This window comes from Sturnira hondurensis, unplaced genomic scaffold, assembly GCF_014824575.4.
Source record: "Sturnira hondurensis isolate 20B ecotype Veracruz unplaced genomic scaffold, ASM1482457v3 Scaffold0013515, whole genome shotgun sequence".
In the NCBI taxonomy this organism is placed as follows: Eukaryota; Metazoa; Chordata; class Mammalia; order Chiroptera; family Phyllostomidae; genus Sturnira; species Sturnira hondurensis.
This window is the reverse complement of record NW_028086146.1, coordinates 2,538,061-2,781,853: the sequence shown is the minus strand read 5'-3', so window position 1 is coordinate 2,781,853 and position 243,793 is coordinate 2,538,061. Positions and strand designations below refer to the sequence as shown.

Below are 243,793 nucleotides of genomic sequence, written 5' to 3'. Positions count from 1 at the left end.
CGTGGAAATTAACAGCATGGTCTAACACCATCTCTAGGACTCCTCCTCAGGATAGTAGAGTATAACAAAGATTTGGGGTGAAATAAAGCCATCTGCATCCTCGGAGGTCCACTGCATAGCACCTGGGAAAGTCAGATTTATAGGTTTGAAGGGCGGCCGCTGGAAGAAAAAGTAAAATTTTGATTTCAAATATTTGCCAGTGTTAAAATCCAGGCCAAACGAAGTTTGTTAAGAAATAAATTCACTGGAAAAAATGTGAAGTTATCAACATTGATGAAGGAAATGTATTAACTCTTCGATCTTTTTGTCCTCTTAGATGAAACTATCCAATGTGTTGGCAAATTCAATATTTAGAAATGTTAAAAACATTCTAATCAAATTTCCAAATTGAAATACATGTTTATAGTCCTGATTTTGTAAGATTTTAAGGTTTTAAAAAATATCTTAAACTTCTCTAATGGGTTTCCAAGTTTTCCACATTCTACACATAAGATGCAACATTTTCCAATATTTATGCGAATTATATAATATGGATAGTGTGATGAAATATTGATGAAAAAAGCAGGATCCAACATTTTGTTTTTATTCTCATTTTTACATACAAAATGTACACTAACAATTGATTTTAGTATTGTGGCAATTCTAGTATTTTCTGCTTTTCAAACTTTTGAATGTTACGTTACTTCTATAATTAAATATATTTGACATTTACATATTTTACTATTGATTTAATTGAAAAGCCAGCATTCCAGATAAATAATATCATCATAATCTTCCACTGTACTGTATGTTCCACATAGTTTAAATTAAGGCAACAAGATTGAATAAACAGAGCAAGAAGCTACATTAAAATACTTTTGGTTTTATTAATATTGTAGTATTGCCAATTATAACTTGTTCTGTTCAGCAAAGATAAGCTCTTAAATTTAACCCGATGTAACAATTTCAGTTTACTACATAGTCACACCCATACCTGCCAAATGTTCATTAAAATAATAAGCCAAATTATGTTGCCTCTATTTTTATCCTTTGGAGGGTCTGCTCCCCAGTGAAGACACCACACTCGTGAACGGGGGGTTCAAATAGGCAGGTGTAGGCTGTGACAGTGAAACTACGGAGACTGTTGATTGTTTCATAATTTGTCCACAGCGTTTTAAAAGACAATGTGATGAAGTAAAAATATGAGGAGCTCAGCGAGTGCTTTATACATTTACTTTAACTGTATGCTTTTGTAGTTATTTGACAGTATGACATTGCTCAAGGTTAGGTCAATGCACAAGCCAGAAATGTGGTTTCAGGTTTTTAATTTTTTATCCTCATCCAACATCATTTTTTTTTCTCATAGATTTTTAGAGAAAATGGAAGAAAGAGAAACATCGATGTTAGAGAGAAACATCAAGTGGTTGCCTTGTTTTGCTCCAACCAGGGATCAAAGCTGCAGCCTGGGTATGTGCCGTGACTGGGAATCAAACCTGCAACCTTTTGGTCTGTGAGATGACATTCTAACCAAGTGAGCCACACCAGCCAGAGCTGGTTTCAGTATCTTCATATTTTTTCCTTTTTGGTCCTTTATTTCAGCTTTGATATATATATTTATTTATACTCAAAAGGGATAAGCAACTCCACAAATCCCAAAGCATATTTATTCCTATTTAGTTGTGTTTTCAATTTGGAATATTTCCCAGGCCTAGCCATCATTCTCCCTGACGCCTAATTTGGATTCACGATGACTATTCAAATATCTTATTTAAAGAAATAACTCTACGTGCTTTTTCAGGTGGCACACCATATTGACTTTTAATTGGCTAGCAGTAATAATCTGCTGGACTGTGAGTCTTTCCTCTTACCCAACCACAAAAACAGGAGTATTTAAAAAATTATTTAAGTACATATTCATCTAAAAACATAGCTTCCTAGGGAAGTTAAAAGTTTAACATCTCTTGGAATTCCCTTTTTTTTATTATAGGCATCCATGAAAATATGAAGTTGTATCTCAGTGTGGCTTTGATTTGCATTTTCTAATGAGGCTTTGATTTACAATTTCTAATGAATAATCAAGTTAAACATCCTTCATTGTGCTTGTTGAACATTTGTATTCTTCCATGAAGAAATGTTTAAACCTTTGCCCATTAACTTAATTGGGTCATTTGCTTTTTACTATTTAGTTGTAAGGGCTTTTTGAAAATATATTCTGGAGAGTAATCTCTTATCAGATCCAGTACTTTCAAATGTACCAGATCAAATACTCTTTTCTGTTTTGTGACTTTTCTTTCCACTCTCTTGATAGTGTTCTCTGAAGCACAAAAGTTTTCAATTTAGGAGTCCAATTTATTTTTCTTGTGTTACTTGTGCTTATGATGTTACAACTGAAAAATGCCTAATGAAAGGCCACTAAGATTTACACCTGTTCTTTTTTTTTGAGCATTTATAGTTTTAGCTCTTACGTTTAGGTCTTTAATTGTTTTTGAGTTAATATTTGCGTATGGTGTGAGGTACGGATCCAAATCAACTCTTTCACATGCATGTTGGTGTTCAGTTACCGAAAAATTACGTTTTGGAAAAACTGTTTTCCCCCTACTGAATGGTCACAGCACCCTTGTCAAAAAACAGTCGACCATCCGTGTACTATTTTTTCTCTTGACTTGCAATTCTATTCCATTGAACTCTGTTATCCTTGTCAGTACCAGTCTTGATTACTGTAGCTTTGGAGTCTTTTTTGAAATTGGAAACAGTCCTCTTACTTTGAAAGGGTTGTATTAGCTATTTTTGGTCCATTGCAATTCCACATAAATTTTACAACCGGCTCATCAATTTCTAAAGAGTCCGGTGGGATTCTATTAGGGATTATGTAGAACGTGTAGGTCAGCTTGGAGAGGGCTGCCATCTTAATGTCGTGTTCTGACCCATCAACATAGGATAGTTTTTCGCTAATTTAAATTTTATTTCGACACTTTTATAATTTTCAGAACATTTTACACTTGTTAAATTTATTCCTATGAATTTTATTTTTGATGCCATTGTTAAATGTAATAATTTCCCTAATTTTATTTTATACTTTTTATTGCAACTATAAAAGAATTGATTTGTATCCTGCAACCTCGCTAAATTCTTTTAAGTTTTTTTTTTTTAGTAGGTCCTTAGGATTTTCTATACACAAAATCTTGTCATCTGTGAAGAGTGACAGTTCTAATTCTTCCTTTACAATTTGGATCCCTTTTCCTTTCTGAATTGTTGAAATTCTAATACAGTGTTGCCTGTAAGTGGCAAGGGCAACGCCACATCTTGCTCCTGCTCTGAGGGAGAAGGACTGCAGTCTTTCATTATGATGTCAACTGTGTATTTTTCACAGACATCCTTCATCAGCTGAAGAAAGTTTCTTTCTAGTTTTAGTTTGCGCATTTTTTTAATTAAAAAAAAAAAGGATTTGGGGTTTTGTTAAATGATTTTTCTGCATTTATTAATTGTGTACCTTCCCATCGGTTCTTCACCTTAAAAAGAACAGAGCATCAAAAGCCACACCTTGAGCTTCCAACGTGAGGAAAGTGTTACTGCCAACTGTAGACAAATAATAAAAGGTTTATCACATTTAAAAAATATAATTGGCCGGTGTATCGTCTTGCCTCTGTTATTACTGTTAATCTCTCATTTCAGGATGTATGCTACTAAGGAAAGCAATTTTCCAGAGAAGCTTTGGCTAGCATTAATTGTTGTCAAACTTCTTATAATCTGATTACTATCGAAACTGTCTTTAGTAAACTAGTTCCCTTTACCAGCATAGAAAGGCAAAATACAGTAGTTCTAAACATTGTTTGGGGTACTTGGACAAAATGCAAAATAAATTCAATACCCTGTTTCCTACCAGAAATAGATGTAGGTAATGGTAGTGCATTATCTGCAACATAACCGTAAACAGTCACAGCGCGACAAAGTAACAAAAGGCCTTTCCCACAAAATATCCTTTTAAAATATTTAAAATCTGAGTACAAAATGTATCCACTTCATCCAATATTTTTCAGAGTCCACTTATGTATTATACCACTTAAGTGGCTCTGAATGCTGTACATCTACCTGGCTCATCTCATACAGAAACGAGACTCAAAATTTAAAATACATGGGGTATAACACTGAAATAAATGACTCATTCCCAGCGAGGTAACTCCATTTGAAATGTGGAGAAAGCAACTGTACTCATGATGACTTTTCTAAGTCAATTAGTCATTGCTAATGTACTCTAGAAACAATTGTGACAATGCCTCTAATTTGCTTTTGACATTTCTTTTATCTCCTAGACACGTGGCAATTTTATTCTTTCTATAAATATAGGTAATCAAATCATTGGTCACTTAGAAACAACTCAGGCCTCTACCCTACTACCACCATCAGAATGGTTAAACAGGATAATTTGGCAGACTGGAGTTATGTTTAAAACATCATTGGAAACATAAAATAAAATCACACCGAACACTCATTTCAGGAGATGAGAAGTTTACTTAGAAATTGCAAACATTTAGCAAAGATAAGACATGAACACTATTTTCCATATTCTACAGAAATACAATTACTTATAGCTGGCTTGGTACGTGGTCACATAATAAAAACAAATCTAATGGAAAAAAGAACGGTTCATTCTATTTTTCCGCCACTCAGCACAACTTGATAAGCACACCAGTCAGTACCGGAAGACAGCCGCGTGGGAAGATAGACTCCTAGGGCTGTTTGTTAATACACACGATTGTATTGTAAGAACAATATAAAAACAAAATTGGTACAGATATACAATTAACATGCAATTTAAGCTATTATTCTGAAGAAACAGGACAGTTTAGCAAACAAAAAATGTTGTGCTGTTGATAATGTATTGTTCTAATTAGCATATAATGGTATTTTACATGGCATGGAATTTCTTCCTCCTTATATAATGCTTGGCAATTTGAAACGGGTTAAACCTACTTCTAGACAAATTTAAAATGAAGATGAAGGGAAACGAGTGGATAGTTCTATCAGATACTTTTCCGAGTACACTAATTTTGTAAGTACCATAATTTCATGCTTATCTCATCCACCATCTCCCACTTTAAAATAAAGTCATACTTTGTACCCTATGAGTCTGTACTGTCCAGTATAGTAGCTCTTAGCCACACAGGGCCCTCTGAGCCTTGAGGTGTGGCGAGTCAGAATTGAGATGCACTGTGACTGTAAAATACACACTGGATTTTGAAGGGAAAGAAGGTAAGATATGTCAATAATTTTGTATATTGATCACATACTGAAATGATAATATTTAATACACTGGATTAAACAAAATATATTATTATTATTAAAGTTAGTTTCACCTTTTTTAAAAATGTGGCTACCAGACAGTTAAAAATTACATATGGGGATCACAGTTATTCCTATTGGACTGAACTGATACAGGTAATCTTTAATCTTCCTGTTAGTCTTAGAATCTAGCACCATGCTTCAAGCACTGTGCAGTACTAACTCCCAGGACACCATAGCACCCTCCACACACACCTTACTGCAGAATCTGTTTTTATTCTTCTGTAAGGCATACACTCCCTGCAGGGTGTCCAACCTGCAGCTGTGGGCTGCACGCGGCCCAGGATGGCTATGAATGGAGCCCAACACAAAATCATAAATTTACTTAAAACCTTTTTTGTTTTGCTCATCAGTTTTCATTAGTGTTTGTGTGTTTAATGTGTGGCCCAAGATAACTCTTCTTCCAGTGTGTCCCAGAGATGCCAAAAGGTTGGACACCCCTGATACAGTTTAAGTGTAAAAAGAATTAGTAAAATATTGAACCCTTAAAAAATGTCAGTTAGTTTATGATAAGAGCTAAAGGAATTTCAAGGCGGACTGCTTTAAGTGGGAAAACAGTTTTTTCTTAAAGAGCAGTGAATCAGAGTGAATACAATTAGTATCTTCAGTAAAACAAATTAGCCAAATGTATCTTCAATGCACAGGATCTGACCTTGTGTCGCAGATCTTATATATAACTTGTCCATTTAACCGTGGCCTGCAATAGAATCTTAAAGCAATACTGAGTGCAACTTACTTAAATATGTCATTTAAGAAAATCTCCAAGCAATGTCAAATTAACGTGTATGGTGAATTCTAACTAACAGCAGAATATCGCATCTGAGAATTTCCTTTCAAGTTTCTCAGCGTTAAAGTGACCAACTGCCTAGTGTTCAAGAGACTTGTATTTTGAAACATTTAGAAGCTACTGAAAAGAAAAATCATTTGACCTTTTACCATTTTATTCCCCTTTCTTTTTTTAAAATTAGTTTTTACAAGAGTGTATAAACATCTGGCTTACTGATAATACCTCAACTTGTATTTCGTCCAACTCAAAACCAAGCTGATCTAGTGCACATTGCATTATTCTAGGAACACACACCAAAATACAATACTGTCAAGGTCACCTCAGTTAGAAGCCAGCATCAAAGTCACACATCAGAAGCCTCTTTAGGAGCCAACACTCTATTACAATTGCCCTCCACACTCTTCCCCTCACAGCTCAGGTGGAATGTTTCCCTATTTAAATCTGTTTAAAATTTCCACTGGAATTTCAGAACATTCTAAAAATGCTCTGAAAACCACAAATTAATAGATTCTGAATCTACTATATCATTCATAAAAACTTTTTCTTTATTTTAAAGATGTTCTTTAAAGACATTTAAGACATTGGAAAGCAACCAAGATTCAGGGAGAAATAAATAGAACCTAAACCGGGTAACAGTGGATACCCCGACATAAAAACTGATTGCAAAAGACTACGGGAGTTCTCGCTCAAGTCCAGCAGCCTACTGAGACACTTAATTGCATTGACTAATGTGCCTTGCACAAAAAGACACTAAACTTTTCACATTTCCTATCTTCAGACCATGTTCTACATGAATAATATTTTTATTACACGTTACTAACTCCCACCTAAATAAGCCTGAAAACTCATGTCAAGTGATATAATTTTTCAACCTGTATTACCCTAAAAATAAACTCAGCCAAGGATAACAGTCTCCCTTCTGAAGGCTCACTGTTACTTTGATGGTAGGTTAATAAATGACTATTATTGAGCACCTACTATGATTGCAGTCAGTCTACTCTCATTCTGTGTTCAATATGAAAAAAATACCTGCTCCAAAGGCAAGATGATGTCTGCGAGGGAGGGGAACACATGAGCACTTTTGATACAATGCGGTATGAGTCAACATCTGGACATGTAATACTGCTCATCCCTGTGACATTAAAAATGACATTAAAAACCTCAGGTTTATTATTGATAACTGTATAAAGATAAATAAACATCTGAAGTATGCTGCATAGTAGTCTGAGGACAGTGACTGCCATACATAAACTTAGGGCTGACTCCCTGACGACGTGGAAGAAAAGCCACTGGTTTGTGTACAAAGACTCACTATGGTTCACACAGATATCTGATCAATTCTGGCGTATGGGCACTTGTGTTAGGTTTCCAACTTTGCTTGAGGGGGTTGGTCTATTTAAAAGTCCTCTAAAATAGGAGCACTTTAAGCAAACATGAAAATAAAATTCCTCAGATAAAATTCTTTGTAAAACCATGATATAAATTCAAGTGCCAAATCTCATTTAAGGTAAAAACAGATGGATGCACACACACACATACAGTTTAAAAGTGTCTGAATTTCACGTACAATCTTTGCCTTTTACGTTTGAACCTGATTATGTACTTTTGCAGTTTATTTCTCCTAAAACTAAGAATAAGGGCCATGGTAAGAAGAAAGAGACCATCTAGCTTGAATTTTCTAACCTGGAACAATTCTGACCTGTTGAATTCCTACGAGGTACAAAGCATCATGCAATATACTGGACACATACAGGGTCTGGGCACACAACACCCTCTCAGGGAGACTGACGTTTTAAGAAGCAAAATCATTGTCAGTTTGAAAACAACATTCATTTCCTCAAGATTTCCAAAGACTGAGAATGTCAACTGGAACACCCCCACCTCTGCCAAGCATGAAAAACGAGACAATACAGAAACTGTTTCCATGGAAGACACGTGGAAGAGAACATTCGTAACAGAGCCACAGGGACTGAAGCAGCAGGGTGAGCGGTGAGGCAGTCACAAAGCATCTACATGCTACTGTGCTGGGAGTGGTTTATAAAAAATACTATCTACACTAAAATTTTAAGAACTAGTAATATATTTAGTATATTTTTGCCTTTTCTTTTTTTGCCACTGAATATAAAATGTTGTCCTAAATTTACTAAGTCTTCTACACCCTGAGGAATAATAATGAGACTAATTAAAGTAATGCCAGGGTTAGCTTTGTAGACCATATTATTGCCCCAAAGCACGAACTATTTATATACACATAAATAAATATTATATACATATACATATATATATATAATATTTATTCTTGGAAGCACAAGGTTTCTTGAGCAGACTAAGCTACTGCTCTCCTCCTCCTTCCCTCTCTTTTTGTTTTTAAAGCACGGAGTTTGGTTCTGCAGTGCTAACAGGACCTGCTGAGAACGCCGAAGTCAATGCGGGAGCCTAAGGCCCCCCCCACCGTGGATCCACAGGTGACACAGCGGTTTGCTGTCTCAACTATGAACATGACACTTAGCGGAATATATTATGCAACAGTCATCTGAAAAGCACTTTGGAATCCTTAGCTATTTTTATTAAATTACAATAAAAATTACTTGCTATGTTGAAATAGGGAACTCCCATCCCTCCCCTTTCCATACCCCAGTACATGAAATGCCAGATTTAAAATTTCATCTCAGTATTTACTCCTTTCCCTCCAATGTCTGAAAGGATAAAGGTCCCATTTATTTTCCTTTTCAATTATCTTACGTAGCCTGGCCTCAGGAGGGAATTCTTGAAAGTCCTTAAAGCGAGGCAAAGGATTCATTCAGGACAACTGTATGGCATTTCTTTTAGGGCAGAGAGCCACTGTTTCCCTTTGAACACAGGCTGATGTTTTAACTGTTCACATGCCATCCTTGAAATGTGATGCCTCGGATCCCGCAAAAGAACCAATTCTTCTAGGCAGGGTGCTTAAACATAACTAATGAAATGCAAACCAAAACATCCCACCTGCTCATATCAGCATCTCATTAAAAGATAAAATACCCCAATGGGAACCATGCCTAGCAACTGGAATAAATAAGTCACAATCAACTGTTTGATAACACTTCTGTCCTCTGTTTTCTACCTAAATAGTAGACTTACATATAATTTTGCTCCCCCCAAGTAAATAAGAAAGGCACTCAAATTAACACAGTATGTATAGTTATTATTATTTTTTTTAAAGACACTGTGTGACATTAAGTAGAATCCTCAGGGCTGGTTTTTCTGGATTACTGCCTTCATCACACCGAACTTGCCTAAGCTTCCCTGTGCCTCCACACACTTCATCAGACAGGAGCACGTTACAGAGCACACCCAAGCACAAGAAGGCGGCAGCACGCGAAGTGCTGGCATTTGCAACAGTTCTATTTGAGAAATGTATTCAGAAGAACAAAAGGTTCAGTTGTTACAATGCTGTTCAAATTTTCTAGCATACTTTAAATGTTTAAGTTTTAAAACACAATTTTCTAATAACAAAGAAACTGTAAGCTTGCAAAAGCTCTATGCAAAAAAGATCCTATGTTACTTCCTTTGATAACTGAATCTTTAGCATCTTCTGTAACTCAAGGGAACTAGAGCTGAGATTATTGCACAAATGGGAGTTGCACTCCCAAATTGTATTCAGTCCTTGTGTCAAATACCACCTTGTGCTGTAAGTACTGGACTGGTAATTTGTTCTCAACAATATTAAAAGTTCTTTTTACACACACGTGTGTCTCAACAAGCATGAGTTGATATGACCTGAATAAATCTAAATGATACAAGAGTTGCCGCCATATATGCTTTCCTACAAAATGCCACATAAAAATCCAAGAACTTTTGTTTCTATGTCTTGTTACATAAGCCCTTATCTGAAGATTTAAGTGGCTTTTAGTGATAATGTGTATATATTTAGTCTTGTTAATAATGAAGCCTTTGATTTAAACTAGAACCGCACAACAGGAATAAAAAATACGACTGAAAGTCTGCCCAAAGTTTCCAAAAAGGTAGTAAAATGCTAAAACCTAGAAAAGAAAAAGGGGACACTAAAAAGTATCAAATCCTTAAGTTCAAAACAAAGGACTAACACAGGTTTAAGAAATATCTACAAGGTCCACAGTTCAAGTTTGGGAGGGGAAAAGGAGAAGTGCAAAATAACTATCCATCCACAGGTACAGATCAACTCTTTAAAACCAAAGTCCTTCAGATGCCTCTGAGTGGCTCTGGCTATGCTGGTAAGATCTGTTCTCCAACATCAGAACAGAAAGTAGTGTTCTTAATGTCAGTGGGCTTCCTCAGTTCTATGAATTTTTTGTATATATTACAGTTAATTGATAATGACAGAGGTGTACTTGTTAGGTGGAATTTACCAAGCTTAAACAAGGCAGCTACATACGTATAACAATTAGCTGACTGTATATGCAGTAGGTGCACTGAAGTATCATGACGCTAGAACACATCATTCATTCACAACCCACTGCTCTAATCCATCAATTTCTCCATCTTCCACCACTCGATTCTCGATCCACCACTCATGATCGATCTTTCCCCTCTCCAGCCAATCATTTGTTAACTTAATAAATATTTAACAAATCTTCACAAATGTGCAAGTAGAATCTGGGAATACCATATTACCAAAATAGTCATACTAAAAAAAAAGGCGGTGGGGAAGATACTGACAGTCTTACTGCTTTTCTGCATGTCAGTGGTATTCACGATCCACAAGATGGTACTGAGGCCTACCATCTTCCAGTGGAAGTTTGATGAAATGTGTGCAACCTGAAGCATCTTTTCTTTCAACAACAACATATCTACACAAAGCAACAAGACTAACAAGTCCCTGAATGTAGACACATCCTTTCCACTCCATGAGCTCATTCAGTCAGAATTACCATGCTTTAGCTAGTGAGTTTAGGTGTAAAACATTTAGGAAAAAAGTACAACCACATAGAGCAATACTAGGTTTTCTGTGAATGAACACTTGAAAAATAAAAATTTTAGAAATCAAGTATTACAGAAAAGTCACACCCAAACAGTACCCTTTGGATGTTTATCATCCTCTCCCTACTTAGAACTTCATTAGGAAGACGAGAGACCAAGATATTAAAGGACCGAATGGCTTCTAAAAGGGACGGGTTAGGAGCCTTAAAACAGACAAGACAGTTCACAAGACGAGTAAGACACTCTGTGGAAGGCATAAAAAGACGGGAAGCACTATAAAGTTTAGCCGATGATCCACAGGGTGTTGTCTATACTCGTGTCCTGAACACTCTAACATCAAAAGCACAGGAAGCCCTAATACTTGGGATACTTAAAATGATGCTTGGAAAAGAGGTTAATACTGAGTGAGGCCAGAATTTGGCAACGTGTGTTAGTGGGAGGGGAAGAACCCCCCGTGCCTTCTCTGCATAACTGCCCCCAACCCAGCAGGTGCTGAAGATCACAAACTAATGGTTACACCCACAGAGGTCTAGGTGGACCTTGAGGTATTTATCTGATTCAAAATATGCCTTGTACACAAAGGGCCGTGGAATTCTATTCATAATGGCAATTATTTTCTCGCTAAAATACTGTAAAAGCTACAAAAGGGTAATTTTGCCCTTAAGAGAGAACAGCTTCTGTCTACAGAGGCCAAGCGGGACAATTTTTCTGGTGCTCTTCAGTCTCAACATTTTGCCACTCCACAAAATCATGACGCAGAAGGAAAGGACCTGCTCTTTTCCCTGATGGCAACGGGCCTCATTCAAGTGCAGGGTTTCCACAATGTAAGGCAGGAGAGGTTTGCCCGTCTCCACCTCTGTCTCTTCCACTCGTTAGTGATCTAGCAAGTAAAAAGGGGAACAGGCAAAGCATGGTGGTCGCACTGTTTCTGCCACTGTCACTCACTTTGTAGACACAGGGCAAAAGAGTTTCCATCACAAGGGGAACTTTTAGAGGAGTTCACATTCACATCGTGTGTGCGTGTATGTATAATGAAGTATGGAATTCATTAGAAATAGGGAGGAGAATGTCTTCAGAATATGTCCCTGAAATAAGACGGATATGAAAAAACAAAAGCGAAAATGACAAAAAATATGGAACATACTGGAAAATTAAAAAGATGCAGAAATAAGAAATGCAGACCAATTATGACGGGGGAAATATACTAGAAAATAGACATTACCTGGCCCTTTCCCCACCCCTGCCGCACCAACCTGAAAAAAAAACAGCCCTTTTGATTGAAAAGATACAGCTATAGGTGGATACTTTGGTATCTCATCCCTGATAAGTTTAGTAGCAAAGTTTTTTAATTGTTTTATTTTTTAAATAAAGATTGAAGAACTAACCTTCAAAACTATTCTGTCTCCCTGGCTTTTGCCAGTAAACTCTTAATAATCACTTCATAAAAATTTTGTAGTTTATCCAGTGTATCCTCAATAACTTAAATTTTTTAAAAAGGAAGATTTTTATGGATACATTTCTATGCATATTTCTCCCATTTTTCATGGTGAAATGGAAGGAACATAAGTAGTAATAACTAAAAATGGCATTCCAGGTTTCTTTAAAAATTGATTTTTGTAAGCGCTGACTTGAATGTTTTTGGCATATACCAAATTTGAGGTAAAAACAATCTATCAAAACTAGTAATAAAAATAATTTTCCAGTACTGCAATTACATAAACTCTTAAAATCATTATTATTATTTTAAAATAACCATTTTAAAAATGGGTTACATTGGAAGCATTATTTTCATATAAATTTCAATACTTCTGACTTTGGTTATCTTGGTCTGTAGCTTGAACAGAATACGAAGAGAAAGAAATGGTTTATATTTTCACATACCCATCCATCTGGCCATTTGATTCTCAAAACAATCAGACTGAGTAATTTTGCATTTGTATTGTTTTTAAGCTTAACTACAACATAAACTTCTAATTTAAAAATTAATCTATCCAGCAATTGCACTGAGGTGGGTGGGGTGTGTGTGAACCAACTAGGAGAGCCTCATGAGAGGAAGCCTAGAAACAGGCTTCCTCTGAAAAGACCAAAGTGGAGAAGTATAAAGGATGAGAAGTTACAAAAAAAAACTAAGACTCCCTGTTTAGCAGGAAGGAACTACACAATTATTTTATCCCCAAAGGAATGCCAGTTCTTAACAAAATAAATACAATGAAAGATTTTTTTTTAGGACTTTTAACCTAAAGATGAAGACTCTATGGTTAGCTAATAATAGCAAACAATTCATGCAGCTATGTAAATAGTAAAGGAAAACAATATTGCACTAAAAGGGGAGCAGGAATAGTCCGCCTCTTTCACTGACTCAACGTATCCAGCCATTTCCTGTACGCATTGGCAAACCTGGCCTGCTCTACGTTTCGGCAGGTGGACAACACTTGATCGATGAACCTATGTTCCATTTCCAGGCCTAGGGAATCTGGAGCTGGGGTCCGCTTCAGGCGCTTTGTTTCCTGGGAATAGCCTTGCTTGCTAGAGTCACTCAATCCATCCACTTCCATTGCCTGAGCTGTGTGAGGGCCTGCTGGGATGTGGTGCAAGTCACTGGAAGTGCCCCCAGGGCTGTCTGCAGGTGACGACTGGGTCACATTGTGAGGAAACCTACCACTTAAGTGATGCTGAAGGTAGAAAACATGCCGCCTGTGAAATAGGAGGAACAGTATTGAGAAAAGAAAGATCACATCACAAAGTCAGGCTTTTCAAGCAAAACGAATAAAAAGTTGGTTATTTTAAAACATGCAGTACTCATTCACCACTCCATTTGTAACCCACAGTCATCTGGGAGAAGGAGAAAGAGCAGTTACGATAAAGTCTCTGGGTATTTTGACAGCCTTACAAGCCCAGATTACTGGTTTATTTGTGAGAAAGGTTTTTAAACAGCATTGCCTGAGATGATGACAGTCATCTGAAGTTCTTATTCTTAGTAAACTATAATATGAAACCAAAAACAGGTCTTAGCCACTCACTGCTATAAATTAAAATACAAAACCAAAAATCAACCTTGTTGATAATTCAAAAGACAAGTGAGTCTGGAAAAAAAGGGGGGGGGGATTAACTAGTTTCTCTAGAAACTTAGTCCAGGGTCTCTATCCAATACTTTCTTGGCATTGGGAATGTCCGGGCTCTGGGTGAAGTAGGAAATACAGGATGCAGCTCCTATTCTTCCTCTACTGCCCTGAGGATCATGTGGAGTTATTCATTAAAAATGAAAATCTATGTGCCTAATCTACAAGAATTTGACTCAGTGGGGTGCACCATCTACTGTACACAATAAACTACACAGGTCCTAGGTTGTTATATCTCTTCATAGTAGTACCTCTAATCCCTTAAAAGTGTAGTATTATCCATTTTCCCAGCATCTCCTGCAGTAGACAGGTAGGTACACCCAGGGGTACCCGACCCGCAGCCCTATGGATGTCGCCCCACACAAAATCGTAAATTTACTTAAAACCTTTTTTGGGTTCATCAGTTTTCATTAGTGTTTGTGCATTTAAAGTGTGACCCAAGACAACCCTTTCAGTGTGGCCCAGAGACACCAAAAGGTTGGACAGCCCTGAATAGAGAACATAACTTAAAGGACAGATAAGCTCCTTAAGAGCAATGAATCTGTAGCAGAAACTGGCATGTATAATAAATACATAGGCCACTCCAACTATTTCTTCCCCAGTCTCCCCCTAACGCCAATTAATTTTTAACATTTCTGCTCCACTAATTTAGCTCTCTCTCAAACTCAAAAATATTCTTAATTCTCTGAGCCTATTAATGGGCTTAAATATAAAACAGCAACAAAAGGACATATAAGTCAAGATATATCTTCTCTCTTGAAAATGGGAGTGTCTTATTTTTAAGAGAAAAAAAATTCTGTATTTATGAAGGTGCCAAAGAGGGGAGATTGTCTTCCATCTTCTAACTATGTGCAGACTGGAAAATGGGGGCAAATCTCAATTAATTTTAAAAATAATACAAATATTTTAAAAACCTACCTTCTACCTAGCATAGGCAAGTCTCTTATCTACAAATAGAATCCCATGACCTGAATTAGAAAATGCATTTATAAAAATGAAGATGCTTCAAACTAGAATATGATCCAAAATTAACCAGAGGTTCCCACACCTGGACTTCATTTCAACATGAAAGTTACTTTATTGTCAAATGTGCTCAGAACTCAAGTTATGCGGTTGTTTGTTAACCCTCTCTCAGAACTTCTTCCTAAAACCCCATTACACTCCCAAAGTACACTTTACTTTAAAAAAATGTGTCAAGAGACTATACTTAATAAGTACCTGAAGAACAATAAAGCTCAACTATTCTCAGGTTCTAATGGTTGGACTGTGCATCCAACATACCTGGTAGGATTTTTTTCTTTGTTTTTAAAAAAGCAGATGGCAGTGCTCCATTCTGCATATGCTACACATCAGTATCTCCAAGGAAGGAGTCCAGAAACTTTTTTTTTAGTTTGGAAGTAACATAGCATTCTGTTGTGCAGTCAAGGTTGAACATCACCACCCTAAGCCATAAGCAAACATCTACGTGAGAAACCTCCTACTGACAATGGCCATGAGAAGGATATGGGAATACAGTCACTGCCAAGTCACTCGGGCAAAGCCCCACAAGCAGACTACCGCGTCTACCCAAGCAGACAGGAGTCAGGTGCAAGCACTTCTGTAGCGCTCACAAAGGCATGCACAGTTTCGTGCAGGAAGTGAATTTTCCTTTCTCTTACCTATGACACCAAAGGGTTTCATGTCCTGGGTAGGAATCAATAAGATCAGTGCTGAATTCAACTTCTTCTTCAAGAAGATGGGGAATATTTATCCTCGGTTCCTCTGCTGAAGCTGCTGCTTCTTCATCTTTTGGAAGGAGGGCTGGCTCGCTTTTCAAAGGGTTTTGTTCCAATACAGAACTGTCTTTCACAGTTTGGTTAATCAAAGACTTTAGCAAAAACTGTCGGTAGTGAAATCCACTGTGGTCTGAAACATGCATGGATGCCCAGTGTTTAGTAGAAGACAGTTCATCGAGAAGAACCTTGTAGGAAGAAAAAACAGAGGTGAAAAGAAATTGTCAAAGGTTTTTCTTTCCCTATTAATGCCTTGAATTTTCCCTTCATTTCCTTTTTTTTCATTCCTACCATATTTTGTATACAGTGTCTAACACAGTGGTGTTGCTTAGTAGAAGCTTAGTAAATGCTGGTTTCCCCCATTCCTTTATAAAGTAATAGATTTTTAAATACACACACACATGCATGCCACAGAATTTAAGTACTTGTCATTTTTTCCCTGGACCTTGAAAAACACATTCTGATGGGCATGTACCAGTAAAAAAGCCAATTTTTAAAAATAATAATGAACATTAAAGTGTTCATTTAAAGCAATGCTGATAGTGAAAGAAAAATATAAATTCAGAGGTTGCTTTGATGTACTTTCTTTTACATTTAATGAACCTGTACTATACCTAACTTAATTATAACAATAGACTCAATGTAATGATTTGTTCTACACCAGGAGGGCAGAGACCACGTCTGTTCTGTTTAATACTTAATTCTAAGAGCTTAGTACAGAAACATGACAGCTGAGTAATGGGAATTTTCAAAAGCACGTGACTGTTACTATTCATTTCAACTCATTCAACATCAATGACAAATAGTTTTTTTGAAGGTAGATGAGACAAAGTTCAGTAGTGAATTGTTTAAGTCTTTGTATTATCAATTCTGCAAACTAAACAATTTCAAATGGAATGATAAAAAGAAAAGCAGCATTTATGAAAAATGAAACTATTTGGTAGTGTCTGGGACAGGTAGCAAACGCAAACTGTCATGCTGGTGAAAGGTGTACTGGAGGCCTACCACTTCCATCAGAGGATTTTTAGATCAGCTGAGGAAAAAAGGCATACTTTTCAACAGTGAATACAGACCACACAATGCCAGAAGGTTCCTTTACCTGTTTTTAAAGGCCCCAGAAAAATGACTTCTCCTGACCAAGATCCCCTCTCCACTTCCCCTTTCCTCCCTAGAATAAATCTTTCCCTCTTCCGAACCTCCATACTTCTTGTGTGTTTTGCCATACATGTATATTTTAGAATCTTCTGTGCACCTTTTCATCCCACTGTATAAGTTCTTTAATATATTTATTTGTTTCTAATCATGTGTCCACTACCCTGTACCCACTGACATCAGAGTGGACGTGTAAGTGCTCTATGACTGACTGAACGAATGAAAGACTGAATGAATAAAGTAACTATACAGAAGGATAAGCGTACTCCCTGCTAGGGAGTAAGTTAAGTTATATCGGTGAAATGTTTTAAACATCTCCTTTAAATTCTTTATAAAGAGTTTATTCACAGCCACATAAATTTATTCTGGAGGCAACCTCTGGTGAGTCACAGAAAAATGAAAAACAGGACTGTTTATTTGATTTAAAAGGTGAGCAAACAGCACCAGATAAACTTCTAGTTTAAAACAACCCTAAAACTAATTAAGGTTTTCTACATTTATGAAGAATTCAGTTGCATGATATGTAGGCTATAATACAACAGATTTTAAATTTTGGTACAGTGTCTTTGAAAATACACTTGTTTAAAAAGGAATTTGTGTAACATAAAAAACATTTAAATCATTTCTTATTGCATATTTCTACATATAAAAATTATAATTTTGAAGCATAAAAAGAGCAGATATATAAGAGGTTTCCAACAAAGTCAAAGTCTAAGTCAAAGTTAAAATCAGCTTTCCTTAGCTGATTTTAATTCCTTTAATAAACTTCTCTGACTTTTACAGGGCATTTTCCAGAATAAAAAGGTATATAAATAGGGAATGACTAAAAAAAGACAAATCCTTTTAAGTGATCTTAAAGGCATGATATAAAGGTAAGCTTACATGTAAGGCACTGACACAATGAATGACATCTGTATGATATACCTTAAACATCATTATTCTTTTCCAATGTTCCAGATTAAAAAAAAACAGTGAATAAATAAATGACAAGAAAACTATAGAAGCATGGCTCCAAAACAGAAGGATAACAGGTTTAAAATGAAAGACTAATGAAAATGCTTGCTCTTATACACATATTACATCAGTCTTATAAACTTTTAAAAATGTTTGGTTTTTAGAAAAATGAGATACCACTTCACACTGGTCAGAATGGCCATCATAAACAAATCAACGAACAACAAGTGCTGGCGAGGATGTGGAGAAAAGGGAACCCTGGTGCACTGTCGGTGAGAATGCAGACTGGTGCAGCCACTGTGGAAAACAGTATGGAATTTCCCAAAAAAACCTAAAAAATGGAACTGCCTTTTGACCCAGCAATTCCACTCCTGGGATTTTACCCTAAGAATTCTGAAACACCAATCCAAAAGAAGCTTTGCACCCCAATGTTGATAGCAGTGTTATTTATAACAGACAAATGCTCCAACCTAAGTGCCCATTAGTTAGTGAGTGGATCAAAAACTATGGTATATATACACAATGGAATACTATACAGCAGAAAGAAGGAAGGAGCTCCTACCCTTTGTGACAGCATGTATGAAACTGGAGAGGTATTATGATAAGTGAAGTAAGCCAGATGGTAAAAGACAAATAAATACTATATGATCTTGCCTATAAGTGGAACCTAATCAACAAAACAAACAAGCGACGGGCCTGCAAACCACACAATTGCGGTTTGATTCCCAGTCAGGGCAAATGCTTGGGTTGCAGGCCAGTTCCCAGCAGGGGACTCACGAGAGGCAACCATACATTGATATTTCTCTCCTTCTCTCCTTCCCTTCCTCTCTAAAGATAAATAAAATCTTTTTAAAAAATTAAAAAAAATTGGTTTCAAGTGAAATACCCTAATAAAAGGCAGAAAATAAACTAAAATAAATATTAAAAAAAACAAAAACAAAAACAAACAAGCGAGCAAAATATAACCAGAGACATGGATATAAAGAACAAACAGACAGTGACCAGAGGAGAGGGGCAAGGGGAATAATCAGGGAAAGAAGAGGAACAGTCAGGCAAGGAACAAGTATAAAGGACCCATGGACAAGGGCAATGGGGGAGGGGAAAGAAGACCGAAAGTGGGAGGAGGTGTGTGCAGGGCAAGGGAGAGTAACAGAGGAAAAATGAAGATAGTTGAGGTCAAACAATAATTAATAAAACAAAATTTGTTTTTTTGAAAAAATACAATAAAAATGAACTATTAACAAATGACAAAAATAAATAAAATACAGTTTTTAACAGTCAAAAAACTGTTTTTTTCTGACTATAAAAGTAATACAAAATCATCATTACAGAACAATTAAAAATATATATATATAGAACTCCAGGCCCAGCCTCGGGTGGGGGGTGCAGGGAGGGCAGACAGGATGCAGCCTCCTCATCTGGACCCTCACTCTCTCCTACACTTTCTCCCAAGAGACTATGTGAAGGACTTCTGGCCAAGATGGAGGCACAGGTAGACACCCTGTGCCTCCTCACACAACCAAAAGAAGGACAACAACAAATTTAAAAACAAAAAACAACCAGAACTGACAGAAAATCAAACTGTATGGAGTTAAAGGAGTTAAAAGAAGGATTCAACAACTAAGGAGTTAAAGAAGATTCATCCAGACTGGTAGGAGGGCTGGAGACTGGCAGCCACCAGCTGGAGGACCAGGGTAGGCAAGGTGGCAGCTGGTGGAGTGGGCAGTCCCACGTTAGGGTTCAGATAAACCAGGAGAAACAACTGGGAAGTGAAACAGACCCACAACCCAGGACTCCAGCGCGGGGAAATAAAGCTTCAAACCTCTGATTAAAAACACCTCTGAGGGCTGAGGCAGCAGCAGGGCAAACTCCCAGCTTCACAGGAGAGTTCGTTGGGAGACCCACAGGGTCCTAGAATGTACACAAGTCCACCCACCCGGGAATCAGCACCAGAAGGGCCAATCTGCTTGTGGGTAGCAGAGGAAGTGACTAAAATTCCGCAGACAGCAGAGCAAGCACCATTGTTCTCTTTTGGACCCTGCCCCCACATACAGTGTCACAACGCAGCGACATGGTTGCCCCACCCTGGTGAACACCTAAGGCTCTGCCCTTTGCTACATAACAGGTGTGACAAAGCAAAACAAAACAAAAAATGGCCCCTACAAAAGAACAGATCAAAGCTCCAGAAAAAAATACAACTAAGAGATGAAGAAGTAGCCAACCTATCAGATGCATAGTTCAAAACACTGGTGATCAGGATGCTCATAGAATTGGTTGACTTTGGTTGCAAATTAGATGAAAAAAAGAAGTCTATGCTAAGTGAAATAAAGGAAAATCTACAGGGAACCAATAGTGATGGGAAGGAAACTGGGAGTCAAATCAACAGGGTGGATCAGAAGGAAGAAAGAAACATCCAACCAGAAAAGAATGAAGAAACAAGAATTCAAAAAAGTGAACAGAGGCTTAGGAACATCCAGGACATATTTAAACATTCCAACATCAGAATTATAGGGATATCAGAGGAAGAGCAATAAGTGGAAAAGTTATTTGAACAAATAATAAAGGAGAACTTCCCCAATCTGGCAAAGGAAATAGACTTCCAGGAAATCCAGGAAGCTCAGAGAGTCCTGAAGAAGTTGGACCAAAGGAGGATCACACCAAGGCACATCATCATTACATTAGCCAAGATTAAAGATAAGCAGAGAATCTTAAAAGCAACAAGAGAAAAGGAGACAGTTACCTACATAGGAGTGCCCATAAGACTATCAGCTGATTTCTCAAAAGAAACCTTGCAGGCAAGAAGGGACTGGAAAAAAGTATTCCAAGTCATGAAAGGCAAGGACCTACATTCAAGACTACTCTATACAGCAAAGCTATCATTTAGAATGGAAGGGCAGATAAAATGCTTCCCAGATAAGGTCAAGTTAAAGGAGTGCATAATCACCAAGCCCTTATTATATGAAATGTTAAACGGACCCATCTAAGAAAAAGAAGATCAAAAGTATGAACAGTAAAATGACAACAAACTCACAGTTATTAACAACCAAACCTAAAACAAAACAAAAACAAACTAAGCAAACAACTAGAACAGAAACAGAATCATAGAAATGGAGATCACATGGATGGTTATCAGTGGGCAAGTGGGTAGGGAGAGAGGGGGAAAAGGTACAGAAAATAAGTAGCATAAATAGTAGGTAGAGGATGGACAGGGGGAGGTTAAGAATAGTATAGGAAATGTAGAAGCCAAAGAACTTATATATATGATCCATGGTCATGAACTAAAGGGGAGGAATGGGGTGGGAGGGGGTACACCAGGAGGAAGGGAATAAAGGGGGGAAAATAGGACAACTGTAACAGCATAGTCAATAAAATATATTTGAAAAATATACAGATATAAACAAGTAAAAAATATCGCCAATGAATATATTCTTGTGTTAATATTATTCTAGAACATATTTTTCACTTTTGCATTAATATTTCATTCTAACAATTATCACAATTTAACCATTTTCTGATTTTGTTTCCACTCTTGTATAAGTAAAAATCTTGTGAATGTATACATGTATATAAATCTATGTGCATATCTTGCTTATTTAGAAAAAATTCTATAAGTTTACTAAATGGAATAGTGGAAAAAAATTGTAAAGTTCTCAATATATATTGCCAAAATCATTCCCAGAAAGGACTGGAAGTTCATTTTAACATCTACTTTCTAAATTCTTAACCAATACTTTAATCTTCACAAATTTAGTAAGTGGAAAACCATTCATTTTAATTTGTATTTTCCCAATTATTAGTAAGCTGAATATTTCCTCTTCACTTATTTCCCCTTATTTTTTTTAGGAATTGCCTGTTAGGCCTAATTTACTATTTGTGATAGTGATTATTTTTCCTATGGGTTTTAAAGACATCTTTATATATTAAGGGCATTGTCTACCTTAAAAATACTTTTCTTACTGTATTACTACAATTTTTTTAAATTCCTTTTTTCTTCAGATGTTTTTATTTCATTTGGAGTTCATCTGGGTATATTAGATTAAAATCTAATAATTATTTTCTAAAGAGTCAATCAATCTTATCAGCATTACAAATTGAACAAAGAATCCTTTCTTCAATTATGTGAAATGTAGTATTCATCTTTGATGAAATTTCTATACATTACATATTAGGATTTGTTTCTGGGCTTTATATTTTCTTCCATTACTGTGTCTATTTTTTGAGCCAGTATTACAGCTTTAGTTAACTCTATAAACATTTAAATATATAATGGTATTCAGATTTCCTTTTCTTCAACAATTTCTTAGCTACTTGAATCTTTATTTAAAAAAATTTTTTTTATCCTCTCCAAAAAATATGTCCCATTGATTTTAGAGAAAGAGGAAGTGGGGGTGGGGGTTGGAGGGAAGAGAGACAAACATCAATCAGTTGCCTCCTGTACGCACCCCCACTGGGGACTCAAACTTACAAACCCTTTTGTGTACAGACAACATTCCAACCAACTGAGCCACCCAACCAGGGCTGTTCTTTCTAATGAACCTTAAAATCAAGTTTTGAAGTTGCAAAACAAATTGGTTGTTTTTAGTATATTTACGGAGTTGTCAGCCATCACTACTATCTAATTCCAGAACATGTTCACCACCTCTATTCCTATTAGGAGTGCCCTAATTTCCCTTCCCCTGCCCCTTCCCCAGTAGTCTGTTTTGCCTATTCTGAATATATCATGTAAATGGAATTGTACGATATGTGGTCTTTTAAAAGTTTCATCCATGTTACAACACGTATCAGGACTCCATCCCTTTTTGATGGCTAAATAATATTCCATTTATGGCTACATCATACTTTGTTTATCCATTTCTCAGAGATTGGACATCTGGGTTGTTACTTTTGGCTACTCTAAATAACAAATGCTATGAATATTTCCTGTACATGCTTTGGTTATGAAAATGTTTTCAATTCTTCTGGGTATATACCTAGGAGTAGAACTGCAGGGCCATATATCATAATTCTATGTTTAATTTTTTAATTCTTTTTTAAAAAGACTTTATTTATTTACTTTACTTACATTTTTTTTGATGATGTACTTTTTAAAAATATATTTTATTGATTATGCCATTACAGCTGTCCTATTCTCCTCCTCTTTTTTAGGAAACTCCAAATTGTTTTCCACATTGGCTGCACCATTTCACATCCCTACCAGCAGAGTATAAGGGTTTCAGTTTCTCTATATCCTTGCTAAGACTTGTTACTGTCTTTTTTTTTCTGTCTTTCAAATTTTATCCACCCCAGTTGTTTGTGAAGTAGTGTCAGAGTGTGGTTTTGTTTTGCATTTCTTTAATGGCCAATGATGTTGAACATCTTGTCATGTCTTTACATTTATATATCAACTTTTAATTGGCTAGCAATAATCTCTGCTTATCTGTGAGTCTTCCCAGTCAACCCACCCTAAAAAACGAGACTATTTTAGAATTTACTTAATTATATGTTCACTTAAACACACAAACATCACAGGGAATAGACAACAGAAAATTAAAACCTCGCATAATTCCACTTTGCAGGCTGACAAGCACTCTTCAGTCTCCAACCATTTTTTTGAACAGAAAACTAACACATGCCTATTATAGAAAACAGAAGAAAATATATCCACAACGGCATTGTGTGTATATACAGTGTCTGTTGTACACTTACAATATGCCAGGTACTGTTCTAAACATTTTAAAGCCACATTGAATGCTAATAATATACGTATTAAGAGAATATATATTGTTTATATCCTTATCCTAAAACAAACATTTTTCTTTAAATAATCTTCCGAAGTATAGTTTATGTTATAAAACAAATATTCCCATATACGTCTGTGTATGTATGTGTGTGCATCTATGTATTTTGTTGCTATTATTGTTTTTGAGCTGCTCTAGGCTACTGGTACCTTTGTGATTACTTTCTCTAATGGGCACAGCACAGCAGGACACGATCTCCTCGCCTGGTCAATGGTGTACAAAAGTAGAAAGGTGATTCTGCAAGTCCAGTACTCTTCACTGGGACTGAGACACTACTGTGGCAGTGAGGACAGGAAAAGCATGGAGGCTCCGTAAAGGCGGGACAAGCTGACAGCATGTAAGCCTAGGACTGGCAGCCGAGCAGGGGACCTGAGCAGCTGAGTCAACACACCACTAATGAATTCTCATCTTCAATATCAGATGGTTTCAAGTAACCAAGAATTTCACCTTGGCCCCAAGTTCCTGATTTTGTGGGAATGCCACTTGAAAAGGTTCATATCAACACAGGAAAGCTTCCAAAAACTACTCAGCTCACCTGGACTTGGCCTTCCCTCTTTATCCTCAACTCTCCTCAACCCCCACATACTACAAGCCATGAAGCTGAGATGACTGGCTCTAAGCACTCAATAGCCCCCTTCCACCCACCGGGTAACTTGCATTCATTCCTCCAGACTCCCAACAGTGGAGCGTTCCTCCTCGTGGCAGCTGCTCCAACAAGCCCACCCTAGACGAGGAGCGATTTCTGTGCTCCCACCTGTACCTTGGGTTTCCCTGGGTGTCTGTAAATGTCTCAGTGCTTTGTAACTGTTTGGGTATCTGCTTCCTCCACCAGATTTTCAATTTGTTTAGAGCAAACTCTTTCTTTATGTCACACTCAACGTAACCAGGACAGTGTCTGGAAATCACAGGGTTTCATGCATTTTCACGAGCAAACTGCAGTAAGTGGACCTAGCAAACTGGTAGCCAGTTTCACCTAAATTTCTATGGGGAACAGAAAAAGAAACTAAAATTTAGTGAGCCTCTGCTATTAGGTACCCAGTACTTAATACACATTAATTTCCGTAATTCTCATAATAATCTACTGCGGCAGAAAGTAGAGCCCCCATTTTATGGATGAAAACATTAAAGTTTATTTCCACATATAGCTAGGAGGGTCAAAATCTGAACCCAGGTCAATGTACGGTACATAATTCTGTCTTAGCAGTTCATAGGTCACTGGGAGTCCTCCCCTCCTGAAACACAAAGCTGTGTACACTGGAGGGGAAGCACTACTCTCCTAGAACTGCTGGCTTAAAATCTTCTTTAAGGGAAAACTTTCCTATTTCTCTTGGAGGAAAACAGAGAGAGGAGAGGGAACCTATGAAAGGAGATGCATAAAAAAGGGGATAGTGAGCAAAAATTAGAGAGTAGTTTCTCCATTAATCTGAAAGAATTTTGACCCCTTTGAAGAGTTTCAAGTCTAGGAAACTTTTAGAAAAGCAGCCTAGATTCTGATGGCACTGATACTATAAAAAGGGAAGAAAAAAACAGAAAAGTTGTAGTATGTAAGAAGGAGCATGAGGACTCCTGGTTCTCATTCTATGAATAAGTGATGCCAACTGTGGCCAAGTCTAAGCCACTAAAATTCTCTGGTAACTTCCATCTCTTCATTTCTAATTTGAAAGGATTAGATTGTGACAGTTTCCAGCCTGGCTTTGCATCCAAATAACACCCTCAGCTTATGAAAATTACTGATCTCTAAATCCTACCCTAATTCCAATTTAGTAAGCCTAGGTGGATCTTAGGAATCCTCAGGATTTTTATAGACTCAGCCAAGTTTGGGAATACCTGGGTGAAATCGTATTCCCTATCCAAGAGAGACTGTGAAAAGGCAGCCAGCTGATTTAGTACAGTTAAGTCACATAACCAAAGACTACCAAGAAAAAACAGTTTCAGCCCTGAACGCTGGCCAGCAAACCAAAGGGTTGCCAGTTTGATTCCCAGTCAAGGCACATGCCTGGGTTGCAGGCCAGGTCCCTAGAAGGGGGCACACTACAGACAACCACACATTGATGTTTCTCTCCTTCCCTTCCCCCTCTCCAAAAATAAATGAACAGAATCTTTTTTTTTTAAGAAAAAAGTTTCAATTCTGTAATGCTTCATAATCCTTCCTGTTTCAGGGCAAAATGAGTTACACTCAGTCTTCCTTATTACTTACACCTTCCTTTGTTCTACCAATGCACTAGTCTAAAGAGCGACAAAATATGCTGGTGAGGAACACACTTTTTTTAATTGCCAGGCATTCTCAGGAGGTATCAGCTGTCAGGGGCCTCTCTAGGATGCTGGGCTGCCGTTAGTTCCTCTAGTTTACTCCTTTAAAGCTCCTCTACTATCACTGGATTTAAAGGGCAGACACGGAGTGTGCTAGGGAGACGGGAGTAACAGCCCCACCTTGACATCCAGCTTGGCCAGCTGTTGTAAAACCCAGATGCGGTGAGACCAGGCATTATAGTTGCTTGGGTATCTCCCTGCTGCTTCCCCACAGACCTCCATCTCTTCTCGTATTAGTCGCTGCGTCCTTTCGGTAGGAACTGATCCCAAGTTTCCTTTGGTCACAAAGGAAGGCAAGCAGGTTTCCTGAATTAGCTGCTGTAGCACCCATCGTCTGTTACGGTAGCGTGTGGGAATGAGAATGAGGAAAGAACATAAACCAGAGAGAAAAAGCAAGGTGTTTTTTGTTCTTGATTTAACTTCCATTCACCAATAGAGCAAAATAATACCTGTCATAAGCCCATTTTGGGGGGAGGGGTGGGGGAATCGTTGATTTTGTTTTTAAAGATATACAACTTTAGTAGCATGCATTGGGGCAGGGGGAAAAAACAAAAAGAAACCCTAAAAATGTTACAATTTGTCAAAAAAAGAAAAGAATGTCATCAGTTCTAAAGTGGCAACTCCAAAACTCCACTGGGCCAAGAAATGTGAAGGCAACTGGCATGTGTGTGCATGCACGCGTGCAGGCGCACTTTAGTGCTGGTGATCGGTCGGGCTGAGGATACAGTTAATGGTAAATATTAGCAGAGGGATCATGGGTCACATCTTTAATTCTATTCTAATGCCTCACCCTATGTGTATTTGTTTGTTTGCAAACAAGAAGCTGCATTATGACAGCTTTCATTAAGCAAAATTTCCATATTATTGTATAGTATCTGGAAGGAAACAAATACAATATAATTAGTGAGACCATCATGATTTAAAAATGTCTTTATCCATACATTTTCCTCTTGTCTAATTTTCATTAGCATACATTTAAAGGGAATTCAATAAAGTGTCTCTAATCATTTAATGTCTTTAGTTTTAAACATTTTCTCATAAGAAAGTATTCTTTTTGATTAAAAATTTCCAACCTGAAAGTACAAGAAATTTAGTAGGAAAACCCACTTTGTCATTTGCAGATAATAGAAGTTTTTTACTCAACAAAAGCTTGCACTATAAAATATTAGATAAGACAATAGACTGAGAGATGCATATTTTAAAATTCCCTTTCCCCCCCCTCCACCTATTTCCAGACCTCTCCACACAGAATTATAAACCTCTCTCAAGTCGAGTATCACAATTTCTACCAAGAAAGAAAATACTACTGATTAGACTGTTTGGAAGTAGCTGATTTGTAATGCTAGCCTAAGGCAAGATTACAGCTCAGATACCTTGACACTTTAAGATCCTAAAAGTGCTCAGGATTTAAGTAAAGTTTTAAATGGCTTAACAATTGAGAACAGACTTCTTCAGAGGATTCCCCACTGACCCCACCCACGAGCTCTCACCATATCATTTCAGTCAATACAGTGGTTACTCCGAAGTCTAAGAGAAAGACTTAGCCAGCCAGCAAGTTGAGAAGAGTTCTTATGTGCACTTTGGCTATCTGCCTCAGGTTTTTAACCTAAAAATATTCTTTGTGTTTATGGTCTTAGCAATGTTATTTCACTCTATACACCATTAATTTCAGTGGCACTTATTTTTCTTATTTGGTTATTTTTCCTTATAACCACAATCACCACCATCATTTTTACCAAGAGCACAATTGAATGAATTATAAAACTGAAGTTGCTCATTATATCTGAATATCTAAATGCAATCTCCATGACTCCATCAGATAGTTAATAACAATGGCTAAAATTTATTCAGTATTCAGTATGTGCCAGGCACCATGGTCGTGTTTACATGTATCATCTCATATAAACTCAGGTATTAACTCCAAGACAGGTGTAATTACTATTTCCATTTCACAAATAAGAAACCTGAGGCTTGAAGAGATTAAATAATTTCCAAAGATCACACAGGTAGCAAGTGATGTTATCGAGATTTAAATGTAACCTGGCATTAAAATTCATACTCTGACGCAATCTGTGACCTGGCTTCAAGTGGATTCTGTGTTTTCTGCAGCCATTGTAAGTCCTAAGAACCCTGCGGTGTAAATTAACCACACCTGTGAATCCATGTTTCTGGACTCTTTGGAAACTTAGTTAAGGCCAGTTTTCCCAGATGTAAATCCTTAATTGGATTTAAAGTGCCAGAAAGGATCAGCTCTTTTCTGTAAAATAAAAATAAAAAGAACCATTACTTTATCTTTCCATCAAAACGTATTGCATGGGTATTAATATAACCTCACTGAGAAGTAAATTTACAAGAATTAAAAAAAACAAAAAACCAACCTATCATAAATTTTACACATTGTATAATTAAGAATGAGTTCTCATAATCTAAAAATAACAAATAAATGCTTTAGCATTTATTAATGCTTTAAATCAATGGTGGAACTTAAGTTACCTGTTTGGCAAAGGGGTTTTCAAAAACTTACAAAGTCTGATTATCAAAATGAGGCAAGAATTGCTCTAGCTTCTTAAGTAGGGCTTTATGGTCTAGTTTATTACTCAAAATGTACACATACAACACATACAGTATGATTGAAATATAAGGAAAAAAATAATTCACTCAACCATTACCCTAACAAAATTACTATATTTATTTTTGAATTTTCCCTTTTCTCTTTCCTCATATGCACCTACCTTTCAACATAATTTTATATTCTGTTCCTATATCTTTGCTCCTATATGAGCATCTTAAGCGTTCAAACAGTTCTCATTTAGCAGCTCTGCTGTTAATTAATGATACTCTTTCCTATAGTTACACATTCAGGTCGCTTCCAAGTTTCTGCTACTGTAAAACGATTCTGAAACGGAGCTTTGTGCTCATGACTTCTTTCATTTGTACCACCAGGCAGGGGGAGTGTTCGCAAGGTGCACTGCCAGGTGAAATGCCTACATGGCTCTTTATATACTAGACCACTTTTGAAATATAAAGAAAAATAAGAGCTATGGGAAATTTCTGTCATTTTAAAACTGTTCAAAGCTTTAATGCAGTTATAAAGAATGTCATGCAAAAGCACTCCAACTATTTCTCAGGTAACTTTTTGATTAAGTTCTGCTATTAATTTTCGATGTATTATTATTTTATAATGTAACTAGATCACTTGCTAGTATTAATTAACCCTGTGGTAGGCCCGATTATTCATTTACTTCAGAGAACTATAATCCCAACAAACCAGAGCCCAGCTTGTATACCTCACCTACTTAGGTGGATTAGTTTCTAAATTCTTTTCCAATAGCAATGTACTATTTCTAAATTTTTAGAAAATATTTTTCCAACAGCAATGTACTATTTCTAAATTTTTACTTGGTAAGAAAAATAACTTCTTTTCTAATGAAAACACTAAGTGATAATAAATACTTGCATTTTATCATTTTTAGGTCAGTAATTTCACTATAAAATAATTTGAAGGGATACCGAGGTTTATGGCTGTTAGCAGAGAGATTTATTGACTATTTTTCTTTCAATGTACGGAAATGTATGTGTCATTAAAAGAATATTTAATACAACAGCCAGTTATGCAATCCTAGATCCTTTTTGCCTTATTAGGGTTAGGGTTAGGCTTAGGGTACTCATGATGTTTTGTTCATAGAGTAAATCAGAATATATAATAAAAGGAGGCAAAATATTGCCCTGGGTAATTTTTTTTTTTTAAGAAAGAGAGGGATAGAAACATCAATGTGTGGTTGCCTCTCATGTGCCCCCTACTGTGGACCTGGCCTGCAACCCAGGCATGTGCCCTAGACTGGGAATTGAACCAGTGACCCTCTGATTCGCAGGCCTGTGCTGAATTCACTGAGCTATGCCAGCCAGGGCTTGCCCTGTGTAATTTTAAGTATGTTGTAGAGCATTGTTTCTTTAACTATTATCCTTAACAACATCATCACTTGGCACTGGTGAGAAATAGTCTCAGGCCTCATCCCAGACCCACTGAGTCAAAAACTCCAGTGGGGCAAAGCAATGTGTTTTAGTGAGCCCTGTGGGTGATGCACTCTGAAGTTCAAGAACCACTGCTGCAGCCCTGGCTGGGTAGCTCATTTGGTTAGAGCATCGCTACCACACACCAGTGTTGCTGGTTTGAACCCTGGTCTCAGGGCACACAACAAGAATCACCTAACGAATGCACAAGTAAGTGAGCAACAAACCCTTCTGTTTCTGTCTCTCTCTCTCACTCTCTCAAAACCAATTAAAAACCACTGCTGTAGATAACTTATTGTATTAAGTGTAATCTCCATTTACTAAATTCGAAACCTCTCATATTTACAGCTAACTATCTTCTCACGTATGTCTATACACAAAGGGAAATACAATTTTCTTCAGAAAAGAGGAAGTCACCTTATAACTAAATCTTAACAAAGTTTCTTAAATTAGGGGTATTCTCTTAACTTCTTTATTTTGAACAACAAAGTAGCATTTGGAAAGACACCTTAGCCTAAAACCACGTCAATCCGTAACAGTATATATGGATGCTTAAATAGATAGCCTAATAGCATCATAAAAAAGGATGCAAACTTTCATTTCAATTTAATAAACATTCCTTGGGGACAAGATTTAACATGTTAGGTGACAGATTTTGTCATAGATAGGTTTAAGTTTGTAAACAAAATATGTAAGTGGTTAAGCCATGGCTATCACGTAACCTAGAGATGCAATAAAAAAAAATCAACTGCTCTACTGTATTCAAGTAGGAATCTAGCTTGATATAAAATTTCTAGTCACATGTGGATTCAGAAAGTGCTGTATCTCAAATAACTTAGATAAAAGTAAATATGACGTGCTCTGGAAAACTGGAATAACTCAGAAAATTATCTCTTGTGATGACAAAGTCACTGATGTCAGTAGCCACGTGAGGAGTTTGAATAAAACTGTTTAATGAAATGTGAGTAGAAAGTGAAAAATTTACAAGTTAAAATATTTCACATCTTATTTTATAAAATTTAAATATCAATATACAGGATCTGGCACAAATAATGCCCCTTTTTTATTAAAAAATCCTAAGCATGTAATTCTATCACATAACAGTATCATTCTCAAGCACACCATATGACATTTTAGGTGAAATGTTCATATTAAAACTATACATGATTACACTCATATTACTACCCTACCAACCACCCTCAAGCAGGCGTTACTTCTGCTGGACCCTGTAATTTGCTTATTATTTCACATACAGATTGGTAATAACCTAAACTCATTTTTTTGGACTTTTTAATTGAGGAAATGCAGTGCTGCCTTAAGGAAGCCCTACTATTAGGGTGCTGAATGAGCTGTGCTTCTATATTCATCCTACAAGATTTACAGGGCAAACTGCTAAAAGGGGAAGAAGGAGTGAAGTGAGGGTCATAAATAAATGTTGAGGAAAGTAAGTCCGAAAGAAAAAGCATCTGTATTGTTCTGGGAGAAGCGAGGACCAGTGGTAGGAAATAGTGCCTTTTTAACAAGGTGGGAAAAGGGAGTAGAGTAAGGAATTTTAAGAAACAATTACAAGTAGAATTACAAAAGAAAAGAGGTTTTTCACACAGATTTTTCAAGCAATAAAAGTTACTTCTTTAAAATTTTTTGCTATGAAAAAAAATTTTTTGCTATGTATTTTACTCACTGATTAAATAGTACGTGGAAAGTCTCATCATTTTCCCTTGAAACCTCCAGTTCATTTCTATGAAAACCAGCTAGTGCTAAAGCTAAAAAACAAAAACAAAAAAAAACAAACAAAAAACTCCCACATCCACAGGAGCTTCCAGGGGCTACTAAAGTGAATTAGTGTGTTTTATTTCTCTATCTAAGTTATTGCATTTTTATATTCCTAATTTTTTTTATATTTTTCTCTCCATCTCAAACTACTAGCTATTGCTTCTGTCTGCTGTCATTCTACCCCAGATCTGTAGGAGACCAGGGCCCATGCATATGTCGTCTATGACTAAATCTCCACCGGTAACTCAGTATTTGGCACATCGCAAACACTGCATGAACACATGCTACCTTCTCCCTCAATCTTCAGTTCAGTCTGAAATAACAGTAATGATAATAAGAAAAATCACTGCCATAAAAACTATCATTTACTGCACATTTCTCCTGAGTCAGCTATTGTGTTGTGATTTGCATATATTATCTCATTTAATTTTCACAACAGTCCTGTATTATGTTGAATCACATGAAATTGCCAACATTCAAGTGTTTTTTAAAATAAACTTTTTATTTTAGAATTGTTGTAAACTGACCAAAAAGTTATCGGATAGCACAGAGAATTCCTGTATGCCACGTCCCCAGTTCCCTTTGTTACTAACATTATGGTACATTTACCATGATTGATGAACCAACTGGAAGTCTGTAGCTTTTTCAGAATTCCTTAGCTTTTATCAAATGTCCTTTTTCTATTCTATTCTATTTTATCAAATGTCCTGTTTCTATTCTACGGTCCCATCCAGGACACATTACATTTGGCTATCATGTCTCCTAAGGCTCCTCTTGGCCCTCAGGTATACCTGATTTTTGACAGCCTTGACACAGTACTGACCAGGTCTTCTGTATGATGTTTTTCTCAAGGTTAGAAAGACCAGGGCTACGAGTTTTGGACAGGAAGAGACCACAGAGGTAAAGTACCATTTTGATCACATCCTACCAGGGGCACACATCAGCTTGACTTGTTGTTGACGTGGACCTTGATTACTTGGCTGACCTGGTGTATGTCAGGTTTCCCCCCTGCGCTTTTTGGAGGGAAGTCACACTTAAGGAGTAGGGAGTTATTATGCTCCATTCCTTGAGGGGGTTATCTAGATAAATTATTTGGAATTCTTCTACATGACAGATTTGTCTATTGTATCCTATTTGTTTTTGTTTATTTAGTCAATCATTCATTGATGTCAATATGAACTTGTGGATATCCATTTTATACTCTGGGGTATATAATACAACACTATTTTATTATCTGAGTGGTTCTAGCCTTGGCCGCTGAGAGCCCTTTTACATAACCCCATCATAGTGTTTTTGAGCACCCCCTTACTTTTGGCCAAGATATTCCAGGCTCATCTTGTATGTTCCCTGCTTTGGTCTTAGAACCAGGCATTTCCACAAAAAGTCCACTACCGTTTATTAGAGAATGGTGTGAGAAACCAGGGTACAGATGCTTGGATTTTCATTATCTTTGATCTACAAAGACAATTTCACATGGTGCAATACAACACTAACTCAATTTTACAGATGAGGAAACTAAATCTGGTAGTGATTTAGTAACATGCTCAAGGTCTTCAAGCTCAAAGTGTCAGAACCAAAAGTAAGAGCCACATAAAGTTACCAGTTTAAAACAGGCCACGAGTAAAGGACATGAATCACTGTAACTTGTCAGCTACTCTAGTTGCTCAAAGATGTTCTGTTTATGTTCATAGACTGTTGGAAAAATAGAACATTATTATGAAATCGACCTCTTCACCAAGTAATTCACCAATTTTCAAAGCAAATTTAAAAAGTACCTATTTTTTCTATAGCCAGCTGAATTTTTTAACTATATGCATCTCTCTCTCTAACCTAAACAGATGGGCTCAAGCTTATTCTTGCTTGTATTTTTTTCCTAAGATGGCAACACCTATAAATTGAACTACTAATGTATTATTCTACCTTTCAGCAGTTTATAAGATGCTATCAAAATCACTCTATGTGGCCCTGGCTGGTGTAGCTCAGTGGATTCAGCGCGGGCCTGCAAACCACACAACCGCAGTTCGATTCCCAGTCAGGGCACTTGCCTGGGTTGCAGGCCAGTTCCCAGCAGGGGACGTACGAGAGGCAACCATACATTGATATTTCTCTCCCTCTCTCCTTCCCTTCCCCTCTAAAGATAAATAAATAAAATCTTTAAAAAATCACTCAATGCTTGCCAGAGTTACTACAGAAGAAATACACCAACAATTAAACATAAAATGTTGAGTTTTGCAAAAGACGTGGCAGGGTTACATCAGTGAACTTATGATGCTGGTTGTTTTTTCCTTGCTATGTATCCAGGATTCTACGTCTTCATATGTCAATCTTCTCACTACAAACTAAAATTTACTAGAACACATATCCACAATGCTTTTTTTTAAATCAAGATTTCCTTTACTCATCTAACAAAATACTTTCCCAATCTTTCTAGAATAAGTTCAAGATTAACTGCTATTATCATTGAGATTATAGAGCAGTTTCCCTTCTTAAGACCAAACCACACATAATAAAAAAAGTCTGTTTCAAAAGACTCATAAAAATTGTCACCTATTCAAATCTTTTATTTACAGACATGGAAACTAAAACTCTTGAGAAGTTAACAGTTTTGTCCAAAGTCAGCTACTAGTTAATTGATGAAATACGACTAAGATCCACATATCTTAAGATTAGGTTCTTTCTTCTTCACTGAACTGCCTGATAGAATACACAATGAATTATATCTATATCTATATCTATATCTATATCTATATCTATATCTCCAATAAGAATTTTTCTTTGTTTAATGATTTTCAATTGCTTTCTAATGATGAGGAATATGAGAACATGAATAAAATGGCACTCCTACTTCTCTGTCATCCTCACTTCTTTTTCATCGCATTTCATGATTTTCAGTGTCATATCTACAAACTGAGTACCTATTTTGTTCCAGGCACTAGAGTATTAGATGCTGGGGAAAAAGACAAGATATGGTCCCTACTCTTATGAAAGTGCTCAGTTGTAAGTTTATGGTACCTTCCTAAAAATCTCCTTTGCTGGTTCGTCCTCATCTTGGAAAACTCTAGAACAGCGCTGTCCAATTGAAATATAATGTGAATCACAAATGTGATTTCAAATCACATATGTAATTTCAAATTTTCTAATAGCTACACTAAGAACAAGTATAAAGTAACATATTTTATTTAACTCAATACATCCAAAATATTATAATTTCAACATGAGATTGATGTACAATTAGCAATAAGATATTTTACTTTGGGGGGTTCTTAGTCTTCAAAATCCGCTCTAGTTTCCACTCCCAGCACATCTCAACTGAGGACCTGCCACATTCCAAGGACTCAGTAGCCACATGTGCCTAGTGGCTATGCAGTGTCCTAGTGCTCAGTCTTTGGACTAGTTTTCTAACTATACTCACTTGTTGGGTATCTCAAACTATCTCATGGCTTTAAATGCCACCTATTTTCTAGTGGTTCCCAAATTTATCATCTGGTCTAGAATTCTCACCTGAACTTTAGATTCACACACAGCTAACTAGACGCAAATCTAACGTCCCAAAATGAACTCTCGACTTCCAACCAGCAACCCCCACTTAAATCTGCTCCTCTTCTAGATGTCACCATTTCAGTAAATGGCAACCCTGTCCCTTGAGTTGCTCAGGTCAAAAGCGAGGGACAAGCTTCCACCTCTTGGTTCTTTCACATCCAAATTATCATCTGTGTCTTTAAAACCAAATTATTAAATACAGTCAAAGCTTATACAGTTTATAAAATACGTTGAGAATCTTATGACTTCTCACCTCTTCTACTGCCAAGCTGTGCTTCAAGTCCCCAGTATCTCTCACCTAAATTACTGCAACCACTTCCTAACTCCCTAATCACTCCTTGCACCTTTACAGTCTACTTTCCACACGGGAGCCATTGTTTCAAAACCTAAGTTCAGATATGGTCCCTCTTCAGCTTGAAAACCTTCGATGAATCTCTCTCATCCCAGAGTAAGAGTCAATGTTCCCGAAGATCTACAAAATTCTATCACATCTGGCCCACTACTCTCTAGCCTCACTCCCTCCGACTCTTTCCCTTATTCATGCCACCCCAGCTACAATGGCCTCCTTGCTAACATAACACCCAGGGGCACTTCAGGCATGACTGGGGGCTTTTCCACTTGCGGGTCAGTCCACACCGAATGCTTTTGTCTCAATATCCACAGAGATTGATCCCTGATTTCATGTCAGTCTTTGCTCAAATGTCCCATATTTAAAATTGCAAAAACCCTTGCCATCCTTTGGCCTTTCCTACCCTCTTTTCCTACCTTTTCCCCATAGGATTTGCCAACATTTTTATATATTCTACTTGTGAATGTCCTTATTGCCTTTCTTTCTCTATTAGAATAAAAATTCCACAAGGACAGGGATTTTTGTTTGTTTTATTCTTGGCTCTATTCCCAATGGCTAGAATTTAGCACACACTAGTTAATAAGTATTTGAAAATGAACATATGTTGTCAAGAATTGTGTGGATTAAATAAGATAACATACAAAGTTGTAGTATGGTTCCTAGAATATAGTAGCTACTCATAGACGTTAGTTTGTCCCTGCTACTGTGGTGCTTTCCATAAAAGAAAAAAGAATTCTGAAATTATGTGAATTTTTAAAACCGTATAACTCACTCTTTATATATGCAATCATTAATTATTCAAAAGACAATTTAAAAAAGACAGAGAGGTTACCTAAATTTTTAAAAATCAGTTAAACACAAATATTAAAAAATACTAACTCTGAATGTAACATTGCTTAAAATTCACAGAATATTCAATAAAGTATTGTTTAAGTCACCTTTAAAGATAAAGAGCTATAATCTATGACTCTTCCTTATAGGAAAATTTGAAATGTATTCACAATGTTCAAAGGGACTTCACTTTTATTTATCTGTAATTTGTATCCTGCCTTCCTCTAAGAGAATTTGTGTTAGTCTCAGGAATCACCAGATTTTAAAAACCATACATATACTTTAACTGAAACAATGAAAAAAATGAACCCAGTATGAATTTGACTAGTTCTATAAAGTATTTTGGTTTAAAGCTATAACAACCAGAAATAAAGACATCAATAAAATGTGATGTCTCTCCAAAATACTCAGTGCTGGGAGACTTCAAGTGATCTGCCTGCAGAGGTCACCATGTCAGTCACTGAACTGAATGGAAAGTCCGTGGCCTTGAACGCTTACCCTACACACCGCAGTTTCTCAAATGTACTAACCAGGGCCTATGAGCCAACCCATTATGATAACTGCTCCTACCTCTCTTTTAAAAGAAGAGAAACAAAAGCATGTATCAAATGGTATACTATAATTCATGACAATTTATATTTCAGGAAAGAAGTTTACAGAGAACAGACATAAACATGCAAAAAGTGGCAAAGTATGTATTAGAATTGTCATAGAGATATTATAAAGATTGTGTAGAAGAAGTAAGTGTAAGATGCCTTGAATATATGGTTCATATTTCATTTCTCAAAAAGCTAACAACTCCTGGGGCTTGTATGTCTTCAGAAATTTGGACAATTTCATTTCATCACTGACGAGAAGGACATACCTCACGTTCCACGCAGTGGTAAAGTCTGGGTTTAGAAGCAGCAGGGTGCGTGTGACGTCTATCAACTCTAAAATAAAGAGAAGGCATGTTACAAACAAATAGTCCTACACTTTAAAGGCTGGCTTCTCTTTAAGGTCCTTATTTTACTTTATATATAAATAGCTCACGTTATACTAATATATATATATCTCAGGTCATAGTAATTTTAATGATAGATATACCTTGCTCTAACCTGTCAGGGATAAGATTATCCTCAAGAGTTTCTTCTACTTATAATAAGTATAACTGTTTCTTAAAAGTTAACACTGAAATAACTTTATAATATACTATACCTATAAAGAATAATCAAATCAACCTTTTCATTCTTTTAGTAGTTTGGGGCACTAATTTAATACTTACTAAAAAAAAGAAACATAATTTCTATACCACTATTCATTTAATTACACAAATATTTCAAGAACTGACTGTGTAAATTTTTACAAAAGGAAAAAAATCACTCATAATTGGACTTACTATAATTCATTTCTGTTCCTCTGCGAAGATTATTCTTTCTTATATTTTTACATACAATTTTGTGATATATTTTTCATTCAATATAAATGTATCCCTATAGTAATTTTAAAATATTCTAGCAAAAATGTTATTCCATTCTCACCCAACTTAATAAATAAAAGAGATTAACGTTTCTTATGAGCCTATGACTTCATTACTGATGAGTATATTGCAACATTTGATAAATGAGCAACAAAAGGTAGGAGGGGCACAGGTTTCCTTTCTAACGGTGTCTTCATTACAAGCATTACACACATAAAAACAATATATCTCATTTAATTAACTTTTTCCTTCTTTTACTTTTAGTAGTTTTTGGCACTAGTTTAATATTTACCAGGGAAAATAAATAGAACTTTCTATTTAAAATACCCTTATTCACTTAATTCCACAAACATGTGAAGTACTGACTATGGGCAAAGATTCAACTGGACGCTTAGGTCTGAGAGAATAGTTATAACAAAATCTGATCTTGCCCTCTAGAAGATTATTCTTTAGTTGGAGAGAACATGATAACAATTATGTAAGGCAAAATGACATAGCTGTGAAGTGAAGTATTTGCTACATTTTGGGGACCATCAAGGCAGCTGCAATTAATTCTGACTGGAGTTCCTAGGGATGGCTATAAATGAATAAGGTGGTAAATGGCATTGCAGACTGTGGAAAACTTTTGAGCAAAATTTGTACAGAAGCAGGGAACTTCATACACAGTGCTCTCAAAAGATTATGGGTACCAGAGCGTGGCCAGAGCACTGGGAGCTAGAGAAACGTACCAGGAAACTAGAACCTCACCCCAACCCCCTTGTCAGCCCAGCCTTCAACTACCTGCCCCTCAAGTGCTGCACTCCACCTGGAGCGAGCCCCACCATTCACTAAACATCTCCTGTCTGCCTACCTTTTCTTCTCTCACCATAGATGAGAAAAATACAGCCTCTGCCTGGGTTCAAATCCCAGTTTCTCCACTTACTGTCTACATAACCTCCTTGAACTTTGGTTTCCTTATCTGTGAAATGATGATAATACCACCCTTAGTGTTGAGAGCAATGAGATTCATTCCGTATCACCCACCACAGCTGTTTGACAGTGAGTACTCAATAACTGTCCAACTAAACACCATTGCTCCTAATCAAAAATTAAAATTTTCAACATCAATTAATCAAAGAAGTAATAATGAGGCAGTTGTTCCTAGAAACTGCTTAAATGTCTAAATTTGTAAAATAAACAACATAAAAAAATACTTGATTGTTAAACAGCTTTGGGTTGGCCAAAAAGTTCATTTAGTTTTTCCCATGAGATGGCTCTAGTAGCGCGCTTAGTTGTCTTTAGTTGTCTTCCAATTTCATTGGAAACAATTTTATTAGATGGTATTGTGACAGCTGTCCTATCAGTGTGCATTTAAAAAAAAACTTACCAAAATTAATGAATTTTTGTTCAGCCATTTTAATAAGATGGAAGAAAATATGCAACATTTTTGGTGTATTATATGCTTTATTATTTCAAGAAGGGTAAAAATGCAACTGAAACACGAAAAAAGATTTGTGCAGTGTATGCAGAAGGTGCTGTGACTGACTGAACGTGTCAAAAAGTGGTCTGCAATGTTTCTTGGTACTACCGATGTTTTGGCCAAATACTCCTTTGTCTTATGCATTGGGAGATAAGTGGAAGCATCTCTGGCCTCTACCCATAGAAGCCAATAGTGGGAATCAGCTGACACACTCAAAATATCCAAATCATTAAAGTTACTGGTGAAAATGAAAAATGTGTTTTTTATTTTACAGAAAAAACTAAAAGGACTTTTTGGCCCACCCAATAAAAATGTATGAGCATTATGGGAAGGCCTCTAGTGTTTCTTTTGAAGTCTACAATTTTTCAATACATTATACTACCTAGATAAACTGGTGTTTTGTTCCTTGGACTCTCCCTTTCTACACTAAAAAAAAAAAGTGTGTGACTAACAGCTGCTGCGATTTGTACTTCTACCGCAAATCTCCTCCCCCACCATAAATGAAGACCAGTTCATCCCCCACGAGAGAGACACTCCACACAACAGCACAAGGCAAAACCAGAGAAAATGCCTAGGTCCCCACTTTTCATTTTGCGGTTGTGTGAAGAGAGAGGAAGGTTAATCACAGTAAAGCTCCCTTTAACACAGGGTCTCCCTCTAGCTGGGCAATGGCAGCTGTCGGGTTCAGAGCCCAGCTCTACTACCAATCGGGTAGTTCCTGGACATACCATTTTATCTTTCTCCCCTAGTGTCCTCATATGCAAAACAGAGCTCATAACTAATACCCCTACATCATGGGGTATTACATGATTCAAACCCACAAAGTATCAGGATGACACCTGACAGCACCCAGTGATAATTTCTGTTACAATGTTTGTATTTCCTATGATACTGGGACTGGGTGCCACCAGAGGGAGAAAAAGAATCTCCTAAGCATTCTGAGCAGTGACTACTGAATGGAGGGCATACTTTTTAACCAATAAGAATCTCAGGTTTTAAAACACAGCAACAGCCAACGGCCTCCATCAACCACAGTGTAACTCATACAGCCACAGGCCCTTCTCCCTCCTCTCTGACAACTGCTAACTCTTCCTGATTCAGGACTGAAGTTCAGAAGGACTTCCTTCAGGAAGCATTCCTGTCTGATCCAAGAGGTGGGCATAAAGGTAAACCATCAGAAATTAGAAAAGGCCAATGTAGAAACTGGATGAGAAATATTGGACATTATTTAAAGACTCATTCCTGAATTACATGTATTTTTTGCTCTTCTTTCCCACTGGCTCTGGTTAAGTGAGAGAAAGGAGACTAGTGCTTCTTGAGAATCTACTACATGCCAAGCACTGTGCCAGGTACTTTACACACATGATTCAGATGAATCCTCACAACGGCCCTTTGGGCCTATTAGTGTGAAAACAGAAGGAGGTTAAGCAAAGCGACTTCACTGCACCAGTGAACTGAAGCTAAATCCAGGTCTGTTTTCCTGGAATACAGGTGCTATTTCCACCCTAGCACACCGTCTACAATTACCCTGCCCTCTCTGAGTGAGAACTGAACCAAAGATCTAAAGATAAACATGTGTCTTTGGTGGTCTGTAATATTTCACTCTCTACATTTCATCAACTGTATACCATTTTCCTTTGCAGTTTTATCCAGAAGATGTGAGCAACTGAAATCCCTACCATCTCTTGACATTAAACAGATCTCTCTCCAAACAGCAGAAATAACTCATCATCATATCACAAGGAGAAAATGACTCAGGGTACATTATATACAAGAAGGTAGTTAAATTCCAGCTGAAATGAGGAGGGGACACAAGGATGCTGCAAAAAAGTCAGAGAAAAATGTAGTGCTTTCTTTGCTGCATTGCATTCTAGAAATGGTCCAAGGCCAGCAGTTACATGGTGTGGTCACTTGGTTTGACAACTGTCTCTGACAGAGCTGTTTTCACGCATTTAGAAATAAGTCCAAGGTCAACCTGGACTGGTTAATCTCTTCTTCCAAATCACATTTAGGTTACCATGACAGGCTTGAGGTAAAACTATGTGGTAAACACCAAAAGGTCATTTATTACCGAACAGAGCCACTGAATCAAAAGCCAGACTAAGTTAAAAACTTTTGCTTACCAAAGTCTTGTTACTTTTTGATAAATACCTGTTGAACATACAAAGTGCTGAGTAAAGAAAGACAAACCATATCCCTTCTTCTAATAAACTCATAATCAAACTGGGGAAATGTTATATAAATAATCAATTACAGGCAATCCAAGATGGCAGAGGAGTTAGTGGACCTACACTAACCTCCTCCCAGGACCAAACTGGCATTACAATTAAACTGTAATCATCCTGAATAACCAACTGAACAACAGCTGGAGAGAGGCCTTATAACCATGGACAGACTGAAGAAACCATTCCATCAGAACATGACTGGTATGGAGTGTGGAGGGGAAGCGAGAAGGCTGGCTGGGCTCCCACAGGCGGCAGCTGAAGTGTCGGAGGAATATTTCGGTGGCTGGAGGTTTCCCCCTGAGAAGTATGGGGTCTAAACTCCAGGCTGGGCTCCCCAGCCTACAGCACTGGAGCCAGAAAGGAACCCAGAAAACATCCAGCTGTGAAAAGTACCAGGGTTTCTGTCTCCAGGGAAAGATGGATGGAGACACAGGGAGCCTTTTAAAGAGCCAACACACAAAATTTCATTTGTAGCCACTCCCCCTGGGCTCCAGCAAAGAGCGGGCAGGTGGACTGGAGCCAAGTGAGGAGAGTTTGGGGATGGTGGCTTTGGGGAGAGAAATGAGGGAGCAGATGCTAAGATCCCGTTGCCGAATCATCCCCCATACTGCAGGAGCCATCTTGCTCAGGCAGACCACTCCCTTCTGGGTGTCATCAGTCTGAGGAGAAGCAATAGCCCCACCTGCAGGAATTATTCTGCTCCACCCTATGGTCCTTAAGCCTGACTGCTGAGTGCGGAGTGACTAGATTAACAACTGAGGAGTCAGCCACACACACACACACACAGCAGATCCCTGGTAGTCTTGAACAGGCTGCCTAAGGCCAGACTGGGACATCACCTAACATCACCAGAGATGTCAGAAAGAAAAAAACATAATTGAGCAACAATAAAAAAAATGTTTAAAATACAAAATAAAAAAATAAAGCTAAAAAAAACCCAAAAAGAAAAAAAAAGCGGTAAACACTGGTTGCTACCAAGATGAAATCCACTGTGGTCTTCTTCATGATTTGCAATATTTTCTCTCCTGCATAGTTTTTTAACATTCACTTCTAGTCCTTCAAATTTGTCTATTAAGTCAATAGTTTTTATGTTGTAGCCTCTTTCAAATCTCGTATTTTGCTCCTCTTTTCTCTTAATCTAGTTTATCTTCTTGTTTCCTCTTCTTATTTTTGTTTCAAATTCTATTTTCTCTCTTGCTACAACTTGTTTCCATTCTTCACTTTTACTATTTCTCCTTCATCCATCCTCTTAAAACCATTTTTTCTTGCCGTTAGTCATCTCACATTCTTTTTCCCATTCATAAAATACTCTTATTCTCTCAACTTCTATCAATCTTTGATGTTGGTTGTAGATATAATGGCTGTTTTTGTATTTCTTCAATTTTATATCTAGATTTTCAGTAATTTTGTATTTCAAATTTCAAGTTTCACCATTTTCCTCTCCTACTCCATTTGGCCTCATTCCTGCCCTTTCCTTTCTTTGTTTTTAAATTTTAATTTAAAATTTAACCTGTCTTAACCTGCTTTTCATTCCTCACTCTTAGTATTCCCTTCTCCCTCTATCCTCTCAAAATCACACCTCTATCCTCTAGACATCTCTTAAGCTTTTCTTTCTTTTTTGTTTCCCTCTTATTCCCAGCCCACCAATATTAATCTTTGCTTATCTATCGACAGTGCTGTGGTGGAACATTTTCTCCCACTTGGATCCTATTTTTTCCTCTATGTATTTTTTTCAATTTCTGTTTAAACCTAATACTCTGTTTTCCTCTTCTTACTCCATTCCTCCTCCTTCCCTCCCTTTTTTGCTTATGATGTAAATTTACTTTCTTTCTCTCCGTGCCTTGTCTCTATTCCCTGCTTGTATTAGTGCTCCTCCCTCTACCCCTCAAAATCACTTTTCTTTCAGTTAGTCATCTCATATTCATTTTTCCTTTCTTATAACAGTCTTAATCATTTTACTACTTTATTAATATTTGCTCATTTACTGCAGATAGTATAATTGTGGGAGGGGGTTATATTTCTGGGTGTGCGCTTGTTTCCTGGGCTGGCAAAACCTGTACAACAGCATAGAAGACATGGTGGGCAGAATGACTCTCAGCCAGCCAGCCAGAGGGAAGGGCCCACCAAAGAAGGACTGAACAATACTCAAAACCCAGACTTACAGCCAAGATGGAGGCCTTACTAGATACACTTTTCCTCCTCACACAACCAAAAGGACAACTATAAATTTAAAAACAAAAAACAACCAGAATTGAACTCTATGGAAGTTTGACAACCAAGGAGTTAAAGAAGAAACATTCATCCAGACTGGTAGGAGGGAAGGAAACAGGCAACCACGGCAGTTCCACACTCACGAGTGGGATAAATCAGGAGAAACAAATAGGGAGTGAGATAGATCATGCAACTCAGTGTTCCAGCATGGGGAAATAAAGCCTCAAAACCTCCGGCTGTAAAAACCTGTGGGAACTGTTGCAGTGGGAGAAACTCTCACAGGAGAGTTTGTTGGAGGGATCCACAGGGTCCTTGCATGTACACAAACCCACCCACCTGGGAATCAGCACCAGAATGGCCCAATTTGCTTGTGGGTAGCAGGGGAAGTAACTGAAAGCTGGGAAGAGACGAGCAAACAGCACTGTCTCCTCTCGGACCCCTCCCCCACATACAGCACCACAGTGCAGTGACGTGGGTTGCCCCACCCTGGCAGATACCTAAGGCTCTGCCCCTTAGAATTTAACAGGTGTGTGGAGACAAAAACATACAGCCCAAATGAAAGAACAGATCAGAACTCCAAATTTAGAACTAAGCAGTGAAGAGATAGCCAACCTATCAGATGCAGAGTTCAAAACACTGGTAATCAGGATGCTTACAGAAATGGTTGAGTGTGGTTGCAAAATTGAGTAAGCAGTGAAGGCCGTGCAATGTGAAATAAATGAAAACATACGTGGAACCAACAGTGAAGGGAAGGAAACCAAGACCCAAATCAACAATTTAGGGCAGAAGGAAGAAATGAACAATCAAGCAGAACAGAATAAAGAAACAATTCAAAAACAATCAGGAGAGGCTTAGGAACCTCTGGTGCACCTTAGCCATTCCAACATCTGAATCATAGGAGTGTCAGAAGGAGAAGAGGAAGCAAGAAATTGAAAACTTAGTTGCAAACATAATGAAGGAGAACTTCCCCAGTCTGGAAAAGGAAATAGACTTCTAAAAAGTCCAGGAAGCTCAGAGAGTCCCAAAGAAGTTGGACCCAAGGAGGAACACACCAAGGCACATCATAATTACATTACCCAAGATGAGAGATAAGGAGATACTCTTAAAAGCAGCAAGAGAAAAGGAGACACTCACCTACAAAGGAGTTCACGTAAGACTGTCAGCTGATTTCTCAAAAGAAAACCTTACAGGCAGAAAGGGCTGGAAAGAAGTATTCCAAGTCATGAGAGGCAAGGACCTACATCCAAGATTACTCTACCCAGCAAAGCTACATTTGGAATGGAAGGGCAGATAAAGTGCTTCCAAATTCATCACCATCAAGCCCTTATTATATGAAATGTTAAAGAGACTTATTTAAGAAAAAGAAGATGGTCAAAAACATGAACAGTAAAATGCCAACCAACTCACAACTATCAACAAATGAATCTGAAAAATAAAAACAAACTAAGCAAATGACTAGAATAGGAACAGAAGCACAGAAATGGAGACCACATGGAGGATTATTAGTGGGGAGGGGCATGGGGGAGAATGGGGGAAAAGGTATAAGGAATAAGAAGCATAAATAGTAGATACCAAATAGACAGGGGGAGATTAAGAACAGTGTAGGAAATGGAGAAGCCAAAGAACGTATATATATATGACCCACGGACAGGAACTAAGGGGGGTGGAATGCTAGAGGTGTGTGTGTGGGGGGGGGGTACAGGGTGAAGAGGAATAAAAGGAAGAGAAAAATGGGACAATGGTTATAGCACAATCAATAAAATATATTTAAAAAACAATCAAATCCAATTACAACCAGAGAGCCCACATAAATGGCATAAAGGTCATCCCAAGAGCATCAAGTTCAAGAGCTCGGGAGACAACACTACTGAATCCCACAGGTCTCCTACCACAAAAGGTAACACCATGAAGACAAGGAGTCAAAGCAGATCTATCTAACAAGCAGAATCAAACAAGAAGAGTCACCTAAACTGGGGAGACAACGAAAATATCTCCAAATGAAAGGTAAGGAGAAATCCCCAGAAAGAGTGATAAATGAAACAGAGACAAGCAAATTATCAGTCACCGAGTTCAAAATATTGGTTATAAGGATGCCCAAGGAGCGCAGTGAGAACTGCAAATAACTCCAAGGAAGGTACAAGGAACTTATTGCAAACTACACCAGCATGAAAAAGGACAGAAACTCAAAAAGACACAAGAGGAAATAAAGAATAGGTTATCTGAAGTGAACACAGTACACAAGATTAAAAGCAGGCTAGATGAAGCAGATGACTGAATCAGCAAGATGGGGGTAAAGGCAGGAACAAATTCCCAGGCAAAGGAACGAAAGGAAAGAAAACTCAAAAAAAAAATAAAGAGGGTTTAAGGGAGCTGCAGGACAGCATGAAATGTAATGACATCCATATAATAAGGACACCAGAAGGAAAAGAAGAGGATCAAGAGATAGAAAACCTGTTTGAAAAAGTAATGACAGAAAACTTCCCTAACTTATTAAGAGAAAAAGTAACACAAGTTCAGGAAGGACAGAGGGCCTCAATCAAGATGAACCCAAAGAGGCCCACTCTGAGATTCATCATAATTGAAATGGCAAAATTTACCGACAAAGAGAGAATCTTAAAGGCAGCAAGGGAGAAACTGCTAGTAATGCACAAAGGAGCTCTGATAAGGCCATCAGCTGATTTCTCAACAGAAGCACTACAAAGCAGAAGGGAATGGCAAGAAATATTCCAAGTAATGAAAGACAAAAGCCTGCAATGAAGATTACCATTCACAGCAAGGCTCTCATTTAAAATGGAAGGTGAAATAAGAAGTTTCCAAGACAAAAAAAAAGATAAAAGAGTATACCTCCACAAAACCACCACTGCAAGATCCGCTAAAGGGACTGCTTTAAGATGAAGAATAGAAAGAGAAGAACACAGGTACAAAGAAAAATAAATAGCAATGAACAATTACCTATCAATAATAACCTTAAATGTAAATGGATTAAATACTCCAATCAAACGACAAAGAGTAGCTGAATGGTTGACAAAACATCACCCACACACATACTGCCTACAAGAGACCCACCGCAGAACAGAAGATCCACACTGTATGAAAGTGAAGGGATGGAAAAAAGTATTCCAAGCAAATGGACATGAAAAAAAGATCTGGGGTAATGCTTGTATTAGACAAAATAGATTTCAAAACAAAGACCATAAAAAGAGACAAAGAAGGACACTACATAATACTTAAGGAATACTCCATCAAGAAGTGTAAACACATATGCACCCAAAATAGAAGCACTCAAATACATAAGGAAAATCTTGAAGTACTTCAAGAAAGATGTCAACAACAACACACTCATTGTAGGGCATTTTAACACCCAATGTCAACAATGAATAAATCTTCCAAGCAAAGAATCAACAAGGATAATGTGGCACTGAATGACACTCTATATCAAATGGACTTAATTGATACATGTAGAGCCTTCCACCCAAAAGAAACAAAATATTCTTTTCAAATGCACACAGAACATTTCCAAAGACAGACCACACAGTAGGACACAAAATAAGCATTAACAAATTCAGAAAACTGAAATCATATCAATCATCTTCTCAGATTACAATGGCTTGAAACTAGAACCGATCTCAAAAAACCCTCAAAAATATTCAAATTCATGGAGACTGAATAACATGCTATCAAATAATGAATGAGTTAACAATGAAATTGAGGGCGAGAAAGTTTCTGGGAAAAAATAAAAATGTACACACAACAGCCCAAAACCTACGGGACTGCGAAGGCAATCATGAGAGAGAAGTTCATAGCTATATATGCCTATGAAAAAGNTCATCTTCTCAGATTACAATGGCTTGAAACTAGAACCGATCTCAAAAAACCCTCAAAAATATTCAAATTCATGGAGACTGAATAACATGCTATCAAATAATGAATGAGTTAACAATGAAATTGAGGGCGAGAAAGTTTCTGGGAAAAAATAAAAATATACACACAACAGCCCAAAACCTACGGGACTGCGAAGGCAACCATGAGAGAGAAGTTCATAGCTATATATGCCTATGAAAAAGAGAAAAATCTCAAATAAACAACCTAACCCTACATCTACAAGAACTAGAGGAACAACAAGAAACAAAGCCCACAGTGGGCAGAAAGAAGAAAATAATCAAGATCAGAGCAGAATTAAATGAAAAAGAACAATCCAAAGGATCAATAAAAGAAGGAGCTGATTCTTTGAAACAATAAACAAAATCAACAAGCCTTTAACTAGACTCATGACGGGGCGGGGGGTGGGTGCTGAATAAATGAGAAAAGAAAGAGCAGAGATTAAAAAGGATTTTAAGAAATACAAAGGATGGCAAAAAATTGCTATGAACTATGTGACAAGAAATTGGACAACATGGATGAAATGGACAAATTTCTAGAACTACATAATCTTCCAAAACTGAATCAAAAAGAAACAGAAAGCCTGAACAGACCAATAACAACTAGTGAAATTGAAGCAGTAATCAAAAACGCCCAGCATACAAAAGCCTTGGACTGGATGGCTTCACAGGAGAATTTTACCAAACATTTAGAGAAGAGCTAATGCCTATACTTTTCAGACTATTTGAAAAACTTCAAGAAGAGGGAAGACTCCACAACTCTTTTCATGAGGTCAGTATCATCCTAATCCCAAAACGAAGAAAGAAAAGAAAACAAAGAAAGAAAACTGCAGGCCAATATCACTGATGAACATAGACGCTAAAATCCTCAATAAAATATTGGCAAACCGCATCCAACAATACATTAAAAAGATCATACACTATGATCAAGTGGGATTGATCCCAGGGATGCAAGGATGGCTTAATATTCGCAAATCAGTAAATGTAATATATCACATAAACAAAAGGAAAGACAAAAATCACATGATCGTATCAATAGATGCAGAAAAAGCATTTGATAAAGTACAGCACCCACTAATGATAAAAACGCTCAGCAAAGTGGGAATAGAGGCAGCATATCTCAATATAATAAAGTCATATGCTAAAAACCTACAGCCAACATCATACTCAACAGGTGAAAACTAAAAGCTTTCGCCCTGGGATCAGGAACAAGACAAGAGTGTCCACTTTCACCACTTCCACATAGTATTCCATATAGTACTACAAGTCCTAGCCACAGTGATCAGACAAGGAAAAGAAATAAAAAGCATCCAAATTGGAAAGAAGGAAGTAAAACTGTCATTGTTTGCAAATGACATGACTGTATACATAGAAAACTCTATTGGCTCCACCAAAAAAAAAATACATGACCTGAGAAGTGAATTTGGAAAATTGTGGATAAAAAGTCAACATTCAGAAAACAAAGGCGTTTTTGTATACCAACAATGAAATATCAGAAACAGTAATCAGGAAAAATATCTCATTTATTATACAACAAGAAAAACTAAGCACCTAGGAATAAATTTAGCCAAGGACATAAAAAGACCTGTACTTGAAAACTATAGAATGCTGAAGAAATTAAGATACAAAGAAATGGAAGCATATACTATGTTCATGGATTGGAATAATTAACATCATTAAAAATGTCCATACTACCCAAATAGATCTATACATTTAATGCCATCCCTATCAAAATAGCAATGACGTATTTCACAGATTTAGAACAAATGTTTCAAAAATCTATATGAAACAAAAAACAAGCCCAACTAGCCTCAGCAATCTTGAGAAAGAAGAACCAAGTAGCAGGGATCACAAATACCTGATTATCAACTGTATAACAGGCCACTCTAATCAAAACAGTCTGGTACTGGCATAAGAACAGACACATGGACCAACAGAACAAAGCAGAGAGCCCAGAAATAAACCCATGTCTCTATGGTCAATTACTAGTTAACAAAGGGGGTATGAGCATAAAAAGGAGTAAAAATAGCCTCGTCAGGTGGTGCTGGGAACACTGGAATAGTACAGGCAAAAAATGAAACTAGCCCATCAACTTACACCATATACCAGAATAAACTCAAAATGGATAAAAGGCTTACACATAAGCCGTGACACCATAAAAGTCCTAGAGGAAAAGATAGGCAGTAAAATTTCAGATGTCCCCCATGCAGCAATATTTTTGCCAATATATCCTCTATGGAAAAGGAAATAAAGAGTGAAAAAAATGACACTGCATCAAATTAAAAAGCTTCTGCAAGGCCAAAGAAAACATCATCAAAATGAAAAAAGAACCAGCCATATGGGAAAACATTTTTGCCAATGATACTTTGAACAAGGGCTTGATCTCCAAAATATATAAAGAACTCACACAACTCAACACCAGGAAGACAAATAACCCAATTAAAAAATGGGTAAAGAATGTGAACAGCCACTTCTCTAAGGAGGACATACAGAGGGCCCAGAGACGTATGAAAGGATGCTCAATATCACTAGCCATCAGAAAAATGCAAATTAAAACCACAATGAGATACAACCTCACACCGGTCAGGATGGCCATCATTAACAAATCAATAAACAAGGGCTGGTGAGGATGTGGAGAAAAGGGAACCCTAGTGCACTGTTGGTGAGAATGCAGACTGGTGGAGCCACTGTAGAAAACAGTATGGAATTTCCTCAAAAAACTAAAGATGGAGCTGCCTTTTGACCTAGCTATTCCACTGCTGGGATTATACCCTAAGAGCCCTGAAACACCAATCCAAAAGAACCTAGCACCCCAATCTTCATAGCAGCATATTTACAACAGCCAAGTGCTGGAAATGAGTGGATCAAAAAACTGGAGTACTTTTACACAATGGAATTCTATGCAGCAGGAACAAAGAATTCCTACTTTTTGCTATAGCAGCGATGGAACTCAAGAGTATTATGCTAAGTGAAATAAGCTGGGTGGTAAAAGACGAAGAGCACATGATCTCATCTATAAGAGGAACAAATGAACAAATCTCACCTAATGAACAAATAGACACAGGAGCACAATAGAACCAGAGTCATGGAAATAAGGAACAGACTGACAATGACTAAATGGAGCAGGGAGAGGGATAAGTGGGGGCAAGAAGGGGAAGGGTCTAGTCAAAGAACACATGTAAATGACCCATGGACATGGACAACAGTGTGGGGCCTGACTGTGGGAGCAGGGGTGTGGGCAGGGCAGGGGAGAGCAATGGGGGAAAATTGGGGCAACTATAACAGAACAATAATAAACAAACAAACAAATAATCAACTTCAGTAAAGTGTGGTAACTGTTACTACGTAAGCAGTCTGAATAAAGGACTCTGCATACTCCCACAGGCATGCAGAGAATTACTGTTTTCTGGAGCAAAGGGCTTTATGGGTGTGTGGGTGTTGGTTTGTCTGTGCTGGCATCACAGCAATAGTGACAACTTAGGACATGAACCTGGCCTCATCAAGGCCATGGAAGTAAGGCAGATAATACACAGCAAAGTCCAAGAATGTAACACAGAATGTTGTAGCTGAATGGTGTATCAAACTGCTGCAAAACTCAAATGATTCCAGGATGCAAATGAATGTCAAAATGCACCAAAGCAAACCTGGTAACTAGCAACTGACACTACTTTAGTGTCTGGAGACATGAGGAGGCTGTAGCAAACTGGAACAAGCTTGCCTCGTCAAGAAAAGCAGAGGCTGTGAGCCCCAGCTAATTGGTGCTCTGCACCCAAGGCTTCTGATTTTTCAAGTGGAGACAGAATCCAGATTTCAATGCTCATTTTAAAAGTTGATCCTACTTTTAAACGTTTACCCAACGGATTAAAAACAATTTAAAAAGCATTATACAAGCCAAAACAAAATACATCTGCATGTTAGCTTTAATCCGAGGGCTGAGAATCTACCACCTCTGGTACTGAATTTGAAGTAGAGGAAAAGACTGATAATGCGGGCTGGGGACAAACTGTGAAGGCCCTTGAGCACCATGCCCACTCTACTGACAATGTGGGCATCCTGAAATACAATGAGTAGATATCTATTTCAGAAAAAGCATCTCTCAACCTATGTTAAGGGAAGTGGCATTTGAGAGTACTGGCTAGTGGCATGATGGACATAGATTCAGTCTTTTCTATAGAAAAGACTGAAAATGGAGTAGACCAGCAATGAGTTAAAGACATTTGTCCAGATGAGAAAAATTGGAGAGCAGAAGATGGCTTTTAAAGAAACAGAATAATTAGGGAATAGAAGCTGTGAGAAAGAGAGAGGAGCAAAAGATGATGACAGAATGACGCACTTGGAGACCAAGTGTGGGACAGAGCCCTGCTCAGTCAGGACTCGAATGCTGTGCACTTCTCTCTGGCTTTTTGTTTTTGTCATGGATTTCTCACAAATCAGAATTATAGTATTCCTCTCCCAAACTAAACATGGCTATTACCACGAGACTAAAAAAAAAAGTCTCTAAGCAATTAAACAGAGATGCTGTGATGGTTAATTTTAGTGAAACTATGGTTCAACTTGACTGGCTGCAGGTACCCAGATTAAATGTTACTCAATGTTACTTCTGAGCACGTCCATGAGATTAGCACTGGTAGACTCAGTAGACTGCCTCCCCCAATTTAGGTAAGCATCACCCAGTCTGTCAAGGGCCTAAACAGGACATGAAGAGGAAGGAGGAATTCAACCCCCCCTTTTTTGCTCCCTGTTGTGTGCCTGAGTTGGGACACCTCATCTTCTCCAGCCTCTGGAGTGAAACTTAAATCGCTGGCTCCCTGGTTCTCAGGCCTTCAGACTCAAGCTGAATTACATCATCAGTTTTCCCCAGTTCCCAGCTTGCAGAAAGCAGACTGTGGGACTCCTTAGCCTCCATAATCATGCAACCCAATTTGTCATAATAAATCTCCTTTTATACATATAATTTTCTGCTGGTTGTTTCTCTGGAGAACCCTAATACAGATGCTTTTCCAACATCTAAGGAATTCAGCACATTAATGACAGCATGAATTCAGTTTGATTAAAAAGAAAAAAACAATCCAAAGAATAAAGGACACTTTCAGTTTCAGGATATGCTGTTAGGGGAAGCCTAGGGCTTTGGCACGATCAATCACACACTGGTATTCCTGAAATTGTTTTTAAATTGTTAGGTTTCTTCACTTGTCTCTTCTTATACGTATATTTTCTACAAAAACAGTTTGAAAGGTATAGTATTTTCATAAAAAACTGCTTTTTATGAATTTTTTTTACTTTTTTTCTTAATAAGATTTACCTCTCTGTTCTAATTGCTAGTTCACAGATTTGGAAGATACTCTTACGTTAGTCAGGATTTTCAGGTATCATTTTCTTTCAAATCAGAAACTCACTTCCATATTTCTATTGATAATATGATACACAGTGTGGGTTGTATGTGAAACCACACTGAACTGCGCTGTCCCCAAGCACCAAAAAGTGAAATTGAGAACAGCTTCCACGAGGATGTAGGTTAGGACAGAATCAAGCTGCTTTTGTACACATGTCCAGCTGCATCGGAATTCTGAGCTCAGATGCCGGGTACGTCTGTGAGCGCATTTACACATGTTATCTTTTGCCCAGGGTCCTTCTGGGCCTGTCGGAACTAAAACTATGCACATAATGAGTAGACTTAGCAAAGCCAACTGTGCAGTGTCCAGAAATACAAGAAACAGGGAAATAAAGAGGACTTGGAAGGCTACAATTAGGTGGAGTGAGATGGCATACACAAAGAGGCAAAAAATAATGATCTAAAACAAAAATAGCCCTTGATGTCTTAAAATTTAATTTCTTTTCTACAAAAACCATCATTCTATCACCCACACTGAGTTAGTTATGTATTGATTCAATTATACATTTCTGTGTGTCAGAACACACTTTCAGCTGTTTTGAAAAAAACAAAAACCAAAAACTTACAGATTCACAGGGTGTGTCTTTGCACCTGAATGTAACTGAAACCTACTATAGGGTGATGGAATGAGGGAAAGTGGGTCTAATGATAGGCAAATAATACCCTTACCTTTAAGTTGATGTCATAAACTTAGTGTAGTCTTTTAACAAGATTATATAAATATGTATTTCAGAGGACTATACAAGGCAGACCTCCAAAACTTGGGAACTTATTAAAAATTGTGTATTTATTCTTACATGTTTAAACTTCAGTCACCTTCAAAGTATTTTCCAATTGATGCAATACACCAGGGGTGTCAAACTCATTTTCACTGGGGACCACATCAGCCTCGAGATTGCCTTCAAAGGGCCGAATATAATTTTATGACTGTATAAATGTAACTACTTCTTAACAGTTAAGCAAGAGCTTGGCACTGCCACCAGGTAAACAAGGTTCAGGGCCAGATAAAATAAGGTGGAGGGCCGGATTCAGCCATGGGCCTTGTGTTTGCCACCTGTGCAATATAGCCATTGAGATATTTTTTCCACTGCTCAAAACAGTTTTTTGGAACTTGTTGATTTTGATGCTTTTTAGTGCTTCTGTTGCTTTTGTTTCACCTCTTCCATATTGGCAAAACATTTCCCTTTAAGGACTTTCTTCACCCAAGGAAACAAAAAAAAGTCGCAAGGGGTGAGATTGGGTGAATAGGAAATGTGGGGCATGGGGGGGTCATACTGTTTTTGGTGAAAAACTGCTGAACACTGCGCAGTGTGAGCAGGTGCACTTGTAGCTCACCCATCATGACATGGGCAAACACACTGAAAGGGTCTTTAAAAAAATTCACTGAAGATAAACACAGCCTCCCACAACAATGCCAGCTGGTACGTGGATACAGATGGGTTCCCAGAATTACTCTCACCTAGAGGGGGAAGCCTGTACTACAAGAGGCCCACCCTCCAGAAGGTAATTCCAGTTTTTTGGGGGTCCCCTTTCATATGAGTGAAAACACACAAAATATGACAGTATCTTAAGGACAATGCTGAAAGGAATATAAGGAAATGGCTGTCACACCTTTGGTTAACACTCCACAAAGACACTGTTTTTCACTCACCTGTAAGCTTCTTGAGTAAAGAGAACAGGTACTATTTTTTCATCCCCTACAGTACTCAGAACAACGTCTGAGTAGGCCCTTGGTAATGGCTCTCGAACTGCTCACTGAAATTCTCTAGGACACAGTTCTCATTCAAAACTAGCCACCACGCACAGTGAGCACTTCTAAAGGTACTGCTATCTATAGGAAGGGGTAGGGGCATCACAAAAACATCCGAGAACATTGTCTTGGATGAGTACTCTCCAAAAAAGTGAGGCTTCAGATGTCACTTTTACTGAAAAATAGACAGAATTTGTGTCTATGGAGGCTTGTATCACCCACAGCATGGAAAGTAAGTAAAGAGATGGGGTGGAATGAGTAGGGACTGTGTGCTGCAGCCAAGAGGAGGGGAAGAAGCGAACGCTGGGGTGGTTTTCTTCTGCTCACGTCTGCACAGGAACAGGACAGAGAGGGCCAGAGCTCAACTGGGTTTCATAGTGTGATGCGCCTTCATAAACCAGTTAGTCCACAGTATAACCACCACCATCATGCCTCCATGACCCATTTGGACTGCTACTCAAATGAATTCTGCTGCTTATAAAGTACTAAAGGATTAGCAGCCAGAGAATCTGAGCTTGTAGCAACTACGGTCCTCCTCAATAATTTTCAAACTGTTTCAGCCATAAGATATCTTCTTCAAATACAATTTTATAAATGACCCCTATATATAAAAAGGATAAAATCAGAAATGCTCCGATTCATTACTGAGGTTGCAGTTGGTAGCCTGGCACCCTGCTTGAGGCACCTTCCACAGAATCACTGTGGATGGAAAATCTAAAAACTACTTATGGTTCCAAACTCCTCACTTGGTGAGGTTAAGCACCTGCCCAGGCAATGAAAGAGCCAGAACTAGAATGCAGGAATGCCCACACCCAGAGAGGGTTCTTTCCACTACATTCCACACTGCTTCCAATGAACAAAGGAGGAAGACAGAGGTCACACTTACCATCTTTGTTCAGCCATTGCTTTCTTGTTCTGTACACAATGAGCTTGTTGTGGACATACGGTAAAAGGAACTTGACACACCAGCTTTCCACACCTAGTTTGTTTTCCACCAGGACTATGGGACTCCGGTTATACCTGGCTTCAGGACACGGGATCAGGCCAATCTCATCTCTTTACATGTAAAACATAACAAACAAAGATAAGAATACTACCTTTTCACAATTTTCAATCCTACAGAATATTTTTAAAAATCCACATAGCTCCCTTTCTTAACATTACCTACCTCACCTATTGGATTGACAGAAATTTTAAAAACCCACCAGTTTTTTAATATGACAATAGTAAGTACTGTGGCTCCCTGTTGACAGGATTGAAAATTGGTATAATTTTTTGATGGAAATTTAAAATGTCATTTAAAATTCTGAGTACACAGTCTTTGACTCAGTGATTCCACTGCTCAAGAATTATCCAATGCCAAAATATATAAATAGAATGTTTACTTCAATACTGCAATAAAACTGGAGTGAATCTAAATACATATCAACATAAGAGTGGTAAAATATAGATGGCTTATCCATGTGCTAAGAGGCCTACAAAAATAAGGTGGATCTGCACATGCTGGGACGGAACGGGAGCTAGAATCTATCAAACAAACAAACAAACAAAAGCAAAATGACAAATACAGTGTACACCGCAAAGCCCTCGGTATAATTCTTTTAAAAAGATATAAAAATGCATTAACATTTTTCTTGGAAGGGATAACAAGAAACTTTTGGAGTGCTAAAAGATTTTATTTTTTTGGTTTAAATTTTCTAATCACTTATAGGTATTATTTCTATTTTTTTTAATGTTAAATATAGCTCCCTGGGTGGTATAGCTCAGTGGATTGAGTGCGGGCCTGAGAACCACACGATCACGGTTCGATTCCCAGTCAGGGCACATGCCTGGGTTGCAGGCCAGTTCCCAGAAGGGGACACATAAGAGGCAACCATACATTGATATTTCTCTTCTCTCCTTTCCTTCCCCTCTAAAGATAAATAAGTAAAATCTTTGAAAAAATGTTAAATATATTTGTCTGCTAATAAATGTATGTGGAACAGAAACAAAGGATCAATAAAAGTTATTTTGTCATTGAGATTGTGGACCAGTTTTCCTTTTCTTTATAACCCTTTAAGCCTTTTAAAATTTTTAATTTTTTTAGCCTCACAGGAGGACTATACCTGACTAATATACAAGTATGTTGCAATCTCTGGTATCTCCTGGTGCTGGGATTTCACTACATAAAGTAGAACATTTAGAAAAACAACTAGAATTACAGTCAAAACCAAAAAACACTCAATGCCATTATTTCAACAAAGTTTGTTCTCTGAGGTCTAAAAACCACTTCCAACACTGCAAAGAACTGCAAAAGTCAACAATATGAATGTTGGAGTAACAAGAATAAAAGTATCTTAGCTTCTGGGTATAGTCTATTTTTTTGAGGGGGGGGGATAGATATTTTAACTTAAATTCACAATGTAAAAACCTAGCTTGCTCCATGTTTATACCCAAAATAAAATGCCCAACTAAGTGTACCTAAATGACAGAGCAGTTATCTGTTAGAAGTTATCCTTCTAACCAACTGAAAATCCGAAAATGCCGTGGATACAGTAGGTGCTCAATAACTGCTACGGAAAGGCTGATTATCCTTACACTTTGGTGATAATATTCAAATAAATAATTTTCAAAGAACATCGCTTCTTGATTCTGCAAAAGAACACTACCTCTGATTTCCTTCTGATGCAGTGGGTCTGAGCCCTAGCTCTGTTAATGTGATATAACAGATCACGCCACCTGGCCTCTGCAGATCTCATTTTCCTCATTTCTAAAACGTGGAATTGCACCAGACCTCTAAATAAAGGCAATGGACTGCTGGGTCTCATCCAACTTTCAAATTTTAAGACTGAGAACCCTGGTTGCTATTCTCATGTAAGAATGAAAACAGCTTTATCGGGGAATAAGAAGGACTAGGAAATTTAAAAAAAAACAAAAATTAAAAGGCATTAAGTGTAGAGACAAAAGCACTTGATCTTCCAAGGTTCAGGGTCCCAGCTAGTCTGCATTCTATCGTTGACAGTCAATGTGAACTGGGCAAGTCATTTGTCATCAGTATCCTCATTTGAAACACAGGAGTAATAATGCCTTCCCTGTCTGTTATGAAAAACAAATAATACATATGTAAAAAAATGTGGTAAGCTATGAAGTGCCAAAGATGAAGTATATTACCATTACTTCTGTTAAGAGCCTGAGGTCAAACTGAAAAGTCCCTTGCTTAACAGGTACTGAGAAAGTGAGGCAAAGAATGTTAAGCTAAGCTTTTATCAAGTTATTTGACCCTAAAGATACAGTGCTTTGCTGCTTCCTAAAAATATAACAAGTGCTTCAGACAGATAGGTAGGTCAGTAAGCTTCCAAGTAACAGTGTGCTTGACTTCAGACTTCTATGCCTGGTCCCTTAGGTCATAGTCCACTTTTTTCAGACAATTTAGGATTCCAGAATCATTTTAAAATTGGAAGGGACCTCATTCCTTCAGTCTTTCATTTTATCAAATGAGAAAACAGAGGTCCAATAAGGTCAGCAGGATCACCCAAGGTCATCTTGCCAGTGGCTAAATTAAAAATTGGGACTTTCTAATACTTAGCTTCAAACCCATGAAGCCACAGTGAAGATAAAGACATCAGTGAAGACAAGCAGGATTTAGAATAATTCCTTCTAGATTTCTGGTATTTAAATTCTAACTTCATACTCAAGAAAAGTTGGAAAACTCAGAAAAAAACAAACTAAAAGTCATTTGTCATCCCTCCACCGCTGTTACATTTGGGTATGCATCCTTTTTTTTCTAAGTACTTTATAGAATTGGGATTATATTGGACATACTCCTCTATAATCCTTTTAAGAACGTAATTCACAGTAACCATTTTCCAACTAATTTATATATTTTTTCATGGTTGCAGTGAATGTGCTATGAATATTGAATACATCTTCAGTTATTTCCTTATGAAATAGTCCTAGAAATTTCTGAGTTTTGCCTTGGCCCGGGGGCTCAGTTGGTTAGAGTGTTGTCCCAGTTGGCTGGAGCATCATCCTGTATGCCAAAAGGTTGCGGGTTCAATCCCCAGTCAGGGCACATACGGGAGGCAACCAATTGATGTTTCTTTTCACATCAATTTCTCCCTCTCTCTCAAATCAATAAACATATTCTCAGGTGAGGATTAAAGAAAAAGAAAAAAGAAAAGAAATTTCAGAGTTTTTCACTACCATCAAATTTCATTTTATATTTTTAGGTTTCTGGAAATTGAGACTGGTGGTATTTACAAGGATACGAAAGTAAAATACCTGCATTACCAAGGTCATAGGATTTTTAAAGTCATGAAGACCTGGGACAGTAATGAAGTTCTAATCTTTTTTGAGTTACCACAATGCGCAGTTTTCAGGTTCCCTTTGAAGGATGCTCCAAAGGAGCAGCAACATGGAACGACCTGACACACTTAGTTTAAAAGACGACATACAGCAGAGTACATCTGGAGTGCTTCACTTCACAATGGGGTTTCACTGCCTTCCAGATGAAGTTCAAGGTCTACCTAACACTGCTATCGACTTTGTTCCTCATGTTTACACAGTTTCTCCTCTGTGCTTTTCAGAAATATCATCAATCAACTAGAATAGGCCCACTTATTATTCACAAAACCCAGGGTCTGGCAGAAGTAATGCCTGCTTGAGTGTGGTTGACAGGGAGCGTGAATGTCTCCCTCCAGATGAACAGCAATTTAAACATTTCACCTAACATGTCATACGGTGTGCTTGAGTGTGATATTGTTTTGTTACAAAATTGCATGCTTATGATTTTGTAATAAGAAAGGGGCCTTATTTGTGCCAGAGCCTATATTAACCAGCTTTCCTTTGGGAGGGAAGGACGGTCCCCAAAAACCAAAACCAAATCCTGGAAGGTGGAATGACTAAAGAGAAAACAGCCTGAGGACTCAGGACAAATCTTTTAAATCTGACAGGTATTTTATTTTTGTTTCTTCTTAATCTGGAATTTTTTTCTAGAATGACCAAAAAGGAAAGTTAGCAAATCTAAAGGAACTGACTTTGTGTATCACTGAAATTATATTACTAACCTTATATAGAAAATACCTACACAAATTACTGTTTACTGAGTGTTTGTTCTATGCAATATTTTATGTTAGGTTTTAAATATACTATTTCATTTATTCTGCACAATAATCTTAAAAAGTAGGAATTTTAACCCCATTTTAAAAATGAGGAAAGTTTCTTGTCTAAGTCTATCCAGGCAGTAAACGAGAGGCTAAGATTCAAACCCTGGACTGTCAGACTCCAAACCCAAACTTTGAGGACTAACTATACAATTGTTAGATAAAAAACAGGTAGAAGAAGACAAGACTATGGTTTCCAATTTTCAGTTCAACTTGCAGTCGCCTTTCATTACTATACTCTTACTCAAAAACTTTTATTGGGCTCTACCCACCACCTAAGTGTGTATTTCCCTGAGGCAACTCTTATCCACCCCTCATGGCTCCATTTAATTGCTATTTTCTCAGAAAGAATGATCTTGACCATCTAATCTAGATTAGGCCTTTCTGTTATTATTCTTTCAAAGAACCCTTTTTAGGCTTCTGGGCTCTTTCCAAAACCAGTGTATGGATTCCCTTGAAGTTCCTCTAGAGCCGGGACTGTAAGTGATTTGATCACCAATCTACAGCCTGCTCCTTGGCTTGTATACCTGGAGACTAGCATTGTAAACAGAAGTGCTGTTTAGCTGAATGCATGCATGGGATGAAAGAAGTTAAACCAGACAGCCAAGGAACTTCTATAATCGTGCCCTACTGTATCTTTTCAATCACATTTTGCTCTTTGGGGTTAATTTTCTGTTCCCTGTGGAAGTCTTTGGCTCCCTCTGAGAATAAATCCTACCTAGCCTTCAAAGTTCAGCTCAAAACCCACTTACCCTAAGAGCCTTGACCAAGACACACCCAGCCTCCCTTCTAAGACTCACAAAGCACTTGCTCACCAGACTGCTAGTCTGGCCAGCCTTTCTCATTCATCACTTTGCAGGTTTTAATATATTGTTCCTGCAGGTAGGTCTTAGGTCTCTATCTAGACTTGCACTGTGCAATACAGTGGTCACAGGTACATGTGGCCATTATGTATAAATCAATTAAGATTAAATAAAATTTAAAAGTCAGTTCCTCATTTGCATCAACTACATTTTAAGCACTCAATAACTGTATGTGGCTAGTGGCTACCACACTGGACAGAATAGGTATAGAACATTTCCACCATCATAGATATTTATGTGAATGCCTTGGGTATAAATGTACTTTATATTTCTTATGCTTTACTGTGAAGAGCAACAGCACCCTGTAAACAGTGCAAGTAAATACTTAAAAGTAATACAAAGTAACCTGCTAGAGATGTTGGACATGACCCTAACTCCATTGTAAACAGCTGTCCTTCACTTTAGCACAGGGGCTATACTTTAATCTAAGGCCAGTCCCTGGGTCAAGCTTTCAGTTGTTTTTCTAACAGTAGTCTCTAACAGTCAACCACACAAACATTCCTATGGTATTTTTCAGTTCATGAAGTATTTCATATCCATTATTCACTTAGTCCCTGAGAAACAAAGGAGGAATTCAGGTTAAGCCTGATATTTACCCAGGGGCAACTAGGTGCCAGATACGGTGTAAGGTGATTTTCCTATGTTCTCAACAGCGTCGCTAGATCAAGAGGAAACTGAGGCTGAGAGAAGGTCTCCTATCCACACCTACCACTAACAAAATCCACACCTCAACTACTGAATCTTTGATTCCTCCTGGCTAGATCTCTCTACCAAGTCGGTATGTTTAACAGAGCAGATGCTGGCCGATACAATTGCAATCTATCTTGTGTTTGGAGAAAAAAGAAAAACAAAAAGAATGAAAACCTTTGTTTTTACTAGTGAAAACTGAAATTAGGTACTAACTTTCAAGGTAATTAATGTTTTTTTTCCTTTTTTATCTAAAAATATAGTCTCTTTATTTTGGAAAAAAGGGCTAGATTGGGGAAAAATGGGCAACTTTGGAAATTCCAAGTTGTAAAAAGTACACAGCAATATTATTGAAGATATTATTGTAGGGAATATGTAAATGTGGCTGAAGACCATTATGAAACAATGAGTTAAGCTATTTAATTTTTCAGACTTATATATAATTATTTCAAATGCCCATTTTATTTCATACTTCTAAATCCTGAATGACTCAAATGATTATTAATAATTATAAGTTTTGAATTGATAGAGCATATTAATGAGATTTCACCTTAAAAATATGATTCAGGAAGGTATTAAAGTCCTTTGAGTTTCAATAAATGTGATTCAGAAGAACTGGGATGCATTCCCAACAGCAGCACTGTGTCAATCTGCCAAGCCAATGAACACTCAATCTGTTTCTTAAAATATAAAATACCAATGCTTTTCTAATCTACCTCAAAGGAGAGAAACTAAGATGATTATTGTACTTACTAGACTTCTTTCTAACCTCTGCTATAATTTCTTCAAGAAAAATAACACCAACGACAAGGAATTAGGCCCTTCATTTTTATGACTTTTTTGTAGGATGTCTCTTATTTGCACTAAAGCTCTCTTTCTGAAAAAGGGACAGAAAGAGTGATAAACAAGGCATCAAAGCATTCTTTAGAAGGCTCAGTACCCACTATGGTTACTGCCAGGAAATCATTCCAAACACTCTTTTTGAAAAAGGCAGCAGTCACAAGGGGAAAGGAAGTGGATGTTGTCAGAGGTGGCAGGTGTGTTTTGAGGCCAGCAGTATTTTGTTTTTAATGAGGCACAGTTGCAGGTCTCCAATTGTGTGCCACAAGGGAGCATGGCATCTGAGGGCTTCTTAATTCTTCTATAAGCACCACCTTGAAGGAAAAGAACATTTATACATAGGCTTGGCATCTCTTTTAGGCAGAAAAGCTTAACGGGTTAGAACACTTACAAAGAGTAATTCACGTGTTCTAATTTTTTAAAAAATAAAATATTAAACTCCATTAACAATAGATAAAGTGAAAATAATATAAAACTAGATTCCACGTTTCTTTGATGGGGGGAGAGACAAGGGATGGAAAAACAGCTACAATCTTGCTTCTCTCTTTCGTAAAATGTAGCTATATCTCTTTTCTGTAGCTTCCTTTTCATTTGCTACATAGAAGAAGTGCCAGAAAGAATAGTTTCTCCTGGTATCTTCCCAGAGTGCTACAAGTAAAATGGAAAGGAAGGAGAGAAGATACAGTGTTTCAGTACTGTGTTCCTCTACTTAAAGAGGGAAGCAGCGTTTGGATTACGGGGGGAAAAAAGTTCATGTGCTTGCTCCCTTTTACTATGAATCAGCTAATGCTAAAAAGTGTTGAGGTTTCGTCTATTTTACATCAGACCCATCCTGTGCCTACAAAAGCTACACTCTTGAGAATCCTCTCTTCACCTTCAAAACAACGTTTCACTGGAGTCCCCCTACAATCTTGGGACAAGCGAGGCGAAAGTCAAAAGCAGCCTCAAACTACCTTCGTTAGTAAACTGGAGGGATTTATGGCCCATTGAGAATAAGATGATCAGTAAGCCCCTCTTACCAGCGACCGGGATGAACCCGAACAGAGCCGTGTTTACAAAGCATATAGACCCACGCCGTGTGTGTGCCGGGTACCTTGAACGGATGTAGGGTGTGGACACTCGGATAGTCTTTCGAGTTTCCTGAACTCCTGGGAAAGGAGGGTGCGGGGGGAAAAAGCGAAACAGACTCGCTCTCTTTTGATTTCCCGAGGTCACGTCTAGGGACTCGCCTGCGTGCGCGTTCTGATAGAGGAAAGCGGGCTCCGAGCCCCGCGGCGATCGACGGTACTGTAGCCGCGACCTCCTTCCGTCCCCTCCACCGAGGGGCGCGCGGACAGAGACCCGCCGTCCTCCAGCCGCCGCGGGAGGTCGTCTCCAAGCTTGGCCCCGCCCCGATCAGCCCCCGACGACCCCCGGAGACGGCGGCAACGCCTGCGCGCAACTCACATGTGCGGGTTCCTCCTGAAGGCGTTGGTGATGTCTTTTACCACCCGCTGCACCAGGACTGCCACCTCTTCGCTAGTCTCAGCCATGTTGGCTGCGGCCGCGGCGGCTCGGGCGCGCCTCTGGGACAGCGCCGCGCGGCCTGCGGGAGTTCCGCGGGGAGCGCGCGCGTGTGCGCCGGTTTGGCGGAGAATCCCGCCTTCGCCCCCGCCGCCGAGAACTTCCGGGTCAGTCCTCCGGTGGCCCGAGCGTTGGGACTCCGGGCTTGGGGCCGCTTGGTTTGTCTCCGACTCCATCCTACTTCTTGGCATCTGAGAAGATGCTGCAGATCTTTTATTGCTAAGTTAGCTCAGGTCTTTGTCTTGCACATTTCAATTTCTGGTTCACTCGGGTCTGAGGGCTAAGTGGTCCTGAAGTCACTCCTTCCAGAGGTAGAGATCGGCCTCACACTGGCCCCTCACCCCACCCCAACTCCTTTCTTCGTTATTCAGCGTCACCAGCCAGGTCCGGGGGAGCTGTGAGAAAGGTTTGATTTCGAGTGCAAGTTCTCGAGCAGTCCCCTTTGAGAGCTTGTTTGCTTTATTTTTCCAGCGGTAGGGAGTAGGTGGTCTGAGACGGTCCTGGCAGAATGAGTCCCCATTCCACCTTGTTGGTAACTTCCTTTCCCTAATAAATTTCGGCCTCTGAGAAGCTGTTTTAAAAATACCAGTTTTAAAGGCAAATGCATTAAAGGAAGGAATAGGAAAGAAAAGGAAAAGTTATTTGTCACCACTACATAGGAAGTAGATGTACAGTACTGAATATTTTTTAGATTTTCCATGTGGAGTGTATGGTGGACCCTTCTATTTGCCACAGATTCAACCAACCTTGGATAGAAAATATTTGGGATAAATAATTACTGTTGTTGCTGAGGGTAACATGTAATTAGGCCTAGAATGGTTAGTTCTAGTATGTTGAACATATACGAGGGGAGACCCCCCCAAACCCAGAGTTTATTTATAAAAAATTGCATATTTATTCTTGCATGTTTAAACTTTAGTCACCTTCAAAGTACTCTCCATCTGATGCAATACACCTATAAAAACATTTTTCCACTGCTCAAAATGGTTTTTAAACTTGTCAATTTTAATGCCTTTTAGTGCTTCTGTTTTTCTTTGTTTGTTTCACCCCTTCCAACATTGCCAAAACATTTCCTTTTGAGGACTTTTTATCCATCCAGGAAAACAAACAAAAAAAGTTACTCAGGGTGAGATCTGGTAAATAGGGAGGGTGGGGCCAGGTATCACACCGTTTTTGGTTAAAAACTGCTGAACACTCAGCCCAGGGTGGGCAGGTGCCCTGTAAATCACCCATCATTAAATGGGCAAACTGTGAGTCTTCAAAAAAAAAAAAAATTCACTGAAGCCGAAATGCAGCCTCTAGCAACAACACCAGCTGGTACCTGATACAGATGTGTTTCTAGATCACTCACCTAGCTGAGGAAGCCTATGCTACAAGATGCCCATCCTCCAGAAGATAATTCTGGTTTTTTGGTATTCCTCTTTGTATGAATTGTCATACTCCCTAAATAATACAGTGTAAGAACTATGTACATAGTACTTACATTGTATTAGGTAATGTACTTAATGAAGAGATGACTTAAAGTATGTGGGAAGATGTGGATAACTTACATGCAAATACTATGCCATTTTTTAAAGAGGAACATCTGCAGATTTAGGTACCCCTGGGGGTGGTGGAACAGATCCCCCGCCCATACCAAGAGACAACTGTATTTCATTTTGCAGAAGGTTTGGTGTCCTTTCAACACTGTGTCACTTTTGGAGTGAAAAAAATTAGTAGGAAAAAGAGGATTTCTAGTTCATTCAGATTTTAAGATGCCATGGTTCAAATTTTTATATAACAGATTTTTTCATCCTTCTGTAATAGAGAAAATCTGGGTGTCTTCAGTTTTGTTTTTTTACTTAATCCTTGAAATCTGCATTTTTATAAAACCTATTTTAAAAAGCAAGCTTATGGTCCGTTGAATGTAAAGATGTAATGTATGTTGAGCATTTAAAGTAGGGTTCATTGTGAAAGTCAAAAGCAATCATTGGATGCTAAATTTTAAAGCATCGAATAAGAAACATAACTATGCAATCATTGATATTCCCTGTGGCTATATTAATAAAGGACAGACCTGCCATATGAATATTGGCCATATGTTTCTAATAGAAATAAGCTGGAAGATTCACAAAATGGTACAAAAGCAAGATGGGACAGGTTTTAATTAGTAAAATCGAACAAATCTTAACCTGACAAGTTCTCATATGAGGCAGCATAGTGAGCAAATGTGTGTTTAGATTTCAAGGCTGAGGACAACTTCAAAAACCTTACTCTAAGAATGTGATGCCAGTTCTTAAAATGGTTTGAGTTCATTGATGTCTTCTTTCTGTTCACTTAATGAAACCCTTGCATCCATTCCTAATAAAAGTAAAAAATAAATCCTGACTTCTTGGGGGGCAAAGCTCAAAACAGCATGCTCAGAAATATAATTTTTTTCAAAGACTTTATTTTTATCTTAAAAATTGATGATGAAAAAACACAAGCTTTGTCCCTAAAATATGAAGTAAAATTGGTATTCCAGAAAGAGGAATTCCTCATTTGAAAGGCATCAATTGTATCTCATGTTTTCTTCTAATAGTTCACAAATTGTTTTACTCAGTTGTTAAGGGTCTACTATATGTATGTATAAATCAAACTTTTTAGAATTGAAACTTATTAGCTTAACAATAACCCACAACCTTCGGACCAACTTAAAATTAGACCTTATTAAAACTCTGATCCAACCCCATAATTTTGAGGTAAGGAAGCTGAAGTTGAAAGAAATTAAGAATTGGAATTCATGAGACTTTATATATTAGAGTAGGATATGATGAATTTATCATGATTGTGTTTAATGACTAAAATATTTATGTTCAGAGGTCTGCAAGATATATTTACTGATAATAATGAAATACTGTAAATAGCTTAAATGCCCCATAGTGGAGTTTGATTGAATTATGCTAAATCTATTTGATGAAATATTATTTACTTATTCAAAAGCACAATAGAACTAGAAGAATATGCTACCAAGCTTTTAGGGAAGGTGTGTTTATAGGAGGATTTTACTAAGTAATGCAAAGAACAAAATACAATTTTTGTAACTTAAGTTTTAAAAAGTATATGTTAATAAAGACATGAATATATTTATTTGTTAATTAGCCAAGTAGAGTACTCATCGCTTATACATATTAATTTTCTTAGAGATTTATTGATTTTTAAGTTGACCATGTCTCTTAATTATTTTTCACATGGCTGTGAATGTATTTTGACAATCTTCCCACACCTCCCCAAATCAAGTTTTTCATATTTTAGAGGACTGTTCGATGATAGAGGAAAAAGTAGATGTGTAATGACAAAAACAAGTACCAAAACAGCATACAAAAGAACCCTAAACTTACAAATACAAAATGAATTGTACATAATATAAATATAATCATATATAAAATATATTGGGAGGATATACACTAAAACGTTAACAATGGTTGTCTTTGTATGCTTGAATTAATTACTGGAGATAATTAAGATCTATAAATATACATTATTTACACCCTCCCGGGTGTTCCAAACTTTCTACAATAAAAAAGCATGTGTGTGTTGAGGGCTCCAGTAAGGAGGAAGACACAGAGGTGGTTTTAATGACAGGGTGCATGATTACTTTGTGAACAGTTGGAGATGACCTTTCCATCTTCGTTCTGTATTATTCTACTCATATGACTATATTGTGTTGCCTATTTACTCCATTTATTTGGATTGAAGTCCATTTTCTCACCATAATACAGATGGGGCAAAAGTAGGTTTACAGTTTTGAACACACAAAATAGAGTTTATTCACGCATTATTGTTTATTGATTGTTATATTACATTCCATAAGAACAACAGTGAACCTACTTTTGCCCTACCTGTACTATGTATGGTAGAGTGTAAATAGTATTAAAAATGTTTATTGTGTACTGACTATGGCAAGAGAAAAAAACACAACTTATTTTCCCATTAAAAAAATGGAGTATTGGATTTTAAATGTTTCATTATTATATTGGCATTGTGGTTAACTATATACTTTATAGTACGCCAAGCGTCAATCTGGTCACTGTCCTAAAATTTAAAATTCAAGAACTTACTAATAAAGAAATATGAGAAGGGAAACGCAGCAGTCAAAAAGTCACAATATTAATGTCTTTTAATGAACTCTTATGAAAAGTCAACAGGAGCAATGTCATATTTAAAGTTTGATTAAAGACCATTTCAAGTAAATGAGTAGAAATTAATATCTTATTTTCAATGACAACATTAAACTCATGAGAGTTTTGGTATAACCCTTGCCTCAGTGTGTAGGTTTATTTTCCCAAATGGAACACTGCATATGTACTAGAGCACTATTTTTTAAAAGTCACAAAACCACCCATGCATGCAAATGTTATCTATTATTATTATACTTAGTTGATATCTCTATCACTTCATTGTTCTAATTGTTGAAGTAAAAATAGGAAAATGCATGTGACCGCATCTTTAAACTGTGCAGCACTAATCATTACTGATTTCTGTGACTAGAGAAAGCATGATGAGTAAATCAGCATTAAAACAATAGTAAACTAAGGCTAAGCTAAATACTAACTTTCAATGTGAAACTTTTAAAAATATTTCTAAGAGAAACTATTATACTGCAACCACAATTAATCTCCTAGATAAAACATGAACTGTTTTTTAACCTGACAAAACTAGCAAATGTTATCAAGATGCTAATCATGAAAATGACTTTAAATGAGCAATTAACGCTGATGTTAGAATCCATGTGGATTCTAGCTGATGTGGGTTCTAACGCTGATGTTAGAATCCGTCTACCGTAGTAGAGAGGATCCTAAGTTTTTTGTTGCATGATAGGGGTTTTGTTGCTGAGTAAATTACTTTTTAGTTTTCTTAACAGTTGATAGTTCTGAAATGTCACCCTTTTCCTTTGCCCTCTTCTTCCTTCCTACTACAGAGGCTCAGGGACCCATGATGTAATCCTCAGAAAAGAACAGGAGAAAATGTCTGGAGACAGAAGGTGCCATTCCGGGACCCGTGTATGGAAATGCCTGGGGAGATGGGTGTGTCTCTGTGATGCAATGAATTGTTCCTCATGAGCTGAAGGCGTCGCATTGTTGTAGGAATTTTCTTCGTGGTACACCTTTAAATGGATGACGAAATGAAAGAAGTACCCAAGTAGTAGCACATTCTTTTTTAAAAAAAATATTTTATTTATTTATCTTTAGAGGGGAAGGGAAGGAGAGAGGAAGAGAAACATCAATGTATGGTTGCCTCTCGTGCATCCCCTGGTGGGAACTGGCCCCTGCCAGGAACTGGCCTGCAACCCAGGCATGTGCCCTGACTGGGACATTCTTAATGTTTTACTTATTCTTCAGTGTAAATATGACAATAATGAAAACCATACACTCTTTTTTACAGGTTTCAAGTGATACATGTTCCGTATATTGCATTGTGTACCCACCACCCAAAGTCAGATAATCTTATGACATCATATATATTTTGCCCTTAAATATAGACAGGTTAAAAAATCATAACTGAAAATTTACAAAGGTAGTTAAAAGCTTAATTTCTATTTCTTCAATAACTTCCTAAATATAAGGCAAGACTATATTTCCCCTTCATTTATCTCACTTAAGTTAACTCAGAAATTTTGTAATAAAAATATACCCTATTTCTCCGTTTCTTCCTGTTTCCATGTTTTAAGACACCTCTACCACTCATCAAAATTAATATCAGGTCCAAATCACACATAGGAAGTGATGATGTTCTTTGTTAATTGTTAAATTATGCTCAGACTTGCATTATAGTATTTATAGAGACTGTTAGTCTAAATCAGGGATGTCCAACCTGTGGCCTGCAGGCCGCACGTGGCCCAGGATGGCTATGAATGTGGGCCAGCACAAAACCCTAAACTCACTTAAAACATTATGAGATATGTTTGTGATTACGTGTCACAATGTATTTAACGTGTGGCCCAAGGCAACTCTTCTTTCTCAGTGCGTCCCAGACGCCAAAAGTTTGAACGCCCCTGGTAAGTTTTAGGAAGGAATGCCAAAGAGTAATGTCTTCCTACTTTAGACACTTTAATTTCTACGGTAAGTCTTTCAAATTATCATCAGTGTGAAAAAGGACAGTGTAAAAATAATGTATTGAGTTAATAGGAGAGGCCTAAATACCACCCCTGAGAGGATGAGACTCCAAGAAATTGTACTTATTTATTTCACAAATTTTAGTGAGTGTTACTGTGTATAAGACATTGTGCTAGCTGCTGAGTATACAATTCTGAGGAAAACAGACATTTTATTGCCTTATGGGACCTATAGGTTGGTGGGAGAAATATACATATTGAAGTAAATAGACAAATATATTAAGGAAAAATTGTAATATATGAGGCAGTGCCAACTCAATACATCCAACATCAAGGAAGGATTGTCTCTTTATTGCTGGTTCTAACAGAGCTGACGACTTTTCAACAAGAAAAGTATAATTTCATAGATGTGCTTTTTCTTTTGTGAAGCCATTTTAGAAATTAATTTTATAGCCTTTAAACTGAAAAAACAATTAGTTATCTAGGGAGGGTCATTCTGATTAGTGATAAACCTAAATTTTAGAATTAATTTTTAATGTGATTGTATATCTTTCAGATATTCTGTATTCAACAGCTAGAACTATTAATTAGGTAAACATATTTAGCTTCATGCAATAAAAAGATGAGGTTCTGTTCTGGTTAGTAGCAGCCGTCTTCACACAAACTGTCTATTTGATGAAATATTTCAATTGAGCAAATATTTTTGAGTATCTGCTATGTATATGACATGTCCAAAGAGGTGACACAGATGACCATAACATAGACCTGCTTCCCAGAAACTTGTTTTCTAAAATAGATTAACCTTATTTACACACAGTCTTACTTAGAGATGAATCTAAGTTGCATATCAAGACATTCTATTGAAATAGAGCAAATGAAGACTTTTGCTCTCCACTGTTTGAAAGATCAAAAATTCTTAATCAGTGCAGTCATAGTAAAGGAGATATGACTTGCTTAAACAAAATATATTTCAGGCCTTATTTCAGAAAGTGTCTTTGGAAAAAAATCTAAACTGCCCCTGACACCTTTTAGACTATGTAAATATGACTTTTAAATTACAAACCAGAGTTAGAACTCAATGCCATGCCATTGAGTTTATTCGTTTTAATGGGGGAGTTAATTGTGTATTACTAGAAGCCAAATATAGATTTTAAATTAAGGTGTTTTTTAAAAAAAATCTAGGGTTTCACGAGCAAGCTCTCAGTCCATTCTGGTATACTGACTTTAAGACAAGAGCTTTTGTCAATAGGATATGTCATTTTCTGCCCTAGAATATTTCAAGCTCTCAAGAACTGATAAAGAGAAATTTTAAAAAACAGTTTACATTATTCTAGATAACTATTTGCTGGTAGATATGACTTTGGAACCCCATGAATTATCCACATAAGGAAAACTGGTTGTTTTTTTAAAATTTCTATATTCTTCCCTTTTCTACTGCCATTTGGATGGACTCTGCTGCCAGAAAAAGACGAACTATTTTTAGATACTATTTTTTAAATCCTCATCCAATGATTTGTTTATTGATCTTAGAGAAGAAGGCAAAGAAGGAAGGAGACAGGGAAGGAGGGAGAGACAGACAGACAGACATCAATGTGAGAGAGAAACATGGATAGGTTTCCTCCAGGATGTACCCCAATAGGGGATTAAACCCACAGCCTTTTGGTGTATGAGACAATGCTCCCACCGACTGAGCCACCCAGCCAGGGTTCCAGTAGTATTTTGAGCCATCACTTATATAGGAAAAAAGTCTATTTTTCCTGCCTCTGGCCTTCACTCTTCCACACTGAATATAGAGAGAGAATGAAAAAGGAGATTAGAGTTGAAAGGGTTTTTTTCTACGTTATATTTCTCTAATTTCTCTTTGTTCCTAAAGGTTCTATACAAAACAGGCTATGCAAACATGAAACTCTGAAGAAAGCACAGAGCAATGGCAGTGGAACATTCAGTGGACTGTTTGGTTGATTTGATGGTGGTGGTTGGAACAGCATACACATTAGATTCCTGACTATCTTTTGGATTTTCAAATTCATGTGTTAATTCAACAAATATTTATTGAGCTCCTGCTATGTTCCAGTCACAATCCTAGGGACTTGGGAAATACTTAAGGATCATAAAACAGAGCACTGGGGAAGAGTTCTTGGCAGTTTTCTTACTTAAGAAGTTTCTTCATTATTATATATTCTCTACGTCCTCTCTCATTATTTCAGTTCATTTGTACCCATTTTCTCAAATTAGGGTCCAGTATAATTTTGTAGACAACATGATGTTGGGTCTTGGTTTTTAATCCACTCTGACAGCTCTGCCTTTGATGTTTTTAGACCATTGACCCTTAAAATGATTATTGATGTAGTTAGATGATTGATATATATTGATTATATATATAGTTACATATACTAATATATACTGTTTTTTTTATATTCCTTATTCTTGTTCTCTGCTTCTTTTGGGGGTCTTTGTTTTCTGCCATCTCTGGTTTTAATGGTACATTTTATATAATTCCATTTTTTGTCCTCTTTTAGCATATTTTGCTGGGCCTGTCATAACAAAATGCCTGGATGCTTAAACAACAGAAATTTATTTTCTCACAGTCTGGAGGCTAGAAGTCCAAAATCAAGGTGTTAGCAAGTTTGGTTGTGTCTGAGACCTTTCTTCTTGGCTTGCAAATGACCATCTTCTTAAAGTATCTTCACGTGGCCTTTTTTCTGTGCATGCACATCCCTGGTGTCTCTGTTTTTTTTATTTATTTTTTGTTTATTTTGTTTTCCAAGGTGTCTTGTATGTCCAGATTTTCTCTTCTTAAAAGGACAACAGTTAGATTAAATAAGGGCCTATCTTAGCAGCCTCATTTTAACTTCATCATCTTTATAAAGGTACTATCTCCAAATGCAGTCACATTCTGAGGTCCTAGTGCTTAGGGCTTAAACATATGAATTGGGGGGTGGGAAAGACACAATTCAGCCCATAATACACATCAATTTTACTTTTTAAAACTTTTTTAATGGTTGTAGTAAAGTCTGCCATATACATTTACAACTAATCCATGTCCTAAGAATGGCTTGCTATGTAGCCAGAAAAGATAGGTTACCTTTCTAGTTTATTGTGCAAAAGGACAGCTGGCACAAATTAAGGGTATATCTTGTTCTATATAATAAAATATCTCTGAAAAGCCAGTTGCATATAACTCAGGCTTTCCATATTAAAAAAGTCTTGAATGTGCTATGGGAGAGCTACAAAACAACCTGTAATGAGTTCTTTTGCAGTCTATGGGATCACTAATAATTTCTTTCCCCATGGGCTTCGATTTTTAAAGTTATTGATACTATATGCAAAGCACAGTGTTGTACTGAAATACAAGTTACTCCACACAACTAGAACTATGTTTACATGATTTAGGCTTATATTTTGGTTATAATAATTTTAAACAATGCCAAATCATCTGTATTTACTGTTCTGAACAATACACACTCTGGAAGCAGACTGCTCAGTTTTAAAGTCCATGATCTACAACTTACTATCTCTGTAACCTCTTCTGTTAAGTGCCTCATTTGCCTTTTTTGTAAAACAAGTGCAATACTTGAAAAAGTTATTGTGTATATTAAGTAAGACAGTGCATGAGTACTTAGCAAAAGACCTGGCTTAATACATATTAATCACTCTCATTTACCACATACTTTGAAATGAAATATACAGATTGAAAAAATTTTATTCTATTGGTATTTAACGATATGTATGAAATACATTTTTCTACTCTTACGTTTTTAGAAAAGCAACAACTGCCAATGGTACTACAAAATCAATTTAATTAGTACAGAAAAGTTTAAATTAAAAGTAAAAGCTCACCCTGGCCAGGTGGTTCAGTTGATTGGAGCATCATCCTGTATACCAGAAAAGGTTGCAGGTTCGATTCCCTGTCAGGGCACATACCTAAATTGTGGGTTGGATCCTCTGTTAGCGCATATATGGGAGGCAGCCAGCCGATGTTTCCCTCTGTCATCGATCTCTCTCTCTCCCCCCACCACACACACAAACATAGCTACTTCTCTCTCTAAACTCAATAAAAAACATATCCTCAGGTGAAGATTTTAAAAAAAGTAAATCTCATGCCACAACATGGATAAACCTTGAACACATTTTGCTAAGTGAAGGAAGCCAACTACAAAGGACCACATATTGTATGATTTTATTTATATGAAATATGTCCAGTCTATGGCCATCCCACCCCGAACACACCAATCTCATCTGAAATATGCTCAGAGTACAGAAATCTGTGTAGACAGAGGTAGGTGAGTGGGTGCCTAGGACTGGGGAGGAGGTAAGGGGGAATCAGGGTGGTGACTGACAGGTGCAGGATTTCTTTTTAGGGCGGTGAGATGTTCTAAAATTGTGATGTTGCGGAAGTCTGTGAATATACCAAATGTCATTGATTTATAGACTTACAGACTTTAAAATGATGAATTATATGGCATGTGAATTGTGTCTCAGCAAAGGTACTTTTTTTAAAAGTTGCATTTCTATGCACTAAAAATGAGATGAGAAAAGAAATAAACAATCCCACGTATAATAGCATAAAAGAGAATAAAACACTTCAGCGTAAATGTAACCAATGAGGTGAAAAATCTGTACAGTGAAAACTATGACGTTGATGAAAGAAATTAAAGAAGATGCAAATAAATGAAAAGGTACCCCATGCTCATGGATTAGAGGGATTAATATTGTCAAAATGCCCATTCAACACAAATTAATCCACAGATTTAGTGTAACTCAGGGTCATCATAGTATTTTTTTCAGAAATAAAAAAGGCATAATTTTTGTATGGAACCACAAAGGACACTGGCTGGTCAAAGCAACCCTGAGAAAGAAGAACAAAACCAGACACATCATGCTTCCTGATTTCAAACGACATTAGAAAGCTAATGTGATACTACATACAAACAGACACATAAAACAGTGGAACAGAATTACGCGCTCAGAAATAAAACCATGTATATATGGTCAAATAGTATTTTACAAAGCAGTCGAGAATACTCAATGGAGAAAAGATAGTCTCTTTAGTAAATAGTGCTGGGAAAACTAGATGTTTACATGCGAAAGAATGAAACAGGACCCCAGTGTTACACCAGTCACAAAAATTAATTGGAAATGGATGAAAGACAAATCTAAAATCTGAAATCATTAAACTCCTAGAAGAAAACATGGGGAAAAACTTTTAAAAATATATTTTATTGATTATGTTATTACAATTGTCCCATTTCTCCCCTTCATTCCCCTCCACCCTGCACACCTTCTCCCTCCCACATCCCCCCCCTTTAGTTCATGTCCATGTGTCTTAAGTTCTTTAGCTTTTACATTTCCCATAGTATTCTTACCCTCTTCCTGTCTATTTTCTACCTACCATAAATGTTACTTATTCTCTGTATCTTTTCCTTTTCTGTCCCCCTCCCACTCCCCTGTTGCTAACCCTCCATGTGATCTCCATTTCTGTGGCTCTGTTCCTGTTCTAGTTGTTTGCTTAGTTGGTTTTTATTTTAGGTGTGGTTGTTCATAATTGTGAGTTTGCTGTCATTTTAGTATACATGTTTTTTATCATATTTTTCTTAGATAAGTCCCTTTAACATTCCATATAATAAAAGCTTGGTGATGATGAACTCCTTCAACTTGACCTTATCTGAGAAGCACTTTATCTGCCCTTCCATTCTAAATGAAAACTTTGCTGGATAAAGCAATCTTGGATGTAGGTCTTTGCATTTCATGACTTGGAATACTTCTTTCCAGCCCCTTCTTGCCTGTAAGGTCTCTTTTGAGAAATCCGCTGACAGTCTGATGGGTACTCCTTTGTAGGTGACTGTCCCCTTATCTCTTGCTGCTTCTAGGATTCTCACCTTCGTTTTTGTCTTGGGTAATGTAATTATGATGTGCCTTGGTGTGTTCCTTCTTGGGTCCATCTTCTTTGGGACTCTCTAAGCTTCCTGGATTTCCTGGAAGTCTATTTCCTTTGCCAGATTGGGGAAGTTCTCCTTTATTATTTGGTCAAATAAGTTTTCCACTTGTTGCTGTTCCTCTTCCCCTTCTGGTACCCCAATAATTCTGATGTTGGAATGTTTAAAGATGTCCTGGAGGTTCCTAAGGCTCTCTTCACTTTTCTGAATTCTTATTTCTTCATTCTTTTCTGGTTGGATGTTTCTTTCTGCCTTCTGGTTCACTCCATTGATTTGAGTCTCAGTTTCCTTCCCATTGGTTTCCTGTGCATTTCCCTTCATTTCACTTAGTTTAGCCTTCATTTGTTCCTCTAATTTGTGACTAAAATCAGCCAGTCCTGTGAGCATCCTGATCACCGTATTTTGAACTATGCATCTAAAGGTTGGCTATCTCTTTGTTGCTTAGAAGTATTGGCTCTGGGGCTTTGAGCAGTTTTCTGCTGGAGCCAAAATGGTTTGGTCTGTTCGCACCTGTTACATATGAGGGGTGGAGCCTTAGGTGTCACTGGGTTGTGACTCTGTATATGGAGGTGGGGTCTGAGAGGGGAAAAATGGCGCTTTGCCCTGTTCTCTGTTGCACCTCAGTCCCTCCCGCCACTTCCCCCAAGCAAACTGGGCCTTTCTGGTGCTGATTCCCATGCGGGTGGGCTTGTGTGCATTCCCTGGGCGTTTCTCCAACAAACTTTCCTGTGAGGCTGGGAGTCTTTCCCTGTGCCCCAATCCCCACAGGTATTTTCAATCAGTGTTTTGAGGCTTTATTTCCTGGGGCTAGGACCCTGGGTTGTGTGATCTGTCTCGCTCCCCAGTTATCTGTGTGCACCAATGTGGGACCACTGCCTGGTCATCCAGCCACCTTGCGCAAGGTGCCCTGCTTCTCAATCGCCGCCTCAGCTGGGTCTGGCCGTTGCCACCCCCACCCCACTCCCAGGGTCTGCCTGGTGCCACTTTGTGTGCCTGGAGTGCCTTGCGCACCCAGTGTCACCCACCACTTCCTATGCAGTGACCCCTCTCTGCTGCTTGGCCTCCTAACTGCCCCCGCCTACCGGTCTGGATGAATGTGTATTTTAACTCCTTGGTTGTTGGACTTCCATACAGCTAAATTTTCTTTCAGTTTTGGTTGTTACTTTGTTTCTGAATTGTGGTTGTCCTTATTTTGGTTGTTCGAGGAGATACAGTATGTCTACCTACAACTCCATCTTGCCTGGAAGTCCATAAAAAACTTTTTGACATTGGTTTTGGTACTGGTTTTCTGGACATAAAAAATAAAGCAACAAAAAGCAAAAATGAACAAGTGAGACTGCATCAGCAGAAGAAACGGTGAACAAAATGAACAGGCTACCTATGAAATGGGGAAAAAAACTGCAGACCACTTACCCGATAAGGAGCTAATATCCAAAATACAGCATCTGGCAAAAGTAAGGCCTGCTTGAGTGCAATTGGTAGGGTAATAATATAGGTGTAATAATTTATAGTTTTAATTTGAACATTTCTCCTAAAATGTCATATGGTGTGCTTGAGTGTGATATTGTTATGTTACAAAATTATATGCCTGTGATTTTGTAATAAAAGGTTTTGAAATGAAAGGGGCGTTATTTGTGCTAGACCTTGTATATAGAGAACTCATATAATTTAATAGCAAAAACAAAAACTGCAAGCAATTCAATTTAAAAATAAACAAAGGACCTGAATATACACTTTTACAAAATAAGATATTTAAAAGATATATGAAAAAGATCATTAATCATCTGGAAAATGCAAATCAAAACCACAATGAGATATCTTTCCTGTTATAATTACTGTTATTAAAAAGACAAGAGATAAATACTGATATAATGTGGAGAAAAGGGAACCCTTGTGCACTGTGGGTGGAAATGTAAATTGGGTAGCTGCTATAGGGAACAATATTGACATTCATCTAAAAATGAAAAATAGAATCACTATATGATCCAGCACTTCTGCTTCTAGGTATATATCCAAAGGAAATGAAAATACTGTCTTGAGAGATGTATGCACCACTTTTTTTGTTGCAGCATTATCTATGACAGCCAAGATATGGAAAAAAACCTAAGTATCCATCCACGGATGAATAAATAAGAAATGTTTTATGTATACACAATGGAATATTATTCAGCCATAAAAAGAAAGAAATCCTGCCATTAGTGACAACATGAAGGCATTATGCTGAGATGAGGCAGGCACAAAAAGACAAAAACAGTATCATCACACTTCTGGATTCATAGAGCAGGTTGGTGGTTGACAAGAGGAGAGAAATTTGTGAAGGTCGTTGAAGGGTACAAACTTCAGTTACAAGATGAATAAGTTCTGGGGAGGGAATGAACAGCATAGTGAGTATAATTAACAATGGTGTGTTGTATGTTTGAAAGTAGCTAAGAAAGTAGACTTTAAAAGTTCTCACTATACACAAAAAATAATTTTAACTATGTGAGGTGATGGATGTGTTAACCTTATTGTGGTACTCATTTTGCAGTATGTAAATATAAAAATTACTATACTACACACCCTAAACCTATATAATATATTATATGTCAATTTTATCTTACTATAACTGAAAAACTAAAAACACACATAAAAAAACAAACAAAAGTCTGCCATTCCCTATTTCAGTTCTATTCCCAGCTTTTGGAAGTACTAACTTTTAGGTACTTTTGGGCTTTTTGATGTTTTAACTTTATGTGGTATCTGTTGACTTCATGAAAATGCTTTCTTTAAACTATTCCACCTCTGGACTATTCTTCCCAATGTGTTTCAGTGTTTCTCTTTCTTTTTTTTAAATTGAATTTATGGGGGTTATGTTGGTCAATACAATTGTATATATTTCAAGTGTAAAATTCTACAGTACGTCATCTGCTCATTGCATTGTGAGCTCACCATCCAAAGTGTAGTCTGCTCTCATCACATTTTACCCCCTGCTTACCCTCTTCCACCAACCCCTACCCGACTTTCCCTCTGGTAATTTCCATGCTGTGCCCATGAGGGCTTTTTTTTTTTTTGCTTAATTCCTTCACCTGTTTCACCCACCCATCCCCCACCCCCTTCCCCTCTGATAGCTCTTGATAGCTGTCAGTTGCTTCTCTGTGTATATGAGTCTGTTTCCAATTCATTTGTTTGTTTTGTTCATTAGATTCCACATTTAAGTAAAATCATATTGTATTTGTCTTATTTTATTTTATTTATCTTTAGAGGGGAAGGGAAGGAGAGAGGGAGAGAAATATCAATGTGTGGTTGCCTCTGCTGGGGACACAAAATGTATCGCATGTCCCCTGCTGGGAACTGGCCTGCAACCCAGGCATGTGCCCTGACTGGGAATCGAACTGCGATCCTCTGGTTCGCAGGCCTGTGCTCAATCCACTGAGCTACACCAGCCAAGGCTGTATTTGTCTTTTTTTGACTGGCTTGTTTCAGTTTGCATAATAACCTCTAGGTCCATCCATGCTGACATGAAAACTAAAATTTCCTTCATTTTAATGGCTGCGTAGTATTCCATTGTGTAAATGTACCACTGCTTTTTAACCATTCATCTACTACTGATGGGCACTTGGGCTGCTTCCAAATCTTGGCTATTGTAAATAATGCTGCTATGAACAAAGCAGAGCAGATATTTCAAATCAGTATTTTAGGTTTCTTCAGATATATTCCCAGAAATGGAATTTTTGGTTTATTAGGCAGTTCCAGTTTAAACATTTTTAGGAAACTCTGTACTGTTTCTATGGTGGCTGCACCAGTCTGCATTCCCACCAACAGTGCACAAGGTTTTCCGTATCTCTATATCCTCACCAACACTTCTTCTTTGTTGATTTATTCATGATAACCATTCCACCAGGTGTGAGGTGATATTGTTGTTTTAATTTGCGTTTCTCTGATGATGAGAAATGTGACAGTGAGCATCTTTTCATATGTCTATTGGCTATCTGTATATCCTCTTTGGAGAGGTGTCCAAATAGACACTTTGGAGAAGTGTCTATTCACGTCCTTTGCCCATTTTAATTGGATTATTTGCTTCTTTAGTGTTGAGTTTTCCACAAATTTAAAATATTAACCTCTTTTTTCAGTGGGTTGTCTTTGCGTTTTGTTGATGGTTTCCTTTGCTGTGCAAAGCCTTTTTAGTTTGATGTAGTCCCATTTGTTTATTTTTTTCTTTCCCTTGCCTGAGGAGATACATTAGAAAAAACATTGCAATGGGAAATGTTTAAGATTTTACTGCCTGTGTTTTCTTCCAAGATTTTTTATGCTTTCAAGTCTTAACACTTAAATGTTTAATCCGTTTGGAGTTTATTCTTGTATATAGTGTAAGGTGGTAGTCTAGTTTCATTTTTTTGCACATCTGTCCAATTTTCCCATTGTCATTTATTAAATAGACTGTTTACTTCATAGTAGGTTCTTGCCTCCTTTGTCAAATACTAATTGACCGTATAGGTGTGGAATTATTTCTGGACTCTCTATTCNAGGCCCCTCGGGACGGGGAGGTGCGCACTACCCGCGGTCCAGGAAACCAGGGCGCGCGCGCAGCTGTAGGAGCCCTCGCCCGCGATGGCGCAGGTCGCGAGGGTCGCCCGGAGCACGGGCGACTGGCAGTTCCCCGAGGCCCCTCGGGACGGGGAGGTGCGCACTACCCGCGGTCCAGGAAACCAGGGCGCGCGCGCAGCTGTAGGAGCCCTCGCCCGCGATGGCGCGGGTCGCGCGGGTCGCCCGGGTGCCGGGGAGGTGAGATTATTTGCTTCTTTAGTGTTGAGTTTTCCACAAATTTAAAACATTAACCTCTTTTTTCAGTGGGTTGTCTTTGCGTTTTGTTGATGGTTTCCTTTGCTGTGCAAAGCCTTTTTAGTTTGATGTAGTCCCATTTGTTTATTTTTCTCTTTCCCTTGCCTGAGGAGATACATTAGAAAAAACATTGCAATGGGAAATGTTTAAGATTTCACTGCCTGTGTTTTCTTCCAAGATTTTTATGCTTTCAAGTCTTAACACTTAAATGTTTAATCCGTTTGGAGTTTATTCTTGTATATAGTGTAAGGTGGTAGTCTAGTTTCATTTTTTTGCACATATCTGTCCAATTTTCCCATTGTCATTTATTAAATAGACTGTTTACTTCATAGTAGGTTCTTGCCTCCTTTGTCAAATACTAATTGACCATATAGGTGTGGAATTATTTCTGGACTCTCTATTCTGTGCCACTGATTTACATGAGGTCTATCTAGAAGGCATCTAGCCATGTAATGTGAAAAATAGAGACATTTGTTGAAGAAGATACAAAATACAAGAAATATTGCACATAGGACAATGATGCCTCAGTTCCCTTCAAAGTAGGCACCTTGGCACAGTTCTCCCAGTCTCCATCAGCCGCCCTGTCCTATTTTCCTGAATCTCATCGATGGTATGAAACCTCTTTCCTTTCAAAGGTGATTTAGTTTTGGGAAAAGCCAGAATCGCAAAGGGCCAAATCTAGTCTGTAGTGGGCTGAGTCAGCTGAGTGATTTGATGTTTTGCCAAAAAAACTCTGCACGAGACATGGTGTGTGTAAAAGCTGCCAATGTTGTTGTAAAGCTGCCAATCACCAGTTACCCATAGCTGTGACCTTCTGAATCATCTGAATAGTTTCCACAGAGAAATGTTCAAGCTTAATGCCAAATTAGATGCAGATTCGTTGCCCTACTTGCTCAGTCATTTTGAATACGATGGCCACACGGTACACATGCTCACTCAACTGTGTCTGCCACCCCCACTGACTAAAACAGTGAAATCATCTTTGTTCATGTATGTGCATTCCAGTCCAGTCTCCTTGGGTGCCTGATTACACTGATGTCAGGCAAACCATTCTTGTTATATTAACATTCTTGACACACTAATCATTGTTGGATTTTTTCTAAACAGACCTCGCGTGTCTGTTTTTATGCTAGTACCATGCTGTTTTGGTTTTATGGCCTTGTACAGTAGTATAGTTTGATATCAGGTGATATGATAACTTCAACTTTGTTCTTCTTCTGTGAGATTTCTGTGGCTCTTCATGGTCTTTTGTAGCTTCATATAAATTTTTGGAATATTTGTTGTAGTTTGTGAAATACATCATTGTTTTTTTGATAGGAATTACATTGAATCTATAGATTGCTTTGGGAGTGTGGACTATTTTGTGATGTTAATTCTATCTATTCATAAAGTTGGTATATACTTTCATTTATTTGTATCTTCCTCAATTTCTTTCTCCAATATCTTATACTTTTCTAAGTCTAAGATAGGTCTGTTACCTCCTTGGTTAAGTTTCTTTTTATGTATTTTTAATGTAATTATACATGGGATTGTTTTCTTAGTTTCTCTTTCTGACAGTTAATTATTGGTGTATAAAAATGTCACCAATTTTTGAATACTAATTTTTACCTTGCTACTTTACTGAATTCATTTATTAATCTAGTAGCTTTAATTCATGTCTTTAGGGTTTTCTGTGAACAGTATCATATCATCTCATAGCACATATAAACTAATTTGTGATACACCAAAAATATATTTTTTCTTCCTCTGAAAAAAATAGATATAATGTTGATTTATTCACGCCAGATGACTATTGTTGTGTTGGCTGTTGTCATTTTTTAATTTGATAATCTAAGAGGAAAGAGGTCAGTGCCCCTGACTAAATATTCGGGTATTGCGTGTTTTAAAAATTCCTGACACACACCGATGGGCCATGGTATGCTGGCTGAAAATCGCTCCTGTAGTGCTATAATATGCAAGCCATTCCAGTTGTTTAAAACCACTTATTCCTTAGACTTAATATAAAATGCTAGAAAATAAGTAAAAGGAACATGAAGTAAAAAGGATACCAATATTAGAATCTGAAAACCCGATTTCCAGTCCATATTCTGCCCTTCTCCTTGTGTGTTCTAGATCAAGTCTTTTCAGTTTTTAAAGGTATCTTTAAAAATTAAGATTAATTTTCATTATTAATTTTCTTAACGTTAAATTGTCAGTAAGAGTTTCCCCTGTGCCTCCCCTCACAGAATACATAGAAAATTAAATTGATCAATTTAGTCTGTAATTCAATAAAAACAAAGCAAAACAGCCCCAAACACTGGTCTCCTGAATTCTCTCACGTTGAAATTTAAGAAAACTCTAAGAAAACTCTCAGAGTACTATGTAACAATATTTTAAGAATTTCACTGATTTGTCTTTGGTAAATTAAGCCCCAGTGATCTATTTTTGATTTGCAAGTTGTGATTTGGAATAGAGCAACCATTTTTAACCAGTGTGACACAAGAATTTGTAAAACATACATCACCTGACCGTTTAGTCAGAGGCACTGACCTCTTTTTTTTTAGATTGTGAAATAAAAAATGACCACAGCCAACGTAACACTAGCCATTGGTGTGAATAAATCAAAATCATACCTATTTTATCAGATCAGCAAAAAATATAGTATATTTTTGGTGTGCTGCAGAATTTTAGTAATTAGTTTATATATGACATGAGTTGGAAAAGGTTGAAAATCACCAGCAGAGAGGATAGTTTTTCTTTAAATAGTGGCAAGTGTACCAATCTATTTATGTTAAAAGTAGATATTAAGACATACTCAGAGGGAAATGACTCTTGAATACCTTTTCTTTCCCTTTCAATTTATGAATTGTAATTATAAGAGTTAAGTAGATGGATATTTTCTAGTTGTTACAAGAGCACTGATTGGTGATTTCCCCAGCAATGCACATTTTGAGAAGAAGCCATGAATAGTAATTTCCTTCCTAAGTCTTTCCCACAGTCCTTTATTTTCTAGTTCTAAAGAGTATACATGTTTGTTGCACCAGCCGATCATAGCTGGAATCACCTTGACCTTGGCAAGAACAAACAGAGATTAATGGTATAGAGCTGACCCCTAGCTGAATGCCACAGCCAGCAAACACGCACCTTTCCCCTTCGGTCCTTTTGCCCCTAGGTCTCAGTTCTTTCCTCCCGACTTTGACTTTCTCCTATTTTTTTATGGGCTGGGAGATTCTGCTACACACTGGCCTGGAAATCTGGACTTGGTGGTCACTGGTGTGGCTGCAGTAGCTGTGAGTGCTGATGACGTCATCGAGGGAGAACAAATAAATGTAGAAGAGTGCCATCACAGAGCCATGTCCGTACAAAAGACCTCATTTGTCATGTCAACTTTAGTGTATTGCCCCAGTTAATTTCCTTGTTGATATTTGAAATGTTTTCACTAGCTAAATGCATAATTATAGACATAAATAAAGTCTGACATTTACCATAAAATCTGGAGGTTTAAGATCCTTGAAAAGAATGAGTGGATACCTGATCTCAGAGTGGGAGGGGTGTTCCTAAACATGTCACCCAAGGCAGAAAATGTGAAGAAAACAGATACACACACATCAATTTGAAAAACAAAAAATAAAAATAAAAAAGGAAAAGACTTGGTAATCCATATGACATATAATCAATATTCTTAATATATAAACAGCCTATATATCAATAAGCAAATGGTAAGCAATTTAATAAATATCCAAGGAACATGTTGATTTTTATTGTTCAAAAGCAATTTTTTCCAAAAAGAGGAACATGTATTATGGTTTAGTATTATAATTAAAATATATTTAATTTGATGAAATAAAATGTTGGATGAAAACACATAAATATAAGGAGGGATTGCACAGTGTTTATTGTTGGAGCTCAAATGAATGGAGCTGATAATCTTACTACACTAAACTGCGTGGACTCCTTTATCTGTGTCCTTGGTTCTTCCAAAAGTTAATGATATTGTACAGTAATAAAAAAATCCACAAGCAAGCAAATCAGAGAGTAACTAGAGCTGAAGCAATGTGTAATCCAACTAATGTATTATACCTTAAGAAAAGCCTGAGGACAAGTTTGGGAGAGGCCTGGGAAATAGATTATAATATAAAATTATAAGGAATGGTCTTAGGTTGTCAATACAACTTAAGAAACTTCTTGGGAGCTGCAGTCCTGTTAATTTATTCATCTAACATTGTTTTGAGTATCAACAGTGTGCTGGACATTCTACTAGATGCTGTAGACACAGTGAATCCAAAGTACGTCACTGGGCTTACAGAGATTATATTGTGGAGAGGAAGAAAATAGCCAAGTATTCAAAGAAATAAATTAGGTAGCTTTGGTTTTCCAGCAAAGAAAAAAAATAGGTTTGTGTGATGGAGAGTAAGTGGATTGGTGGTTGAGGGTAACCTTAGGGTAGTTAAGGTGGGACAATGTGGATGAGAAGAGCTACCCATGCAAAAGGTGAGGAGAAGAGGGGTTGGCGCAGACTGTCAGTAGAGAAGGGTGGTACCAGATGGAGGTGACTGGTAAACAGGATCCCATTCACATGTAAAGGCTTATAAGACACATAAGGAGTTGTGACTCTATTCCAAGAGCCATGGAAACCATTGAATTATTTTAAGCTGGTATATGACCTAATGCCACTATTACTTCCTGGTGGCCATATGTGTACAATGGATTGTAGTAGAAGCAGAAAGAACTATTATGAATCTGTTGTCAGAGGAGATAGTAAAAAAGTTATGGTAATTTAGAGAAAAGTAAACCCAATAAAGATATATTTTGGAGGTAGAATGAATAACTTTTTCTAATGTTTGCTGGTGGTGGTATTTGTCTGGAGTTCAGGGATAAAGACTAAGTTTGACATTGTATCCAGAAAATAATATGCAAAACATTGATTTATTTTTCCCATTTAGTCACCTACCACCCGCCACCTAGAGTCTTTCTTAGATGCACATCCAAGGATCAATTTTCGTTTTTCTTCTTGTCCTCCAACAAGGCCTTTTTTGATTGCTCTGCTTTTCTCCCAAAGGTCCTGGATCTGTCCTGGGGAGACTAAGTCACTTCCTTCAGGTTCTGTGTATCAATGGTCCTTGGGATGCTTTATGATGAAATGTTTATAAGACAGACTTCCCTTTTAGCAAAACTCTAGTGTGTTACTCTGTTAATAGTTAGCAAGAGGTAGAAAAGAAACGAGTGCCAAGGATGGGAGAACAACCTCCTTAAGTATAATACTCATACAAATAAGAGATGGGGAAATGAACATGGTCATGCACTGCTAGAGGAAGTATAAATTTTCACAACTTTTCTGGAGGTCTTCTGGTACAGAGAACAGAGGTCATGAAAATGTACTTAGCTTTTGATCCATAAATTCAATTTCAAATTTTTTTCATGTGGAAATCATCAGGTAGGCATGAAAAGATTTAATTACATGGTGTTAATAGCAGAGTTCCTTTTAACAATGAAAAATAAGAAGCAGTAAATATTTAACAATAGGGTACATTTTGTGGATAATTTTCGATTGTAGAATGTTAACATGTTAATGTTAACATATGATTGAGTAAAGGAAGTTACAAAGTGGCATGTAAATTGTGATTATGTTAGAACAACAAGAAGATGGGGAAATTTTTTAAGTATGTTGTATTGATTATGCTATTACAGTTGTCCCGATTTTTCCCCCTTTGCCCCCTCCGCCCAGTACCCCCTTCCCTTCAGCAATCCCCCCTTAGTTCATGTACATGGCTCATGCATATAAGTTATTTGGCTTCTCCATTTCCTGCATTGTTCTAAACATCCCTTGTCTATTTTGTAACTACCAATTATGCTTTTTAATTCCTGCACCTTTACCCATTTCCCTCCTCTCCCCTTCCAGCTGATATCCCTCCAAATGATCTCCATACCTATGATTCTGTTCCTATTCTGGTTGTTTGTTTTGTTTTTTCTTATTTGTTTCTTTGTTGGGGGGGGGTAGATTCAGTTGTTGATAGTTGTAAGTTTGTTGTCTTTTTAATGTTCATAGTTGTGATCTTTTTCTTAAATAAGTCCTTTTAACATGTCATGTCATAATGGCTTGGTGATGATGAATTCCTTTTGCTTTACTTTGTTTTGGAAGCACTCTAAGTGTCCTTCCATTTTAAATGATAGCTTTGCTGGATGGAGTAATCTAGGCTGTAGATCTTTGCTTTTCACGACCTTTCCAGTCTTGGTTTTCAAGACTTCTTTCCAGCCTCTTCTTGCCTGTAAGGTTTCTTTTGAGAAATCAGCTAATAATCTTATGGGTACTTCTTTGTAGGTAACTCTCCGTTTTTCTGTTGCTGCTTTTAAAATTCTCTCTTTATCTTTAACCTTTGGAATTTTAATTATGATATGTCTTGGTGTGGCCCCCCCTTGGGTCCAACTTCTTTGGGACTCTGAGCTTCCTGGACTTGTCTGCCTATTTCCTTCACCAAATTATGGAAGTTTTCTTTCATTATTTTCTCAAATAAGTTTTAAATTTCTTGCTCTTTCTCTTCTCTTTCTGGCATGCCTATAATTTGGATGTTGGCACATTTGGAGATGTCCCAGAGTCTTCTTATACTATCCTTGTTTTTTTTCTAAATTCTTATTTCTTCTTTCTGTTCCAGTTGAATATTTACTTCATCCTTATGTTCCAAATTGTTGATTTAATTCTGGCTCCTTCCCTTTACTGTTGGTTCCCTGTAGATTTTTCTTTACTTCACTTACAGTAAACTTCATTTCTTCCTTTATGTTGTCTTACTCAGTGAATTCTTTGAGCATCCTGATCATCAGTGTTTTGAGCTCTGCATTTGATAGATAGGTTGGCTATCTCTGTTTCATTTAGTTCTTTCTCTGGGCTTTTTTCCTGCTCTTTCATTTGGGCCATATGTCTTTGTCTCCTCAATTTGGCAGCCTCCCTGTGTTTGTTTCTGTGTATTAAGTAGAGCTGCTTTGACTCCCTGTCTTAGTATCATGGTCTATTGTAGAAAAGGCACCTGTAAATTGTATGGGGTGGAGCCTTAGGTTATCTCCAGGGTGGGGCAACCCACCTCATCACTTTGTGGCTCTGTGTGGGAGAGGGTTTGAACAGGGTACTGTGCCAGTGCTGGGCCTCTGGAGCTTTTCCCCAGCACTTGCCCCTTTTCCAGGCACTGTACCCACTTCCTGTATGTAACTGGTGCCCGTCCAGCTGTTGCCCTGGTGTAGAATCCCAGAGTGGGTGGGTTTGTGTATGTTTTAACAGTGTGTGGGCTCTTTAAGCAGAGTTTCCTGAAAATCCAGCGGCTCATTCCACTGCCCCAGCCCTCACTGTTTTTTACAGCCAGAAGTTATGGGGATTTATCTTCCCAGCACTGGAACTCTGATCTGTGCAGTTGGGCCTGGGGCTGGGATTACTCACTCCCAAAATATCCCTCCTGCTTTTATCCACCACCTGTGAATGTGGGACCACCCTTGCCCATCTTCCACCACCACTGCCTCTCTGTGCCACACCACGTCTCCTTGCTTCTCTACCCATCTCTGTGTCTTTGTCCTTCCTACCCATCTGGATGGATGTGGCTTCTTTTAAATCCTTGGTTGTTGGACTTGCACACAGTTAGATTTTTTTACCATTCTGCGTGTCATTTGTTTTGAGATTTAGTTATAATTCTTTCTGTGGTTGTGTGAGGAGGTGAATCATGTCTACCTAGGCCTCTGTCTTGACTGGAAGTTCAAGATTAGAAAGTTTTATACTAAAATATTAACAGTTTTGTTGACATTGTGATCTTTCTTTTCCTCCCTTTATCCATTCTCCCCTCCCTTCTTTCTCTATTTTTCTTTCCTTATTATTTTCTACAATGCCTATAAGATTTTTTTAAATCTTATGAAAAATTGCTGGTACTTGAATGATATATTGCTAATTGACAGAACTGAGAGCTCTATTACAGATGATGACATGAATATTAGCAACTGTGATTAATACCAGATAGAGAACTGGCAATGCGAAGAGAGAAGTGTAGCCCTGGCCAGGCTGCTCAGTTGGCTAGAGCATCATCCCATGTAACGAAAGGTTCTCGTTGGGGCATGTACAGGAGGCAGCTGATCAATCTCACATCCATGTTTCTCAATCTCTCACTCTAAAATCAATGAAAGAAAAACTTGTATTCTTGGGTGAGGATTTAACGAAGAGAGAAGTAGACATTCTATTTAGCAAAGAGCTATTTGACCTAATGTTTCCTCTAAAAGTGTTTGTTAGCATATTAAAGTCTCAGATGACTGAAAATGGACATCTGGACTGAGTCAAGGTCCTCCTTAGAGTTCAGTGCGATTGTGATCCTTGTGCAGAGGAAATGAAGGAGAACAGCAGCCAGATGGGGATGTCCTGGGAGCTCAGTGGAGCCTGTATGGATGTCGTTTATCCTCTTTAATGCAAGAGAACCCAGAAGTGAGTGGTCTTACAAAGGCTTTCTAATGGCAAAGGTGCTTCAGATTCTTTTCTGCCCTTTGAAATAGGATGTAAACCATATGGCGTATTTAGGAGGCCTAGGAGATTCACAACCTGTTCTATGTGTTTCTCCCTCCTCACCTTTCTTAATGCTGCTCTTTCTGCCTGTATTGCCCTTTCACCCCTAAATGGTACTGAGACCCAGGTTAAAAAGATACTAAATCCCATAAACAGTCGTCTGTTTATAAATGGACAGAAGTCAAAAGTCTTTATATTCATCTACACAAATATAATTCCTACCTGTCCAGTCTGAGAAGTGGGAGGCGTATGACCATTTTAGTGTCAGTGCCCGTTGTAAGCTTAGACTGACGGAAAGACCAGACACGTGCCCCTGGGGTAGATCCAATGGGATTTAATTATATGAGTGATATAAAAGGAAACCAGCACAGTCGTGACACACATGACAGAGGTCAGCAGCCTCAGTTAGGACAGATGGAGTTTCTGGCTCTGAAATCCCCACCACAGGGTGCACAGTTACAGATAATGTCATCTGAGTGAGGCTCATGGTAGTTCTTCTGCAGATTTAATGGTCTTTCTATTTGTACATAGGTTTAAATACACGAGCCTGGACCAGTTCTCTAAGTAGACTAGCCTGGATATGTGCTGGTTGCACTTCTTTAGAGACAGGAACACCTCCTTAAAGTCAGCTTTTATGCTATGGAAATAAATGAGGACCCACCAAATGAGAACAAGCAAAGGGTATTTTGTCAGACCTTGTTATAGCAGGGGGGTCAACTGTCATCACTTGAGTTTTTGGCAGAGACTGAAGGCAGGCAGAAGAGTGAAAAAAACTTTTTCAGGTATACCGTGATTGGGGAAATGGTAGGTAGGCTGGAGACAAAAATTAGGAATGCTGTCATTTGGAATCAAGTCCTGGTCATTTGAAGTTGATTGTTGCAGAGGTTACTGTTTGGCTTTCTTGACCATCACTAGAGATAGCAAATTGACTTTCTGCAAGTCTGACACAGGAGGGTAGCTTCTTGAGTGGGTTCATTTCCTGGGAAAGTAGCTGCAGGTTATGGGTCAGAATCCTATGGTCTAGTCACTGTTATTTGTATATTCAGTAACTTAGTATATCACACAATATGGGTACAGTAGGGAGCACAATACACTGGAGTAAACCTGAGCATGAATAGTCCCTACTCATCACTCTTGATCCAGGCGACTGCTGCACCCTGATCCAAGTATACTGTATTCTTAAATAGCACTGCAGACGCAGAATAGAGGCTACTTTTCCAGTAGCCTCTGGGAGTCATACTAAAACCTCATAGATCAGTTCCAAAACATATCCTGCAGTTGGAAAAGTAGTATGAGCAAGAAATGGAAGACAAACAGAAGTGATGACTTGTTTTTCTCCCAAACCACTCTCACAGCCCTCATGTTTTATCCATAAACCTTAATGCAACCCCTGAGTGAGTCGTGAAAACTGTTTCCACTACTCTTTCTTGGATTTCGGGCTGTGCATCCAGACAGAGCTTTTCACATGGAATTTTAGTGATAAGATGGACAACTTGTTAAAGGACTTGATGATATATCCTGACAGTCAACTTGCCCTTGGACAGGATACTACATGCAGATGCTCAGACTCATTCCGGAGATTGGGGAGGTACTGCTACACCCCTGGCATGGGAATTTAGAAAGAAACAAAAACAAACAAACATACAACAACAACAACAAAAACACTGGGAAGTATATCAACTTATCTCTCTCTCTCTCTCAGGTTTTGTTTGAACAGGAAAAGGGCTTGACTGTCAACTACTGAACTGATTTTTAGTAGAATGTAGCACTTTGATGGTAGCAATGCTTTCTTGACATTCATTTAGAAATATTTCTGCTTGTACTACCAGAGGCCATGATGCTTAAATTACCCCCATCCATTGTCTGAGATGTGTGAATCCAATATCTTAAATAATTTCAAATTAGATTGAAGAACAAACTAATTTAAACTGAGTCCAATCAAATAAGCATTTGTTGATGGCGTACCTTTTATGTAAACACTGTTATCTTACATAATGTCAAAAGGTGACATTTCATTCTTGATCTTGAACAATAGGGGAAGTACAGGTTAAAGAATCTGTTGGAAAAGCTCTATAAGAACTACTAGTAAAATTAAAAATGCAGTGTATACTCTTTGAAATTGATGTAAAATATAACATGATAACAGATAAAATGTAGCCCATAGAGTACAGAGAAATAAAAGAAAGCAAGAAAACATTGAAAAGAAGGAAAACGTAATATAACTGGATAAAAAATAAGTTACAACAAGAAAATAGCTTAAATTCCCTTTTGAAAAGCAAAGTCTAACTATATTCTTACTATAAATGAACTCCATCCTAAATATTGTTACATGGCTAAGAATAAAAAGACAAGCAAAATGTTCTTGGAAAAATACAAATAACCAGAGTAGATGTTGCAATATTAATATCAAATGACTATAATTGAAAGTCTAAAGAATTAAAATGGGATGAAGAACATAGTTTTATATTGCTGAAAAGAGCAATCAAAATGTCCTCTTTTAGCAAAGATTGTAAGAACTAGTTTCTTATAATCTAGTCTCACCAGAGTGTACGAACTCTTTTCAGTTCTCCTCTTCTACTTACTCTCAGTCACAAGGAGGCGTCCTGATAACATTCATCGCACCTTCTTCCCAATCCATTTGCCACCTATTAGGGATAGTTTCTGTACTTCAAGATGTGCTTCACCATCTTTAAGAATTTTTTTAAATAGTACTTTCTGTAATAACACTTATTTAAGTTTTCTATCGCTATATAACAAGTTAGCAGAAATTTAATGGCTTCCAACAACACTTGTTGATCACACTTTTAAAGGGCAGAAGTGACTGATTAGAGTCTCCCACTGCCACGTGGCTGAATTGGGCTCTTTCTTATTTGGGGTTCCTGGGAAAGAAATCACTTCCAAGCTCATTCCAGCCATCAGCAGAATTTGTTTCCTTGCAGTGGTAGGATCTCCATTTCCCTGCGAGCTGGCAGCTGTGATTCGCTCCTGCAGCTCCTAGAGACCACTCTCTCACCCTTCAAGGGAACTTGCATCTTCAAAGGTCACAATAACATCTTGAATCCTTCTGTTTCAGATTTCTCTTTCACATCTGCCACCTGCTGTAGAAAATTCTTCTTTCAAAGGGCTCATATCTGATTAGGTCCACTGGATAATCTACCTTTTGATTGACTCAAAGTCAACTGATTAGTACTCTTAATTGAATCTGAAATTTTTCATTTGTCATGTAATATAATAATAGGTGAGATAATGCATTCATAATATTTATACTTTTTTATTAAGGCCATAAACCTTGGTGGGGGAGGCATGGATTTTAGTGTTCTGCTTACCACATCACTCTTAGCTTCTCTCCACTTATGCCATGTGAAACCTGAAGGCTCAGCAGCCTTTACAAATATTTTGGAGTCTCTGTTAATTTTACGAAAATTTGAATTTTTGTTTTCCACACTTCTTATGTATTTCAGAAGTTTTCTGTGATCAGAGAAGAAAACTGCTGATTAACGCATCCATTGAAAGTTGGAAAGTATGTACATTGTGTGTTCAAAGTGTGTACATTGAAAGTTTTTCCGACCATTTTTGGTAGTGCTTTATCCCTTGGTCAGATTGTTTTAGGATTTGAAGACTTGTTTCTTTAGAATTTCCATTTAGAGTTCCCTCACATGCTACATCTAATAATTTCAACATCTGAGTTGGGTGGTCCGGTGTGGGTGGGAACACGAATCTGTTCCTTGTTATTTTTGCTCCCTGTAGCGTATTTCCCTCTATGTTTGCCAGTAGTTTCTTTGTGAGATCACATTTGTTAAATTTAATCTGGGGGAATCCTGAGAGTCTAAACTGGAGATATTGTGCTTCAGAGAGAATTTGTATTTTCAAAAGCCTCTGGCTTAATGCAGGAGGCTTGATATAAGCTCTCTGACCTTGCCAGGAGTCCAAAGCTTAGTCTCCAGGTGGTAGTTCTGATCCTAGATTAGCATTGGGGCATATATTTTGAATTTGTTTATTTTTTTTCTGATCTGATTTCAGTTCATCTGTATTCCATGACTCCCTCCTCTTCACTTCCTATCTTTCTTCCTTCCTTTCCCCTATCTTTTCTTTCTTCCTTCCCCCCTGCTTAGGCTGTGCTAATAAAGTGTATGAGACAAAGTAGCCCCACTGTACTGGGCTTCGGTCAGAGTGAAACACTGTGCTCTCCTCTGAGAAAATTTTTTTCAGGGGATCATGATCAAAGCAATGCCCACCCAGAGGTGTCAGCCATAATTAAGATGAAGAACAGATACTTTTGTTTACTTTGTTTACTGAGAAAAGAGAAGGCGGGGCGTCAACTCTCTTCAAACATCTGAAAGGATCTCATGAGAAAGAGAAATAAGACATTTCTTTTATCACCCAGAAATAGAAACAACAGGAGCTTCTAGCAAGAATGTTCACATTAGCTCAACATCAAATGGAGCTTATGACTGTGCTTGTACAAAATTGAAAGGCCACCTTTGTGAAATGTTAGCTCCCTCCTCTGACCTCATCAGAGGCAGGAGAAGTATCCTCAGCCGTGTTTTAGAGGCTAGGAATACATTTCTGCTTTGGCTAAAATGCTATACAAAATAATATTCACTATTTCTTCCAGCGAGCTCAGATTCTAGGCTTATTTATTCGATGACTCTGACAAATTTAGACAGAAAATAAGAAAGTATAGCCATCTGGAAAAAACATATATCCCACCTTCTGACTATAATGGAAAGAAATTTTGTACCACAGTATTGAAGAAACCTTTCCAATTGGTGAATCATAGTCATCATTAATATTTTGCTCTCAAAATATTCCTCCTTGTAATGTGCCAAAAAAGAGGCAATTAATTTTTATATAAAATATTCTTGTACATATCCATACTGGAGAAAAGATGATGCATTTTTCAATACTAACAAGGTTCAGTCAGAAATAGAAATTTAGTTTATCTTCAACCAAATACTCTGGTAAATGAGAAGCAATGACACAACATGAGGTAATAATCAAATTTAAAATATATTTCATAGCAGTTTTCTTTAATAATAGGACTAATTCTTTCTTTTTCATATCACATTTTTAGATTTAGAATTAGCCAGCTGGATGCAATTTAGATGATCCTAATTTTGTCGGCAACGTCTGAAGCACCATGGTCTGGAGCCAATCGAACATGCGCCTTTTTCTCCCCATCAGGCCTGATCAGGTGTCGACCTTGGCCATGTCAGTGTCAAACAGCCTCTTCACAGCCTGTTTCATCTGGTGCTGGTTGGCCTTGACATCCACAATGCACACAAGTGCATTGTTGTCTTCGTCTTCTTCATGGCTGACTCAGTACTCGGGGGAACTTGATGATGGCGTAGTGGTCAAGCTTGTTTCTCCTGGGGGCGCTCTTCCGAGGATACTGAGGCTGCCTTCAGATCTCAGTGTCTCAGTCCTCCAGAGGGTGGATGATGTGCGGATCTTCTTTTTTTGTGGCTGTGGACGCCTTTTAGCACTGCTTGCTTTGTCTTCAAAGCCTTGGCTTCTGCTTCAGGAGGGGCAGGGGCTTCCTTCTTCACTTTGGGCACCATCTTTTTGAAAAGTTAATAAGACTAATTCTTGATAGACTAAATCTTGATAGAAAAGCTAATAATACCAATTCTTGATAAATAGGCATTTTGAATATTTTTGTAGAGGATTTTGAGATCTTGGTATTTTTTTCTTAGAAGTTTATATAAAAATAAAATCATATTTATTCTAAAATAATAACTATGGGGGAAACAAAACATTCAGCCTTCCTCTAAGGAATAAAATTTATGTTGAAATGTTTTAGAAATCCAAATACTTTTTTTTCACCTCTGGATTCTAGAGTGATGAGAATTCTGAAGAAGAAAGATTCAGGTCCTCTAGTCCTGTCAAGAACAATGGACACACCAAAGCAGCTTGGCACTACTGTGGAGAAAGAAAGATCAACCTAGACACAGAGAGGATGAGAGCAAAGGAAAGGCAAAACGGCAGCCAGGAGTTCTTTAGGACAGGAATAAAAGTTGATCCCAAGGTACAAGGCATAGGGACAAGACATTCACATAATTTGACCGTAGTTTATATAATCCCTGGGGTACTGAATTGTATAGCTTCAGAGAAAATTAGCAAGGGAGGAATTCTGGAAACTCACTACTAATCTAACAAACAGCTACCTAATGCCTTAGGTGGAAAAGTCATAATATATCCAGAGGAGGAAAAGTGAGAGCGCTAAAGGCCAAGCTGAAGAAACAGTCCTGTCTTCCTTGAGACCAGACTCCTTTCTTGCAAACAGAAGAATGAAAAATACATATATTTATATATTTTCAGAATATATATATATATTTTTCTGAAGTAGAATGGGAATGAGAATATTCCTTGGAATCTAAAGATAAGAATGTAAGACTTGCTCTTCAGGCTTTGTCTCTTACTAAATATATGATTCAATTTACTCATTTTAAAAATAGAAATGACAATATACAGGGTTTGGCACAAATAATGCCCTTTTTATTACAAAATCATAAGCATGTAATTCTGTAACATAACAATATCACACTCAAGTACACCGTATAACATTTTAGGTGAAATGTTCAAATTAAAACTATAAATTACTACAACCATATATTACCCTACCAACCACACTTACGCAGGCATTACTTCTGCCAGACCCTGTATATGATGTCTGTCCAGAAGGTAGCCAGCCATGTAATATGAAAGATAGAGACATTTACTGAAGAAGATACAAGAAACATTGTACCGAGGACAATGACACCTCGGTCCCCTTCAAAGTAGGCACCTTGAGACCTCACACAGTTCTCCCAATAATGATCAGCTACCCCATCACACGTTCCTGAGTCTCATCAATGGTATGAAATCTCTTTCCTCTCAAAGGTGATTTTAGTTTGGGGAAAACCCAGAAGTGGCGGGGCACCAAATCTGGGCTGTAGTGGGGCCGAGTCATCTGGGTGATTTGATGTCTTCCCCCAAAACTCTGCATAAGACATAAAACAACTATATGTGCTTTAAAATATATTGCATTAATCAAAAAAGTCCAGAGTAGATCTAGTAACTACCAGAATTTTAAAGTAGTATGAGAATAAATGCTATTTTGTGGTGTTTGCAGCAGCAATAACATAATAAAAAGATATCTGTGATTTCTATCTATGACAAAGTCAGAAGCATTGCTAATGCCATTGTGGTCTGTTGCCTACATTTGTAATTTAAGGAAAAATAAGTTTCAGTTAAAGGTTAGTGAAAATAAAGCTATTCTAAATATTTTCATGTGAATGATACATGTTGAATAAATTATTCAAAGTGAAACTTGGAATAAATTTTTTTGTCAAATGATTTTTAGAGAAAAATGTATATTTATTTTAAATTAATTTACAAAAATAATTTTAATTAATTGGAAAATAAGCCACCACTTTAACTATAATTAATTAGTGTTTTATTATACTGGTAGACAATATTGAGTAAAGATTGGATTGGGAGTCCAACTGTCTGCATTTAAATCTTATCATTATTTAGTAGCTGCATGATTTTAGAAAGTCACCTGAATTAAGTAAGCCCTATTTTTTATCTTTAAAATAGATCTAAAATTGTTCCAACTTCATAAGGCTGCTGTGATGATGAAATTAGATAACATGTGTTGAAATCCTAGTGTTGTGCATAGCAACTAGAAAGCGCTACACGAATGCCAGCTTCTCTTTTTCTTGGTAGACATCCAGGTTCCATGTATTCTGCTACACAGTGGGGATGCTAAAATGATGGTGTCCTCAAGTCACTCTAGCAGGGAAGATAGACATATAAGTGATTAACCTTTGTACTGTGTGATGTGTGACATAAAACTTGTTCAAGGTGTTGCAAGGACACAGAGAAGGGAGTGATCAGTTCTAGCTGGAGACTGTGGGGTGGGTGTTAAGGAGGAAGAGACACGCTTTCAGTAGAGAAGTTGATGGTTGTGCTGACTGTTGAAGTGAGGTGCCAGACAAGCTTGCCTGGTTTTCCTAAGCGTCCACCATCATTCACCCTCATGGGTGAATGGGAAGGTCACATGGGAAGGTACACATGGGAAGGTCACACTGATGGAGGAGAGGGAGAACAGTAATGAGGATTTCCTTGCAGAGAGCTGGCGCAATGTCATAGTCTCCTCTTCTCTTCTTCCCTTTTCATTTAAGTCAAGTGAGAGGGGTTTTTTAATCCTCTCAGAGAACTTGACTTGCACCTTGGGGATTGGGAACACTTAGTGAGTGGTGCACATTTGTAGTCTAAAATGTCTAAAGGTCAGAGGCCTGTGTGTGATGGCAGGCTCTGCTTCCAGGTTTTGGAGGGTACCCCAAATGCTGAGTGTTTCTCCATGAACAAGAACAGACATTGGACAGATTAGCTGAGCATGAGCCAATTTCAAAGGATTCTGCCAAAGAAGTATGCCTGCTAGGGTGAGGAGACCTCAACAACCAGGAAGATGCATAGTTTGCTCCTAGCGATGATGCAGTCTTCTTAGGGGCCTTTGAGGTACCACAAAACTCCCCATGAGCAACATTTGGGCATGATCACCCAGAGAGCCTTGACACCAGATTCCAAGTTGAACAATTAAATAAGACCTTCCCCTCTTACTTCTCTTCCCTTCCTCAGTCCTAGCAGGGCTGAGTGCTATTATACACAGTGAGCCCAGGAGGAAGACAGTAGTTAAGGTGGGGCAGTAATAAAGCAGCTGATCCTGCCTTCAGTTACCTCAGACGGTGGGCTCCACTGTGGACTCACCTTTAAAGCCCCCACAGCAAAATCCCTCCCTTTCTGGAAAACACTATTTGTGGTACCTCCAGCTTCCTATGAAAAGAACCATTTCAATTCTCTCCAACTTGAGTCGTGTTCCAAATTGTAAGGAATGAGCAACAAGAAACTAAGTGAACACTTGGTGTTGAGTATCCTTACCATGTCTTGGTCTTTATTCCCTTTATTAAAAAAGATTACATGAGGGGGGACCCCCACAAAAGGAATTATCTTCTGGCGGACAGGTGCCCACAGGCTTACCCCCCCGCCCCCCCCGCAAGTAGATGTTTCAGGAACTTGTCTGTGTCAGTGTACCACCTGGTGGTGTTGCGAGAGGCTGCACTTGGCGTCAGTGAATTTTGTTTGAAGACCCATTTCAGGACAGGTGATTTACGAGCATGGCTGCCCACACTGCATTGGGTGTTCAGCAGTTTTTGGCCAAAAATGGCACGGCGCCCATGCCCACACTCCTATTTACTGGATGTCACCTTGAAATTTTGTTTTTGTTTCCCTGTTTGAAAAAAGTCCTCAAAGGGAAAGAGGCACTAAATGTGGCACTTTCCCTTGGCCAATGTGGAGGAGGTGAAACAAAAAAAGCCAGAAGCACTAAAAGGCATCAAAATCGATGAGTTCAAAAACTGTTTTGAGCAGTGGAGAATAAATGTCTCCGTATGTGTATTGCATCAGATAGAGAGTACTTTGAAGGTGACTGAAGTTTAAATGTGTAAGAATAAATACACAATTTTTTATAAATAAAGTCCAAGTTTATTTGGGTCCTCCCTTGTCCTTGAGTTGCTTTTAGTCACCTCCTGGCTGTTCAGATCCCTCTGAAATAGCTCAAACCTCTCTAGTTTTGTTTTGTTTTGTTTTTGTTTTTTTAAATATGGAACGCTTGACAAATTTGCGCGTCATCCTTGCGCAGGGGCCATGCTAATCTTCTCTGTGTCGTTCCAACTTTAGTGTATGTGCTGCCGAAGCGAGCACACCTCTCTAGTTTAAAGCAACCTAAATATGATGCTAAACAAAGATACCTAACACAGGAAATGGCACCACAAGTCCAATAACTGCCAACCGAACATGGGAAATGCAAAATCACACCAAGCTCAGTCCTTCAAGGTTCACAAAGTTTCCCAGCTTCGCCTCAGCTCCCCTCCTTTACTCCAGACTGGGACTCTGGGCACCCTCAGTCGTGTGCTTGGGCTACGCACAAACCAGAAACCCCCCCGCGTACACCTCACTCTTGGGGAGAAGCCTTTTACTCAATTCCTTACCAGCCTGCTCACTGCAGCTGGGGGCGGGTCTGATGGGGAATGTGGGAAAATGTCCGCCATCACCAGGAGGAAAAAAAGCCCAAATGCAAATTATTTCTTTTGAGCTTCTTCCCTGGGAGAGAAGGTTCCTTTATTCAGATTAAAAACCAGGAGAAATAAAGAAAGCCACAACAGTAATGAACTTAATTTCAAGCACAAACTCCTTTCATTAGAACTGTTACCTGGTAATTGTCTCATTCTTGTTGATAATAAACAGTGAAGGTGCCAAAGCAGCACAGGGAAGAAAGGAAAGAAATCAAGGGATTAGATCATCTGTGAAAATGGATATTCAGTATTTGAATAATTAAGGATATCCAACCTGTTGGATAGTAAAGAAATCCCTACTCCACATTTATGTTAGAGCATGTCAAGTTTTCCTGAGATAACTATGGACAGTTCTCCCAAAGACTTTCACTTATTGTCTGGATTAGATACCAAAATAGGGATATGCTGAATTATAGAATGCCATATGTTGAGTATTTAATGAATTAATTCCCCATGCTGACAATACAAGTTCCCAAACTGTCTATTGCATGACAGCACTTAATCAATACTAGTTAATAAAAACGTCTTGAGAGTAAGTCAAATGTCCACTTAATAAATTTGCAGTCCAAATGCAAACCTAATAGGTTTGCAGTCCAAAGTAGAAGTAGAGAAGAATCATACTTAAGGCTAAAACCATACTAAAAACACAGTTGGTAGTAATGAATAGTTAACAGAAAGGGAAGAAGATGGAAGCTTTTGTCAGAATTGACTCCTTTTTGAGTTCCTGGGTTGTTAAATATAAGTTTATTTATAAAAAATTTGGCCCTGGTTTGTAGGTTTTATTATTTTTCTTCCATAGTTTTCATATAACTCTGAATTATATTAGAATTTTAGCAATAGATTCTAACTCAAATATCCATATTATGTCTCAAAGGAGGAAGGAGGAAACAGAAGAAAGGAGACAAGAAGAGAAGGAGTAGGTCATGGAAGGGAAAAGGGTAACCAGATTCTTCCCATTTGTTATGACATAGCAGATAGATGCCCATATTTTCATATAAAATATTCAAAAGTGAACTTCCAAAGGTACACATAGTGGGTAACAGGAGGCTATGCGGTCCTTGATCGGGACATAAATAGTTAGTTTTACCTTTAAATACAAGTTTCTGATATATTTAAACTAGACTCAAAAGAAGATAATACAAATTAATTTTCTTATGTAATTAAAAATTTTGTCTCTCAGCTTAAATGAATGACGTTTAGTGGAGAGGAGGAATGGGAGAACATGCTGATGGTGAGTTTGGAGGGTTCTGAGCAGGGTTTCTGGGAATTGAGCAAATTGTTAAGACAGGAGAGGAAAAGAAGTGAAGAGGTTTGCCCCTGTGGTCGTGTACACTGGCTCCTTTACATCTGCCTCAGAGTTGCTGTCCTGCTCTGGTCTACTGGGCAGCCTCTCCAGAGTTCTGAGAGTGCTAACCAAGAAGTGTATTAGGCTAAGCTCAGATGATGAGATTCCCATTTCTTGAATTGGTCTGCTTGCACTTATCCTGCAGAAAGGCCCTGTCTGAGCCACCTGAGCTATAATTTTCTTATCCCAAGGCTATTATGATGAAAAGAGATTAATACAAATAGAAGGCATTGCTTTAAGCCCTGCACTTTATTGCTTTGATGAAGTTTGAGGAAAATAGGAATAAGTCAAGTGTGTCCAGGGTCAGTGATTTCACATTTATAAAGCATAAAGCTTATTAAAGATTTTGAAATGAAAAGGTTCTACAGGAATACAAAACCACTGTTATCACCAGCGACATATCCAGGTATCTTGCCAACATTTTTCTGATTCAGACTATTAAGTTTCATATTAGAAGATTATAAAGATACTCATTGAAAAGACCTTGTAAACAAGCAAAGCTTGAAAAACATTGACTATACTTAGGATATTTCACCCAAAAAACAATCACATTTGAGGGTGCCTTTCCCAAATGATAAAGACAAAGTTAGGATGTAGTAACAGCAGTAGTAGTTGAAATTTAATTGAGGGCTGAATATTTATTATGTAATGTTCCACCCACTTTCAATGTACAATAGTTATCTTAGGTAATTCTTACAAAACTCTCCTGTGATAAATACCGTCTTCTTCCTATTTTATCAATAAGGAATAAACAAACCCAAAATTTTACAGAATGTCCTGGTATATATAAAAAGAATGGAAAGCATCTGAATTTGAGGGTACCAAACAGTTTCTCTTCTATATCCCAACATGAGGATGCTGAAAAGTATTTAGTAGACACAGAAGACAATAAACCTTGTGAAGCTGTTATAAAGGGCAAAGAGAGTAAGTAGTATAACAATAGAGCACATTTGTAGGCTCAAATAGATTGTCAGCTTAGCTTAAAGAACGCTAAAATAACAGGCTATCTTTTGCTTATTTGCTTAACTTACTGCTGAAAGCTGTTGGTGTGCTGAAAGCTTTTAAATCTCTGCAGCGTCTGTGCAACACAGAAGGTTTTGGCTCTGGGCACCTCTGTCTTTACATGAAATTGGCCGTACATACATTTTTTATGTCGCTGCCACTTTAAACATGAGTAAAATAAACGCACAAGCAAACATGATAGCAATGGTGCTAATATTTGAAGCAATAGCAATATGCAATGCTTTGTTCAAGCTGAGCTTAACGTGGATCTTATTTACCCTTTTAAAGTCAATTTTTTTTTCATTCCCTCAAGAAGGGTAAAGTAGTGGTCAGCACTCCACTAGCACTTAGCTGGTCTGGTTTTAAATAATGTGGCTCAGCTGCAGCTGTCTGTAAAGTAGGGGTCTTGGGTACCACAGGCGCCCACACTGGGCACCACAGGCCACAGAAAAGCACTTATACTTGTGTGTAATCAAATTTATGAAAACCGATTCAGAAAAGCACCTCATTATTTATAGGAGTGCTATAATACATCTTCTGCAAACTAGAGAATCTATTTGTAAGTGAAATCTCTTAACCTGTTTGCTTTTAAATTTGAATTTTTGAGTACATGTGATCTGTGTGGTCTTCTTAAAATAAGACAGTTCTGGGGTTTATGGAAGCCCAAGTGAATGTGAAATAATCAAACATAATATTTATGCCCTCATTCAAAAATCTGAAGTGACACCCTGTACTAAAAGCACCGTGCCAGGTAAAAGGGATGGCCATGATTAAGTCAAGTAATGCCCTTAAGGTGTTCAATTAAGGTTGTGTGAGAATTCTGATGTGTTGATTATTCTTTATTTGGAAAGTGAAAAATGAAGTAAGCATTTTCCTTCTGTAAGACATCTATCCACTGATTTACTGAAGGCAATGCCATAGATGATCATTCTGAGATTTCCTCGCATGTAACTCACAACACAATAACGTGATGAATTTGTGTTGTCACTAAAAATCGAATACTTTCCATTAAGATCTTGGCAAGTCTTAGGGAGCCGAATGCCCGGAGCCCTAAACTGCAGCTTTAATCTGAAGAGACCTCAGATCCTAGTGCCCACCCCGCCCCCTCCACTGCCCCACTCCCTCCTTCACCTTTTCAAAGGTGGAAAGGTTGATAAAGCAGCTTAAACTGGAACCAACCAGGCCTTTTCGTCCTCGGACTTTAGCTGAATGATCCGCTCCTCCTCTTTGAGTTAAAAAAAAAAAAACACAACTGTATAGAAATGACGTATTTAAGAGTTATCTTACTCCCTTTTAATCAAACTTGTAAGCAGTAGGTACGGTAGCAACCGATTTTGAGTGGTAAAAGGAATTTCTGCAAGGATATCCGAACCGACCCCTCTCTAGGGTCAGGCCCCATTAGCCTTCAACTGACCCACGGCCCTCCCTTAAACTCCTCCCAGCCACTCAGGGGATTGGGCGGGAGAAACTACAAGTCCCAAGATTGAGATGCTGCTTCTTCCTTCTCTGTAGTTTGGATCCTTTGCTCGTGGTTTTCTGGGAAATGTAGTTTCACTTGACTTCGCAGCTACACTGTCTAGGAAACCAAAGGCTATTATGTTTGAGCGATCCATCCCACCATTGACCCCGCCCCAAGTTGCTTAGGAGATGAGAGACGCCGAATCTTAGCCTTTGTGGGTTGGGGGCAGAACAAATTCAGAGGGAAATCTTTTAAAGTCTGTATCTGGGGGGCGGCCATGGCGAGATTTGACGGCTCCCACCAGGACTTGTGCAGCAGTAGGCAATACCAGTTTGAGCACGGACCCACCGACTTGCTGGAGCGCAAGGGCTCCCTCACCCTCCGCTCCCATCACAAGAAATACTCGAAGCCGGTGTTGGTGTATTCCTGGTGAGCGAGCTCCCCCAAGTTCCCCGATCTCGGGGTGCTGGGAGAGGGAGAATAGTGGAAAGAATGGGGAAGAGAGGAAAGAACAGTAATAGAGAGAGGACGAGGATGGAGAGGAGAGAATGAACAGACGAGAATGAGAATAGAGGAAGAGAACAGCAAAGGAAGAAGGGAAAAGAATGAAGAGGTGAGAAAGAAAAGGATGAGACAAGAGAACTGGGAGAGGAGAGAAGAGAAAAGAAAAGAAAAGAAAAGAAAAGAAAAGAAAAGAAAAGAAAAGAAAAGAAAGGGAAACATCTTCAGGAGAGATGTGGAGAGGGTAGGAATGTAAGTTGGGAAACGAGTAGGAGATAGGAGGGCCCTGCAAGAGTAGCTCCCAAGCACACACTGAGACCCGCTGCATGCCGCTCCCTGGCCACCAGAGGTCATGTATATGATCACCCAGTCGCAGGACGGACTGGAGGGTGTTTGCAGAAGCCTGGAAGTCAGTTTCTAAGACAAGTATTTATTTCAAAAGATGCAGGGCCCATTAGGAGAAGGCCAGGGGCACAGCAGGAGGGTGATACTCGCTCAGATGATGGCCTCCAGGACTATCGTTTTGGGGGGCAAGGAGTGAGTTAATTTGAAAAACATCCCTAAATATCCCATAAACTACTATGACTCTTCTGGCCAGAAAATGCAAACTGGTATGTCCCACTGCATAAGGCCAACAAGTTTGTTTGGCATGCACTGTGTTTTTATTTTATCTTTTAAAGAATTGCCCACCTTTAAAACCAGGAGATTATACATAAAAGTGCAGGATTATGTCTTTTCTTGAAAAGATAAAATGCCTGGCAACAGAAGAATTTGTTCCTCCTGGCAACTATAAATGTACTGGGGCTGAGCTCTGGCTACTGAAGATGAGTGTTCTCTGGTAATTTCCCTCATCAAGTGTTGCCTGGACCCAGAATGCATTTGCTTTACTTCCTTTGCCTTAGACCTTGGTTTTGGAATTCGCTTAGAGATTCTTCTCTTTTCTTAACGATTGTAGTAACCAATAGCAAAGCTATAACATAAAATTGGGAGAAAAATGAGGACTTTTAGGACAAGTAGGATTCTGTCTTTCGGATCAATTTCCCCTATCTGGAGTGTTGACAATAATCAATTTTTGTATTTGGAATTCTCATGAGGAAAGAGCAGGAAGAGAGAAGTGGAAAGAAGTATCAAAGTTTGTCTACTTTATTCTTTTGCCATTGAAAGAAAATGAGTGAGTTTGACCTTAGCCCTAAAGCTAGGCCCCCTCGATCCCATTCGTTCACGCAGTGTTATGTGAGCCCTGTAGTTCCTGTCCTGCAAACTTCCTACAGCCTATTCCTTATTTTTCCAAAACCTTCCTTTTACTTTCTCAGCTCTAAAACTGTCTGCCTATTTTGAATGCAGTGTGAGAAGTTCTATGGATTTGAAATCCAAAGCTATACCAGGGAACAAAATCCTCATTTAGTCTCCTACAGGGTTTACCTCATGACCCTCAAGCAAAACACTCTGGCTCTTCCATGATTCTGTTACTCCGTAAGGATCTAGATCAGGATATAAATCATGACTAGGAATTATTTTTATAGAGAAAAATCTTGTTCAAGTGGATAGTGCTTTGCTCTTTTCTCCATTGCTTTGAGAAGTTTGCCCTGTGAACATCGTAGACATCATAGCAAGAACACAAATGAGAGGGAGGGCAGGAACTTGGTGCGGAGAAGGGTACTCTGACACTGAAAGTCATTTTGGCCACTGCTGGAAATGTATAGAGTTTTCATGCTGTGGTTTCAGCAAGATTTGGGAGCAGGAAGAAATAACTTCAAGTAATATTTGTGTGTCATGCACTTTGCTATGTGCTGGAGACACGGAGTTGCATAAAGGAGATTCAATGACATGATTTGTGTAAAGCATTTAGCCCCATGCCTGGCACATAGGAAGCAGTCAGTAATATGTGGTAGCTAATACTATTTATTTAGGATAACATAATGATTAAAAGCTTGGGCTTTGATTTGAATATCAACTTTGTAGCTTGTTATATGGCAAGTGACACGACTGCTCTGGTCCTCTGTTTCTGCAACTGTAAAGGGGGCGAGTATATGAAGTACCTTTTAACATATAGCCTGGCACAAACTAAGCATGGTAACTGGTATATACATATATAGGGCATGGTCATTGACCTCAGTGAATTTCACAGGCCAGTGAAGGAGTTCAATAATCTTATTTATGCTAAATAGAGATGAGTGTAAGAAGCAAAGGAAACAGCAAGGAGAAGTTAGTGTGTGTGTGTGGGGGGGAAGGCGGGGGGCATTGTTTACTGAGCAAGGTTTAAAAAGAAGAATAGGAACTTTTTATGTACACAAAAGAAACCAGGCAAATGCAGTGGAATAGTAAGAAGCAACATCATAGAGAAATAAAATTATTTCTCTATGCAGTTGATCTTCATCATTTGAGATTTCATATTTGCGAATTTACCTGCTTGCTAAAATTTATTTGTAACCCCAAGTCAATATTCATGGTGCTTTCATGGTCATATATGAACATGTGCAGAGAGGCAAAGGTTTTTTTTTTTTAATTTATTTAATTCTTGTTCAAGTACAGTTTTCTGCCCTTTACTCTCATCCCAGCCCACCCCCCGCAGTGCTCCCCACCTCCACCCCTGTTAGTTTTTGTCCATGTGTCTTTTATACTTGTTCTGTGAATCCTTCTCCTTTTCCCCTGAAATTCCCTCCCCTCTGGTCACTGTCTGCCTGTTCTGTATTTCAGTGTCTTTGGTCATATTTTGCTTGCTTGTTTGTTTTGTGGTTTAGGTTCCTGTTAAAGGTGAGATCATATGGTATTTGTCTTTCACCACCTGGCTTATTTTACTCAGCATAATGCTTTCCAGTTCTATCCATGCTATTGCAAGGGGTGGGAGCTCCTTCTTTCTTTCTGCTGCATTGAATTCCATTGTGTAGATGTACCATAGTTTTTGGATCCATTCATTTAGCAATGGGCACCTAGGTTGCTTCCAACTCTTGGCTATTATAAATTGTGCTGCTGTGAACATTGGGGTGCATACATTCTTTTGGACTGGTGTTTCAAGGTTCTTAGGATATAATCCTAGCAGTGGAATTGCTAGGTCAAAAGGCATATGCATTTTTAGTTTTTTTAGAAAATTCCATCTGTTATCCATAGTGGTTGCACTAGTCTGCAATCCCACCAACAGTGAACTAGGGTCCCCTTTTCCCACAACCTCTCCAACACTTGTTGTTTGTTGCTTTGTTTATGATCACCATTCTGACCAGTGTAAAGTGGTATCTCATTGTGGTTTTAATTTACATCTCTCTGATAGCTAGTGATATCGAGCATGTTTTCATGTGTCTCTGGATCCTCTGTATGTCCTCCTTGGAGAAGTATCTGTTCAAGTCCTTTGCCCACTTTTTAATTGGGTTTCTTGTCTTCTTAGAGTGGAGTCGTGTAAGTTCTTTGTATATTTTGGAGATTAAACCCTTGTCTGAGGTATCATTGGCAAATATGTTTTCCCATACAGTTGGTTCTCTTTTTATTTTAATACTATTTTTTAAACCATGCAGAAGCTTTTAATTTTGATGAGATCCCATTTGTTTATTCTTTCCTTTATGTCCCTTGCTCTAGGGAATGTATCAGTAAAAATCTTGCTGCGTGGAATATCTGATATTTTCCTGCCAATGTTCTCCTATAGGGCTTTAATGGTTTCACGGCTTATATTTAAGTCTTTTATCCACCTTGAATTAATTTTGGTGTATGGTGTAAGTTGGTGCTCGAGTTTCATTTTTTTGCATGTAGCTGTCCAGTTCTCCCAACACCATTTGTTGAAGAGGCTATTTTTACTCCATTTTATGTTACTGCCCCCTTTGTTGAATATTAATTGCCCATAGAGACTTGGATTTATTTCTGGGCTCTCTGTTCTGTTCCATTGGTCTATGAGAGGCAAAGGTTTTTAGTCACTGCCCACACACATTCTCAGCTGAGGTCAGACAAAGCGACATTCTGCCTTCTTGTTTCAGCACGCACACTGTGAACAAGTATTCTCTTCATAATCTATTTAGTACCACTTTTTTTTGCATTTTTGTGCTTTTTTGCTGGTGATTTCGCTGGAAAAATGATCCTGAATCATCGTGCTGAAGTGCTGTCTAGTGTTCCTATGTGCAAGAAGTGTGTGATGTGGAGAAAATTTGTGTTACTTAAGCGTCATTCAGGCATGAGTTACAGTGCTGTTGACTGTGAGTTCAGTGTTAGTGACTCAATATACATATAATCAATACAACAAATCAATATACATTTAATATGGTGTCTTTAGGTAGAAACACACATAAACCAGGTTATATATTGATCATTTGATGAAAATGGCTCACAGGAACCAAAGCCTACATTTCTGAGCTGGCTGTGCTGTTGGCACTTTTTTCCTTCCTTCCATATCCAACCAGTCACCAAGATCTGTCCTAAAACGAACACACAAAACTGCATAAAATTCAAATTGTATAAACTTCCAAGTAAATGATGTGATTGATCATTTTGTTTTTATACATTCTGGTCATAATTGTTCGCTTTCTATTGACTTATTTTATTAATTTTAATCTTCTATTAAAATTAACACCTACTATTTCTAAGACACCATCTGGGTGGCCTTTCAACTGCGTATTTGATCAGTTAAGTGAGTGTACCCATAGGTCTGCAAAATACATTGGTGACTAGGAGAAATCCTAACTTACCTACTTTAAATGTTTGGATGATTCCCCTGTTTCTGTTTATGTGGGGTGTGATACAAGTCTGTTGACTTCACTATGCACATTTAAAACAGTTGTGTGTAATAGGCATGATAAAGTGATATGCCCAGGATGGTTGTTAGCAGTATCTCTGGCCCATAACTGAGATAACACAGTGCATAGGAGCCATCTCCTCCTTACAGCTGGAGTGGTGGATAGAGACCTTCTGCGTCATACCTTCTGCACCACACCTCGATGCTTCTGGGTGAGAGAGGCCTTCTTTAGAGATTATCTTTCTCTATTTCTGTAGCATTTGTGGAGCTGTGTCATTCAATGATTCCATCAGACATTCCACATTGTGTAAAAATTTTCTCTTGGGATATTTTCCCTCTCGCTGGAATAATGTAATCCTACGAACCAGAACAACCATATTTGTCCTTAGTAATTCTCTAGTGTGAGGCTAGCTCTTCCTTTCTTCCTTTCTTATTTATTTTTACTCATCCCTTCCTTGGCCAAAACAACATTCAGTAATAAGTGATGATGATTTAAAGCAAAAAAAAAATCATTTGGATCCCCATGTAGATAGTTCATGTTCTGGTCTCCTTGGTGACAGAGTTTTAAGGGTTCAGATTAATTTCATGTATTTGTAATTTCAGGCAGTTTTCTCTCCTGCTTAAATTAAGAGCCTGGGCATTTTGTACTCCCTCTATCCCACCCTGTAATAGGCAGAAAACAGAAAAAGAAAGGGAAAAAAGGAAGAAAAATAAAATGTGGTAAATGAGTGGTAGGGGTAGCCTGAGTCCATTATAAAACCAGAGCTCGTTTTCACAGCCATAACCCTGATGTGACAGGATGACATCAAAACTCATTTGGTCACCTCTGAAAGAGGTTAGACTTCTGATTAGAATGGTAACAAATTTAAAGTGGGAGCTAAACTGCTTTTTCTAGTTATAGTGCATGACTTACCAGGGACTGACAGGTAGTAAGGAGATTTTGAGTTAATACAGAGACAAATGGTATTTACCCTTTAAAGAGATATTTTTATTTCCTTGAAAAAGACAATTTTATTCCTTAGCTCATACTTTAAAAGGATCTAAATTATAATATCATGTGACCATCTGAGATGATGTAATAGTAGACCAATGACACAGAAATATATTCACTGTCTAGTAGGTAGCAGAATTAGAGATGTGCACACAACTGAGATGCTTATGAAATTTATTTTCTAAAACTGATCCTAACAGCTTTTCAACTGTTGGTAACTAGAGAAAATTCAAACATGCCAATTAAAGCGTCTCTCTGTCTCTCTGTGTTAGATTAAAACATTATCTTTCAGAACAGTGCCCACTCTTTCCAAACCCTTCCTCCTCCACCCTCTGCTTCCCCCGGTGGCATCTGTGTGTACAGAGACCAAGGCTATGTGATATTTTGGTCGGGGTGGGGGGGAGTGAGGCCCCTGGGTCTATGTGTGGTCCTTGTTCTTCCTCGCCTCACCCTTTACTCAACTTCTGTGCCTGCTGCTGGTAAATTGGTGACTAATCAATCCACTTGGTTTGTTGAGGACCTGATGTCTCTGCTTACAGACTCAGTTCCACTTTGGCTCTTGCTGGTGTTACAGATTCCCACGTCAGGCTTGTCCTTCCCCAGCCCCTGGCTTAGGCAGGTCACCCCACAACCTGTGGCAGGTGCACCTCCATCCCTCTCCATGGCAGCCCCGCTGCTGACCCCCTGACGCTCAATTCAGCTTCCATCAAATGCCCTGTGGAGAGGGAGTGTGTATGCTGTGGTTTGCCCAGGATAGGTTGGCTCTTATTGGCTAGAGATTTATTACGAATCCTTCTTTTACTTTGTAAAATGATCTGCTGTAAAATGTAAATTTTAAGATCACTCCATCTGTCCCATATTTGGGAGCTCTTGGTCTTGTTACTAGAAGCTTAACAAATTTAAACTTTATCTCTCAATAATGCCCGACTTTCAAGAAAAATACCTCCCTCGGCACTCAAAAATTCCATTGTTAGTTAGAAGTTAATCAGCAACACTTTACTTTTCTTCATATTCGTGGCACAACAGTCCTAAGTGTTTCCAAGGCAAATGAGGTACCTCTGATTTATTAGAGGAAATGTTATTTTAAAAAGTTAAGGAAAGTACAAAGATTAATATGTAAAAATATAACCTCACTGTGAGTGAACAATGTAATATGCATTGGGTTCTTCTGTTAAAAAATGTGTATACTCATTGAAAAGAGATTGAAATGATAGTCACCATGTAATACAAAATATTTACTGCTGAATGGTGGATTTGTGGATTATGTGTCCTTGTTTATTTTTCTTTGCCACTTCTACATTTTCCATAATAAACAGGTATTGTTTTCATAAATATAAGTAAAATTACTTAAAAATTTTTGTATCATTTCTATGTCTTTTCCCCTAAAGAAAACATTCTCTAAATAATCAGAATTTAGACACAATTCTTCATCTCTTTCAGAGTCTGAGTCACTCTTCATAGTTTATTATGAGTCTTTTAAAAATATCTTTTAAATTACTAGTTCATGTTGGATAAAAAGGATGATGCTATTCAATTCATTGCTTTCCACACCCTTTCATTCTGTCTGTGTTCTATAATGGTAGATCCTACGCATGGTTATTTTTAATCTAGTCCTACGTTCTTATTCCTCAACATATGCACATACCCACAAAGGCTGTCAAATGTAGTAGTTTTTTTTCGGGGGGGAGGGAAGCACCTAACTTTTTATTTTTCAAATGAATTCCAGGAGACTGCATCCTTTTGTCCTGATCCCATTTTTTCTTTCAGTGCTGTTCTCTCTTATTAACTTCTAATCAAATTCTTTTTCTAAAAACTTGTCATTATAGAATCATTTTACTTTTTACCTTTGTGTGAGGTTTTGCTCAATTTAATTGGCAATGGCCAAAATAAAACAGTTTTGCTTTCAAGATGAACCCTTGTAAGGCAGAGTGTTACAGACAGGTATTTTTCCATGTGGGTGCCCTCGGATTAGTCAGATTATTGCTGTGTGCAAGTACCTCTGCCTGAGCCAACCCCCTACCCTTTGGACCACTTCCCACGGGGGCCCCAGGAGCCCCGCTCCTCATTGTAATTCTGCTGTACTCTTTCCTTCATAGGCAGTCACAAGTACTTTTCCACCAAGTTTTCTTCCTCTTACCTCACCTCTTACCTCCCTTCCAGTTAAGAGTGTGGGGAGTGAGGGAGAAGGAAGAATGTGGGCTTCAGTTCTAGGGACAGGTTCAGTCTGTGAACACTGAGACCAGACTCAGGGTTTTTAATAGCACTGGAAGTGGTATTGATACTTAAAATTCTCTGAGTTGGCTTGGAAAGCCACCTCATTGTTTCATTTTCTGGGTGTACCGGTCAGTCTTTTGGTTGCAAGTGACAGATACTCAGCTTGCAGTAGCCTAAGAAAGCAAGAGAATGAGTTAGCTCTTGATATTCAGTGAGTGGTTGATTACCAGATAAAAAGGGCAGGACTGCATGCAGCTCGACCTTAGAAATAAGTGGAATAAAGGATACAAATGCAACAAGGTTTGCTTCATCTTTCCTCTCTCCTCTTTTTTTGTGTGTTTGCTTCCACTTATCATTGAAAACTATGGGAAGCATGGCTGCTCTGGTTCTGGAATTCATACCTTACATCTTCATCCCACAAAGAATCATTGATTTTAAGGTATTTTCAGTTCAAATTCCAAAAATTTCAGGTCAGACACCCATTCCTGGGCCAAGTATCTGTTTGGACTCATCTGACTGGACAAGGTTAGATGGAAATGTGATAGCTCTCTAATAGCCATGGGGGCAAGGTGGACCAACCCAGGAGAAAGAGGTGCTGAGCTGGCAATGCTATAGATGTTTACTATCTCCTATCCCACCCTATAGATGCCTATTATATCCCATCTGTCCTACAAATGTCTATTATATCCCATCCTATCCCACAGGTAACTATTGTGTCTCATCCTATCCTATATAGATATTTATTATATAACTAGATAGCTACCTTAGTGGAAAATGAGCTCCAAATTCCAAAGACCCAATTTTATAGTAAAGATATAGAATACAACCCATTAATATGTTGGAGACTTCCTACATTTGCTGTTATTTTGACTTTAAACTGTGTTCCTCCCACCCCCACCCAAACCAATACCAATCCAGTGCAGTTTTAAAAAACTGGCCTTAGATTAAATGAGGAGAAAACATAAATCTTGTGTAGTGATCAGATGAACAGATCTTTATGGAGTTTTGAAAAAGTTCTGAATAAATTTGAATATTGTGTTACTGTTTTTGATAAATACTAATCTTTTATTACTGTTTATTTTATTTAAAATACAAATTCATTTTAATTGTTATTAGTCACACAGTATATTTTTGTATTGATTTCACAGAGGTTTGAAGAAAAAAATCTTTTTTTTCTTAGATAAATCCCTTTAACATTTCATATAATAAGGGCTTGGTGATGATGAACTCCTTCAACTTGACCTTATCTGAGAAGCACTGTATCTGCCCTTCCATTCTAAATAAAAGCTTTGCTGGATAGAACATACTTGGATGTAGGTCTTTGGATTTCATGACTTGGAATACTTCCTTCCAGCCCCTTCTTGCCTGTGAGGTCTCTTTTGAGAAATCAGCTGACAGTCTGATGGGAACTCCTTTGTAGGTGACTCTCCCTTTATCTCTTGCTGCTTCTAGGATTCTCTCCTTCATTTTAATCTTGGGTAATGTAATTATGTTGTTCCTTCGTGTGTTCCTCCTTGGGTCCACCTTCTTTGGGACTCTGAGCTTCCTGGACATCGTGGAAGTCTATTTCCTTTGCCAGATTGGGGAAGTTCTTTTCTATTATTTGTTCAAATAAGTTTTCTGCTTGTTGCCGTTCCTCTTCTTCTTCTGGTACCCCTATACTTCGCATGTTGGAATGTTTAAAGATATCCTGGAGATTCCTAAGCCTCTCCTCATTATTTTTTGAATTCTTATTTTTTCATTCTTTTCTGGTTGGATGTTTCTTTCTTCCTTCTGGTTCACTCCATTGATTTGAGTCCCAGTTTCCTTTCCATCACTATTGGTTCCCTGTGCATTTTGCTTCATTTCACTTAGTGTAGCCTTCATTTTTTCATCTAATTTGTGACTAAAATCATCCAGTTCTGTGAGCATCCTGATCACCAGTATTTTGAACTGTGCATCCCATAGGTTGGGTATCTCTTTGAGAAGTATTGGCTCTGGGGCTTTGATTTGTTCTTCTGCTTGAGCCATAATGTTTTGGTCTGTTCGCGCCTGTTACGTATGAGGGGCGAAAGCTTAGGTGTTCACGGGGTGGGGGTCAACCCAGTCTCTGGGCTGTGACTGGGGGCAGGGTCAGAGAGGGAGCAATTGCATTTGTTCCTCTCTCTCTCAGATTTTGGTCCCCTCTGCCGCTTACCACAAGCAAATTGGGCTCTTTGGTGCTGGTTCCTGGGTGGGCGGGCTTGTACATGTTGTAGGACCCTGTGGGTCTCTCCAAGGAACTGTCCTGTGAGGCTGGGAGCCTCTCCCAGCACCTCAACCCCCAAAAGTGTTTTCAATCGATGCTTTTAGGCTTTATTTCCCAGCGCTGGGGCCTTGCATTGCATGGTCTATCTCACTGTCCACTTTTTCACCTGGTTTATCTGCACATGAATGTGTGACTGCGGTCAGCCAGCTGCCTTGTGCCCTCACTGGGTCTGCCCGTTGCCACCCCACGCCTGGGATCTGCCAACCACCTCCTGTGTGCCTGGGTTGGTCTGGCAGCCACCGATTTTTCCTGCCACGACCCCTCTCAGCTGGCTGCCAACTCCGCCCCTCTTACCAGTCTGGATAAATGGTTTGTTATTGTCAAATTTCTGTACAGTTCAATTTTCTGTCTGTTTTGGTTGTGTTTTTATTTCTAAATCTTTCTTGTCCTTAGGAAGGTACAGTATTTCCACCTACACCTCCATCTTGGCCAGAAGTCCAATAAATCTGTTCTTAATTTTTTAAATATGATTTGGTCCATTTTGTTTATGTACTCATTTATTTTGTTTTTCAAACTCATTTCATTCTGTTTGTACCTAGAATTATTTTATTGTTCTGATTGCCTTTTGGCTTGCTTGTTCTTTTTCTGTTTTTGGATTAAATGTTTCATTCATTTGTTTCAATTTTATTGACGTAAATATTTAAAACTTTGAATTTTTCTGTAGGTAATGCTTTAGTTATAGCCTATGGATTTTTATAAGTGGTATTTCTCTTGGAATTTTTAACAAATGTAGCAATTTTAGTTTGTATTGATTCATGAGTTGTTTGCTAAATTGTTTAAATATTTCCAGGTTGAAGACAGAACTCTTAAAAATGCATTATGAATTTCTAGTTTTATTGCATTTGTTATTTATATCTTTTAAATAGATCAAAATTTTTTTTCTGCCCTAGCTGGTGTAGCTCAGTGGATTGAGCACAGGCCTGCGAACCAGACGATCGTAGTTCGATTCCCAGTCAGGGCACATGCCTGGGTTGCAGGCCAGTTCCTGGCAGGGGACACTCGATACATTTTGTGTCCCCAGGAGAGGCAACCACACATTGATATTTCTCTCACTCTCTCCTTCCCTTCCCCCCTAAAGATAAATAAATTAAAAAAAATATTTTTTTCTTAATTTTGGTTGGTTTCATGTGAAGTTGTATTTTTTAGGCAGGTCACCAGTTATTGGTCTCACTCTTTTCAAATGCAGTCTACATTCACACATTTACCTGAGAAAAATGACCCAGATTCAATCTAGTTATAGGTCAAAAGTCTAAGATCTCTCCTGATTATGCTATAATCTCTCTGCTAAGTCTAGCTGTGGCTCTACTTGGTTCAAAGACTTGCAAAGTAACAAGACAAAGTACCTGCCCTTGTCCATCTATGCAGGATACAATGGTAGGACAGGGATAAGGTCACTGTAGTAAGTACTCCTCCTGAAAAAGAGGAAAACAGGGAAGTGACAGGACTGTCATTTATCCACCCTCTTAAATTCTGCCAGGCATTGTTAGGGAGCCCTACATTGGTGTGAGGAATGTTCTTTAATTAGACCCTGATGCTGCTTTCTGGCAGCAGCTTCCTTTCCTCATTTCTCATTGCAGCGCTTGCCTCTGCCCATGTGTGACCTTTTCTACTGTTCTCCTTGTCCACGCCTGCAATGGATGTCATGGAATACACCCTCCTGTGGGGTTTCAGTGCTCTCAGTTCATTTCCTATTCCAAGAGTTTGGGAATAGAAAAAAAGATATTTTAAATATTGAACAGATAAAGAATTTTTTAAATGCATTTTCCTGGCTTGTTTGGAAGTACAGTTCTTAAAACTTTGTAAGTTACTTGTTTGAATACAGTTAGTTCCAACTGCTAGTAACCTGTCTCTCTCAACTCTTTCTAGACTAAGTTCTCAGACTTGAGTTTCTTTACTTTTACTCCTCGTAACATTTTGAGTCTCACTTTGGGACTGTTCTAGTTACAGAAATCAGAAACCCTGGGAACTTCTGTTTGTCCAGCTCCTTAAGCTGCTATTTGCTCCAGTGAAACTTAATTCACTGGAAGGATCTAGCAATTGGATGAACTTTGTTGTAAGCCTGACTTAATGGAACGTTGCTTCAGAAAATTCTTTCTCAGTTTTCTCTCTTACTATATGAGATCTAAATGTCATTGGCTCTTTGATCATTTCAAGGATCCAAATTCCTAGAATCTCTTATTTCCCTCTTTCTTCTTGTAAATCAGCCAATTTCCTGAATTTATCTCTCTTTCTCCCTTTTAAAAATACATTGGCAAAGCAGTTGTCAATTAGCAATTCACAAACAGAACTAACAAACTGTTTTCCATTTTCTTTCCTAATCTTGCTAGGTACATGATTTGACTCTTCACCTAATGTGGCTATCAAATGTTTGGCATTTCCAGCCTCTGATATCAGTTTTCTATTGTCTTCTGCCTGGCCTTTAGCTAATGTAGCTAATACATTAGATTTTGTTACAATAGCACCCATTCTACTTATACCAATTTCTATGTCAGAATAGCTAGGCTTATTCTGTAGTAACAAACAGGTCCAAAAAATCTCAGTGGCTCAACACATAGAGGTTTATTTCCTACTCACTCGAGGTCCACTGTAGGTTTTGGGTGGGGGGTGGGCTTGCCTTCACATAGATACTCTGGGACTCAGGCTGATTAAGGTTCCTTTATCTAGAAAGTCATCAGGTAGGAAAACCTGGTAGGAGAAGAAAGAGTTGAGGGTTGTCCAAGAGCTTTCACTGTCTTGGCCCAGAAATGGCACATGTTGTTTCTGCTCATATTTATTTTATTGGCCAGGAGAAGTCAGAAGGCCCCACTCACTGCAGGGGAGCTCATTAACTGCAGGGCACCTGGGAATTTTAACCTCTTATATTCCTAGGAAAGAAGGAGACATTGCATTGTGGGGAACACAATGTCTATCACATATGGAATATTTTCTCGGGAAACTCCCCTCCCAGGTGGACTTTAGGACTAGACTTTTGTCCCTCTAGCTCTGAAGCCATTGCCCCCGTACAGTGTTTGCGAACACCCGAGGACATCAGCAGATTTGATGTTTTTAAGTTCTCCTTACCCTACTGGTCACAGGCTTTCATCCAAGTGTTGGCCTGGAAATTTCCACTGAATGTTCAGCTCCTAAATGCTTTTAATGTGTTAGAATTTACATATATATTATATATTATGTATATTACCCATAATGTATGATATATGCATTTGTAATACAATAATTAAAAATAATTATACAAGAATAAACTGTTTCACACACAACTGTAAACTTACTGTTGCCCAACCCTGTGTGTGTATGCATGTTTGAATGATATAGCATTTTCCATTTTATTTGCATAACCACAGAAATGTAATTTGGTTGGCATTGTGAGAGTCCCCAGGAGGAAATCTCAGTAATGAGATTTTTTAAATTTTAAGTATATTTTACTGATGGTACTATTACAGTTGTCCCATTTTTTCTCCCCTTTTTTCCCCTCTGCCCTGCACCCTCCCTCCCTAGCATTCCCTCCACCTTAGTTCATGTCAGTGGGTCATATATATAAGTTCTTTCCCTTCTCCATTTCCTATACTATTCTTAAACTCCCTCTGTCTATTTTGTACCTACTAATTTATGCTTCTTATTCTCTGTACTTTTCCCCCATTCTCCCTGCCACTGATAACTCTCCATGTGATATCCATTTCTGTGACTTTGTTCCTGTTCTAGTTGTTTGCTTAGTTTGCTTTTGTTTTTGTTTTTCAGGTTCAGTTATTAATAGTTGTAAGTTTGTTGTCATTTTACTGTTCATAGTTTTGATCTTCTATTTCTTAGAATAAGTCCCTTTAACATTTCATGTAATAAGGGCTTAGTTATGATGAACTCGTTGAATTTGACCTCATCCGGGAAACACTTTATCTTCCCTTCCATCCTAAATGAAAGCTTTGCTGGATAGAGCAATCTTGGATGTAGGTCTTTGGATTTCATGACTTGGAATACTTCTTCCCAACCCTTCTTGCCTGTAAGGTCTCTTTTGAGATATCAGCTGACAGTCTGATGGGTGACTGTCCTTTGTAGGTGACTGTCCCCTTATCTCTTGCTGCTTCTAGAATTCTCTCCTTCATTTTAATCTTGGCTAATGTAATAATGATGTGCCTTGGTGTGTTCCTTCTTGGGTCCAACTTCTTTAGGACTCTCTGAGCTTCTTGGGCTCGCATGTCTGTTTTCTTTGTCAGATTGGGGAAGTTTTCCTTCATTATGTTTTCAACTAAGTTTTCAATTTCTTGCTCTTCCTCTTCTCCTTCTGGTACCCCTATGATTCAGATATTGGAACATTTAAAGTTGTCCTGGAGGTTCCTAAGCCTCTCATCATTTTTTTAAAATTTCTGTTTCTTCATTCTGTTCTGGTTTAATATTTATTTCTTCCTTTTGTTCCAAATCTTTGCTTTGAGTCCCAGTTTCCTTCCCTTCACTCTTCGTTCCCTGTGTGTTTTTCTTTATTTCACTTTGTATAGCCTTCAATTTTTTCTTTATTTTGCATCTGCACTCAATCATTTCTGTGAGCATCCTGATTACCAGTGTTTTGACTCCGCATCTGATAGGTTGGCTATTTCCTTATCACTTAGTTCTCTTTCTGGAGTTTGATCTCTTCTTTCATTTGGCCATATTTCTTTGTCTTGTTGCACCTATGGCATTATAAGGGCAGAGCCTTAGGTATTCACCAGGGTGGGCAACCCACTCAGCTGCACTGTGGCACTATTTGTGGGGGAAAGATCTGAGAGAGAACAGTGCCACTTGCTTGGCTCTCTCCCTGCTTTCAGTCACTTCCCCTGCTACCCACAAGTGAATTGGGCCCTTCTGGTGCTGATTCCCAGGTGGGTGGGTTTGTGTACATTCTAGGACCTTGTGGGTGCCTACAACAGACTCTCCTGTGATACTGGGAGTTTCTCCCACTGACACAACCCCCACAGGTTTTTATAGCCAGAGGTTTTGAGGCTTTATTTCCCTGAGCTGGAACCCTGGTTTACAGTGTCTTGCTCCCCAATCGTTCCTCCCAGTTTATCTACATGTGAATGTGGAAACATCCCATTTACCAGCTGCTGCCTCACCCGTCTGGTCTTCCAGCTGCCACTTTGCCATGTGTCCTTGCTGCCCAGGCTTCCAGTCTCCACCATTCCTACCAGTCTGGATGAATGTTTTTCTTTAACTCCTTGGTTATTGGACTTCCATACAGTTTGATCTTGTGGCAGTTCTGTTTGTTTATTGTTTTTAAATTTGTTGTTGTCCTTCTTTTGGCTTTACGAGGAAGCAAAGTATCTACCTTATATCTACCTATGCCTCCATCTTGGCCCGAAGTCCTCACTACTGAGATTTCTTCTACTGCCTCCATTTCCAGTTACCTTTGCCTGGATCTTGGCTGCTTATGGAAGCCCTTACACATCATGTAATGTGGGGTTTATAACTGTTGATTTTGCCAGCAGTTTAGTTTGCTTATAATTTTGCCATTCCTTGGCTCCTTCTGAGTGATTCCTAGGAATAAAAGGAAAAGTACTTATTTTTGTAGCTATGTCCATAATAGAGGTCTGTTTCACCTCTAGATGCTATTCATGAAGAAAGGCTTGTTCATTTGTTCCTAATGTGAGTGCAATGAATTGCTTTGAAATCAAAGAAGCTTGTATTGTCTACTTAATATGCAATTACTCATGCATTCACAGAAATGTGCATTAAAATGGGCCTTAAGCTCACACAATGTAATCTTTTGATGTTATTCTAGAGTAATTAATTCAAATTATTTAAGCTAGTAATATTAACACTATAGAAATAGGAGTTTACACAGATGTCTGCTTTTGTTTTGGAGTGGGGCAAACTGGTCTTCATGACACTTAAGGCAGAAGTACTGTCAAGGCATTCTTTGAACTACAAAGTAACTACTAATATTTAGTACAATTTAAAAATCCTGACTCTGTTTAGCCCTACTCTTCCACCATCCAGAGTATCTTTGTCCGGTTAACATTATCTGTTTCTAGAAGGGAAGTTCAAAGAAACCCTAAGAAGTATCCTAGGACTTGAAGACAATTGAGATCCAGGCATCTGGAGATAGGGAAAGAATCTTCTGATCTGGATTTGAGTAGGATAGTCTTGGTTTTCACCACTACCAATGTATTTAGTACCTCATTTTCCTCTAAAAGTGTCGTCAGTGGGATAATCAATTATAGTGTCACCCTGCTTAATACATGACCCCTCAGCTGTGTCCATGGTCATGTGTTTGGCAGTTAATCAGACAGACAAAGTTTATTTAACATTTAAACTATGTAAATAGGCGAAGGCTCCAAATGTTGTTCCCTCCAATGTTCTCCATGGGGCCTCCTATTCTTGAAAAATTTTGAAAGAAAATTCATAATAATAATAGGTCATACTTACATGATACTCAGCATATGCTAAGTGACAAAAATTACTCCACTCATCTGCTTCCATCAAGTGGTTTTTATTTTTTGAGTGCAGTTTGGGCTTCAAACTGTGGTTTCATGGTTATAGATATACAAATCATGTACAGCGTAAGACACATTGAAAAACAAAGTCTATCTTTATAATGTGGAAATGTCACTGTATCTACCAAGGACCTGAGATTTTCCTTATGATTCTGCAAATACATCTAAAAGTCTTCATTATTCAGTTGGTACATTTGTACCACCAAATAACATTGCCTTAGCATGTAAGTCATTTGCCATGAGATCTTTAAAGTGGATTGTCAAATGTTTCTTTGCAGTCTTTGATTTTATTGGTTTTGTGCTTCAAATATGTCAGAAAATATAGCTGACTCTTGAGGGTAGTTTTCTTTTAAAGTTCTAGTTAGCAGATGATTATAGAACCTAGTAGAAGAGATGTCTTTCTCTTCTCATTTGGGTCAGATTTGCATCAGAAAATAAAATGGCTGAAAGACTACTTGTGAACTACATTAATAATTCTAAAATTTAAAATGAATATATTCCACCATCTGGAGTATTAACTAAACATTTTAACATCTTTGAAATCTGCAAAGAAAATGTGTCTCTGCCAAGTAACCAGAAGCTAGTATTCAGCTCAGATTGTCATTGTTCTTGTGTCAGATATTGCTCAGCTTCAAGCCCCCTTTGCGATCGTTGTTGTGCATATGTGTGTTGACAGTTTTTCCATTCAGCAAGTAGATTTATAATTCTCGTCCCGAGACAAGTTTTGCTGCAAAGAAGTATCATCTCTATATACATTATCACTCCCTCTTTATGTATGCTTTGGCAGAGTGAGCTGGGATTCTCTCTATGTTTATGGACACATTTGAAAGCCATTGCTTTCAGCATTTATATTAAGATTATAGTAACAAAATGTAAGAGCATTCAATCAATCAGTCATTTAAGATTTAATAAGCACTTACAATGTGTTAGAATGCCAGGCACTGAGGTTGCAAAGATGAATAAAAACAAACCCTGTGTCTAATTTCTTAATCTAATGAGAAGGCAGCTTCATTAATGAATAATTATAAAACAATGTGAAAGGCATAGCAGTGACAAAGATACTGGTTTCATTGCAACCCTTCACTTCCCACACAGAGACATGGGAGCGTGGAAACCCTGGAGTGCAACTTGATCCCCTCTCCTTTGAGGAGTACCTATGACCTAATCCCACCTGGTCTGCCACTGGCTGTTGGGGCAGCCTTGGGGAGGTTGCAAGTGCCTCCATGTGTATGTTCTGGACTTGAGTTTGTTCAGCCCTACAACACACTTGAGGATTTCTATGTGTTTACTCAAAGAGGGCTTACAGATCTGTTTTGATGTGGAATTGTCTAACTCTTATGGTAGGAAACTCAACTTCTTAAAGGACTCCAGAAACAGACCCAGAAGGTCCTCTCGACAAGGCATGACTTGGGACTGTGTTAGGCCCAAGGAGACAGGAAGAGTAGGATCTACAGGGTTCAGGTGATTGCAGGGTTGGTGGCACAAAGGGTTGTATACCAACTGGCTATGTCGGGCATTTGTTCAGAATGGAATCTGCTCAAGCTGTCTTTGCCTTGCTAGGTTTTACTGGCCTTGACCCTCTTCACATCAGTCTAAGTGGCATTTTTGACAACAGGGTTGAGATTCCAAGATCTTTTTTATATAGCTGGCAGCCCCAATCCTACCTTGTCAGCCCTTTCCCCTGTCCTAATTCAATCCATATTCATACTATTTCTTCCACAGTAGACTAGAGAAAGCAAGTTTTATCCCCTGTAATGAAGGATGTCTTTTATAAAGATTTATCGTATAAAAAATAGCCAGAGTATTCAGTTCTGGGGCTTGATAGAACAAGGTCCCCAGGAGAAGGACCTTGTCAAGGAAGTTTGTGGCCCTGATGGCAGGAAGTCCTGTGGGTCCTCCTCCCAGCACGAATGTCAGCCTGTACCTGAATGCCTGGCATCAAAGACACAACTCTTCATTCATTCAGAAGCATGGAATATCTGTATTCAGGCTGCTTTGGCCTTGAACTGACTGCTGACCAGCTGCTGTCAAATACATGTCTGGGCAAATTAATATATGCAGAATCCAGTCTGTAGTCTAGAACAGTGCTGGTCAACAAGGACTTTTTACTAATCCAAGGTGATGTACAGGCTGTAAAGACAGGTAGCAAGTTTTTCGGATAGCTGCATTTACTTCACTTAAAGCAGGGATGTCAAACTCATTTTCACTGGGGACTGCATCAGCCTGGCAATTGCCTTCAAAGGGCCAAATGTAATTTTAGGACTGTATAAACGTAACTACTCCTTCATAGTTAAGCAAGAGCTCAGCACTGCTGCTGGGTAGAAACAAGGTGCCGGGCCAGATAAAACAAGGTGGAGGGCTGGATTGGGCCCACGGGCCTGATGTTTGTCACCTGTGACTTAAAGGATTCAGATTGTTTTTTACTCATCTTTGGTGTTAGAGATCTTCTTATTAAAGGTAATAGGTTGTTATTTTATTTTTGATGTTCCTGTCGAGACAAAAAGTTGGCAATTCTATGTTGGTTCTACAAGTTTTGAGGGGAAGTTTTGCTGCTCGTGAAACCCGCAGCTTTAGAAACCACCGATCTGAGTCTGGTACGCACCTGTTCTCCACAGCTTTCTGAGCTTCAGCACGTCTGCCATTTTGGATATTTCTTTGTGGTAGGGTTTGTCCTGTGCATTGTAGGGTGTTTAGCAGCACCACTAGATGCCAGTAACAACCCACCCCACCCAGACGCAACAACTAAAAATGTCCCCAAACATTGCCAAATGTCTCAGGGTGGGTTGGAGTGGGGTGGATGGGGGCTGTGGTCAAAAACTCTTCAAGTTACTGTTCCAGAGACACTGTAAATTTTATTATGCTCATTTCTCCTCATAAAAAATTTATATTGCAGTAAATGGAAAGTCATAGCAACTTGCATGGTGACTATAAATAAATGCAGGTAGCAAGGAGGACAAGCAAAGCTGTATAAGGTATATATATCTATTATACCTTGACAATTTTTGTCTCACAAAGATGCTGTAAGACTTAATTAGTATTGACAAAGTATTTTAAAATACCCAACTGAAACATTTGTAAATAGACACACTATTCATACACATAATAATATTTTATACCTATATGTCACTTTTCACTTGAGATTCTCAATGCATTGAGTAATTTGTTTCCTTAGTATGGTTTTCAGTTTACCTCAGGAAATTGAGACACAAGCCAATGTTTACTTGATATAATATAAACTCATGGAATTAATTTAATTTCATATTTCCTTTATAATCCCCTAATTATTCTTACCATATTCTTATATATAGTAAATATACTGTATTTAAAACATAAAAATTAAAAAAGTATATTTAGTATGTAGTAAAATGTTTAACTTTTTCTATTATGTTTTTTATATTTTATAATTTTTAAATGTATATTTCTCCTTGCTGGGCTGGCAGGCGCTTAGAGGTAAGGGGGGTCTGAGACTGCCGGCTGCGCGTCTCTGGTGCCTGCGGGCGGTGTGCACACTGTCCACGGCAGCCCAGGGCGTGAGGGAGCGCCAACGGCATGAGCTCCATCCTCCAAAGCAACACTTTCATTTTAGATTTATCTTTTCAATGCTGGGCTTTTAACTTCTGTCTGAGATTGCTATAAAAAAGAAATATATTTATATCTTTTATAGTAACCTAGTTGTAATACAACTTAAAATACATGGTGGGATAATCAGGGCTGTCTTCTGACTCTCATGAACACTAATCATCTTTGCTTTTGGGGGTCCCTTCCTTCATTAAACAAATGTTAAAAACGATAGTGTATGACTGCATTGGTGTAAAGATATGTATAATTCCAGCTGGGTTACATAAAGAGGTGGGCCCTGAGAATAGTACATTGTAGTGTTAGTTGGTGCTTTCCTCCTTAATTCCTAAGATTTTATGGAGGTATTCTGGTTTTATTGCCTTGGGGAAGAATAACACAGTAGGCAACAGAGCCAAATTCTTGGCTTTGGGGTTCAAAAGCTTGTACCTTAGGATGACAACATGGGTTTGGAAGACTAAATGAAGAGCTGGGCTACCCTGTCCCATCGCAGGGGAAGAGTTCATGGACTGAAGGTAGAGGAAGCCAAAGATGTTGAGTGCGTGTGAATTTGCTCGGGATTGCAAACCTGAATTCAGGTTTTGGAAGTCCTAGAGCAGGTGGGACTTATCACTGCCTTGCCCTCTATTTGTATGATAATGTCTTTGGAGCTGTTGAAGAGCAGGGCTCCTGTGTGTCCCCCATGGCCCATATGGTGGGGACATGAAAAACCTGTTTGCTTGGTGGGCCAGTCAAACAGCACAGGGACAGCAGCTGGGTTTCCAGGAGCCCTGGGTGGAGAGGGACACAAGGTTTTTGGTAGGACAGGGAGTGGCACCCTTGTGTCTGAGTGCCAGTGTATACAAATACCTGTGTGGCAGGACTGGGAAGGCATAGCAGCTGCATGGATCCATAACGGGAAACCACAGGGGAGTAAGGGTGTTTTGCAAATGTTGTTGAGGAGAGACTGACAACAAAGATGGACTCTTGGCTTCATAGGACCACACAGACTCTTTAGAGCTGTGTGAACTAACCAAGATTAACATTTTCTGATGTGGACCCTGGCTCATGGGGTCCACCACATTGTGGATGAGACATGAGAAATTCACACAGACAACCAAGTCTTGTGGAGGAAAAGGGATGGCATGGTTTCTCTCTCAAGAGGAAAAGAAGCCTCTGCCCTTGCCTTGACAAGCCTTTATTGCTTTTCTGGGCACATTATGTGATGGTCCTCATTTACTATGCATAGGTTCACTTTAGGTGGTTACCTTTTACAGAAAGCAAAGGAGATGCTGATGCTGTTAATCACATCACGAAAGAATATTTGCAAATGCAAAATGGTTGAACCAGTTACACTCCATACTTGGGAGGTTTAGCACAGACTTTAGGAAGTTACAGTAAGCACTTCTGCCTCAATTCAGGGTGAGGGAGTTTTAGCAAAAGCAGGTCTCAAAGCAGTAGAGGTACATTGCAGGCCTGATTCCCCACAGGAGAACCTATCCGTGGGTGTGGGTCCTGTGCATCTCCGAGTGGGAGCTGGGCCAACACCGTGCAGAATGGTCTCCTATAGTTTTCCACCTGGAAAATGAGAACTTTTTTAAATTATGAAAATAAAGTTAAATTACAAAAACATAAGTTTCAGTTCAAAAAAACAGGATTTTTTGAAGCCCAATTAGTATTTATTATATGTAGATGTTTATAGAGCTTTATAGTATTTGAAGGACCTTCTGCCTTTATTTTGTTTGTCATTTTATTTATTTATTTATTTATTATTGTTTAAGTACAGTCGTCTCCATTTTCACCTCACCTCTAACCCCTGCCCCACCGACCCCACCTTTCACCTTCGAACCTACCCCCCTTTGGCTTTCTCCACATGTCCTTTGTACATGTTCCTTGATGGACCTTTCCCTCTTTTCCCCCATTAACCTTCTTTCCCCTCCTCCATGGTTATTGTCAGTTTGTTCTTTATTTCAATGTTTCGGGTTATATTTTGTTTGTTTGTTTGTTTTGTTGATTAGGTTCCACTATAGGTGAGATCGTATGGTATTTGCCTTTCACTTTCTAGCTTATTTTACTTAGCATAATGCTCTCCAGATCTATCCATGCTGTCTTGAAGGGTAGTAATTTTTTGATCCACTCATTTACTGGTGGGCACTTACGTTGCCTCCAGTACTTACAATAGCACTTGGCTATTGTAAATTGTGCTGCTATGAACATTGGGATGTGTAGGTTCTTTTGAATTGGTGTTTCAGGGTTCTTAGGACATAATCCTAGCAGTGGTATTGCTGGATCAATAGGCAGATCCATTTTTAGTTTTTTGATGAAATTCCATACTGTTTTTCCCCAGTGGCTGCACCAGTCTGCATTCCCACCAACAGTGTACCGGGGTTCTTTTTTCTCCACAACCTCACTGGCACTTGTTGTTTGTTGATTTGTTTATGATGGGCATTCTCACTGGTATGAAGTGGTATCTCATGGTGGTTTCAATTTGCATCTCTCTGATGGCTAGTGATGCTGAGAATCCTTTCATATGTCTCTGGACCTTCTGTATGTCCTCCTTGGAGAAGTGTCTGTTTAAGTCCTTTACCCATCTTTTAATTGAGTTGTTTGTCTTCCTGGAATGGAGTCGTGTGAGTTCTTTGTGTATTCTGGAGATCAAACCCTTGTCCAAAGTATCATTGAAAAATATATTTTCCCATATGGTTGGTTCTCTTTTCATTTTAATGCTGTTTTCTTAGCTGTGCAGAAGCTTTTTATTTTGATGAGGTCCCTGTATATTCTTTCCTCTAAGTCACAGGTGGCAAACACAAGGCCCACGAGCCCTCCATCTCATTTTATCCCACCCAGCACCTTCTTTCTACCTGGCAGCAGCACTGGGCTCCTTGTGCCTAGTTAAGGAGTCATTACATTTATACAGTCTTAAATTTACATTTGGCCCTTTGAAGGCAACCACAACGCTGATGTGGCTCCCAGTGAAAATGAGTTTGACACCCTTGTTCTAGGGGACATATTGGTGAAAATATTGCTGCATGGAATATCTGAAATGTTCCTGCCTATATTCTCCTCTAGGACTTTTATGGTGTTGTAGCTTATTTTTAACTGTTTTATCCACCTTGAATTTATTTTTGTGTATGGTGAATAGCCACAGCAATCTTGAGAAAGAAGAACGAAGTAGGAGGGATGACAATACCTGATATCAAACTATATTACAAAGCCATGGTAATCAAAATAGTCTGGTACTGGCATAAGAAGAGACACATAGATCAATAGAACAGAATAAGGAGTCCAGTAATACATTTGAGTCTCTATGGCCAATTAATATTCAACAAAGGGGGCAGAAGCATAAAATGAAGTAAAAATAGCCTCTTAAACAAATGGTATTGGGTGGTCTGGAAAGCTACGTGCCAAAAAAATGAAACTCAATCACCAACTTACACCATACACAAAAATAAATTCAAGGTGGATATACTTTTCATTTTAATTCTTACAAAACTCTAAAGTATCAGTATTGTTTTTCTGCTTGTTTTACATATGTGAAAATGGTAGCACAGAAAGGTTAAATAACTTGCTGAAGGTCACACAGCTAGGTCCTGGCTTAGCAAAGACTCAACTCCATGGTCTCATTCCTTCTACCACTCCTGGTTCTTTTTTTTTTAAGATTTTATTTATTTATTTTTAGAGAGAGGGGAAGGGAGGGAGACAGAGAGAGAGAGAGAAACATCAATGTGTGTTTGCCTCTCATGTGGCCCCCACAGGGGACCCGGCCCACAACCCAGGCATGTGCCCTGACTAGGAATTGAACTGGTGATCCTTTGGTTCACAGCCCATGCTCAATCCACTGAGCTACGCCAGCCAGGGCCACTCATAGTTCTTGATGTTGGTCAATATATCCCTTAAGGACTCATGAGAGTTTTCCATCAGAGTATCAAAAAATGCTGGTATCATATCAAAATACTTTTAGTGTTTTTAAAATTAATGCTCTGATATGAAGAAGGGAAGAGAGTTGGAGCTCTGCCACTCCAACCTGGGCTTCCTCGCTGCTGGGCTCTATGCACAGCTCTGCTCCCAATGCTCAGAGGTGGGGAGGTAAAAGTGTAAACTGAATGCAGTACGAGGGCCAAGATGAGGGTGAGGTCCTAAAAAGCCTCCTAATGTGCATGCTGGGTGCCTCGTCTGGGTGAATGGATGTTGTTCTGTTTCCACAGCCCTGTGACCACACTCAGCACCTTGTATGTTTTTCATTTTTTCTTTTGGATTATTTTTAAATTGTTGTTCAATTAAAGTTGTCCCCATTGTAGATATTTCATGTTTAACTCTCTGTCATTCTTGCCACACTATGAGCTACTGAAGGCAAGGGCTTCATCTGGCTTGCATGCCCTGTACCTAGCAAAATGCCTGGCATGTAGTAGATACTTAAAAGTACACGAAGGAATAATTGAAGGGACAGATGGGTAGATAAGGTTTTGGACACGTCAGCGTCCCTTACGCAATTCTAGCCCTGTATCCCTTAATAGCAAGTCCTCTTCTGAAGGGTGCTTGGGCTCAGCTTCCTTTATCTCACCCAGGAAAGCTTTACAAAAATAGCTACTTATCTTGCAGGCCACTTTACCTCTTTTTTCCTTCCCTATCCCCGAGTACCTCCTTTATTATTACTTCTAACCCATCTTTTAGACAAGACAGTTGGAATATTTTTTTTCCTTTTCCATCTCCACATTTTAAGAACTGTTTTTTCTAGTTTATGTTTAATTGCCAGTTTCCTTTAGAAGCAGGAGCACATGTTACAAATTCATATGAGCAAATACTGTCTGTTCTCTCTCATTTGGAAAAAAAGTTATCATTGAAATTCATGGCAGAAAAAGATTCTAAAGTGGCCAGCTGCCTTTCTAAGACATCACGTCTTATTTTAGAATTTACTTTCATTAAATAATCTCCATTATTAAATAACATTAACTTCACTGGAGCTGTTGAATGATTGCCATGTTTGCTCAGGACTGTTTCTGTGGTGTTAGTTTTACCATGTGTGTTCAGTTGTTTTTACAAAGTAGTCTCAGTATTACTCAAAAAGAGTGGAAAATATACATTATAAACCAAGTCAATTTAGAATTAAAATACTGTAATGAATATAATAAATTTTATTGGATTTTTAAAATATATTTCATTGATTATGCCATTACAGTTGTTCTATTCCCCCCCTTCATTCCCCTCCACTCTGCACACCCCTCCCCCACCATTCCCCTCCTTTAGTTTATGACCATGTGTCTCAAGTTCTTTAGATTCTATATTTCCCCTACTATTCTTGTCCTCCCCTTATCTATTTTCTACCTACTGTCTATGCTACTTATTTTCTGTACCTTCTCCCCCTTCTCCTCCCACTCCCCTGTTGCTAACCCTCCATGTGTTCTTCATTTCTATGGTTCTGCTCCTGATCTAGCTGTCCTCTTGGTTTGCTTTTGTTTTAGGTGTGGTTGTTAATAACTGTGAGCTTGCTGTCCTTTCACTGTTCATATTTTTATCTTCTTTTTCTTAGATAAGTCCCTTTAACATTTCATATAATAAGGGCTTGGTGATGATGAACTCCTTGAATTTGACCTTATCTGAGAAGCACTTTATCTGACCTTCCATTCTAAATGAAAGCTTTGCTGGATAGAGCAATCTTGGATGAAGGTCTTTGAATTTCATGACTTGGAATACTTCTTTCCAGCTCCTTCTTGCCTGGAAGGTCTCTGAGAAATCCGCTGACAGTCTGATGGGAACTCCTTTGTAGGTGACTATCCCCTTATCTCTTGCTGCTTCTAGGATTCTCTCCTTCATTTGAATCTTGGCTAATGTAATTATGTTGTGCCTCGGTGTGTTCCTCCTTGACTCCACCTTTTAGGTCTCTCTTAGCTTCCTGGTTTTCCTGGAAGTCTATTTCCTTTGCCAGACTGTGGAAATTCTCCTTTATTATTTGTTCAAATAAGTTTTCCACTCATGGCTGTTCCTCTTCCCCTTCTGGTACCCCTATACTTTGGATGTTGGAACATTTAAAGATGTCCAGGAGGTTCCTAAGCCTCTCCTCATTTTTTTGAATTCTTGTTACTTCATATTTTTCTGTTTGGTCATTTTTTTCTTCCTTCTGGTCCACTCCCTTGATTTGAATCCCAGTTACCTTTCCATCACTATTGGTTTCCTGTGCATTTCCCCTCACTTCAGTTAGTGTAGCCTTCATTTTTTCGACTAATTTGTGACTAAAGTCAACCAGTTCTGTGAGCATCCTGATCACCAGTTTTTGAACTGTGCATCTGATAGTTTGGCTATGTCTTTGTCGCTTAGAGTTATTGGCTCTGGGGCTTTGAGTTCTTCTTGAGCCATATTTTGGTCTGTTCGCACCTGTTACGTATGAGGAGTAGAGCCCTAGGTGTTCGCCAGGGCGAGGCAATTCAGTCGCTGGTTTGTGACACTGTATGTGGGGACGGGGTCAAAGAGGGGCAATGGCGGTCCCCTCTGCTGCTTCCCGCCGCTGAGGCCTTCACAGTCTGTCTCACTGCTCACTCCGTCACTGGTTTATCTGCGTGCGAATGTGTGGCCACGGTCGGTCTGCCGCCTTTTGCCCTCACTGGGTCCGCCCATTACTGTTGCTACCCCACACCTGGATCTGCCCACGCTGCCTGTGCGCTTGGGTCAGGGGATCTTCCCTGCCCGACCCTGCTCTGCTGCTGGCTCCGCCCCTCTTACCAGTCTGGCTGAATAGTTCGTTGTTGTTGGACTTCCATATAGTTCAATTTTCTGTGTTTTGGCTGCATTTTTGTTTACTAAAACTTTGTTGTTTTTAAACTTGGTGTGGGAGAAGGCAGGTTTCCACCTACACCTCCATATGGTGGAAGTCCTATTGGATTTTTTTTAACATTTAAAGGCAAGTCTTGATAAGTAAGCTTCACCTCTTAACAGTCTTCTTTTTTCCTTAAGGCACCGTAACAGAGAAGCTTATCCCAAAGATTATGATGTAGAGGGTCCCGAGGAAGTGAAAAAACTGTGTAATTCAACTTATTGGAGATTTGGAACCGATGAGCCCAAAGTGAGTAGTTGCTGCTAATTTCTTTAAGTCTAGAATCTTCCGCCTTGTAAAAAAATGAAAAAAAAAATAAAGGGACGAGCACTTTGTCCAGTCCACCTCTTAGCTATGTTAGTTTTCAGGCACATGACTTAGTCACTATGTACTTCCGTGGCTTTACCTTTAAAGTGTGCATACTTCATAAGGTTATCAGGAAAATAAAATGAGATAAAGCAAGTAGAGTGCTTAACTCAGCCTGGCAGAGAGTAAGTGCTGAAGAAATTATTACTGTTGTTAGGATGCTGTTGCTGCAGCTGCAGCATCTTGCTAGTTGTCTGCTTTAACCTTCACAATAACCCTAAGAAGAATGTATTATTATCCCTATTTTATAGACGGGTAGGAACTCCTAGAGGTTAAACAACTTACTCAAAGTCACACAGTTAGGGAGTAGAACAGTGAGTTTGAACCCAGGTCTTTGATGTCAAGTCTTTGTGCTTATCTTAAGATGGCAGAGTTGTGAGTAATCAAAACATGCTACTGATATGCTTGTAATACTTGTATGACCCAGTTACAAGAAGAATATTCAGTGCATGAGTAATTCCTATTTGAATTGTTGTGAGTGGCTATTGAGGTTTCTACCCAATCAGCATGAGGCAGGAACTCAACACTGTAGAGACCCCCAAATTGTACCCTACATTGCTAAGACCTTTGGAGACTAGTTGGAGACTCAATTCAGCCTTAATAGCATGGTCTTGGGGCCTGAAGAACTTATAATTTGACAAGAGCAGGTGTAAATGTGTTGAGAAGACTGGGTTTCTATCACATTCTGCCCCCAAAGGTGGGGTTAGTTTGAAATAAGGCAGACCTAGGGAGAAGTAGTTTGAGAAGATTCTTGATTCTCCAGTGTGATGGAAATAAGTTAGCTTTGTAGGTCCCATGCTGTTTCTTCCCTTCCTCTTATAGTTGCAATGGACAGAGAGTAATAAGGATAGTCTGAAAGATGGAGATTTATTATAAAGATACAACTGCCTGGGTATGAAACCAAGGCACTTAAAAGAATCAAGACAGCAAGACAGTCTCTCTCTCTTTCTCTCTGTCTCTCTCTCTCTCTGTCTCTCTCTCTCTCTCATGCTTAAACACAGAGTCTCTCTTAGCATCTCTGTTTCTCTCTGCTCAGTTGTCCTCTTGTCTCGTAGCTCAGATCTCAGGGGCATCCTGAAGGTTTGCTCCATTTCCACCCTACTCTCTTGCCTTTGCACAGGCTGTCTCTATCCAGCTCACACATGGAGAAAGCTCTTGAGTCTGGTACCTAACTCAATCAATAGCCACCCTGCCTTACTCCCCCAAACCCAGTTTAACCTTACTTTCTTGAGCACAGGGCTGTAGTCAGGACAAGAGCAAGTTGGACGAGGCAGGCATTGTTTGGCATGCACTGAGAGTCTTTGACCCTGAGAAAACATTTATTTTTAATTTCTAAATGAGAATGTTCTTGGTCTCAGGGTGGTTGGAGGAAGTGAGATCAAGTAAAATATCAGGTGTAGAAACCTCAATATTTGTTCCTTATATTCCATGCATTACAGTAGTCAAGCCTCAGGTTTAATATAGAATGCATAAATAAGATATTAACCTTCTCTTTGGCATTTATTTGTTCACGGTCATTGAAAACTTGTCCTTCCTCTACCAGGTTTGCAGTATGTGTTAGATAGAAAATAAAATAGACCAAAGAGTTACTATTTCTGATGAAGCTGCTATTTTCGTATCTTAATAGTAGGTTAGATTTTTTTCTGTAAGGCACTTGCTCATTCATCTTATTTCTTTCTATTTTCAACAAAGTTATGAAGTTGACAAGAAAGATATCATCTCAGTTCTAAACTAGATTGACTGATTTTAAATGCCTCATGCAAGGTCCCAGACATAAAAAAAAAAAAGGAAGGAAGGGATATAGGCATAGAGCTCCCACACCTTCATATGTCAGGCGGGATGCCTCATGTGGCAAGAGGATGGATGAGTCCCTCTTCCTCTTGTCATAGACCTTGGACAGAGGCCTAAATGCTAGAACATGCTTGATATTTGGCAAGAACTGTGTGTCCTAAAGCAAGAAGCTGGACCACCTACGCAGGACCTGTAAGAGGTTCTAAATTAGGTTAGACCAGTATGAATGATTATGTCCTTGAAGACTAGAGTTGAAGAGTTGAAGGAGGCTTTAATTAGTTGTGATTTTCATGTCCCTCCTTCCACAGTTGAGAGGAGTTTTAAGGGAACCACTGAGAGAGAATAGTAGGTGTGTCCTGGAATTTAGAGGACAGAGTCCAGGTATGTATGACATATGCCTGGGAATGTAAAGCTGAGAGGTCTTGCCTGGTCTGGAAGAGCAGGGTTGGGGGAAAGCAAGCAACTTGGTAAGTGGGGATGATGGTCAGGGATATATGACTGTATGAATTTGCCCACGGACCCATTGAAGAGAATTTGCCAGAGCACTCTTGAGGAGCCTGCTCAGGGTAGGAGCAGAGGGCAAAGAAATCCAGCACAAAAGACCTATGAGATACTCAAGGCTTGGGAAGAGCAGGAGGAGAAGCTTTGCCTACCTCCAGCAAGCCGCAGCTGGAGGCTCTTGGGACAGTCCCTGAAAACCAAATGCCCATGAAAGGAGTCTATTTTGAATGTCCTGTAATCCCTGGGCCACTAGCATAGATCAAGGGAGTAAGGATTGCTTACACGAAGCCTTTTCACCTCATCTCTGCCCGTCAGCCAGACTTGGGAAGGGCCTGTGAATCAGGGGGTGCGATGGTGGGAGTTGGTGGGGGTTGGGTCGGGGAGTAGAAGAGAAAAACCTGAAAAAAAAGAGCGGTGGAGCAAGGCCACACCCACGGCAGGCTTCCGGGACAAAAGCAGCACAGTCTGGGAAGGTGAGAACCTTAAATCGAATCAGTTAGAAGTTTTAATTTCTTTATTGGACTGGAAAATTTTATAGCTAAAATAAGATCTTTTTTAAGATTGAGGGGGCCCCCGAAAAGCTATGGGACTTGGTTAAAATTTTCTAACAAGTCAAAAATTAGGACTAGCTATCCATGTGGGAGTTAAGGGGCAGCTCGATTCAAATCAGGTTGCTTCATGATTGCTCCTATTGATGGAATAGAATCAATTCAATAAGATGGTTACGTGAACAGTGTCTCTTGTTTCATCCTCTGGAAAACTCTCCAGGCAGGTACCCACACGTGACCCACACTGTATAGATGAGAGCACTGAGACAAAATGCAACTTTATCACTTGTTCAAAGTCTAACAGCTAGAGAGTATATTATGAATTAAAATCTCTTTATCTTCACTGGTTCCAATGTCTAATTAATATCTTAAATACTTTCCCTGTTAGAATGCCAAGTTGTCCGATGCTTACCCCAGTGACCTTTTAGATGCTTAAAACTGCATCCTCTTTGTGGAAACTGACCCTGATTACTAATGTATTTATTTTTGCTCTGGCTTGGGTATTGTATACACTTTTCTGCACATGTCGTGGGGCTTTGGTTGCTTACGTCCTAGCTATAACCTCTGTCCTGTTTCCCAAATTATGTCTATGCACATGGTGGTTAGCCCTATTCCCATCTGTTTCTTCTCCTGAATGCCTTCTTAGCATTTTTGGTTTTTTGCAAGATTGCTGCTGAGTGGTTGCTTCTTTTGTGTACCAGCATTTCTGTTTAGCTGATTGAAGGTTTCCTTGCCCTTAAATGTGGCTGCTATGGCTAATGTGAGCATTGACTTTTTGTAAAGAGATTTAAGATGAGACTCTCTTTGTCTACATTTTGGTTGAGAGTCCAAAAGGCCAAGTACAAAATCATGGTCTTCTGTAGTAAAGTGAGTTATTAGGCCACTTAGGTGAGATCCTCAAAGAAGATGGTATCCTTAGGCCACTGCTCACGTGAGGAATATAAGAGGATTAAAATTCAAGAAAGTAGAAGTTTGAGAGTAGAGACAGGGTTTTAGAAAAGGTGTGCTGTTGCACCTGCATAGTCCTGTGGGTGCCTGGTGAAGTTACATATATGAGGCTGTGGGGGTCAATTTGAAGCAGTAGATCAGAAAGGTGTGAACTAGCTACATATACATCATTGGTGGGGCAAGGACAAGTACATGCTCAGGGCGAAATGGGGCTTTTGGGGGCAGAGGTGGGCCATGTGAAAGAGAAAGATGATATGAGCCATTTTGGGCCCTGCCTAAGAGTACCTCATGTAGGGATGGGAGGGGAATTGGCTGGATTCCCAAGGGCCAAAGCAGGACATTTAAGTCTAGCCAGTGGCATCCTGTGTCATGGAGCATACCATTAAATGTTCCCCAAAGGATCTCAATGCCTACTAGAACACCCAAAGAAAGTCAGCTTTGAACATCTGCCAATGCCGGAGAGTGCCCAGAGACAACCAAATAAGATTACTGTGATGTTGTGATGTGTCAGAAAAATACATAGGCACTCTGACCTTTTGGCTCTCTGAGAAGAAAGGAGGGATGGAAGGAAGGAAGGAATAAGGAAAGGAAGAAGAAAGAGAAGGAAGGAGAGAAGAAAAAGAAGGGAAAAAAGAAATAAAGGAAGGATTGATGGAAAGAATGAAGGAAGGAAGAACTACATCCAATAAACATGTATTACGGTCCTATTATTTTGCCAAGTGCTGGGGTAAAAAAAACACGATACAAAGTAAGGTACCTATATTTCAGGAACTCACAGGCTCATGGGGGAAATTGGGGCAAACAACCCCAGTGGCAAAGTGTATGATGGATGCTATGATTAGGAGAAGATGAGGATGCTGGGAAGGCACCTGAACTGCAATGGGTTGATCAGAAGGTCAGGCATGGCTTCCTAGTGGAGATGGTCCCTATGAAGCTCCTGAGCTGATTCTTAAAAGAACTGTCTCTTGAAGGAATCTGGAAACATACCACTACCGTTTTAGTGGTGGCTTACTGGATTTCCTACCTCAATCGTCTTTAGGCTTCAGGAAGCTGAATGGTCCATGGGGGAGCCAGATTCATGGGGGAACAGTAGTTCAAGCCACTGGAGCTTCTGTGGTTTTCTTATTAGTCTAAGTGATTAAAGGAAATAGTATTTTGAATGACACTATGTTGTTTGGGTATTTTATTTGGAGTTTGTTCTGGTGCTGCTTAACTATAGCACAGCGAGTCCCATGCAGACTAAAATGATCATGAGTACTTTCATCATTCTTTGTTCATTTGTAAAGTCTCCCATCTAAGGATCCTCACAACACCACCAGGCCCTGTCACAACTGTAATCGCAAGACTGTTTCTGAGGAAGCCGTACATGTTGAATCCTGTAAACTCGGCTGCATTAAGTACAGAGCACATCTGATGTAGTGTCACAGAAGGTGAGACCCTTTTAGACATACAGGAAGAATGAAAAGCAAGTAATTTTATTAAATTTCATTGTAGCTTTTTCATACACAGCTAATGAATCAATGCCAAGGCATTTTTGAAACTAACAGGACAACATTGATTAGCAAATTAGGCTAGTATTTGTATTAACAGCATCACTGTCATTTGGGACTTGAAGATGGCAAACAAATGAATAGTACAAAAGTATGTTAATATTCATTTTATGAGTAAAGAATAGCCAAGTAAACCTCAAATATGAGCTGTTTCAGGGAATGGAAATATAACATTTAAAAATTAATAACCCTAGATGCAAATTAAAAACACAGTGAGATACCACTTCACACTTGTCAGAATATCCATCATTAACAAACCAACAAACAAGTGCTGGTGAGGCTGTGGAGAAAAGGGAACCCAAGTGCACTGTTGGTGGGAATGCAGACTGGTGCAACCACTGTGGAAAACAGTGTGGAATTTCCTAAAAAAACTAAAGATGGAAGTGCTTTTTGATCCAGAAATTCCACTGCTGAGATTATACCCTCAGTATCCTGAAACATCAATTCAAAAGAACCTGTGTACCCCAATATTCATAGCAGCATTATTTACAACAGCCAAGTGCTACCATGCCCACCAGTAAATGGTGGATCAAAAAACTGTGGTACATTTACACAATGGAATACTGTGCAGAAGAAAGAACAAAGGAGCTCCTACCCTTCATGACAGCATGGATGGAACTGGAGACCATTGTGCTAAGTGAAGTAAGCCAGGTGGTGAAAAACAAATACCATATGATCTCACCTATAAGTGGGACCTAATCAACAAGTGTGCAAAATAGAACTAGAGACATGGAAAGAAAGGACAAACTGACAGTGACCAGAGGGGTGGGAGAGACAGATAATAGGGAAGAAAAGGGAAAGTTCGAGTCAATGAACATGTACAAAGGACTCATGGACAAGGACAATTGAGTGGAGATTGTCTTTGGTGTGGGGGTTAGATGGGGCTGAGGAGACCAGTGGGGGAAAATGAGAACAACTGTAACTGAACAACAATAAAAAAATTAAGTGAAAATTCAAAAAACTTTAAATTAAAAATTAATGATCCTAAAAGGAATATAAAAGGGTGTAATTACACTAGATCTGAGAAATTCAATTACCATTTATTTTATTTAATTTGTTCATATATTTCTTTTTTCTTTCTTTGACACGGTAGAATAGTCTTGGGATGCTTGTTGTATTCACATGTAAGTACCTGAAAGAAGCATTTAGATGAACTTTTGGTGAATGGAATAATTGTGATGCCCCTGTAAAGGAATGACTTAAATTGGGAGAAGAGGAGATGTCTGGGGGTAGTGGACTGTTGAGTCAGGGCCCCCTCATGCTTCCTCTCTCCATAATCTCTGACCCTGGAGTTGATGCCGGAGGTTCTAGCCTTCTCTCCTGGAACTATTTTGGATTGTCTCTTCCAGTGTTGGCACAATTGAAGCTACCTTTTCAATTGCAGACATTCTGGATAAATTTAGGCCCACAGAGTGTACTTTCCTTCTTTTCTGCTGTAGCTATGGGTTTATTCTAGCAAATATCTTTTCTCTCATTTCTAGGGATTTGGGGTAGGAATGAAAGTAGGTGTCTCCCATTTTTATCCCATCTCTCCTTCACAACTCATTTTCTATATCAATAATCATGCCCTACTTTAATTTTTAGAGAAACTGGAATTTAACTTTTCGTGTATATTAGTTCGCAGCAAGGACAAATGGAAATGTGCAATCCTATATACACTAACCCCATATTGCTTGCCTCCACTGTTTACCTTACTTTGAGGTAAACAGTGGAGAATATTTCAGGACACACCTACTATTCTCTCAAAAATTAGTGTTTTCTCTGCCCCTGGGTAAAACCTTGTACAGTTTCCATATTTTTTTAAAGATTTTATTTATTTATCTTTAGAGGGGAAGGGAAGGAGAGAAGGAGAGAAATATCAATGTATGGTTGCCTCTCAGGAGTCCCCTGATGGGAACTGGCCTGCAACCCAGGCATGTGCCCTGACTGGGAATCGAACTGCGATCATGTGGTTCGCAGGCCTGCGCTCAGTCCACTGAGCTATACCAACCAGGGCCAGTTTCCATATTTTTATGGTCACTCTCAGATAATAAAAAGTCTATTGGTCACATTTCGATGATGAAAAGAGCTCATCAAAATTGTGAATTTTATTTAAAGTTAAATTTCTTCCCTTCCTCCGTTTAGAGTCTGCCCCAGGCCAGAGAGGTCTGCAGAGGGAAATCTGTGGGCAGGGGGAGGCTTAGCTCGTTTTCTGTTTCTTCACTTGCTCTGTTCCTCCCCTCGCTCAGACAACTGGACAACTAAAAAGCTCTCATGTGATTACTAATATTAATTACTTAACTGAGACTGCTTTTGTAACAAGACTGTTTTGTTATCTGACAGTGATAAGAAAAAGAATATGGCACTTGTCTAAGATTTATTTCTTTTAGGGACAGGAAATAAACCATCCCCAAAAGGCTAGTATAAACAGGCAGTGGGGGAAAACAATGACATTATTTTTTTTATTGTACCTCATGAGTCCCAGTTGTTTAAAAATCCTTTTGGGGTGGGGCCTCTCTGTTTCTCTGGGATCCTTTAAATAATCTGTGTGTGGCACTGCTGAGTTCACCTGGTCATGGAAACAGCCAGCATTTCTAAGGGCAAAACTACTGCTGAGAAATAAGACCAGCCTTTTGGATGATTTTTTAAAGATAAGGTCTCAGTGTTTACTTGACAAGAATGACGTTTTTGGCAACAGTGCAAAAAGGTGCAGTTGGTAGGGGAGTGCTGTTTAATAGGGTAAAAGAAGACTCTTCCTTGGTTATGACTGAAGATCTAAGAGAATGAATGCCACCTTCTTTGTTACAAAGCGAGGTGCTGAAACACTCATGCAGAACTTCCAGAGCATTTAGGCAGTAACTGATTTTTAGCTTCTTGGTCTCTTATCCACCTTGAAGACAGGAAGGAAGGAAGGAAGGAAGGAAGGAAGGAAGGAAGGAAGGAAGGAAGGAAGGAAAGAAGGAAGGAAAGAAGGAAGGAAAGAAGGTTGGTTGAAGAGACATGGCTGAGAGAATTGGGAATTTGGAGTTATTGGGAGATAGTGTGTGTGCTGAGTCCTACCCCTGTTGTCCTCAAGGGGTAAGGGTGGTAAGTATGTCCTATTCATTCAAGCATTTGAGCAAGACCTCAAGGATACTAGACAGGGGACTTGATTGATGTTTCCCTGAAGTTGGGGAAATTGGTGGACTGAAGTCTGACTCATTCCTGAAGCAAGCTGTGGCATCAAAGGGGAAAGTTGATTTGGGAAATACCCACAGTTGTGTCAATATTCGTCAAAGGTGTATGGCTCTCAGGGTACCCAAAAGAAACCCAGGGAAGAAATGTCAGATGAGGATCATCTAAAACAAACTTTGCCAAGAGAGATGTTGCCAGAGGGATAAGTCGTCCTCAGTAGAAAGAGGCTACTTACCCTCCAATTTGAAATTTGAGTGGAAGTCCCAAGTGACTTGCTTGTTGCTTGCATCAGTCACCCCAGTTATCTGTCTACTGAGTGTCATTAGATGCAGTACATATGGGAAGAATTCATCTTGGAAGATTAGAAATCTAAAAAAAATGAAAACTCAGGAAAACAAAGAATAAGAACACTATTATGAAGTGAACTTCCTGTATACACATTAGATATTTTTTATATTACCATTTGACTCAAGTGAGATTTCATTATGCAAATTAAATGGAAATTTTAGTGATTATCCTGTGAGTTTGTGCTGTGTTAATTTAGCTGTTCACATACCAAATTGCCAATCTTTGGGGAGATATATATCCCCCAAAAGACTTTTAAGCATATGGAAATGCTTTATAAATTCTCCACTCTTATGTCAGGTTGTGAACATTTCTAGACCAAAAGTGATTTTTCACATTAAGCTGGAATAGGATTAGGTTTGCCTACATGCAGCAGAAACCACAAATCCGCAGTGGCTGTTCACACTAGGTTTTATTCTTTCATGTAGAAAGTTGGAGGACAGCAGGCCAGGACTGGTGTGGAATCTCCACAAATTGTCAGAGACTCACTTCTTCCAGCTTTCTGCTCTGCCGTCCTTTGGGCGGGGCCCGAGACAGCTGCTAGAAACCTGTCATTGTGTCTGCACTCCATGCAGCAGAAATTAAAACCAGAAGAGGTTGTATAAATTATCCTCACTCATGCCCACTGTCCAGAACCAGTTCAGCTACTAGTCATATCTAAGTATAAGGAAGACTGGGGAAATGCAGTCAGAAACACCATGGTTCTAGCTAAAATTTTCAGGTTCTATTACTGATGAAGATGGGAAGTCTAATGTTGGGAGATAACATTTGCCCATGACACAGAAAGCACAGAGGTTAAGAATAGGCTGTGAAGTCAGATGACTTCTCCTTGATTTTTTGTTCCACTGCTTATTAGGTTATAACTTTGGTCAAGAGTCTAAAACGATCCATGTCTTTATTTCCTCAGGTGTAATGGGAGAATAGTAGAGTTTTCGTGAGCATTTAATGTGAAGACACTTTAAGTAGTGCCTGGCCATGTGCTATTGTTACTACCATTATTCCCATCATTTACTATAACTCAATAAGCTATAGTTAGTGTAGTCTCTAGAGTTTACTACTCCTGCCCTAGAACGTAGTAGGATGTCTGGCAGTTCATGGATGGGTGAATGAATGAATGCGTCAGACTGCATGAGTTTGGAATTGTGAAACTTTACTTTCTCAGTGGTTTACATGGGCATTACTTAGTCCCTTTAACCTCAGCTTTCCCTTAAAATGAAGATAAACTATTCAAAGTTTTCTTTCTTTCTCCCTCCAGATCCATTCCCCACCCTTCTCAACTGCCCTGTGCCAAGGAGGCTGGCCTTTATGAATTACATCAGTGAGCTCCCTTGCCCTCTGGCCTCCTGTTGGGATTCGCCTGTAGAAGGCACTGAGAGGCAGTCAGAGGTGGAAGGAGAGTTAGCTTGGACATTATTCCTATGGTTTCCTCCCTGCAGAGCCTTGGTTTGGCAGTGGCTGTGTGCTATATAGACTGAATGTTTGGGTCTCCCCCCCAAATTAAATATTGAAATCCTAATTTCCAGTGTGATGGTATTAGGAGGTGAGTCATTGGGAGCCCTCATAAATTGGATTAACGTCCTCATAGAAGAAACCTCAGAGAGCACCCCTCCCCCTTCTGCCATGTGAGGACATGATGAACAGATGGTTTTCAGTAGACACTGAATCTGTCAGCCCCTTGATCTTGGACTTCTCAGCTTCTGTAACTGTGAGAAATAAATTTCTGTTGTTTATAAACCACACAGTCTACAGTATTTATAACAATAGCCCCTATAGACTAAGACCCCAAGTCCCTGTTCTGAAAGCCAAAACTATCAAGTGGCCCTTTCTTTAAAGCTATAGGTCTTTCTTTTTTTTTTTTAAATATAATTTTTATTTAATTCTTGTTCAAGTACAGGTTTCTGTCTTATAATCCCAACCCTGCCCGCCCCCCACCCCATGCTCCCCGCCTCCCTCAGGGTTCAAGTAACTGCCCCTACCCTATGGCTCCCCACTTTCTCTATCCTCGTGGCATTTCAACTTTGTTGGTTTTCTGAAGGCTGGCCACACTTTTATAAATAGATTCTTCATTAAATTTTCCTCACTTCCCCATTTGATTGTTTTTTCCTTCTGCAACTGTGATTGATACACAGTACTCATAGGGCTGCTTTGAGTATTTAGAAAAATAATGCATTGAAAGTGCTTAAAGTGGTGTCTGACACAGAATAAGCACTCAATAAATTATAACTCTACTAATGCTACTATCATCTACTTTCTTTTACTTCTCACTATTTCATGTTTGGCAATATCTTTGTTTCATACAATTTTTAAAGGTGTTGATTGATTTGTTGAAGTATTTCACTGCCAAAAATGATCAAAGCGTAACTAGGGTCAATTATTGAGTCAAACTTAAACCTTAAAATAAAATGGTGGCTAGTAATTTTTTCCCCAAAGATATGTCGCCTTTTTTGTTAAAGTATAAAATATGAAGCCCAATACTGTGTCCTCTACCATTGACTTGTGAACTTGGGGATCTAAGAAGAGGGGTAGTTGAGAAATCAGAGCTGGGAAACTGGAGCCTGGTGATTCAGGAGGTTGAGGCCTTAAGGAACAATGGTGAGAGAAACCAAGGGTTTATAGAGCCATGGTGTAGACTGGGAAAGCAGGACCGGAGACTGTAGCTAAAATTGGTTTGAGTTGGGGAGATTCCTAATTATTTCAGAACCTTATTATACTGACCCAAAGTAGACCAGAGGCATATGACTATAGCTACAATAGCACTCAAAGTCTTCAAATTTCTAAACAGTGATTTCTGTCTTTTAAAAACAAAATCTAGATCACTCCGGGACTTCCGCCAAGATGGAGGCATAGGTGGAAACACTGTGCCTTCTCCCATAACCAAGTTTGAATACAACAAAGGTTTAGTAAACAAAGACACAGCCAAAGAACAGAAAATTGAACTATACGGAAGTCCGACAACAACTAACCCTTCAACCGGGACCGGTAAGAGGCGCGGAGCCAGCAGCAGAGCAGGGTCGGGCAGGAAAGATCCCCCGACCCAGGCACACAGGCAGCGCAGACCCAGTCAGGGTTCGGGGCAGACTGACCACAGTCCCACATTCGCGCACAGTGAGACGGATCGCGCAGGCCCCAGCGGGCAAACCCAGTGGTGGAGAGGGCTGATGGAGGTGGCACATTCTCATGCAGTGGGATGAAACACAAGGGCCCCAGTGATGATGGCAGCTGTGGCAGCAGTGGCGGGAGGTGGCAGACGAGACCACCATTGCTCCTCTTTGAATCCACCCCCGCGTACAGTGTCACAACCCAGCGACTGAGCTGCCCTGCTCTGGTGAACACCTAGGGCTCCGATCCTGATACGTAACAGGCACAAACAGCCCAAAATATGGCTCAAGAAGAACTCAAAGCCCCAGAGCTGATAACTCTAAGTGACCAAGAAATAGCCAGCCTCTCAGATGCACAGTTCAAAACACTGGTCATCAGGATGCTCACAGAACTGGTTGATTATAGTCACAAATTAGAGGAACATATGAAGGCTAAACTAATTGAAATGAAGGGAAATGCACAGGAAACCAATAGTGATGGAAAGGAAACTGGGACTCAAATCAATGGAATGGATCAGAAGGAAGAACGAAACATCCAACCAGAAAAGAATGAAGAAATGAGAATTAAAAATAATGAGGAGAGGCTTAGGAACCTCCAGGACATCTTTAAACATTCCAACATCCGAAAGAGGGTACCAGAAGGCGGAAAGAAACAGCCACAAGTGGAAAACGTATTTGAACAAATAATAAAGGAGAACTTCCCCAGTCTGGCAAAGGAAATAGACTTCCAGGAAATCCAGGAAGCTCAGAGAGTGCCAAAGAAGTTGGACCCAAGAAGGAACACACCAAGGCACATCATAATTACATTAGCCAAGACTAAAATGAAGGAGAGAATCCTAGAAGCAGCAAGGGATAAGGGGACAGTCACCTACAAAGGAGTACCCATCAGACTGTCAGCGGATTTCTCAAAAGAGACCTTACAGGCAAGAAGGGGCTGGAAAGAAGTATTCCAAGTCATGAAATCCAAAGACCTACAGCCAAGATTGCTTTATCCAGCAAAACTTTCATTTAGAATGGAAGGACAGATAAAGTGCTTCTCAGATAAGGTCAAGTTCAAGGAGTTCATCATCACCAAGCCCTTATTATATGAAATGCTAAAGGGACTTATATAAGAAAAAGAAGATGAAAAATAGGAACAGTGAAAGGACAGTTAAACTCAGTTATTAACAACCACACCTAAAACAAAAGCAAACCAAGAGGACAGCTAGATCAGGAGTGGAACCATAGAAATGAAGAACACATGGAGGGCTAGCAACAGGGGAGTGGGAGGAGGAGAAGGGGGGAGAAGGTACAGAAAATAGTATAGACAGTAGGTAGAAAATAGATAGGGGGGAGGGCAAGAATAGTAGGGGAAATATAGAATCTAAAGAACTTGAGACATGTGGTTATAAACTAAGGGGGGGGGAGAATGGTGGGGGAGGGGGTGTGCGGGGGGAGGGGAATGAAGGGGGGAATAGAGCAACTTTAATGGTATAATCAATAAAATATATTAAAAAAATAAAAATAAAAATAAATGCATCACTCCCGTCTCAAAAAAAATCTAATGGGATTAAAGTGATGAGGTTTTGTTGGATGTGTTGGAGAACCTAGTCTTTAGGTTTAGGGAAACTAATGGGTTCTCACCATGGTATTGGGTTCTGGTTCTGTCCTGTGAACCTCCACACTTGTGATATCCTGGAGTTTTATATGAAAATACTCAATCTTCACCATCTATTTTTCTTCCCATAATTCCCTAGATGTCACCCATGATGCATTTGTAATTGTTTTGCATATGTCTTTAAATCTGCAGATATTCCTCATAGTAATAATTGCTTGATAATTCAATGAGTTATTATCTATGACAGAAAGTGGATAATGATGATGATGGTTGTATCTGAAGTTCTATTCAATTTACAAAGTGATTGCTGCAAACACTTCTTTACTTAGGGAAATTAAAATATATTAACCTTAGGAAGAAAATAGAAAGCAGATATAATTAATATTTAGTTGAATGTATCACTTTTTACTTCATAGAAACAACTAATTTGATTTTTATTTTCCAACAAAATATAGTAAGAAATTGCCATTTTACATATTTATGTTAAAATATTTAACTGCTATGACGTATCACTTATTTTTAATGTCAGTGGAGTCAACTATTAAAATCAGAATGTACTTCAGTAAAAATATGTCTTAGTAACTGACTATCTTTCTACAATTGATTTATTATTCTTATGTATGGCTTCTATTTTTTTCCAGATTTGGATCTCAGAAACACATGAACAAATGGAGCAAGTTTTTTTAAACACAAAATTGACTCAAATACAAAGCAAGGATTTGTTGAATGAGGAAACAATGAACTCTGGGATTATTGAAAGGTACTCTTAAAATTTCCCTTTGCTTACAGAATAGGCGCATGCTGGGAAGGAGTTATTTAAATACTGAAGGGGTATGGTGGTGCCCGCTACACATTATAGGAACACAGCTCAAGCTTCCATGCTTTCTGCTGATGCCGTTCCTTGTGTCTGGAACTCCCTTCCCTCAGTGTGCCAATCGGCACTATTCATTCTGCATCCAGCTGAAATGTCGTCTCCTCTCTCTATGTTTTTTCTGGTCACGGTTCTGACTATCTAGGTTTGAACCCCAGCTCCACAGTTTATTTGTGAAAGTTATTCGGTGTCTGTAATTCTCAGTTTGTTCACTATAAAATGGGAATTATAAAAGTATCTACTCCATAGAGTTTTTCTGAAGTTTTGTCACAGACCCCTGCTCATGGGGTTCACAGCATTGTAGCTGAAACAAAAGCAATTCACACAGACTACCGAATCCTCTGGAAAAAAAGGGTGAGTGGCTTCTCTCCCAAGGGGAGCAAAAGCCTTGGCCCTTGCCATGACTGGCCTTTATTGGGTTTCTCACACATTACATGATGGTCCTCATTTACTATGCACAAGTTCACGTTAGGTGGTTACCTTTTACAGAAAACGAAGGAGATGCTGCTGCTGCTAATCACATCACAGAAGAAGGATATTTGCAAATGAAAAGGGCAAAAGTGGTTGGACCAATTACACTGGTCCTAGGAAGGTTTAGCATGGATTTTAGGAAGTTATTTTGCAGTGAATGTTTGCCACAAATCCAGGTGAGGGAGTTTTTAGCAAAAAAGCAAGACTCAAAGCAGCCTAGGCACATTGCAGGCCTGATTCCCCACAGGAGAACCTATCCATGGGTGTGGGTCCTGTGTATCTCTGAGTGGGAGCTGGGCCCATGCCACACAGAATGGTCTCCTACAAAGTTTAGATAAAATAAAGTATGAAATGCATGTAGAAATATTGCCTGAGGTGCATTAAGAATTAGGTAAGCTGTTATTAAACAGAATTTATTGTTTTTATTTTTTGCCTCTGAGTATTTTATTTGTATTCTATAAAACATTTACACTTACATTCTTGTTATTTATATGCATGTGTGTTTCCCTGAGATAGTTTCTGGAGGGTAGGAACTGTTTCTGAATCATATCTGTAGCCCTGCAACCGTGCACAGTACCTTTCCATGAAAGCGTGTGATGTAGACTTTGTCTTATATTGTAATTATTGGAGAATGCATTCAAAGTAATGAAAAATGCTAACAATTTCATTTATACATTGGCACATTTTATTTTGCAAAGTGCCTAAAAGTTGCAAATATGAAAATTCTTTAAAAATAATCATCATAAACATGGAGGTTTATCAGTGGAAAGGGGTGGGGGAGAAAAAGGGAAAAGGTACAGAGAGTAAGAACTGTAAATGGCAGGTACAAAATAGGCAGGGGAAGGTTAAGATAGTGCAGGAAATGGAGAAGCCAAAGAACTTATATGTAGGACCCATGGACATGAACTAAGGTGGGGGAATGATGGTGGTAGGAGGGCGGTACAGGGCAGAGGGGAATAAAGGGAAGAAAAAATGGAACAATTGTAATAGGTAATCAATAAAATATATTTAAAAATAATTATCACAAAAAATTAGCTCCAAGTTAGTTTCCTATGGCTTTGATAGTTTATAAATGTCAGTTCGACATGTTTCCCAAAATTGGCTTCTTGTTTCCAGAGACACTGGATTGCCTGTGACAGGCTTTGGAGCTCTCTTTACTACACACCCACCGGATCGGCGCAAAATGTAAGTTGTCGTTGAACTGCTGCGGATTGCACGTAGTGTTTCTTAGCGATCCAGGGGTTTCGTGTGCAGGCGTAAGGGTTTAGGGGGCATAACAGGGTCAACAAAATGACCTTTATGTGGCAGCTTACAGACTTCTTTTCTCTAACTGGGGGTCTTTTCCATCAATATGCATAATGTTAATAAATAATAGTCAATCCATATTATGTAAGGAATCGACATTTTCAAGTTCTCTTACTCACGAAAAGCTGTTTGGAACCCCCGCATCACTGCCTGCAGTGCTGTTGCAGCCCTTCACACACCTGCACAGTGAGGTGAGGACGCATGCACCCAGCGAGCACGTTCCCAAGCTCAAGTTGAATAAGGCAAGGCTCTGCCTTCTCATTTCAGCAAGTGTCCCTTTCAAGTTCTATTTAGTGACTTCTTTAGTGTTTCTTTTAAACTGATGAATATGCCGTTTGAAATATACCCCCAAGTATAGTGCTAAAGTGTTATTGAATATTTCTAAGCACAACAGGTTGTGATGTGGAGAATATGCCTGTGTTACATTAAGCTTCCTTTAGGCGTGAGTTATATAATGTTGTTGACTGTGAGTTCAATGTTAATGAATCAACAATATATATTAAATAAAGTATCTTTAAAGAGAAATACATAAGACCAGTTATGTATTGATTGGTTGATAAAAATATAACCAGAAGCTCTCAAGAATCTAATCCCATATTTCTCCTAGTAATAATGGTTCAGCATTTGCTAATTCAGTGTTTGTAGTAATTTTATAGAATATCACTGTGAATAATGAGAATTGACTATAGAGCAAGAGACCACTAACTTTGCCAATAAAAGAAATTACTTTATTTTAGGGGTAGTGGGACTTGTCACTACAGAAAAGAAATTTCTTTTCCACTTATCTTTCTAAAGAATGCACACTTTCCTAATTTCTGCAATGATGTAGAGACAAATGATATGGACACGGGGGTGCTTAGGAGCATGGCCAAAGTCTGAGTGTTAAGTTGTGCATTATGAAGAGAGGAGTGTGTGTCATCACCAGCAATTTAAATGTTTTGGCTTCCTTTGAGAACTGTCGGGGATCAGAACTAAGCTATTTTGCAGTCTGCCTGAGGAAGGGAGGTTTGCGGAGTCCCACCCCATTTCACAGTAACTTGTTGTAATTCCGGCCAGTATTTCATTAACCCTGTGGGTTCTGACCCTGATGGCTCCAGCAAAGACGGCCTGGCCTGCATCCCCCACAGCCTGCTGTATCACCTCTAAGTGGGCTGGAACGTTCACAAGGCGCAGCCCCAGGTGATCCTTGAGGAGGGTGGGCCCCTCGCTTCCATCAAGGCGATGAGCTAAAAACTTCCTGCTGGCTGCCTTCTTACAGTGAAATCTGGACTTTCCAACAAAGATATGGGAAGGCATAATGAATCCTGGGGTAGACTTTGATAACCGTATTAAAACTCTGAGAAGGTCTCAAGAATGTAAAGGAGTAGAGCAGGAGAAGGCTAGGGGCTAGGAGGAGCAGAGAAGGTAAGAGATGAAGTCTCTAGATGGAGTATTGGGCCAGTCCAGGGGAGGGGCTGTCATCTCGGTGGGCCAGGCTTAGATAGGAGCCGAAAGAGTTTTGAGTTTGCAAATTTGGATCATAGGCTTAAAGCAGGATTTTTGTATTGACTTTGACTGCTGTGTTTAGCCCAGGGCAGAAAATGAGACAGCCAAGGAAATGAAACATAATAGAGATTTTGATGTCAACAGCCTACTTCGCTAAACCTCTGACCTCAGTATTGAGGTCTGTAATGCCAGCCACAGGTAGCCAGTAGGACACTGAATTCTCTTCCTCGACTCCAATTAAAGAAAGTAGTCTCAGATATAAGAAGAACTGGGCTGTGCATCTTAGTGAGAAAGAAATGCCAGGGTCAGTAAGTGTAGTTAAGCCCAGCAAACTGCAGTTGAGGCACTGAACTCGTATTTCCCACACTCACAGTGAAGACACTAGCTTAGCCTCACTTTTCAATGGACTATCTATGTAGTCATCAAAAGTGGAGGCAACTATGTTAGGAATAATACAATGAAGTCTCAATTTAAAAAATCATAACACATCTAAAGAGCAAAAGCATCATGAGGAATGAAATATAGGCAGCTTATACTAGAGAAAGCAGACCAGGTAGAGCAAATAGAACAGGAATTTAAAACTGAAGGAACAAAAAGTTAAAGCTTTATTTTTAGAGAAATAAAGCAAACAGCAGAAATCATAGGCAAAATAATAAAAATTAAGTTGACACTAATTTTCCACAGCAACAGTGAAGATAAGAACATAACATTAAAGTATTGAAGAAAAAGAATTTTGAGCCCAGAATTATTTAAATGCGAGGGCCAAATAAAGATATCTGCAAGTATAAAGGGGCTGGTTTCAGACTTCCTGTCCTGCCATAAGTAGCCGCAGAACTGGGCAAAATGCATTAGGCAACTGTTGTCAAGTGTTGAATGGCAACCAGTGACCTTGTGTGCTCCTTGAGATGAGAGGTGGGCATCGCATTCCCCCGACTCACCGAGAAAAGTTTTTCAGGCCGTGGTACAGGTAGGTGAGCCCAAGTGTAGGACAATATGTTCTTGACGAGCTTGGAGGTGGGAATAGGAATTTAGAGCTTCTAATAGAAATGGAATTTGTAGGACAGATTGGAGAGAAGAAAGTCTGCATGGGGTTCCCCTCAGGTGATTGATCAGGGGCTTGGCTCTGCATGCACTATCAAAATAGTACATACCCCTGGATTTAAAAAAACCAGCTAGGGCTGTCTGTAGTATATTCTGAAATTTCACAGCAGTGCTCTCTTCTGTGTATTGTGTAGTAGGCTCTGGGCATGCATTACCTACCTTCAAATCCTGGGCCTTCTGTTTGAAGATCTCAGGTTATTTTGTACCTCATTTTCTTTGTCTATAAAATGGGGATAATAATTCTAAAGACACTCATTTTCTAGGGTTATCATGATGATTTAGCAAGTCAATGTACATAAAACAGTTAGAAGAGTGACTGATGCATGTAAGGTATATGCTATGGAAGTCGGCTGGGTACTCAGTGAACCCATTCAGTCCAGAAACTCACTTCTCTCCGTTCAGGGCCATGTTCTTGATTTATTTCATTGATGATTTATACCTTCCATTTTCTCTTTTCACAAATTCTTTATTTGGATTTTAGATTGTTTGCCCTGCTCTTCTAATTGGCTTGTCTTTTCTTATTTTATTTTTGTCTTTACGATCTATTAATACTTTGTGCTCTGTCTCTTCAATCCCACTATTGAGTTCAGTTTTTACTTTCTGAATCCTTCTGTTTTTTGTAGGATCCATTGTTTGGTTCTTGTGGAGATATTAATGATAGTTTGTTTTTCATTATTTTTTCCCATGCATATAGTCTCTTCTTTCTCCAGGAATGCTGTTTTGTTTCTGTCTATATTATCTGTTTTCCATGCCAGGAGCTTTCTTTCAGTGTTCGGCAATCAATCCTTGGTTTTCTCTTCATGATTAAGAGATGAGGCTTGGGGCCTGCGAGTGAGGCTTGTTGACTTGGAGGTTCACTGGAAGGATCTAGATGGGTGTTTTCCTCCTCTTCTCCTTCTCCTCTTACCCCTCCTCCTTCTCCCCATTCTCTTCTCCTCCTCCTTCTTCCTCCCCTTCTGTTCCCTCCTCCTCCTCCTTTTTCTTCTTTTTCAGAAGCCCTGGTGGCAGTATTTTAGTCTTTTCTGTGGCTTGGTCAGATTCCCCGGATGAGGCTCTCACCCATCTGAAGGGTAAAGGGCTGGTGCCTGTGTTCTCGGAGTGAGCTGGGCAGTTGGCTGGGACATCCATATTAATTCTTCATTGTGTACGGTCACTGAACCATGTTGTTGATCAAGGACTTTCTCTTTTACCCTTTCCAGTGAATAAATTTCTAGCTTCCTACTGGCAGTAACCCAGCAGTGGGGAGTGCAGTTGGGGCCTGGAGTTCTAACTGCTTCTCAAATAGCTCTCCCCTGGGCCTCCTTTGCTGATTTAGGACTCAGCTTTCTGCTAAGTCAGAGACCAGTTGCCCAACTTCTCTTGAGTTTCCAAAATTTGTTTCTCTTACCTGTTTTCCTGTTCTTGTGGTTGATTATTTTTAAGGTCTCTTTAATGTGGTTTTAGTGGAACTTTTTGAGAAAGCAAGATGCAAGCTGTACATTCATTCTTGACTCTAACTAAAGTCATCAACTCTCATCTGAAATATTACCGCTCCCGGGGCAGCTTCCCTTCCTACTGCTGCCTTTCATTGCCATGGTAGGTCCCTTGGGGGTATTTATAGCACCGTGTGTTTCTTTTACCCTAATTTTATCCATTTTGGATGCAATTAATTGCATTTTTGTTTGTCTTTCTTGCTCTGAAGGCAGTGCTCTGAAGGGCAACTCTGTGTCAGCTCCATGCCTAGTGCCCACCAGAGAGCCTGACCTGCAGCACATGTGCAGTAATTGTTTTTTGAGTGAGTACATTATTTCTGATGATGAACAGCAAATTATAATGGGAAAAGGATGTGGTTAATTCCTATTTTATTTGATTTAAGGTATCAAGGCCTGTGGAACCAAAGGTTGTTCTCAATGCTGTGCTAGTAAATGTATTAGAAGACACGGTCTCAGAAAATTATCTCTCATTTGTTTGATTTGCTAGAATTACTTTTTTGTTTTATTTGATTAATGAGTATCGACAAGGAAATAAATACATGAGCACCTTCAACCGTTCTCTGCTAATTTCATATGCAGTTCTTTCTTTCAGTTAATGTACACTAATTATAGGGCATTTCATACAATAGAATGGTGTGGTATTTTAGAATCTGCTCTCTTGAATATTAAATATTCTTTTGCTTCTTGCCAACTGTACAGCTGTGGAAGTTAAATGTCAACTTTAAAAGGCAATGAATAAGAATGAGTTTGCTCAATGGACCAAAATAATGTGCTTCATCTTATAAAAGGAAAACTGTAATCATAATGTAAATTTAAACTTCAGGATACCTCTTAACCAAAAAAAAAATAATCAGAATACAGGTATAGCTTTGTTGTTAAGAAGACATTAGTCAAATGCATTTATATTAATTTTTATATAATATTCATTATGCCGTGATAGCATTTGATGGTCTGTTTCTTTTTCTCACAACTTAACCAAAAGCCTACTTACTTTATTTTAAATCAGTGTGAAGAAGACACAATACTTTCCTCCTTACACTTGCAGCAAATATCTTAGCAAAACATATTGAAAACCAGAACAACTGGAATGTTGGACACCACTGGACTTGTCACTCTTGACCTTAACTAAGAGAAAATAGCTTGTGAATAATTCCTTCCACATAAGTCAGACAGAAAAAAATGCTTTTAGTTGTAGGGTGTAGTCAGGTTGAGACTAAAAGTGATATAAATGACTTAATTTAAAAAATGAGATTTATATAGTTTAAGGCTAATCGAGATTATCTAAAACTGAAGCTGTTATTTCTCCTGAGAGTTGGTTGCATTTCCATCAATGAGTTTTCCAAGGAATTGGCATTGGCCAGTGATGGGAGGGTCAGAGGCAAGGGGACTCAAAGGGCTCTCAGACATCAACTGTGCTCTTATGCCCCTGGATATGTGATTATCTAATATAAAATGATCTTATGATTGAGCCATAGAACAAGACAATTATAGCTGATTCCTTCCAAGAAGTAAGGCTTTCCATAAATAATGATAGGACTGCAACTGTGACCATTAAACAAACAACCAAAAACCAAAACAATAGGACAAAAACAAAAACAAAAAACCCGTATCAAGCAGGTCCACATATAAATTTAATTTTAAGATCATATTTCTCAGAAGCTCCTATTTACGTATGCGTATATAAAGATGCGTGGTCCTGGGATAATGGTTTACAGAAGTTCATTTTTTGACAAGGGAAAAGCCAGTTCTGGGTGAGAATATTTTCTGGGTAAGAAGCAGATCCACGGGAGCCCGGGTCAGTTTGAGGGCAGCCCACGAGTACTGCCCTGCTGTCGGAGGATGGAAAGATACAAAACATAGACCTCTTACAAGGTCCGCCCAAACTAATGTGTCTTGTCATTTTACCAAATTTCATCGCCTCTTGGTGGTAGTGACTAGTGTATATTGTTGTAATTTTATGATAAATGTGTCATTTCCAGAATTCATCCAAACCCTGCAATCCACATGACTAGAGAAGAAAGAAGGTAATAGCGTTTTGTATTGCTGTGTAGGTATTTGGACACAGTGGTTTTCAGAAAGGGCATGGTATGGGAAAACATGGCCTCTCCTCCTGGGCCTGCACTAAACCTGCTATCTGCCCTTGTACTGGCTAATAACCCCCTCCGGGCTGCAGCAGCCTCCACCTGGAAAATGAGGGGATTGGGCCAAATGATCTGTGGAGTCCTTTCCTGCTCTAAAAGTTTATGATTCTAAGGAGAAAGGCATCTGCAGTCACATAAGTGGACAAATTAAATGAGACCAAAAAGTAGTTCGGGCAGTTCAGTCTGCGTTGTTGGCACAGAGCACTTATCCATACGTGTGTGGAGTGATTACTTCACAGCAGTAGCAGCATGCTTAGGCCACGTTCTAAACCTTTCAGTTTATTCCTCCCGTGGGTGCACTTAGCATCTGTAAAACCTTTGGCACTCTTCAAAGGAATGAGACTGCATGTGAATAATAAGAGGTTTTTGGTGTTTTTTTCTCAAAGTACAGTGCAAGGCATTTACTTTTTTTTCTATTCAGTCACTGGTGTGGTGGGTTATCTCTTGGTAAAATACCACCCAGATGTTGAACATTTTTCTAGAAGAAAAAAGTTTAAAAAACTGACCTGATATGATGGTGATGAGGGTACCAATAAAGGAAATGTGAAGAGGAGAGTGGTGTGATGAAAAGGCTGTGGAATGAGAGCAAGACAGACAGGGATTCGATTCTTCATTCCCCATCTTATTTATTGTAGAACGTTTCTTTTTTGTATGTACAGCTTTCTTCTTTTGGACAACATTCTTCCCCCCACCCGACCCCGCCTCATTGTAATCCAGTCAGGCCCTATAATGGATGGTCAGATCTCCCACCAACTCCTACCTCTCCACAAATCCAAGTGTTGGGCACATGACCCTGGCTGGCCAATCAGAAAACATGCTGGGATAATAATTGGAGTTTGGAGCAAGATACTCTCTCATGCTCCATGTAGCAAGTTACAGAGAGCATCTTGCTTCTGGGGGATTATCTAGGTGTAAATGAAGGGAAGAAGAGGTGTGGAGACAAGAGTTCTGATGACATTTTTATATGCTCTGAGATATTCCTTATTTTTGTTTGTTTGTTTTTTCCTTAATTGAGTTTGAGTTTGGCTTTATGTACCTTATAACTTTAAGAGTAATGCTAATAATAGCAAATGCATATATGGTGCTTATTATGTGCTAGGCACTATTTTAAGGGTTTCATATATGCTAACTCATTTACTCCTACAAAAAATCTATGAGTTGCTTCCATCATTATCCACATTATGTGGAGGGGAAAACAAAGGCACAGAGAAGTCAAATAAAATGTGCAAACTCACATAGCTGGTAAGTGATAAAGAGCCAGTATTTGAACTGAAACAAGTCTAACGTCAAAGCTCATGGTCTCTGCCACTGTTTCTGTGCTTCATCTTTGAATGATAGGCCACATAGGAGAACCTTGAATGTTACTTTTCTTTGTAAACATGGAGATGATAATTGCTACATTTAATCAGGCCAGACCTTGAGTACCAAGCTCATAAAGAAAGTACTGGGGAGAGGTCATTTATCTCTTTTGAAATTGCTGGAATCAAATTGTCTATTTTTCTTTTTCTCTTCTTTTTTTAACATTTTTTCAAGAATTTATTTATTTATCTTTTAGAGGAGAAGGGAAGGAAAGAAGGAGAGAAATATCAATGTATGGTTGCCTCTCATGAGTCCCCTGCTGGGAACTGGCCTGCAACCCAGGCATGTGCCCTGACTGGGAATTGAACTGTGATCGTGTGGTTTGCAAAATTGTCTATTTTTCAAACAACCTGGGCTAGTGGTTCCTAATACATGCCTTGGTTTTGGCTTGACACTTTCCTCTTCAAGGCAGTAATATCTTGCCTAAGGTCATATCACTAACTCATTGCTTAGCTAGGAATGAATAACTGATAGCTTTTCCAGTTGGCCAAATTTGCTGAAATAATTTCAGACTCAACCTGAATGCTATTGCTCTTTGCATTACTCCTTCATATAGCATGCCCTTCTCTAAGAGGACTGGTAGATTCTACTTCTGATACATGGACCATAGCTGACATGCTGTGAGAAGTCCAAGACACATAAGGGCACAAGAGGAGAACGAAGGCACTGTATTTGACAGCTCCAACTGAGCTCCCAGATAACAGGCAAAACTAGTTGTCCACGATGTGCTTGAGCTATCTTAGATATTCCAGTCTAGTCAACTACCTGGATGCTGTAGCTCTAACTGATGTCACGTGGAGCAGAAAAACCAACCAGCCGAACCCAATCATCTCACAGAACACTCAGGTAATAAATATCAGAACACTCAGATAATTATTATTTTAAGGCACTAACTTTTAAACTACAGAAATAGGTAACTGAAACAACCTTCATGTCTCTTACTACCATGATTGTATGGCTATTTCTACCATTATTTGGCCTATATAATAGACTACATATAATGGCCTATTTGTCATTGCTAATCTATCAGGGATACAAGCAGTTCAAATTTTGGGGTCTAATGAGCTAACAAAACAAGTAAATGATAAAGATTTTCAGACTGTTATAGTTGTGGAATTTATATTTAATCCTCACAGTTTTACTTATCCCATGTACATTAATGATGAGTCAATATTACTAGCATTTCTCCTTATATAGTATTGAAAGTTTATGTGTTTGGCATAAAAATATCATTATTTGTAATTACTCGAAATCTTCATTGGGTCCTAGTGAATAATATGATACTATCTGTGAGTCTTGAGACATAGTGGTGGATTCACAGGAATAAGAACTTTAAAATATTACAGAAATCTTGCTACTATCCATATTTGATTTCACTCCATATGTGGCACTTACATAGTTAAATTATTACACTAACCTGTCAGCCTTATATTGTTCTTTGAAATGGTTTCTAAGCATTATTAGGCTTAAATAAATTACATGTGCCCAGCATATCTGAATTCATTCTTTCAAAATAAACATTTAATGAGTGCCTACTATGTGCTAAGAACAACTAGATACTAGGAATATAGAGACAAAAGACACCCCCATCCTGAAGAAGCACATTGTCTAATATATAAGAAAGAAAAACAAGCAGTCAGTAATCATGTATTAGTCAGGAATATGCATGGATGAAAGTATTAGAAAACCTAATAACAACTCGAATAATTAGGACACTTGTTCACCTGGAGTGAAATACAGGGAGTTCCAGACTGGCATGGCACCTAAACAATATCATCAAGAATACAGGGTCTTTTTGTCTTTCTTCTCTATGAGTTTTGCTAGATCACTCTCATTCTCATTGTCTCCAAATGGTTGTTACACCTCCCCAAATCAGTCTGTTCTAGAAAGGAAAAAGTGGGAAAGAGAAACTCTCTTTAAGATCTTCAGTCCTCATTTATTGAATAGACTGTGACATGGCCACAACCTATTGGTTACAAAAGTGTTTTTAACTTCTAAGTAGAGAATAAAAGGGGGAAGGGAGGTTGAAATAGGTGTTGAATGAGCCAATAACACTACGATATGCTAGGGTGAACACAGGATGCAAGGAGAGCACATAACTCAGACTTGGAAGGTTGCAAGTGGCTTCAAGATATAAATGACATATGCGCTGAGTCATGGGGTATGAGCTGGAGTTGGCCAGATCAACGGAAGAGAAGGGCACCACAGGCAGAAGATAAGGGGCCAGGAAGGGAGGAAGGGAGCCTATGATGGGCATGCCTGGTTCGCAAAGTACAGGTTTGCAGTGATAACAGCCAAAGTTGAAGAGAGATGCTGGGGACAGCAAGCAGTGCCTGAAAACTACCATATGTTAAGGAATTTGGACTTCATCACGCAGGCTACAGTGAAAGCTCGTCAAGTGTGGTGTAGAAATGATCAGATTTGTGCTTGGAATGCAGAAAACAGTTGGGTAGGCAACTGAGACTGCTATCAGAGAACTGCTGAGCTAATTAAGACATGCCATAATAAAGCCCTGATTGTGATGGTGGTGTGGAGGGAGAGAGGGTTCAGATTTTAGACATACTGAAAGGAATGGACATTTACTTGATGACTGATTAATTATAAGGGTGAAAAAACCCAAGGTGGATTCATTCCCAGGCTTCTGACTTAGACAGTTGGGGGTTAATGAGACCATTCATTGAAGCAGAAGATGGGAGGAAGAGCATGTCAAAAAATAGCTTGGTATTTGAGACTGGAGCAAGAGAGAGGTCACTGACCCAGGCCCAGTTGCTAATATAAGTATCCTGACTAGTCCCTCTGTCTTCCTTTCAATCCATTTTCCACCTTGCCGCTTGAATAATCCAATTAATATGCAAAAAGAGCCATGTCCTTCCATTGTTTAATTAGTATCATTGTAGAACTTCTTTTACTTCTAGTATTGTTAAACACATGCTAGGTGTCTGAGTTAAGGGCTTTATGTATCTTATTTTGTTCTCAATCTTTGAGAATGGATGCTGCAACTTCCTCCATTGAAAAGGGGCTCAGAGAGGAAAAGTAAGCTTCCAAAAGATCCTTACCTACTAGTAAGCACTAGAACTGGGCTTTGAACTCATGTCTGGTTGGTCTGACTGCAGCGTCTGTGTCCTTAACCACTGTGGTCCATTGTTCTTCATGCTTAATGCTTCATTCCTTCAAAGCACTTTCATATGTATTATCCACAATCCCTTTCCTCTTAATAACCATATAGGGTCATTTGGGTAGGTATATTCTTAATTATACCAAGGAGGAAATCAAAGCATAGATAATCAGGGAATGCAATTCCTCATTAATTGATCCATCCTTCTATTGTTTAATGTTTATGGGGCAGATACTAATGGGGGGAATTAAAATGCAGAGGGTTTAAGTGACTTGCTCAAGGCCCCATGACTACTTAGTGGTAAAACAGAGACTCGAATCTTTGGGTTCACAGTTCTGTGTTCTGGATGGGAGGGGAGAACTGCTTCCAAACTGCTATGGAACTTAGCAAGGACTTGGCTTGGATCAGGAGTAAAACCAGACTCAAAATGTCCTCCATCTTGTCTTCTCTCTCTCTCTCTCTCTCTCTCTCTCTGCCACTAGCTTCTGAGAAGTTGATTCTGAAATTCAGGCCTGGCATTCAGCAGCTATGGAAGAACTATCATATTTGGTGTGTGTGGCTTAATTCAGTAGGGAGGAGGAGGAGGAGGAAATGACAGGCATATTCATTTCAGTACAATATGAGATTTCATTTTTAAATAATGGTTGCTGTTAAGAAACAGACGAAATTTCCTAGAGTGGTTGTAAGCTTCCCCTTTTTTCCTACACACACAGGCAGGTAGACTCCATGGTTCTCTGTGGCTAAATAAGTAATGTGGCTACATAATGGGCCTTCTCCTAAATAATGAATGCAGCTTCTACTGCTGCCGCGGTGGGGTTAGTGACAAATTAACTCCCTCCTTCTTTGCCTCATGTGCGCAGATTCAGACTGAGGGGAGACTGTCTTATTTTCTGAGTAGACGTCACATGCCCTTCTTCTGGCTGTCGGGAAGCCGGTGGAGAAAATATCTGCTTCTCCTCCAGAGAAAACAGAAAGGAAGCAATTGATCTCTAAAGCTCTTCTAGGTTTAAGAACTGTGATTCTGTGGGTTTTAGTGCAGCATCGTATAGATTCACATGAGTTACCACTGGTGTTCGTGCCAGAGTAGGTATTTTAAGAAGTGCCATGGCTTTAATGATAACTTCATGTCAGACTCCTTTTCCTTTCTCATATTACAAAACATCACTACTTGTTCTCCTACCCTACAGCCATGAAAGGTGAGAGGGTATGCGTGGCACCTTGTGGGTGGTGCTGGGTAAAGGTCAGTTGTCTCGCTTCCGAGTGTCCTCACAGTCTGGCATTATCCTGGTGAATTTACCAGAATCTTGTCCACAGTTTTACATTTCCTTCCCTTTTATCCGTGCTTCAGAATTTGTCTGCTCATAAAGATTGACGTGTGATCCTTCAACTCACAAGAAAATCCAGCATTCTAATTAGTTAATTTGTAATGAGAAATAAAATATTCAAGCACACCAGTCATGTCAGTGTGATAAAAACAGTCTCTCTTGGTTGAAAAATATGTATATTGGAAGCCAGACTATAATCAAGATGTTGTTTAGAGTGTTTGGAATCAGAGCAAGGGTAGTTATATGATTACAATAATCAATGACCTCGACTCTGATTGCCTGATTATAGTAGAACTCTTTCAGTTGTGACAGACGCACAAATTATCTCAGGCCAAAAGGGGAGTGTCTCAAATGATCTCAAACCAAGGGGAATTTATTTAAAAAATACTGGAATACCACATGGAAATCCAGGCAAATGTATGGAATGGCTGGGCCTCAGAGACTGCTGGAATCATTTGCTTCCTCTGAGGACAAGGGTGTCACTTCACACAGTTCTCGTCAAAGCAGAGTGACCGCCCCTTTTCCAGTGGTCTCTGCTAAGGAATCCCATGGGAGAGCCCTGACTGAACGTGGCCTGGAGGCTGATATTCGGACCTGTAGCTATAGGGAGGAATGGAATGCTAAGCAGAGCTATGCGGCACAGGCTTGCTCCTGGTGGTCCCGGACAGTGACCCGAAGTCGTTACTGGCTGCCACAGCTGCTTTGGAACACTGACAGAGATGTGCACGGCCTCTGCCCCCAGAACCGGAGAGGTCTCTCTGTAAGCCAGCTCATCACTCCTTCGGGATGATGCCTGAAACCAACGCCTCCCTTATTCTTCTCACCTTCTGCTTTCCTGCACTTCTCCGAAGGCCGTTTCTCTTCTAGTAGACGTGTTCTGTTCTAATATGTTTTAATTCAGTTATTGCCTCAAGCTGATATCTAAGAGGAAGATTTATGCTGAGTTTTTTATATTTTTATTCTCAAAAGACCACCTTATTTTAAATGTGATGAACCATATTACTTAAAAATTTGTTGCCTTGTTCTTCAGATTTAAAAAGGGGAGAGGCAGACATGGAGTTTCACTGACTGAAAGTCATTCAGTACTATAAAAGTTTCCATTTTGTTGAGCCACATTGCTTTTCCAAAGGATAACTGAATATTCTAATTTCCACCTCTATTTAAGTTTTCATTATAATCTATATCTCTTTATAGTTATTCTTATTGCTTTATTCACTCATAAGTATTTTTTGGTACTTGTGTCAGACTGTGCTGGGAGGCAATAATAGGAGAGGGCGTGGGCCTGAGCATGGGGGAAGGGGTTCCACCTGCTTTAAGTGAGTAGGGAGGTGCCCGGTGCTGCCTTGCAGGGTCAGCCTGCCCAAAGCTACACTCTGATATTTGACTAATAATCATATCATTTAAGTCAGAGCTTTGCATAAGAATAAAGTAGGAGAGCATGTTCATTGTTATCTATTAATACAAACATCTTAAGATTATGGAATATCTTTCTTGTATTTCCATTTGAATGCTATTGAATATTATACTACTCAAAACACCCATTTATCGACTCATTATTTACTTATAATGCAAGTTAATTTTTTTACCAAATTTGCTTTATATTTTTAAGAGAAATGATTTCTTGTATTTATCATAACCATCCAGTATATCCACCCTACTGATGGAGGTTAGCTTTCAGATTTTCGTTATTACACATAAGGGTGCACCGAGTATCTGTGTACACATTCCCTTGAATGTAGATGCAAGGGTTTCTTCATGCTCAGAAATAGAGTTTCTGGGTATTGACATAAATGCACCTTTAATTTTACAACACACTGACACTGGTAATGTGTGAATGTACCCATTCTTTCATATCCTTATACATGTTATAGACATTTTAAATTCATGTCAATCTAATGGTATAAAATGGTACCTCATTGTTTTACTTTGCACTTCACTAATTACTGAATTTAAGACTGAACTTTAGGCCCAAATTTATCTTAAAATAGTTATTAGCTATGTTTCTTCTACTGTGAATTGACTGTAGATAGGCTTTGTCCATTTTTCTATGGGATTCTGTTTTTTATTGATGTGTAAGAATGTTTTATTCTGGGTACTAATCTTGTTTTGTTTAATTTTATGGTATCTGACAAGATCGGGTGCGTTCTGGGTGGTATGGCCGTAGACTAATTTTATGGTATCTTCTTTTAGTCTATGTCTTCTCTTCTGACTGTCCATGGTGTCTTTTGATCAATAGAAATTTTAGATCATAATTTAAGCAGTACTTATATATCAAATGGAAAACTATGAACCCCTTAGAAATGATACATATGTGTGTGCCCACACATGTGTGTATGTGTAGCATGGACTGATTGAGTCACCCACATATAAATGGAGGAGTTATTTTATGTCTCTCAACAAATTTTGTGTTTTTCCCATAAATGTCATAAATTTTCTGTGACATGTATTCCTCTAGGAATTGTAGAGATTTCATTGCATTTTCCATTTCAACTGTGCATTCTAGTTTCTCATCGCTGACTTTGGGCGCACTGTTTTTGTGTATTGGTCTTGTATCCAACAGCCTTCCAGAAACGTGCCTGTTGTTATGACTCAAAGGTCCTCTTGGATTTTTTAATGTAGACAATTTAGTTATCTGTGGATGATGAAAATTTTGGGTTTTCCCTTCCAATTATTATACATACACTTCCTTTTCTTGTTTTACTGCATTTGCTAGAATGTCCCGTACATTGTTGGATAGAAACGCTGATAGAGGTCTACTCCGACTGGGAATGTTTCTGGGGAGCATTTTCATCACCTCGGTTTTGATTCTTATTTATGGTTTATTCTCAAAGTAATGTTGCCTTTTCTTTACATTTTAAGCATGTTTAATTTTCCTGGACTGGCTGGCAGCTACCATAAATCCTATGGAGGAAAAATGAGAAGTGTGGGCAGTTTCCTCTATCTCTTAGTTCAAGAGTGCCCTCTTCTGCTAGAACAGTGAAGTGAACTTTATTTCATTAATGGCATCTTTTTGCAGGGCATGGGGAGGTGGGCAGGGAAGTGGTGGTTCTAGGACCTTTAATTTCTGGGCCTGATTTCTTATTTTTCTTTATTTTGCCAGCTGTCCCCACCTGCAACTTCCCTAGAAGCGGTGCCTTACTTACAAAGACTGCCACTGTGGTCTTGCACACCCCAAGCCTCTTTCTTGGAGCCGGTGTTCAAATCCTCTAGTCTCACATGTTCTCAGGTGTTTTTTTTTTTTCCATCAAATGAGATTGAATCAGGCACAAGGGGAAATGATGCAATCGCAGGAAGTATGAGTCTGCTGCTGGCATTAACACAGCATGTTGTTTTACAGAAAACATTTTAGTTTAGTGAACAGAGTATACTTTAAAATGGTGGTAAAGTATAGTATGGATAATACACAAACCAGTAATAGTCACTCGTTATCATGATCACTATTATTACTACAGATAATTGTATGTGCTATACTTTTATACGACCAGCCGTGCAGCAGGTGCGTTCACACCAGCATCACCACAAACATGTGAGTAATGATTTGCGCTACAACGTGATCATGTCAGTGCTACTCCTCTGGAAACCATACATCGAAAGCCCGTCAGGAATCAGTGATTATCAGCAAGTAAAATGAACACCTGAACCCTTTAACTTCTGAGCTGGACTTTCTTTTTGTATTGGAATTCTTTTATTTGTTGAACTCTCTTACTTTCCCACTAGCTTAGCCATGTATTAAAATGTTTAAATTTCCTTCTACCCAGTATTTTTAGGTGTGCAGTTCTCAGAGGAGTTTCCTTGACTGTTTAGTTCCATAAAGTGTCAGGAATAGAAGTAGAGCTTTAATTTCTCATGGGAGGATGATTTTACCCCACCCTCAGTTTCAAATGGAAAGAAACTTTTTGGCGAGTTTCCCTGAACTGGTTACTACAGTTTTTTGGCTCCTGCTCTATGGAGGTCCAGCCTCTGCAGACTCCTGGCTGTGAATAGGGGTTTAGCTCTCTGCCTTCTGTGAACGCCCCCCGCCCAGGCCATGTCTTCTGCCTTTGATACACAGCGCAAGCTCCAGCCCCTATCCTTGGGCCATCAGCTTATGCTTCCCATTCTAATGAGTCTACTCTTCATTTCTAGCCCTTCAGGGCTTCCCTTTTGAGCTTATTCACTTGGGGCAAGTGGGATGTGTTTTATTTGAAATTCTGCATGTTTAATGGGGTGGAGGCTGGGGAAGCTATGTTATCTCAGTCCTCCTCCTGGCTGTCTTCTGTTAATCTTGTCAGTTGTCATCTAGCAGAGAACATGGACATAGAATCAAAAAGGTCTGAGAGGCAAAAAATGAGTAGTAGAGAATTCCGAAAGTCTGGAATGCACCTGAGCGCATGGACTTGGGATTGGTAGCATATCATTAGCCCAGGAAAGTGGTAGATGATGCCGAACTGAAGGTTGTGAAGGAAGACCACCCTGCTGGGGTAGGTAGCACTATAAACAAGGCTGAGAAGTTGTGGGTTTTAAAATTTTTATTAGGGCCGATCCTTCTTGAAATGTTTTTATTTTAAGTACATAGCACTAACATTTTTAAATGTTCGTTTTTGAAGTCATTCTTTTCTCAATATAATTTTTTATGGTTATGACTTCTCCCTCTTAGGTGTTCATTGACCACATATACTGAGGACTACACTCCACCATATGACTATCAGCCACTTGTGAGTATAAGGGGGTTGGAAAGCCATATTATAATACTTGTGTATATCCATAAAATGATTGTTTACATCCAGTGTAAGTAGTTAAGCTTAGGAAGAAAGGACAAATTGCTGAGATTTATGATATTTTATATTTATTTAGAGATATTTGCTATTTGAGGGAGTCAATACAATGTTTTATGGTTATGATTTTTTAGATGTTTTATGGTTATAGATTTCAGGGAGAAAATATTACAGTGTCTAAAACATATTAGTGATTCAATACTTTCTTCTTCAGCTTCTTTTGTTATCCCTGTCCCTGAATTTAATTTATCTGGAATGAGAACCTGCCTTTCTATTCATTTTTATTGTATTGACACATAAAAGTGGCTTAATTTGGCTCTGGGAAATGTGTGTGTTGATAAAATATGCCCAGTTTATAACTTGAATATACTTGTACTTAAAAAGTTATATGCCAGAAACAGAACAAGGCTGCATCTTCTGGAAGTCTCAACCAGTGCAATATATAAGAGATTTGATTATTCAAAATGAGGGGGAAAAGTTATCTTTATTTTAAGATAGTATAATTATCTTCTTAGGAGAACCAAGATACTAAACTGAGAATTAAAATAAATAAGAGCATTTAGTAGGGTGAGTGAATACAAAATAAGCAGATAAAAAACAGCAGCTGGTTAGTAAACTATAAAGGAAAAAAGCATACGATTACTGTAACAACACACATTTAAAATACGTTCATGAGGAAAAGCTTAGATCAATAAAGAGCAACAGAGAGGATGTGGGAGACTGTCTCCAAAGATGGCGGGTTTTCCCACTAGCACAGGCCACTTTCCCAGCAAGGTGTGAACGTTTCTGCCTTTTGAATCTGGACTCTCAGGTCCTTGATTTGATCACTAGGACATAGCAAAAGTGACCCTGTTTCAGACAGAAACTTATCTTACCTTATAAAAAAACTGCTTCCGATTCTTGGAGCCTTGAGCCCCCTTGTGAGATACCCAAAGTACTGTGCTAGAGGAAGAGGCCAGGAGGGAACGAGGCTGAGCCCATGAATGAAGAAGCCCCATGGGACAAGCAGCCTGGCTGAGCCTGGACTCCAGCCGCCCTCTCTCTGCAGCCCGTGAGAGCTTCCAAGAAAGTAGTAAATTGTTGCATGTAACCACTCACTCAAACAGAAATCTCAAAAAGAAATAACTACTATTTTAGAGGACTGGAAAACTAAATGAATTGTAAATGAAATTTATAAATTTAATACTCTGTGAGGTAAAGATGGGGAGAGATGGGTTCTTTTATCTGTTGCCAGGTAAATTTTAAATTGTTTTAGTCTTTCTGGAAAGGAATTTGGCAGTATGTATCAAGATACTATTTGATTGAATAATTCTCCTTCTAAGAAATTTCCCCAAAGAAAAATGATTTGAAAGCTTAAGATACTCATCACTAGATTATTTATAATGGCGAAAGTTAGAAAGTGCCTAATGTTTTAGTGTTAGAAATGGTACTAATTGAATATGCTATAATCACATGGTGAGATTATTGAAGCCTTTTAACATCTGTAGATAGTTCTTAGTGTCTTGATAAATCTTCATTTAAGATCAAGAAAAACATTGATACAAAATTAAACATTTATTTTATCTAAGCAATGTAAAAATATGGAGAAAAGCTGAAGAAACTGTCAAAATACTACTAAATTTGGCCATTGAATGGTGATACTGTTGGTGATTTTCTTCATCTCCACACTTTTTAGCCCGATTGTTTATAATTAAAAAAACAGACAAGGAAACAAACACTTTATTTTAAAATGCAACTCAGGCTCATTCTCTTATATGCATGGAGTTTGGTTCCATCTCTACATGAAGAAAGTTGAGTATATAATTAAAAACTCACAAAATTCAAAGGACTAATTTCCCCATAGGCAGAACTATAAAGAATGTGGGATGTATTCTCAGAGTGCATGAATCTTTAACCATTGTGTTATAAATTTATGGTTTTAATTTGCAGCATTATTTCTAGTATTTCTCCATTGCTGATTTCCACATTAACAGCACAGCATGTCACAGCAGTTGTTTGCTTTATTTAGAGTTTTGTTCGTTCACTTCCAACTTCCATGCCAAAGGATTGATTTTGAGATGTTTTCAGCACTGCTTCCTAGCACCCCCATTTCATGAATCTTTGCATTATGTTCTTATAGGACACAAAAATATTTTAAATTATAACAGTGGATGGTTAAATAGCAGCAGAATAGTGACTGAAGTTATTACACATGTAAACAAGTGTATGCCTCACAAAATACTAACAAATGAAGAAGAATATTTTTTACTTGCTAAGTACTTTACCATACGGCCTTAGCATAAACAGTTCACCACTCACTCAGGCTACCACCTTTGCAATTATATAATTCCGATGCAATCTTAAAATATTTGGATTCATACTATTTCAAATTTTGTGTATGAATTGAGACTTTATTAATTTTTATATTATGGGCTCTTACATTTGCTTAACTGCATATTCACATGAAGTGGGACAGCATTATGGGAAGCTTAAAGAAAATGAGAGCTATCACACCATGGCTCTGAATATAATTAAGGAAATACAGACTATTAAAAGCTGTGAAATTGTTTCCAAGGAGAGATCAGAGAATTGCAAGCTACTTCTTCAGAACTCCACTTCTTACACTGTATGTTTATTACAGCTCACTCAATTTCAGTTGAAAGATATCTTATTTTAAAAGCTTCCTCATCCTTTTCCCAAAGAACCAAAATAGAGGAAAAGTTTCAGAGAAGGTAGATTAGAGGCCTGGTCCATGGCTGGCTGTTCACAGGGTACAAGAGCCTTTAAGATGGGGATCAGTGAGCCAAGCATAGTTGTGCCTGCTGAATACATTCAGGATGAGTAAAGAAAAGAATGAATTCAGGCAAACTCAGGAAGCTGGAGGCCCGAGGGAACAAGAATGTTGAGAAAAAAGAACAACCATGGCGGTTGTGAAGGAGTGAGAGAGACATAGAAGAACTGGAAGTAATGCACGAGGGGATGTACTGAATTCATTGGAATTTCGGACGTAGGGGGATGCGGGAATCCAGGATGTGGCCATGGGAGTGAGTTTCTACAATGGCATCAAAGCCATTGACCCGAGAAGGTGAGAAAATGATAAGACAGATGGCTGCTTAGTTTCTAAATACGGGTGTAAAAATCAAACCGTGAGGCAGCAGGAAAGAAGGGCTGGGCCGGCAGCCACGGCAGACGCTCCAGCCCTCAGTGAAATTTGGGAGCATTTCGGAAGTTAGTGGCTCCTCCCAGCCGTGCAGCTGTCCTTCGGGTACATCTTGTTGGTCTGTATCAGGTGTGAAGTGACTCTTGTTTTCCTAAATAGAGCTGCCTTAATTCTCTTTGAAGGCGTATGAGCACCTTTAAATCAGAAAGTGTTGCATGTCCTGGTCTGTTCAGGGATAGAAAGCTGAGGATGTCTTTAATAGAGAATTACGTTTTAAAGTTGGCAAGCATTCCAAACCGACCACATGGGGTCCAAGCAGTGTTTTGTAATAGGTAAGAAAAGAAGCTGCATCTGTTTAAGAATTATTTCCAGTAACAGCAGGATCGGCCTGTCCTACCACTGGGCCTCTATGTGCTGGTGTGGAGAGAGCATTGTTAAAATATTGATATTTTTGTGCTGGTTGAAAATTAGCTGTGGCCTTGAATTGCCCCAGAACCTGGCCACTTCAGCAGGCCCAGGCCCTGCCCTGGACTCCCCAGACACAGGACAGCATGGTGACTTTCCTAGGCCTTAAGCATTTTTGCCTTCACAGGCTCCTTCTTCCAGTAAAAAAAAATTAAACAATATGTTTTGGAACTGCATTGATATCAAGACAAACATAATCCAAGTTGGATTATATTAACTCTTTGGATTTAAAAGCTTATTAAAGAAATACATTTTTAGACTATATTTTTCATTGGCATTTTGTAAAGATTACCCATTTTTTCGCCCTTCTTTTATACTGTCTCCTTAAATATATTTACTGTGTTATTATGTTTTATGGCCATATTATGTGACTGTTATTGTTAACATTCTTGAAATTACTGCCAAAAATGAATGAATATTATTACACAACACTAAAGCATACAATACTCATTTTTCCCCTGGGAAATACTTTTGAACTTCTACACCCTATTTTAAACAAAATTTTCAGTATAATAGGTGCCAAAGTTTTCTGCCCTGAGATATTTATGAATGTTATATTACCACCATCATTTCCTAACTTAGCTAGGAGTTTCTATCATTTGCTAGAGTTAGCTTTTCTAAACACTTCTGCATTGTTTCATTGTGGTAAAATATACATAATATAAAATGTACTAATTTTTAGTGTACAATTTAGTGGTATAAGTGTAGTTACATTGTTGTTATATTCATTTTTCTTAAACTCTGATTTTAAAAAAATGGAAACATTTTTGTAAGCCCCCAAAAGTAGTGTGGGTCCTGGGCACTGGGCTTCCTGTGCCTCATGGCTGAGTTTGTCCAGTCAGGACCTTCTGGGAGCTCAACACCTACCTGATCAGAGACCTCTGGGACTTGCACTGCCTGATTGGTTCGTGCTGTATTGATTCATAAATACCCCTATTATCATCCCAGACAAAAATGCACCTTGGTGAGGAGTTAAAAATGGACAGCATCATTAGGGGCCCATTATTGTTCACTGAGGCTCATTCACATGAAAGAAACTTCTTCCCCCAAGCTTGGAACTGCCTTTAGCATTCCTCCTCCTAAGAAGATATGCCTACCAGGAGCCATAAAAAGAAGACAAGGAAAAGATGGACTTGCTGAAAAACACTAAACGCTGGGATAGAAAATGAATCTAGAACAGGGTAGGAGTTCTATGGGAAGCACCACTCATCTGAACTAAATTAGCTTTCAGTTTCCACTTTGGCAATTTCATCCAGTGTAGACAGCCCATGCATGCGTGTGTGTGTGTGTGTGTGTGTGTGTGCGTGTTTAGTCTAGAATAAAATGTGGATTTGCAAACCTTCTACCCAGAAAATTGAGGCTGAAATTTAACTAGGTAATGTTCCAGGCTCTATGATGTATCTTCATGACTTTTATTTTAGTTCTACTTTTCTTTGTACTGCATCATAATATGCCTGCTATTAAATTTTCTCCTTTTTCCCTGTTACTGTTCTGACTCAATATCTGCTAATAAAAAAAGTAATGACCTTTTGTTGACTATTCTTGTGCATCTTATTATCTATTATTAACTGAAAAAATGAGAGTTTTAGATTCTTCTGCAAACGAAGTAGTGGTGGGGGTGAAGTTGGAGAAGAGAGAAGGGGTCATAGACTTGCGCCTAGTGTGTGTTCTACAATACTGCTGCTGGTGAACCATGAGCCAGCCTTCTATTACTTGGGTTCGGAAGGAGGTGGCGGCCTTCCTTAGTCTAAATTTCATTTCTGAAAGATCTCATGGTATGTCATACCTATATGTGTGTGCTTACCTTGTATGTATAAATGTAGGTTGTATCTTATAGGCAAACAATTCGCATTCTGAGTCTCAGCTTCAACCTCAGGATCTATTGGCAGCTGCTTATATTGTTCCACAGGACTTCCACAGCTCCTCCCAGTTAGCGGGGATGCAATAGGATTTGCCTTATTGATTATCCTCGGTCATGTGGGTAGGCCTTGTCCCATCAGTTGATGGTAGCCTTAAGAGCAAAAACTTGAGGTTTCTTGGAGCAGAGGGAACCCTGACTCAACCCCTGTAACACAGAAACTCTGCCCGAGCTCCCACCATTGCAGTCACGTGAGCCAGTTCCTTAAAGTCTCCATCTCTTTGGTTCTCTCTTTCTCTCCCTGAGAATCTTCACAAATATAGACAGGAAGATATTCATGAGCTCTCTGGCTCTCACATTCTACTCTTTGATGTGATTCTTTTTTCTTGATCCTGCCTCTTTCATTGATCCTGCCCTGTCCTAATAATCACTTAATTATAACTAAGTAATCTTTCTGGTTAAGGACATTGGTGGACATTTAATTCAAGACTACTTGAAAGTTAGGAAATAAATATTATAACTTCTGCTCATCTTGTATATCACCAACAATTGAGAAAGTGTGGGCATCTATTTTCAGGAAACTCAGTTCTGAATTATTGTTTGGTATTTAGTTTTTCTGTAATTGTATTTACACTTACACTGACTTCTGAAGTTAAGCAACCATGATTTCCTTTTTGTTCTGGGGTAACTCATAAAGCTCAGTTCTATGTTAAGAAACTTGGGATAGTGGGAGATTTCACTTTCTTCTTTTTGATTATCTTTCATTTGTACAGTGAACATATTTGACTTTTGTAATGGAGAAAAACAGAAAAAATTTTAAATTGAGAACCCTAAGCCTCAAATTTATACCTAACTTTACCACTACAAGTATAAAACATGAAAAATAGTTGTAGGAGAGGGGTTGAGGGGTGAAAAGGATAAAGGGGTTAAGCAAAAACAAATAAACAAACAAACAAATACAAAACCCCACAGACACAGACAAAGCACGATGATTACAGAGGGCAAAGCAGGTGGGGGGAGGCAGAAGAGGGTAATGAAGAAATAAATGGTGATGAAAGGAGACTCGACTTGGGGTGGTGAACACGCAGTATAATATACAGATGACGTATCATAGAATTGTACACCTGGAACCTATATCATTTTATCAACTAATGTCACCCCAATAAAGTCAATAGAAAAGTAAAAAATAAGAGTTACAGATGTCCTCACATAATATAGATTGAAGAGTAAGAAAAATGATATTTCTTTTTATATGATTAAAATGATAGGACCAGGCCCTGGCTGGTGTAGCTCAGTGGTTGAGCTCAGGCTTATGAACCAAAGCATCGCCGGTTTGATTCCCAGTCAGGGCACATGCCTGGGTTGCAGGTCATATCCCAGTATGGAGTGTGCTAGAGGCAACCATACATTGATGTTTCACTCCCTCTCTTTCTCCCTCCCTTCCCCATCTCTCTAAAATAAATAAATAAAATCTTTAAATAAAAAATAAAAAATAAAATGATAGGACCAAAAAAATTTATGCATAAAGAAGAAGAAATTCTGAGGTTCAATAGCTAAGGTTCAATAGTATACTGCTTAGTTCTTGTTGCTGGCCTTTACTAAAGTTTGTGTGATATTGTCAGTTTGTTTCATGATGTTCATTCTATGGATCCCCACATTTTTCTTTGTTATGAAACCTTACTATGGTGACTAGATTCATTAATGATATAAATACTTACATTTATACCCATAGCCTACACTTCCTTGAACTTTCTATGACTACTTTTAGTTGAATGCCTGAATTTGTTACAAGTACTTTTCCTTTGTAAAATTTTATCAAATAAAAATGGATAGTGAACGTTTCTTATATATATAACAAAATACATATAACTAGTTAATATTTATTATAGCTATATTTGCCAATTATTCTGTTATGTGCGATGAAGTCATCAGGAGAAAAAATACCCAGTAGGAATGATATGATTTTAAATGTAGTGAAGGAGATAAACGGCAGGATCTGTCTGTGATGCCTATCCCCTGTGACCCCCAGGGCGGGTAAAGTTCACTGGCTGTAGGAGAATGTTTCTTTTCCCTCCACATCACTCTGCATGTGTGCTGAGAAGACAACCTTGTTTGGGGAAGACAGGTTTTTAATCAAATACATATAAATGCTAAAGAATTTTATGCATAATGCATACTAAAAAAAAATAAAACAAAATATCACAGCAACTTGCGTTTATGCCTATTTTCATTCCATTCAATGTGACACTTACATTAATAAGTTTGCTGCCTAAAATACCTTTTTAAGAGTAAATGGAGTACCCCAAATGAGCGTACTTCTAGGGGTGTCGGGGTGAATGGCCTTTGCTGTATGAATGCCAGCGGCTACGAGCTGTCTGTGATGGTGGACACAAGGTTAGTTCACGGTGACTGATCTGGCCAGGAAACATAACCCATTATGCATTTTTATAGATGATCTGGATGAAAGAATTGAACTATGCTTTCAAATGATCCTGATATTAAATTAGACAGGGTTACCGATGTTCCAGGAGGCTGGCCTAAAATTAAAAATGACTTTGAAAATAAAATGATCAAAAATAAAAGGTCCTAGAGAAAAAGGATGAAATAAAGAAAGAGTAAGCACAGAACAGTCCCTTGGAAGACTGGGGGAAAACTGGGTGAAGACTGGGAATACTGTTAACTAAAAACCAGCAAGGTTTTTTCATTTATTCTGAAAAAAGATTTCAGAAATAATGGTTCTTGGATTAAGATATAACACCCAAGGAGTGGTGGGGTGGAATGGGGAGGGGATGGGTAGCTAAGAATAGGGTGCCCATAACTTAAATATACCCTGATATATTTTACTGATATAAGTGATAAAACTATCATCTGTCCTTTATAATAAAGGAAGATTGATTGAGGGCCCTATTTACCAAGAAGACCTTCTAACACCCCAACTTGCCTTTCTATGATGTTAAAAGGGAAAACAGAAAGAAAAAAAGAAAGAAAGCCAAGACTGATTCCCCTGCACGCCACCCCACGGTGATTCTCTTGCTTCGTCCTAAGTGGTTTCTGATTCTGCAGGGCCTGCTGCCCTCAATATTCACTTATCTGATGTTCTTTACTTTCCCATCCTTTATCAGCATGCTTCCTTTGACTTTCTCGACCTTTCCTTGAAACAGTACCCTCAAAGATGACGAGAGATCGATCCTTACTGTTGCTTGTGTTTTGTCAGGCCCTACCCTCCACGGAGCTTCTTTAGAAGTGGGGATTTGTTGGCTACCGCTGCGTTCTTCTGCCTCCCTCTCCCTTCAGAATCTATGACATTGCAGCACATTCTCCATATCTCTCCTGTGCGCTTTGTGGTTTCTTTATGGATCCAACCCTGGGTGCCCCCAAGATTTGGACCCCAGAACCCTAGTTCTCTCATTTTACACAATCTCAGCAAATTCATCCACTCCATGGCTCCCCGGCCATCGCTTTTTGGGGGGCTTCATAATTTCAGACTTAAAGGAAAGTTGAAAGAATAGCACAAGGAGCTCCCATATAATCTTTATGCAGAGTTACCAATTCTTCACCATTTGAATGTAGACTGGAGACATTGTGGCCCTCTACCTGTAAATAATTCAGTGTGGTTTCCCTAAGAACAAGGACTCATGGTAGTTCTCAACCTCAGAAGAGTTAATAAAATTTAATTATATAATCCACAGTCTGTATTCAAATATAATTCATGGCCCCAGTAATGCCCTTCAGAGCTATTTTTCTAGTTCATGCTCACTGCCGTGCCAAGGGCACGGAACTCCCTCTGGGCCAGCTGTTCCACGACCCCACCTTCCAAGTAAAGATTTGTACTTGGACTTCTGCCAAGATGGAGGCATAGGTGGAAACACTGTGCCTTCTCCCACAACCAAGTTTGAATACAACAAAGCTTTAGTAAACAAAGATGCAGCCAAAGAACAGAAAATTGAACTATACGGAAGTCCAACAACAACGGACCATTCAACCGGACTGGTAAGAGGGGCAGAGCCAGCAGCAGAGCAGGGTCCGGCGGGAAAGATCTCCCAACCCCAGGCACCCAGGCAGTCAGGGTAGCATCAGGCGGACCCAGTAGGGGCACAAGGTAGCGGTCTGGCCGCGGTCACACAATCGAGTGCAAATAGACCAGCAGAGGAGTGAGCAGTGAGCAGTGAGACAGACCGCACAGGCCCCAGCAGCGGACCCAGTGAGGGCGTAAGGTGGCAGGTCTACATATTTGAGCACAGTGAGACAGACTGCACAGGCCCCAGCAGCAGGAAGCAGCAGAGGGGACCGCCATTGCTCCCCTTTGACCCCGCCCCCACATACAGCACCACAACCCAGAGACTGAGTTGCCTGGCCCTGGTGAACACCTAGAGCTCCACTCCTCATACATAACAGACAAGAACAGCCCAAAATATGGCTCAAGAAGAACTCAAAGCCCCAGAGCCCATAACTCTAAGCGACAAAGACATAGCCAAACTATCAGATGCACAGTTCAAAATACTGGTGATCAGGATGCTCACAGAACTGATTGATTTTAGTCACAAATTAGAGGAACAAATGAAGGCTAAACTAATTGAAATGAAGGGAAATGCACAGGAAACCAATAGTGATGGAAAGGAAGCTGGGATTCAAATCGAGGGAGTGGACCAGAAGGAAGGAAGAAATGATCAAACAGAAAAATGTGAAGTAACAAGAATTCAAAAAAATGAGGGGAGGCTTAGGAACCTCCAGGACATCTTTAAACATTCCAACATCCAAATTATAGGGGTACCAGAAGGGGAAGAGGAACAGCCACGCATGGAAAACTTATTTGACCAAATAATAAAGGAGAACTTCCCCAATCTGGCAAAGGAAATAGACTTCCAGGAAATCCAGGAAGCTCAGAGAGTCCCAAAGAAGTTGGACCCAAGAAGGAACACACCGAGGCACATCATAATTACATTAGCCAAGATTAAAATGAAGGAGAAAATCCTAGAAGCAGCAAGAGATAAGGGGATAGTTACCTACAAAGGAGTTCCCATCAGACTGTCAGTGGATTTCTCAAAAGAGACCTTACAGGCAAGAAAGAGCCTGAAAGAAATATTCCAAGTCATGAAATCCAAAGACCTACATCCAAGACTTCTCTATCCAGCAAAGCTTTCATTTAGAATGGAAGGACAGATAAAGTTCTTCTCAGATAAGGTCAAGTGCAAGGAGTTCATCATCACTAAGCCGTTATTATATGACATATTAAAGGGACTTATCTAAGAAAAAGAAGATAAAAAATAGGAACAGTGAAAGGACAGCAAACTCACAGTTATTAACCATACCTAAAACAAAAGCAAACCAAGAGGACAGCTAGATTAGGAGCAGAACCATAGAAATGAAGAACACATGGAGGGTTAGCAACAGGGGGGTGGGAGGAGGAGAAGGGGGGAGAAGGTACAGAAAATAAGTAGCATAGACAGTAGGTAGAAAATAGATAGGGGGGAGGGCAAGAATAGTGGGGGAAATATAGAATCTAAAGAACTTGAGACATGTGATCATAAACTAAAGGGGGGAATGGTGGGGGAGGGGTGTGCAGGGTGGAGGGGAATGAAGGGGGGCAATAGAACAACTATAATGGTATAATCAATAAAATATATTTAAAAAAAGATTTATACTGATGTCGTCTCCACTTTAAAATGCCTAAAATCTGACTCACCTTTTCCTCCTAAAACATGTCCTCCTCATCTCCATGTCTGTCTTATTCTTTTTAATGGTGCTAAAACTCTCTTAGCCATACAGGTTTGAGGCTATGGAACATCTTCTATTCTTTAACCCCAGTTAACCCAGAAAGTCTTCCACATTCTTTCTGTGAAATGTCTCCTTCAGCCTGGCTCTGCATGAGCCACCATGGGCTAATGCCCACTCATGGCAGAGCTCAGACAAATTTTTCCAGTTACCCTCATCTGAAGGGCTCAGAAGAAGCTTGCAGTGATTGTTCTGTCTCCCATGACCTTCGTCAGAACTCAGAGTCTGTGAAGCACCAGAATAATGGATCAGCCAACAACACAGAGTAATTCAAAGATCTGTTTCTATACACAGTTTCTAAACACTTCTTCCCACTCCCATTAAATTGATGTTGAGTAAACATTTCATTATTATATTAGGGTGTTGGAAATAGAGCAACTGTCTGAAACTCACAGATGCAGAGGAAATGTGTCTAACTGATAACTCGCCATCTTCCCAAACCCACCACCAGTGGGAAAACACTAACTCCTTAATCCATTTAAAGATTGGCCTGATTCTGTAATGTAAACAGTTCCTGTGGAAAGTGTTTAATCTCTCTTGAAAAACTCACTTTCTTAGACACCCCTTCCCCATCCCCTGTTTGCAGCAAAGAACTATCTATCATAGCAGAACTGAGACTGCTATCGGTTGTAAAGGCTGCTTGTAAGGTTGGCTTTGGGTGGACATCTAAAACCTCGGCTTTCCAGTTAAGATTCCCTAGTAAGAATGGCGCGCTGTGCCTAAACCGTGCAAACCATATGGTTTGTGCTGAACACCTGCTTTCCTTCTGCAAGTCTGGAATTCCACTGTGTTCAGGGCAGAGGGCACCTCTGTGACCAGCTCGCACAAAAACCCTGGCCATTGAGTTTCCAGTGAGCTTCCCCAGTAGAGAGCATTTCACAACTAATTTCTGGGGTAATTAAGCATATCCTGTGTGAGCCACTGGGAAAGGACTCTCGGAAGTTCGCACCTGGTTCCTCTGGGCTTCAGCCTATGTGCCCTTTTCCTTTGCTGATTTTGCTTTGTATCCACTTGCTGTAATGAATCGGAGCCCCCAGTGCCCTACCTGTTGCGTCTTGTGAGTCCTTCTAGCAAGTCTTTGAACCTAGAGGTAGTCTGGGTTCACACCCTGCGGCAGATTCTTATTGTCCCCAAATGGCTGCAGCGCATTCTGCCACCCCACATGCTCTTACAGTGTGATTTTGATGGAGACGCAGAATCTGTATTACCTCCCCGAGAACTGTGTGAACTATGCCTATGGTAGAAGTGATGCTTGTGACTTCTGAGGTGAGGCGATAAAAAGCAATATGACTTTCTCCTGGCTATCTTTGTGCCACCCTTGTTCTCAGACCCAGTTATCATGCCATGAAGACGCCCCAGCAGGCACCTGGAGAGAACCTGCAATGTCCCAGCAGACAGCCAACATCAACTAGGAATTGGAATGAGAGGGGTTTCCAGCCCCAGGCCTCAAGTCACTCCCCCCTGCCCCACCTCGTCCCCGCTTCCCGTCTTCCTAGCTGAGGCCCCAGGCATTGTGGGACAGAGATGCTCTCTTTTACGACGTACTCTTTCCAAACGCCAGACCAAAGAATCTGAAAATGGCCATTGTTTTACATGCTGTGTATGTGTTGGCCTGTTACACAGCAATAGTGACTCTCCCTGGGGTGGCATCCAGGTACATGGAGACGGGACTATGACTTAGCATCTTGATGCCGGCATGGTGGGGCTGGAGTGGGAGAATCGGGTTTGGTTTTGTTTTTTGCTCGTTCTGGTCTCTGGGATGATATCCCTCGTGCACCTGATTGCTCTTTTCCTTTGTGGCCTGCAGACTTTGTTAACTGTCAGTTTTTTCTATGTTTCTTTCTTTTTCTCTGGACTTGGTTGGAACCCTCATGGCATGTTTGGGATTACTCAGTCCTATTTCTACTCCTGTAGTTACTGCTGACCCCGCAGAAGCCTTCTGTGACTCCTATTCAGTCCCAGAGCGAATGCTCGGCTCTGCCGCTGAGAGCTGCAGCTCCTCCAGGGTCTTGTTTATGCCACAAAATATTGAAGTGGCTCAGGATTGATGACTCTCAGTGCCTCCCTCTGCTGACAGTGCTGTCCTACCAGTGTTGAGTATGTGCCCCAGGCCAATGAAAGGGCAGAGGTGTTTTGCTTCAAAAGTTCTCATGAGAGATGGGGCCCAGGAGAACGCCCCCCAATGCCTTTTCACCGTTACTCTCATTTATCTAATGCACTTCTCTCTGTCCAGGGCAAGCAGACTCTGCCTGATGAAAGACTAGGTAGGGATGGGTATGTTAGGAAATACACTGGCTGTTTCTGCCGTCCTGCCCACTTTCCTTTTCCCTTATTTTCTTCTTCCTACAATTCCCCAGGCAGACTGTTCCTATCTTCCTACTGTCCATTTCAACTCTTGTTTAAGCCTTATTGGCAAAAGATATTTCCTCTATGGAAATTTGGAGAACTCTATGATCAGAGCCTTCCAGGTTTCCTCATGGATATTCTGAGGTCCATAAGGCTGAGTTGCATTGCAAGGCACGTGTGTGTGTGTCTGGGTGTTCCGTGAGATCCGGTCAAGTTGTTACAAAAATTGGCCATCACACCCAGTAATAGTCATTCCTCATTCTTCTCCATCTCCTGAAAAGCTACTTTCTGTCTCTGTGGACTTGCCTATTTTGGACATTTCATATAAGAAATCATACAATGTATGGTCTTTTGGTTTATCTTCTGTCACTTAGCATAATGTGTTCTGTGCTATAACATTGATCAGTACTTTAATCCTTTTATTACCAAATAATATTGCATGGTGTGAATAGACCACATTTTGTTTATCCATCCATCAGCTGATGGCGTGAATAGTTGAGATCCATTTCTAGTCACAGTTTCTGAACACAGTCCTCCCCACCTTTGACCTTAGTCCCTTCTGCTGCCAAGATCTGCTTCCTAAAACATCACGTTTAATCCTGTCACTCGGCTTATAAGAATGAATTGTCCTCTTTGCCTGAGAGATGCTAAAGGAACGCATTGACCTTGCATTTGACACTCTCTTCAGTTTGATAGCAGCTGGGTAAGAATGAGCAGACACTGCCTCTCTCTAACAGGGCAGTTTTGTCCAGTGCTGCTCAAAGCTCATTGAAAGGGCCTTTATCTGATCACAAACAAACGAGCCACAAAGAAACAGACACCAAGTAAGAAAAGCAAAAGCCCAAAGTATGTACAAAGGAACATGGATAAGATGTAGCTTTAGGATTTATTTGTATATCTTTTCATCACTGAATTGTTAAGAATTCACGAGGCTTCTGGAAGGATCATGGGTTCCATAGTCAGTACAGTCAGCTGTGTTAAAGTCCTGGCTGGGTCACTTAATATTGGCACTCTTTAAATTCTCTCCTTCAGAGATTTTAGGCAAATTTTCTTTTTTCTATGCATAGTAGAGGTAGTTATTGCAACTTCAGAGCCCTGTTGTGAATTAAAATATATAAACACTTAACTACCATGCCCACCCCATAATAGGCACTCAGTAAATATAAGAAGACACTATAATGATTGTTATGGTTGAACATAGGGTAAAATTTTTCAGTTATTTTCAATAAAGCCAATCTAAGATCTGAACTATGTTTTTGTGTTCTTTCATTGTTTTATAGAGTTGGTGATTTAATTTCTGTATTGTTTTAGTGCTTTAAAATTAGTATCAATTTAAGGCAGAAATTATCTAATCAGTTCAAGGGCTTTATGTTCCTTGTCCACCATTACCCATGATGTAATTTGAAAAAAATCAGTATTTCCTTTGGGAAATGGTCAGTGATAGTGTCTCATTTTATCATGATACAAGCTTTTATGAAGTGCCGTATGGATAAATACCTTAAACATTGTACTGGATTACACTGAGGTAAGTTTCTCGTAGGAATGAATCTTTGAACTTGGCATTCACTAGCAAGTGTGACTTGATAGCAGTTATTAAAGATGTAACCCAAGAAAAAAATATATAACCTAAGATATTATTTTTTGCAATGATTATAACACATTAATTTTAAAAAGGTGTTGAATAGTGGATAAATTATAAGTGTTTGGGTCTTTTATAGATGGTCATAAAATTTAAATTATTCTTTATTTGTAAGTTTATGGTTTAGAACAATTTTAAATGTACAATAATTTATTTTTAGTTTCATAAATAAAACAACCATGAACTAGTTTCTTCTTTCAAAATTGTAAGTACTCAGAAATGCAATAGCCATTTTTGTTCATTGAGGCATTTGTAATTCGAGAGGTTACATTAATCAAGTATTTGAAAATTAACCTTTGTTCATAATAAGACTAATGCATTGAAGATTGACTGTTAGGTATCACTTCTCTTTACATGTTTTAGGTATTCAATATCATTTCTCTTTCTCCTCCCTCCCATAGGATTCTCCTTGTCAAGATGATTATTCAGTAGTCCACAGGAAATGCCGTTCTCAGTTCACAGATTTAGATGGTTCCAAAAGATTTGGCATCCACACTTGGCACGATGAAAGTGGGATTTATGCTAATTCACATGTAAAACAAAAACTCTACCCGTTAACTGGTGGCCCCATTGTCCCATTTTTAAAATAATGCATGAACTCAGATTCTCTAACTAAGGAAAGAATAATGGATTTAACAGTTGATGATTTTTTATCCTAATAAATGCAATGGAAATAATACTTTAGTAGTTTTCTTTAAAAGCAAAATTTTATATTCTAGACCAGTGTGTATAATCATTTCATAAGCTACTCTGGTATTTTCCAAAGTTTAGTATGTATACCACTGAGGTATGCAATTCCACATAGTACTTGGTATAATTTTATTTTATTTTACTTATGGAGTGTGTATTCATTTGAATTTCATTAGACAAATGCATAAAGCTAACACAATCAAGTTTATGGTTGCTTAGGGCATGGCTAATTTTTAAAAAGTAAGTGAATTTAAATCCCACCTTTAAGTGAATAAAAATAAAGGTGACGTTTAGATCTGACATGAAACTCCAATGGTGGACATTTGGGTGCCCCTGGCAATGTAGTGGAGTTGGCTGTGTGTGGGTGTTGGAGGGGTGTTTATAGACTTCGATTTATCTGCAGTGGCTAGCTGCTCTGTGGGTGCTCTATTCAGCATAGTGTTTCTCCTTATTCAATATAACACTTTTTAAGTGTAGGGATAGCAGAGATGCAGACAAAATTTTAGTGAAACTTTATGATGAGAAAATCCAATAATCTAGCATTATATTCAGAAGAAATCTTAGCAGTCGTTTTGGCTCACCTTCCAATTTTACAGGCGAGCAGAGACCCACAGAGGTTTCAGTAGGTTGCCCAGGGTTACACAAATAAATTTTAGTTGATCTTTGAGGTGAATTTGAACTCCTATTTTTACTGAGGATGGGTTTAATTATTTGGTCAACTTAGGCTAAATATACTCATTATAACCCTTTAAAAAATAATTTCATGAAATAAGGTTTCATGATAAATGCTAATTTACCACTGCCTCCAACTCTTGATTAGCAAAATATGAGAAAAACTATCTGCCTATGAGTGTTGAAATGATAATTAATACAGAAAATATGGATAAGCCAGGTAAGCATTCATTAGCAAAGCTCTACTATAATTTCTTGCTACTTTAAACTGTGTCTATATACACACACACTTATCTATTGGGTTGGCCTTTTCTGTAAGACGGCTTTAGTAGCACTGCATTGTCTTTAACTTCATTCAAAAACAATTTTATTAGATTGTACTGTGACAGCTGTCATACCAGTGTGCATTTAGAAAAACTTATCACAATTTGTGAATTTTTTGTAGCCATTTTTAATATCGAAGATGGAAGTAAATATGCTACATTTTTAGCATGTTATGCTTTATTATTTCAAGAAAGGTAAAAATGGGGCCCTGGCTGGTGTAGCTCAGTGGATTGAGCACGGGCCTGCGGACCACACGATCACAGTTCGATTCCCAGTCAGGGCACATGCCTGGGTTGCAGGCCAGTTCCTAGCAGGGGCCAGTTCCCAGCAGGGGACACACAAGAAGCAACCATACATTAATATTTCTCTCCCTCTCTCCTTCCCTCCCAAAGATAAATAAATAAAATTTTAAAAAAAAGAAAGGTAAAAATGCAACTGAGACACATAAAGAAGATTTGTACAGTGTATGGAGAAGGTGCTGTGACTGATCAAATGTGTCAAAACTGGTTTGTGAAGTTTTGTGCTGGAGATTTCTTGCTGGATGATGCTCCGTGGTCAGGTGAACCACTTGAACTTGATGATCAAATGAAGACATTAATAACAATTAATATTATACCATGTGGAAGATAGTAGACATACACACAATATCCAAATCAATAAAGTTATTGGTGAAAATGAAAAACATGCCTTTTATTTTATGGAAAAAAAATCGATGGACTTTTTGGCCAGCCCAATATAATGTTAACTCTTTATATATTGCCTATTCCAGTGGATACCTACCTAGGGTTACCTTCCCTTCCACAGACTACAAATTCAAATTTAATCACTCCTAACATTCATTAACATATCTAGGGTGGACAGCTGTTTGAAGTATGCAAATCTGATGCCAAGCTACTCATCATTTACTTTTGTAAGGAAAATGTCTTAGTGGTCATGCAATTACCTTTTAAGAATACCTGGTACCTGCAAAATAAAATAAAAAGTATTTATTTTAGCAGGAATTCTATATTGTCACAATGATTAACATCACATTTCACATTTTCAGATTGGATTTGATCACTGGAGAATGTCCTGTTTAAGAAATGCCCAGACTCCTGATGGGTCCACATGCGTGCTTGGTAGGGCTCCGCCTGACACATCAAAACAAAATTCTCTCGTGTGTGTTTATAAAGTTCGCTGCCCTCTTTCTTCTCCCTCCCTCCCTCCCTCTCTCCCACCTTTCTCTCTTTCTCCATATGTGTGTGTGTGTGTGTGTGCACACACAAATTTATTTAGTATTTTAGTATTATAAATAGTATAAATAGTATGAATAGTATACTATTTATAATACTAATTGTAAATAGTATAATAAATACTATAAATAGTATTTAATAGATACTATTTAAATGATAAATAATTATAAATTATACACTTAAATTATAAATAGTATAAATAGTAAATTATAAATAGTATTATAAATAGTATAATATTATACTATATTATACTAATATAGTTTTAGTATTATTTTAGTATTATACATTTGCACACGAATTTATTTAGTTTTTTTTTTTTTGGCCTTGGTGGAGCCACTAGAGCAGAATGAGGACTGCGGCTGGGAGAATGGGAGATTTGTTGGGCAGATCCAAAGCAGATATATCACAACCGTGATCTTGAGTTAAATTTAACCCACAGATAAGTTTTACTTAATATGCCAACATGTTCTTTTTTATTACTTAAAAATACCAAACTGAATTTTATAAATTAGGACATTTTACTTAAAAATCTGGATGTCTGTGTCCTAGACAAATTGGCATATCGGGCAGCACTAGGCCTCATTTTCATAGGGCGACAATCAGCAGGGGTGTGACGTGGGGCCCTCTTTACATGGGACTCGGTTCATGCTTTTGTCGAGGTTCCCATCTGTGTGCCTCACACAGACGAGACAGGTGGAGACATTATAACCCTTTTCCTAAGAATAAGTGGAACAAATATGAAAGAGTAAGTTGTTTGGTGGAGGGAAGGAGGAGTACGAAAGTGGCAAAATTGACAGCTTCTTGGTGCCTGAGGTTAGGATGGAGAAGGCGGAGGCTACGTCCTGATAGTGGGGACACAGCAAAGCTGGTTGAGTTTGAGTGGGAATGAGCGCCCACAATTATGTGGTATAGAAGATGGAGATGGGGAGTGGGCCAAGGGCTTCATAAAGACCTGGTCCCAAATTGTCTTCCGAACGCCGACACCCTCAGTTTCTCACAGCACTGGTGACGCTGACCCAGAGTCCTCCTGTGACACAGACGCACCGCCCTTCCTCTGTCCTGCTGCTCTACCACTGGCTCGTCTCCTCCTGCTAATACCTAGGTATCTAATACCTAGATGTTTCCCAGGGCTGGCCATTACCCTGTTCTTCATACGTGTCTTGGACTCAGTGATTACCTTAATGTGGAACTGTGATTTCATTCTGTTATTTACCACGACACACATGACAGCAGCATTCACAGTTGTGACCCAGTGCCTGGAATATGCCCAGAGTGTAATGTAGTCCCAAGATTAGTTAGGATATAAAACAGTCATTGTGGTGATTAATTTCACGTGCCAACTTGACTGGGCTACTCTGCCCAGATATTGGGTCAAACATTATTCTGGATATTTTTCAGTGAGGGGATTTTGGGATGAGATTGACATTTAAATTGGTGGACTTCCACTAAAGCAGATTGCTCTTCACAATATGTGTGGGCCTCACCCAATCAGTTGAAGGCCTGGATAGACTACAAATGCTGACCTTCTCCCGATACAAAAGGAGTTTTGCAGTAAACTTTCTTCGGACTTCAACTGCAACATCAAATCTTCCTTCCTTTTTCAGCCTGAGGTCCCATCCTATAGATTTCAGTGTTAACACATAAACATAGATACCCACATCCTATGGTTCTGTTTCTCTGGAGAATCCTGACTGATATAATAGTGTACAGAATGCTTTCTGGGGGCAAGGAGGGTAGGCATGACAGTTACATAAGAATTTCACAAAGGCGTGACATAGATTAGATTGGCTGCAGATTATAAAATATTTAGATTGGGCTGGGTTTAATGTACTGCTTTCTTTCCCACCTAGGAAAACTTTTCAGAATATAGGTTAGTAAGAGTGATGTTATTACAGGTATACATTAGTTCACATACTTTTGCCCGCAAGAAACAAAATTTTAAAACTGGCTTAAATAATAGCACATTTGTGATCTCTGGTAACAAGTCCAGGGGTAGGGCAGGCCCCCGGTGCAGCACGTCCAGGCTCCGTGGTTCCTTACCTCTGCCCTCCTCAGACTGGCCACAAGATGGGTAAAACTGTTCCAGGCCTCCTGTCCAGACACGAAAATGTCCAGAGGGAAAAAATGGTGTCTCTTGCATGTGTTTCTCAGGAGCCAGGAAACCTTTCCCAGAAGCCTCTTCTATACTATCTTAGTGGCCCAAATTGGTTCACATGCACAGTCCTAAAACAATCCCAGGTGAAAGCAATGCCCTGATTGGCTTAGACAAACCAGAATCTCGTTTGGAGCTGTGACTGGGGTTAGCTTCCTCTGGATCTTGTTGGTGGCTTTTGGAGGCAAACCAGGGTCCTGTCAGAAAGAGAGAAGGGAAGGGGGCAAGTGGATGTTGGGTAGAAAGCCAACAAAGTCACCAAAGGGGTCATGTGGAAGTTGGCTTTCCCTTTTTTCCACACAAACAGATGCTTTCTTGGTTCTCTGCCAAATAAAACATTGCCTTGTTTAAAAAAAAAAACCAAACCACATGGAGCATATTATTTTGTGAGACCTTACTGCCGCTACTGGGGCATGAGGATGAGCACAAGATGATTTACTTGAAAACGCCTATTAAATGTCTGTTCTCACATCTCTTCCTCCTCCCCTTTCTCTTGAATCTTTCTAGTCATCAACACTTCACATTCCAACACAGCTTCTCCCACTTGTCTATTTCAGAAGCTGGACTTACTCCTTTTTCCTGTCTCTTGCCTGTCAACTCTGCCTATTTATTAGGCAAACTATCCCCCAGCTTTGGATAGTTTGCTGGCATCAGCCCAACCTCTGTCTTCTGTTGACCTGGCATTCTCCCTGTGTGCGTATCTGTGACCAAATTTTCCTTCCTAAAAGGACAACTGTCATAATGGGTTAGGGTTCCAGCCTAGTTTGGTATTACCTTAACCAGTTATATTTGCAGTGACCCTATTTCCAAATCAGGTCATATTGTGAGGTACTGGGGGTTGGGATTTGAACACATGATGTTTTGGGGGAAGGATACAATTCAGCCCAAGACACTTCTCAAGAGAGGAGTCCTCATTATTTCAAAGCATGTAAGCTTTCTTGCACAAGGGAATGAGGGCTACAGTCTACAAGCTGTTTTCTCTCTCATGATCAAATCAAAATACTGTCCTTAACTACGAATAAGTAATGGGAAAATGATAGTCTCTTTAAGAAATGTGCTGGGAAAACTGGATAGCTCGATGCAAAGAAATAAAACTAGAACTCGAAATACCATTAGAGAATAGGTTGACAGGGACCAGAGGGGCAAGGGGAGGGGATTTCAGGGGGAAAGGGGAAGAAGGGTTTACAGGAACAAGTAAAGGACACATGGACAAAAACTAGGGGGGAGTGGAAATGGGAGGGAGGTGGGGAGCACTGGTGGGGGGTGAGCTGGGATGGGAGTAAAAGACAGAAAACTGTACTTGAACAACAATTAAAATAAATAAATTTATTTATTTATTTATCTTAGAGGGAAAGGGAAGGAGAGAGAGAGAGGGAGAGAGAGAAACATCAATGTATGGTTGCCTCTCGTGCGTCCCCTGCCAGGAACCGGGAACTGGCCTGCAACCCAGGCATGTGCCCTGACTGGGAATCGAACCGCGATCGTGTGGTTCACAGGCCCGCGCTCAACCACTGAGCTACACCAGCTAGGGCAAATAAATTTTTTTAAAAAACTAGAACTCTGTCTTACACCATAAACAAAAATCAACTAAAAATGGATTAAAGCCCTAAACAGAAGACATGAAGCCATAGAGCCCCTGGAGGAAAACATAAGGGGCAAGCCCCTTGATGTTGGTATTGGCAATAATTTTCTTGATTTGACACCAAAATCTAAAGCAACAAAGGCAAAACTAAACAAGTGGGGCCATATCAAAAAGTTCTGTACATCAAAAAAAAAAAAGTTCTGTACATCAAAGGAAACCATCGACAAAATAAAAAGGCAACCTGCAGAATGAGTGAAAATATTTGCAAATCATGTGTTTGATAGAGTTTCTGTATAAAGTATATAAAGAATTTATACAACTTAAAAGAAAAAATTATGATTAAAAATGAGCAGAGAAGCTAAAAAGACATTTTTCTAAAGACTATGTACCAATCAATGGCCAACAGTTACATGAAAAAAATGCTCAGCATCATTCATCACAACGAGGGACGACCTCACATTTGTCAGAATATCAATCATCCGAAAGACAACAGGTAACGAGTATGGGCCAGAATGTGGGTAAAAAGGAACCATTGTTCTCTCTTGGTGGGAATGTAAGATGGTCCAATGCTGTGGGAAACACCATGGAGGCTCTGAATAGTAAAATGACAACAAACTCACAGCTATCAACAACTGAACCTAAAAAAACAAAAACAAACTAAACAAACAACTAGAACAGGGATAAAGTCATAAATATGGGGATCATTTGGAGGGCTGTCAGCTGGGACGGGGAAGGGGGAGAATGGGGGGAAGGTATGGGGATTTAGACGCATAACTGGGTAGGTACAGAATAGACAGGGAGGTTAAGGAGAGTGTAGGGAACAGAGAAGCCAAAGAACTTACGTGAACAATCTATGGACACGAACTAAAGGAAGGGCGTCGCTGGAGGGAAAGGGGGAGCCAGATGGAAGGGAGAAAAAAGGGGGAAATTGGGGCAACTGTAGTAACATAACCAATAAAATATATTTTAAAAAAGAAAACAATTGAAAATAGAACCACTGTGAGATCCAGCAATTTTACTGCTGGGTATTTATCCAAAGGAAATAAAATCACCATCGTGAAAAGATATCTTCTGTCCCTGTGGTCATTGCAGCCTTATTTATAATAGCCAAGACATGGAAACAACCTCAGTGTCCATCAACAGGTGAATGGATAAAAAAAGTGATATATAAACACACGCAACGGAATATTATTCAGCCATAAAAAAAATAAAGAAATGAAGCCATTTGTAACAACATGGACGAGCCTTGAGGGCATTATGCCAAGTGCAATAAATCAGACAAAGGCAAATACTGTAGGATCTTACTGATATGCGGACTTGAAAACAGACAGACAGAACTCCTCGATAGAGAAAGCAGATGTGTGGTCGACAGGGGTTGGGTGGGCTGGATGACGGCACTCAGAAGGTACAAACTTCCAGGTATAAGATCAATAAGGGTTTGGGGTATATTGTATAGCATGGTGAGTATAGTTAACAACACAGTATTGTATATTTGAAAGTTGCAAACAGGTAAATCTTTTTTTAATATTTTATTTATTTATCTTTAGAGAGGAAGGGAAAGAGAGAAGGAGAGAAATATTAATGTATGGTTGCCTCTCATGAGTCCCCTGCTGGGAACGGGCCTGCAACCCAGGCATGTGCCCTGACCTGGAATCGAACCGTGATCGTGTGGTTCGCAGGCTCACACTCAATCCACTGAGCTACACCAGCCAGGGCGCAAACAGGTAAATCTTAAAGTTCTCTTCACAAGGAAAAATTATAACTATGTATAGTGATAGATGTTAACTAAATTTATTGTGGCCATCATTTGGCAATATATACATATGCCAAATCATTATGTTCACACCCAAAACTAATACAATGTTATAGGTCTATTATATCTCACTAAAAAAGAAAAAAACTTTTCTCTTTACCTGTAAATTTAAGAAGTCCCCACTAAAAAACAATTAGTTTTGATATTTTCATAGTATATATATTTTTTAACTTCAACAACCTGAGTAAATGTTTGCAAAAATTCCACCACTTATGATGGAATTGACAGAGAGGGATTAAAAAATTATTTATTACTAGGGAGACTCTTGTCTTGTAGAGAATTAGTGCTGGTCTCTATGATAGAGTTTCTACTGTTTTATATAAAACCCAGAAATAAGGATTCAGTATAAAAATACTTGTTTTCTTTTTCTAGACCAGGCAAACAGTTCTATGGAATAGTCTGGTTAATACTTAAAATCTGGCTCCCTCTACTGGAAGATACAAAGGAAGGACCTCCCTTCTTGAACCTGAAGTCCAAGAAGCATATATAAGGACAGAAGTTCACAATTCAGGTTTCCTAATCTTTATGCGTACATGGAAATCGCCTCAGTGACCAACTTGTGGTTTGTAATGGGGAAAAACTTACAAATCTCACTATTTATAAATCAGCTACCAACTGCCCCCCGCCCATTTCCCACTTCAAACAGAACTACTGTTGAATTCAGCCCCTGAAGCGAATACGAACATGGCCCTGACATTGTGTTCCCCGCATGGAGACGTGGGCTTCTCGTCTGCGTTTAGGATTTCAGAGCAGGAGGGGACCCCGGAGATCCTCCGATCCAACTGTTTTCCTGGCGGGAGAGCACAGGTGCAGAGAGAGGAAGCGGTTCCCTAAAATCCTGCAGCTGCGAGAACTGGGGTGGATCATGGGACGAATTACGCGCGCTGCACTACTCTAACATACTCTCCGCACCCGAGGACATTTTCTTCATTGCTTTTAAAGGTTGAGGGGCAGAGAGAGACAGACCGACAGACAGAAACAGAGAAAGAGAGATTGGCTGCCTCTTGTACATGCCCTGGCCAGGGATCCGACCTGCAACCCGGGTGTATGTATGCCCGGACCGACGGTCAAACCCAGGACCCTTCGGTTTGCAGGGTGACCAGCCTACTGAGCCACACTGTCCAGGCTACTTCTCTAACATCTTACAGTGATTAGTGCATCAAATCAAGTTAATAAATATTTCCTGATTGCCTACTGTGTGTCAGACACCAAGAGATAACACCAATGTACGCGCGTGTGTACAACGTGATGCATGTGTGCAATGTGATCTTTGCTCCTCAAAGAGCTTAGAGTTAATTAAATTTTATGAATGATGACTGCAGGTTAGACATAGCTGCCAGGTCGGCAATGCCAAATAGCCAATTAAATGGCCTTTTTACATTAAGAAGCACTAATTCTTGACTGATGATTGATCATTTCTTTGCACAGCCAGTTAATATTCTCGAGTAGCTGTTTGCTCCTATACAGTTCGCTTTGGAGGGTGACTGGTTTCTGAACTAGAAATATTTTTGATGGGGTGGGTGACACATGTGTTGGGGTGGGGTTAACGTTTTTGTTTTTGTTGTTAATGTAGAAAATGACTTTGTGTTATTCTGGTGAACGATCTAAAGGTGCTTTTGAATGCAATACAAAAGGTTTATTCATTCTGCAGAAAACACATCTGCATATCCAGTTCTAGTAAATGGTCCAGCAGCCTCAGCCTTAAGCCCATTGTGCCATGCTAAGATGCTGGAGCAAGTCTTTTGCGATCCGTTCAGTGTATTACTTTTGTCTGCCCACTGGTCCTTCCACGTCAGCTGCAGGAACACATTCCTCTGCGTCTGTATGCATGCATACACCCTCACCCAAAGGTGACCTAGCGACCAGAGAAAGGATGGAGTCCTCAAGCCATTCTTTTTTGTTTGGACCATTCCACTCCTCCCTTATTCTGCCACCCTCAGAAACAGTATTAGCTTATTATTTCTATAAAAGCAGCACGTTATAGTGATTGCCGGAGAGCTTCAAGCCCCAGCTCTGCCATTTGCCAGCTGCGTCACCTTCGGCAAGTTACTTAACCTCTTTGTGCCTCGCACTCCGATGAAGTTGCTGTGATGACGAATGAACTGATCCACATGAAGCCATTAGAAGAGATCCTGGTGCACAGTGAGCACGTGTGTGTGTTGGCTCACACTATTATGACTTGATTTATATGTGCAAAGAAAACTAACATAGTATTTATAAATTCTTAAAAGGACTCAAAAGGTAATTTACAAAATGAGACCGACTGAATAATACTGTACCATTTCTGGCTGGTTCTGCGCACAGAGTTAGGCTGAGTTATTCCCTGGGGACACAGAGCCTTTTCAGTAAACACAGGCACCAGGGTGAGGAATCTCAGTTCTAATCTAATGAACTAAATGCCAGTCCCCCGCTGTTCCCATATCTTCTGCTTAGAAGCTATAAAAGTATTACCAAAATTATTTTTAAGTCTACTGGGTGTGGGGGTATCTGGCAGGGGACTAGAGTCAAAAGTCCAATAATATGTATTTGAGCTCACCCATGTATCTCTTCCTCCTGAAATCCTTTAGGAAACATAGGCTGTTCTACTTAATCCTCATTGGTGGTCTGGGGTGCTAGGTTTTAGCTGTTACAGAATGGGGCTGGGGCGGGGTATGATACTCTATTACCGAAAGGACCCCCCACTAGGTTTGCTATGTTCGCAGCCAGAGGAAGGACATCTCTCAAAGCCAGAGATTTGTGAAAAGGAGAGAAAATATTTATTTAAAGCTATACAGACTTAGAGTAGTGACCCAATGTCTTCATTAAAACATTACAGTTTTTTAGGATACCCACAAATGCATACAATCCTTCCTTCTCCTTCTGCCCTAATCTGGGGTGCTGTATCTCAGGAAAAGAAGTAGAAGTGCAACAAAAGGACTCTGTGTTCTTACTATTTACCATGTACCATCAGGTGCTTCCCTCAGCACCTCTCTGGAGACTAGACAATGTGAAATACCTTCCAGAGCTGAGAACCGTTCTGCAGTTTCCTGGCACCTCACATAGTCATCAAGGTAGAGGCAAAGGTGAGTGTTGCAAATGCCTAGAACTTTTCCAAGCATTTGGCTTTTAAAACTCAGATGAGATATAATTAGTTGTTTCCTGTTTTCATCTCACCGACATCTCTGTACAGCACAGAAATCAAGCTGAGTTTGAATTAAGATCCTTTTTGCCAGACTGTTTCTGAAAGATAGAAAGAATTGGTTTTAACTTCTAAAAGGCTGTACAACAGGTTGAGTTTTAGATGCTTGATTGTTTGTGTTACCCTATAGTGTCTATTTGGTATTGACAACACCACACGTTTTATGAGCTGTTTTCTCTCAGTGGATGTGACCTTACCAGGACAAGGCATGGCTTCATTATAAGCATCTCATCACTATTAGTTGGGGAATCTCACACCGTGTCACTAGTTGCTACAAATGCACTTGGCATTAGTGAATGGACAGCATATATTTCATGGCCATTCTGCTGTAAGTCCGCAATGAACGAACACACTGAAATAAAGGGCTGCTGGACTCCCCGCGTTACAGTATGAGGAGCTCTGCTGACTTGCTTCATGGAGAAACTGATGGAAATTATTTTTTAAATAATATTTTAAAATATTTAAATGGTCCTGTGGGAAAACAGCAGAAAGAAAGAAAGAAAAGAAAGAAAGAAAGAAGAAAGAAAGAAAGAAAGAAAGAAAGAAAGAAAGAAAGAAAGAAAGAAAGATCTAATGAAGAACACGCGCAAACATTTGATAAGAGGTAAGAAAGTCTGTGGTGTCTGAATCGAGGCCACTCACTCCTCCTCGCCCAGCTCAGCGAGGCGGAGACTTCAGGTCAGACTGCAGCAGCCTAGAACAGAAGGCAGAATTCCCTCCTCTACCTGGAGCTCCCAGCCGCAGGGTTGTCTTCCCAAGGGAAACAGTTTCTCATGCAGCCCTTTAAGATATCCGTTGCTGAGGCTAAATCCTGGATGAGTGCAATCCGTACAGGAGAGGGCCCTTCCCCTCAGCCCCCACTAATGGAATGGAGACTCTGCCTTGGATGTGACGCGTCGGGTACTGGGACCCATCAGCTTCCCCAGCTCCATGCGGGGGAAGGGAAGTTAGGCCGTTTGCCTTGCCATCCCACCAAGCACCCTGCTGCAAGAGACAGGGTCACTGAGAGAGAACCCTGCCTTTGTCACCAGCCCCAGATCCAGAGCCCTGGCTCAGAGATTTTTGCCTGGGAGGAGAAGCAGGCCATAAAACAGACAGCACTCAGTCTTTTCCCAAGGGGACTGACTTCATTTGCAGCAGACCATGGAGAAATTCAAGCCAAAGGACATTCTCAGGAACAGTGAAGCTAGTGGTGAAATGCATTTGGAAGGCAAATTTGTGGATTTATTGAAGACAGCCTAAACTGTAGGTTTACAACCTTGCAGAGAAAACTAGAATCAGACAGTTCAGCTCTGAGGAGCCCTTCTGGGGTGAGAAAGCTATCAGACATTAATGTGAGAAACCATTCCTTCTAAGGAGCCACAATTTGATTGGATTTATTTGTAGGGCAGTTTATGACCCACACTGTTGTTGAGAACAATAGAGCAATCAGTCAGCATTTAACAGCTAGGGTGGGTCAGAGTCCAGTGTTACTGAGGGTAAACCCAAAGGCGTGCCTCCCCAGGAGAACATTAGCAGCTTAACACTGTGGGTGAGGAGGGAAATAGACTTCAATAAAACAATCCAGCAAGTCGTTATAAATAAATAAACAAACAAACAAACAAACAAACAAACCAGCAAATAATGATAACAGTTCTGTAGACAGAAGTCTAATATGGCTACAATGTACTATCTAAAATACCTAGTTTCTGGCAAAAAAATGAGGCATGCAATTATAAGGCATGCAAACAAGAAAGTATGACCCAACACAAGAAAAAAAGAAAGAAAAACAGGCAACACATGCTGTGTATGACAGTGACAGATGTCATAGAAAAATGCTTGAAAATAACCATCAAACACAGGCTAAGAGAGCTAAATGAAAGCATTGTGAAATAAGTGAAGGAAGGCGTGATGGCAATGTTGAATCAGATAAAGGATATCAATCAAGAGATAGAAATTATTTTGAAAAGAACCCAGTGGAAATTCTAAAGTCAGAAGTTCAATAATTAAAATGAACTTAGTAGAGGTGCTCAACAGATTTAAACTGGTAGAAGATTTAAACTGCATTTTAAACTGCAAATGTGCTGATGGATAAACAGAGGTTAAACAAGCTGAAAAGTACAGACCAGTTCATTTTGTGAAGACAGTATCAGTCTGATACTAAAACCAGACAAAGACATCGCAATAAAAGAGAAGTACAGACCCATCTTTATGAATATAGATGCAAAAAGACTCAGTGAAATAGTAGCAAAAAGAACCCAGCAATATATAAAAATAACTTTATGTCATGGCCAAACAAGAATTATCACCGTAATGCAAGTTTAGTTTAGCATCTGAAAATTAATTAATGTAATAGAGCATAATAATAGAATAAAAAATCATGCAATTATCTCAAATAATGCAAGAAAAGCATTTGACAAAAATCCAACACCTTTTTGTGATTAAAAAAAAAGCATTTAACAAATGAGGGATATAAGAGATCTTTCTCAACCTATAAAAGGGCATTTTGCAAAAACCACACTTAAGACAAGGATAAGACAACATTATACTTAGTGGTAAAAGAGTAGATACATTCTTTTTAAGATCAGAACGAGACAAGAATGTCCCCTATTACCACTTCTATTGAACTTGTCCTGGAGATTCTAGCCAGGACAATTAGGCAAAAAACAAACAAACAAAAAACCAAAAAAACCCTCCTTTAGATTGAAAGGAAAATTAAAACTATCTCTATTTGAAGATTACATGATATTGTATATAGACAATCCTAAGGAACCACTAAAAACTATTGGAACTAATAAACAAGTTTGCAGGATACAAATCAATTATGTTTTTATACACTTTGCAATGAGTAATCCAAATATGAAATTAGGAAAGCAATTCTACTATTTCAGGTACCACATTCTTCTCAGGGTTCCAAAGTATTTGCACCTACAAACTGGTTAACACTCATTTGCCCTTCTAAATTCAATAGTAGTCTAGAGTTATCTCGGCTGTGTTTAAAGAAAGGAGGCAGGGAATTCATGACTTCACTTTGCACATATTATAAAATATTATTTTATTTTAAAAACCTATGTTGTCCCCCCAGGAACAAGTAAACCAGGAACATGATTTATTCATTCAACACGTGTTCATTGAATTCCCGCAGTGTCCCAAGCACTGTTGTGGGGATAGTTTTTCTCAGGAAACAAAAAACAAAATTTTCTGTGCTCATGAAATTTACATTCTGTTAGGAGGGGACAGACACTAATCAATTAGCTTAGTTGATGAGTTAATTATAGGGCGTGGTTAAAGGTGGCCAGTCTTGCAGAGAAAACAGGCCCTGAGAGCAATGGTTCCATGTGTTTTCACCTGAAAACCCTGGTGCCCGGAAGAAAGCCTGGCTCAGGGAGGCACAGTGGGTATTTGTTGAATAAATGAACAGATGTAGTTCAAGTTGTATTTTTGCCTCCTGAAGCTTTGCACTTTGGACTGATTTCCATCTCTTTTTTTAAAAAAAATCACAGTGTCTGTAGAAAGAATTTCACCTGTCCTCTTTTTCTGTTCTGTCCTATTCTGTTTTTCTGTAAAATGCAGCATGAAAATAGTACACACAAAAATCTCAGAGCCAGACTGCATGGATTCAAATCCCTATTTTACCACTAATTTCTGAAAATTTTAATTATATTTATAATAATTTTTAAATTGCATTCATTTTATTAACTAAAACTTGAGGCTCTGTGTTTTGGAGTCATCCCTGTTACAGATAATTTTGATACTGTGTGTTAGATTCATCCTTGCCAAACTAAAACTTGAGGCTCTGTGTTTTGGAGTCATCCCTGTTACAGATAATTTTGATACTGTGTGTTAGATTCATCCTTGCCATTTCCTTGAGTTCCTGTATTCAGTCAACATTTATTTTATGTCAGTCATTTGCAAGAAACTATCCTGAGTCCTAAGGACTCATTACATAATGATGCACCACCATAAGTGGATGTTAATAATCCTTTTCTGATACTAATAGCAAATTTGTTATATCTATGTTCTGTGCAAGAGGTGAACTTCTTGTCAGCTGGGATTGCCTCATTCATACCTAACATCCTCAGAATAGTAGGCAGTGCCTGGTACATATAGATGTGTAGCAAATGTTTAATGAAGAAAAAAAGGTATTGTTTGACAGCTACTAGTTATATATGCAGAAGGCATACGTTTGCCACTGGTTGGGTGTTCTGTTTAGAACATCTTTTCTGTCAGAGGTTGGCTCTCCTGGGTCTGGTCTCCCTAGCAAATCAACATAATCTCTATGAATGGAGGGCCAGGTGACCTACAACTTGGCAGAAGCCCAGGACATGCTTCTCTACGGTGGACATCAGCCAGCCTGGGGCCAAGTTCAGAGAGTAACTCCTTCTCTTCTTGGGCTATTGTGTTATTTTAACTCTCCCTTGTGAGATGATTTTTCGTTCCTGTATTTTGGTTACATTTTTAAATTTCTTTTGGTGGGGGGGTCCTCTTTCAAAAGTAAAACAACAGAAGGGTTTTTTTCACATTCCTGTCAAATAGTAATTTATTAGCTCCAATATAATGATATCAGGAAATAGCGAGCTCTTTAGCTGTTTATTTCCCTTGGTATGGACAGAAGGTACATAGATGACTCAGTTACCATGGATACCAAGTCTTTTAGATAATAGAATCCTTTTAACGTAATCCAATTCAATTAAATTTGTTTTTCTCTTAAATATTATGTCTACGTACTTTTAGAATATAGAATATTATATCCCTTTCTCCCAACAGTAGAAAGTGTATTTTAAATTTTTCTTTAATTTTGCCTAGAGATATTTCATTTTCATCTATCTCCTCTTTTCTGCATTGGAAAAGATGGTATAGAGAAATAAACATTGCTTTTTCTCCTAGCTGAACCAGAAAACTGATTTTGTTGGTCCCACAAAATCCCACAAATATTGTTACCGAACAAGGGGTCCGAGGGGGTGGCAATACTTGGCCCACCAAGGGATGCCAAAAACTGCTTCAGAAAACAGGGGCCCCTCCCAAGGATGATACACTAATATCTATAGGGCTCTTCTGTCCACCGCNATCCCACAAATATCACAACATGATTCAATCACATGTGGTTAGATTCTTGCAAAACTCAGTCTTCAAAAAGCAGGTTGATTATAAAAAGGTGTATAACCATTTCCTCAAAATTTCATTTGTTCATTGAGTCAGACTTCTTTACAACAGGACCTGTTTAGGGTGAAAAATTTTGAACACAGCATTAAGTTTATTGATTGTTGCTTAGAAAAAGCCACCAAGTCTTTGAAATGAAACTTGAAAAGTGGTGGTCACAGTTCAGGAGTATGATAAAGGTCTATTCCCGTGTGTAAAAGGGATCGGACACCCTGCTAAAGGCATGCTCTTAAAGGTTTAAAGGTTTAAAATGTCATTTAAAGGCTTTTTTAAGGTTTAAAATGTCAGTTAAATCATGATTTATCTATTTTTCCAAAGGAATTATTAGAATGAATTTATTAAAACCCAGTATTTTTTTAATTCTTATTTTGGTCCCTTGTTTCTAATTTTAACTTCTGTTTGTCCTATAGAGATGGGTTAGGCTCATTAAATAATTTTTTAAATCTGTGCAATGAGCATTTGTTCCCGAGCCATTTCGCTGGAGGCTGCCATGCTGCAGGTAAACGGACCAGGTCAGGAGTCGCAAGGCTCAGGTTTCAGTCTCGACTCTGCCACTAGTTGGTGGCCTCAGATGAGTCATTTAACCCCTCAGATCTCAATTTCCTCATCTAAAAATTAGAGGTCAGACTACATAATTATGCAAAGCCCCCCTTGCCATCCTAAACCATCTGCACTGCTTTGAAATTTACCCACATCTCCAACTGATATCCAGCATCAAGGTTAGTAACTGTTTTAAATAGTCTTACTGAGTTCAGTGTTGTATCCACCAACCGCGAGAACAAATGTCGGAGACTTTCAGGGTTTCAAAGATGTTACTTTTTTGGCCAAGTTTAACCTGCACAGGGGCGAACTCTCAAAGTGTCCGGAGACACGGTGCCCGCAGGGGCTGCAAACGGGAGTTGCACCCAGCACTTACAGCTAAGTCCTTATATAGAGGCAAGCAAGCAAGCATTGCAAAGAAGCAGATGTGGCGGTTAGCTGTTCGCTCACAGAGCCCGCTCGCGGGAACAGGGTGGGGTCTGACTCAACTGAAAGGGAAATTTTGAAACTAAACAGATGGCAATCAACCTACAGGATGTTTGCTAGGGACGCAGGCTCCTTGGGGCTGAGACTATTTTTCTTGCTCCCAACATTCAGAATGAAATCGAAAAGAAAAAGCTTTAGAAGTACAAGGCTTCTAGCAATATTTTTTCCAATCCTGTACCGCCTTTAAAATAGTTTTAAATGTGCAGTGGAAAATAGGATATAGAGCACATTCAGGTGGATCATTTCAGAACATTTATTCTAGGTGATACTTTCTCCAGATGGAAAGTAAGTATGTAAAAGAAATACTGGCAAAAACCAGCATCTATCATTCCCTTAGTAAAAGTCAGGCACTTTGCTAAGTGCTGTATGGGGCTTAGCTCATCAGCCTTCACAGCAGACCTCTGATGAAAATATTATGACGTCTATTTTACAGATAAAAATGGTCATAGTACGAAATAAAAAGGTGAAGCCTTTTGTGCTAGGGGACTGAACTGGTAAGTGGCAGACCAAAATTTGAATCCATGCTGACTTCATATATCCAGAGTATACAAACTACATAATGCACAGACACTCAGAGTTCAAAGTTTCTGGTTTTGGTTTGATTGCTTTTGTGGCTTATGTGTTCTTCCTGTGTCTCAGCACACACCCCGTCTCCTTTGCACCTTCCATGCATGCCTGAGCTCAGTCGAGGCGCCATGCCCGTCAACCTCACAAACAGAAACCTGGGAATTACAGCCGCCACTGTCCTTTCCCTCATGTCCACTCCCCACCCATGCAACTCGTCACTGAGTCCTGTCCATTTTTTTAGTAAGTAGCTCTCAAACCGGATGTATGAACCGGGGTCTCAGAGAAAGGGTCCCTGGCATACTTGGAGGGTTTAACCTAAGAGACTTCAATGAAAAGACCATCTATAGAGGCGTTAATGTAAGAAACGTCCAAAGTTTTAGAAATTTTTATGAGGTTATTTGAGTCAAACTGACACCAGTTGCTGGGAAGCCAAATCACAACACGTTGAGAAAATGCTCCAGAGAACAGTTGGTTCTGCAGCTTATTTTATACATTGGAATCAAAGGAGGGTTACATGAAATGCACTGGTGGTAGACGAAAAGGGAAGGGGAAAGCAAAGTGGGGCGGTCTCAGGCTCCGGATAAAAGGAAAGTTAGGGATACACACACTTCTTTTCCTCTGGTGGGTATAGCATAGGGAATAATTAACATTTGCAGCACATAAAGATGATATACTGGGAACAAGGCAACAATGAGACGTTCTGTGGTCTCCTGCTCTCGTGGGAGATTGTGCCCCGAAGGATCTGCAAAAGATGACTCTGACATTTCAAAGGTCTGCTATTTTAGATGCAAAAAGCCAATAGACAGGTTCACATAAGGTAAAGATTGACCTTTGTCAGAGAAGCTGCAGGTGTAGGACATGACTAAGATGTCCTAGGATTTACTTTTAGTTGGAATCTTTATGTTCAGACCACCCTACGTGATTACTTTCAGTCCCTTGGCTTGTCAGGTCCACCGTGCAAACCTCCCCTGAGTTTGTCAGGTTTAGTATGGGGCCCCCACTTCACCCACAGAGGAGTGGGAAAGCTCAAGGTACCCAGCAAGGGAGGGTGGGGTGCCAAAGGACTAGCAACAGTGGAGTGCTGTTAGCATCTGCTACGGGTCACTTTGTTCTCTCCAAGAGATCCTCCAGAGTCCTGGCCTCCAGTACCTTATCCTCTTGCTTAACACTTCAACTGGCTCCTCAATGTCCTTAAAGTAAAACACAAATTTAAAACGGGGCTGTAAGGGCCTGAGGGACCGGGCCTTTTATCGCCTGGTTCTCTGTGCGTGTGGCCTCACTGGACTCCTCTCATTACCTCTAATGTGTTGTGTTCCCTCCCACCAGGGGACCTGGGTTGGTAGATGCCCTTCCTTCTGCCCTGTGTACATGTACAGCCACCATCGTTGTTCCTACTGTCTTAGCCTGAATTTTCTCCAGCATGTAGAGCGGTCTAGTCAGCAACCCACCTTGGGCTCTAAAATGTGAGTGTAAGAACCTGTAGATGGTTTCTGTCTTCAGCATCAAATCAGAGCCTTCCCTAGTAATAAGCTAAACCCACGACATTGTGAAGCAGGGTAAGCTATCCGTACCTCAACCTAGGACTTCAGAGTCCAAACCCAAAGAATTCCTGAGCTTAGAAAAGAAGTTTCAAGACACAAAGTTGTGGAATAATTTTTATTAAAACTGGCGTATATAGCATAAAAATATTTTGAATATGTATATTCAAAAATATTAAGAGTAGGTTTAGTTGGGGATGTAACTGGGAGAAGACATAAGTAGTAGGAAAAGGGAAGAGGTGTTTACATGTTCAAGGGCATATATTTTTTTATAACAACATAAAGTAACAAAATCTTTGCGCATTTGCATGAAACAAAGGGTCCATAGAGAAACAGGTACGGCAAAGGGACAGTGTTTTGTGGTTGTTGTTGCTTTACTTTTCTATCGTATTTCTTTTCATTACCATTTAGTCCCCGTATGTCCCCCTCTGCAGGCAATGGGAACAGCGTCAGAGATGGGAGTGGGAGGAGTTCCTGCAGCGTTAGGGCAGGCCTCTGGAGACGAGATCTACCCCTCCCTTCCCTTCCTACTACCACTTTGGATACTCCAATAAAACGTCACCCTGGAGAGTCAAAGGTAAGAAACCAGCTAGGAGAATCTTCTCTTTGGGGGTTCTCCACAAGATGAACACTTTATTACAGTCAATTTCAATAAGAGTTGCTGCAACCACGAACCAAAAATATTTACATATGGCCGTTGATAACTATGTATGGATGAAAACGAGAGGAGCATCATCCCTGCCCTGAAAAACTCCCGGTGAAAGAAAGACCCAGCTGCTACTGATACCTGGAAACTGAAGGCCCTGAGGCCGGAATGAGCCTGGAATGCGCAAGTGACCCCGAGAAGGCTGAAGCCTCATGCAGAGAGGAGGGAGATTGATTCTGAAGGTTAAGCAGAGGGCAGAATGAACATGTAGGGCCTTTTAGGCTGAGATAAAAAGCTGAATTTTATCTAAATGCCATGAACAATTATTGGAGAGTTTGAAACAGGAGGGGGATCTGATCTGATTTACACTTTGAGCAGATCTCTCTGGGTGCTATTTGGAGGATGTGAGCGGGGCGACAGTCAGGAGGTTGTTGCGGCTGTCCGGATGGAGGTGCGTGGTGCCCTGGACTTGGGCTTTGGCAGAAAAAATGAAGGGAAGCGGGTGGATGAAGGATGTCCTTTGGGGGCAGTGCTATCAGCACCTCCTCATGGGTCACATGTGGGAGGAGGAGAGAGGGGAAATTAAATGTGACTTCCAGATCTGACTGGAGGGACAGGTGGATGGTGCTGCCGTCCACTGAGATAGGGAAGATGAAGGGAGGAGTATTTTTAGTGGGAACAGATGAGAATTCGGTCTTGGCCATCTTAGGTGTGAGAGGCCTGGGGCCACCCAAATAGAAATGTTGTGATGACTCTGACCAGGCCTCCTGACTCCAGTCCTGGCTCCAATTCCCTCCCCGCCCCCCTAACTCTCCCATTCTCTTCTATAGGTCACTGCTGTATTCATCCTTCTAAGGCCCGACTGGACTCATGCGAGGGGGATGCTTTATACAGTCACCATAATTGCCCCCAGAATCGTGTACAGGTACCTTAGTCTGTGTTCAACCTTTGAATGAGGCTCTGAGCATCTCCTTTCAGCCTCATCTCCTACTGTAACTGCCCAACATCTACTGCACGGTCTGGCCAAACTGGAAAATTTGTGTTCCTCAAATGGACCTTGAATATTTTCTCTCCCAAACTTGCTCAGGTTTCCCCCTCTACCTGCAATGTCCTCAAACTCAACAGATGTAACCCATCAGGACTCAACTGCAATCATAAACGTCAAGAGCATGACTCCAGACCTTGGGGATATCAGCATAATACAGACACTGAGTATCAGTCTAGTAACTCCTCCAGTCTGTCTTCCATCTCCCTGGCATTCACAATGCGTTAATATAAAGTAATGGTTTCAATCGTTGATTATTAAACAGTAATGCCTAGTACTATAAAACAGTAAAGGCCAAAATACTTACTAATGAAAGGGTCAGGTGTGCCAAGTGAATAGAATGAGTGGTACACGTCTTCGAAGAGTCATTCATCTTTACTGAGGAGACATGAGAACAAAAGTTACCACTCAGAAGTTCAAAAAAAATTTGAAAGGTTAAAACCTAGGGGATGATTTATGAAAAAATCCAGTAGAAACCTCCTTTCTTAAAGGAAAAGAAGGACATTAATGTGATTTAAAGAAAGCAGGATGAGTGTAAGATTTAATAATAATAATAATAATGATACCTTTGAAGAGCAGCTTCAATGCTAGCTCTTCATCAACATTCTTACTGCTGTTGGTGACGAACCAACTTGAATGAGAGTCCTCGTGCTGCCTTTTGGAGGAGGTGGCAGAACTCTTGCACCCTTAACAGAGTTAGGTGTTCTGTGGATCTGTGTCATTAGCACACCCATCAGAAAGCATGTCTGATAAATGGGCAAGAGGAATTATCACTTGTAGGTTTTGTAATGGCTGTGGTAGTTGGGTAATATTCAGAATCCAGAAAAAGCGTCTTTGTACTCATTGGGATTTGCATATTTATATTCTGCTGGGAAAAACTGCCCTAAGTATAACAACTCTAAGTTGTAATTAGTAAGTTTTGCCATCAATTACAAATATTTTCAAAATCAGTGTTATGGGGGGCACTGACCTAGGCTCTCCAAGTGCTTCTTTAAATGGTTTCTTCAATCAGTTGTATCATGCATGGCTGAAACAATGGTTATTTTTGTGTCTATGACTATAGTGACATAAAATAAATGGTATCTATTGATCATCAAGTTGACATCCATTAAGATTCGTGGTTCAACACAGACTGAGCCCAGGAGTCAGGGCTCCAGCCCAAGTCATTTAAGAATTCGCCTTTGAATAGCTCTTTTATCTACTGGTGCAATTTTGGGGGCCTCTACATTTTTAGCCCCACCCCACCCTACATTAATTTAGTTCAGAACAGATGTGCATGGCATCTGCACACATATGTTCCCTGCAGAGTTCTTGGGAAGCAGATCCCTTATGATGAACACACTTGAGATGACTATTTCTGAATCTGAGAAATTACACGTCCTCCCTATCTCCAGAGCTATCTGTGTTTTATGTGGCAGGCAGGCAATTTAATGAGTTGCCTTTTTTTCCTCTCCCAGATTTTTCCTCTAGCACATTCCAGTTTTCCAGCTGGGGTCAGGCTTGGGACTCTCACTTCTGAGCCTGGAAGTGGGCCTGCCAGGCCCAGCCCGAGAGCTCTGGCCTCCTTACAAAGCCAGCTTTGTAATGGGGCTCCTTGACCATGGAGAAACCCACCAGAGCATGAAGTTTCTTTGTCAGCTCATGGGACCTCTGGCAAATGTTTTGAGCATTTTCACTAGGCATCCTGACTTCCCTATGAGGTTTCTATGGCTCCACGACCAACATTTTCCAATACTGACTTTGGAGCACTTAGGAGAGAGCTCCAAGAAATAATGTCTGTTTTACATGAAAAAAAACCCCCCACTTATTTTGGAAATGATTAAGAATGCAGTGTTATTTGAGAATGCACTGAAACATCTCATGCCACGTGCAGGCCTGCCTCCTGGAGGCCCCACACACTCAGCCTTCTACTTACTGAGGTTGATGGTCAGGGGCTGAGTATTGCTCCCCACGCCGGAGCCCACAGTCAAAGTGCTCTGGACGTCATGGACAGGGAGGTGTAGGAGGTCAGAATATGCCACCCCAAACCATGACTGTAGGAGTCTGGAACATGCCACCTGAAACATGCATCTTTGGCGTCAAGAGTCTTTTGAGAAACAGCAGACACAGGAGTTACAAAAACAGAGTAGAAATTGCCCTTTTGTAAGAAAATTTACACTTACAAAGAAAATTGCTGTTTGTAAAGGTGTTTCCCTCTGTACCAGGAAGGTGGCTGTAAATCCTAACAGACTCGTACTAGTGGAGAAATCTGCGTACGAAATCTTAAATCTGCGTAACAAAACGTACCTTCCTTTACTGTGCTCCTCCTGGTCCCTTTCCCCTCGCCCATCTCCCCCAGGTTATTCTTCCTTTGTTTAACTGAAGAAGATATTGAAGCTCGAGGTCTAGCCCCCAATTTGAGTGCCGAGGTGCTTCCACATATACAGGCTAATATATTCCTGTTTGTTTTTCTCTTGTTAACCTGGTTTTCATAATAGGGGTTCCAGCCAAGAAACTGAAAGAGTAGAAGGAAAAGGTTTTTTTCCTTTCTTATATAAGGACGTGAGAAACCAGGGCCCACTGTCATCTACCAATTGGCTTTATTTTTCTTTGCAAGTTTTACAACGCATGGATATTTTTCTCCTGCTCCCGTCTGGGGAATCAATCAGGTTTTAAAAACCCTCAGTAGTGATCTGACAAAATCCCAGTCCATAATCCTCTGCATCTGCCCTAAGCCTCGCCTCCGTGTCTGCAGCGGCTCAGTGTGATTCATTGCAGGACCAGGGCATCTTGAAACCGTGTACAAATCATCGCTCTTCGGTTCAACAGGCATTAGTTTTTAAAGGCAGTTCAGTACTAATTTAACGTAATTCAGATTTGATAATAGCTTTCAGAAGTTATTATAGCTCAGATTACATACTGTGAATATTCAAGAATTTTTGAGCTCACCCCATGGAGAGGCCGGTACTAAGTGAACTGCTTGGACTACCGTATTCTCATGAAAACTCTGTACAGGAGAGGTGCTGTTTACGCCTATTTTACAGGTGGGAACAGATTCAGAGAAGGTAACTTGCCCATCTGGTAAGGGGTGAAACTAGACCTTGAACCTAAGATATCTAAGACTAATAAAATATGTGGTTTTAACTACTATGCTCTATTTTTCCTCACTGTCCTTATCTTTGTTGTTTTTACTTTCCAGTCAAAATCTGAGCTCATTTTCTCCATTTCCATGGCCTTTGGAAAATTACTAACCTTCCTCTTGGAGCTCAAGTTCATTCCTTTCTTTGGGTTTCAGGCAGTTGTTGAGAAAATATAATTAAAAACAAAATCTGTCAACCCAGAATGCCTCCCCACAAGAGTAGTAGAGAAAGGAAGCAGTTTTAATATTGAGTAAGCATTGGACCAGAGTGTGATGAGCGCTGCCGACAGGCCACTGAAGGGACTGCAAAGACGAGTGAGATCTCACGGTTCCACACAGGTGGGCGGAGGACGCGTAAGATGGGGTTGGCAATTGGCATTCGGGTGACATGTGAGGCCCGGGGCCTCTGGGGACACTGGAGGATGGGTTTTATTTTTTTAATTGGTTGTATTCCAAAGAGATGACTACAAGGTCCTTAAGGAAATATTCCTGAATTGTGAGACTGGCAAGAGGCTTCTTTAGCCGTTGAAAAGATTTACATACACGTGAAAGGGCAGAGAACGAACTTCTGAAAGAAAAGGGAGAGTATATAAGGCAAGTGTGGTAAACGGGGAGAAGCTCAACGAGGCCTGTTCGTTCAGACTGCTCTCTGTGTCCCTCTGTCCTAGGGGTAAGGATGCTCCTTTCAGGCGGGCACGGGGAGGACGCCTCTCACACGAGGGGCCTTGTAACCTGTTTCTGGGGAGAAAGCAAGGGAAGGTCACACCGACGGATCTTGCTCCTGCTGTTTTCTCCACCTACTTCAGCTTAAAATATTTAATCTGCCAAGTTGTCATGTTTGGGGGTAGCGTGTTCTGAACGCTGTCACCTACCACAAATTGCATTGCTTAACCTTGAAGTGCATTTCCTGAGGGTGCCTCCCCACCGATTCTTTTTTAGGTAACTCTGGTGCTCCTGATGTCTCTTTTACACACACAGCTACCTTTTAAAAACACCCGATTTCATCCATGGATGAAGTGACACGATGTGACAGTGATCAGAAAACGCCACCCCAAAATATGTTACTTTGGTGTAAGAATTATTTTCAGCTAAAGGTATTTGAGTTCCTCGAATCCCTTATCTGCCTAAAAAGCAGTGCCTCCCAAAATAACACAAGTATCATAAACCTCACCCCTGGAGAAGCTCTAACAGTCTCTCTTGAGAGGAGAGCAGTCAACTTCACACCCAAACAGGCATTGTCACAAGCTACTGCCTCCCATCTGTTCTCCTAAGAGCCCATTCATTTTCCCAAAAGAGCGTTTGCGGTTCCATAGGCACTTATTCCTCCCACCTTGTGAGTCGTTTGCTCTCCCAGAAGTGCCCCTCTGCTTCCCCACCTCCCTCCGCTCCTGTTAGGATGGTACAGAATCCCTCAAACGTCACCGCTCCCCCGGGTATTTGCTTCCCTCTGTGGTGTCTCTGTGCCCATAAAATTGAGAATTAATGTGTTTATATGCCTTTTTCCCTTTTAATCTGTCTTTTGTCAGTTTAACTTACAGGCCTCCAGTCACTGAACCTGAGAAGAGACAAAAAGCTTTCTTCTCCCAGGATTTGCTTCAAAATAATGTAGAAGGGGGAATGGATGGGTAAGAACGGGCTGTGGGTTGGCAGTTGTTGAGACCAGACATGTCCCCTTTAACATTCTCCACACTAACATGTTTTTACAACTGATTTCTGTGGTTGTCAGGAATTTGCCATTGTGGGTTATTATTTTTATTATTAGAAAAACAACATAGAAGAATTTATAGGCGAAAACTTACCCACCATATTTTTGTAGGAGATACTTGATTGTCTATATGGGGAAAGTAAGCCAATAACTATTATATAATGAAGGCCTACATCATGCTAGATACTGTGTGGCAGTTCATAAACACTACTTTGCATCTTTGCAGAAACCCTGCCTGGTAGGTGTGATTATCTCCATCCTGTAAGTGTGGAACACTGAGACTCACGGTCAAGTTGATCAAGATGGTAAATAACAGATCAGTTAGAAACGTGAGACAGAGGCAGGAGGAGCTGGATGATTTGATTCAAGTGGCTTTATTTGATGCTGTGCTTATAGGTGTTGGGAACAAGAAAAATAGTCTCAGCCCCAAGGAGCCTGCGTCCCTAGCAGATATCCTGTAGGTTGATTGCCATCTGTTTAGTTTCAAATTTTTCCTTTCAGTTGAGTCAGACCCCACCCTGTTCCCTCGAGCGGGCTCTGTAAGCCAATAGCTAGCCGCCACATCTGCTTCTGTGCAATGCTTGCTTGCTTACCTCTATATAAGGACTTAGTTGTAAGCGCTGGGTGCAACTCCCGTTTGCAGCCCCTGCGGGCACCGTGTCTCCGGACACTTTGAGAGTTCGCCCCTGTGCAGGTTAAACTTGGCCAAAAAAGTAACATCTTTGAAACCCTGAAAGTCTCCGACATTTGTTCTCACGGTTGGTGGATGCAACAATAGGCAGAGGCAAGAGTAGGGTTTTTAAAAGAAAAAGCATGGAGTTTGTGGGGGAATGAGGGAGGGGCTACTCTATTGTTCTTCTAGGCTGTTGCCTCATAGTTTCAGGATGTGAGTCAGGACAATGGGTTGGGTCAAAGACCAGGCTGTTCCCAGGTACGGGAAGGTCAGTCTGACCACTGGCCATTATGGTTGGCGTCAGATGTCTATTGTGCGAGGTGAGCGAGAGTTTCAATTAAGCCTCGGGCTATCCAGTGAGTCAGGATGACTGAGTCATGAGCAATCCAGTGGGTCAGAAACCTGGCTTGGCTGGGTCATGAGTGGTCTACTGGGCTAGGAACTGGCCTGACCCTTTCAAGATCTTGGATTCAAACTCAGCTGTGACCTCAACCCTTTCACTCATATACTCATATACTCTTTCACTCATATACTCGACAAAAGTTTACTGAAAGCCTATCATGCAATAGGCATTTTCCACAACAGTGAGCTTGGAAAAATGCCATCTCTTCATGAATCAGCAGAATCCAATCTTATCTTTCTACTCTGAACTACCTCCAACCCATGTGATCGGGAAACTCAAGATTTGGAAAATTTTACTTTTAGGTAAGAGTTAATAAGCCTAGTAGTTAATGCATGCAAAAAGCTGTTGTTCCGAGAACTGAAGGTACCCCACACCCCTGACTCCAGGAGACCACAAGCAATTCGACCTTTGTGCTTCAGAGGGGATGGTCACAAGCAATCAGGATGGTATCTGAGCCATTGTGCTCCAGGGAGAGACATTCCTCCGCCCAGGACACAGATAAAGAAAATCCCTCAGGACACAGGACACACGACTCAGATAGGAAATTACCACTCAGCAGATGAAAGGATGTCGGGGAAATAGCTGCTCTGCAGCTTTTATCTGATTGACCTCTTTCCTGGATTCTGAATCTCTTACTTACATTTGTTCTCCCTTATAAAGAGGCTGGCTTGAAAGGAAATGTAAGACTGTCTGTTAGGACACATAACCTGCCGTCTTCTCAGATCGCCAGTCATCCGAACAAAGTGCCCATATGATCCCATCCCTGTCTCTGCTTATGGGGTCTGGTAGGTGACAGGCAGCACGAATACAACCGTTCCGGTTTCACATTGATTTAACTTCCGGGCAGAAAAGCAGGACCTGACACTAACCTTTTCTTAATTACATGGAAAGCCAAATCACAGTGAATTTATTGTTAGGAAAAATTGTGCACAACTTGGAAATATGTAAACAAAACCACTGAAGGTCCTCTTGGTGGGGTGCTTGGCAATGTCTAGTGGGTGCTTTGGAGCTTAGCCGATTTGTTAGAGTAATACCTTTGGTTATCTTTCTAGAGATGGGTATTATCCCACTCTGGGGATAAATGTTTTGTTGTATAAAACTGCTGGCAAAGGAAATGATTCTGGCCCATTGCAAGAATGTAGAGACAATTAATTTTCTGCCCTGCAGAAGAAATTATCCCAAACATCATATTTTATAACCTGATATAATATTACCCAGATTTGCTTCTAATAGCAAATTTATGTCAGCATTTCTGATTGCCAATGCCTGGCTTGCTTAGAGAAGTCACGCAGCTTGCAACCTATGGGAAAGAGTCTGGATTTAACTGTAAGTGTGATATTGAGGCAGGAGACATCGTAGGAAGAACTCTGAGACTGCAATACTGTTATTGGCCAGTGTTTAGCCAGGAAACGCCTTTTACCAATTAAGTAGAATAAATAGTAAACTGAGGCAGGGAGGAGGAACGAGACAAGTCTCACCCACTAACTCAGCAGTCCTGAGCCTGGTCTGATAATATTGCCAGGTGTTCCAACATTGCAAGGGACACTATGTTAGCAAGAAAGAAGGGAAGTCCTTGAAATTCTATGTAGCATTTCCACTATCTGGGAAAGAAAGCCTTGGAACTGTGTATTCATTTCAGGGCCTCAATGTGGGAGAGGGTCCCCAGTGCCCAAAGAAAGAGCCCATAAAACAACTTTGGTTAATTGCCTACTGGACACTATCTGTTTTACCAGGGAGTCCCTAATGCTTATAGAAANATTGCCAGGTGTTCCAACATTGCAAGGGACACTATGTTAGCAAGAAAGAAGGGAAGTCCTTGAAATTCTATGTAGCATTTCCACTATCTGGGAAAGAAAGCCTTGGAACTGTGTATTCATTTCAGGGCCTCAATGTGGGAGAGGGTCCCCAGTGCCCAAAGAAAGAGCCCATAAAACAACTTTGGTTAATTGCCTACTGGACACTATCTGTTTTACGAGGGAGTCCCTGATGCTTATAGAAAGAGCCCATAAACAACTTTGGAAAGTGCCCCAATTTTAATTAACTGCCTCCTGTCATGTATTTGTTTTAGAACAAGATGAACAAATGGGGTCTGGAGCAAGATAAGGATTCAGGCTAACAGACCCCCACACATACCTAAGTTTGGGTAGTCACATTCCCCCAGGAAAGCTGGTACTGCATTTACCCGTTAATCAGTAGGTAACTTTTCCCCCCTCGTATCCCACCAACTATATAGGTCCTGAGAACAAAGGACTCGCTCTCTCGCTTGGGCCCTCAGGGTGCTCTTGGTTCTCTGGCCACTGGGCCTCTGGGCACTTGGCCTCAGGCTGCCCAGGGGCCTGCCACCCTGGTCTTCAGCCGCTCTTGCTTTTGGCACCCTGTTTCGCCCTGAAACTTAACCTTTCACCCCCTATTCTACACAGTCCCATTCTCTTCCATGGAACAGGCCACTAATAAACAGATTACATGCTACTAGATTTGCTGCTCTGTAATTCTTTACACGAGTCAGCCAGAAGAACCAGGTCTCTCCCGTCAACAATAGGAAACCATTGGGAAATTTCAAGTCTACAAATAGCATGATGTGACTTATCCTCTTTCAGATGCACTGGGGCTACAGGGTGTTCTAAAGTCAGATAGACACGGGGCTTTGGGAAAGCTACTCCATCTCTCTTTGCCATAGATCCTTCATCTATGAAGTAGGTAAAATGATAACTGTAGTTTAGTGCAAGATTGTTGTGGAGATCACATGAGATCGGAGACACACGGGCCTCCCCTTTCCTGGCATAAATCATTGCTCACCTCGATAGATGTGTCTGCACTAAGCCAGGCTGGGCTGACTTAGCCTCCAGAACCATCCAGAGACCATCTTCTGAATGATGTTTACTTCATCCTCCAGGGAAGAGAGAGGTCATGGAGGCAGAGTTAAACTAGGTAAGGGACAGAGGTGGGTGAGAGTAAGAATTTAGACACGTGCTTTGTGAGCCTTGGCAAGCCTGCAAACCTAGACTGAATAAGGAAAAGTTGAAAAGCATTTTTATTTTGTTCTGGCCTAGTAAACAAATGCAAAATATTCGTTATTCTTGTGAAAGCCAAGAAAGTAAAAGCAAGAATACAAGGTCAGTTCAGAAGGTATCCAGCCATGTAATATAAAAAATAGAGACATTTATTGAAGAAGATACAAAAGTACAAAAAACGTTGTACATAGGACAGTGATGCCTCAGTCCCCTTCAAAGTAGGCACCTTGAGACCTCACACAGTTCTCCCATCTCCATCAGCTGCCCTGTTGTATTTTCCTGAATCTCATTGACAGTCTGAAATCAATTCCCTTTCAAAGATGATTTTAGTTTTGGGAAAAGGTAAAATATCAGGACATGAAATATGGGCTGTAGAGGGTGCTGAGTCACCTGGGGGATTTGATGTTTCTCCACAAAAGAACATGATGCATGATTGGGTGCGTTACTGTGATGAAGCTGCCAATCACCAGTTGCCCATAGCTGTTGCCTTCTAAATCATCCCAATAGTTTCTGCAGAGGAATGTTCCAGCTTAACACAAAACTGATGCAAATTCGTTGCTAACTTGTTCAATCATTTGGAATGTGAGGGCCACACGGCACACATACTCAACAGCATCTAACCGCCCCCACTGACCAGTACAGTGAAATCATTGTTCACGCATGCGCATTCCAGTCCACTCTCCTTGGCTGCCAGGTGACATCAGTGTTGTGCAAACCATTCCTCTTAGCCTAACAATGGCTAGACTTGTTCTAGACAGACCTCATATGTTCTACATTGCAGGTAAGTTTGAGTTAAATCATCTCATGCAGAGATTTCTGGGCCTTTCTTTTTGAAGATCCCTGAGTAATGACCTTCTATTCCTCTGTTTGGAATGGTTCTTTAAGCCAAATTAGAAGAAAGGAAAACTTAGTCTGGAAAACTCTGAAAAGAGAGAAGAAACATTGGTTGCCCAGGATGTCTGAAGGTTCTCCTTGCTCTTTACTGGTTCACTGTCAGATGAAACACCTGGTGTGGCAATGACCCCATGAAGTTGAGACCGTCTCCCTCATGGTGCAGCTCTGAGGCCCAGAGCTTAGGTGACTCTGCACAGCTGGTGAGTATTGTGCCTGGGACTGAGAGCAGGTCCCTGATTCCAAATGCCACACCCCTAACTGCCTTGGTAGGTGTGTGGCAGCATTTTGACAAGGTTTGACCTGTACCAAGCAAGTGTTTTTGGCTTCAAAATACTTAAATTTCAAATCTTTTTAACTAAATAAAGATTTCACTGTTCTATTCGCTGTTCTCATCATTTCTTTTCCTGCTCAGATAGTAAAAAACACATAGATTTAAGTTATTTTAGATTTGTGAGTTATAATCTTCAATTTTCTTAGGTTTCTTTTATATTTTATTATTAATAGAACATAACCATATGCATTATATATGTGGCTGTTAAAAATATCAAAATAAAGATGTACACATTTTTAACAAAGTAAAGCAATTATTTGTGAATAATAGATTTTGCCCTCTTCCTGAAAACACAAATTCTTCAAAGGGAGGTTTTTTGGATCAAGATAACACTATTGGATACTTCATCTCTTACTTATTCTATTTTTCTATTTAAAATACTATCTTACACATTTGTTACAGATTTTTTTGCTTTAAAAAATATATTCAAAACTAAGCCTTGTTTATTTCTGCAAATGTTACGGTGAGAAAAGGTTGATGATTTTTTTTCTAACAATTCAATTTCTAGATATAATAATCTTCAATTCTTCTAGAGAATAAATATGCCTGACATATTTTTTAAAAACTCGATTTTGTACATCTCCTATTAACAATGCAGCATGTTGTTAAAATTATGTAACAGCTAGGTTTGCTTCGTGTAGAATAAATTTATTAGGATGGTGAGAGCAAATATACTTCAGACTTATTTTTGTTGGTTAAGAGAACTGACCGGAGTTAGAGGGGAGAAAATCTGCACATGCCGAGGGGGTGTTTTTGCCATCTGGGACAGTGCCAGAGACCCACGGGTACTGAGGCAGACCTTGGCTGTATGCTTCAAACCTCCCTTTGAAGAATTTGTATGAGCTCCGCTCAGACTTGACGTCATGTTGGGTCTGACGGCCATTTCTCTGCAACGTGATCATTTCTGCGATCTCAGGAAAATCTCTCTTCTGGCTTCTGAGTTAACAGAGTGGAACATGAGGCAGTAAGACTGTATAGCGTGTGTGTGAGAGAGAGAGGGAGAGAGAGTGACTATGTTTTTGAGGCAAAAGGAACATGCATATTTTAATTCGTGGAGACACAATGGGCTAATTCATCATTTTATAAATTCTGGCCTGTGGCAGCCCTGTGTGGTATTTAGCCCACTAGTAAGAGTGTCTGCTTTCATTTGTTCCAATTTCAGCCATTTTTGTAAATGACTAAAGCAATTGGCTCCTTGGTTTGCATCTCCTCCTGAGATGTATTTTGGAGAAAGTAGAGTGAAACTGAGAGCTATTTTTGAGACTAGCAAAGGGATATCAGACCCCTCTCTCCACATTTTAAAAGAGACATTTAAAAGAAGCCTTCTGTTCTGGTTAGTCCTTGCAGACTGGCTGATGGGAGGGGGGGTGCTGACCGTGGTGGGTGGGGGTAGGTGAGACAGTGGCCTGCCGTGGCCACGTTTCTTCAGAGTCACGTTATCACGTCTATGCCTCGCCCCTCGGCACTGGGTCTTACTCGTCTGAATTCATTGGTTGCATGATATTAAAACCCACTCAAACCAGCTTAGGCAAAAGGAGAATTTACTAAAAGGGTAAGGAGGTGGTTTAGAATACTCCAGGGCAGGGGTGCTGCTCAGCCAGAGGCAGATGGGAACCAGGCCCTGAAACCAAGTCAGGAGTGTGTCTCTGTGACCGCTTCATTCTTTGTCCGCTTCATCTCCTCTTTGAGAGAGATGGCCTAGCTTCCTCTGCTTTTCCCATTCACTGATAAAAGAAGCAATTAATCTTCCGACAGCTTTGAAGTTTAACTATTACAGGTGTGGCTTTCCAGAAATATTTTCTTCCCTTTCCCTCTCCTCCCCTTACACCCTCTCTTTTTCTCCAGTTCTAAATTCTTAGAGAGGAGACTCCGATGTACCAATCTGGGTCAGTTTCCCGCTCCCAGACCAACTAATTGGGTAGATTTTTATATAAAAGATGGATTCTAGACAAAGTTTAGTTTGAGTGTGAATAGTCCTTCATGTGAAGAAACAAACCTGGGCCTAGGGCTTAGGACTCTGGGCGTGGCCACTAACTGACTGTATGAATATGTATATTTTCCTGGGCCTCTATTCCCTGGGGAGGGTGGTAGATGAGATCACCTCTGTGGCTAATGAAGGCTTTTACAATGAGGTTTTAGTGTTGTAGTGGGAAATGGCATTGGTTTGATAAGGGAGGAAAGTCTTGGGAAGAGAACTGTAAAGCTTATTAGCTAAATCCAATCCTGATTAGAGGTCACTATTGGTATCTGAAAGGGTATGTTTTATGGGATTATTCTTATGGAGGTGTGTAGGATTGATGAGTATTTACCCATGTGGCTGGGGGAGGGGAGAGGAATGGAATTTCACACGCATGATTGATATTTGGCGACATGATCCGGTTGCTGTCATGAGCTGCCTAGATAGGATATGTTTGTGCCTAAGACTGGAAGTGAGGCCGTGGAAGCAAGAGGGGAGGTTGTACTGGGGAAATACAGAATTTTGAAAGAATAATTCTTTGCACTTCTTGTCGTGTGCATTCTGAGGAAGGCAGAGAGTAGAAGATGATGACGCCCTCCTGTGGCTAGAACTCAGAACTGTCTCACTGGCCGTGGTACAGGTGGGAGACCAGGCCTGGAGTGGGTCTACCTCAGACTGGCTTGTGTTCTGTGAGTTCTTGACTTTGTGCAGAAAAGATTTCACAATATGAGTCCATTTTGAGAGTACCTTTATTAAAGCTGGGAACAGTGTAACAACGAAGGGCTTAGGGGAGAAGAAGCAAAAGGAGAGAGCCTAGGCTGGGCTCTGCTTTAGTTTCCTAGAAACAGTATAGGAGAGAAGGGAGCCATGCTGGGCTGTGTGAATTCACTGAGAAGTAAAAGTCGCAATGACAGAAGTGAGCCTGGTGTGGCTGCTTTTAGCTCAGTGGAGAGTCAGAGAAAAAGGGGGCCTTGGAAACAGATTCACGGGCTAAACCTGGAATGAGCTGCCATTGCCCACTCCTTCCCTGGTTGCAAGTCTTATGGGGACCCTTAGAATTCAGGAGAGAAACGTAAAGTTGCATGCCTGAGAGGGAAGAGAGGCATGAGCGTGCTCCAGAGAGCAGCCTGGGTCTTTGTCTGGAGGGTTTTTATCTTTTTTTCTGTAGGGTGGGAAGTCTAGGGTACATCTCAGGGGAGGGTCTTTAGAGAATATTCACTAGTTTTCCAGGTACGTCTTTCAATATGCTGATGCATTGAAAAGAGAATATAGGGGACTTTGGGATTTTTTTTCTCTGGTCAGCTTCATGCTTTACTTTTATTTGGGGTCTGTCTGGCTCTCATCCTTTGTGGGGTTTTGTTATTGTTGTTATTTGTTTCCTTGACTTCATTTGTCCTTGGGTTTGGCTGGCACAAATGTCACTAATTGAGTGTCTGTTACCTATCTCCCTGACCAGGGTGATTTAAGCTGTTTATTCTCTCTTCTGGGAAGAGCGGTACAAGCCACTTGCTCTCAAAAGTCCTTGGTTAGGGAAGGTAATGTCTTGTGACTTACTGGCTGGCTGACGTTGGTCAAATTATTTGGTCTTGTTTAATTATGTGGCCTCAGTTTCCACATTCCACATTGCCAAGGGATTTTCCTAGCTTGTTACTTTCCTGTCTCCATCATTATCTGTCCCTTCCAATTTTCTACTCCTTCATTCCCTCCAGACTCACCTTCTCTCTTTCCATCAACTCTCATCCCTCAGTCATTCTTCATTCTGTTACTCTTCCAGTCCCCTTTTGACTCCGCATGGCTCCCTACAAACTCTGAACTCCAGGTCAACTGTCGACCATCCCCAACAGTTCTCAACATTGCCCCTCGGACCTCCCTCTTGGTCTTACACACCAGAGAGAACTCCCCCACTTTGTTCATCCTGACGCAGGTCACCCACCTATCTTTCCTTTTGAGCTTGGTCCTCTGGGAATTTTCTCTGCATCTCTCAAACCTCCTTTCCATCTCAGCCAAAATTCTACCACACCCTGGCCAAAACTAGATCCCAACACCTGTCCCTCTAATAATAGTGTGTATGTTTCAATTTAATTTTGTCCCTTTCCACTGGCATCGTCTAATTTATAAACAAGCAACCTACTTCTTTTTTACCTAGGTTTAATACACAGAAATATAGGTAATAAACAAAAATAAAGTAAACTCAATATTTAACCCAGTCTCCTGGTTGTTGTTGAAACTTGGTGGAACAGAACTTCCAACCAGGTTATGAAATGGAAGGACACATTTTGACCAGAAGCCCCAATTCATGCAGACTTCAACATGAAACACAACTGAAAATCCTAAAGAGGAGCCAAAGAGAAGGGCTTGGTTTTGTGGCTCAGTGATGTCATAAGACCTTGATTTCTTTCATTTTGTTTATTTCTCCTTCCATGGTGAAAACTCCATCAAGCTGAGGCCCCACAATGTGTACAAGCAGCTCTCTGACCTGAAGGCTCCCTGGATCACCTCTGCGGGCAAGAGAAACTTCATCCCAGTATCCCAGCCAGAGTCCAGTCACTTTGGAAACCGAGTGAAATCTTATGTTGCCGTAGCCTCAGTCACATGTTCTATCTATTCCTGCAGCTGGAGTGGAGTTTCCTTTCCTGAAACCACATGAATGCCCTATACTGAAGCAGAGGGTCTCCTTTTTGCTCGTGTATTTGCAAGACCTGCAATTTGGTTTGAGACTGTAGTTGCCGGCCCATCCCTAAGCCTATGTCTGGTTGGTACTCTAACCTCTTTTAACCCCAGCCCTCCCACTCATCAGGGCACTAGATGTTAACAAAATGCCATGTGGAAAACTCCAGAACTGTGTGTAGAACTCTGTGGGCAGAGATGAAAGGAGGCAGAAAAGTGATGAGGGGGTAAGAACGCCTTGGCCCTATAATAGTCATGGTGATGTCATGACTTTAACTCTCCAAACATCTGTTGAGAGGCTTTTATTGCTAAAAGCAGGACAGCTGATTAGAGGACGAAATGAACAGAGCTTCCACTGAATCCTGACCAAAAGGGAAAAGCCAGTTGGTGAGACAGAAGGTATGGGAATCATGGGAGGAAGTGACTGAGTCACCTCAGAATTCGTAATGGCAGAGAAAGGGAACAAATGGATGTGTTCAGACACATTCATTGGATTTTTTTTTAAATTATAGAAGGGTAAAATGAGGTCACAGTCAATTTCTAAAAGGGACTGTCACGTAAGAAAAAGAGTAGCTTTAAAAAGGGGGGCATCTGCTCTGTAATTTGGGGTAGTCCTAAAGAGGACACTGAGGAGACATTAAAGAAATAGAATGTGCTCAAGGAATAACCCAAGCCTAGGTTTAGAAAGAACAAAAACAGAATCTCGGAGGCACAGCACAGTGAGGGATGAGCCTAAAACGGTGGCTGTGGCACAAATCTGCACAAATGAAGCATCTTGAAGACTAGCCGTGAATAATCTGACACTTGAGAAAATGTTGAGGCCATCACGATTGCAGGCCATTGTCTGCCTGGTACTGCATGTGGTTGCCCTGCTGCCTAAGGTCTTCCCCTTAGGCCATGCCATTTTCTTCTTACATTACATTTCCTTAATTACCTTTTCATATGTACACATGTCTCACTCCACTCAATTTTAGCCTTAATGGGGTCAGAGACTGTTATATATTTCTTTTCATCTCCCACAACATCTGGCACAGTCTCTTGCATGTAGTTTATGCTCCAAAACCAAATATTATTGATAAAAGAGTAGATTAAATTAATGAGGACTGCAAGGTCACAGCATTGGTTACAGTGAAAATGGTGGGTCCTGTGAAGCACAATGGGAAGCTCAGTCAGCGTTGGAAGTCAATGCGTTCAGTCTAGGCGTTTAGTGAGGGTGCAAAGTACTTGGGGTTGGATTCCAAAGGCACTAAGGCAGAAATCCAATGTAGACAAAATTGCCATTTAAATTCTTTAGATTTCGATGTTGCGCTATAAGTGATTTCAGTTACACTGGAACTAGGCTGTCTTAAGTTGAACACAGATAAAATTCTTGGTTTCTGTTTGGGGACATGCTACACCAAAAAATACACTCTTTTTTGGATGTGTCAAGTAGTGATGATGGTGCTGTCTGCACTTTTCCAAAGTGTATATTGTGCACTATGCGTATTTGCAGTATGTATGTTTAGACTCCATTATAACTATGTAGCACTCCGATATTGATGCCCGATGAATTTAGGCGAGTGGTTTAATCCTTCCTGGCTCCATGGCTGATCACCTTGCAGTGTGACCTTTTAAGAAAATTGCCCGCCATTTGGCAAATCTAAATCAACCAAGGCATTGAAGATGCCTTTCACTAAGAGTTGGACTTAGAAGTCAGTATGAAGGTGGAGGGGAGGATGAGTCCCCTATGCTTTTTATAATCTCCCCTCCTCTTCTCTGCACAGTATTGCCTCCACTTCCTACACTATCCAAAATACTCAGACAGGCGTATGTTGGAACTGCTCTTTGTTCCTTTAGCGGATGTGGACTATGGCATCAACCAACAGATGGGGAGACTGGTTGGGACGAAAAGACTACTATCAGCCTAACACTGTGTATGACTATTCATGATCATAATGCAGAAGGCTCATTTCAAAACATTAACTAGCCTGAGATGGAGAAGTACCAATCCAAGGGCAATGTTTAACTTTGCTAGACTCAAGAAATAGTTTTAATGACCCCAATGAATGTGGAAGCTTGCAACTGAATAAAACAACCCATTATACAGAGACTATGTCTCATCGTAGGAACAATCTAGCTACGCAGTGATGGTCGACAGGCAATCATTGCCTGAGGAATTAGCTAGGAGGTCAGCCTAAATACGAACATCATGAGTTCTTCGCCTCAAATGCCCGAGGAGGGTTGTCTTGTTTTGTTGACATTGCTGTTAAGGAAAAAGAGAATCATGAATCTGGATATCCTTCCCTGTCATAATACTATCCATCTGCCCAAATGTAATCTGCTTACTTCCTGGCTGACATTTGACTTTTGTGGTTGTTTCTTTTCATTGTGATTATGAAAAATCCCTAATGGCGACTGGTTCTCGCTAACATGATATAAGACAGTCACTGGAAGGCTTGCTTCCAAGTTCTTCAACTGCAAGTCTCCTTCCTCCAAAATGCCTTAAATTCAGTTGTTAAAACTCCAAGAGAGCGGCCAGGCAAATCCATGTTTTTTTGTGAAAACTTCTCAAGGGAAATATGTTTTGAAAATTCTTTTTAAGAATTAACCGTCTAAGGATAGAAGGAAGATGTGAGAAAAAGGATGCAAGGCCAAGGTCAACTCACTCTGATTGAAGGGAAAAAAGATGTGAGCCTGTTTTGCAGGATCCCCCCAGGTGCAGAGAGGAATAGTCCTCTGCTGATGGTGAGCAGCTGTTCAAACAGAGGTGCTAATGTCAACTATCACAACTGAAAGTAGTTGGGAAAATGTTTAAAACAAGTGACAAGATGATCTCTCTAAATCTGAAGGGTTACGCATGCAGCAAAAGTTGGGTTAAAAAATGGGAGACACTCGAAGATATGCTATTTTCCCCAGACTTTATTTTTCTCTGGCCTATTGATTGTGTGGTGTTAGTCCCATCAAAGAGACAAGAAACTTGAGTTCCATGAGCTCAAGTTTATACTGCATGGCTATTTGTGGGGGAGACTCCAAAAGAATTTGGAGTGATACCAACACTAGTCACACATTTGGATGTTTTCTCATCAGTCTGAAATCTAACTGAGCTTTAAATCATTAAACAGAAGGGAAGAGTTAATTTCTGTTGAGCCTCGTTTCAGTATGTAAGAAAATTACAAATAACTGCAATGAGAAAGCTGGTGAGGGTCCTTGGTGCACAGTTCTCTGGAGAGAGATACGTTCAGTTTACCCCTATTTGTCAATTAGTATTTTCCACTTCCCTATTGCTCTTCTTATTAATTCAAAATGCTCAGTTGGAGGCTTCTAAGGGCAGAGGCTTTTTTTTTTGCATCCTCCTTTGTGTTTCCCAACCCCTACCTTTCCTTCAGGGGATGTTTGATTCATGTTGACCTGGGAGAAGTTTATGAACCTTCAAAGGCCTAACTGAGCAGCGAGCAAATGTAAGCAGAGGAAGTGGAGAGACCGGCTTCATCTCTCACTTGGTGGGTGATGACCTCCTGGAGATGGATGTGAAAGCCAAGAGTCAGGAGAGAAAGATGTAGCTCGACTGGAATTTCAGACTCTTCCCCTGCAACCGCTGGGTGATGTACAAGGTTGCTCTTGAAGGCGGAAATCTGTTCTGTGCCAAGTTCTCTGGCTTTTATCCTCAAGTGTTGCTCGTAATTTCAAGCCAGTTGAGATGGATGCCGTGCTAGTGGAATCTACATTGCATCACTCTAAAAATGTTTCCCTTTCACTTGGCCCTGAGTGATGTGTTTCTCCTTTTTACTTCTTCCTCCTGCAGAGATAAAATGCTCCAGGAGGATTTAATGGTTTTATGGCCCTGCAGCTGGCAGCCGTAGATCACTGAGCTCAGTGCCGGAATCCAATTATTTCCTTTGTCTGAGACGAAAACCGATACTTAGGAGAAGGGCCTCTTTGCTTACAGGGTTGCTTGATTTAGGATTTTGTTCTAGAAAAGACAGGTTCTCTGGTACAGCTTGGCTCCTGGATCACAGAATCTCTCCTGCTTGGTGCTGGCCACCTGAATGCACTTGGGATGCAGGAAATAGGACAAAAGAACCCTTCGTTTAAGCTTCTGACTACTTTACGACATAGGATAAGTGTTAGACTAGCATTAAATATTGTACGCTGATGGTGGTGATTCCAGCAACTTACTACCGATGTAGGAGATACTTGGGGAGTAATTCTGTAAAGAGAAGCCTCCACTGAGAGTTAAGCCTTGGTGAGCAAATGTAGAAAGAAATGCACAAATGCACAGACAGATAAGATAGCTAGAAACGCCTGGGGTTTTTCACTAGCTTAGAGTAGATAGGAGAGTTTTCAACTGCAACCCAAAGATAAAATGTTTGTGTTTCACTTTTTTAAAATGTAGCCATTGCAAAATGCAAAATGCAGAGAGAGAGAGGGGGGAGAGAGAAATAGCTTCATGGTTTCCCAGTTTTTCATTTTCTGTCTCCTCTAGGCCCTGTCCACCCAGTCTCAACAATCTTGTGGAAAGATATGATGATGTGCTTATAAAGAAGCCCAGAGCAAGGAGCAAATCATCCAAGGACACAAACGAATTAGAATTAGAATTGGGATCAGAAACTGGGCAGACGGGGGTAGGCCGGAGCGTGGGCCTTGAAGTCAAAGGGACCGGGATTTGAATTGCAGCGCTGTGGTGTGAGAGGGCTGACCTCCTGTCTGAGCTTTCATTCCTTCGTCTATAAAATGGGCAAATAATATTACCCAGGTAATAGGTTAAAAGGATTACTGATAATGTACACAATGTATTTTCCCCATAGTGATCCTGTGGAGTAGGCGAAAGGGAACAGAAGGAAATGAGACAGAAAGGAAGTCAGACTCGGATTATGGAGGAACTACATTCATCAGCTGTGCCTGTCAACACACCTGGGCACAAGGGAAAGAGACGGACTTTTTAACCAACAGCGACCTGGCACGGCCAAGCCTGCCGCAGACTCAGTGAAAGCCCGTGGGAAGGCTAGCACTGTGTATAGCAGAGCGTTTCTTGTGTGGCCATCGGTAACTCTGGGAGGCTGACTTGGCCCTTACTCCAGAGAGAAGGCAGAAAAGGCAGGATTCTCACTTCACATGGGGTGCTGTGTCCCCTGAACTTCAGCAATGTCTCTGCGAAGGACCAGGACACACTCACCCAACTGTGTCCTTTCCTAGTATATACCATTGGCACTGCTTATTGGCTGGTTTGGGGTTAAACTGAAATGAAATCATGCTAAAACCTCATCCAAATCATTGTTCTTGTCAGTCCTCAAACCTGGACCATTCCGTGTTGTCTGGTCTAGCTAACTCGCTTCAGCCAAAGAACGATGAGTTCAAAGGATATAGACAAGGTCGTTCAGGGTTATGAAGAGAAATGCTAAGCAACCAGACCTCAGCAGATGGGAGTCCAGGTTTATTTGTGGATCTCTAAAAGGCAGGAATAAATGGGCAATCTTTTGGGGGTGACATTAAAGGGACTGATTCGTTTCAATGACTTTCCCAACCCTGGGTCACTCTCTTGAAAATTCAAATTCCTAGAGAAAAGAATCTGACAGGTCCAGCTCAGGTCACATCAAATGGTCACACCCAGACACTATCACATGAAGGAGGGACATTTTCTTCAAGGAGAAGCAGGGAAGCTAAGTAGGTCAAAACACCAGCTGTCTCCCCTCTGGTTAGTACTCTGCCAGAAAAGTCACACTCTCTCCGGGGAAATGCCTCTGCAGGACTCAGTGAGAAATGATTAACCAAGGTGTGTCCATGTTCTGCCTATCATTCCTGAGCCACATATCAGTTAGCGACCAAACTTCAATATAACTTAATAAAGCTGCTTGTGAACATCACAAGGTCCAAATATTGCAGGCTGCATCCCAATATGTGCATAGGAGCTTATGTACTTCTAGGTCTTGTTGTTTAGAAAGATGCATCTCCCATGTAGCCTGAAGACAGGAGCTGCTGGGGATTGCAGCAGGAAGTGTCCAGAGGGCTGGTGTCCTAGCACTCCAGGGCTGCATTGAGCACAGCCACCTGGAATAGTTCTCTGGGGAAGAGCAGACAAGTCTCAGATGCTCCGTCCCTGCAGCCTAAGGTGCTGGTTCTTCTTAACTGAAAGCATTCAGAAACAGCCCTCCAGCCCCTACCCCTCCTCCCAGGGCAAAGTGGCTTCATTCTGAGGCAAAAATCTCTACCTATGTTCCTCTCCCCACTCTCTCAGGGACCAAGGGCTCTCCCTGTGCAAACCTATCAGAATCTGTTTTTAGCAAAGGATATAAAACTCACTCATATAAAAGTAAACAATAGCTACTATTTGTATAATACTTCATGTGCTTCTAAATGTCATCTCTCCAAATCTTTGCAATGACCCCAAGAGCTAGAATGCCCATTCCCCTCCCCATATCCTCTCTCTACCTTTCTCTCTCTTTCCTCTCCCAGGATACTGGCTTCCTATGAACCCATCAACAGATTTCCTTGCCCACTGGTTTCTTTTCAGGTTTGGCCAATATGAAGCACCAGCAGGACGGAAGAGGGTGAGAAGAGAAGAGGATGAAGGTGTTTTTCCATGGCTTCCCTTCTGCTGGACCAGGGATGAACAGTTTCGCTTGGGAGGCCACGACTCCCGCTGTGGAGCCCTGCCCTATGGCTACAGCTGTAGCTCTCTCCTTTTGGGGGGAACTGTTATTTCTCCTCGTGCCTTCAGACGTAGGAGTAATAAAGGACTCCTGGCTTGAGACCTCCCCAGAGTGCTTCAGCATGCCTTGTTGGTCACTCCGAACCCTGAACTCAGCTTTGTATATCGCCCCTCATTAAACCCTCCTCAAATACCGTGTTTGAGTGTATTTTCTATTTGCTGCAAGGACTCTCCCTGTGATAGCTGTATTACTGTCCCTATTTTATAGATGAGAAACCTGGCGCCTGACAAAGAGCATGCTGAACTCACGCCGTCTATAAAACTCAGGCTCTCTCTACTAACCTACTCTATTCAGCCGTCTTCATACTTAAGAGAGCTCTTGCCTTCAGCTAAAGAATTACACTCTGGCCTTTCAGGCATTAATTTATGTGCAGGGATGCATTTTTGGAAGAGTAACCCTTTCTTCTTCCCACCAGGCATATTTCCCACTTTGTCCCACCCACCAAATGTGATCTTGTTTTCAATTTTTGGAAGAGCCTTACATTCTTTAGTTTAAAAACAATTGTTCTGAATCTCTTTTTACTCAGGAATACCTCCTGAGATTTTGATATTTGCCATCCTACTAAGCAGAACTCTTAAATTTATCGAAAATAACCTTACTAAAATCTGACTCAAGGCAAGTCCTGAAATACCAGACCGCAGAGGAACCCAGTTAGCTATTTCTCCCCCACTCTAGATGCTACAAGGCACATTTGAGCTGAAGACGGCCTTAGAGATGACCTGAGAGATAAACCTAGAGATCCAGGTTTTTACCTTCATTTTGAGTGACACAGACCCTCTTAAAATTTGAAAAAGCTATGAACCCTCTCCCAGAAAAATACAAAACCTCCCCCCATCTGTCTGTCTGTCTGTCTGTCTCTTTCTCACACACACATGAACACAAAATATTTCCTATAATTTTGGGGATTCCTTGTCATCCTGAAGCCCATTCATGGACCCCCAGATTAAACTGCCAGTTCTAGGCTAACCCCTTAGGTTTACAGATAAGAACGCTGATACGCAGGCAGGTAAAATGACTGGCCCAAGGTCACACAGCTCATTAGTTGGTATAATCAGGCTGGACTTAGTTATGGTAAAATAATAAGCAACAAACTTCAGTGGCTTAAAACAATATATTTATTTCTTATTCATGCTGTGTTTCCACCGTGGGTGCTCTGCTGCGTGTCATTTTAACTTAGGGTGACAAATGCCTTCTAGAACATCATCAGTCATCATGACAGAAGAGGAGAGAACATCTGTCTTCATGACAGAAAAAGGGAGACCAGGGCGGACTGTGCGCTGATTCTGAAGCTTTTGCCTGTAAGGGACACATGGCTGCTGGTCATACTTCATCGGCCAAAGCAAGTCACATGGCCATGCCTAACCTCAGGTGGCAGAGAGACATTTGCTGGATGGCACAGATGACTAAGAAAGCTGGAAAAGCTAGAAGTAGGACCAGGCATTTTTATTTTTTGTCTAGAGCTCTCAATCCTTTCACAGCCACCATATCATGGTCTAATTCATCCGGGTGTGTCTGCAGATTTGTCACCAGCTTAGGAGAGATGTATTTCTGATATAAAATTGAGACAAAGTTGGAAACTTCTGTCTGTCTTATTTGCAAATGTTGATTTCTCTGTCACAGTTCATTTAAGATCCTAGAGCAGCAAAGGAGGCCTGTTTCGTACAGAGTGGGTTGTTATTAATTTTATACTACGCTCACTTTTCAAACCAAAATCTTTTAGTTCTTACTGTCTGTATTGCTCTTACATTTTCAATGCCCATTCCACAGTTTGGGACCATGGTGTTAACAGTGGAAACACAGAGGAGTTTCCAGACTGCTCTTCGGCAATTGGTGATAGTTGTAGCTCTATTTTTATCTTCCGTTGTTCATTTATTCCACAGTGTACTGAATACCTGCTTTGTCCTGAGGGTTGTCACCCAAGGTGACTCTTCTTGGGTGATACGTGTTAGCTCTGCCACCCTGCAGGGTGTTTGGGAGGGTCCCTTGGGGAGACAACATTAGAGTGTCTCACATAGCGTATGGCATCTTAGAGACAGTTAATGCACATTAGTTCTGGGTGTTGTGGGGCATACTAGACAAACAAAAGAAACAAATCCTCCCTCTCACCTTCCAGAGATTCATAGTCTCCTTGTGACAGTAAGACATGGCCACACAGAGCTACCCTACAGGGGTGAGTTCCATGAAAGCATATGGCTAACAGCTGTGGAAGTTTATTCCAGGTGACTTCCTGAAAGAGGGCCATTTGAGCTGGGCTGTTAGCTTTGGCTGAGAAAAAAGTGCTCTTTACTAAAGAAATATTTTATTTTATCTTTTAAAATATATTTTATTGATTATGCTATTACAGTTATCCCGTTTTCCCCCTTCACTCTCCTCTACCCTGCACACCCTCTCCCACCCACATTCCCTGCCTTTAGTTCATGTCCATGTGTCATACTTATAAGTTCTTTAGCTTCTACATTTCCCATTCTATTCTTACCCTCCTGCTGTCTATTTCCTACCTACTATCTATGCTATTTATTCTCTGTACGTTTTCCCCCCTCTCTCCTCCTCCCACTCCCCTGTTGCTAACCCTCCATATGATCTCCATTTCTGTCTTTCTGTTCAAGTTCTAGTTGTTTGCTTAGTTTGTTTTTGTTTTTGTTTTAGGTGTGGTTGTTAATAATTGTGAGTTTTCTGTCATTTTACTATACATGTTTTTTATCTTCTTTTTCTTAGGTAAGTCCCTTTAACATTTCATATAATAAGGGCTTGGTGATGATGAACTCCTTGCACTTGACCTTATCTGAGAAGAACTTTATCTGCCCTTCCATTCTGAATGAAAGCTTTGCTGGATAGAGCAATCTTGGATGTAGGTCCTTGCATTTCATGACTTGGAATACTTCTTTCCAGCCCCTTCTTGTCTGTAAGGTCTCTTTTGAGAAATCCGCTGACAGTCTGATGGGAACTCCTTTGTAGGTGACTGTCCCCTTATCCCTTGCTGCTTCTAGGGTTCTCTCCTTCATTTTAGTCTTGGCTAATGTAATTATGATGTGCCTTGGTGTGTTCCTTCTTGGGTCCAACTTCTTTGGGACTCTCTGAGCTTCCTGGATTTCCTGGAAGTCTATTTCCTTTGCCAGACTGGGGAAGTTCTCCTTTATTATTTGTTCAAATAAGTTTTCCACTTGTTGCTGTTCCTCTTCCCCTTCTGGTACCCCTATAATCCGGATGTTGGAACATTTAAAGATGTCCTGGAGGTTCCTAAGCCTCTCCTCATTTTTTTGAATTCTCATTTCTTCATTCCTTTCTGGTTGGATGTTTTGTTCTTCCTTCTGGTCCATTCCATTGATTTGAGTTCCAGTTTTGTTCCCATCACTATTGGTTCCCTATGCATTTTCCTTTATTTCACCTAGCGTAGCCTTCATTTTTTCATATACTTTGTGACCAAATTCAACCAATTCTGTGAGCATCCTGATCACCAGTATTTTGAACTGTGCATCTAATAGGTTGGCTATCTCTTTGTCACTTAGTTGTACTTGCTGTGGAGCTTTGATCTGTTCTTCCATTTGAGCCATTTTTTTTTTCTTGATGTACCTGTTATGTATGAGGGGCAGAGCCTTAGGTGTTCACCAGGGTGGGGCAACGCAGTGGCTGGGTTGTGACACAGCATGTGGGGGTGGGGTCCGAGAGGGAACAATGGCACATGCTCCACTCTATCAGATTTCAGTCCCCTCTGCTGCTTTCCCCAAGCAAACTGGGCCCTTTTTGTGCTGATTCCCATGTGGGTGGGTTTGTGTATGTTCTAGGACCCTGTGGGTCTCTCCAACGAACTCTCCTGTGAGGCTGGGAGTCGCTAAACACCTGGCAAAGGTGTTTTTAATTTGTGTTTTGAAGCTTTATTTCCCCTCGTTGGAGCCCTGGGTTGTGTGGTCTGTCTCGATCTCCAGTTTTGCCTGGTTTATCTGCACATGAATGTATGACCACCCGGTCCGCCAGCCACCTTGTGTGCCTCACTGGGTCCTCCTGCTGCCACCCTGCCCCTGGGGTTTGCCAGCCACTGCTTTTTTTTTTTTTTTTTTTTTGCTGTGACCCNCTGCGTTTTTTTTTTTTTTTTTTTTTGCTGTGACCCCTCTCCCCCGAGTGCCCCACTCCACCCCTCCTACTGGTCTGGATAAATGTGTCTATTTAACTCTTTGGTTATCAGGCTTCCATACAGTTCAATTTTCTGTCAGTTCTGGTTGCTTTTTGTTTGTTTGTTTCTAAATTTTTGTTGTCTTTATTTTGGTGTGTGAGGAGGCACAGTGTGCCTCCCTATGCCTCCATCTTGGCCGGAAGTCTGAAGAAATATTTTAATTTATAGACACTATTTGTCTTCCTTTCTCTCTCATTACCATCCCCTCCTTACCCCCAAACCTCAGAATATGCTGTTATGCATCCCTGATAATTTTGCAGGGGAAGGAGAAATTCATTACCATCACTGCCTACACAGTTTGCTGATGCGCTCTGTTTTTGGGCTGTGATATTTACAGCAGCTCAGCTAAGACTTAATTTTCTGCTATTCCCCAGATTTTGCAGCCCTCGTTTTTCATGTGCTGTCTGAGGTTCATGTGCTAGCCCCCTGGAACTGCTGCTGGAAAGACTGACCATTCAGAATCGGTGAGCAAACAGGGAAACATTTCACCAGAGACAGGCCACCAGTGATGTGAGCTTAGTTTTGATTCTTAGTGATAGTTTTATACTCTTCTTTCAGCTTCCTGAGCCAACTGCATTTCTCCATCTAATTATCAAATAAGATGCTTTGGGGGCACCTGGACTTGAGAGTTCTTGCTTGGAAGTGGTATAGTCCAGGCTCTGTCTGGGTATTGTTTTTGTTTCCTTTTAATCTTGGCCTCTGGACTGGCTTGATATTGTAAGAAACCTTGTCATTTTCATTTTTTCCTCTTATGAGTCACTCGCTAGAATTGCCCTATGACACAAAAACTTGTCTAAAGATATCTCAGGGCCAGCAGACTTTTTTCCTGCCTCATTATCTGTGGATTCCTTTGGCTGGTGAGACAGGAGGATTTCGATCAAAGTGTTTTTCTACTCCAGAGTTCACTGCGTCCTACACAGCCTTTTCCCTGCAGCCCCATGAAAGCATTGATCAGGGATGAGGTGGTTGAATACTTCCTCTTCCTCTCATCTTTCACTCTGCAGCCCATCTGCTAGGGCGTCAGCAGGCTTACTGTCATTCTGAACCTATGGCATTTTGGTAATGCCCACCCTTCTTCAACACAAGTATCCACATCATTGCACTGAGACCAGCTGATGGTTTGGCTATGCCCTCCCAGCCTTATTTCAGCTGTGGGACGGGAACTTGACAAAAACGTGCTCCCTTGAAATTTTGGATTTGAGACTGAGATAGTTGAGCCAGTCTCCTTATAGGCATGAAAGTGAGGGGCACTGAATGCCAGTTTTCTTTCAGGTGAAGCCAGCACACAGTGTAAAAAAAAATGTAGCAGGCATGGAGACTTCTGAAGAGTATGGAGACCTGGAGATGAAGGGTACCGAGCACTTCTTGGAGCTCTGGTCCCACTCATTCCTACAGCCCAGTGGTGCCTGTCTTCATGTGAGGCTGACTCTTCATTGGGTCCACAAGTACTCTCAAAGCTTTCCAGTAAACCTTCTCATCAACTTGGGCTGGGACATATTGGTTTCTGTTACAAGTAATCAAAAAGTCCTAATTGGCATAACGTTTTTCTTTACCCGATTGCTGGTTTTACACTTCTGGAAATAGCTAAAAAGAGAAAGCTTAGGGTGTTATCCAGTGCCTCTGTAACCATAAAGGAGAATGTTAAAACCTAAATGTGCTTGGAAGAGAGTCATCAAATATACCCAAAGAATTGAAAGCAAGGTCTTGAAGAGATATTTGTATACCCATGTTCATTGTAGCATACTCACAATAGCTAATATGTGGAAGGAACCCAAGTGTCCACTGATGGATGAATGGATAAACAGAAAGTGGTATATACACATGATGGAATATTATTCAGCCCTAAAAAAGAAAGTCTTACATGCTACAACATGGATGAAGCTGAAGAACATTATGCTACTAACTGAAATAAGCCAGTTATGAAAGAAGAAAGAAAGAAAGAAAGAAAGAAAGAAAGAAAGAAAGAAAGAAAGAAAGAAAGAAAGAAAGAAAAGAGAAAGAAAGGAAGAAATTATTTGGAGTAGTCATATTCATAGGCAGAGAAAACAATGGCAGTTGCCAGGGGCTTGGGGGGGAGGGGATAATGGAAATTATTGTTTAATAGATATAGAGTTTCAGTTCTGGAAGATGAAAACAAACTGGAGACTGGTTGCCCAACAATGTAAATGTATTTAACATTCCTGAACTAGAAACTAAAAAATAGTTGACAAGGTAAATTCATGCTATGCATATTTTATCACAATTTTTTAAAAGTAATAATCAAATTCCCTGAATATATCACTAATTTCTGGGTGTGGGCAGAGGCAGTGGAATGAACCTGGCATATGAGTAAGAGGCTCCTATTCTGTTCTAGGCTTTGGGCTCAGAGAAGTATGAACTGTCCAGTGCCATTTAACTTCCTTACACCTCACTTTACTCATATGTTCCTTCAATTCATTCATATGAAAACCTACTTTGTAGGTTCTGAGTCCCGTGCAAAATACCTGGGACATGAAGATAAATAAGATGTGCATTGCGGGAGAAGCTTGTCCGTGGGAAGTAATTTTGGCCATGTCTGGAAAGATCAACCAACAGAATTTCACCAGGTGAGAAAGTGCAAGATGACACTCCAGGCAGAGAAGCCACACACACAAAGGCCCAGAGTTAGGAAAAGGCCCAATGTGTTTGCAGAATTCTGAGAAACGCTTTTGAGTTGAAGCCTGGGCAGCAGATGGGGGCAGATAGGAGGAAGGAGTGGTGGGAGGTGTGGGCTGAATAGGGAGCCAGGACTGCACTGTGAGAGGGTTTCCCATGGATTGTTTCAGAGATGGGCAGCATGTCCTCTGTGCGTCTGAGGACCCCTGCCCTCTCAGGAGACTCTTAGACAAACACCCTGGGAGATGATCGACACTCTGTCTCCCTCTGGCATTTGGGGACTCTTTAGTATAGCAGAATCCCCACTATAAAAATCCTGACGGACTGTTTAACCCAGCACTTTCCAAATTTCTATGAGCATAGAACTTTTTTTGGTGTATCTTCTAGTGAGAGGCCTACATTTGAAAATAAATCACTTTGGAAAGTCTGTGTTAAGGTTGGGACCCTGGAATATAGGACCCTGGAAAATGGTTTTGTTTTTTAAAAGATGAGGAGATTTTACTGGGAGAAGATCTCACATTCTGTATGTTCAAGATTCTGTTTCTTAACTGCCTTCCTCTGCTAATTTTCCCAGTGGGGCGAGGTCACACAGAAGAAAGCTGGGATATCGGGGGCAGCTGGGTTCGGCATCTGTGTATGCGTTCTGCCCACAGGGGTGCCTTCCTTCCTCCCACACCAGCGGGTCTCTGAGGCAAGGATTTAGGTGCAAGTAATTTGTTTGGGAAACTACCCCAGGAAACATTCATGGTGGAGTGAGAGACTGGGAAGCAGGGAAGTTAAGGCAGCTGAAACTTAAGGTGTTATCAAGCAATTTCCTACTGGGGGCAACTGAAGCTTTGGGAAGCTCTGAGAGGCAAGGTGGGCTCCACACCTCCAAGTCATTCTACTGGGGTTGCGAGGGATCCGAGGCATTTATCCATCGGCTCCTGCCAGTGAGTGGTTAAGGGCTGCTCCTTTTAATTCCCCGGCACTGCAGGTCCGTCACCCACAAGAGCAGAGCAGATACAAGGGTTAGAGAAAGCCCACAGACAGAGGCAGGCAGGGACTGGCATCTGGAGGTCAGACTGACTGGAAAGGTTCCAGGGCAGCAATTTCCAACTGGTGTGCTGCAAGAATTTTTAAAACATGCAACACCTGGCTATTTAGTCAAGGGCACTAATCTCTCTTCCCTTAGATTGTCAAATTGAAAAAATGACAACAGCCAACACAACAGTAGCCATGCATTGTAAATAAATCAAAATTATATCTACTCTTTTTGTCAGGTCAGCAAAAAGTATATATTTTTTGGTGTGCCACAAAATGTTAGTAACTAGTTTATGAACGCCATGAGATAAAAAGGTGGGTAGTCACCGGCCAAAGGGGTAGATGGGACCAGGGCACAGAAAGCGTTGTCTTAGATAGTGGGGCATGTTCCTGTTAATTATTTCAAGATTCTAAAAGTTCAACTGTAGCTCTTTCTTTTTGACCATATCCCAATGATCTCTTTAATTCATATACCTCTCGTGTTGACCTTTTTTATCCCAGGTCCCAGATTTTTGATTTGCATGTTACTCCAAACTGTATCTTAGCCCCTCTGAAGAGGCCCCGTTGCCACCATCAAGTTTTTGCTTCTGTTTTGGACTGGACTCTCCTTTCTAAGGTGCCTTGAACTTTGTCTGAAGCCAGGGTCATCATGCTCATGTCTCCTGGCTGTTGAACGGAAGAAGATTAGGTGGGCCACTTTGGACTATGACCTTCAATCAGTCCTTTCAATTCCCTCTCAGTCCCCAGCACAATCCCTTTGGGCATCCTAATACCAGGACTTATCTTTTCATCATTAACCAGCTCGTGCTTCGTNTTATCCCAGGTCCCAGATTTTTGATTTGCATGTTACTCCAAACTGTATCTTAGCCCCTCTGAAGAGGCCCCGTTGCCACCATCAAGTTTTTGCTTCTGTTTTGGACTGGACTCTCCTTTCTAAGGTGCCTTGAACTTTGTCTGAAGCCAGGGTCATCATGCTCATGTCTCCTGGCTGTTGAACGGAAGAAGATTAGGTGGGCCGCTTTGGACTATGACCTTCAATCAGTCCTTTCAATTCCCTCTCAGTCCCCAGCACAATCCCTTTGGACATCGTAATACCAGGACTTATCTTTTCATCATTAACCAGCTCGTGCTTCGTTCTTACGTGTGTGTCATTTATTCACTCAACAGCAACTCATGGAGCACCTGCGCAGGGCAGCAGGCACCATTGCGGATGATCTGGGGGGGCGGGGGGTGAGAGGTGAGGGTGCAGGATGGCAATGGCTCTGGGAGCAGATTATGGACTGAGAGGGACGTGAGTGCAAGGCTCATTCAGGCCTAGGGCAAGTCATTTTGCCTTTCTGAGGGTTGGACAACTCATTTATAAAATACCACTGGTATGAGCTAAATTTTGTCCCCCCGATTTCATATGTTAAAGTCCAACCTTTGGCACCTAATTTTTAGAAATAAGGTCTTTAAAGAGGTAGTTACATTAAAATAAGGCCATTGGGGTGGGACCCTAATCCAATGTGACTAGTGACATTAGAAGAAAAGGAAGAGCCAGAGGGATGCATGTGCATAGAGAAACGTCCATGTGAAGAGGCAGCAAGAAGGTGGCCAACTGCAAGCCCAGAAGACAGGCCTGAGGGGAAACCAACCCCACCGATGCCTTGATCTTGGACTTCCAGCCTTCAGAACTGTGAGAAAATGAGTTTATGTAGTTTAAGCCACCCAGTCTGTGGTATTTTCTTATGACAGCCCTAGAAAACTCCTCACCTACTTTATGTGGTGGTTAATAATATTAAATCACATAATTCACATATAAGACATGATACAGTCCCTGACATATATAAAACAATGCATACATGCATGGAATTATTTTGGCTATTATTATTACAAAGCTAAACTAGACATAAATGCCATAATAAAACTATCCTGTACTGAGATGAAGAAATGTGGACTGAAATATCTATAAAACAAGATGGAAAATGCTAAGAACCAAAAAGAGGTAAAAGAACAGTTCATGGTAGTCAGAGGAGGAAGAGTTGGGAGGAGGGACCTAGGGGAGGCCAGAGTGGTTGGTAAAAGGCCAGCATTCGCCCTGAGGTGGGTAGCGTTGGTGCATGCAGACGTCAGTGCTGGGATGGCACTTGTATACAAATGTTTGATTATGTATATCATACATTAATATGCTGTGGGCATAAATACCTATGCTTAACTGACTTGGAAGAATATTCACTTACTGTTCATTCAGCCAGTAGATATTTATTCAATATCTACATAAAGGTACTGTTGCAGATGCTAAGGAAACAGCAAGACAAGCAGAGGCTCTGCCCTCAGCGAATTTATATTCCAGGGGGTGATGTTCATGACTGTTAAGAATGGAAAGATTCTGAAATGGCGTTGGCAGCATGATACTATCTTAAACATATACTTGACTACATAAATTTATCTCTTATAAAAGTGAGATCACGAGTGTATAGTTATACGTCAAGAGAAAGTGAGGAAGCTAGGGTGACAGGAATTTGGGAAGATACATGCAAAAGTGTTAACTGTGATTACATTTCAACTCTGAAATTTCCTGCTCTCATTTTTCTTTATTGATGTTTTCCAAATTTGGGGGCAATAAACTTGCGCTTCATATATAATATTTGTTTTAAATTTATTTTATTTTATTTTAAAATTATAGTTGACATTCAGTATCATTTTATGTTAGTTTCAGGTATACATCACAGTGGTTACACATTTATACAATTTATGAAGTCCCCCCACCACCACCACCATACATCGTTATTGCAATATTATTGACTATCTCCCATATGCCGGAGCTTACATCCCTCTGACTATCTCATGACTTCCGATTTGCACTTCTTAATCCCTTCACCTTTTTCACCCAGCCTCCCATCTGCCAATCATCAGTTTGTTCTCATTGTCTATGGATTTGTTTCTCTTTTATTTGTTTATTTTGTTCTTTAGATTCCACATGTAAGTGAAATCATATGGTATTTGTCTTTCTCTGTCTGACTTATTTCTCTTAGTACAATGCCCTCTAAGTCCATCCATTTTGTCACAAATGATAAGATTGCATTCTTTTTTATGGCCCAGTTGTATTCTATTGTATATATGTACCACCTCTTCTTTAGCCATCTATTGATGGGCCCCTGGGTGGCTTCCATATCTTGGCTATTGGAAATAATGCTGCAACGAATACAGGGATGCTTATATCTTTTTCTATTGGTGTTTGGGGTTTCTTCAGCTAAATACCCAGAGGTGAAATTCTGGGTCATAAGGCAGTTCCGTGCTGTTTTCCACAGCGGCTGCCCCAGTCTGCACTCCCACCAACGACACACGAGGGATCCCTTTTTTCCGCATCCTTGCCAACGCTTGTCTGTTGATTTCTTGATGATGGTCATTCTAACAGGCACGAGATGACATCTCATTTTGTTTCTAATTTGTATTTCTCTGATGATTAGTGATGTCGATCATTTTTCTTGTATGTGTATGTTTATTGGCTGTCTGTACGTCCTCTTTGGATAAATGTCTATTCAGGCCCTCTGCCCACTTTTTTAACTGGATTGTTTGTTTCTGTGTATAATGTCTGAAAAGGCATTTCTTATACATGTATTAAACAACTAAGTGCTGAAAGTCAGAAAGCAGCATAAGTTGCAAAAAGCCCCTGCCCACTGTCCTCAGCCCCCTCATCTGGGCGGTTTTCACACTTCTAACCCCTGAAGGCCTCTTTTTGTTGTTCTTATTTTTCACATTTCCACTTTAAGGCCTCTGATGTTTAGCTCTTTCCCCCACATCAGCTCTCACCCACCTTGTTTGTGGTCTATAAATTCTTTTATTTGATAAAATGAATTCTTCAGCTTGAGGGGGGTGCTTCTCCCAGAAAGCACTGTGCTCAAATTCTGAAGCTTTGGGCTTTTAGAGAGAAAAGTGCTCCATAAATGCAAGTGATTGCTGTTTCTACTTGTTTTATAGTTCTTAAATGTGTAGAAAATATGCAAGTAAAGCTGGCTAGAAATTAGTCCATGAATCTTTCAATGACCCACAGAATTTAGGATTCGTTTGATGGTGTGGGTCTCCCATTCACAAGAGGGTATTCAGTGTAAAAGCATGGTGCCCATCCTGGCCCCAAACCAAAGGATATAGGCCAGAACCTCAGGCACTGGGTGCATGGGCAGAGCCAAATTCTAGGCTGAGGCTCAGGAAAAGTTTGTTGGTCATGGCAGCACTCCTGGCAAACAAAGTTTATCTTTTTTTTTCCGCTGAGCCTCCCGTTTGCTGGGCCTGACCTGGTTTATCTGGCAAAGCTCGTCAGTGGTGCCCTGGGTTTCCTGAGCTTTCCGCTTCTTGTGCGTAGACTGGCGTGGTGATTTTAATAGGCTCACGGTTTAGCGTATAATATTTTCACATTTATTTTTATGTATTTACTCTGGTTTCTTATCTGAGTCCTTCCTGTCCTTTTTTTTTTCTTCACTCAAATGCTGGAAAACTTTAACACTTTGCAGTGCATGTGTTTATTTCATAAGTATTTTTTCATCCCTACTGGTCACTTGTGATTGCGGGCTCTACTGCCATTTTGACTAAAATTAACTTGCCTGTGTAAGTTTTTTAATGAAGGTCCAGTGGAGGTGGTTATAATTTGACTAATGATTTACATGGATTATGGACAAGAGAATGGCTTATTTAAAAATGGAAATGATCATACATTGATTTGTTCATGCCCCTGAAAAAACTCAAGGTTGAGAAAAAAATCTGATTCCTCACTGAAAAAGCCATTTATGTCATTGTTGTACTTTGCACTTAAAGTTTTCCCTTGCTACTAGGATAAGTCTAATAAGCGGGCCTGTCAGATCTGGTCTCAGCCCCTCTTGCAGCTCCAGCCCTGCACGGTAACCAGGGCACAGTTAATGTCTTTCCTTTCCTACAGAGCACTGAACTCCTTCACCTCTAAGTCTTCACATTGTATTTTTATTTCCAGGACCACTTCACCCAATCCTCTCAGTCTGGCTGACTCCTATTTCTCCGTCGAGTCTCAGCTCACAAGTGGCTTCCTCTGGAGAACCTTCCAAATCCTCCTGATCTAGGTTAAGGTCCCCTCCTTTTTGCTATGTCATCGTAGCAAGTCATTGCCTGTCCACTTCTCTGTCTCCTCCTTTAGTCTGTAAAACTGCTGAGAGTAGAGACCCTGTCTCCATGCTACCATTCTACCCCTTGTACCTAAGACACAGTCTGGCTGGCACGTAGTAGGCACTCAATAAATATTTCTTGACTGAATGAGTCCAACGGAATAACTTTTCCAGAGGAGTAATCAGGTTTAAAGTAGCTTTACGAATTCTCTGCTGCCATTTACTTGGGTGCTTGAATTACCCATGATTTCATATTGAACAGGTATTATTGAATACCTGTATGTGTCAGGTGCGTCCTCCTGCACGCTTCCATCGATCTTCCCCTTACCTTTCTGTTTTACCATCGAAGACACTCAGGCTCAGCAAGGCTGAAGAACTTGACCATGGCACCTGATAATGAACAGAAGAAATCCTGGGCTTCAGAGACCTAACCCATTGCTCTTAGCCCTGTGCAGGGTGCTACCTCTTTAAACCTTTGACCCTTACCGTGCTTTTTTGCTGCAACGATGTGGTAGGCCATTGCATTAGAATCTAGGAAGCCTTGAATTAACTACATAAAACGTACAACTTAGACATCAAAATAGAATCCTGGAGGGGACTTGGGGAAGGAAGCACGGGGCTATGCATCCAGATACCTGGACTCTTGTCTTACCTTTATTACTAACAGGCTGTGTGACATTGGACATGTCTTTCTGGTTCTTAGTTTTCTCATTTATACAATGACTGGGAGTGATCGGATAATTTATTAGGGCCCCCCCCAGCTTTAAATCCTACAATCCTAAACTTGAAGGCTGGCATGAGACATCAGACTTGCACAATGATTGGTGCTTAGGGTATCTTCAAGTCTACCCGAAAGAGCTTACCTCTCAGGGGCTTTTCTGAAATTGCATTCTGCAGGTAAGAAGTAAAGAGAACAAACACAATTTTAGATCACCCTCTTATTTTTTGTCTATACCAGGTAACACAATAATAACCATGAGTCATGGGGGAATTGAATGAAAAGAATGGACCACTGGCAATGCATCACCTTTTATCAGCTGTCATTATGGCCTTTGAATTAGACAGAGGGAACTCTGGCCCTTCCTCCTCTACACATTTTCTCGTGTTCATAGAACAGGCTCCTTCTAATCCACACTTGCATGAAAATTATTCATAGCTCTGTGCTTCTTGAAAGCTATGTATTTAAGCAATCAGACTTCATGTCAAATTGTGGCACAAGCAAAAGTGAAATGTAAAAATGCAAATTGTAGGGAATTAAAATAGATTTTAAGTTGTTTGCATATAAATTGATTTGCATGAACAATTAAAACTTACCATATTCACAATGATTTTTTAGAGAGGCTGAAGTAAATAATTACATTGCCCATGTGGGAACTTAGCAAAGGGACAGATAAACTGTCATTCTGAATTTAAAAAGAGCGAATCTTGGCTTTAATGTAGCTGAAAACGACAGAGTAAATTAGAGTCCTCTTATTAATTTTATGTAAAATAAAATAATAAAAATAAAATATACATAACTTTAATACTTTGATGTTATCATGGAATGCATATCAGCAAGTGCCTTGAAACTCCTTTTAAAAATTGAAGCTATGGAGAGGAAGACAGAAAAGAAATTAAAATTAAAAAGAGATCTGAACTTGAGGGTTTGTCTGGGTCAAAAGAGCAGCCATGGCCAAAATGATAGAAAGTTAAATAGAAAATGAAGATATTTACTTCTCCTCTTTCCTCTGATTGTGTGACTTTGAAACTACATAAAAAAATCAGAAAGTTCATTTTTCCCTGTTACTAGCTAACTGTCAATTTAGGTAAGTCACTTTATCTCTCTGGGGAGAAAGTTTGCTATGTGTGAAGTTAATATTTCATAAAAACTGTTAAACCTTAGCAAATTTAAGAAAATGGTAGAATGTCCTACTATGAATGACACCATAGATTACAGCCTTATTCCAAATGAAGTAAATTCTGGAAATAGATATCTATGCTTCTTGGGAAAAAATTATGTATTATTTTTTCATACTGAACCAACTTCTTGTCTCCAAATAGGATTTCTTAAAAAAAAAATGGCTCATTGTTGATGTTGTGTTATAGGCATATAAAAGCCAACCCCACAGATCATAGCTGGGAAAATTCCTGCGATCCTTAACCTGCGTGACAAAAAAAGTAGAATATTTTCCATTAAAAGGCAGATTTAGAATTAAGAGATTTATTTTTAGCAGGATGTTTGAAGTATAGCAACACTGCATGGAAAATGGATCTCTTTTCTTTCGTAGGAATGCTGCACATTTTCTGAGAAGTTAATTATGAATGGAATTGCTTCCTTGTTGACCAACAAATCAATAACATCCTACAATTTTATGGCACCCTTTTCCAAAGAACGTATTTTACTCAGGTGAGAAATTCTATTTTTCTTGTTCATAAAATTTCTAATTTGACTTGTCTCAGTGAAAATGTAGAAATACATATATCCTGTGGACCATAAAGAGTGTCCATTTCATTTGCTGAGAGAGAAGTGAGGAATGGGGTCAGCTCCAGTGTTCCATCGGGGGTTTGAACCAATTGCATTTCAAAAGAACCGAAACCACAACAGTGCAGATTTACAGAGCAGAGCTCATTTTATTTTATTCTTACCATTTATAAATGTTTAATTTTAGTTTTCAAAAACATAGTTTACTGAATTGAAAGTTTGAGGTAGCTTATGAAGGAAAATAAAGGGTCTTCTTCATTATTTCCATCAGAATATCAAACATTAAAAGATAAATACCCTATGAAATAAATAACCGTAACTAAGTATCATCAGTTTTGTCCGTCCATGAAATTAATTCCCATGCTGCCGGACTTGGTACAGTAGTTTGCATTCTTAAACACATTTTAAACTCATTCTTAAACTCATTCTTTTGAACTGAAAAGACTCCTGGAAATCCCTCCTCGGTCCCATGGCGCCATCTCGCAGTCGGCCAAGCGTCATCTGCTTTAAGCTCTGAAGCCCATACTTATGAGTTTCTCCTCCTTGAAATACCAATAGTTAAAAGTACTTGGCAGAGTCCTCAGCATGAGGCCCTGAGTTTGTCCTTTGCTGAACACAAAAAGGTTGCAAGCCTTCATGTAAGCCTCAGAAGAAAGCAGAAAATATTGTACGATATTTGAACGATAGATAAAACGAAATTAATCATGGGTTGTGTCGTTTTAATGTTGAGCTTGAATCCGAAATGAAGTCTATAGAATTCTAGGAAGAACTACAAGACTCAGCTGAAGCAGGAGAAAAAGGAGATGAGCAATGAGGTAAAGATTCAGTTAGTGCAAGAGACAGAGGTGCTGAGCTGTGTGGCTCAGGGGAAAGAAGAGGGGTGGAGGGCACGCGAGGAATTGTGGGTAATATCTAAAGGCTGGTGAGCGATTGCTAAGGCTACCAAAGAGGAAGTGAGAGTGGGAGAGGCATAGTAAACTTGAGTGTGGTGATTATTGGGGGTTACATTTGAACTTCAGGGTACCAGTTAGGGAACTTCTTAGAAAATTCAAGGGTTTTGTTTATATTGAGTTTTGTTACAGCAATGGACTCAGACAGTGGAGAGAAAAATACACATTATTTTAGCTTTGGGTATGTCATCAAGAAAGGACAGAATGTTTCCAACTGAAAGAGGTTCTTACAATGATCTAATTCAACTTTATTCTCCAGATGAGAAAACTGAAGATTAAATGCTTCAGTCAAGGTCAACCAGTGGTTCACTGAGAGGTAACCAAATGTTGAGTGGTTTGCTTATGGTCCTTCGCTGGCTGGCTGAGAAACGAGAGCTAGAACCCAGCGGTCCTGCTTCCCACTCAGGCCTCATTCCCTCATGGTGGACTGGATGGGTTGCTAGGTGTAGAGAAGGAAGCAAAGCCACAGCACAGCTGCACACTGCTGTCCTCGGGGGCCCTTTCCAGCTTCCAGATTCTATGATTCTGTATCATCACTGCATCTCTTGTTTGTTTTTGTTTTTGTTTTGTTTTGCTTTGCTTTGTTTTAGACTACTACCGAGAAGAATTCATTATAAGATCAAGAAGCAGCAAAATAAAAAATAAAAAAAATACATAAATAAATAAATAAAAGAAAGAAATAACTGTTATTGGCTCCCAAATGGCCAGGAAGTATAGTAATATATCTTATAGAAGGAGAGAAATAATGTGAAAAGAAATTTATCTTCCAAAAAGCAATAAAGCTTTAAAAACCACCAACCCAGTTTCCCTTAAGTTCTGCTAGAATCTATCAAATATAGCACTTTAAATTGGTTCAAGTTTCACAGATAACGGGAAACCACAAGTGTGATGTTTTGGGAGAGGCCATACATCTCCCAAAACATGTCGTTTTTGTCCCAGCTTTTCTTCTGTGCACACCATTTAACTTAGCTTCTTGTCATTTCTTCTCAGAGACTCCATGTGTTTCTCTAGCTCCCCAAAGGAAGTCCTTCAGTTTTAACTGCAGAAAATGGATTAGGTGAGAATTTGAGGGAGGAGGAAGAGTGTATAAACACCAGTCTTAAGCGCCTGCTTTTCTATTCTCTATAAAGCACCACAGAGATGATCTGCAGATAAGGGCTCCAATCTTAATCTAAGGATCTGAAAATTGTTTTATTCCTAAGTAGCAGCTTTACATCACCTGTTTCCTATTTTGATTTGTTTTTCTCCTTATCTAATGTACACATTTCTTGCTAAAAATATTTTAGATCACTATGCATTTATATGAAGTGTTTAATGTAGCAACATTTTTAAGTAGAGTCACCCAAAGAAGAACAGGTATCACCTTTCTGAAAGATCCTAAACTAAGGCCCCTTTGAGTAGAAAGCAGCCCTAGCTGATTTGACTCAGTGGACTGAGCTCTGTCCTGTGAACTGGAAGGTCCTGGGTGTGGGCCAGGTCCCCAGTAGGGGGCGTGTGAGAGGCAACCAATCAGTGTTTCTCTCCCTTTCTTTCTCCCTCCTTTCCTCTCTTTCTAAAAATAAGTAAATTTTGAAAGTGTTCATTGCAGAATCTTAAAAAAAATAAATAGAAATTATGTTCTATGATGGCAACATTGTCTAAATTTTGAACTGTATGTAAAATATCAAATAAAACATCTTCTAAAAAGCCATTCTGTGCTTCAATATAGGTAGAACTATAGAAGCAAAGAAGGCTAGAGCTGGAAGAGATATTAAATTTTTGGTGAAGTTTCCTCATGTTACAGATGAGAAAACTGAAGACTAACACAAGTATATTAGGAAGACGACTAGCCAGGCATTGCCTCAGCTGCCAATCTATGAAGACTGTGAACACATCACTGGGATAAATGAGAGATCAGAGATTGATAACTCAGGTTTCCATACAAAATGCACTATTTGTGCACAGGGAGCGGAAGGCTGACAGTCTACTGAAATATTTGGAACTAAAGAACCAAGAGTAAGTGGTTTATTTTTATTATCTAAGTTTTAATTTCCTTAATATGCTTCCAAGTACAATAATTTTTAAAGTCACAAAAGAGGACAAGAACTATATAAGAATGAATGACATAGTCTTAGAGTTTTAGAAACATTGATACTATTTTGGCCAATAGAAAATATATTGGTACTTAAATTTATTTCTGAAAGTAAACACTTTAAAATTCAAAATATCTCTATTCCTACAAAATAACAAGAGTAAAAAAAATAATGGTTGATAAGGTGCCAAAGCAACTTAGGAGAGGCAGACTTCACCCAGATCATGGAGACACTGCTACGTTCATATCAGTGGATATAGTTCAACAAATATTGACTCTGTGCCTTTGCCAGAATGCTGGGGCTGCACAAAATGAAATAGTAACCCAATCCCTTCCCCCAGGATCTTACAGCCGAATCATGAGGAAGACATGCAGACATAAACAGTATCAGAAACCGGCTTGCTGAGATAGCCGGCGGTCCCTGAGAACGTAGAAATGGAAAGCGTGAACCTATTCGTGGAACCAGAAAGGCTTCACAGAGGAGGCCACATCTGGACTGACAACTGAGGGGTGAGTTGGAGTTTGTCAAGTGGGAGAGATCAGGAAAGGGGAACCCAAAACTCATCTGGCCACTTGCCAGCGCCAGCCTATGCAACAATAGTCTAGAATATTGGGGAAATTATTTTGGCTAAGGCCTGACCAATGTGACTCAGTTGGGCACCATCCTGCAAAGCCAAAGGTCACTGGTTTAATTCCCGGTCAGGGCACAGGCCTGGGTTGTGGGTTTGGTCCCCGGTTGGGGTGCATATGAGAGGCAACTGATTGATGTTTGTCTCACACTGATGTTGGTCTCCCTCTCTTTCTCTCTCCCTTCCCCTTGCTCTAAAAATAAACAAATAAACAAACAAATAAAATATTCTTAAAGTGTTCAGCTAAAACATTAATATTATTCTTTTTAATTTATTAATTTGAGAGAGAAAGAGAAACATCAATTTGTTTTTCCACTTATTGATGTGTTCATTGCTTGATTCTTGTATGTGCCCTGACTGGGAATCAAATCTGAAATCTTGGTGTAATGCAATGATGCTCTAACCAAATGAGCTACCCAGCCAGAGCCAACATTAATATTATTCTTAAAAAGAACCAACAACAGCCCTGGCTGGTGTAGCTCAGTGGATTGAGCACAGTCTGCAAACCAAAGGGTCACCAGTTCGATTCCCAGTCTGGTCACATGACTGGGTTGGGGACCAGGTCCCCAGTAGAAGAGGCAACTGCACATTGATATCTCTCTCCTTCTCTTCCCCTTTCTGTAAAAAATAAATAAATAAAATGTTTTAAAAAAGAATCAGCAAAAAAGTGGGGAGATGTAATGATTGTAATGAGGCCCCCTGGGGCCCTGCAAATTCTTCCTCCAACTACTGAGAGCAATACCAGGATGGTCCTCAGAGGCCAGGCTTCTCCAGCAAGACTCATGTGAAAAGAGTGTCCTCGCCTAAGGTCTCATCTTGTTTCTGGGGCACATCCAAGGACGGGTCACGGTGGAGGTGCCCCAGCTGTAGCCAATGTTGAAGGGCTCACTCCTACCTCCGAGCTCCCTGAGCAACTAGCTAAGTCCATCTGCATCACAGCCCAGCTTTCCCTCTTGCCCATTCTTGCTTCCATCTATTTTTCTCCACGGCTCTTGATCCCAAGAGCACCCTTAATAATTTCACTGCATGCTGATCTCCACCTCAGAGTCTGCTTCCAAGGGACGGGGAGGCGGCGGGGTGGTGACTGAATATGCAGGGTCACTGAAGATGTAGAATATCACATTTCCACAAGCAGGAGCCCACTAGTCACTGAAGGGAGCTGGGGATGGGTCCCCAGCATGTGACTGTCACATCTGAACCTTCCCTTCTAGCACTCTCTCTTAGAACAACTTTGCCCTTTTGATCCCCTTTTTGACAATCTCCAAACCCTTCTCCCCATCCCTACCTCAGGGGCTTCTAGGAGTTTCTTGGGCCTCTAGTTCCAAAAGACTTTCCTGTGAGCTTCTAGCCCAGCTGCATTTCCAGGAGTCCTCCAGGGATTTCCTCCCCTGCACAGAACACTCTGACCAGTATTTCTCAGCCTGCCTGTGTCAGGTGCTTGTTGAAAATACAGATAATAGTCCCCACTGGAGTTCTACTGATCCGGGGGATGTAGGGCGATGGGGGTGGGATCTGTATTAGAAATACACTTCTTGGGAGGTTCTTAAGCCCCACTAACGTTTGGGAATCTCTTCTGCAGAATCTCGGGCATGTATAAAAAGGCACCAGTAATAAGTGTTTCTGAATTGCCTGCTGAGTCAATTGTTATCTGTAATTTATTTTATTTTTTATTGACCTCACTGGGGTGACACAGGTGCACAGCACTACAACACATCATCTGTACGCTGTATTGTGTTCAACACCCCAAGTCAAGTCTCCGTCCATCCCCCATTATCCCTACTATGCCCTCCTCCACCTCCTCCAAGTGTTATGTGTAATTTAGACAGCTGTAAGTTCTGTGATGAAAACAATGTTGGTACTGCGCTTACTTTAGTTGTGATGGTATTGGGACCTTAGCTTGCTGTCCGTGGGTAGGCCAGAACTGTTGAAACCTGACGAGGCTTCACAAACCAGAGAACTCTGACCCTGCCCGGGATGGTTTGGGATATTGTTTGGATCTCGGGTGGGAGATTGAGGGCTATTTTTCAGAAAACATGGCAGCTTGCTGAAAGAGACCTGAGCGACTATTAGAGCTGGACAAGGTTCAGTTCCAGCTCATTCCAAGTTTCGCTGAAAGAGACCTGAGCGACTATTAGAGCTGGACAAGGTTCAGTTCCAGCTCATTCCAAGTTTCGCCTCTGCTGGATGATGTAGGGAGAGTTTTACCTAGGGTGGAGCAACCGAGGGCTTTCCAAAGGGTACTGAAATTTAGGGAGTGCAACAGTTGAAAATATTATTTAAACACCAGTTTAATTGTGCTATAAATTAAG

At 39.7% G+C, this 243,793-nt stretch overlaps 2 protein-coding genes and 1 non-coding gene across 4 annotated transcripts; 1 reads left to right on the top strand and 2 right to left on the bottom strand.

The window, feature by feature from the left end:
* Positions 1-6,283: 6,283 nt before the first annotated feature.
* PTAR1 (protein prenyltransferase alpha subunit repeat containing 1) lies at positions 6,284-64,191 on the bottom strand. Its single transcript, XM_037061690.1, has 7 exons — positions 63,984-64,191; positions 55,893-56,062; positions 37,498-37,564; positions 28,281-28,385; positions 26,249-26,462; positions 15,822-16,123; positions 6,284-13,738 (listed from the first exon to the last, which is right to left on the bottom strand). The coding sequence occupies exons 1-7, from the start codon at positions 64,067-64,069 to the stop codon at positions 13,396-13,398; spliced, it is 1,287 nt and encodes a 428-aa protein (XP_036917585.1). The 5' UTR covers positions 64,070-64,191; the 3' UTR covers positions 6,284-13,395.
* A 4,853-nt stretch (positions 64,192-69,044) lies between these two features.
* CFAP95 (cilia and flagella associated protein 95) lies at positions 69,045-180,048 on the top strand. Of its 2 annotated transcripts, none has more exons than XM_037061689.1 (6): positions 69,045-69,145; positions 131,014-131,122; positions 145,412-145,530; positions 147,229-147,297; positions 164,052-164,109; positions 179,790-180,048. In XM_037061689.1, the coding sequence occupies exons 3-6, from the start codon at positions 145,439-145,441 to the stop codon at positions 179,976-179,978; spliced, it is 408 nt and encodes a 135-aa protein (XP_036917584.1). In that variant the 5' UTR covers positions 69,045-69,145; positions 131,014-131,122; positions 145,412-145,438; the 3' UTR covers positions 179,979-180,048. The 2 variants fall into 2 exon arrangements, with proteins under 2 accessions (XP_036917584.1, XP_036917583.1); XM_037061688.1 differs by lacking the exon at positions 69,045-69,145 and adding an exon at positions 103,579-103,783.
* On the bottom strand, positions 99,071-99,177 carry LOC118997891 (U6 spliceosomal RNA). Its single transcript, XR_005068749.1, has one exon. It is a non-coding gene; the product is annotated as a U6 spliceosomal RNA (small nuclear RNA).
* Positions 180,049-243,793: the final 63,745 nt, after the last annotated feature.

Excerpts from the sequence above, each read along its gene's own strand:
- PTAR1 (XM_037061690.1), bottom strand. The coding sequence starts at position 64,069 with ATGGCTGAGACTAGCGAAGAGGTGGCAGTCCTGGTGCAGCGGGTGGTA. Across the intron at positions 28,386-37,497 it reads ACCACTGCGTGGAACGTGAG|AAAAGAGCTGATCCTTTCTG; the intron begins GTATGTCCTTCT and ends TTTATTTTACAG. Across the intron at positions 16,124-26,248 it reads TGGCCAAGCTGGATGTCAAG|GTTCTTCTCGATGAACTGTC; the intron begins GTGGGGCTGTTA and ends TCTTCCTACAAG.
- CFAP95 (XM_037061688.1), top strand. The coding sequence starts at position 103,632 with ATGGCGAGATTTGACGGCTCCCACCAGGACTTGTGCAGCAGTAGGCAA. Across the intron at positions 131,123-145,411 it reads TTGGAACCGATGAGCCCAAA|ATTTGGATCTCAGAAACACA; the intron begins GTGAGTAGTTGC and ends ATTTTTTTCCAG. Across the intron at positions 164,110-179,789 it reads CATATGACTATCAGCCACTT|GATTCTCCTTGTCAAGATGA; the intron begins GTGAGTATAAGG and ends TCCCTCCCATAG.